Raw genomic sequence first — 213,112 nt, forward strand, 5'->3', positions numbered from 1 at the left:
TTCACTTGATTTGACACACGGTACAACCCTGAGTTTAAATACAAACATTTGAATCATGTTACAACACGTGTATATTTACAGTCAAATTACATTTAATTAAATATATACTCTCTCTTCATTCAATGTATGTTTATCAATTAATATACACTGTTAAAATATAGACCCAGGATTGCCAGGAAACTTTTAATATACAGGAGCAACGTAGAGACTGGAAAGTATAATCCAGTAAAATTGTAGTTTAAGAGTGTTCACCATAGAATGTGCTAAGAGGGAGATTAGCCTAGTCTTATACTGTCAAGGGTTCTTTTACGTGCACACCAACGTGTACACGGGAAATCAATTTTCGTCGCACCTGAATGATTAGACCCTGTTCTTACCAGTCTCCCGTACTGCACCGGGGACAAAGGGAAACCACACTGGAAAATCCCGGGAACTTTCTAGACCAACACCGGCAGCGACGCCCGGGCCTCCGTGTTATAGTAATCGAGCGTCTCACCCACTGAGCCACCGCGGCTCCCTGGTAGAGAAATATCAGTAGATATGTGTTATACTGTGCCGATTATCGCAGATTGTAATACATGTATTTTGAATGTCTACTTGTTGAACTATTTTTGAACTATTATAGCAAGAACGGCCAGCCCTTGATCTAATTCTTACATAAATTAGCGTATGTTAAGCCCCTGTCACACTTAATCGGAATTAGCAGGAATCAAATAGAATCAGCTGAAAGGAAGAATTATCAAAATTTGCTCCACATTCGGGAGTGAATTTCAAATTGACTAAAATTCTTACAGCTTTGTAATGCGGTCCTCCTGCACGAACAATTAGAATACGCTTCGAGCCCACGTCGAATGAGTCTTGCACATCAAACGTCAAAGAATTCAAACAGAATGCAGCTCGAATACTTAGAATGTAACACAAATAAATCCCGGCAGCAATCGAGATGCACTCGGGACATTCTGGCAGGATTTTAAGTGACTTGCTGTTTCGATTCTCAGAATGTTATTTAAAATTCAGTCCGATTGCATTTAGAATACACTTCGAATGCCATTCGAAAAATTTGAGTAAGAGCAAAACATTCGGGTCGGCCACAAGAATGGGTCCGAATATTTAGAATTCACTCAGGATGCAGTCAGTATTTTTACAATACACTTCGAATATCCAGGAATATACAAATAATTTTCATTTCGACGGCATTCCGGCCCATTCCGTCTCTAGTGTGACTAGGGTTTAGGGTAATTTATTTAGAAGTATTTAGTAATACGCAATGCGCTATAACACTTATAGTAGAAGAGTTACTATTTTATATCAATTCTTCTCAGGTTTAATTGTTGTAATTAATAAATATATATTATACTTTTCAAGTTCAATTGTTCTAATTAATAAATAAATAATATTGAACGTTTTAAGTTTAATTGTTCTAATTAATAAATCAATGTATACTTCTCGTATTCAATTAACACATGCCATTAGCCTGTAGCTATTCCTGTATGGGAGTGATAACTACACAGTCTATGCTGATACATGGCTTATAGCAGGTGCATATGTCTTGATATTAATTCCGTCACCTTCTTGACCTTAAATATGTCCTATACATTTACCACAGAGCGGTTCAAACGAGGTTTATTTTGAAAGCTGTCTGTCGTCACAAGTTTAGTGTTCACCCTACTACCGACATTGAATGAAATTACATGTTTTACAAGGATAAATATTTGTCTAACTTAATAGAAATGAGGTGCCGACTCTTGTGAAACGAACATGTCGGTAAGTCATAAAACACGCGGGAAACGGGTTGATGGACTTATCAGATGTGGATATGACGAGGAATTATGTTATATCAAGAATACAAATTATGCGTATGATTATTTTCGTATTGTTGTTTTTCATTCCATCATTCTGATGAGATAATTCCATTGTTTATTTTCTTTGTGATATGAATATGAGAATATAATGCATACTGATGCCATATGCAGGTTTCAATGCAAAAACCAGTCAACATTTTAAAATGACTGGATAGCTCGGGTTCCATAATCTTTTCAACCAGATAATTAAAATGTTTGTTTTCAATTTGGCGAAGATTTAACAATAATAATAAATTTTCAAATTCAAATAACATCAAATTTAACATCTATTTCCATTTTTTTATTTTAAAGAAATATACTTTTGATATATAGTATGTTCTATGCAGTTACAAAACATAAGCATGTCAAAGAGTCCAGAATTTTAAAAGTTACAATCAAGAGACGTCGTTAAATTATATGCTAAGGCAACGTTATATTTCTTAGGCGTTGATTTTATTTTGACATTGAATATAACGAATATCAATCAGTTATTGTTATTTTTTTCATTTTTGGGTAAAATTAATTTACATGCCTTTATTTTATCAATAACCCATCAGCTTCAGCATGAATAATTTCTTATAATTAGTTGATCCCAGTTGGCTTGAATCTGAGAGACATTTGAAGTGACTGTATATTTCAAGCACGAAATGATTTTGGATCTAGACATTTAAATATGACTGTTAAAATTTCAAAATTAAGAATTTATGCCCCTGTTGTTGATCAATATAATATATAAAATTATTGCTATTCAATCTGATTAAAACACAGATCCTATTTCGTTTTTTATAGTTCAAAATTTCGTTTTACTTGTCTTTATTACACTAGGATCTGGATGGTTGTTATATTACCGGCGTTCTGATTGAAGTGAGGGATTAGCCAATGAAACGGTCTGTTACGGTGAGTTCTTGGCGTGCGATGCATGGAACTGTGGGTAAACCACTAAAAACGACGGCAACAGGTTGATTAATCAATGTCTGACATCATAGGGTCAACCCCTGACGCGACCTTCCAGTACAGCCGGTCAGATCTTCATGTAGTGTAGGCCATCGAAAGTGTAAAAAAACGAAACGAAATATAGATTTGTATTTTAATCAGATTGATTGCCATTTTAACACACATGGCAAACATTACTAAATTGCATACACCACCATTAGACTTTTGAAAAGTACAAACGATTCCACACCTCAGTCGTTTTTTTATAAACAATATTTTATTCTCTGAAAAGGATTGAGGAACAGGCTAGGCCTATTACCTCTCTGACAGGACACCTTCATTGAACACTTCACTAAAAACTCGTATCATCTACAATATGCGTTTTTGATAATACATGTTGTTGATAGTGTTGGGTAGAGAATGTTGCCAGGGTCTTTTATTAAATGAAAGCATTTTCAAGGGTGGTTTTCCTTTGGAATGGGGGCGAGGTCTGACAAGGACGTTCGAACAAGATGCAAAACCGAGGTCCCGTGTACACATTCTCGTGCACGTAAACCCCTGCAGTTGGAATTTGTGTAACCAACCGCCTTAAATGAAATGAAATGGGAGTTTAACGAGCGTAGTCCATACAGTATGATATAGGGAAAATTTTGCCCGTACTGCGGTGCTACGGTCTATTTTTATTTCGAATTCCAGTTGTCAAGGGGTCTTTTACGTTACGTTCATGCAATGCTTGCGACTAGACTCTGCCCTTGAATTGTCAGTGAGGTGTTAAGATCGACCGCCCCTACGTCAAGCATATTATGCCGTATACTTTTGACCTTTCGATGAGAAGATAGAGTTATCTGCCTGTTCCCTATATTTTCCGATTGGTTCACAGATAAAGACCACCATACGCAAAATACGAATCTTTAACGTGAAATGAAATGAAACGGGGTTTAACGTCCTACTGTTCTGCTCCGAACTGGGCTAATGAAGACGAGCATACGCTATATAGTGTGCTATGAGGAAAAATTTTCCCGGACAGCGGCACTACGGCCTACTTTTATATCGAATTCCAACTGTCAAGGGACCTTTTTCGTGCACGCCAATGTGTACACGGGACCTCGGTTTTTCGTACCATCCGAACGACTAGATAGCTGTCCTTGTCAGGCCCTCCGTCTTAAATTGCTGACAAGGGAGAACCACGCCAGCGTCTTACCCACTTAGCCACTGTGACCCCCGAATCTTTAACTTGCAATACACACGTTTATAATGCCAGTCAATCAGAACTGTTCATTAGTGACAGCATATCCTGACAATCTAAGGCCTCGTCAAGCGTAAATTTTTATATTTTTTTCTTTTAATTGTATTATGGAAGAATATAATTATTCTTATTACCCGAAATTGTGGTCTCAACCCTCAGCAAACACACTCCAAGAATACCAGTACCCCCCCCCCCCCCCTTGCAGAAATATTAACAACTGTTATAACGCCCTTGGCTCTTAATTGCAATGTTAATTTGCTTCTTTTTATAATTCGGAAACATACTTAAATGGATATGCAAAATACATAACGAAATATAAACTCCATGCACATCAAGGCTAGTGTCAAACTGAGCATTACTTATTTGCCCTGCAAAATTTCTGAAATTAGCAGAATTATTAAGCTAGACGAATCCCTATCACACCCTCCCCCACCTCCAGCTCTGCCGGCACCCGCCCTCCAGAAACAAAGGAAAAGCAACAAAAATCCCAGATGTTTGATATTGCATTGTACGGCTTTTAATCAGACATATTTTATTTAATTATCAAAATGTTACGAAGCATCAAACAGTTCTTCATTATACGAAGACAAATTTTATGTTCACGTTGAGAAGCAAAATAAAAATAAATGCCATTTTTTATTAATTAGTTATTTTTAATCGGTTTTCTATAATCAATAATTTACAATAATATTTGTAAAAAAAGTAACAAACAAACAAAGAAACAAAAAGCTAAATGAATTAAGAATTTATAATAATATTAATATTTGAAAATTAACACTGTATTTCTATGTAATTAATAACGAAATGAATGAATGAATGTACAAATAATTAAAACTGTTAAAATTACCTGACATAAAACACATTTAATTCCACAGATTCCTGTTTCAAAACACATGTTTTATTTTAAAATAGAAAAGAAAACGTTTTTGTCACTGCTATGACTAGTCTAATATGCATTTAACATACTATTTTGAGAATTCGTTTTTTCTATTTTAAATCCTCGTTCTAAAACTCTGTTGTATATGTTATTATTACAGTCATTATTTGCCATCATGGATTGCTGTGGATTATTATGCGATATTTGCGCCAGTTTCCGTTTACGTCCACCTCGTCGACGTCCTCGGCGATCTCCGGAAACAGTATCGGGCACCACTTTTATTTCCACTCCCGTGCTTTTTAAAATACTTCCTAAAGCAGAAATATAATGTATGGCAAGTCTTAATGTCGCAATCTTTGACAGTTTTTGGTGCTCACTTAAATTGGATTTCGGCACAACTTTGCGTAGCTGATCAAATGCGTCATTTAGTAAATGCATCCGTGAACGTTCCCTTTCCGTGGCTCCATCTCTTGCTTGATCCATTGGTGGGCGTTTCTTGTGCGAAGATATATGTCTTCCGTGAACTGCCGAGTTTGCGTAGCTGTGAAAAGGTATCTGTGAACTATAACCCATACCATTGTTTATAAAATTATTGTGTTCCATGGATATTTTGTGTCCATCGTCTGTTTGTCCGGAATAAAAACCAGAATAAAACGGCTGTTCTGGCCAAGTATCTCCATACTCGGTCTCTGGATCGGATCCAGTCATTTGGTAGCTGTAACTGTTGGCTGGAGACTGATACTGAATGGAATCCGAATATTGATGCGGCTGGTAGTACATGGTCTGGCACTCCATGTCCGGATACGATTGACCATTGACGACCATTGAATGAGATTTTCTGATTAAAAGTAAAATATGGAATTTGTGGAGAGGTTTTATATACGTACCTAAGTATACCAGGCTGGAAATCTGATCAGTTCCTCCAGTGTATAGACAGGCATGTCGATTCCTGGCTTTTAATTCGCCGCCCGAGTAAAAACAATATTTCTGCTTCCATCTATTGGCAGAATGTGTGTAAATAGGGGAATCCCAGTGGTGAGATTGACAGCAATGTCAACAAACTTAAGAACATTGCCTGGTATAACAGTGGATTGAGAAGTTTTATATACCGATATAAAATGTTATGAGGATATACTAAAAATACTGGAAAAGAAATTAACATCGTAGAAGAAACAAGAATTTAAATTATAGTGTATATATACGTACATTAAAAGAAGCGATGCCTGAAAAGTTGAACTGAATTTATAAATCACAAAGCTTAAATTCTAAATTGACAAAATATGTATTGAGGTAATTGCAATTGTTGGTTTGAAATTTTTGAATCGGTTTTAATGTTTATTCTCATAATTTTATCATTATACCCTTTCTAGTTTTGAAAAAACAAAACAAAAAAACAACAAAACAATCAAGTTGTGTAGTTGATAATGGCGTCACAAGTTATTAATTAATAATGTGGTATATTTAGAAGGGAAGTCGATTTTCAATCCGTTTAATGCTTATCCTTATAATTTCATCATTATCTAGTACTTATGCCTAGATATGAAAATATTATAACAAAACTACTGAGACAGTTTGCATGACGTTGATAATGACATGGTTGGTGACATAACAGAAGTACAGGCTTGACGTTTCAGTAATTATACTGGTACATTTTCAAGGGGAAATGGAATTTGAATGATGTAAATGCTTATTCGTATAATTGATCATACTTATTAGTAATTCTCTTGTTCTGTCTAGTTATGACTAAAAGTATAATCATACTATGACAACAGTTTCCATGGCGTTGATAATGACCTGGTTGATGTCATAGCGGAAGTGCAGGTTTGACGTTTCAGTAATTAATACCGTGGTATATTTTGAAGGAAAGTGGGTGTCTTTTTACAACAATTAAATTTACTGATGGAATCTTTGATAGTCTTCGTTTCACCCTTCCCCGTCGGTTTTTCTACCACAAGCTTCCAAAATAGGCATTGATTACACCGATAAAACCTTGGCACGAGACGCTTCCCGCTGACCAATAATTACTAAGATTTGATTGGATTAGAATGGAAAGCTCTTTAACACCGGAGTCTCGTCCAGTCTTAAGTCAAGTATGCATTATGACAACAAAGCTAATTGGTCTTGTCACTAGGGTGATATTGTTAACCGCGGGGGAGTGTTTTTAAATTGGGGGATCATAGACATACACCTCATACTCCAGCTCGTGTCAGCAATAAAGAAGAATAAATCAGAAACACGTTTTCTTCATTTCGACGGCTTAAGAAAGATGAATATAGTATTTCTGTAATAAAAGCTCAAAGAAATGCAGTTTTAAGCGATTAAGATGCTTAAATCAAATTTAAATAAGAAGAGAATTGCTTCCTCTTTTCGCTGATGGGCCACCAACAGAGCTAAAGATTTGTGGAAAGAACAAAAAATGTCTTATCGACCTCTTGAAGTTCTATTTTCTATGCTATTAATATTCTTGTACTTGTGCTTATAAAGAATGCAAGTCTATCAATGTCAGATATTTTTGGCAAGTTTAAATCAGTCTATACTTAATACGGGGTAATATATAGCTAAGGAGAATTTGATTTTCTGCGGACCTGTAATATCAATACGTACTATCATATCCGATTGTGTCACTGTTGGGTAAATTAGTCAAGACCACGCCATGCGGTAGTAACTGCTTGTTTATTGACAAAATACATACCAAATGGTTTTCTCGACAATAAAATAAAATTTTCCCGTTTTTTAAATATCATATTTATGAACGACTGCAATGAGTGAGTTTTATTCCCGATAATTAATGGTTTGAATGACAATATCAGATATTACATGATAATTCCCCCATGGGGTAAGTCGAGGGTATTTTCTATATAAATAATAAGAGATGATTTCAACAGTAGTTTTCGTACCAACAAACATGTAAACACACACATGAATAAACACTGGTAATATCATTTACCTCTTATACTATGTAAACTAAACTTCGCGTTTCACTGATTATAACATAATGTTTTACATGGCCGGAGGTCGCATCATTTATACTGTTAAATAATATGCCGACATGTGGCATTATAATATGATGTTCATTAAAACAGCTCCGCACATAAACAGAAATCCAGAAGACAAACCCGCGGACACAACATATCACGCATGGCTACGCATGGCCTTGCAAGTGCCATGGGTCCATGAGCCGCGTCGTAAATACTAACATTAAAAGTAATATGTCAAATCAAATGAATGGATTCTGTGGTTGCATGAATATACATGTACAAACCATGCAATTGGACAAAATTAGAAGGACTAATGTATTCCATAGCATATAGAAGTGACATTCAATGTTCCAATAAAGACTAAACATGTTCTGACTTGCGCACGAATGCTTAAATTCCTTATAGACAATATTGAAAACGAATGAATGAATGAATGAAATGGGGTTTAACGTCCTACTGTTTTGCTCCGAACTAGGCTAATGAAGACGGGCATACGCCATACAGTGTGCTATGAGGGAAATTTTGCCCGGGCAGCGGCAACTGTCAAGGGATCTTTTACGTGCACTCCAATGTGTACACGGGGCCCGGTTTTTCGTTCCATCCGAATGACTAGACAGCTGTCCTTGTCAGGCCCTCCGTCCTGCATCACTGACAAAGGAGAACCACGCCGGAAAATGTGGATGACCTTTCTCGGCCAATGCAGGGATCGAACACCCGACCTCCAGGCTAGCGAGCCAGCGTCTCACCCACTTAGCCATCGTGATACCAGAAGTTTTTCACCTGCTAATTATTACCCAGTCATCCATGGATACCACCCGTGCTTCTTTACTTTCAGATCTAATGGGACTTCGTTCATGACCGGTTCTACTAATCACCGACAAAAACCGATAAGGGCGTTTGTATTTTTTGGGCCATAGCTCTCAAAGTATTGCAAAATGTGACCGAAAGGGAAAGATATAAGATATGATTTTATAAAAAATGAAAAAATTATGGATAACTGAAATTTTGACAAATGACGGTTGAGTTCCAATTTCGTGAAAATCGGACCAAAACTGCCTGACAAAATGGCGGCTACTTGTACGTAAATAATGTGAAAGTATGTCATACCAAGGTTGTGGACTCTCTAGAACTCACAATTGTTATCCGATTTTGATGAAACTTAAAGTATATGTTTATGTCCCAAAGATCTTGGTTCCTTTCGCTATTTGCACATATCTGCAGACCGTAACTTCCTGGATTACGACGCCAATCGGATTAAAACACAGATCCTATTTCGTTTCGTTTTTATAGTTCAAAATTTCGTTTTAATTGTCTTTACTACACTAGGATCTGGAAGAGTTGTTATCATTGACGTGATCTGAATAGTGTGATTTATTAGCCAATTAAACGGTCTGTTACGGCGAGCTTTAGGCGTGTTTTGCACGGAACTGTTGGTAATCCACTAGTAACATCAATGCTGATTGGTTGCCTATCGCAACAACCGATCAGATCTTCATGTAGTATAGGCCGTCGAAAGTATATAAAAAAACCGAAACGAAATATAGATCTGTATTTTAATCAGATTGGTTACGACGCTTGATTGTACGAAAAATCGTGCCTCTTAGTTTGTGGATTCTCTAGAGGTCACAATTTTGTATCCGATTTTAAAAACCGTTTAAATATATCACTATATAACATCTCAGCCCCTTTCGATATTTGCGCATTTCAGACCATAACTTTCTGGATTATGGCCCCTGATTGTACGAAAAATCGCTTTTGTTTTTAGCTTGTTCTCTATCCATCTCTTGCAAAATGTGGGCATATCTTTTGTGAACCGCTGGTTTTATCATTTAGCGCCCAAAATATTGCATAGGGTGACCGACAAGGAAAGGTGAGTTGTAGAATCATAGTATACACATCCTGTCCAAAATCTAAATCAAAACCCCCAAAAATGGATAACTTAGAAAGATTCAAGATGGCTGCTATTTATCCTTTATAGCCCCTGTCTTTTTACGCAACTGTGAGATAAAATGTTTGTTGACGTAAACTTCTTGGGTGATTTTGGTTATGCGCTCTTGTGAACGCGGTAGTAGCTATTATTTTTAACAGATTGTTTTCAAATTTAGTTTGAAGCCTTTGGTCATGAGAGGAAGAACCCTATCCGCGGCCTTTTGTCTCAGGGTTATCCGCCCTTAACCGAAAACTTTGTTAATGCGATAGGGTCACAGTTTTTAACAGATCTTTTTTTCAAATTTGGTGTGAAGCATTTAAATGGGTTTGTGAGAATCTGCTTACCAATACTATCGATATTATGAGTTTTACACCTGAATATATTTTATTACCAGAATATTATGCTTGCAAAATATAGGATTATAGGGCTTTATTTGAAAGGTAAACTTAATGTTATATTTTTTTATAAAATAAGAAATCGATAGTTTTTCAAAAATCGGTTATAATTATTGACATATCTAGTTATCTACCACACAAGCTGTTATAAAACACTACTTTTTACAATATTAGAATGTAAGATTGAAAACTGCTTTGCTTGCTTAGGATTTTGTGGTTTTACAATTTTACTTTCAAATTATTGTGTTTTACAATATTAGAATGCAAGAATTAAAAAAATGGTTTGCATGATTTAACATTTTGCGGTTTTAAAATCATGTGGCATTAATTTATTAAGTTATAAAGGGTACATGTTGTTTATATTTCGGCATGCCTTAGTATGGTGTCTACCTTAATATGCTACATTGTCTGTCTCAAGTAGTATCAAAACGTGCGTGATTTTCTCTTTACCCAATAATCGGTATTGCCTCACTTCTGCATTATTATTACAAAACAGTAGCAGTGGCGATAGGTCATTTTCTTTACTAAAACAATACAGTGTTTACAGTCTTATAATTCTACTTCTGAGTTTTATTTATCAAAATGGGGACATTACACACAGTTATATTTTCAAGATAATTATGACACACCCATTGACACATTCCTCACGTGGAATATGACAATCAGATTGATTAGTATGTTTCATTGTTTACGTCATAATGCGTCTCTTAGTTTGTGTTTTGCGAGATGTTTTGACGAGCAAGATTTCGAAACATGACATTCATTATGAACTTATAAATAGAAAAACGTTTTCGTTTCAAAACTAATTCTCAGCTTTTAGTCTAAAGAGCAAATATTTGCATTACAAAAACATAAAAAACAGTTTTCTTCCATCAATTCTCATTTAAAAAGGGAGAAATCCATGAAATTATAAATCAAAAATATATTGATATTCTAAGAATTTAGCTTATATAAGTTTGACTTCAGGAATCGATATTATACTTATTGCAATATTGACTGTTCATAGAAAAAACATGACCACATCTGTTGAAATAACGATAAACTGCGCAGTAAACCAGTTGAACTGTTTACCGTTATTTATAAAATGGCGTGTCAGCTTATTGTTGCTGGGTAGTTTTCCATCGTTTGCCTAACGATCCACTCTAAATATAGAACATGACGACATGCCGATACCTGTCGTGTGTACGCTTTACCTACGTATTGTCTAAATTTAGTATATGACGTTATGTAAAAGTATATAAGGCCGCTGTAAACACAGCGAGCCACAAGACTGAATAGCGACCAAGCAGTGATGTTGTGTTGTGTCAGAACAAATGGAAGGGAGACAGAATATTCTGGTGGCTAAATGAAGAACATTTGGTGAGTAAAGTTTGAATTCTATGGTAAATACCGTACATGAACATTTTGTACCAGCTTTTGAAATGATAAAGATTTTGTTTGCAAATTTTTACAGACACAATATGTTTACAGACGTACACGCACACCACTTACATCCTTAACAAATCACAGTTGTTTATATTTTAAAAGTCCATATGTCATTAACACTATTATATTAATTGATTTCATGTATGTTTATTATTTTTATGGTTAGTAAGACGACATCTTTCTTTATTACAGACCAATCAATGTCCTTCGTAGCATATTGTCCTGAATCCGATCCATGAGTTCGATATAACTAACACATCGTTTGGTCACAATTCAGCCTTCAAGCTCTCTAGGTAGAACATTATGGAAGACGCCGACAATCAAGTCGAGAGGTTTTATAGGTATAGATGTAAATAACAAATTTAATAAAGAAATGTGAAAGAAACAGTAAAAATAATAAAAAAAAAAGTGAAAAACAATCGCACGAAGTATGCGAAGGTAAAAGCAAAATATATGAATTTTCTATGTAATTAATTGTTGAAAATATCATTAAGCTTAATTTCTTAGTGTATATTTTTTATTTGTGAAATAATATTTTCGTTTGACTTAAAATTGATAAATTGTAGCTAACAGTTAGCCGATTTACAAGATTATTCTTCTACTATTTAGACGAAGTTTCTGGAAAATGACGTAATGGTTAATAAGTTTATCCAATAGAATACGAAGCTTCCGGAAAATGACGTAATATCCTTCTGGTCGAAGCGTCTGGAAAATGACGCAATGGTTAATATGTTACTAAAAATAGATTGTAAACAATTCGATTTGGTATACCAAGGGAGACAATTCATTTTAACGAGGAACATTCGAGAGACATAGGTGTCGTAAAATTTTCAATTTCAGTGCAATACACAAAGCCTGCTTCAATTTATTTTGTTTGTAAGATTGGACTGTAGATCATACTTGTTGGATATCACCAGTCTAAATGTATTTATATGTATGTAATAATTCTTTCTTCAACCAAATCCGTATACTATGACCGGCGTCGCCTATTTGTAGCCTAGTAGTGTACCAGTTTCTTTCAGACACATTTCAGATTTGTATAAATCAAATGAAATCGCAGGTGTTATGAACACGCTCAATTTATTTCAGGGTAGATAGTAGACTTTACTAATGTATATTACTGATAAAATACAAGTGATAAATTAATACTGTTTGATACTATTTAAACGTGTTTAATTTGCTATGTAATCTATTAGTATTAAATCCACTATTAATGGGACCTAGGACAATGGATTTGGATTATTCTCCCTTAACAATTAACGGATATAGTCATATAATACTTTTTGGGGCATGGAACTGTTTATTAATACTCGTAAAGGTTATTTGTTGATTGTAAAACATTGATTGCTTATGTAACTTTATCATGCCAGATAATATTATGTTCTCTCTTTATAGCTGCTATGATTGTCTTTAGTAGGCTAGTGTCACCAGTCACTTCTATATGCTTTTATTTCTTGAAGTAATATTAATTAAGTCTGAAATGCCTGGGGCTAACTCACTATGTCGCTCGTCTTAGTAACCGCGTCACGTGCTCTTTGATTATAATACTTAAGGACATATGCAGTCATAAATTCATCAAAATGACATTAGACTGATGTTTCATAATGTTTCATTATAACATATCCTCCCAGTGGTTGAAAAGAATTCCCTGTGTGCGATCGTAATTAACGTCGCCTCGCAATTTTTTAACCTTTAACTAAATTAGTGGATTAGCGATGAGTTGGATGATAAGTTTGTTAATTTAACGGCGTTGGTATTAACTAAAGATTAATGAGGGCCACGTGCACCGAAAAGCGACACCTTAACTTGTCAAATCGCCGTTAATGAAGCCGGGATGCTTTCATTTACCTCTCAAAAAAATCCGCTTTAATTTTCGTGTAATAATTACAGGGGTTCTGTCAACGTACTCACGGGGCACGTGCAAGGTGAAATATACACTGGTTAGGTCATATCAACTAACACACGGGATGATGTCACCATAATGAACTATGACTCTTTCTGTCATTCATCATTTCGTCTTATTGTTACTCCAGTGTAGTGAAACAGCAGGGGTTCGTAGCAGTAGAAGACTCGAAACCCCAAAAGAAACAGGTTTTTGTAACGGTTATAGTTTAGTTTTTGTTCAGTTTTATAGAGATGTGCACGGCTGAAACAACTTCGCCGGGAGACAGTAACCATTATCATTTTTCTATTAAATGGCTCTTTAGAAAAGAAAATAAATTTGATTTTAAAGATTGACCAACCACAAACTAGTGACAGGTGATGGCGGGTGATAATTATAGATGTGTGTAGAATGCGTTTAAGATTGTAGTTAAGTTGGAACAATCACATTTTATGATTATTTTAACGGGTTAACTCATTTATAACACATCGTGAACTCTGCTTTATCCTTTACAACACGCGCGTTAAAGCAACAAAATGTTGCATTAATCAGTTTAAAAGTACGCCTATTGTGATTTATATTTCTATGATCAGAGATAGAAACATTAAGAGATAACCTATATTACGATCTACGAATGTGTGAAAATGTTTATGATTTTCAAGGCGCTACGCGTTATTTTGTGAATGAATTTTGTGCATGAATTAACAGGAAATTCCACGCAAGTATTTATATCAAAATACGTTTTAAAAATAAAACCGAAAACATAATCCAATATTAATTAAAAGCAAATTTGTACCGAGTGACAGAAATTTACAATCATTATGTTTTAAATATAGAAAGTATTTAAAACGTAGGTAACTTTGACTGCATCAATGAAAGTACTGCATGGACTAGTGATCTTTTTGCAAGAGTTAATTATTGGAGTTATCTCCCCTTAATCGAATAGCCAGCTTTTGCACTTTTAAATGCTCTGCATTCTCAATTTTATAAAGATAGAATGTTGGTTTTAGTTGGCGAAATGCTTGTAGATTATTAACATGTTTGTTTAAAAAAAAAAAAAAAATAACATGTTTGTTTAAAAAAAAAAAAAAAAAAAAAATTAACGGATGTGAAGCGTTGTATATTTATATTATCAATATTTACCGTATGGTCACTCATGGCTGACTCCCTTTTACGACCTCCTTTTATAACAGATTATGCCTTTTCCTTTTAGCATGTTCTATATCTATTTGCTTTATGTCTTTATCATTATTTGTATATTTATGTAATTTTTGAGAGAATAATTTAAGGTTGTGTAGCTAGAGAGATAGATTCCTTCATTAATATATTGATTTGCAATTTTACATCGATAAAAAAAACCCAAACAAAAAAAAACAAAAAAAAAACAACCCGAAAAAATCCCCCCCCCCCCCAAAAAAAAACCAACAAAACAAAAACAACCCCTATATATTTATATATTTTTTTAATTGAGGTATCTAACATGCATCATCATGTTGTTTATTGGATACACATTTATTATTCTATGATTTCATCTATTTATTTACCAAATTATCACCAGGTTGAAGTACGTTGATCCGTTTCATCATTATTTTGATAGAGGTGTATTGACCCACCTGTTAAACCACTTCCCCACCTGGGCTTATTCCAGATTAGAATTTCTAGAGCATCTTAACATCTCATCTTAATCCCCTGCACAATTGCGCGTGCAGGTCGCGTGTAGGTCACGACCTTTCTGCCTCTCCTTGACTTCGAGGCACGCGACAATAGAAAATTCAAAAACAGTGACGTAATCGTGGACGGAGAGGTCAAGTTTCTCTTGACGTTCATTTGAATTTGAAATGAGATTACAGGATACACACTGTAATTAAGGTATGAATGGTTCTATGTTTGAAGAGAAAATGGTCAGTTGACCAGTTTATTGTGTTAGAACAGTGTTATTAGTAAAAATAACAAGCTAAAGATAATACAAAGGTCACGGCACGCGAATTAAAATATGTTTAAAATAGTTTGAAATATGAGAATTTTGTAGCTCTTTACAAAACCACACCTGCTAATAGAAATGGAAAGTGATCACTTACAAATATTTATTTCATTTATTCTTCGCTTTTATTTTTTCAAGGCACCTGGTTTGTCATCTGCGATTTTACAAAACAAAGCACCAATTGGGCATTCGGGTTTTAAATCAACTATTACATGGGTATATGGTTTCGATGATATTGCTGAATTCTAACGTATTGTCCGATCACAAGAAAAATAGTGATTATCAATTTGAATATAAATATGTATCCGTAGTATATAAACATGACAGTGATGTCACACTAGTTTATTTATTAGGTAAATACGATTGATTGTATTGTTAGCAACATTGTAGAAAAGTAGGACGTTAAACCCCATTTCATTTCATTTTGTTGGCAACTTACGTTTTCGTAAATATTTCTTCAAGGAGAATGTATGTGTAATTGAGTTGTGTTTATTTCTTCACAGAGGATGTACCGGTATGTGTGATTGTGTTGTATCTGATGTGTCCATGTATTGTTTGTTGTGTCTGTATTTTGTTGTGCAGTTATCCCACATTGTATGTCAGGTAACATTGAATGTTACAGTTGTTTAAGGATATTCGTACTTTATGTATTCATGTCGTTTTAGACACAGGCTATCTGTGTGTGGTGTCTAAATAGCTTGTTCTGTCTACATATTGCTGTTCAGTTATCATATATTGTAGTGTAGTTTCCAGTTTCTAACAATTTTCAAGAAACATCTTGTATATGGGAAGTAAAACAGACCACGTGACTCTGAAGGGTTGTTTTGTCCATATTTTTTGTGCAGGCATTGTAATTACCGGTATATAATCAATTTTAAAGAAACATTTTCGACAAAAACATTTTGTCTGCAATTTGAACAGGCGTAAACAGACTGCGTGTAACCGTGTAATAGGGATTGAGTAATGAAAACAAAATTCGACCAATTCAGTCGATATTTCATCAAGCTGGTTTTTTACTTCAAATTCACCCAACCCAGGGAAGACCCAAAATACCACGCCACCAAGTTTGTGACAAGTTTCCGATCATCTTCAAACAAATGTCAGTGATTCGAACTCATCATTTTAACTGTCATACAGAATGAGAGTGTATGCAGTGTGCAAAACCGTTAAAACCTCTTCAGTTCCTCTAGAGTTACAAGGGATAAACACCAAGTTTCATATGACTTCACTTGTCTTAAAGATGTTTGTTAGAAGTTGTGTTAGCGACCTATCCAATGGGTTCTTCACCGCTAAAGATACCAAATAACAAAAGTCTAATTGGTCTTCTCCGACAAACTAAAACCAAACATCACAAAAGTCTGATTAGTCTTCTCCGACAAACTGAAACCATACGTGACAGAAATCCACACCTATTCGTCGCCGAAACAAGAAACCAAATTTCATGAAAATCTTCACTTATTCGTCGACACACGAAAGCAATTACCAGAAAAATCCAAACGATCTTCACCGATTTGAAATTTGAAAAAGGAAGATGCACAATCTATCCGGTTTGTTTCATTAACGTTTCTTTATTATTTCTGAAATTCGAAAACGTAACAACGTGAGATTATAGTGTGAAAAATCTTTAACCCTCCTCAGTTACCCTATTTAGTATAGTTACAAGGGAACTATTAAATGAAAAACATCATCATGTTTCATATAAATGTTTAGGATTTATGTCGAATTAAATACCAAAGGAGTTGTGTCTGTGCTTTATAAAAAGGATTCAGTCAAATATTAACGTTTAAAATAGATCGGTTTGAATTTCGGCACCTACCATTTTACCGATATATATATTCCGAACACTGTACAAGGTAGCTATCACCTGAAAAACTCACCAAATGTCCAGTAAATCTGACTATTGTTTACATGTTGTTTTACCGAAAATGGATAAAGAAAGTCCGTCAGCAAAATCCCAAGAGGTTTTCGAAAAAATCGAGTAAGTCTAGGAGGGGGTAAACGAAATGGCTCTTTATTGAGTGATAAAATATGCCAGCATCGCACAAATTCAATGGGTCTTCACCGAGACAAGAAATAAAACATCCCGAAAAACCAATGGGTCTCCACTAATAAAAAGATGCCAAGCAAAATAATCAGTTGGATTCACACCGAGTAAGAAAACAAAACCATACGAAAATCCAAACTTCCAAAAAATCAAATGGGTCTTCACCAATTAAAAGATGCCATGCATGATACAAATCAAACCGGTCCTCGTCGAGAAAGGAAGGAACCGAAACTTCTAAGAAATAACGTGGTTCCAACAGGACAGAAAAAAACAATCACAAAGATCCCAAAAGGTCCTCGACGAAAAGACAAGAGACCAAGTAGATATTCACAGAAATCGTCAACTCACACACCTTTGGTTCTTCACCGAGAAACCAGATATCCCAAAAACTCCAATGGGTCTTCATCAAATCCCAACCATCACACTAACTCTACTGAGTCTTAATCGAAACAAAACAATGCAGAAATCCAATTGGTATTCACCGACTAAATGAACCAGAAAGGGATGGTCCGTCGCCGATAAACAAAAAAAAAACACTTCAGAAACTGTCCGGTTTATTTCTTTCGTCGTTTCTTCTGCGTTGTCATTATTTATTATTTAGACAGTTATTTAACGGACACTGGTAGAAATGACACATGTGATAATCGTAACGATACCAACAAACCTTTACCAATAATTTTTTTTTATACCACACCGGAAAACAATAATTAAAAAGAAAATTGGAACCAAACCAGCGTCAACCATATCCACTAGTTTTAAATATACTGTGACTAGTAATACGAGTTTTCTTAGTTTCCACGAAATTAATATATTCAACTATATGCAGTTTCAGTTCTATGCAACTGTCAACTAACTATATGCACCTTTCAGATGCAACTTACATCCATGTGCAAGATCAACCCGGCAACCATTATATGCAATTTTCTATGTACAACTTTCGACCATTATATGCAACTTCAAGTATGTGCAATTGTCAACTATGTGCAACTTTCAGTCATATGCAAATTTCAACCATGCTAAACTTTGAACTATGTGCAACTTTCAACTTTCAGGCATTATATATAACTATCTTTCAACCAAATGCAACTTTCAGCCATTATATATAACTATGCAACTTTCCACCATTATAATGTAAATTTAAACCATGCGAAATTTTCAGTTAAGTGCAACTGTCGGGCATTATATATATATATAACTTTCAACCATTGTATTATGTAACTTTCAGTCATTATATTTAACTTTCAGCCGTTGTATATAACCCTCAACCATGCAACTTTCAGCCATTATATGTAACCTTCAAGCATGCAGCTTCCAGCTATTATATGCAACCTTCAACCATGTGCAACTTTCCACTTTCAGCCATTATATGTATCCTTCAGCCATTATATGTAACCCTCAACCATGAAGAACTTTCCACTTATATGTAATTTTCAGCCATGTAACCGTCAACCACTTACAGCTTTCAACTTCCAGCCGTTATATATAACTTTCAGTCATTACATATACATATTAGGCATTATATATTATGTAACTTTCAACTAAGGGCAATTTTCAGATAATATATTTAGGTATCTTTCAACCATTACACGCCACTATGCAACTATAAGCATGTGCAACTTTCAACTTTCAGCCATTATATATAACTTTCAGCTATTATACATACATATTAGGCATTATATAGTATGTAACTTTCAGCTAAGGGCAACTTTCAGATAATATATTTATGTATCTTTCAACCATTACACGCCACTATGTAACTGTAAGCTACATGAAACTTTCAGTCATGTGCATTTCTAATTCTATGTAACTTCCAATATCTGTGTGATTGTGTTAACATAACTTTAAATTGTCTGTTGTGTCTGTGTTTGGTTGTATAGTTTACCTACATTGTATTTTGAAGAACATTGACTGGTACACTTGTTTAAGATTATTTATGTTTTGTATTTTATGTATTCATTCCTGTTGCGAATTAGAACTGGTCATAAAGACAAATTATTATTCAATTAGTCAAGTGAACTGATTGCCTGGATTTCTAGAAATTTGTGCGTTATAATTAATTTCAAGGAAATGTTTTCGACCAAAGCATTTTTCACGGGAATCATGTGGACGTATAACGACAGTGTGGAAAAATGTAACTGTGGTTGTTTAAAGGAGAAAATAACAGCATTTTTCATGAACTAACCTTTGACACCAAACCTTTCTGTGGATTATCAGATATTTTTAAATAACGTATCTCACCATGTTCGAGTTATGTTTATTTAAGCAAATACCACGCCATTGTTGTAAACTGATCTGTATTTCGAGCAATCTCACCACTGTTTCATCTGATTATTTCCACTTCTAATTCACCCGAGAGACCAAGGGAAGATATGAAATAGCACTCAAATTGGACTGAAACAAAACCGTTTAGTGAGCAAGTCGAGTTTTAAAATAGAAGTTATATCTGCGACCTTTCCGAAGGCTCCTGTCAAATAGTAATTTCAAAAAAGATTATTTTGAATTTCGTACAAGACAAAAGCATCTACTTCTACATATTCTCACCTAGGAAAATCACCTAGGGTTACTTTAAACCTAACCATTTTCCAAAAACGTTGTGAACGTTTTTCACAGATTTTTTTTTCAAATTTGGTCTGAAGCATAGAGGTCATAAGAGGTCGAACTTTTACGATATTCAGCGTTGCGCTGCTCTTCTTTTCTAGATTTCGGCCCCTTTCCCGAATGGCTTGTGAACATGTGAGAGGTTACAATCTTTTTTTTTGCGAAGAAAAAAACGAATAAGAATGTACGTTAGTAGTTTTGCCGTTGACATATACAAGGGATCTTTTGTAGTCATTTTAGTGAAATTATTTGGCACTGATTTATCGAATTCCAATGGGGCTTCGCCAAAGAGACATAAACTAGACATCATAAGATTTCAGTGGGTCTTCCTCGAAGAATGCAGAAACCAAGCATCACATATTTCCAGTGGGTCTTCCCGAAAAGTAAGGAAGTCAAACATCACATTCTAATGGGCCTTCCCTGAAAAGACAGAAACTAACATCACATTGGTCAGCGCCGGGAAACAATACAGCACAGAATGCTACTGGGCCTTCGAGGGGGAAACATCACAAAAACAAATATGTCTTCGAGTAAAAAAGAAACAAAAAAAATCGCAAAACTTCATTAGGTCTTCACCTGTAAAAGGAAATAAAACATCACAATCCCGTTTGTCTTCGGGTGAAAAATAAGACATCTCAGAAATCCTTGGGTCTTCATGGCAAAACAGATACCAAGCATCACAGAAATCACCTGAAAAGTCAAAAACCAAACATCTTAAAATGAAATGGGTATTCATGGAAAACATAAACCTAACGTCCCAGATTATCTTTTGGTCTTTGTCGGGAAAACCAGCAATCACACTGTCCAAAACTCCTATGGGTCTTCACCGAAAAAAACAAGAAAAATCACAAAATCTTAACTGCAAAAAGAAAAGGAAACATCACAAATAAGCAATATCTCTTCGAGAGAAAAACGAAGAATTACAAAAATCTAAGGGATCTTCGTCAACAAAATAAAATCAATCGTCACAGAAACCAAACTTTACAATTTTTTCGGTTTATTTCCTTTTCGTTTCTGTTGCGTTGATTTACCTCGTCAAGCTTAACAAATATTCTGGATAATTATGACTATTGTAGTGAACTTGAACTTATTAAGACGAATTTCCCAATTTACTTGAAGTTCAACCCTGTCCAAATTCAACTTTCATTATGTTCGACTTTATTCAACTTTATTCAACTTTCAACTACATGTATATGCAATTTTAAACTCCATTCAACTTTCAGCAGTGTGCAATACTTAACTAATAATGCAATTTTTTTATACAACTTTCAACAGTGTGTACCTTTCCGCAATATACAACTTTCAACCATGTGCAATTATCAAGTAAGTATATTAAGTATACTCGAGGCATCAGTCAAGAAGTTTCAGTCCGAAAAAAATATTTCCTGTGGTATTGTGTTTAAGCAGAAACCCATTTAAACACGTTTGTAAAACTTAACTCAGGAACTCCTGAAAGAAAACAACTTTTGATTAAAATCGGATTAATGGTGTCATTCTCATATTAGGTCGGTTATACTTCGAACTCGACACTAGACACACCTGAAATATTTTCAAATACCGAAAAAAGGAAACCAAACATCACAATCTTCCAACCAGTTTTCTCCGACACAATGTACAACTTTTGACCATTATATGCAACTTCAAGTATGTGCAGTTGTCAACTATGTGCAACTTTCAGTCATATGCAAATTTCAACCATGCGAAACTTTGAACCATGTGCAACTTTCAGCCATTATATATAACTTTCAGCCATTATATTTATTTAGGTATCTTTCAACCATTACACGCCACTATGTAACTGTAAACTAGATAAAACTTTCAGTCGTGTGCATTCCTAATTTTATGTAACTTTTAATGTTTGTGTGATTGTGTTAACATAACTTTAAATTGTCTGTTGTGTGTGTTTGCTGTGTCTGTGTTTCGTTGTATTTTGAAGAACATTGACTGGTACATTTGTTTAAGATTATTTATGTCTTGTATTTTATGTATTCATTCCTGTTGCGAATTAGAACTGGTCATAAAGACAAATTATTATTCAATTAGTCAAGTGAACTGATTGCCTGGATTTCTAGAAAATTGTGCGTTATAATCAATTTTAAGGAAAGGTTTTCGACCAAAGGATTTTTCATGGGCATCATATGGACGTATCAATGTAACTGTGGTTGTTTAAAGGAGAAAATAACAGCATTTTTTAATGAACTAACTTTTGACACCAAACCTTTCTGTGGATTATCAGATATTTTTAAATAACGCTTCTCACCATGTTCGAGTTATGTTTATTTAAGCAAATACCACGCCATTGTTGTAAATTGATCTGTATTTCGAGCAATCTCACCACTATTTCATCTGATTATTTCCGCTTCTAATTCATCCGAGATACCAAGGGAAGATATGAAATAGCACTCAAATTGGACTGAAACAAAACCATTTAGTGAGTAAGTCGAGTTTTAAAATAGAAGTTATATCTGCGACCTTTCCAAAGGCTCCTGTCAAATAGTAATTTCAAAAACGATTTTGAATTCCGTTCAAGACAAAAGCATCTACCTCTACATATTCTCAGCTAGGAAAATCACCTAGGGTTACTTCAAACCTAATCATTTTCAAAAAAAATTTATTATGGCAAAACGAGGATTCCCAATTATTTTCCGACAAAATCGGATTAATATTTTTAGAGTTATGCCCCTTTTTGCCGAAACCTGCCCACGCTGCTTATAATGCTTGTCAGCACAATCAAGGACAGAATTTTGATCAGATTTTTCTCAAACTTTCAAGACGAGAATCCCTATTTCATTTCGCCAAACTTTTCCGAAAGCGTTGTGAAATTTTTTTTTTACAGATTCTTTTTCAAATTTGGTCTGAAGCATTGAGGTCATCATGAGAGGTCGAACATTTACTTACGATATTCAGCGTTGCGCTGCTCTTTTTTTCCAGATTTTGGCCCCTTTCCCGAATGGCTTGTGAACGTGAAAGAGGCTAGATTCTTTTTTTGCGAAGAACAAAACGAATAAGAATGTACGTTAGTAGTTTTGCCCTTAACATATGCAAGGATTCTTTTGTACACAACTGATTTATCGAATTCCAATGGGGCTTCGCCAAAGAGACATAAACTAGACATCACAAGATTTCAGTGGGTCTTCCTCGAAGAATGCAGAAACCAAGCATCCCATAATTGCAATGGGTCTTCCCGAAAAGTAAAGAAGTCAAACATCACAACATTCCAATGGGCCTTCCCTGAAAAGACAGAAACTAACACCACATTAGTCAGCGCCGGGAAGCAAAACAGCACAGAACTCCAGTTGGACTTTGAGGGGGAAACAAACATCACAGAAAACAAATATGTCTTCGAGTAAAAAAGAATAAAAAAATCACAAGGAAATAAAACATCACAATCCCGTTTGTCTTCGGGGGAACAATGAGACATCACTAAAATCCAGTGGGACTTCTTGACAACACGTCACAGAAATCCTTGGGTCTTCATGGCAAAACAGATACATGCACCAAGCATCACAGAAATCACCCGAAAAGTAAAAAACCAAACATCTTGAAATGAAATGGGTATTCATGGAAAACAAAAACCTAACATCCCAGATTATCTTTTGGTCTTTGTCGGAAAAACCAGCAACTGCACTATCCAAAACTCCAATGGGTCTTCACCGAAAATAGAAGAAAAATCACAAAATCTAATAGGTCTTCACTGCAAAAAGGATACGAAACATCACAAAAAAAAACAAACAATATGTCTTCGAGGGAAAAAATGAAGCATTACAAAAATCTAAGGGATCTTCTTCAACAAAATAAAATCAATCGTCACAGAAACCAAACTTCATATTTTTTTCGGTTTATTTCCTTTTCGTTTCTGCTGTGTTGTTATTTTTGTAAAAATCGTTTACCAATATTTTTTTTATACAGTATCAAACAATATCGGAACCAAACCATTGCCTTGATTTACCTCGTCAAGCTTACCAACTATTCTGGATAATTATGACTATTGTTGTGAAAATATTAAGACGAATTTCAACCCTGTCCAAATAAATTCACCTTTGAACTATATTCAACTTTATTCAACTTTCAACTATATGCAATTTTCAACTCCGTGCAACTTTCATCAGTGTGCAGTATTTAACTAATGCAATTTTCTATAAAACTTTCAACAGTGTGTAACTTTCCGCAATATACAACTTTCAACCATGTGCAATTATCCAGTGAGTATATGTAAGTATACTCGGGGCATCAGTCAAGAAGTTTCAGTCCGAAAAAAATATTTTCTGTGTTACTGTGTTTAAGCAGAAACTCATTTAAACACGTTTGTAAAACTTAACTCAGGAACTACTGAAAGAAAATAACTTTTGATTAAAATCGGATTAATGGTGTCATTCTTTTAGTAGGTCGGTTATACTTCGAACTCGACACTAGACACACCTGAAATATTTTCAAATACCGAAAAAAAGGAAACCAAACATCACAATAGTCCAGCGAGTTTTTCCGGCACAATGAAAGCTACGGGCCTTCCACGAAAACCCCATGCAGCTTTTAACCATTATTATACAACTTCCAACCAGTATGCAGCCTTCGTTTCCCAACCATTATCAACTTTCCAACCGTTATATGCAACTTTCAAACCATTATGCAACGTTCCAACCACTGTATGCAATTTTCAACTATGTGCAGTTTTCCACTATGTTCAACCATATGCAACTTGTAACCCTTACATGGAAGTAAGAAATTGAGTTTCAAAGCATTTCAAGGCTCCAAAGAGCCAAGATATTAATAGTGGCACTGAAAAGTAATATGATATCATAATTTGAATCGATAGAAATTCAATGACAATTTATACACATTACATCCTCTAGAGGCCACAACTTCCCCGGATTTAGATGAAGCTTTAAATTATAGATCAGGAAATCTCAGTTGAGTTTGATTTTGGTGCGCAACAAACTTTAACTTCCCCGGTTAGCCCGTGCTTTTACGTAAAATTTGTAATACACCCGTCAACAATTTCTTGTCAACGTGATGATTTTGAATACCCAAATTTGGTATGATGAATTAATTAGGAACATTTGAGCATAAAATTTATCGACTCTTATCCTTCTTTGTCCGTCCGTCCATCCGTCCGTCAGGGACGAAACCTACCGATAATCATCATTCGGGAGTTACCCGCCGTCCACCGCGGAAAACCTTTTTGGCCGGGGCTAAAGTTTTTACAAGATTTTGTTTCAATTTGGCGAGAAGCACTGGGATCATGAGAGGTTGAACCCTGTTGATATTCAGCATTACGCGAACTTCCTTCTAGTGTTACCCCTCCCGCCCCCCCCCCCCCCCCACACACACCTTCCCATTTTCCCGAAAACTTTAAAATTTGGTTTGAAACAATTTGGCCATGAGTGGACGAGTCAGCCACCCGCCGTTCCGGTGTTATGCTTTTTTCAAATATAGTGTTAAGCATTTGGGTCATGGGAGAATAAACCCTATCGTTAATCAGCGCTTCGCGACCTTTCGTTCCAGAGTTAATACCGGTTTAGCCGAAAAGCTTGCGAACGCTACATGTATATAGTCTCCAGTTTTTAAAATATTTTGTTCTAATTTGGTGTGAAGCATTGGAATCATGAGGGGTCGAACCCTGTTGATATTCAGCGTTCCGCGGCCTTCCTTCTAGGATTAACCCTACCCCCCCCCCCATATTTTCCCGAAAACCTTAAAATCGAGATAAAGGCTACAATTTGAACGGATTCCTTTTTCCACTTAGCTTGCGAACATGATAGATTCTACAGGTTTTTTTTTACCGATTTTCTTTCCAAATTTTGTGTGCATCATTGAGTTTCAAGATATGACAAACCCTATCGATATTCAGCGTTCAGTAAACTTTCGTTCCGGAATTACCTATCTTTTCCGAAATCCCTTTGAAAGGGATAGGGACTACGACCTACGGTTTTGAACAGATTTCATTTTCAAATTTAATGTGAAGCATTGAAACAATGAAAGGATGAACTCTGTCGATTTCCCCTCTTATTCGTTTATCTCTTATAAAATGTGGGCGTATCTTGCATGGTTTGTTTAAAACAATGTGTACAATATTCTTCTTCTTGCATCGTTTAAAACTATATTCGATATCAGTGTTGCAATAATTTAATCCCTTTTAATCGACTTATTGTCGCTGTAATCGTCAGTTTGCAATATTAAAAAATATATACAAGTTTTTGTGATATTTTAGCAACCATAATAATTGTTACGGTTAACATATATTTCTATTTATTTTTTTCCTTGTTTGTCGTTTCAACATAATTCTTGAGAACGTAAGAATTACGTTGAAGCGTTATAATTTCAAGAAGTATACAAATCATAAATGCTAGAGTTTGTATATTTAGTTTGTAAATGTCTATTAAAAATAGTATCATCGTATTGTGGTAAACTGCACATACATTGTGCATAGTTAAAGATACGTTCGGCAAAAACGTCTTTAAAGTATGTTTGAACTAACAACAATACTCCAATCATAGTGATAGACACACACCCTTAGGTCTATTTAGGATCAATGTTAAGATGTGACAAGAGACTTAAAGAACATACAAATTATATACGGCCATGGACATGTCAACATTAATATAAATATAATATGTTCTGACACTTCTAGAATTCTTTAGTCCTTCAATAATATGTCTACAGAAAAAAAACACACACATCATCAACAAGGGCTATCATAGCATTCAAAAAGCATATCGCTTTACGCTGCATTGGTTTTTGACTCTTTCTTTGTCACGCCCGAACAAAGTTAAACGAATATCTGATCCTTAGTAGATAAAAAACATTATACCTACTTCACTTTCTTATGACCTGTCTGTGACCTGAAATCAATATTTATTGTGTGTGCAATTATAATTACAATTTTTTTTAATTCATTGACAGATGCGGGGATAAGGATTTGGGGGAATGTATTTTTTCTTTCTTTATTGGTTTAAGATTTTAAGAGAGGTTAATTATGTGGATCTGTGGATATTAATTATGATGTTTGATCGTTGAATTATAGATATTATCACCCCCTCGTCATCGTTTATTATTACTCACCACTGTCCATCTGTCTCCTTAAACACCCCGAGGTGACCATGTTACCTCTGGAATGTGTTAACCATTGTTGGTTTCACGCGGGAACTTACTAGACAATCTTCCTTTTCCATAAAAATTGCGTTCCGTTAATGTTCTTTCCAGTCAAATGTTTCACTTGTGTGTAATTTTTTTTAGAAATTTTGTTGTATTTTTTTTTCTATTGCGTGTTATTATGTTAGCGATATACACGCCAGCTGATTTCGTGTTACTGAATTAGCGATATATGCGAATTAGCATGTTTTCATTTTCCTAGTCAAATATTTCGCATAGAAATATATGATAAAATGTACGCCAGTTGATTTAGTTACTTTTATTATGTATTGCATGTTTCTGATTTAGCTATATATCTCGATGTGAATTAACATAACATACAGCTTTAACATAGTTTAGTCGAGTATACTGAGGGAATTAATGCTTTGGGTTTTTTTCTTGTCTTTCTTTACTAAATATATATTTGCTATATATATATATATATATATCATGCACCGAGATAAAATTATACATGTATTACAATATAAATTAAGATTAACTTAAGACTGTGTAGGTTATTATTTAGATACACTTTATATTATAATTATTCTTGTTCCACTCGGGACACCATTTGTAGACAACAATTACTGTAGTTAGACAAGTGGTTATCAAACATTATTTCTGATCATATTTCGAAAAAAATACGTTTGAGAACTTTTAAATACAACTTATTTGGATGTTTATTTGTATGACCCTTTGAACATATATTTTTTTTATATCGTTACATATTTATTTCTATGACTTTTTAATATTAAGTTGTATATTTCTCCGTTCTTTTGATTTTGATACTGTTCTTCGCCATATAATTTCACTTTTGAAACATCTGCACGTAGCCTAAAATACTGAATAACAAGATGTAGTCTTCCCGTTTGAACTTGGAGCCAAATTTAGAATAAACAGTGTGTTAGCCGAAGTTTATCCTATTTCATCGTAACAACCCAAAGGTCAAAGCTGACAATCAAAATTTAAATTTGACCTTACTGTTAAGGTTTCTACTGTTATGAGTACCACACCCTCAACCGTTGACCATTGTCCAAAGACTGTCTTGACCGTTTAGAGTACCTGACCAGTGCGCTGGAATGAATGAAACTTTTATATGACTTTGTAGAACTTGTCAACAACGTAACACCTGCTCTTCAGGAATTTGGATTTTAAAGATTTTATTTGTCACGTACATTGGTGTTTAAAAACGGTTTAATCTTTATAAAATTGTTTCATACCCCATTTATTTTTCAATCTATTGTTATTCTATTATTTACAATAAGTTTAAATGGCATTTGCTACAACTATATAATAGCGTTACTCTTAGATACATTTATTGCATGGAACATTATATATCATCTCTTCAAAAGCTTAATTCGTTCCTTGTTTTATATTTTCATTTATTCTATTAGGTGTATTCACGTTTTCATAATTATGCATTTAAAAGACATTTATTTTAACTAATCTTTGAGATATCCATTATACTTTCATCACATGTCATCACTTGTCTATTTTTGAATTTTAAGGTCAAGATCTTAAGCCATTCAATGTTGTATTCACTCTTTCTTAATTACAGAGACCTTGTATTGATATGTAATGTTAGGTTAAATCTTTGAGATGTTTATGATACTGTTATCTGATTTTCCGATTGGCTTTGACTTTATAAATATATCCAATGAACCTATTTGTTTTATTAGTGAATAATTAATACCCTAATGCGTTTGTTATATATTCAATAATGTGCATCCACTATTATTTTTTAAATTATTAATACGCTTATTATTGTAGTCTTATGCCCTTGTATATTTTATTTATTTATTTCTCGCAAATATAACTTCAGGTATCAGAGTTTAAAATTTATATATTTTAAAATTTGCTTTCCTTTTTTAAGTTTTCTCAGGGTTTAAAATTTAAATATTTGCATTCTGTTTTTAATTTAACAAAAAACACCAAAGACCCCCCCCCCCCAACTAAACTGGTTGATATAATGCCTTTCCTGTTATTTCTTTAAATTGATCTTTTAATTCTAAAATTTTGGTACTTTTAACATCAAATGTATTTTGTTCATCTTACATTGCATGCTGAACTTTACGGTAGGAAGTTCCTGTAGAAGGATCCGCATTTATTTTATTAATGTACTATCTGTATCTAATTTAAAGGTTTATAAAAGTGTTCTTATTGATTTTTCAGTTAATTTTTTTATATCGTGTATTCACTGTTTTGCGTATTCTTTTTGAGTGCAGTTTCCTGTTTTGTGTTGTTTTACGTTTTGATCCTTTTGGCACATTCGGTGATCTACTAAGCATATATTTACTAGATAAACTTTATAAAATATCCAATCTTCCAACCATTTTTCTTTCTGCACTCATGTACGATCCATGCCTTTGTTCAATGCGCATGTTTAATGTTATTTTACCTTTTAAAGGGCATTACATTGATTAATATTGCGTTACCCTTTTCGACTTTTACTATACCATTCATACGCCTATAAATAGTGCTGTGTTGCTTTTTGATTCTTAATTGATATAGTTGTATTTACTAGGTGAATTTTCTAAGATATCCAACCATCCTACAATTTTCTTTCAATGCGCATGTGCAATCTATTACACATTTTAAAGGGCATTACATTAATTTAGATTGCATTACCCTTTTAGACTTTCGTTGTGTGATTCGTACCCCCCTGTTTTTCTGATCTGTCTGTTTCTGAGCCACCTTTCATGTATCGTCACGAATGTGGAAATTTTTTGATTTCATTGACATTCAGCAGACGTGCGTTAATTTTTCATATGGGATCGAAATATTGTAGTTTATAACTGGCTATGGCAATCTCTTTGAAATTCATATACTTTGTTACCATCCTCTGTAACACTCTACAGGTCGAGTTTTGTAGTAACTTATCAGTACGGTGATTCTTTTTTGCAGCCTACATATTTTGTTGTTTATTCACCTAAAAATCACAATGCGACAATATTTATGGCCTGCATGGTCGACTAAGCTGCTGAGGGCGGATGTTTCTTTGTCCGTAAACATATATTTCTTTCTTTAAAATAACTTATTTTTGTGTATGTTTAATACCTTGGGCCAATTGTTATTTTTAAAATCTTTTGTTTTAACTTTTATATTCGATGTGTATTACATTATTTTTAGTTTAACTAATTGTTATGTAGAATGACTGATTTTGTGGTAGTGGTTAAACGTGTATAGTTTAGTCAATAATCAGGGCTTAATTTTTAAATACTTCTATAGTAATATCGATATAAGGTGTTAGAGAGATTGTTAGCAAGAGTATCCTTTTAAATTGTAATAATCATATATTTTATGTATCTATAGATTTTGTTCTTATTTCGTAAAATCTTACAAGCTGCTTAACTGCTAAAAACTACTAACGTGAAATAAGTCTGTGAATAATATTGGAATATCAAATCTTTTTGTATTAATCTTCTTTTTTGTAGAATGACTTGTTAATCGTGCATTAATTAGTTTAATATCAGGGTTTATTTCTGGTATAACTTTATAGAGTATCAATATCACTTTAATATCACTATTAGCTTCTCTTCAACATATCCCTTCTTTACCTGAAACTACCAGTAAGTAATTATTATCACGTGGGTAACCATTAAAATGATTAATTTTGTGCGGGAAGAATATCCGCTTTTTCCAGATATAGTTTTTATTTACAGACTATTATTTTTGTTTTTTATTAAATTAAAACTTGTGATAAGAAAACATATACTTTATTTTATAAAAAGTCAATAAATTATGTTTAAAGAAACTAATTTGTTTTTCTACAAAATTTATTAGCTTCACTGTTTGAACTTCCTTTATCATGCACGAAGCAGTGTCTGCTTAATCTTTTTGGAACGGCTAATACACTGAGGTACTTGATTCACATTGACCATTTTTAAATTAGTGTTGGCACTTTTCATTTCATGAATGTAGCTGTGGTGTCTGTGATGTATTAATGTCGCATCCGAGGAATCGATTGCGTTTTCTATGCATGTCCAAGTCCTACCCAAAAACGCAACATCTGGACCTCGACTATTAATTCACTCCCCCTGCTCCTAGTGTTAATTCATTGATATTTCTTGGCCTATAAGCACAATCATCTTATAAAATGTACTAAAGGGACTTCGTCGTCTCGATGTCTTATCCGGTCAGGTCAAAGGAACCTATAGGCGGTCTCGCCATATTAGTACAGGTGATTTCCCTTATTTCATGCCAGTTTGCTTCCTGATTGATGCCCCGAAATGATAAATATTCACCAAAGCCTTGCACAAAATGTAAATCTAAATAACATTTTCCAATCCGTACCCCCAAAGGTGGAAAAGAAAGCATTGCTAGAAAAAGAACTAGATTCGTGGGTATACTATAAGGGTAACCAATTCATGGAAAAATTACTCTTCTTAATCCATTTAAAGTTCCAAACAAACTTAAAGATACATTATGGGAGATTCGATAACGAGTTGGTAGTTCTCACTATAATAGTTAAAAACTGGATAACGTAAAGGCAATTTGCTGAAAATTTCATTCAAATTGATCCACTGTGAACAGAAAACTAAGCGAATGAAATTTCTGCCTAGCCTAGGTCATCATTACTAAAGTCAGTACGATAAACAGCATAGTCTCGATTATCCAGTCGAGAAGGAAAGTTATGCAGTAAATCGGCTCACAATCCACTTAAGATCGCAGGCTAGCGATGCCATCTAGAGTTGATTATGGTCTGGATAAGTTAATTAATGTCTAATTAATAATTTAGATAACATTTCAGGTCTAAAGAAAGACCTGCAATAGACAGATTTAGCTAGTTTAAACAATATTTATTCATAAAATATCATATAATACATTACAGTTTTAAAGATAAGATTTAGCTCTTGCATAATGTATGTTTAAGTTAGTTCAAAGCGATTATGGTCTGCTAGGTCGTAAAAAACCTGAAGCCCGGTTCAGTCTGGACCTTCGTAGCGTGCGTTCGACATAGGCATTATTAATTAAAAAGGGGAATGGACAAAGTTTAAATGTTTCGTGAACGCATCACATTGGTTATTTCAGATCACCATGGTTCATCAATTTTCAAAATAAAACCCAACATTTATTACTACTGACTGTATATAATACTGGTGAGAATTATGTAAGCGTTAAAACATATTATATGTAAAATAAAACAAATCACTGCGGGTGTCATCCACGTCTTTCACAATATTACCATTTCAACACATTATTCATTTATTTTAGTACATATGCTGTAACGATCATGACAAGCGAAATGGACAGAATAACAATTTTAACACCCGATTCATATCTACACTGTTTCAATGTTTTAATAATCACAGCCTCTTTATCTACATGTGTCACCATTATCAATACTATAGACATTATTTATATCATATTCTGACACCATTCTGTCGTGTTGATCTTTCAAATAAGTCAGACCAACTGCTGTCTTTATCCCGAATCTTTAGGCTATATGTATTTATCAGATAAGGTAGGGAAGTCACTAATGTTAATTCCGATTCACTGAAAGGCATTCAATGGCTACCTGATATCGTAGGTATAACGTCTTTCTTGTACCTGTCAAATTAAATGAATTCGTCTATATAGGGTCTTTGTGTTGAACTGTCAACGGGTCGCGTGCCCAACGGAGTAAACACCCACTTATCATTTGGTTCACCATACCTGCGGACACAAGTCATGTACATTGAGGGCTTTGCTTTTATTGATAACATTTAAAACAATTTAAGATTGTTAACATGACACTGATTGTTTGGAAATAAACCCCTTTTGTAACAATGATTAAAGGCCATCGATAGTCTTTTCCCTTCTTTTTATGGTGGATGAACATGCACTAAGTCTGGAAATACAAAATGGCAGAGACGAATGTGCAACTAACACGAACTATGCATGTAATCTGTCATAAATGACATATATTCCCGAACGTGGTGACAATCGGAGACTTTGAGCCATTTGGCTCTGTTACACACAGGAAAGAAAGATTCCTTTGTTAATAAGTGTGGTATAGTTATAGTTTTCCCAAATATTCTCTTGTTATGAATAAATAATGAAATTTTGTAGTTTTGTGGCTTAGTTGGACAAGAGCTCGCTTTTAATTAGAAAGAACCCATTTTTGGGATGTCATTTATAATAGTTTATTCGGTGATTTTGACTTAGATTTAAAAAGCAGAAGTTACATGACAGATTGGATTGTAACCAAAGCACAATTTCAGGATATAATTGTTAAAAATGGCCAATTTCAACTTTTTGAAATCATAATAAAACATAATTTTAACAATATGCAAATTTTGAAGAATCGTATATTAGATTACAATCTACATGTAGACTAACCCAGAAATACAAAAATGGGCTGCGTTCTTTTCGAATACCCTTTTATATTTTGAATCATAAAATTAGGGTAATTCAGGCAACAAATCTACAGAGTTTCATATAATAATCAGTCCACCTACAATTATCATCGTTCGATGTCGTCATTTAAGTGAGATTGTCTTACACTTTAATCGGGAAAGAGAAAATTATATTGCGTTCTTTTATCAAAGTTAAGCTCAACAATTATCATTATAGCCAATCCACAACATGGGTATACACTTTATCCTCACAACAATGGTCGCTTATTCTCGATTATTACGTGGAAACGGTAAGATCAAGAGACCCAAAAGCTCTAAAATCAAGCTTAATGCTATATTATTGTCAACGCTCCATTAGATCTCTATAGCTATAATTGTACATCTTTATTTGCTAATCATCGGCTGCGAACATTTAATATAGATAATGTAGTGCGATAGTAAACCAATTGTCATACCTCGGTAAACTTGTAAGGACACCAAATACGGCGATGACCACGCTACTCAGAAAGCCACCAGACGTTATAAAGACGTTAAAGCTATTATCAACCAATTTAAACGTATATCTTTGTAATTATACTTAAGTACCAGTATTTACTGATAATACACAATAAAAAATAATGGCAACATTGCAGATAGTTGCGTTTTTGTAGATCGCACATTATCTTCGTCGTTATTTTGTGAGTGACAAAATACAAGAATAAAGCTTATAAAAATGTCCATTTATCATATTAATGATTTTTTTAAAGGCTTGTGCTGAATATAAGATGCGATTTAGAGAGATAAAAAAAATGTTCTCGCAGTTGTGGTCAATTTCGTTTTCTGTTTAAACGCTGTACAATAAGATAAAATAAACTAACTAATAGGTGAAATTTGACGATCAATATGGTAGGCTACCATGATGTATCGCGTCTCCTACCGCCTGGGACTAGGTTGACATCTTTTCAATATAAAACTGATTAAGAGTGTAGACGGTTATGACATTTCACTGGACACGATTCTTATCGATGGCATGACTGTGATGTCATATACAGGTACACTAATTAAAGTGTCACGTGTTAATGCAATTATTGTGGTGAGCACGTACGGGGTTGAATGGCACTTAAAAATTGGAAATTGCATTAGTCAAAATAACCGAAGACGAAAGTTAGTTTATTTATTTTCAGCAAAAAACGAAATGAGCTATCTTAAACTATTTCGGAGGAGTATTCTAGAAGGATGATCATTTACTGGTCTGAATCCTATTATCCAGTTTTCATCAACCCTGTAGGTTGGACTATACTACACTACTGCTTTATTTAGCTGCAACTAGTGAAGTTTGTTGTGCACGAGGCATTTCATGCGCATTCGTTTACCCCCCCCCTCCGAAAAAAAAACCCAACAAAAAAAACAACCAAAACCGATACTTATTCTCTTTTATTTTAGCAGTTCATAATGTAAACATATTTCCAATGAAATTTGCTATTTTAAAAACTTTGCTGACGACGAGTCTATTTGTTGACTTTGCCCTAATCCGGTTACATTCTTCTGGTAGCTTCAGTTAAAAAAAAACTACGGTATACTGTCTGTGAGCAGTAACGTGTTCATATATCCACTTTTTAAAAAAATTTAAAACAGTATTTTATTCAAAATGTGAACGGACTTGTGGAACATGCATAACATCTCTCATAAATAAAGGAATACATAACAGAACCATGAACTCAAAACTTAATCAGCAACACATTTATATACATGTGTACACATTGAACGTTGTTCAATCTGGTCCGTATTATGATTGATATGATTTATTTACCGATCCTAAAACGTGCTGTGTTGAGAAATAAGTAAACCTTTCCATACATATTTAATGGGATATGATTGTTGCTAACATCGTATAACAATTTTTTAAGTATTAATAAAATTGGGCGTGAGACAGAGCGTCGTTACTGCATTCTACGTATGAGGGCCAGTGTTTTTGCGATGGGTATATATATATATATATATAAAAAACGTCAGCTATTATTATGATATAAAAAAAATTAGCGACGCGAAAGTCACTACTTTATAAGTAAAACGTAACGTTCCGATGATTTTTGTAAAAATGTCGTATACATCATTTCTATCTACTGACATAAGTAAACTCAATTATCATGTCACGGTATAAGTAGTCTAATTCATGTGACACTCATTGTTATGTTAAAATACTTGACGATGTCGCCTTCTATAGTTTCTACTGTTTACAAATACAAACTGTACACTAAACATAACATAAGGTGCTAAAATATACACCCTACTGTACCAACTCATTAGTATTCTGTCAGATATTACATAATATTTCTAATTAACCATAATGTGAAAGGTCTTTCATTTTCAGGCTAATTGTTTGTTTGCCAGATTTGGCAATTAAATTACCTTGTAATACAACATCAAGGATAACTCACTCATCGTTTGGAAATGAATTCAGTTCGTCGGTGGGTGTTTTATTATTGTTTTCTTGTCTTTCGTTCTTACATGTAGCGTAAGTACCACATCGTTTCAGAAAAGCCCCCCAAATTCTCTGACTTTTTCAGTTCTGTATCTCGATGTTAAACCTTCTCTGGGAATTTTTGTACTTTAATTGTACTCCCACGCTGTATGTTTTGTTCTGTTTGTGTTTTGTTTAACAGTTGTCGTGTGTTAACCTTAAGACATGGTATACTTTTTAAAGCTTTTTTCATGATATATATTTTAATGAATTGGTGTGTTCTAATATATTACCAAAGAAACTCTGAAAAAAGAACGCGACACGGCAGTAATAAAATGTCACAAAAATCAGTTCAATATCAATTGTAACAGAATATATTAGGGAGTGGATTAGAACTTTGAGTGACCTTGGCATGTGTTTGGTCAGGCTGACCGTCGTCCAGTCTCAGTTTACCTCTAATCACACTAGTAACAATACCCAAAGGACATCAGATTTTTACGTCAAGCGAAATTGAACACCTCTTCTGAACGAAAGGTGCCTCAAACTTGATATGATATTTTACACCCAATCCACACTTAGATAGAGAGTTGGACACACGAGCACCGAAGGTCACCCGTGTTAAGGCCATAGATTAAGGTTTATAATTAGGAGTTTAATCCCTGTAAACCATATTTTGTCTAGAAAGCTTATCACGTCAAAATTAGTTAGCGTTAGTTGACGAGAACGAACTGGTTTATCTGATATGATGTCGACCCGTCTCTCAAGCTTATATATAAAGTAGACTGAAATATAAAAAAAATGTTTTAAAAAGCCTATTGCCACGACTTATTGATGAGGGTGCCAAGTCCGAGGGGACATGTGTAAGGCAAATGTTGGAAGGCTGGATTTGTTTTACGCGAAATTTTAAGAATCAATTGCTCTTGTCGCGTAGGACCTTTAAATCTGGTGGTAAATATTCAGATGTGTTGAAATGAAAGTGATTGGTCCCATAGGGAGGCAAATATTGGTTTCTCAAACAGAATAAATATCAACACATAGTAAACATCTCCTCAAAAAATAAAACATAGTTCTTTGTATTTCCAATTGGACATGATTATTTCAAAAAGAAGAAAGGGAGTTACGTCCCCTCATTTGACTGTTCTCAGAGATTTACCCCACCAAGACCATGTTCAAATATTGAAATTCTTAAATACCTATTTTATTTTTGGTTCACAAATGGAAATGTTTTGATATTTCTTGAAGATTTAATGAATATGGTGTTGATTATAAACATGTTGATAGGTGCCGTTTTATTTTTTGCTATCTTGAATAAACAATATTTTATGCTGATAAGAATCACGCGAGGTACATACATTGTCAATAAATTCTAAACAATCAAATGGAAGCCAATGGTTTATATTAATTCACCTCCCTAATGGTAGTCATAGTGCAAAATATAAAATACACACTTCAAATAGCAGTAGGACACTTATTATCTAGTTAATCAAGAAAATTAGTAAACTTTCAAATTTAACGCCTTTTCGTCGCATAACACGCCTGGTTTGTACAATATTTTTGAAAATGTTAGAGGCGATTTGTTTATGAAGTTCATCATAAAAATTCTAAGATGCTGTGTAGTTTAATTACTTATAATTTACCCAACCGAAGCTACTATAATTAAAATTCAAATAGTATATTACAGTGGTTGTTTTAGAATGGTTTAACGCGTGCACTTCAGATCAGAAGGTATATCCTTGAGTCAAATGGCGGGGGTTTCGATTCCCCGCTTGTATATGACATGAAGTAGGGTCGTGGACTTCCTACGAGTTCTTCGGTTTCCTAAAACTGCTAAAGACCCCTACACACAAGCGAATTATTGAAATAAAATTGAATCATGTTTTTGGTCCCGAAATAATCTGGTTTGTGTCAAATGAACGCTAAACCCTATTTCTCTACCCCCTCCCTTTCTCACCTTTTTATTGCATATATTAACAAGGCATTTCATCTTCTCAACACAATAAGTATCTATATTAATAAGGTTAGTCATGGCCACGTGTCACAGATCAATATTAAAGCTACTGAAACGAGACCGTCACGGTTTACATTGATAAAAATTATAAGATTTGAAATCGTATTTTTTGTACCATCTGTAAACATTTTCGCTGATGTATCGATTTTTATTCTCAATCGATATCAGTAAAATAATCGCAGTGTAGCGAAACTATACGGAGATTTATTTCAATGCACCGTTCACAACTAAAATCAAATCAACGATTGAAAAAAGTGACTTGTCTGAAAACCACAAATTACGTGTGAAGCCCTAATCGAATTTCGTTGAATTAATGAATTGATTGCTTCATTTAATATTCACTATAGACTATAATTATCAATAAATTAAACGAGTACTGTCATTGAACCATGAGAAATTTAAAAACTAAATGCCACAAAGATAAATACAAGTTTCCAGGAATCAACAAATTATTCTGATGTAATTATGAATGTTGATTGTATGACTTTTTCCACGCGTCATTGATTCGAATAAAATTGAAAAGACGCCATTTTCTTGTAATTACCAATATTACCGAAACACACAATAAAGAAAATTTCATAATTAATACGTTCTCCGCCTTGCTTCAATGACAATTTGATTCCGAGTATCTGTAAATAATAATTAATATTTAATAACATTAATCAAAGTAATGAATTACGACTTTAAATCTGCTTTACGGAAACCACTTGTTACGATTTATTGTCGATATAACAACGCAACACATTTCAAGTGTAAGCATCAATATGCAATTTAAATAGTTTGCACGTTCGTTGCATGTTGCTCATTTTGTATCCCACAGATTAACTGAACCCAGCATCCAGTGTCTGTGGGTACAGAGCCAATACTTATTATCTTGTCTGTCTATGGTTTTGATGTTTATGGCCTGATGAATAATTATAAAAATTAGAATATAATTTTCCGAAAATCATTGCCATTCAGTGATTATATATAATGTCGGACGTTGTTCAAAGAGACCGACTTGCATAATGTTACTTCGCTTTAAATTATTCACTGAATTATCAGATGATTTTTCCATTTTCTCAAATTACCATTAGTTATCAGAGGTCTTATTCAACTTGATTGACTAAGATTATCTTAGCGTGCTCTATCTTTCCTACCAAATTGTTACAAAGCCTGCTAGAAACTATTGTCAGACTTTGCCGAACTCTATACGGTTTATGTACTTGACAGACCATCATGATGTCCTATTGTATGGCGCTCTTACAATTTCCGTTCCTTTGAGTTTAGTGACGTAATAGTCGCCGAACACGACAAGCGTGCGCGTGAGGTACGATCGAGACAATACTTTATTAAACGCTTGATTTCGACTCGTGTGGTCAAATGACCCATTGCATCTCTTAAACCAATTACTCGCCTTTGATCCCTAAAGAACAAGATATTAGCTAATCAGAACCATTTTAATCAAAAGCTTTTCGGTAACAATATAAAGTATAAAGTTGCATCGATTCGACGATGATGTGTAGACTAACTAGGCATAAATTGTACCACTTTTGTTAAAAATCGTTTACCATTCCCCATAAAAGAGATTTGATAAAAAAAAAATGCTTGATAACCCTGGAATTCAAGGATAACAAGTATGTCTAAAGCATGGGGTACGTCAAGGTGACGTCAACATACCAACTCTATTCAGTTTGTATATTAACGTTATTTTATCGCTTTTGATACTAACACGCGAATTCATTGTTTTCAGTGTTCCAAGTTTTTAATAACAAGATTTAAAACTTGCAACACGGAGCACTTCAATTGTCCGACCCTGACATAATGCATACCGTATGTATTGCTTTACTTGTAACTACTTATGGAAGAAAACTTATCAAAGTTGGCTTCAATTCATTAGCTTCCTAATAAAAGTCTGAAGTTAACAAACATATCGTCCCATTCATTATACCATATTTTAAAAAAAATAGTTTATCCTCATTTATTTTACCTGGCGTGATGTCGGAAATCATTATTGGATATGACCCTTTCTATAGCAACATTGTGCAATTCATATATTATAATACTTTAAAAGAAACACTTTTCTATTATACAAGACGCCCAGGCTCTATTCTCAAAAGGAATAATTGGAAAAGAGACAAATCGTTTTTTTTTTGTATTATTTCAGAATAAACACAGTGAACACGGCATTGAATTCTAACACCAATCTCATTTTCATGTTAGTAACACTGGCAGAGAACAATTTAACTGTACAATAGCTGACGGCATAGATTGAGTTGAACAACTCGGCTTGCTGCTTTTTTCTTTATATGGATCAAACGACTTTCATTAAACCCCTAAAAAATAAGGACTTGAGTGCAGAGTGAGTTGGGTTTTTTGTTGATATTTCGACCTTGTATGATAACTAAAAGCTGAAAATAGGATAATGATTAGCATTGCGGTGTTTTCTTGTCGCTTTCTATTTTTCAAGCGGTTTTTAACAATACTAGGCCGCATATGTCGAGTAGAGTTTGAGCTGCTTATACCCTTAACTGATAGTGAAAACGGAGTCTTTATTTGTTCCGTAACAGGGGTCATTCAGCTTGTAGCTGGTTTTATTCATCTCTTGTCAGATAACTGGTTGATAAAACGTTTATTAATTCCCAGGTTTCTCGCATCGTCATTAAGCGCACCACTACGTTTTATAGGGTTTTATTTGATGTGTAATCCGGTGATTTCCGCATCACGGGCTATGAAATAATAACTGTTTTAAATTTTTGGCTACAAGATTTTTTTTTATATTATATGTAAGTGCTACTTTCACGTGGCCAAAACCTGTTAATTATACATCCAAACATACAATATCTAACCAACCATATCAGTCAGTGCTAAATTCAAGAAATAGAAAAGTACAACAAAACTGCTTAACTATAGGAGAACTCCTCACATTATGATTATTATTTATTAGTATGCACATTTTTATAGCGCATATCTTCCACGATTAAATAAAATACACAGGTAAAATCAAAAATGTAAAATACAAAAGAGACATCTAGAAGTACGGTTATATAATTATGTGCTTTAGAATGATGGCGAAATGTACCGAAAGTTGATCTAAGATTTATACGGTATATTATTGGAATTTGAAGTAGAGTACATTGATGTTAATTATCAAACAGCCACAACTGTCACGGTCTATTCTAATATTCAACTATGGTTACATCGGTCTGAACTACATTCTAGCTTATCTCGGGTATATTTCCTTTTAATATCATTATGTTCAACTCTTGTTCCAAGGAGGAAACTTTGAAATTCAGAGTCACGCAACGTTGTCGTCGAACGTTGTAAAAGCTCTAAAGGTCAATGTTTTATCTAACTTACCGGAATGTTCGGCTAATCCAGAGAAAAACCGCTGTTGATTTTTCGCAGACATACATACCATGCTTACCCAAACCATGTTGATACACTAGGGCCGGCGGAAGCAATTCTTGGTTGTTTGGGGGGAGGGGGGGGGGCTACCATCCTAGACCTTTAGACGAGGGTCCAGGGGCCTCCCTGAAGCTCCTTGAGTCTAGATCGTCAAAGACGCTTTCTGAGCGATTTCCGGCTAATAAAATTACTCAGCATTAAAGTTAAATTTTATTTCTTTTCTAAATCCCCTACCATGCAAATACAGTCGATGGTGGTTTCCTACAATACTGAACTTGACAAATAAATGCATAATAATACCATGACTGTGGACACTCTAGACTGTAGAGGTCACAATGTTTATAACCGCATATAGGACCATCACTTCCTATATATACATTTTTAGCTTGTGGACTCCCTAGAGCTCACAGGTTTTATTTTATTGAGTGCAAATTTCGTGAAAATCGGATCCAAACTGCCCGACAAATTAATGGCCGCTATCTTTAAAACCATGTAATACTAATACCTAGGTTTTAAAACACGCAGAGGTTCGAATTTTCATCCAATTTGATATATCCCAAAGGTCTGAGTTTCTTTTGATATTGGCGCGTATTGGACTCTAACTTTCTGGATTATGACCTCTGATTGTACGAAATATCACGTATTTAGCGTGTGGAGCCTCAAAACCGTTCAAATATCGTTGAGACCAAATTTCGTGAAAATCCGACCGAAACTTTCAGTCAAATGGCGCCCCGCTTCACGCAAATAATATAAGAACATGTAATGCCCAGGTTGTGGACCATCTAGAGGTCACAATTTTTATCTGATTTAGATGACACTTAAACGAGTATCACTAGTTCTTGGATGAGTTCAATTTTGGTGCGTATTGCCCCCCTGTCTTGAATGAAATTTGTGGACCTTCCAGAAGCGACATTTTTTTTCCGATTCATGAGATTCAACTTAAACTATGTGTTAAGGATCAAATTTCTTGGATGAGTTCGACTTTAGTATGCATCAGACCTTACATTCTAGAGGAGCTATAGTCCATGCTTTTTATGAATACATTATTGTTGTCCCATTCTGAGGAAACTTAACAAATATGTTAAGGATCAAAAGATCTTGAATGAGAGGATAAGCCCTATTAATTTTAGCTCTTCCCAATACATTTCTTGCAAAATATGGGTGTATCTTGCATGGCAACCGCTTGTTTCAACTGGTCATAACTGATAGCATTGAATTATTTGATGGATAAGGGACACAAGGACAGAGTATGAGAAAAACTGTATCCCGTTGTTTTTTTTTTTTAATTACCTAACCTGTCATAGATACAACGGAAATGAGATTTGGTTGAAATAAAGATCGACTGTTTATTATAGTTAACTAATAGTGACCCTCGCAACCCGGAGATCAGTATAGAACATAGCAGGATTTTGTTCTGAAAGTCTGACTTCTATTTTAAAATCTGGCGTCGTTGTATTTAACCGCGTGCAATAACTGTTGTCCAATTTGGACTGTTCACGTATTTCACCCAACTTAATTGCTTAGAAATTACAATAAATGTGTTTAAAAATTCAATATAAATTACTGTATATACATTTAATTAAAATAATATATGCTTTTAAACTCACTTTCGTCTATTTTAAGGTTCGAAAGAATAGTGTCGTACGCCCTTTAAACGTAGTATTTTTTTATTTTTCCAGACTTAATAGGACTGTTTGACTATAGCCGTAAAAAGGGACCGTACAAAATTTCAGAATCACCCATCAATGTCATCTATAGTCATTACCCATAATATTATAGTCAGCGTGGGGGGATTGCATCCCACATGATTACACAAAACAAAACTACGGACAAGACACATTACGCAGGGGGCTAGCGGTAAAGCAATGCGATGTTAAAACGTACTCACTCTATTAGTTACTTTCGTATTCGTTATCAAAGAATATCTTGATGTAAAAATATGATGTTCGTCATGTAGAATCTAAAACGAAATTGCCGTTCAGTTGGAAAATTCCGATTTACATAAAGGGTCTGTAGCTCTTGAGCTTACTTTTATCATTTATAATATTTTCACGTATTTGTGGTTTATGTATGAGTCTGTCGCTATATGTGTATTTTGTATATCAGTACATAAACATTTGCTACCATTTATAATAATTATGTAAAATTCTTATATGATGCACGTCATCATTAAGTTTTGTGCATGTTACTTGTGACTGAATGTTCACTGCGGAAGAATGTGGAATAATTACACTGTAAATGCTGTTTAGACGTAATATTATTGTTACTAAACATGGAGACGAATGTATTTATCGCCTATTCATTAATACTAGGCCTGTTTAGGCACTAAAACATGGCATCTCCTTGTTCAAGTTTTCTCTTTCGGGGTTTTTAACATTGTGAGAAAACAAGACAAATACCCAAAGAGATATAATTTTTATTAGAACCATTAGTGTACGACCTCAAAAAATGACCCCAAAAAAGCTCGAGGCAACTTTTAACAAATGGCTGTATGAAATATGTTATTAAAATATGAAAAACACGTTCTTTGTCGTTGGTTGAATTTGAAGTTTTAATCCTACAGATAAGTGTCAAACTTGTATTCAATTGTTCTAATATGAAAACATTAATTATTTAATCAAGCGGAATGGTCATGTTATTTTGCATAAGGTTGGACGTGAAGCAACAAATTGAAATAGAGACACCGGGCCATTTATGTTGTCCCGCCGTCAATCTAGCATCACATGAGAATAAACAAAGTGACAAAACTTGACATAAAATAAATCTCTTAATAACGTAGCGTACTGAAAGCAAATTGACCATGTCCTGATTTTTAATCTATGCTATATTCATATTAAATCCAGTCTTCTGTGGTGGGTTGGTCAGTTTCATTGATATTATAATTCATACAGAAACGAATAATACAGAGTTGATTTTGAAGAAGAGGGCTGTAGTTGTTTGCTGAGACTTTTGTGATATATTTTGGTATATTTTTTAGAAAATGCTATGATAGCTGAAAACAGCTGTTTCTTTTCGCCTCCTTCGTCCACTAACAAGGCCGATATAACAGACTTCCTTAATATACCGAAACATAAAATACACACACATTGCCATACTACAGTACTAACCAGCAAGCTACTGCACATAACTATAGTAAAGGACTCAATTCTTGACTTGTTGGTTATACAATTTCGTTATGTTAAAGGAAAATATAATGATATGATTAAATTAACCTTTGTAATTAAAATTCACCTGCCGCTAGATGAATATATAATAATATAATAACTGAACAGAAACGACATGTCGTTACCAAACGCCGACTTATACAGCCTAGTAAAGTGGTTAATATTAGAGACTGCTAGAAATTCACACTATATATGCACAGAATTCATGACTGTCGCATATGCGTCCATCTCATATTTCTGTCGCATACACGGCTTTTTAAAACCGGAAGCCGAAGATAAGAAATTCACTTTGCGTTTTCTCTTTTTGGTTCAAATAGGGTTTTGTCAATTAGACGGAAGGCGAAGATACAAAACAAACTTTGTGTCTTCGCATTCGCCTTTTTAGAGGACTAATACTTATTATGGCTAGAGTTACATCTTTGACCAGTATTGAACAACGGCTAAGGTGCGATGACATCACAGAAAGACCCGAAGATATGAAGCAAACGTTTCCTCGCATCTTCCCCATCAATTGTTTCTCCATGCTCATTAATTTCGCCGCGTTCCTTGCATCTTCGCCTTCAACCTATGCTACTGAAACGCGCGAAGACAAAGCTGCAAGAGACGAGAGAGCCGCGATAGGTCAGTAAGGTCTCGGGTTCGCTTCCCGTGTTTTAGTTTCAAAATAACTCAACGAACCTAACAACATCGTAAACACTGTTGGTCGATGATTTTGTAAACAAAAAATAATCTTTTCAGATTCGAAAATATTCAATGCGCAAGAAAGAAATAATATTATACTCCCAGGTTAACCATAGTAAAAATATGAACTATCATTCCATTTTTATGCATTTTTATATTATTCTAATATTTAATATTCATAACTAAAACATTAAAGAATACAATAAAATATGAATATGTTATAAAACACACCGTTAAAATGGGTTGAGTGGACCCTGTAGGAATACTCCAATCAGCCCACCGCGCCGTCAAATGTTCATGGGGATAGCAATAATTGTTTCTTATATAAAAAAATAAAATGTGTACCGTGAAATATTTCTTTTATGACGCAGGTGTGTGTATTTGACTACAATCATCAAACGATAAATGCTTAATAACTATTAACGAAATAATCGCTATATAAGGATCAGGTACTGCCTATAAAATCAGTTTGAATAATTTTACGATATTAATACCACCCGTTAATTCATCGGGCATTATTCTACAAGTCGTTAGACCCTGATTAAGTTGCAGATCTTCGCTGGAGAGAAACACGTTGTCGCCCTTGCTGCATAGCACTTCCACTACACTTCAAATACACCATAAAGTTTGCTCATGCATGTAATGTCCAATAACCCATTGTACCTACCTATATGATCACTGACCCGTACCTAAATAAGTGCCATGCCCAATCTGATTTTTAATTTTTTCTCTCTATAGATTCTGGTCATACGATTAACATATCATTCATACTGAATGACCGAAACTGCATCCTAGCATAAAATTTACATAAACCAAACAAAGATCCTAAATCCGCTATCATGATTTTCTTTTGTTTGTTTGTCATACCTAGCGCTACTCTGGTAAAACCACTGATGTTATTGTTGTCATTTTTGTATTATTATGTGACAATTATTCGTATGATATCTTTTAAGAGAAAATGGAATATGCAAATTTTGTATTTGGCTTTTGTAACTCTGTTATTATTGGTTTATTTTGTTTCCATTTTAGTCACGTCATTAGTAAATAGTTCAGTGGTTATTATGAAATATTTTATTAATTAATGTGCCGTCGATATCAAAGATGTATTCAAATTATGGAAATCAAGGTTCCGACTGATGAAACTTACACGTGCACACCCTCACTGTGGATATACAATACTCTGATTTGTGTATAGATAATACATTAAAGTAAATGTTTTAGATTTGGTTCAAATTAAAATACACGCGGCTTCTTATCAGTGTAAACTCACGCTCCATTAGGCAGACTGAGGCTGCATCATGAAATGATAGAGGGTTAAAACGCCAGTCGGGTACATGGAGACGGGCATGCGCCATGCATTGTGATAGAGGGAATTTTGACTGGGTAGCGACGTATCCGCCTCAGGGGCGTACATGTCGATTTTTTTTTTTTTGGGGGGGGGGGGTGTTTAGAAAAATCATACCACTGATGCCCATCCCCCTAATACGGGTGACGCAGCCGCGGGCCGAGCACTAAAGGGGGTACGGAGGCATACTTCCTCGGAGGAAGTTTTGAATCTATGGTCCCAGAAATGCCATTTCCTAGATTTTGCAGAATTCTGATGGTCTGAAAACACTAACATGAGTAAGATTTTTGCAAGAACGTACAAAGTACTGTGAATCTGAAACAAATTATAAATGTGATAATTACATAATTTACATGGACCTATATGTTCGATATATTGTTGTGGTGAATATACATAAATTAGCAAAGATATGACTATGTCCTCATATTTTCACCAAGCGTCCACGCTTAGTAAAGTTTGACCACCGATCGGCGATTTTGTCAAGATCCATCGTGTCCGTCAGGTAAAGCTCACTCAGTAGTTCACTGAGGAGTTCATACATATATTAAGTATTTGGGATTTTTCCCTTCTATGTTCGATCACGATATTGGTCGAGCAAGTGTTTGGTTTTCTCTTTCCAGGGGTGCAGGATGGAGGCCTGAAATGACACAAAAGCGTTTTTCGTTTATATAGGACGAAAAACCAAGGTCCTGTGTATACGTTGACGGATGGGATTTGGAGAAGAGTAGGCAGAAACGTTGCTATCTGGGCAAAATTTGCTTCATAGCACACTGCATAGTGTATTCCCGTCTTTATTAGTCCGTTGGTTCAGAAAGGTAGAACGGTAAACCACATTTCATTTCTTGTCTCGACGCTAATCTCTGGGTGAAAGAAGCAAACCACGGAGTGTGTTTACTCTGTGTGACCAATCATTGCTGCACTGTTCATCTACAAGATCTTGCACATGCATGGGTGACAATATTATACCGTTAACGAATAGTTAAGATCGTAAGCCTTCTAACGTACGGTATAGTTCATATTTCTAACGGTTCATTAATTACCAATATTTCAGCAGTTTTGAAGCTAGATTGCTTGACTTTAGTAATGATTTCTTCTCCTGCAGAATCTATTGAAAACAGTTGTCGAGTGGTGTGGACTTAAATCACAAACTATAATCACTTGTGTAAACTTTGACTGCATCACCTGGGTTTATGTTTGAAGACTTTATTTGATTATTTCAGACCTAGGTTCACTCTCATTAAATTGTACGTCCTTTGCTCGCGTTAAAGAAAGGATTCTACAATATAAAAGAATCTAGATCATATTGTATTCAATAGAGATAATACGAACAAAGAACAATATGGAAGAAAAGTTCCATGTAGATGTCTAACAGTGATTTACTTCGCATCAGAAAAAATGGGAAATAAAACGTGTTAATATAAAATAGATAGAAAACGTGTTATAATAAAATTATCGAAATAAAAGGTATATTCTCCACGAAAGTATTTATCGGGTAATTATTTCCAATAAAAGTATTCTATATTTGATGTATGGAAAGTAAAAACATAGAAATGTAAAAATATAGAAATAAAGTGTTTTAATGTAAAAAATGTGCCACCCACAAAATTCGCCATTGTACACTTAGTGTGCATTTGGAAATAAGATTTATTAACCATAGTAGTTTGTTAGTAGCGCAAATTTTGTGGGTGGCACAGGGAGTCGACGAAACGTTTGAGACAGTCTCCGGTATAATCCGTTTCTGCATTTACGCCTTAAACAGAAGCCTTCTTTCTTTCTCCCTCAACTGAGTTGTATTTATATTTAGTTCAACATCATATTTTACCTTTAGCTCACTACTGAAATTAGAGCAAATCTGGGCAGTAAATATACAGTTTGATTCACGACCCTTGGTTCGGATATAATCTCGGACCACTAAAGATTACCATAAATTGTTAAACGGTTGGTAACGGTGCAGTATAACACTCTTTCTTGTACGTTACTTCCAGTTTGTGCATCTCAAGATTTCTATGGTGAACCCCATTCTTGTCTTTGAACAGGACTTTGCGTCATAATAGAAAGCTTTCAAACAAACAAACATTTGAGAACAACTTATGCTTTGGGCTAAGACACGAGAATTAATATTCAAATCAATGAGAAAAATTAATCGTTTATTATCTGTGGCCTTAAAGAGATCCATATAGGCACAGTCTAATATAATGTGCAGTGAGCAGCATTGTAACTAAGAATCTCAAAAATCTTCTGAAACTGTAATCAAAGTTAACTGAAAGCCATTAAATACATCGAATAGGCCGAAATTAATTGCATTGTTAACTTGCTCATAGTATGAATAATAAAATCACTGTCAATAATTGGACACACCCATTTACCTTGTTATAAGTACAAATCGCTATCTTGGGGGAAAAACTACTATCAACGCATGCACGGCATCACGTGTGTGCAGTTAAAGTCTCGTGTCCTGAGACGACCTCTTGCGACGAGAAGCGCGGTAAAATGAGAGTTGCCATCAGTGGATGCAATATTATCCAGCATCTGGCTCTTTGAATTCTCGGCGTTAGTCGATTGTTATCGTGGGCCACACGTCTATCTATATATATAAACAATAGCAGGCTATCCTATCGATCAGCCACAGTGGGATTAAACACTACGTTTCAATCAAGACCAGTTTGTAGTCGTTGATCGGTTCCTGCAAACGTGCTGCGTGCGACGGAACGGAAATGTTGCACATCTTCCACACGCGCTTGTCAATCATAGTATGAGAGTTGTTAAACAGTGATTAGTGGTTTTGGATGAACGCACGTTTCCTGCAAAAAATGCCATGTAATTAGTTTATTTCACTGTCTAAAATATCAATCGAGCTTATTAGTAGCGAACTGGTGGGCGATGTCCGTTGACAACTTTTTTCATTGTAGGATTTCAACTATGAAAAATGACGTGTCAAAAACAAATGATTAATCATTTTGTAATTACCGGGGTTGTTTTCAAGAAATACCCATAATTTGTCAACTGATAATTTTATTTCTGGTGCCAATTAAAAGTTGATCTATTTTGTAAAAAAAATAGTGTATAGATTAACGAGAAAGTTCTTGGTTTATTCTGTACAAAGTCTTTCTGTTCACTGATGACTTTTGTAATCACTGGCCATGTAGAAAACAGCCACATTCCTAATATTGAGAAAGCACATTAATGGAACCCAGATTTTATGGGAATCCACCAGCGATTGATCCCCATTAAGGATCTCCGTCATGTAATTTCAATTCGTTTTATATTCTGGCCTAATACTAACCAACAAACAGTAAAACATGAAAAATGAAACTACATAATTCAAAAAAAATATTGAAGTACACAAGTTTAAAAAATGAAAACATGAAATATTGAACCGGGTGTACATTATTAGGATTTCCCATAGAATCTCTTCAATAGAGAAGTGATGTCAGGTTTTTTAAAATCATGTAAACATGCCCTGCCTTTAGCATACCATAGAATATAAGCTTCAAACGTATAGGAATAACTCTATAAAGGGGAAGTGATGTCACGTATTCTAGAACAAACATTTCCTGCCCCGCACACGACACTAATTATAGCGAAATTTGGTAAAACGCCTAGGTGTCAAACGTCACCAGAGTCAACAAAAAAACATAACAAAAATGAAGGTCCATGAACTCCTCAAAATAAGTATATTCTATCAGAAGCCGCGAAGGCTTGATAGCCACTCAAAGACACCAGCAGTTCAAAGCCTATGTCAACTCTTCAAACGCGTACGCGTTTCTTTTGAATTTCGGAATACACTTCGCGATAAGGCCAACAACAGTGCCACAAGCCAATTAGTTTATTAATACATAAATGTTTATTTAAAAAACCTATCTTTGTTGTTATTGCGGGCGACGATCTTCGAAAAAAGCTTAAGACCATCAATTCGTAAACGCTTGAAATGAAACTTGACATGATTGTTCCTTAGACGATTGATGGACTTCGATGGTTGATATGACGTCAACATTCCAAGATATGCGATGACGTCATACTCCGTTCCTGTTCCAGGCGCGCTGGTATTTGTTAATTAACTCCTTCAGGGTCACTAATGACGAAAAGCAATATAGAAAATAGGCAGCAATTGACAAAACGGAATAGTAAATGTGCAAGGAACGGATGGTGGTTTATTTGACAACACTCTTATCTATTATTACAAACAGTCAGTCTACAGATCTGTTGAATTATGTGTTGCGAACCAGTCGGCTTACCATAATACAATTACTGCTTTTACTGAGTGATTTCCACTGGGCTTCTCTAGTCTTTATCTAGGGAACTCTTAGTCGGAACGTCGATCGGTAATAAACAGTAATTATATTCCATAGCATTATGTCTTGTGTATTTCCAAATCAATTGCAAATTGCCATTGATACAACCGTAACAATCTGGAGTTATAATAATTTACTTTAATGAACCAAACATCGACGTCTTTATGTTTGTTTCTTCTACAAAATATTTTAGAAAATATAAATACTTCAATCTCTCGTTGGGAGCATTAAATTATGTTTGGGATTATTAATTATAATGGGCTTGATATTAAACATTTAATATCTAACTTATTTATCGGCAATTCATATTCCATGCTTTAAATTGTTAATAATGTTGAAACGATAGAGATGACGTTGATGTCTTTTGTGTTCTGAAGTTGACAGGTTAAAATACGTAGGGTGTCTGCGGACATTATGTTTTATATTTTCTACATAGACTATATGACACTAGCTATTGTCCTGGCAGGTGATAAGGTCTTCAATTTACTATATTATTTCTGTAAACAAGATTTTACAAGATCCTTTGTCGCTAGCGGACAAGGTGTTGGTGCATTCATTTTACAGCCTCGGCTAATCCCCACGTGCCAGTCTTATGACAGGCGCGTGTAGGGCAGTGTAACATTGAAAGACGGAGCAAGAAGTTGGAATAAAACATCTATTTTCTCTTGTCATTTCTCGTCAACCAATGACAGGTCTAATCCTAGAGCTGGATTAATTTCGAATCAGGTTCGTTAACGTTACAACAAACTTGGAAATCAAAACAAACTTTAGACAGAAAGAGAAGCAGGGAAGCGTCGAGGAACGTCGTTCGACTGGTCTAATTATCCGAGGAGTGCCGAATTCTCCACTGGTGTGTTAAACATTTGTATTGTAACTGTAAGTCTGTAGAGTAAGGTAACATATCATTTATCAACCTCTCTTCGTTTGTCATTTTACACAAGACTTTTCAGTAACACCAGCTCCGATTACAAAAGCAATTACATCGGCATAAGTCTAGTTAATTAGGCCTATCTTTTCCATATTTTCGAGATTAAAGTCGACATTGAAACACGATCAAATTGTACCAAAAATGACATAAGTTTTCATGAGTTTGGTATCGTGAATTGTGTTAGTGACAATAGAATACCGGTCAATGAACTATATCAAATGTAACTCGATTACCTGTTGACGTGATGAGTATTAGCATTCGTCAGATAAATATTTCACAATTATCATGGATATTAACTATAATAATAACATTGTCGAATATTGTTATATAGAGTTTGTCAGAATTCCAAAGTTGCCCCGTTTGAGTTGATTGGCATCAAGCACACAAGACTATACGACTTATATAAAGTAAATCCCAGAACTGCCTATACTCAAGGGCAACAAAAATACATCAATCCCAATACTGTTCATTCTAAAGAGCAATCAAAATACACCAATCCCAGTATTCTCTATACTAAAGAGAAATAAAAAAACACAAATCCCAGTACTGTCCATTCGAATGAGCAATAAAAATACATTAATGCCAGTACTCCCCATTCGAAAGGATAATCAAAATACTAAAAGCGAAATAGTGAAATATAATTTAAGGTCTAATAATATTCCCGTACACAACCATTGTGCTTTATGAGAAAGTGGCATCAGGTGTTCCGGGAGTGGGAGGCATGGCGGAAAAAATAGTTTACGGATTTCGTCAGTATCTGGCAAGTGATATTGTCAGTATCGGTGCTTGGATATATGGAATCAATACAGTAACTAAATTTGATTAGCGATAAGACATCATCTGCATTTCTAAGAGTTAAGTACACGTTGATGTTCATTAAATCTTTCTTTAATAGTTTTTATTTGCTTTACGCCCGTTCAAGACCATTCAGCTGTTTAATAACACCCACCGCGTAGTTTTACGTAATTAAGGGCAGTTCGGAGAGGAAGTATTTTCTAAATGCTTCTCATTTAACCATGACATAGATTTTGAAGTAATTTTCGCTAGACAGGATGGAATAGTATGTAGATATACTAAGACGTAATGAAAACGCGCCACTTTCATAAATGGATGATAGTAAATCTCGTTTTAGAGATACACTTTAATCTTGTAATTCTGATTGTCAGCCCATTAGATTACAACGATAACACGCGGGAATTACGTTTTCACGAACGCATAACTGCACCACATATAAATTACGAATTTATGGTCCCAACACATGAGGTATAAAGTGTGGCTTTTAAAGAACTAGGGTCAGTACAACTCTTACATCTCTGTGCAGGGTGCATTGGTATGCTTAGGTTGACACCTGAACAAAAGGGCATAAGTAGCAGATCTTTTGCCAGAAGGCTTGGGTGTCATCACAATTCCGTCGAGAGACTGGCAAGTCGTTTCCAAATGACAGGGATTACTAGGGCTCGATCAAGGCCATGACGGCAACGTGTGACAACACTTCGTCTCTTTATCCAGCAACATCAACAGGGTGCAAGCTTCCATCACTTTTGCTACTATGGCTGATTTTCTTGTGTGGGTAAATATCCAGCCCACAATCATACCAAAAGTCACATTTTAGCTGCAATATGTCTCGTCAGTCAATTCAGTGGTGCGTTTTTATTTCGTCTTAGTGGTCTATAATGTAATTAATCAAACAAATTTCATTCATAAGCTGTTAATATAGATATCTTCATTAAAATTAACAAATAAATTTAAGCTATATTTGACACAAATCATATGCCTATACAGCTTCGTCTGTTAATATTTAACAGCCGCTTCCGTAGAAAATAAAATGAATAACCTGATTTGACTTATTTTTCGTACCCCTCCCTTTTTTAAATTATATATAAAACCGAATTTAAAAGCAAATTTAAATAAGAAAGGAATATATTATTCATAGTTGTCTTGAAATATCAGCGATATAACTGATGGAAAACTAGTTCATATATCAACTGATAAATGCATATTATATTGTTATTGCTACAGTATTAGATTTCACCCCAAAACATGACAAAGTAGGAATAAGGTTGTTTCTAACTTGCTTAACTGCAGGTCCGGGTTCGACCCCGGTGTTGGCTGACAAAGTTTCTCGGGATATTCTGGCGTTGTTTCCCCTTGTCAGTGTTGCAGTGCCAAGGGCCCGACGAGGAAAGGCGTCTCTACGGTCGCCAAGATGTGATCAAAAACTGAGGTCCCGTGTACACTTTGGCGTGCACGTTAAAGGACCATATAGACAGTTGCAATTCGAAACAAGAGTAGACTGTAGCGTAGCTTCCCGGTACTCCCACCCCAACCCCCCGACGGAACACTGCATGGCGTATGTCAGGCTTCATTAGCTTAGATAGAGTCGAAAAGTAGGACCTCAAACCAAATTTCTGTATCTGGAATCATGTTGATGTGATGAGTACTAGCACCCGTCAGATAAATATTTCACAATAATAACATTGTCGATTATTGTAAATATTTCACAATAATAACATTGTCGATTATTGTTATATAGAGTTTATCAGAATTCCAAAGTAACCCTGTGTGAGTTGATTGGTATCAAGCATACAAGACTACACGACTTACATAAATGCCTGGACTGCTCATTCTAAAGGGCAACAAAAATACATAAATCTCAATATTGTCCATTCGAAAGGGTAATCCAAATACTAAAAGCGAAATAGTGAAATATAATTTCAGGTCTAATAATATTCCCGTACACACCCATTGGGCTTTATGACAAAGTGGCATCAGATGTTCCGGGAGTGTAAGGCATGGCGGAAAACATAGTTTACGAATTTCGTCAATATCTGGCAAGTGATATTGGCAGTATCGGTGCTTGGATATATGGAATCAATACAGTAACTAAATTTAATTAGCGATTAGACATCATCTGAATTTCTAAGAGTTAAATAAACGTTGATGTTCATTAAATCTTTCTTGAATTCTTTTTATTTGCTTTACGCCCGTTCAAGACTATTAAGCTGTTTAATACCCCCCTCCGTGTAGTTTTACGTAATTAAGGGCAGTTCGGAGAGGAAGTATTTTCTAAATGCTTCTCATTTAACCATGACATAGATTTTGAAGTAATTTTCGCTAGACAGGATATAATAGTATGTAGATATTCTAAGACGCAATGAAAACGCACCACTTTCATAAATGGATGATGGTAGATCTTGATTTAGTGATACACTTTAATCTTGTAATTCTGATTGTAAGCCCACTAGATTACAACGTTAACACGCGGGAATGGCGTTTTCACGAACGCATAACTGCCCCACATATAAATTACGAATTTATGGTGCCAACATGAGGTATAAAGTGTGGCTTTTAAAGAACTAGGGTCAGTACAAATCCTACAATTCCGTGCAGGTCGCATTGATATGCTAAGGTTGACACCTGAACAAGAGGGCATGAGTAGCAGACCTTTTGCATGAAGGCTTAGATGTAAGGCTATCAATATAGATCTCTTCATTGAAATTAACAAATAAATTTAATGACACAAATTATATGCCTATACAGCTTCGTCTGTTAATATTTAACAGCCGCCTTCGTAGATTATAAAATGAATAACCTGATTTGACTTATTTTTCGTACCCCTCCCTTTTTTTAAATTATATAAAACCGAATTTAAAAGCAAATTTAAATAAGACCGGAATATTTTATTCATATTTGTCTTGAAATATTAGCGATATAACTGATGGAAAACTAGTTCAAATGCACATTATATTTTTACTGCCACAGTATTAGAATTCACCCCAAAACATGACAAAGTAGGAAGAAGGTTTTTTTTCTAACTGGCTTAACAGCAGGTCCGGGTTCGACCCCGGTGTTGACCGAGAAGGTTGCTCGGGATATTCCGGCGTTCTTTCCCCTTGTTGGCGTTGCTGTGCCAAGGACCTGCCGAAGAATGACGTCTCCATGGTCGCCCAGATGTGATCAAAAACCGAGGTGCCGTGTGCACTTTCGTGTGCACGTTAAAGACCATCGTCAGTTGGAATTCTAAACAAGTGTAGGCCGCAGCGTCGCTGTCTCGGTACCCCCCCCCCCCCCAAACCCTCCGATGACACCCTGAATGGCGTATGCCAGGCTTCAATTAAGCTTAGATAGAGCAGAAAAGTAGGACCTCAAATCAAATGTCTTTTCTGTATCTGGAATTTCTAAAAATATGTTAATGTGATGAGTACTAGCACTCGTCAGATAAATATTGCACAATAACACATTGTCGATTATTGTTAAATAGAGTTTATCAAAATTCCAAAGTTACTCTGTTTTTGATTGGCATCAAACACACAAGACTATACTACTTAAATAAAGTAAATCCCAGGACTGTCCATTGTAAAGGGCAACAAAAAAATATTGTCCATTCTAAAGAACGCAATCATTCCCAGGATTCACAACACCAAAGAGCAATCAAAATACACCAATCCGATTAATCTATATACTAAAGAGAAATCAAAATACACAAAACTCAGTACTGTCCATTCGAATGAGCAATCAAAATACATTAATTCCGGTACTCTCCATTCGAAAGGGTAATCAAAATACATTTATCTCAGTACTGTCCATTCTAAAGGACAATCAAAATACATCAATCCAGGTACTCCCCATTCGAAAGGGTAATCCAAATACTAAAAGCGAAATAGCGAAATATAATTTAAGGTCTAATAATATTCCCGTACACACCCATTGTGCTTTATGAGAAAGTGGCATTGGATGTTCCGGGAGTGGGAGGCATGGCGGTAAACATAGTTTACGGATTTCGTCAATATTTGGCAAGTGACGTTGTCAGTATTGGTGCTTGGATATATGAATTCAATACAGTAACTAAATTTGATTACCGATAAGACTTCATCTGAATTTCTAAGAGTTAAATAAACGTTGAGGAATATTAAATTTTTCTTTAATTCTTTTTATTAACTTTACGCCCGCTCAAGACCATTCAGCTGTTTAATAACACGCACCGTGTAGTTTTACGTAATTAAGGGCAGTTCGGAGAGGAAGTATTTTCTAAATGCTTCTCATTTAACCATGATGTAGATTTTGAAGTAATTTCCGCTAGACAGGATGTAATAGTGTGCAGATATACTGACGCAATGTAAACGCACCACTTTCATAAATGGATGACGGTAAATCCCGTTTTAGAGATACACTTTAATCTTGTAATTCTGATTGTAAACCCATTAGATTACAACGATAACACGCGGGAATGACGTTTTCACGAACGCATAACTGCACCACATATAAATTACGAACTTATGGTGCCAACATGAGGTATAAAGTGTGGCTTTTAAAGAACTAGGGTCAGTACAAATCCTACACTTCTGTGCATGGTTGACATCAAAACAAGAGGGCATGAGTAGCAGACCTTTTGCCTGAAGGTTTAATGTCATCACAATTCCGTTCCGATACTGGCAAATATTTTCCAAATGACCGTGATTACTAGGGAAGTAGGGCTCGACCAAGCCATGACGGCAACGTGTGACAACACCTCGTCACTTTATCTAGCAACATCGACAGGGTGCAAGCTTCCCTCACTTTTGCTACTATTGTTGATTTTCTTGTGTGGGTAAATATCCAGCCCACAATCATACCAAAAGTCACATTTCAGCTGCAATATGTCTCGTCAGTCAATTCAGTGGTTCATTTTTATTTCGTCTTAGTGGTCTATAATGTAATATTAATCAAACAAATTTCATTCACAGGCTATCAATATAGATATCTTCATTAAAATTAACAAATAAATTTAAGCTAAATTTGACGCCGCTTCCATAGAAAATAAAATGAATAACCTGATTTGACTTATTTTTCGTTCCCCTCCCTTTTTTATATTATATATAAAACCGAATTTAAAAGCAAATTTAAATAAGAACGGAATATATTATATTCATAGTTGTCTTGAAAAATCAGCGATATAACTGATGGAAAACTAGTTCATATATCAACTGATAAATGCATATTATATTGTTATTGCTACAGTATTAGATTTCACCCCAAAACATGACAAAGTAGGAAGAAGGTTGTTTCTAACTTGCTTACCTGCATGTCCGGGTTCGATCCCGGTGTTGGTCGAGAAAGTTGGCTCGGGATATTCCGGCGTTGTTTCCCGCTTGTCAGTGTTACGGTGCCAAGGCCCCGACGAGGAACGGTGTCTGTATCTGAAACCTCTTAATAAATATATAAATAGACATGTATATGGTTGTAGACTGTTCTAGGGCTGGCATTCCTGATAAAATGCCTTAAAATGATGAAAATGCGATTTTACGGGTTCCTGGTAACAATTCGACAAGATTGTTTCTGCGCATGTCTGTGAAATGATATACTTCCTTCTAATAATGGTTTTAAAATAATGGATTTATCTGAAATTTGAATAAACATTACCCGTGATTTTCTCAAAACACTTTGACGGAACTTTGATATTGAATTAATTTACAAAATTAAGGAACTACCAATAAACGCACATTTTGTGTGAGAGGTTATTAAATAGGATTATTTTTCAATTGTTCGGCTAATCACAGGGGAAGAACCAGTCACCTTCTAGATCGAATATTAGAGTACTTTTGTTCTTGTCATCGTTTAGGCTCATAAGTTTTGAATACTTCGACATGATTCGAGAAGATATGTCAGTGATCATTCGCCTGGCAAATAAAATAGGGCCAAGGACCTTCATCGCCCAGCGGTAAGGAATATATGTACATTTAAGATAACTCCAATATTGTTAACGAGGATTCGTAACTCAAAGGGAGTAACTCCGGCAGTAATTCTAAAAGATCCCTCTTATTCAACACCAATCTTCCTATTAATCAACTGGACATTCTTTTAAAGTACTATAGATGAAGAACAGAATATTTGTCTGGCATTACGAAAATGTCTATCTCCCACATTGTTACTAACCATGAGCCACACCAAACCTTTTATTCGATAATTACCTCGGACCTCTCCACACCGAACTACTTTGGGGATGGTCGCAGGTAATAAGAGTAGTATGTATATGTGTTATTTACACTCGTACAAATGAAGATACCAAAAGGGTTAGTTGCTTCCTATTCGGATTTGTTCAAATATACAGTCACTTAACCAAAACGTGCATTTTACTGAAGTTGGTAGGTATGTTATTTCTGTATTGGTGGTTCTTAATCAGAGTTGTTCACATGATGTGGTGGTTCTTCCTCAGAGTTGTTCACATGACGTCTATCCATCTTGAAATGGACAAATTGATAAGCTTCTTCATTATTCAGAATATTAAACTACACCAAATTAAAATCTAGAAAGATATTGTCGGACAAACTATTTCTGTTGGTACAAATATACCGTAGTACAATCCTGTTCGCCACACTTTGTTAAAAACCGTCCAGACACTAAACGCAAATACAACGAAGAAGATGTTGTAAAAATGTTAGAATTCCTGGGTATTTTAGAGGATATATCTTTTCTATGTAAATGTTAATAAATCTCAATAGATCTCCATTTCTTTCAGATTTATTTCTGTATGTTAACGTGTCCGATTATATGCACTGCTTCGTAAAAGGAATAAAAAGCTTACCAAATCATCCGATTTCACTCGCAAATATACAAAGTGTGTCTTACCGGTAAACACGTTTTTGGGTTAGTGATTTCAGTGATCACTGAGGAGTTAGCGATGAAGTAAGATTCCAGTAATAACTACTCGGTGTTCTACTTGGACTTACATCGGCTGATCAAGATTGGCCGAAATCATAAACTAAGTGATTAATTCTCAGATAAATGTGATTTTAATTTCACCATCGTAAACATTTTCGTAATGTATAGTAACACACTGCAGTCCCCAGCCTGTGGTGTTCATATTTCTAAGGCAAGTTTATTTACCCAATTGACTTAAGCCTAGGACGGGACACAGCATATGTACAATGAAAACTAACCAGGTTTCTAATTTTACTTTATAACTTCAGTATACATTTTGTGATGGTTTACTTATTGGGAGTCTGATATATCCACTATCTAGCAAATGTTTAAAATGATTAAATGAACTTGAGCTTATTGCAGGGACAAACATATTTTAATAAAATAATTTTTGTTTGAAATTCTTTAAGGTTCCTGAAAACTAATCTGACAAAAACTATACATACGCATAGAAAGATAGTTTCTTGATCTGTTATCCAATATAAAGTATTTCTTTCATAATGTGGAGTGTGCTTTTTGTGTAATTGTACTGATCTGAAAGTAAAATCACAGATTTAATGACCCGTTACTAACAAGTATAATTTATAAATTGGTACCGAAGTACGCTTACGTTAGCTTGCGGGGTTAATTTGTCGCGAAAATTTAGAGAAAACATAACTGTCCAGAAAAAAATCATAACAATGAAAGCACGTGTTAACGATATGGTCAAATATAATTTAATGTACGCCTTTATGTTTGACAGGACTGGCATCTGCCTATAATAATAGACCAGTGTTGCAGCATCGTTACAAAAACACCACCTTAGTCGACCAGTTCACGACGTGACCATACTTCACCCGAAGGCCATTTTGTGGACTCGCATTCTCACTCCCCTAAAAACGACACCATGAATAAAGAAAAGAAAATTATTGTTTCTTTCGAAAATTATGTTAACTTAAGTCTCTGTATAGACTGTTTACTTTCTTTGACAGTGTCTGGTATTGGTACTATACCCCACCTTAATTGCACCTCCATTATTGCAGTATTGTCAACATACTGCTTGTAATTTGTGCATTGATACCCACATTTCTTAAGATGTTATTATTAGACTAATATTGAACAATACTTTGTAAGGGTTCTGTTCACACTGCACAGTCAGTACAAATAATTACTGTGTAGCTCCGCAGGGTATTTTATTTTAGTCCTATATTTTTTTCTGATTTCTAAAAGACACATTCAAAATAAGGATAATGGTATTTTCCCCCCAGTGGCATTAACTGTTTGGGATAAATGCTATCTGGTAAAATTTCTTTGAAAATCCAAAGTAAATACATTTTCGTTGTTGATATGGTATTAATTGTTTAATTGTTGTCGGTTTCCAACGATATAAAGTGCAGAAATTGGGATATAGAAACTTCTAAAATGTCTTCATATCAGACATTAATTAAATTGTAGTCTGTGTACAATGAGGTTCGGGTACTTTAGATACAAAGGTTACCACTGCATTCAATTTTCAATTTGTTAAACTGTAATTTTGGCCAATTAACAAAAACATCATGACCTGTACATCCATGAGAAATTATTTAAAATTTCTAATGGTGTTTAGGCTGCTGCATCCTTAGGTCTATCTTCATGACTATTCAGATGATTGTTTTTGCTTACTTGTGACACTAGCAATTAACCACATTCTAAAATACAATACAATTTATTATATGATGTCATATTCGCAAGCAGGTGGGGTTGTACATGAGGTGGAATATATGGATACATTTTCAAGAACGCCTTGTACCACGCCTCAATTATTTGAGAAGCTATGCTAAACCTTTTTCTCTTTAAAATTGGAAATATCCTGTTTTCTACATGGTATGTGTATCTATATAACTAAACCATTTACATCAATAGCGGAATGGGAGACGATTAAAAAGTATGTGTGCCCCTCCTACATAATAGACCTTTAACAAAAAGGTCTGAATGTGAGACCGTTACAGAATTATGTGATCCTCCTACATAAATTGTACTTTAACAAAAAGGGCTGAATTTGAGATCGTTACAGAATATGTGTGCTCCGCCTACATAAACTGAACTTTAATATAAAGGGCTGATTGTGGGTTCGTTATAGAATATTAATTGTGCTCCTATATAAATTGAACTTTAACATAAAGGGCTAGGTGTGAGATCGTTACAGAATATGTGCTCCTTCTACATACATTGATTTTTACCATGAAGTGCTGGGTGTAAGATAGTTACATAATATGTGTGTTCCTCCTACATAAAAGGCTGGGTGTGATCACATCCTACATAAATTTAACTTTAACATAAAGGCTAAATAAGAGATCGTTAGAAATAATGTGTTCTCCTATAGAAATTGAACTTTATCATGAAAGACTGGGTGTAAGATAGTCCAAGACTCTTTGTGCCCAACCAACATAAATTGAATGTGAGACAATTACAGGGTGTTTTTGGTAAAAACAACAAAAATGCCAAGTCTCTGATAGCGTACTTTTCGGTTTGTCTCAAATGCTTTGAATTAATCTAGAAAAGTTAAGAGATGTTTGGTCAGTTTGGGAAGTTTGAAAACTTCTTAAACCACAATATTGCGCAAGTTAGTTTTCTATAGGAAATGTCTGTTCCTTATAGTATTTTGAAACATTTGGCATCATCTGCGGTGTGCAGGATATAAACAAGCCAAAGTCACCTATAAGTATTTTGTAAAATCTTTCAATTGTCTTCCTTTTAATCCGACAATCTACCTTTGATATTTTAGTTTGGGTTTCTTACTTAAATGTTAAATAAACTTTATGAGCACATTTTGGCGTGGTTTAAGCCTTGAAAATATAGACATTGTGCAATGCAAATGACTATCAGGGGCTCAAAAACACAAATGATCAACATCGGTAAAATATGTTGATTTTGGCCTGCTGGAATGGAGGACTGACCTATCGAAGGGCCTATGTAGTGGACCATAGATTTAAGATGGTAACGACTGCTATTCTGCTTGTCTGCGATATTATTTCATTAAATAAAGCTATTTCACGCACATGTCACGCAGTGCGTTTTGACATTTTAAAAAGTCAATTTTACACAATATTATTATATTAATATGTTTTTTAAATAAATGTATTTAATACCCTCTATTGTATATTGTGTGTAGTTTCTCAATTATGGTCATTGAAAATGGGGATCAAAACAATTGCAAGAGACTTACCGTCTATAAAGCTGTTGATGATTTAACTAGGGCTTATTGTCTACCCAGTAGCTTCAAACTACCGTTATTTCGCAAAACATATTCTGGAGTATGATCAGCATGCTTAGTCTTTCTAGGAAACTCACGACCTGTTCTCCATTCTTATCAGAAACCATTCAATTCAGTTCACTTGCAGCTCTGCCATTTGTTTTTAGTACTGAAACATCTGGATGGTCGTCATTCCTCCCCGGGTTACAGTGAATGGGACTGGGAAATGGGAATTTTTGGCGGAAGCTGTGGATCTCTGATGCAATATTTTTTTTAATCCAGCAAGATGTCAATGGGTTCCGCCTATGATAGGTGACGACGTATTGTCTGATTATCAAGCACTGTAGTCTAACTTGTATCTAAAATTTTCTGATAATCCACAAAATAAGAAAACATCAACCTTACGATGTCGAAAAAAATCTAACATACTCTTGAAATTTAATCTGATCATAACTAAAAAAACAACATTGAGGTTGGTATCCCCCGCCGAAATAAATAGATGACACATATTAATTAATAGCACGTTTATCTTTTTCAAAAGTATCAAGCAATCAAACTGATTATCAACTATACACTAAGTTTCATCACTCTTTATCAGATAGAATCAAAGTCAAAGAAATTGCTTAACCAATGAACTCAGTCAAGACATTCACCTAATGAACATCAACATCAAGTTTGAACATTCTACCTTAACTAAAAACAGATTTGTTAGGTTCCAAAGTCTTAACCAATCAAATTGCTTATCGATCATTAGCCTAAGCAGAAACTTCTCATCAAACTTAGTCAAGGCAATGATATAATGAATCTATACTCGGAGTTTCATAGCTCTCACTTAATTATAACCAAATTTATCGTGCCCAAAAGCATCAACCAATCAAATTACTTATGTCTGCTTACCGTAAGCAGACAATGTCCATCATCGAACGCCAATTATAAGGAGAGTTATTGTGTTTCAAAGTCTCGACCAATCAAATTGCTTATCGCTCTGCTCCCTCAGGAGAAAATGTTCTTTATCGAACTTAGTCAAGGTATTGGTGTGATGAAACTATACACCAAGTTTGGTCACTCTCGCTTAATGAGAACTAAAGTTATCGTGTCCAAAAGCATCAACCAATTACCCTAAGCAGAAAGTGCGCATCTTCATACTCCATCAAGACATCGACCTAATAAACACCGACACCAAGTTTGAACATTCTAGCTCAATAAGAAGGAGACTTATTGTGTCCCCAAAAAGTGTGACGGACAGACAGACGGACGGACGGACAGACAGAGGGACGAAACCATTTTAATAGTCTCCTGCATGGGACAAAAAGGCATAACGCTCTCGTCAATACTATTAGCTCTTATGACTAGACGGACTGACGGAAGGTTTTTATGGAGATCAGGTTATGAATAATGACCATCAATCAAACAAATGACAAGAGCGAAATAGGGCCATTATGACTGATAATAACACCCAACTGGTCAAATAAGACTTTCTAAACTAAACGTTCGTGAATTTTGAAGATATGTATTAATAACAGTTAACGTCTTGAATGCTTAGAGGGGAAAGGGGTGCGAATGCTCTAATGCGTGCACTTTAGATACTAAGGTCTGTCATTGAGTCAAGGAGTTGGGTCGCAGGTCCAACCTCGTGGGTTTTCGCCGGGTCGCCCGGTTTCCTCCCACTGCTAACGACACCTACGCGCAAGCGCATTATTGTAATAAAATTTAACATGTTAGTCCCGAAATGAACTACATGTAGTTTGTGTCGAGTGGACGTCAAACCCACATTTCTCTCTCACTCTCTCTTTAGATTCTTTTTAACTAATAAGGCATAAAGGTCAAGGTCAAGAGCAACCCATAATCAGAAACTGTTTCATACTAACTTAATTCTTTCTTGAAAAGTGTCGAAAACTGAATCAAAAAATTTGGTCACGAATTGGAAAACAATCAGACGGAACCGTTACATAACAGTACAAAAAATCTGTATCAATGCATATTTCAAATAATACTTTAGCTTTATTGATGTGATCTTAAAACTTCGAATGTCAACAAATAAAATAGGGTTTAGCGTATTACTTTTCTAAACCAACTGTGATAATGAACTGTGCATACGCCATGCAATGCGGGAGTCATTTGGCCAGGGCAACAGCGGTGGGCCTACACTTATTTCGAGTTCCATCTGTCAGGCGATCTTTAATATGTTGCCAATGATATACATAGGATCACTGTTTTGCACCACTGACAATAGGAAACCAGGCGAGAAATCCCTAGGACATTGCTAGACCAACCAAGGAATTACAAGTGAACCAGTGTCATACTCATCAAGCCACCGTGGCTTCCACTTTAAAAACAAAAACCCAAGAAGGGCGTTTTGCTTGTGTCATGGCACAGACAAAAGACCTACAAAATAAGGAGTACAATGTAAATTGGGTAATGATCTGAGACGGTGGTTAATAAACCAATACATGTATCCACTTATAGCGAAAGTGGTTTCAATGACCCTTAATCGTTAAGTAGACATCCCCAACCACTTATCTGATGTTTTATCACGATTTATTAAAAACATGACATTGTGAAAACAAGAGTTACACGAAAAGCAATCAGAATGGATTACCATAATGAATAAATTAGTTGGAACATAATAATATACCTGTTTTCTTGATGGACATGCCACTGACGTATCTCGGTTAAATTCTATGGTGAACGTTGCTGGTGTCACGTGGCCTTGATGGCCAGACGTCGTGAACTGGTCACATTTTCATAACAACTCACGAAATCAGTTGTCGTAGTTTGATAATTAGCTCAAATATTCCTGAAAATAAAGAATTACCAGATTTCATGTGTTTGGGCACTTTTTTGTCTGATAGCCCCGAATAAAATATTCATAGAATTTTGGCATCTTTGCTTCCACGTGGGTAGGCATGTCTAGCTTCTACTTGAACGTTGTAGGACCCATGTAAGTGGCTTTCCAAATGTACCATATGGGATACGATTAGAGCGTTCATATTATATTTTCCAATAAAAAGTCAGATATTAAATCTTCGTTTCTTTGGCATTGAATGAAAATGAATATTCTTTTATTTTGCTTTTCGCATATGCTATGTTAATTTTATTTGATTTCATTAATGCATGGGACCATTATTTCCAATCTCGGTTCGAATAGAGGTGGGATGTGCCTGAAAAACTGTTCCATTTGAAATATGATTAAGAGGAAACAATTCTATTTCTGCATGTAAAATACATGAAAGAAGATGAGTGTGTAGCACCGTGTGTATACCAGTTGAACGGGTATTGTGAGTAGTTGCCCGTCTAGCCATCAAGACCTTTTTTGGTGCTCCTAATGGATTGTAAAGCAGATGTAATTACACATATAAAAACTATAAAGGTAATCAGCGGGAAGTACTTGAAAATACATCTTGGTGGAAGGGATCTAAAAGCTGAAAGTGACGGGTGCTATGATCGAATGAACTAAGGGAAGAACATATAAGATCGTTCCAAATGCCTGTTGCACGTGAACTCTTTAGGCCTGTCTTCCTCCTTGATTTTATCACATACATTTGTCGATGAATGGTAAATAAGCATGCAATGTGTCTGCCAAAGGGCCTGCCAAAATTATCGTCCAACGGTAATTTTGTGTAAGCCACGCGTTTGTGGAACAATAAGTCTCAGTTCAGCAGAACAGGTGAAAGCTGAACGCCGCGCCATATCAATGATTAATGCATCTAAAGTAGCACCAATTACGTATAGAATTTAATAGACATGAAAGGAGGGTGTTTAGTAGTGCCAGGGCAAATGTAAGACCAGCTGGGAGAAGTGCATTGCCATCAGCCCCTCGCACACCGTTTGTTTTCTCCTAACAAGCTAAGAGGGAACGGCTGGTACAAGCCAAAAAGTCGATAAATGTGCTTCAACGCATCTAAATATTATGGAAAAATAATTTTCACCTGGTCCTAAGACACAAAACAACGCAAAAATCCAGGTAACAGAAGCGCGTAGAGAGCGAAAGGCGGGTTACAAACTTGCTGAAAAGTTCAGAAAAGTTTTAAACTGCGCGCTCTAGCTATTGCTGACGCATGCGCATTTATGTAAACAATACCACTGGTAGCTGAAGATAGAAGCTGTGCCATTATGAGGCCGACACGGTGAAGTCGCGTGGGTTGTATCTTCTACATCAGAGAGCTGATAGTTTATGAATAAACGCCATCTTTCTGTAAAATGCAATTGATTAATTTCATAGCATATATTGAACATTTATTTCGTGTGTATTTTGTCAAGAATTTTCTTTGTTGTTTCATTTATGAGATTAGAAGACACATGTCCGTAAAACGATAACTTGCTCGATTAATACCGCTCTATATGTGTGTGGGACTTTTAATTGCATAAATGACCTTAATGTCAAAAATGAATATGCATAAAAAGGATATTCCATATTCAAATTTCCCCTCGGGCAAAATGTAAAATTTAAGAATTATCAATGTAAAGCTTAGATTGATATCTCTAAAGATGTGAAATTAATATCTATCGTCACCCTGTTAATGGGTTTTTAAGCCGCTTAACGTGCATTTGGAGTTGTGAAATTTTGTCTAATAGCCTCTAAATAATACCATATACACTATATTTAGATTGTAATGCTTTTGAATAATAAAATTATATTTTAGTTCAGGGGTCTACGTTCAAGTCTTAATGATCAGGTATTCTTGAAAAATGAAAGATAATATTGACATGACTACGAGCCAAGAGACGCATTTTGTAAAAAGTATAAACGATAGCAACTATTTCTTTACAAATATCCCCACTTCGATGATAAAAGTAAAATGGGGCGTAGTTTTAACTATGTACATATATCTATAGAATTTTAAAGCAGATTTAACACTATATAGACAGAGAGAGGGTGTTCATTTTAAAATATCATGGCATCTTTATTCATAATCATCATTCATATTTCATATTAATATCTGAAAGGAAAGTCAGTGACTATTAACTTCGTATCACTTGGCTGCACATTTAGAAGAAAAAAATGTTAAGATATGGGGATATAACGCGATATTTATGCATACCTTATGTATACATATTGTTTCATGCAAATAAAAGGCAGGTAAAAATAACAAGGTATATACAACGGTATCAATAAATAATAATTATTTCTGTGCGGTAGTATATTAAAAATAAATATTCATTTTTTGATAGGGCCTATAAACATGAAACAACACACTTTTAAATTTGTCACAAAAAGGTTCGATCGGCACTTGATAGAATCTTCCATATTTTTTTTCAACCGTACACACGCTCAAACTTGTCTTCAGCCGAAGCTTATTGGCTGAAAAACAATCATTGTTTTTCATTCACTTAACCTTCCATTGTAATAACAGTGAAACGGCGACGTGGAATCAACTCCGGCACGAGTCATCCACTATAAAAAGCCGGAAGAAAATGAAGATTAGTTAATGGCCGCAAGTGTCCCTGGAGAAAATCCGAGCCACGGTTTAGTGAAAAATGAATGACATAGAAGTAGGTTTAACTTCTTGTCTCAAAGCAGACGATACTCCAACAAGTTGTGTCGTACATATTGATGCCGGTAGAACGGTTCAAGTCGTGCCTGAAAATGACGGAGATAAATTAATTAACGAAGCTAGTTCTGCTACACAAATACATTTACCTGTAGCAGACGTCCGTGTGGAGGCAACTAGTGTATGTGCTAAGGAACTACCCGATAAAGCGAAGAAAAAGAAAGTTACGAAACCTCGGCTTAAAAAGCGGAATCCAAATCAAATGATAAAGCGAAGAAAAAGAAAGTTACGAAACCTCGGCTTAAAAAGCGGAATCCAAATCAAATAATGATGTTAAAGAAATGTAGAAGAAATAAGGCGAATGACAGGGAGAGGAATCGCATGCATTCTCTGAACAATGCTTTAGAATCTTTGCGACAAGTATTACCTACTTTCCCTGAAGATGCTAAACTAACTAAAATTGAAACTTTACGCTTAGCACATAATTACATATATGCGTTAACGCAATTCACTCAAATCATAGACTCAAATTCCAGTGTATCGGATACTATTTTAGGGGGCGATAACGTGGATAAATTAACGGGAAATACGATGATATCAAGTTTATCGAATCAATCGAGTTTTGATTTCAATTACAATTCGAATAACCGTTTTTCCCAGTTAGGGATGTCCGCTCTGTTTTCCGGAAACCATGGACTCCCGTCGTCAGCAGTCAATTTTAAAGATACGCCGTTTGTGTCGTCAAATGATAAAACATTTCCCCAAGAAACATTTAATGACTTTGTTGAGGACTATAATAGTTGGGATTCTAATCTTGTGAACTATTAACACTGTGTACTGAAGTGCGAGATTTATCTAGTCTGAATAGTATTTGTTGGAAATATATATTTTGCTATTGTAAGTTTTATTTTCCTTTTAAATTTTTGAGGCACTTTACAGCCATCTTTTTTACTTTTATATTGAATTCTTACACTTTGATATTGGTACCTTTTTATATTTAACTGTAATTGATTCTTACACTTTGAAATTGGTAACTTTTATATTTAACTGTAATTAATTCTTACACTTTGAAATTGGTATAACTTTATATTTAACTGTAATTAATTTTTTACACTTTGATATTAGTAACTGTAAAATTCTTTCACTTTGATATTTGTCACTTTAACTGTAATTAATTCTTACACATTGATATTAGTGACTTTTATATTTAACTGTAATTGATTCTTTGATATCCGTAATGTTTCTATTAAAATTATGTAATTAAAACCATCGAACATTGTTAAATATCTCGTTTGTTTACTGTCCTTACTGTATAAGTTTAAAGTGGCTGAATTTCTAACTTTATAAGTCTAAACTTATACATTTAAAAAAAATCAAACCATTATTATGTATTAACAAGTCTTGTTCCATATTATTTGAATGAACAAGCTTCACAAAATATCCAAGACCAATATAATATCTTGTTCTAGATCTACACTGGCCTACAGTTCTATTTGTTTGATGTTTCTTTTATTTGTGAAAGTTTTACTCAATGAGTCGTCACCAAAACTACCGAAGTCGTAGTAAGGATATTTAAAGTGGTAACCTTTGTTCACTTATTATTGGCGTGCACGTAACGAAACCCTTGACAGTCAGAATTCAATTTAAGAGAAGGCCGCAAAACACTGTATGGTGTATGCCTGTTTTCATTAGCCAAGTCGGTGCCGAAAAGTAGGACGTTAAACCCCATTCGTTAGGTCCTCTATTAGAAATGCTGATATACCTTAAAGTTACGTGTCACAGTAATCTATTTTACTTCTACTACAGTGCCTATTATACACCCAAATTTTTAAAGAAAGGGTACTTAATCACTTGAGTTGAATTTCGTTCGGTACAAATGATATTTATTCATTTATCTTTATAGCTTCAATTATTGCATGTTTGTTGAAGTCATTGAGCATCATTAAACATCGATAATATTGCAATAAAAAGCAGAGAGTCCATTGAACCAATCTCAATTAACCCGCCAATAGTGAATAGTTAACTGCATAATATTTTATTTCTTATTCATTAATGTGCATAAAATGTGCAACAGCTATTGAAGTGCAACAAAGAGTGAATTCATTTGTCAAGGGCTTTATGCACCCCCGTCGTTGATGCTTGCATATATAATTGCGAATCGATAGTTCAGTATGACGTTTTTTACTTTAATATAATTAGTGTCTTATAGAATTCGAAATTTGTTGTGAAAATTTAGTTTGGGTTGGTGACATGAAGTGGTGTTTAACGCCTTATTTGTCTGCACTAACTGGGTAGTAGGCTATGAGGGATCTATTTTTAGACGGGACCTCTGTTTTTCGAACCACCCCAGGGACTAAACTTTTTTTCTCTGAATGACTCCTGCACTTCTGAAACGAGTAAACCCGTCCCCATCACAATTTATTCCACGACCGAATAGTTACGCATTTGTGCACATCTTTCTGTAACAAATATTAGGTTTGTGTGTTCCCCCTGACATTTACGTTGTCATACTGTCCTATCATTTTTAAAATTTATGTAAAAAATGTGAAGAATTGTGTTACGATTTCCCACCGTAAATGAATATAGTAAACAAAGAACATCTGATTTAAACAAAGCACACTAACTGAAACATAAGCGCGAGTCGGGTCAAAGTCTCCAGTCGTACTCCTTTTGACTTGACGATCGAGCCTATCCGTATCAAGCACTGCGCGGGTAATAAAATAGTACGGAAACCAGTTGTTGAAATAATTGATTTATCACCCATTATTTATTATCAACTACAAGATAATTAGATCCCCAACGGGATACAAGAATTAAAGCCCGCACCCCCGCGCAACTAACAGTGGGTAAAAAAACCCCGTTAGCTCGCTTAACCAAGAGGGCTCGGATTCGCCCCTCGGGATTTTCTGGCGTGGTTTCCCTTTGCAGTAGTACTGGGTGGAGGGTTGACAAGGAACAGTGGCTAGTCGTTCAGATGGTACAGATGGAGCTAATGTTGAGACCTAGTATATTTTGGCCTTAACACATTGACAATGGATCCAATTTTAAGCACCTATGGCATTGGAAACGAAAAAAAATAATTAAAAATTAAAGAATTTTCGGAGTCTTCGGCCACTTAATCAGCCCCATAAGACACCCGGCTGCTTTCTTACCACCTTCGATTTACCACTACCAATTTCCGATATGTGTGTCCCCCCTCCCCACCCACACACACTTCCTAGCCCCAATCAAATTCAGCTGTGCCTACACCCTTGCTTCAAAAGGCAAGTATAAATAACAAACAAAATAAAAATAAAATAATAAAAAGAATTGGGACAGTATCCAACAAGAGCAAGTCAAGTCAAATGTAATAAAAAATATTATGCGCAAATACATAATCTACAAAACAATCTCTGCTTTAATTTCATTCATTTTTAAAACCTTTTTGTTCATTTTCTTCTTTGTATAATTTCTGAAAAGGAACAGTACATCATTAATTGGGGTGTTGCCATTTTCAGATCAATTATAAGGTATTTCCTGACATTGACTAATCAAATAGTTAGAATTATTTTATCTGATGAAAATTAAAAATTAATCGTGGAAATAATCTAATTTCTGGTTGCATTGGACAGTAATTGACAGGATGGCACAAGAATCGTCCTGACTCCTGCACTTGTATGTATTATTAAGCATGTCACCGTCAGTGCGTGTATTGTTCCGATGGTCGGTTGTTTAATTACTGGCCATGAAAGGCGAATAATTTACTGAGAGAATTAATTAGAACTTGCGGTGATTTGTAAATATTTTATAGGATACTTAAAGTGAATTGTCTTTACGAATACGTCACACGCAACATTTTGATACTTTTGTTCTTTGATGTTTATAGGGTTAACACTTATTTTACTAATTTATATGAATGACAAAGCGATAGCCCGTCCTATATATTAGTCATTCTGTGTTTAGTAACGAAGTAAATAATTGTTTATATTTACTGCGTAGATCTTATTTTCACCAATGACAGCTATATATCTGTTCATTAAAGAAGGAAAGAGTCAGAATAAAATTAAAATGCAAACCATTAACAACTAGAGGTCTGCAACGTAAATTATTTGTTGTTTTTTAAAGAACATTTTAACATTTTTGGAATGGTGAGACGGGATGTTCTTTGAATCCGCCATTGAGATGAAGTGAAAAAGTTCCGTAAGGGAAAGTTACGATTGGGCTTTCAGGGATTTTGGTGAGCTCTGGAAATTTTGCTGCAAATAATTTATATGAATTGCCTCACTTGTTTTCTTTTGTTGTTACCTTCATAAATTATGACCGATTATTGTGCGTCAATCTTACATAATAATATACGATATCGATTTAACCCTTGGTTGGTGGACTGTTCATCAATCCATTTAAAACATAGATCCTATTTCACTTCGTTTTTTATAGTTCAAAATTTCGTTTTACTTCCCTTCACTACACTAGGATTTGGAGGAGCTGTTATATAACCTGCGTTCTGGTTGATGCCAGGGATTGGCCAATGAAACGGTCTGTAGTGGCGAGTTTTTGGTGTGCGATGCACGAAACTGTCGGTAGGCATTCGCAGCGAAGACAAATCAAAAGTTACATTTTCAAATACCAATTTGAAACATCAACGTTGATTGTTTAATCAAATGTCTGACGGCATAGGGCCAAAAGCCACTCGTATGACCATGACGCGACCTCCTACTACAACCGGTCAGATCTCTATGTAGTGGAGGCCATCGAAAGTATTACATTTTATAAGTACTCCTAGAGACATATTAGTCCACAATCATTTTAAATGTATCAAAATACCCTGTATACATGTTGTTTGATACAAATAAAAAGTTGCAAAGTTTCATGCAACATTTGGGGGGTTGGATGGTCGAATGGTTAACACGTGCGCGCTGCGCGCTGTACAAGGAGTAGGGTCGCCTGTCCAACCTCGTGGGTTTTCTCCGGGTCCTCCGGTTTCCTCCCACTGCTAAAGACCCCTACGCGCAAGCAAATTATTGAAATAAAATTAAACCATATGTTAGTCCCAAAATGACCTAGTTTGTGTCGAGTGGACGTTAAACCCCATTTCTCTCTCTCTCTCTTGCATGCAACATTTGTCCATTTAAAGACTACTTAAAGACAACTTAAATCCACACTACTAAATATCTTGCTAAAAAGAGACTTGAAATTCGTGTGGTTTCATGTTGCATCACCCGAAAAATGGTTTGAGAAAAAGCTGTGTTGGTAGCGAGTAAGGCGCCAGCCAGGAGGTCCCGATGACGGCCGAGAAAATTCCCCCTGTTAGCGGTGAAGGATGGAGGAAAAGCAGATCCCGTGTATACTTTGGCTTTAACGTAAAGTGAACCATCGGCAGTCGGAATTCGACGAAACTTAGTATACTGGCATGGTGTATGCCCGTAGTCGTTGTCCCGGTTTGGTACAGAAAGGCAGGACATTAATCTGCATTATTTCATTGCCGGATATGCGAACATAAAGGTAAACTTAAATCACCAATATAACCTTTGTATTCAAGTGGCAATATCTTTGTTTTAACTGCTGATTGGCTGGGGAGCACAGTATTATTAATAACCGCGGAAAATGTCGGGCATTAATAGAATAGTTCGATAAATGTTGAGAGAGAGAGAGAGAGAGAGAGAGAGACACACACACACACACACACCCACACCACCCACACAAACACACAACTTGTTGGTACTGAGCAGTGGACATTGGTTTTATTTACACTAATTAAATTTACGGTCTATGATGTCATAGAGCGATCGAGTTGTAGCAATCTGATTAAGATACAGATCTACAGTATATTTCGTTTCGTTTTTTATACTTTCGGAAGCCTCTACTACATGAAGATCTGACCGGTAGTAGTGGAAGGTCGCATCAGAGGTCACACGAGTGGCTTTTGACGCGATGACGTCAGACATTTGGTTAATCAATCAGTGTTGATGTTTATAGTGGGTTACCCATAGTTCCGTCCATCTCACGCCAAAAACTTGCCGTCACAGATCGTTTCATTGACTAATCCTTAACATCATCCAGATCGCAGGTTATATAATAACCACTATTCCAGATCTCAGTGTGGTAAAGACAGGTAAAACGAAATTTTGAACTATAAAAAACGAAATGAAATATAATAGGATCTGTGTTTAATCAGATTGGAGTTGTAGCCTAGGGTGACAGATACCATTAAACTGAACTTACATTCTAGAAGTAGGTTGATAATGTTAGGGTGACCCACCAATGCCATCATAAATAATTATCTCCAAATATCTTGACAATTACACCACAATATTTATATATAGATGTCAACTCTTAAATCAGCTTCAATCATTTATAGTCATTAAATAAACGGTAATGTTGTACTTAATAAGCTATGACCATTTAACCATCCATAAATAATAGACTGAAAAATGGTTACGCGTATCGTCCATAACATCCAGGTACTTTTAAGTAAAAAAAAAGTTACGTGCTCTTGTTTTGTAATAAGTCTCGTTTAACCAGTCTACCAACCATTCTCCGTCTGATTGACAGGCCGGGATAATCGCGACTACTTTTTTACGAAACATAACAGAAAGTTGGAACAAGAAATTGAATTTAGAAACACGCACGTTAGGCAACTCAACAATTGTTTTAAGAACAAGATATTATTTGTACTAAACCAAAAGATGCCGTTCCTAACGGTATAGTTAAAGATACATTCCTGCGTACAAACTTTGTGCTTTGATGATATATTTGGACTAAAAGCATATTCAAAGTAACCAATCTATCAAAAATTTGCTTCAATTCCCTCTCAAAATTTGTATTCGCCGGGGATACACATAGCTATAAGCTATAAGTAAGCTGTTGTTAGACGCAATGTCTGTCAACTTAGCTTGATTGTGGGAGGGTCCATTTTTCGGGATGTATTTATCATTACTTAATGTACATTTACCATACATATTGAGGCTTAAACATGCATTATGCACGAGCAAAATCTGCTTATTACAAGTCTTTCTTTAGGCCTGAAATGTTATCTAAATTATCAAATAGACATTAATTAACTTATCCAGACCATAATAAACTCTCGATGTCAAGGCTAGCCTTCGATGTTGGCTGGATTAGATTCCTATATGCCGCTAACGGCTATTGATGATTAAATCAATAAAAGCGGATAATCGAGACTATGCTGTTTATATTAATGATTTTAGTAATGATGACCGAGACTATGCAAAAATTTCACCCGCTTCTTTCTCGGCTCATAGTGGATCAATTTGACTGAAATTTTCAGCAAATTACCTTTACACTATCTAGTTTTTAACTATTATAGCGAGAACTGCCATCTCTTTATCTTATCTCCCATAATGTATCTTTAAGTAAATTCTTAATTATTTCTGTTAACTTCTTTTTCCGCTGTTTAATTGCAGAGTCTTTTGTACGTTGACACCCCACAATGTTCCTAAAACTGCCTAACCATTTGATCAAGAAATAACCGTTCCCTCACTTAAGCTGGCACATAATACGCTAGTCGGGTTGCCAGTTGGTGATACCCTGACAATTTTGCCCAGTGCTTGCCCCATGGGCGTTTTTCAGTCATTTTCTAGTAACATTGGGTGTCTATACTTTCCATATATACCAAATTTGACAGACTTTTATTGGAAATAACCACCCGATAAATACTTTTCTGGGAAAGTATCTTTAATGATAAAGCAATTTAAAAAATAAAAACGAACGTAATTTCTAAAGCTGCTCTAATAACCAAAAATTTAAATTTTACTGCTATTCAGAATCGTCAATAATAGATTTTTTTTACGGCTGTATTAGTTGATAGATGTGTAGAGAATTTTACGTGCGATGGCTATTTATAGACTCTATCGCCGAGTGTTATCGTACTGCGTGATTAGCCAGAAATCACATCGAGACAAGCCACTGAAGCGTTCACATTCGCCGTGTCGAGTTCAACTTTCAGTAGGGAAAATTTTCGCTCCACGGGTCACCCTAATGTTGACATTAGATGATGATTAATAAAAACAGGGTGATGATAAAAAAAACCCCAGATTCTCATACAATACTCCATCACAACGTGCGAATAACTACAACCTATATTTCTTCTTAAAGGGACTATTCCGATTTGAACAGAGTCTCAAAAATAAAAGTCTGAGTACGTATGAAATTTAAGCGCCAAAATATAGAGGAATGGTATATTTACCCTGTCTCAAAATATTGATTCGTTTGGATGTTAACGTCAAATCTGCTTATCTGGACACGTAACCCTTTTAAGATGTTGGGTCAATTTTTTGGTTGGGTGACCTGATAATCAATTCCCGTTCCTTTAGAGGTCTATACAGTGAACGACCCTGGTGCTGTACTTGATAACGAAAGGTAAATTTCACCTTCACATTATTTTTATAAAATAAAAGTCTGGTTTTATCCAGACACCGAATAATGCAGCTTGGGACACCAGTCTCCATTTTGAGATGAAGATTGACGCGTTTAAGTTGTTTGAAGACTTATCACATATATTGAGTTTGTTGCTCGGCCCCAAGGTAGAGGACTTTAAGGAATTTTAACACAAAATTAAGCAGTTTTATTCTCTAAAATATTATCGGGATTAGCCCTTTAATCCTTTGTTGATTTTTGCCTTAATTTTCCAGGAATCACATTGTTGGCAATGTTAACTGCTATTTCCCAAAACACAATGTCCTAATTCTACTGCTATGCACCATATTTTAACGGTTTTAAACGTGGTAGGCTATTTAAATTTATATTCTGCAATAAAGACTACGCTATCTTTTTGAGAAATCCTATATAAATTTAAAGTCATATATTATTGTTAAAGTCTAATCGTCATTGTTGTGGGGTGGGTGGGGGTGGCTGAATGGTTGGCGTGCGCGCGCTGTATCATAAAGTCTGTCATTGAGTCGACTGGCGTGGTTTCGAATCCCCGGTTGTACGTGACAAGGAGTAGGGTCGCCTGTCCAACCTCGTGGGTTTTCTCCGGGTCCTCCGGTTTCCTCCCACTGCTAAAGACCCCTACGCGCAAGCGAATTATTGAAATAAAATTAAAAACCATATGTTAGTCCCGAAATGACCTAGTTTGTGTCGAGTGGACGTTAAACACCATTTCTCTCTCTCTCTCTCTCTCTCTGTCATTGTTGTGAGTGAACGAGACATCTAACAGTGGAGAACAACGTTTATTTTCTCCTGTTGAATCAGGTGAGACAACCATGCTGGAGTTATCTCCCTTGTAAATGATTATCATGCATGTATCGCTTGAGTAATATAAAGTTTTGAGCTGCCTAAATATCTGTTTTATTTTCAATAACACGAGATAAGCTTTTTAGCTGTCAAAACAATAGAGCAAAGAAATTAAGCCCCCATTCTAAGATCCCAAATTGTCTTTTCTGGCTGTGTCTATTATGGGATTTAACGACCTACGACATTCATTGTGCTATGAGAGAAATTTTTCAAGGACAACGTCATTATGTCCTATCCTATTTCGAATTCTAACTACCAAGGGTTCTTTCAGGTGGACACGGGACCCCGGGTTTCCGCATCATCCGAACGACTAGACACTGTCCTCGCCAGGTCATAAGTCCTACACAACTTTCAAGGGGAAACCACGCTGGAAAATTTTGACAAATTACTTCGGCCAACACCGAGATCGAACCTCGCTTCTCTCCTGGTTAATCGTACAAACCCTCCATATTCAGTCCAAAATAAACGCTAAAATTTATTAATGAAAACCCATGGGTGATTTGCATTGTAGCGGAACACATTTCTGCTGTCGATGATATATTTGAAATATTATTGAAACATCAAGCAAATAATAGGCTATAAATAGATCAACAAATAAATCTTTTTTTTATAATTACAAGTTTTCGTTAAAAATAATTTTTGAAATCTAAATACTGGTTCAAAACACGAAAAATTAACAGTGGCAGTATCTTAGATTTGAATAAATTACAAAGGTAAATTGAGTCGGGTTTAACGTCCTACTATTCTGAACCATCCGCGAAAATGAAGATTGGATATTCCGATCGAACAGGGGCGTTACGGCGTAATGTTATTTCGCATTCCAACTGTCAAGGGTTCTTTTACGTGCACGCCAATGTGTACACGGGACCTCCTTTTTTTCATCATATCCGAACAACTAGTAGTTGTTTCTTGCCAGGTCTTCTTTCCTTAGTTACACACTGTGTCACCGCGGTCTAAGATCACAAAGGTAAAATTAATTTTAAAAAAACTGCAGGGAAATATATATTTTTTTATAATTGGCAGTGTTAATATAACTTCCGTAAGAATAACCAAAAGTTCTTATAAATTTTAATGTAAACAGTAAAAGCCTTAATTCAATTGGATAAATTTTAGCGTGAATGTAAGTATAATAATGGCGTCCAAATTAGTATTTATTTCATCCAAAGTTCACAACGCATACAAAGAAAAAATGATGAATGCAAAGCAGTCATATTAAATTTGACAGCCAAAAAGCTAATCTCGTGTTATTGAAAATAGACGCATGTCATTTACTGAAATCGCGAAAATAAATCCTCTTGAAAGAGTAAGTCATCTCATTAAAAATATTTGTTTATTGGCCACTAAGATGGTGTTTGTCGTCTGCGTACTAACAACTACACTAACCTGATGCTATTTGCATTATTGTGCCAATAACGCACGTGCTTGTCGCGTGTAATGGCTGAACACGATTCATCCGAGGCCACAAACGACACGCGACTCTCGCCAATTCTCGTGATAAATTGAAGGTGGTCTCGTGGCTATCAATAAAACAAAATGAAAAATATGTTGTTTGTATTTGAGTAAATTTAGAAGTTTTGAAGAGCGTATCATCACGCGGTACTTCAACTTACATCGAAACATGCCGTTTGTCTCTTCCGTTAGTAATCTGATTTAGTGAATAGCCCAGTGACACAGATAGGACTTTATCTTTATGTCACGTACTCTAATATACTAGTTTGACTACCGTTTCGTCTTACATGGACAAAAACAGAATATGAGATACTAAATTTTCTTAAACAGGTGCATCACGTCATATTTGTCTACGCGGAAGAATATATTGAATAAAGGTCGTGGGTAGCATGCTTGTAATCTGGTACCATAGATTGGCCCTTGACATTGAGCTGCGATACTGTAGAAAATATGTAATTGAATAACCGCATTTCCACAAATATGCGAATAGGATTAAAAGTGGTGCTTTAGATTTTGATAAACTAAATTAGTCCATTATCCAATCCGGGATTAAATTAATGAATGGTCTGAAAGTCATTACCTGAAATGAATTATTGGAAAATTGATATATTATTATTAAAGATACATTATGGGAGATTCGATAACGAGTTGGCAGTTCTCACTATAATAGTTAAGAACTAGATAATGTAAAGGGTATTTGCTGAAAATTTCATTCAAATTGATCCATTATGAACCGAGAACTAAGCGGTTGAAATTTCCGCCTAGCCTCGGTCATCATTACTAAAGTCATTACGATAAACAGCATGGTCTCGATTATCCAATTAATCGTTAAATCGTGAAGGAAAGTTATGCAGTAAATCGGCTCATAATTCACTAAAGATCGCAGGCTAGCGATGCCCTCTAGAGTTGATTATGGACTGGATAGGTTAATTAATGTCTAATTAATAATTTAAATAACATTTCATGCCCAAAGAAAGACCTGCAATAGACAAATATAGCTCTTGCATAATGTATGTTTAAGAATTCCTTTAATAATTGATTTAAACAAACTTCGATGTGCAATTATATCCCGATAACAATACAAAACTGCTTTTCAGAAACTTAAGAATTAGAACCCTAATAATTTACATCTGCGTCGATATAATCAATGATAACTATTTAATGACATGGATTAAAGGTCAATTTCATTGAACAATTAAAATATCTTCTAAAAGCATGTCAAGCCCACGTCACATTCGTTAATATACGTGTGGCACAAATGTCATATTGCTGCTTTTTTTATCATTCTTGAATAAATCTTTTTATGTTTTTTACGACTTGGGCGTGTGTTTCATGTTCTGAGACGCGTGGACGGAGACATTTGTTAAGCTAAAGGGCTGTTCTTCGTAGTTGCTTTTACAGCCTAGATTGGTGATAACTTGTTCAAGCGATGGTAAAAAAGCAATTAAAGTTCAGTCATCAAAAAATAAGAAAATAATTTGTTCTGAATGAAAGACGACCATTAAAAATGATTCTCCGACATGCCATATATGTCGTAAATTTAAGAAAGTGAAAGGGGTTTGCGTGTTGGGTTGTTATTGCCATTGTAACTGGTTGTACGCTTTAGTCGTTATATATAATATTATTGTTTTTACACCTAGTGAATCTACTCAATGTAAGATGTCGTAAAAGTGTCAAAGATCACCCCAACTGCATCCCATTGAATCAGTTCCATTGAAAATAAGCCAAGGACAAACGTGGTCAATATTCCAATATGTAAAGCACCTGACTTGTCTTGTGCAGGTTTCTAAACCTTTTATGAAAACATGTGTTAAATCTCACGTATACATAAATGTCAGTATTATATATACATTTATCGATTTTTTGTCACATTCTGACTTGACTATTAAAATCAACAGAAGAGATATTTGGGATGAGAAACTGATTTCTAAATTAAATCTGGAAAAAAGTTTAATGAATAAAACAGATAATAATCATTTTTTGTATATGGGGCTGAATTTATATTAATTTAAGGGCAGAACGTTATTCTCAGGCACGGCACTATATTTTCTAACAATTACAAGGCTTTTCGAATTAGGTCATAAATTTTCAGTGGGAAAGTATGTTATTTTGTTTATAATATGAAGAAAGTGGACTTGGAGAAGTATTCCCTTTAATTGTCGGCGACACAAAACTTATAGACAAATCACTCCACTTCCGCGTAGGTTTATTTAGTGCATTAAGTAACGGTACAAATAAAGCGTTACAGGTTGAAGTAAAGGGGTTTCATTCTATACATCTTCAACAATAACCCTGCTTCTTTTTATATAATAGCGTGAATTTCATCACGTCTTCTATTCATACCTTTTTATAAGGTCTTCTTTGTGACGTCACGTAAGACGATCTCTCGGCGTTGTGTAGGGTAATCTATTATTATGCATATATGCATCATTATGTGGTGAGATTGTTATCTCAAACCTTTGTAATACCACATTCGTATTTTTAATACAGTGTGCTACGAGGGAATTTTTTCCCGAACAGCGGCACTACTGATACTGTTAATTTTCCCAACCTCCAGGGAATTATTAGCGTGTTGTCAGCGGCATACAGGGAACTTTGGTTTTCGTCCCGACTGAACGACTACACGCTCTTCATTGCCCGGCGTACTAACCAAACGGTCGCGGGTTCGACCCCAGTGTTAACCCAAAAATGTCCTCGGGATTTTCCAGTGTGGTTTATCCAAGACAAAAGATCAGGCAAGGAGCATCGTCTACGTTCTGATTGGACGCAAAAGAACTCACGGCAATTGGAATTCGATGCACGAAGAGTGTGTCCATGCGAAAATAATTCCCTCATAGTACACTGCATAGCAGATGCCCGCTGTCTCAGCGCGGTAGGCGGAGAAAATATATAGAACGTTAAATCCTGTCCTAATCAGTTTACCTTTGAGTTTTCCATCAAAATAAAGTTATGGTTGGTTAGATTTTGTGATATATTCAATCAAGATCGGGATAGTTCCTTAGTTAAACTGCCTCCTTACTTATTTATTGAGTGACGTAAATACCTATTAAGTTTCTGAATGCCAAAGTAAAGAGAAATCTTGAAGGTATTGTGCTTAGACCATTGACACGTGTAGAAACGTAAATTCACTCGGTGTGACACGTAATCTAATAAGTATTGTATTCTTCGTCTATTAACTTCCAGAATAACTTGCTAAACTCTTATTTACGACACTGTCCCCTTAGAATAACTCTCCGTCTGTCGTGTATTAGATAATCAAGACGACGACACGACTTTTAATGACTTTTTTCGGACTTCTTTCAATAACACGACACGGAGGTGAGGCGTGTTTTATTCTTTCTAACGTAAGGGGTATCCTTCCATTCATCGGCCCATTCTCGTTAAGATGCGGACGTATTGTCATGATCTGATGCGAGTCCGACTCATCTTACAGAGAACGGAGGTTACGTCAATGGAGAAGACTGACTGACAGTGACCCACATTATTAGTCTCGGATACAAAGCTTCTGTCCCTCCCCGTGACCGGGGTGACTGTTTCTGCTTGCGGGTATGGAGCCACGATTTAGGAGACGTTACTTTTACTACCTGCTGAGTGAATTCACAACCCGTATATCTGCCTTTACAAATTCTGTGTAAACATGATTAATGGTAGAAAAGGGCGCTAATGGCGATGATTAAGGCCCACAAGTGGAACATATAACATCTTAAGTCATGCTACATTTATTCTGGACACCATTCGCTCTTCGGTTAAAGAGGTAAAAAAGATGTCAAGAACATTACGTCATGTTTGATATATTGGCATATGTCACAGCTATAATGTCTTCTTCGTTGATTTTACGACTTGGATGCTGGGAATCTCCCCAAGATAAAACCGATTAATATTATTATTTTTTTAAATACATTATCGACGTTTTGGAGATTTAACACTTTAAGGTTTTGCCAGATTCTCTTTAAAAAAAAAAAAAAAAAAAAAAAAAAAAAAACGAAATCAATATGATTATGAAAATAATATTCATGGGGGCCTAATTCATAAAAACTTGAATTAGAATATGTAAAGGCTGGAGCCATTTCGTTGGTTGACAGTTAAAATCCTAGCTATTAGCCAATGAAGGGTCATAATTCTAAAAGTATTTTTGCGAATAAGGCCTCTGGTTTGTAAAATAATGCATACAATATTTACTTTTTATTAGTTTTACCAATTATTAAGTGAAATCGGCCATTTTACTTTGTAATTTCCAACGTGTTAAGCTACGGAAAATATCAAAATAAGACAATAAATTGGTTATTTCGAGTGGATGTTTAAAAGAAAGGGGTGACTCACACTTGAGTTATTTGCTATACAGAATTATTGTATCTCAAAAAATGAAAAATTACCCATCAAGACTTTTCTTCTGTAATTACAAACCAAATCAACAGCATAACTCTTAATTTTGTATTTATGTTATTAAAAGATTACACCCCCAAAGACCAAACACTTCAATTAAACTAATACCGCGCTAATTAGGGTTATTTTATGCGATCGCGTTATAAGCTTGCAAACATTCGACAGTATTTTTTTATGACCGTGTTAATACCAATGACAAATGACGATTATTTATAACGCCTAACATGCAATGTGTGTCTTTCATCTTCGCGACATGGCGATTTTGTCAGGCATTGAGCCACGGTCAGAAGAAAAATGCAAACATTAACTAAAGGGATTTGGGGCGTGGGGGAACCTGGTGGTAGTGACGAGGACAGACCCGAGCGGATTAACTGACTAAAGAAAAAGAGATTATATTCGCGGCTACTGTTTCTAAGACTCTCCTTAACCCGTAGCGTCTTCTTGATACCCCACCTGTCCGCTACTACCTCTGTAATGTAAATGAGGACATTTTTCTATTAATAATTGCTTGAACTGACCCATAGCTTTGACCCTATTTCTAAACGATCGAATAAATGAAAAAAAAGCGTTTATAACACAAACGATTCATTAATTTCGTCGTATTCTCTACATGTAAACTGTCAAACGCATGTTTGGGTCCGTCCATGAAAACGATATTTAAAAAATAATAATCGAGTAATTATTAAATAATTAAAAGATATAAATGGATTAATCTGGTAGCCGTACATTTATCTTTAGAGATTGGGTGGATGTCAAAGCATGGCCTACAGAACGCAACACTTGTTAATTGATTTAGCAATATCTCTCAAAATTCCAAGCAGTATCATAAAACAATATCGAAGAGATTCTGTTTTCATTTTTTTTTTGTTTATAAATGGTTTTTGTCCATTAGGATTATACATCGTATAAACTGTTCATCACATATAAAGTAACTGTGGGAAAAATGATAATACGCCTTGACCTTTATATGTTTCAATTTAAGCCGAGAATAAACTATTATTCATCAACTATGAGTTATTAATATCAGACCTATTTCCACATACATAGCATGATTATCTGTAAATTATATAGATACCAGCGATAACACGCTGAGCAAATAAGAAAAGCAGAGAATCGGCATAAAACTCACTCATGTTTGATAGTATACAATTCTTGACAAAATGGTCTTCTGTGGACTTTGAATCTGACCAGCCTTTAGGATTGAATATTTATGTAATATTGACTTATATAATTTTCTTTCTGCGTGGTATTAAACTTAACATCGTAAATAATTATTTTCTTTTTTGGCCACTTTTACAGAGAATGTTGTTAAACTTAAAGTCATAGATAAATATTTCTTAAGTTTTGACTTCCCTCTGCTTTTAAATATGAATGAAAGTGGCGTGTGCCTAGGGTATCATTATAAAATGTACCTCGTGTATGTGTGTGGTGGTGGTGGCGGTGGTCACAAGAAAATAAAGCCGTATATAGCGACAGGTGTTAGTCATACAACCAAAACTATAACACCAAACCATACAACTTCTTTTTACCAGAATTCAATTGTGTCCGACACAGTCGAATGAACATCAATACCCTACGTTCCCGGCCAAAGGACAGTGGTAGTCAGTGTACCGTTTAGCTCCTAGCCTGGTCATTATTCCTCCTGTATCTCGAGTACCTTCATGTCAAAAAGACCGTCAAACTTCAGACATTAACAATAACCAGAATCTTTTTCAAGTTGAACTGACGTCCCTCATCTGTCTTTAAGAGCGACTAGCAACCCAAACTCAGATGGCCTGGACCTGAATCCTGATTGTCATACACAACGTGGCGAACGTGTAATACATGTAATGTATATGCGCTGTGTTTTGTGGGACATTCTTAATATTAAATAGGCGTAGAATAGATTAAAATGGGGCTAAAGGCACATACTACAGTACTATGAAATTATATAAACTGGTTTACATTCAGTTTGTTACATCTTTATCAAGTCGCCACATTACAAATTGCGCTCGGGTCATAGAGAACTGGGCGTCGGAAACCAACTTTAAAATGTTCACTGTGTCTTAAATAATAAGCATTTCCACTGTAAGATAAGAAAACCAATATTGATTCAAATGGACCAATATTGAATTCTAATGCGTGTTTTAGCATCGAGTATTATGCATTATATTGAGTTAGAGTAGCTATACACCCTTTAATATGGAAACGATAACAATATAACAGAGATTGTGCTAAAAAAAAGAAACAACCTGCTCCCACTTTACAATAACTGAAAGTATTTTCATAGAAAGTGTCCACACCACGAAAACATTAAACTCATTGAATAGTGGTCGACAAAATATTAGTGTTGTCCTTGTATTCATCCGCCCAGTATCAGATGACGTGATTTATGTTGTAATTAAAACACGACAAACGAGTTCTGCTTTCCCATATTAACATTGACTGATTTCAACGGAACAGTTAAAATGATGTATAGGTTGTCATAAAGTGCGGGATTGTCACCTAAACATAAACGAAATTTCAGAATTAATTTCATAAGAACAACACGTGGTTTCAAACCGGCATTCGACGCTATAATCATAATCCTCAACCATTATCTAATATATACCATGGGTCAGATATGCTACTGTACCACGTTATATAGAGACTAACATTTTTCGACGCAGTGGGGTGGGGTCGCCACACCTTAATCATATATATGCCCCATGCCAAATCAGCGATCATGCACCCCTGAACAGCGGTTAATTATATTTTTGTGTAGTTATATACTGCTTTCTATATGACCATTTACATCGTAGCATATCTTTGTGTTATATTACGTTAAAGTTGCCTAATTCGTCCATTGGAACTATAATCTTTTTCGGTACGTGTATATCATTTTTCTCCAATTGTAGATTTGGAATAAATTAGGGGGATATAACAGTACATAAAATATACCGTGTGTTTATTTTTATTTTCAATTATCCAAAATAGACTGAATTTGGCTAGGTCAATTGATTTACAATAACAAGGTGTTTTAGAAGACAACAATATAACAAACACTAACACAAACCACTTGCATCCATCAGCCTGACAACATTTCTGGTGTAATACAGGAATTGCTCCAAAATTGTCCTCGATTAAAAACCGAGATACAATACTGGGCCCTGTTTCTCGAAATCTTAACTAAAGATAAAATCCAAATTTTAGTAGATATTTCAATTTTGATTGGCTAAACACTAAAATCAATCTAATATTATCCAATCAAATTACTAAAATTTGGATTTTATCATAGTTAAAATTTCGTGAAACAGGCCCCTGGTAACATCGCGAAGGGTCATATAATTAAAGGGCCATACTCAACAATGTTGTGGATACCTGCTAAGTTCTGAAGTTCAAATAATATGAATATGGTCAATGGTATTTTGGGAAAATTGGCCGAGTGGGGGGGGGGGTGACCTTAGGTGTATAGAGTGTCCTCCCCGTTATGCCTATGTATATCTGGAGCCTTCGCAATCGATTCAGAACGGAGTTCTCAATATGATTTGGACATATTTCTGAGTGAAATCTGAACAGAGATCTCAATAGAATGTTTTTGAATCGTAGAATGTGTCTCCCAGTTTATACTGTGTGTGAAATAGCTTTATTTAACGTCCGCTTCCACCGAGGTGATACCGCAGACAATCCAGTTTATATTCTGGCTTTGAAGCTTTTATACCTCTGTGTCTGCTCAACACTAATTTAGACCCATGATGATCATGCTGTCTCAACGCCATGGCCGCAGAAACAATTTAATAGTTTAAGGTTGCATTAATGCACACATGCATTTGTTTTAATAGTTTAATTTAACACGATTTTTATTGAATGATAATCATTATAATCATAATCTTAATTTTTCTTCTGTTATTCTTGTGGGGATTAATCCCACATAATTCATTATAAAAAAGTCCACAATTTGTTTGCAAATATGAAGCATATGTCGTAATTATAGGATAAATTATCATAATTGTGTTTGTTCGATTGAGAAAAAAAACCTTTCTAAGAAAAAAAAAACAATATATAATCCAACATATGCAGTCTCGTTTTGTTCATTTGGGGTAATTTGTTTCAAGTTTTTGTTTTGTGGATATTTTTTTTAATTCTTTTTAAATGCAAAAATAAAACTGCGCGATAAATGTTTTTAATCCTATAATTAAAGTGGAAAAACACAGAGAGATCAAAGAGAATAAGGATCTTAAGGACTGACTGGTCGATATGGTTGAACGGTGTACTTCTAAAACGCCCAGGAAATAATTTCGTCAAATGAAGCGAGCGACGAACTAATCGTTGAAAGTCGTCCATACAAATCCACGTCAAATGTTATGGCCATATTGACAGGTTCAATTCTATAGGAAACCTGTGAATATCGATTTGTTATAGCACATTGATAGGTTTTATCGAATATATTTCCATCCCTCTATGTATCCCTTTAAATTATATTATTAATAAAAACCAACCATTCTTTAAGCCTGATCTCTTCTAGAATAACTGTTAGGTGTTAATACAATATTATGACAGATTTCTTCTCCATCAATACCTGCTCATTTTCTTTCTTCCTCGTCTGTCAACACTTCTCCCACCAGCTAGATATTACAGAACACGGGCCCCTTTTCAATGAATGTCCTTACAAGTTGTTCGGCATAATATTACACAAAAAACCCAATCCACGCATCATTTCAGATTTTATTAATAATTATAGTGTTCTAATTGATTTGTAATGTTTGCCATTGACTTTATGCACCATACCGCACTTCAATTTTATTGCTTCTTTAAGAAACGAGGTCGGGCAGTCGAGGCTAATTACGTATGCAGATCAGACAAAAGAAGCATGGGTAAACAATGACACCAAAAACCGATGTTCATTTAAATAAGTCATAAATCCCTTAAATGTTTAATATCGTGCTACTAAGATTAGTCGTAGAAAACAAACCTATTGCCTTGGGATAATGTTTGCAGACTAAAGTTCTTTCTTCAGACTCTCCCCAAATGTCTGTAACCACCTGCATGGGGGTATGAGTTCTGAAGTTGTTTTACTCGTACGTGTTCTACTGTAGCAACAATTGGCGGGAATAAGTGTGATTAAATAATTCCTTAATTTGGAAATAATGAAAGTGTAATTGACTTGTTTGATTACACGCTATAATAAAATGACATCTGCAGCACAAATCAGAGATTAGGTAATTGCTAATAGATTATCTAAGTTATGGTTATTTTTAATATTGTGTTGGAGGTGTTTTAAAATATTTTATATGATAAGGAAGGGTAAGCCGTGTGTTTTAAATACTTGAAAATTTCCAGGTAAATTATTGGCGGCATGTTTCGATAAACTAAAGAGCAGATGGTTTAAGAGATAGTTTAATTGAAGCCATTGTCTTATCACAATATGATAGCGATTCCCATCTCCACCACTTTACATTTTCTTAAATAAATTTTAAGGTTGTCTATATATAAAAGTATGATATAAATTTGTTATCTGTGTGAAGTGGTGTCAGGTCAAAAGTATAATCTTTTGTTGTATGTGTACGTAATGTTATATATAATTTGTTTTTAATATGTAATGTTATATATGATTTGTTGTCAATATGTAATGTTATATATAATATGTTTTCAATATGTAACGTTATAAAATGTTTTCAATATTTAATGTTTTAATATGTTTTCAATATGTAATATTATATGTTTCCAATATGTTATGTTATATTTGCTTTCAATACCTAATGTTGTATATAATCTGTTATATAAAATATGTTTTCAACCCGGCTAATGTAATCGGGCATACACCCCGCTGTGTTCCATGGAGAAAATTTGGCCTGGTTTTCGAATTCCAACCGTGAAAGGTTCTTTTACGTGCACGCCAATGTGTACCCCGGGCCTAGTTTGTTTGTCCCATCCCAACTACTAGATTATGTTAAAAGTTTTGCATGTTTTGGCAATATTTATTCATCACAAAGCACAGGATGACTTGGTCCACTTTAAACTGTAAAGCTAAATGGATCTTTAAAGTACACTGCTGATAGGTACACGAAAACTCAATTTGCGTTTAAGCAACGGGAATAACAAATGGGAATAGACCTTGATTCTAATCTGGGACAGCCTGGCATCGAAGACCAATGTAACCAAACACGGAAGGAATCCGAAAACAACCGAACAGATTTATGTACCTTCCGATCTAACTACTACATGAAACACATCTTTTTTTATAATTAATGACATCAGGAATCCCGAAAGCCTGGATGCTAGGAACAAATTCAATACAGGTGAAACCTGATCAGAAGTCAGAGCAATAAATTCGGGGTTCTTCTCGTGCGAAAAGCTCGTTCCGTTATTGCATAATAATTTTTCTTGTCAGTTCGTTGAATTTAAAATACCTTTTACACTGATGTAACAATAACAATATTGCATGTTTTAACCCCGTAGACATTAAAGACATATTTATGTCAGGACGATGTTTGTGCCCCGTGTGTGTAATGGATTAGTGAATTAGATTATCGATGTTTTGTGGTTAACCTGTCTTTGTTACATATTGTTATGTTATAACCTCTGCCATTGTTAAACTTTGATTTATATTTGCCTCACCTATTCCAGCAGTTTTCTCCTTTATGTATTCATTTTGTTTAGAACTCATAAATTTTACTTCATGAACAAACAGATGTAAATTGATCTTCCTAGGCTTTAAACTTCAAACTATTAAACTGAACTTTTAAAAAAGAGATAGTGCTGTGATTGTTCAACAATATTTCTTTTGTGCATAAATCAAGTTATACGTTTCTAAATCTTAGTTATAATGTACAGTGGAAACTAACAAAACTCTTATTCTATTGTCGTCCTTTAAAATCGTATTATTCAAAGTCATCAGATTTACTCTTCGTACGAGCATTCTGCATTTGCATATTAAGATAATGATGCGTTATTTGCATTTTACCGATTGTAGATAATTATAAGCTTCAATTTAGTGGAGGGGTTATTTTAACACACTAATTAAAATAACGATACTTAATCCATGCTAATATGCACTAAGACTGATTATTTAACATTTAATTTAGAAATCAAATCAAAATCCCAACGCTAGATAATCTCCCGGCTTAAATTCAATTGGATTTCTTTTTTTTTTTTAAAAAAAAGGCCTATCAATTCTGATCACAGATTTTTAAGATACACGGGCACTATTTTGGCACACTTACCTGTAAATAATTTGGCCCCATTTGTTTCTGTTGTATTTCATTGTCTTATTTGAACATTGTGTTGTATTGTTTTACTTTATTAATTACTCAGATCGGAAAATCATTTTAAATGTATAGCTAAAAGAAAGATGTAATATTAAGATATAATTTAGAGCTATTTCTTCGAAATTTTCGGAAATGTGATAACACTGTGTAAATGTTAAGCCACAACGCCATTAATCAAGTGTCGTTACTTTATTTTATTTCAATAAATTAATTAATTAATCCCAACAACACTAAATAAAGTTTCCCTATCTGAGAGCAATATTTCTCTTGGCATTATATTACGATAATTGTGAAACTCTAATATGGCGAGCTACAATCTCGGTGTATTTTATTTAACAGTAGTTAGTCCGATTTTGTGAACAGATGGTGTAACAACGCACCACTTGTAAACGGGTACTTAGTATCAAACTATACGCATGCCCTTATATTTGTGTATAGAGGTTAATTAGCGACCATAATAAACCTAATCTAAGATCGGGACCCTCACGTTTTGATTAATAGCTACGCGTTTTTTCACACTTTCTAAAGTTTTTGTTTTGAACAAAAATTGTGAATAACAAAAGTACATTCATTAAAAATTATAGAAACCATTGCGAGTTTGCTCTGAAGGTGTTAACGATGCTAATTATTTTCTTTCAGAAAAGAAAAGAAAAAAAGTTAACTTTGATAAATCACCGCTCCAGAAAGTATAGCTATTAATTATTTTATCTCTTTTTAGTAATCTTGCATAGATACATGTAATTACGCTCTATTAAACTTTACCTATTTTGGATTACGAAAGTCGTTGTCCTTTTTCGTACTTATAAGTCCAACCAGATGTTAAATATTATGCACATAATGTCATCAGATAGTGGATTTTTTTTCACGCGTACACGAAACTGTTTTTCGCAGTAGCGATTGAATAATGGGGGCAAAATGTCGTCTCTTTGACGAATTCCTGCATATATCGTTTAATGCAAGTAGCAAGTGTGTATTGTGCTACAGCAACTCTAATTTCATTTATTCGTATCCCATATCCCTGTCATAATGTGTGCTACATAACTTAAACATTTAGTCTTCTTCGTTATTCTTATTAATGTGCAAAACAATCAAAATTGTCTAATAACAACACAAACTATGAATATATATTTATAACTATGTAAATGTTATACATGTACATTTATTTTGTATACAGATTACATCAGTACACAATAAATCAGTTAAGGGAGATTAAATGATTACAAATTACAAAAGAAGGAAAACAAATAATTAAACACATAAATTACTCAAGATATTCAAAGTTTTGTATTATTTCAATTGTTTGGTTTCTTATAGTGTAATCCCTATGGGTATCTCTTATTATTATGTGGTACCAGTAGCTTGTCAAGTGCCTACATCACAATTATTATTGTCATAATCATTATGTAATTTACTTAATAGACAACTGAGCTTTAACTTTGATAAAGAATATTTACAAATGTTGTATTTATATGGTTCAAATTGTTACATACAGATGATTGACTACTATTAAATGCATTGCACTCTTAGGCAAGTGGTATATCTTTTCAAAATGGAATATTGTTTTAAATTGTACGGTTCAATATCCGTCTATAATACATATTGTGCTTCTTACATGTATTTAAAAGTATTTTATGATAGGCGCTATTTTCAAAGGTGATCCATGTTTGTTTTTTTTTAAAAATATGTTATGGCTAATGTGTTCCAGTTTGTGCAATCATGGCGATGTTCTTCTATATTGAGATTTTCTTCTTCTTCTTTGTCTTTTTTTTAGTTATAATTTCTCTAGCCATTTGCAAACGGAGTAACATTTGTTTCAAAACAATAGCTATAGGTTATTCTACTTTTGAATTCAATAATTCTATTTATAGTCTTCGTTATATAAAAGGAAAATTTTCATAATTTCTTGTATAGCGCATGTTTTAAAATTTATATAATTTATATTGTGGGTATTCCTAGAATTTTAATATAAATGCATGCATAATAACAAATTGTCATAACGTCAGCTAAATGTAAACTGGTACAAAATAAATATATTTTCTAAATTTAAAATATTCTTGTTCTATTTTTTCTATTCAAATTTGCCTGATTATTTTACAACCAAGGCCGTGAGGCCCCAATGCATTAAGAAATGTTGAGGCGTCACAGATATTTATCTGCAGTCATTAAGGTGACAAAATGAGTTGATCGGGTTTGCAAATTACATCAATTTTCTTAAGTAAGTGACCGGTGGGAGGTGACGTGCCAACAAGTGGTCAGTTCTTACCATCTTCGTCTTTATGATGACGCGTGGTCACTAGTAGGCGACCATTGTTGGTTGATGTCGGGAAAATCAACATGACGACACCCACTTTGTAACCCGTCGGTCACGCATCAATATTTACATACATCTGAAATCAGATTACATCGATCACCAATGATCGTTATCCAAATCTTAAAACTCATCTTCGTCATGACACACCACTGACAGCTTAATTACCCACGTGGAGGTCTCGGCTCATTAAAAGAAGTGTTAGTATTAGCCTAATCTTGAATTTGTTAGAAGATAAGGGAATACTAATGTGCTAAGCAAATCTTATAATTACACCATAGTTACTTTTATAAAAAAAAAGGCATACAGGATGACATTTCAATGGACGTATAACTATTCACCTTTTCTTGAAAAGAGATTTTTGAAAGAACTGATAAATCTACACAGTTTATGAAATCTATATTAGAAATGGCGCAAATTGCATTTTCTAAAGCAGTTACTTTTAGTGATAGACAAATACACGTACCTATCTTTTTCATATCGTAACCAAAGAGGAAAAACTAATTATTGTTATTTTAACATTACAATAATTTAAAGGACCATGAAAATACAAAATTCTTACCTTTTTCATATCGTAACCAAAGAGGACAATTGTTATTTTAACATTACAAGAATTTTATGGACCTTGATAAAATAAAATACAGGCCAAGTCCAGTAACCGTTCTTGAATTTGATCTGGAAGCAAGTGCAGTTGGGTTGACGTCATCAAGCCGATTGCAGCATTTTTTATTAGCAAAAGCCTAGTCTCCTAGTTTTCCATTTTCTCTGACTGCTAAGGAACTTTCGAAACAAATACCAACAATTATAATCCATGTGTTACCCCCCTCTCCAGGGAGTTTAGACTGCTGTTTCAACCTTGCATGTAATGGCTTAGAAATACCTTGCATGCACAAGGCAAGACTCGATTGCAGTATACGGGTGCGATGGTTTTCTTGCGCGTGGGAGAAACATTTCACATTTGGGAAGGCCACACAACTAAAATATAATGCTGCCGTCTATTGTTATCTAACACAAACCCAAACGAAGATAACTTCTAGAATAGGAGAAAGGTCAATGTCTTTCCGAAATGAAACCCCGCAGAGCAATAAAATTATATTAAAATTATATTCTAGAAATTCCATAGAAGAGTCGTTTATATGGTGGTTGTATTGTTTATTCCCCGATATTATCGGAGTACTATAATCTGTTTTATTTTCAAGAGGCAATTATTCTTACATTGGAAAAAATTACACTCAGTTTCATTTACATTTTTTAATTACCCATCGACGATAGCGCAACAATTAACCATCATTACCCACCATTGGGGTTTCTTGAAAAGCCACAACAGCAATTGGAACAATTAGATTTTCTTTATAAACAGCGTGATTGAATTAAATATCATTACATTTACTGCTTCAGTTTAAGTAGAGTTCCATTTCACTTTTAGCATCTTATCAAGTGAAAAGTCAACATGTTGCTATAATAGAACGTGTGGGTCGCGTGTGTCGTCTAGCAATCACGTGGCGGGATTATGAAATGTCAGACAAACTTCTTGAGATGCTTCGTCATGGCCGACTTCTTACATATACTGAAGGCAGTACTAAAAGTTCGACACTTGAGCGTATTGTTCGGCTAACATTGTTGTCACTTATGACATGTTATGGGCAATTTAAGAGGATTTGTGGGTTTAGGTAAATGTTTACCCCTTATCCTTCAAAGTAAGTTTTGTATTGACGAGGCGGGTACCAACTCTCTCTGCTACTTGTTGCTACTAAACTCCATTGTTATTCAATGGTATGTTTTATTGCCACGAAAGAAAAAAAAGAAAAACTTTGTATTCGTGTACAATTATTCATTTAAAAGAATCGTTTAAAGACGTTGGGAGAACATTTAATAGTTAAAACACATTTTATTTCAACAGAGAAACCTATACGCATCTTTCCTTTGTCCGTGTCCATCAAAGGCAAAAAACGATTTCAAAATGGCACTAAGTCTTTGATGTCTGGGGTTAACCATTAGTTAAAAAAGCAACACAATGGCCTTACTTCCAGATAGGAGCACAGGCACAATTTAGCCTTCACGGAATTATACTATCTTTAAAATCAATATAGTGTAAAAACCAGGGACTTTCTTTTTTCTCTTCAAGGAGATTGTTATTGCTAAACTATTCCGAAATATTTTGTGGAATAATAATGAAGAAAAGGTGGATGTCATTTATTTAAATTGGAACAAGAAGAGTTGAATTTCAAAGACGTTTGAGTAACGTTATCGTGATCACCTTTGTGTCCGCTAACACGAAGCGTATAAAGAACCACAGCAAGATAATGCAATTCAACAAATACAAGCTCCACCCGGCATAAGACAATTAATTTCGGAATAAAAAAAGCGTGAAGGTAAAATTACCACAATCAACGGGTCGGAAAGGGCCCAATCAAGGCCATCTCCGTTAGTTTTAAGCGAGTCTCTTCAACTTAAGCTGGCAGAGAGGAGAGGGGTTGTGGCCCGAGGCAGCAGCTGAGCGTGAGGTGAAATTGATCCAGTTCCTGATTAATGAACCCTCCCTGCTACAACAATAGCTGTATAATGACTAGTCCCTGGAGGGAGAAGGTGATGTTTACCTATACGAAATAAACCAATACAACCTCTTGTAAAATCAACTAGCCTCATAATTTCAAATTGAATTGAACATTCGAGTAGTGTTCTAAAATAACGCGTGTCGCTTTATTGTTCTCTACTTTAATAACAACTGGATAATCAGAAAGTTTAGATTCATTAAATCCATGAGTAAATATAGGCTTGAGCATTATGCTCCATGTATACAAGTTGTTAACGCATAACCTATCGCATATGCAATTATAGTTTCACCACCGGGAGCCACACAAGTGACGCGGTCAGGGAACTGGGCTTTCGAATAGAATGTCCTGGGTTCTTGTCCCGGTGTAGGCGAAGAAGAACCTTCGGGATATTTCAAGTCCAGCCTTCATTTGTTAGGTATGGCACCGGTGAGGCAAAAAAGAAAGTGTGGCTAGTCCTTCGGATGGAACAAAAACGGAAGTCCATCCGTGTACACATTAGCTTGCACGTAAAAGACACCTTGACAGTTTGAAATCGAAGACGAGTATACAGAAACACCGCTGCGCTGTTCGGGTAAAATTTAGAAAATATACTATGTTTGTCCCGTAATTACAAAAATATTGGGTTGACGAGAAATTATGCCATGTCCTTGAATATGCAAACGTGTATGTACGCATCCGCCCCAATTAGATTCGCATCCACTGATTTTACTTTTAAACTGTCATAAATTAATAACCCCAATAGTCTGTAATGGTGCAAAGACTGCAGGTTGCAAAGGGGGTGGGTCATAATGGTCTATCTCGTGCGCTTTAGATCATAAGATCTGTAATTGGGTCAGTTGGTGTTGTTTCGATTCCCAGATTATACCGTGACAAAGAGTAGGTTCGCGTCTCCAACCTCGTGGGTTAATTCCCACTGATAAGGACCCCTTCACGCAGTCGAATTATTGAAGTATAATTGAACCATAGTCCCGAAATTACTTACTTCCTGTCGAGTTGACGTTACCCCCCCCCCCGCGCATCCTTTCAAAGTAGGCGGGACGGCAAAACAGCAATTTAAAATTTTATAGGAAACCCACGAGGTTTGCCATGGCCAATCGCACGTTATACAGATGACAGACCTAAATCTGCAGGACCTCCATAAAAGAACACATAATTTTAAATGGAAATAATGAAAACAAAATATAAATCAAAGGATCACATTTGGACATTACGTATTCTTTCAATAAGAAGCACTTTATTTTCGCATTTCATTTCGGATCTACATAAAATATATTTAATATTTACTCCCCATCGTTGAGTGTGCCTCCAAAACAGTAGTCTTGATTATAAAACACAGACAGGTGTAATCTTTGATCAGTATCAGAAGTTGGTAGTTTAGTAGTGGAAGATCGTGAAAATAAATTTGAAGTGCTCGAACAAAGACTAAACAGGATAGTCGGATATCACCGCATGCCCCACAGAACTAAAACCAATACGTTTCACACAGAAGAGAGTCGTGTATATTTCCATTAATTCGGAAATCTAATTACCAAAACAATTGTCTTCGGCATGCTGCTTCTGCGCGTGCATTGCTAGCCGTGAAGCACGTGACAATTTTTTATGAAGAGCGATAAATGTGAACTTGGGTAAACAGTGAAGTGAGACGAAACGGTTTTTCGTGTTGTCAGTTTTCGTGAATACAACGGCTAAAGAAATTCGAGATTCAGAAAAAGACCCATTGCTGCCTCTTACGTCTGTTCATGTGTGACTGACCACGTGACAAAGGAGCACGACCAGAAATTGCTAATGGCCAACACGCGTTTTCCAAATCGCTCGGCTGCTTAATCAGATGCTGGGCACGTGTTTAACAATACACACAGGGTATTTTGGATAAAACTTTCCTGATGTTTCCCTTATCATTTTTGCTCAATATCTTTTAATTTGTAATCATGAGATAATGACGATGCTTTACCGTCATTTTATACTGAAAAAGGTCACTGTTTTACAGGGATAATTAAACCGGTTATTGAAGTATTCTTAAAAGAAACAGAATAAAGGTGAACAAAACGGAACCCTATAAACATCGGACTTGATGAATCTGTAATTATAATTAAGTAGAGAAATATGACTGAACGCATGTGCGCTTTAAATATCACCCATACATCCACACGGCATGTACAAATGAAAAGAATGAAACACGGCCCTTTTATGTCATCCCGAACAAGTTTGTCTTATTTCAGAAAAGAAAAGAAACAGCAATGTGACCTCGTTCGGAAATTTTTTGATGTTTGCTTGTTTAATAATACGGACAAATATAAATAGTACAATGATAATTATTACCAATACATGACATGGGGTTTAACGTTCTATTTCTCGGCACCAATAATGAAGACGGGCTTATACGCCATGAAATGTGCTACGCAGGCCATTTTGCCTGGATAGTGGGACTACTTCCAACTGTCAATGGTTCTGTCGCGTCCATGTGTGCACGGGACCTGGTTTTTCGTTAGAACGCTTAGGCGCTGTACCTTGCCAGGTTCACCAACCTGCACCACAACCATGGGGAAACAACGTCGTAAACACCCGACCGATAATATCCTGACAAACTTCAACTTACCCCACATAAATCTTTGTGACGCAGAAGGTTTAATTCGCGAAACTTGGCTTAAATTTACGTTCTTCTGAGATTTATTACTTTAAAAATAATCGCCTGCGAAAAGAAACAAAAGTATTATTTTTGTGACCTTACAATTATTATAGATTAATAATTGCATATGCATACCTATATTATCCTTGTGTGGCATTTAGCGATGAGCACATTCGACAATTTATATGGAACACAATCATTGGTGTATCAAATATTTATATAGCGGGATTTTTCGACAAGTGTTTCCGTATCGTACTTGAAAGCTACTTGTTGAAAAGCCCCATTGTATGTATTATAAACCAGTGACTATATTCCATTTGAATGGTATTTTTATTTTTGCTTGTATCCCATATACATGTATCTAGATTACCTCCGACAGAACATTCTTCCGTTGTATCTTTGGAAATAGCAAAAATGGTAAGATAAAGTTCAGTACACAGATTTATCGCAGATGCTAAAACTCATTACAGTTGACGTATTCCTTGAAACCCCCATACCAACAATTACATATGGTGGATGACTATACACAATCTGTACTTTCAAACTGAATATCTTCTAATTATTAACTTTGTCATGGCCTAAAGATCTGAAATTAAACGTGGGCCATCATATCAAGACGCGGTCTTCTTGTTCGATTCAAATACATTCCGTGATTTAAGAGAAAATGATAGAAGTATCGATGACTATGTTTTTTAATGTTTGGCTTTAATTGATGCTTGATGACCAACAATGTCAATGGCGGACAAAATGGACGGCAAAATAAAAAGATGGCGGTGAAATGAAAGATCGCTTACTTTATAACTTCTAAAGCTGGTTGTTACTTTTTAGTAGAAAAAAGTGTGCCCAGATCACGTCGAGGCGATAGAGATTGAATACAAATTAAAATACGTTAGTTAAGATATAGCCGACTTGACAAGAGATACGCTTGGTTAAATTTAATCCTAGATGAAGCTTTATGATGTACTTGCTCATACCCTCTTTCGACCATCAAATCGTTTCAGTTAAGCAAGTCTTTGTGTACTAGATTTACCGCTTGTCAACTTGTCATTTACTAATCTATTTTGATTCTTTTTGAAATAAGGAAAGTATTAAATTAGTAATTGGGGTAGAGTTTTCAGTGATCGGTTTTAATTATTGTGCTTTTCGTCGCTAATACTTTTTTAATCCGACCATAGCCAGGATGTTTAATGTTGTCTGGGCATGGATCATGAAAATTAAATGTCGCGTGTCCACTATTCAACTAAGAATTGGCGACAAGTAATATTTTATCATAAAGAGATATCTGAGATTGCCTTTTCAATTATTTCTTGTTTTTAACCCCGTGTCAAAATCAGACTTACGAGAACGGACCGCAATTCAATTACTGACTTAAGACCCATTTTTAAATCCGAATTCGCTGCACACATCAGAATAAATGTGATCAAACGTCTGTTAAGCAGACAAGTTGCATGTACACGCACGAACTTTCCAAAATTCACCTATTTGTTCCTTCTTTTCAAAACTATAGTTATACCCATAAAAGGTTCCAAAATGTTAACTTTTAAAAGAAGGTGATGCATTAATTTAATAGCACATATCAGAAAACGCCGCATCTACTAATTTGCCGTTATAATGTCTGCACCCCAACCAACGGTAAAATAAAAGAAAAAGCAAAGAAATATGATGTATTTCAATTTCGACTTGCTACTGAATCCTCCTCTACAATTACAAATATGACCTTGGAATATTTAAAAGAAATAAATATTGTTGTAACCAATAATTCAAAATTAAATCTCAGTTATCACTTAATAAGTAAACGTTATTATTCTGCTTTGAGAAACCGTGGTTATTTCATCTGTATCAAACAAAGGTTGTATCATGGACTCTTACATTGAACGCTTTTACCGCCCAGTAATTGTAAAAAGCCAAATACAAGGTTCTGGAAGAACGAACAAAATACATTGATACAAAACCCAAAGACACAATTTTAATCATCAACATTTTCCTTTCAACAACTTAATAGACAAATGCTGCACTCTTACGCCTGGGTGTTTCGCAATGACCTTACTATTTAGGGAGGAACTAAGCGAGGAGTGACCCGACTTGGATCCCCCAGGGTGGTGTATGATCTGGGCTTCAATTACACACAGTCCCTCTATCAGTATTAAGACTTGGGACTAAGTGCTCCAACTGAGCATCAATCAACATAATTATGTAGTAGTCACAAATTTAAACACCAATTCGAAGAGCGGCGCGAAATGCTGCTGCGAAATGACAAAACCAAGGCGGTCATTTCAAAGTGACCTGGGTATGGTCAGTTTGTTTCTGCTTTTCACCTGGGTTGATAATGACCATAGTTAATATATTTCATTAAATTGTAATTAATAACTGATTCAATCAGAACTTGATACAGATTGGCGTTTTTTTTAACTGATCAAAGACGAAAAGGTTTGATTGTGTCGCCAAACACCAACATGCTTCGACGGTGAATCTGGAATGCACGCTTGGTTCATTCTATGAAAGGGACTTTTAAATTCGACCCTTATAATATGAATAGCGTCCATAAATACACCGAACTATTGCATTAAAGTTTATTTAGTTAATATTGAAGTTAATTGTTAAAATCTTAAATCTTTTAGGATCTATTTTTCATTTTAATTACTAAATGGAAGAACAAAGGGCAGCATTTGGTACTTGAATGGTTTATCTTAGGGGTGTCTGGACTAGATAAGAGCTATCAATACGAACATGTAAAAAAGCATGAAAAGAATGATGAAATCGACGTAGGTCATGCAGACAGTAAAATCAACGATTTACCTAATAATATCGCCATGTGTCCCTTTACATCAAGGTGTCGCGTCAAAAATATCAAGAAGATAAGCGAAGGTGCACAAATCGGATCGAGTTAGACCGTGTTATGATTGTTATCATGTCAACAAGTAGTTGCACTTCACAAATGCGCAATCGGCTAAGACAACAATTTTATCATCGATATTGTTTAAGTTGCCTATGTGATTGTAATCACTCCTTGGGCAATAACCCAAGTCGTCCGACAAGACTCCATTAAGTCGACCGTCCAATTTTGGCTAATCTCGGGGCTGAAGATTCGCACGCGACAGACACGCTTGCCTTCAGTGATTGGTCAGCGGGTTTAGCCAATGGCAATACAGAGAAAAAAGCATCGCCAGAGAAGCGTGCAAATTCCCGTAAATCAAGCTTTCTCTCCGGGCCAAGAAATTACCTTTTGTGAAAATACAATTGATATGCTCATGGGGGACTCGAGTCGCGTGGAAAACCCACTAGCACGCGCCCTTTCCTAAAACCAATCGAATTGTTAGAAATAAACAACAGACAATGATTGACAGGACTGACCACAGTTTTTAAATTTCAGAAATGTACAGAAATTAAAGTCCTTCTCACTTATACCCGTTTTAAAATCTTTTTATTTAAAAATGGAAACTTATTTTTAATTACACTATATGTCAAAAATAGTACATGTATATCTGGAAATTTGTTTCAACAATTTTCGCTATTCTATGAACATAAACATAAACAAATGTTCTAAGTGTGTTTAATTCAATTTCATTTTAGCTCCCAACAACAAAAATATTATACAATCTATCTATAAATAAGGCAAATGCGTTTATGGCCATTAGGTCAAATTAACGTCATTTTTGAAGTTTTTCTTTCAAATCCATTTTAATTATTAGTGTCATCCAATTTTCGAGGCTTCGTTGCAATCTTTCTTAATTTCAATAAATGTCAAATTAAATTTTTCCGTTACTCTGATATTATCAAACAAAATCGATTCTAACTTTATTTAATTATTAATGAAAGTTTTTCAACTCTTGTCTAGTCTCGGACCGATTTTGCCTTCCTGCTTTCATAACAATGAGTGTCAATAGTCCCTCCCCCAACCAGATGCAAGTCACGTGACTGTGAACTGTCAAAGTGGCCGGTGCGAAATGTCGATCATCGTTGAACAATAGGCACCCGGTCGAAGTGGGTATAAAAGGGCACGGGGTAATCTTGGTCATTCAATTCATCCGAAGCACTTGGCTTAAGTCACTTCGCTCTACCTCTACGATTCATTGAGATTACCTGTCAATAGCATTGGTGTTATTTGGCCACCTTGGAGTACACCCATTCCAAAGATTTTTTGTACAGAAGAAAACACAAACAACGAGATAATGGCTGATATAGAACTGGTAGATAACTTGGAATCCATACTTGAGAAATATCCAGATGAAAAAGTAAACAACCAAGAAAATGTTGCCGGAGTTAATACAGTCGAAAAGAAACGAAAGAGAAAACCCAGAGTTAAGAATCCAGAATATGTCGTTAAGATGAAGAAAAATAGACGAGATCGTGCAAATGATCGGGAAAGAAACAGAATGCACAGTTTAAACGATGCCCTGGAAACATTACGTGAAGTTTTACCAAATTCTGAAGATGGTAAAATGACCAAAATAGAGACATTGAGAACAGCATATAACTATATATTTGCCCTCAGTGAAACTGTGAAAATGTTGGATACCGAACCGGAAAAAATAGCTTTCATGAAGATGGATAATATGAATATGGACAATTGTGTCCCATCTATAACGACTTTTCTTGGACATGAAACACCAGATCTCCTATCAACCTATAATTCTATGTGTTCATCATCGCACGAACAAGACAAAATCGCCAATGTAAATATGGAACATTTTGTACCACCCACAAGATTTCTGGGACACGAAAACCAAGATCTTTTGTCAACTTATAGTTCAATGTGTTCATCACCGCAGCTCGCCTCCCCAGGTAGTGATACCTCAGACTATAGTTCACAATACGACTCACAATACACTGACAGTCCAGTGTATTCTCCCCATTACCAGGGACAATTCTTTCAAAGTGATTCAATGCAGGGAAATTTTATGCCAGCTTTACCTTATAACAATAACAAAAATATGCACCCTTTCGTTCAGAACCCAGGCTATTCTGGTTTTGTTGACGTTATTTAATGGATTTCTTCCAGCCTAAGAGAAACATTTAATGTGATAATGTGTGAATCTTGAAACGAATGAACGAGAAAGATAACTATTATAACGAAAGCAAAGGGACTTCCTCAGTGATACCTTCTGTGCCTTTGATTATTCTATAAAGAAGTGAATGACCTGAATGAACTATATTTCTATACGCTTTTCAACTATCTACCTCTAATATTTACGAAGTTGTTTATTTATTATATTATACAAGTGTTATTTATTTGAAATAAATTTTTAAAAATCTAAAACCTTCTTGTAATTTTATTTTATGATTTTACTTATATATACATGTATTAATAATTAATGGCCGAAAGGGGTTCGGGTAATTAAGATACTGATACAAGGACAAAACCATTGCATTAAATTGAAAATATCAGTGTGAAAATCCGGGGTAGTTACCATGATTAGATGATAATTTCATTGCATGGAAATGAAAGAAATAGTTAAAGATATTGTGTATGAAATTCATTATATTTCCTTCAACAGAATGTTTTATTTCACTATGTATCAATATAACTTCCTACAAGTTAGTCCGTACACGGACAAGTCAGCAGTAACGGGTATCGTGCATGGTGCAGAACATGGTTACTCTTTATAGACGGGTTAATGCCACCTTCGAGGCTCTTATTTGTTACAATTTATTTGTGGGTGGTAGTAGTTATTGCCGTCATCTATTAGATACACGTTTCGTTGTAAAATGCTCACAACAGTTGCACTGATTTTGATGCGGAATTTTCCAGATCTGTTATGCAGTTTATTTGGTCGTAGGGGAGGGCAGGGAGGGGTGTTGTAGCATCCTGCTTGAATCGCTAATAAATTAGCGATGACGTACTTACGGGTATTCTGGTATCTGAAATCAATATTAAAGGCTTGTTTTATGATTATTACCACACGCAGTCAGTGATCAATTAACTAGCAACCGATAATGAGCAATATCTTCATGAATTCTTTATTTGAGTACAACCTATAATCGATGAATACTTGATGAATAACTTATTATGTCATAGCAATTGATCAGTTATTCATTCCAACACAATTCTTATATTACATTATGTATAATGTAGAATTGTATACGAGTTCTCTTATTTATGACTAGTGATTTTTGCTGAACGAAAACTGATGTAGGTGTTATCTGCCAGAGATCGTAAATAGTTATTAGAGAAACCAAGCCACCCAAGTAGACCAGAATATTATATTTCAGGATAAAACAGAATTTGTGGGAAAAGTGAGAAATTTGTTTTTCTCTGAAAAATAAAGAACGCCAATAGACATGCAACATACAGAAATTCTGAACAAAATTTATTTTAAAAAAAGGCAAAAAAGAATAAAAGCCCCACCCCAGCCAGCCTTCCTCAAGAAAATAAATAAATAAAATGAAATATAAAAATGAAATAAAACATAAAGATAATAGAAAAGATATCGAATTATAGTTTATACTACATGTATTTTATATATTTCGCTATTTAACTGGGTACAAGTAATATTTTAGAACCGGGTAGGTAAGATATTTTACCAAACCGTCTTTTTCGTCATATTAGCAAAATAAATTTTTCATCATTTTACAAGAACATCTTTTTTTTTTATCATTTTTGTAGATCATCTCTTTTTTTTTATCATTTATGTAGATCATCTCTTTTTTATCATACTTGTAGATCATCTCTTTTTTTAAAAAAAAAATAATTTAGCATTTATAAGTCATGTTGGAATTTCTTTTTTTTATCATTTTTGTAGATCATCTCTTTTTTTTAAAAAAATAATTTAACATTTATAAGTCATGTTGGAATTTCTTTATTCATTTTTATCAGATTATAAAACAGTAGCTCAATGGTATCTCGTCTATATAGTATAGCCGTAAACATATTTATGTGTAAATATACAACTTAAATTAACCCGCTAACAGACTTTATGGTTATTATATTTGATCAGTTATAAAGCTATAAGTGCGTTTGTCAATAATATATCTATCAAAAGTATAATATGCACTCATGAAGAAAGAGGTAGGGCTATAGATGGATGATATATTTATCCTCTAATTGGTAAGTCAGGCAGAAACATCTTGAATGAATTCATTCATGCATCGGAACTGACTGCTGTGGCTGTCTCCGATCGTCCTATACCTCACTTCACATTTTCAAAGCTTTCTAGATCTACACCAGTACACTGTGTACATATTTTTTTCATATTTTCTTAGATGAATTAGACACGGCTGCTATTTAATTGACTCAAGGGATCGTGTACAAGTACATTAGTCGCGCCACCTTATGCACATCTTTGACATGAGCGATGGGCAATACTATCTTTTTTGCTTTCTTATTTTGAGTTTTAGGCATGTCATTCTTTTTTTTTTGTACATTTCAATAACCACTTCTTTTCAATTTTTAATAGTCGTTTCCTCGGCTTTGTCCTTCTTGGGTTAAAAATAATGGAGTTCAAAGTATGCTGCACGGGATTTGAACAACATCAGATATAAGATCGCTCCCTGCTGCATACCATGAATATAACATAGGCCTATAATTTGTTTTTATCATCTTGAACATCTTTCTTTAGTGCAACCACTTTCTTTAAATTCTCCAAATTAAAAATAAAAAAATATACATGTATATTAAAACCAATCTTTGAAACGGAAATACAATATGTCAACGCGTGCTGTTCGTGTGCTGGCTGTAATGTATAACCCAACACAAAAAGTTAATCTATCGCTATGATCGTAGGTTTGATTAATTGTACGTATTTGTCTTCTGGTCGACTTGTGTCCCTTGCTGTAAACCGATGCCGAGATAACACAATGCCTTTTAATTCCGCATTAATCAAATATAGCATAGCAGATAAAAGTGGATATTTATCACGACTTTAAGAGTTAGCAACAAAAGATTTAACTATGTACTTTATTTTCATTCGGCTTTTTTAAAAATTCGCTTTTGTGTCGAATTGCTGAATAAAAGAGGAATCAACACATTCGTGTTTTACTAGGTTACTATCTTTCGTGAAAAACTGTTAAATTTTAAATGACAATTTGTTACTTTTTAAAATAGGGTGTAGCTTGATAAATTCATTGTCATTTTATTGAAGAATTATTGCTAGGTGGATTACCGTAGTTATGGCAGTTTTCGGTTTTCTAACACTCGCTCTCGTTAATAAGTCATTATTCTTGTAACGTGTAAAGATAACACGTGGCTTCATACAATAACCTGTAAACTATGAACACACATTTATATTGTTATTTCGTGTAACTAGGATTGGGCGAGTTATCTTACTCGTGTTGCCTGTCACGTTGTAAATTAAGTATTAAGGTGATTTGTTTCTAGCATCCAGAGTTAACAAATCCGCTGTATCATTCTTCTATTAAATGATAACAACAAATTTTATAACAACTGGGATATGCTCTGTTTCAATCCCGAATAAGTTCCAGGAAACGAGATCTTTGTTTAAGACAGATCGCAAATACTGTGGACATGCGAGGGATATGATATATACCTCTTTGTAAGTATATGTGTGAATATGGGAACTGTTTCAGAATGTAGGCGTTAAGGGACATAAGCCCGCGGGCGTTACAATTGGATCTAAACAACGTAATTTCTACGTGCACAGGAAAATTATAGGGAACCGATAACAAACACACTATTAAACACGTCCCATTATCGGTTATTCTTGCATTCGATGTTATGCGCATGCGTACATTGTTAGTTCTAGTAAGGTTGACAGATGGTTTGGAGATGATAGTTAAGCTTGTCCTTCTCGTCTTAAAACGTGACGGATGGCAGTAACACAATGTACCTGCATTATTTTTGTCCGGTCTTAAATTTTAACAATATTCATCTTTTGATCTTGCCGATAATAACTTCGCTGATACCAAGCGTAAGCGTAAATTAGTCATTTTAATTTGCGACGTGAATTTGGTAACGGTAAACTAGGACTACATTAGACAATCTCGGTACCTGTAAATTATCATGAATTAAATTGCAGTGCCACACATATACAAAGGGCCCATTTGTTGATATTTGAACCCACAGAATACCTGTCAATCACTTTATTTAAATTAACCTTCCCAAAAAATGTTGGTTCTTTTACGCCGAGACTATATATGGTTACAAGTATAAATGTATTAAAACCCAGTAATTGCTGTTACACGGGTCTTTCTTTTTTTGCTATGCAGGCGATAATTAACCTGTGGTCTTAAAGAAGAAAATTTGAAATTTATGAGAAAAAAATTTGACTGTGTGAATTAATGCAGGTGAATTCATGGTAATTAATTATGTGAGATTTGTTGGTTATTGCATGCGGGGGTCTATTAATAAAAGTCGGGTAATATGACTCGTTGATAACTTATGTGAGTATTCATCAATAATTATTGTGAATTTCCATAGTCCATTAGCGGTTTGTTGTTATTCAATGAAAATATTTAGAAAAATAGTACTAGTAGGGCAAGACAACGCTTAGATGTGTTTTTAAATTGTTTAGTTTTGGGTATTTGGTCATAGCTTTCGTTGGGCATCACTGTATCATTTCGTTAGGCTTTCTGGTATAATTTCTTGGTGTATCTTTATTCGTAACAATTAGACTGATTTCGGAAAAACTTTTTATCTGTATTAAAACTTGGTCGAGGCCTACAACTTTCAATCCACTTACGAAGAGGCCGCGATAGTCTAGTGGTAAGGAACTGGGCTTTCGAGTGGCATGTCCCGGCTTCGAATCCATGCCTGATGTAGTACTATCGGACTTCCTTGTTGTGATTGTAATATGTAACACAACAGGTTAAATGGTTCCTACAACTTTATTGTTAAGCTGGAATGGCTTCGAAGGCCCTTCGTTCTCAATAAATAATAGCTGCTCGGAATACCTGGGTGAGCTCTGACCAGTCTCGCTCAACACCCTCCTTTATAACCCCCTGATTTCTGCACGTCCTAGATTGGCCTTGACGTTAATTTCCATCCCAAATATGGAATAAACCTCTCCATTTCCCATGGCCAGGGGGGTGAACATTACCTTATTTGATCTATCGACCTTAGGTCAATAAACAGATATAATTTGATGGATATTTTGACAATGGTTAGGATTTTACCCACATATCACTGTTTTTTTTATTTATAAATATATCATTCACGTTCATTAAGTACGTGTGAAAGAGTGAAGCAACAATTTTTCAAAGACCCAATATTGTCTTAAGGACCAAAGTGTTACACTGATCCATACTTGTCTGGGATAGTGCTAGCAAAGCTGACTAGCACAAAAGCCAAAGCCGAGATCCCCAAACGAAAGGTACGAACAAGTTAATATATTTCTAACTTTGGTGATTTTTAACATTCACGTTGAATTGTCTAGTGAATTTTGGATCAACAAAAGAGATGATTTGTGTAGAATGTAACTGCTGACATGACACTGTGTACTGATTGTACCAGAGTTAATAATTAAACCTCCCCTACTGAACAAGGATGAGTGGGAACCAAAAATGAAAGAAGCAAAAAACTGTTGTGTTATGGTGGTTGTAACTAGGCTTGTAATTGGGCGTTATTCGTCAATGGAGAAAAACAAGAGATGGAAATAAATCTGATATCTATAATTAAACACCCAAACAATACAACAAAAAAGCTCAACAAAGTACAGGAGAAAAAAACCTGATCAGACGATCTCTGCGAAATGACTTTCCTCTATATCCACATGTACGTCAATCTTATCGGATATTTCAATACTAGAGTTCAACTAGTAATTGTTCTTTTGATTTCAGTGTAAAGCGTGCATTTTGCGGGCATCGAATTCAATGCAAAATAGAAAAAAAAAGTTTATTAAATATTAGCAAAGGTTTTTAATTTGTTTAGAGCACACACTGGAGCCTCGCGTGAACAATGATAAATTACAAAGCTATGTCGTCAGTTTAAATAGAGATTTTAGAGACAAAACTTTTTCAGGTTTTAAATCAAATAAACCAAATAATAAATGGTTTTGTTTATTGCACATAGCTAAATTCACATGCACAAAAGTGGTATCGCGTGCCGAACACGCGCAAGGCTATTTACAATGTACAGATACTGAAATAGAACAAAGAATCGGCAATTGGTTACTTCCTTTGAACTTAATTAGTGTCGGTAATTTATTTGTTATAAATTGTGGAAATGTGCGCATCTCTTTAGTTTTCAATCAGGATCACTGTATCATATAGCACTGAGCGCGTGATCAGCACCCGAACCGCACGTGTGGCGAAATACAATATATATGCCTTGATGGACAATATAAGTTGACAGAATGCACTTGATTAGATCTGAACCGTTGCTTTGGTTATTAAACGAGTAACATATATATCCGGGTATGATCTGTCGTTGTTTGGTAGAAAGTGTTTGTGTTTTTCCCAAACAATTGCCATGATATGCCTTTATCTATTTCCTGGTCAAAATCAAGAGAACGCTACACGCGACTCTATTGCCAAACCAACGTCTCGATTTTTTTTTACAAATTTACTTTAATAATTATTTAAATTATTTTCAGTTATTGTATTAAAATTGATTATGTTCCATACCATTCTTTTTAGAAATATTTGAACATGTGTCGTACAAACATGTGTCGTACATGTAGAGGATATGCTTACTGTTTCTAGATCAGCTACTATATAAAATCCTCGCATAGCTACCAATATTTTGTTGTATATTGTATGTCGATTCTCTGATCTCCGTTTTCAAACCATGGTCACTTTTCTCTGTCAGTAGATCAAGATCAACATGTTTTTACCACTGTCCAAGTCTTAAAAATGGTTCTAAATATAATATCTGAAGCCTCGTTCCCTCTCCGGTTAGGTATAAATAGTGTCGGAGTGTGGTATGCTAGTGGGGGGAGGGTGGATGGTCGAAAGGTTAGCGCGTGCGCGTTGTATCATAAGGTATGTCATTGAGTCAGCTGTTGTGGTTTCGATTCCCCGGTTGTACGTCACTAGGAGTAGGATCGCCTGTCTAACCTCGTGGGTTTTCTCCGGGTACGCCGGTTTCCTCCCACTGCTAAAGACCCCTACGCGCAAGCGAATTATTGAAATAAAATTGAACCATTTGTTAGTCCCAAAATGGCCTAGTTTGTGTCGAGTGGGCGTTAAACCCCATCTCTCTCTCTCTCTCTCTCTCTCTTTCTCTCTCTCCGTGGTATGCTATAATAACCAGTACCGTTTATAAATTCGTTTCAAGAATTCATACAGCTAAGAAAATGGTTGCTGTAGAATACAGATACTAACGGAACGACCAACTATTTATTATATGTATTAATGTTTGATTTTTGCTTCAAATATTGCTTTATAGGTTATGTTTCTATGTTCTATAATATAGATTTCGTTTATGTATTTATCTATCGTAAACATAGAAGTAGTTTTACTTTATCTACGTTAATCTAGATTAAGTCTTATATGTAAATACTCGAGAGGCGTCAACATATAGATAGTCTTCGTCTGTTCCCCGATCAAATTAAAACGAAATTAAATATTGTTTATTATAAAAATGATAATGGAATGATAGTATCTATCTAGAGTCTTATGATATAGTCATTCAACAATACGACCATTTGTCAGTCTTTATATAATAATACCGCTAGTTTATATCACTGATGTTTATGAGGCGAGGGTAAAGGGGAGATGCTTCAGTGAACCGTTGATGTAAAACGAATCACCAAATAGACATTACCTCCACCCCTCCGGCAATCAACTCGTGGAATCGGCGACATGAAAGCAAAATCATCTGGGTGTAGATTTCCGTCAATCTACTCTCTGTGATTGACAGGACTTTTCTTTCATGTGGAAATTCAAATCATCTCCGTTTTCCACTTAAATTTACGAATCTTTCCAGCATGACAGATCAAAGGAGAAAATAAAGATGAACCCTATTTAACTGTCCTTTTCGACAGTTTACAAAATAATTAAAGTTAATTTAAAAACGTTCACATTTCTCCTACAAATATAATAAATTAAAAGTGAAAAACAGAAGAGTGACTTGGACATTTTATTTTCCCCCTTAAAAATAATATAAGAAATGATCTTACAGAAGATTGTAGAAATGAGTTTCCAGATATAACACAAAGATAATTTATTGTTTATTCATATCCGGACACTATACCCTTCGGGATGGTCCTGGTATCTGGCATAAATTCGGTATAGATTGTGCTACAATATTGAGGGGCTACACAAATTCTAGCTGGGTCACTGAGTATAATCTGACTATCCGAAAGACTTGTGAATACGAGACTATATAAAGATATGAACACTAATAGAAGAACTATATCTTATCTACCGACGTAACCTCTGGTCGGCTGGAAATCTGGTTTATCACATATTTATATCATTTAAGACAGTGGTTACCAACCTTTTCTTATTACGAATCCCTTGGGACGTTTAAACAATCCGAGGATCCCACACACCTCTATATTTATACTGTTCAGTCATTTTTTCCATATTAGGAATGTTAAGACTAACACCACTTTTCAAATATTTCTTTCATGAACCCTAACATGGACCATCTTTTAAGTTTTATTATGAAACTAATATGATGAAACCACATGTATGTATTTTGATAAGCTCATACATTGCTGTTCATCCACAATAGATTTCTTCAGGGTCCATGCACGACTGGAAAGATTGATTTAAGATATATGTATATAACTTGTGTTGTTCAACTATTAGAGTACAACAGAAACTGTTAAACTTTCAAAACAATAACGATATAAATGAGCGCAGAAATCTGTCAGAACAGAAATATCCCAATCCCTACCACGTTACCTATTGCAGGAATGGTAGTGTCTTAATTAGGAAAATTGGATCAAATAATGTAGTGCCTTATTAAAGAATAAAGATTCAAAATGATGGTTAAAATGGATTAGAGGTGAAATTGATATATGTGTAGATTTTACGATTCGACCCCATCCCTTGCGCCATTTTATGTATTCCATGAATCGTAGTTCCATATTAAAAAAAATAATGTTAAGTGTGAATATGATGGTTGAAAAAATGGATTAGAGGCGAAATTGATACATGTGTAGATTTTAAGATCCAACCCCTAGTTTGAGTAGGTTATATAGAAGGTCTCATTAAACCCGCAGATTTTCTAATCTCACGAAATGATTAATAAAGACAGAACTGGTGGTAAAACGAGGTCTTTTAAACAAAGCTGCCCAATTATAACAAAACACGTGCAGGCTGAGTCCGTAAAATTGTGAATTGCGCGAACACGAGAGACAGGGTGGGAGGGACAGTGACAAAAAACTAGAGCTAGTAATTAAATACCTTGACTCACAAATTGACGAGAAGGTGGCGATATAGGTGGGGCCCATCACCCCGAGGGTACCGTGCACGTGCTGGTTGAAATCGACACCGGGACTCTAATCAAATCCCGAATCCATGTAATTCAGAAATTACTTGTTTCATTATGAATAACCGTCTTAGCATGTTTCATTCTAACAAATTTTAACATGTTTCGGGCATTTTACAAACTACTTTGTTTGATCTTAAACAGTTCATAATCAAAACCCGTTCTTTGCAAAGACATCATCAAAGCGAATCGCTTGTGTCTTTATTTGGTTTCGTCTCCCTTCATCTTTCTGATCGTTTAGAATTCGTTCATAATTGAAAATAAACTATGATAATAAATGTTAGGAATTTTGTTTGTTCGTTTGTGTTTAGCATAAACCACAAAGAATTATCATTTTGTCACTGAAATCTACCACACACTTACATTTCAAAACATAATAAAGACATGCGCGTACACGTTTAAAGGTTCGTAACCAATTAAAATTACATATTTAATATCTGTATAGGTCAACATCAGGTAAACCTGGCATAATTTATCGTATTCTATTCTTTTACATCTGCTTGTCTTCAAAAAATAAAAATAATGTATCGTTTTTCTCCTTTATCAAATCGCCATTTGTTCAAAATATTTTGTAAGGGCTTACTTAGTAAATGTCTTATAGCCGCAGAAAACTGGAATAAAAATCTGACTTAATACAAAGCAACTCGGTTTTTGTGGTTTGACTTTGGTTAAAATAAGATTAACCAGAATTATTCAGCTAAAGAGGTAGAAGGATTTTCATGTATACACCTAGTTAAATTAGGTATCCGTTTGCGTTCTCGGGATCCTACATCGTCGATTCTCGAAGTGGTTTGCAGAATAACATCGATGGCGTCAAGAACCTAATGAAAGCAAACAGGAAACTATTTGATTTGATTCTTGTTAATTGGTGTGCCGCCTTGAAGGATTATTTTGACATAAATTTCATGTTTTAAAATTATCTAGCGGTGATATCAATAACATTTTTTTTTTATTTACTGCTTTTTTATTATAGCTTATGTGATAACTACGAGGAGTACATCAAAAAGGTGGGTGAATTATTTGACCATAAAAAATTATATCTACCCAATCCAATAGAGCACCTGTCTCAATTTGTACCCAGACAATCGGCCATTTTGGCAGGTGAGAAAATGTATTATCAATGCAATGTATCTCTGTCCCAGTAGCTTTACTTACTAGTCAGAATGGCGACAGGATCACCCTTTAACACAATACCTCGTCACCTCTGACTGATGACCGGTCGTATTCCACAAGCATCTAACGTTTTTTAGCGATTACCTTTTTGTCAATTAGCTTGTAGAAGTTAATAATTAATGAAGCCGTGAAACAATAATATGGTTTTACTGTATAGATCATTGATGCGTGTTAAATTACAACTAGTATTTATATCACTTAACGATATGTTTTTGATTTAATGCAAGATTTATACGTTCGTTTTAAAACAAAATATACTTTAAAGTTTCAGATTATTTGTTTTTCAATATAAATGTATATTTTGTATAAATAGAGATATTGAAATTAGTAGATATATTATATAAATCCATATGTGTAGTTTTACGCTAAGCTACCAACTTTTAAACAGGTATATGAAAAGAAAAGAATAACAAAGTTTTTAGACGTTTGGGGATGTCTTCCGTATTATGTATTAGAAGTATTGCCAATTGGGTTAAAATTCCCAAGCGTATGTCACTGTGTACCGTATATTTCCGTTATATTTTGTTCTCACGAGAAAAAAAAAATCTTTTCATCAAAACATGTGAAGTTCTGAAGACATATGGTTACACAACGATAATCCAAGCGATAATCCAATCAGTGTTAAAACCATTGCTCCTTAATTAGATTAACAGATTAATAAGACTATGTTGTTTTTGCGATATAAAGCATCATGGATGTCTGTTTTGGGCACATATTCATTGTATATATCGTTTTCAGTTGGTACATCTATAATAATAAAACATTATGTTTTTATCTATGGATCATATTAATACTAGCGTTAGGTGATTCTTGAATGAAAAGATACTAGACATTCTTATTCTATTAAAATTATGAATGTTAATTCATATATCCTTTTAACATAAGTTTAGGTGTTGTATTACAATTGAAATAAAATTCACAAAATTTCGATATATTACCCCTTTTCAATCAAGATAACAAAAATGATACAATCATATGACACAGTTGGATACATATTACCAGAGGAGATACAATTTAAACAGAACGATGTTTCCATTTTAGAATGTAATTTCGTAATTTTCTCACAGGAAAATTTCTGGTTGTTCAGATTGTCAAGTATGGAAGACAGGTTGTGTTGACACAACGATAATTTAGTTGGCGTTAATTGGATTAATTAGTAATTAGATTATCAAGTTTCGAGGACGGTGTTGTTTTACCAATATAAATATACCACTAGCAGAACGGACATGGATATTTTCTGTAAATCTGCACACTTGATTACGGAAGCCAGACGACGAAATTGCAATAACATCAACCGATCAATGTGAAGACGCATCAATTATCATCACATATACGTCTCACTTGAGAAATCCCGTAGTTTTGATATGGATGCGGTTATATTATTATTATTCAATACATAAAATTCAAAGATAAACTATTTATTAAGATAATTCTTAACATGTTCCATTTTAGCCGACCTAATTTCTGTTGAAGAATTGCATGTCTTTAAATTACTAAAAACTTTTTGATATGGGTAAATGAAAAAGAAATATAAGTGTTTATTTAATTGAATTAAAAATTTTAGGTTTAAGTCGACAGGTACAGCCAATGCTTCCATTTTCCAATGTGAGTAGTTACAGAAATAACCAACTTCCGCTTTTTATTTTGAAACGAAAATGTAATCGTATAGATTTTGTCCCATCAAAAAAAACGAAATAAAATGCCAACTTGACCCTAATTTGACGCTTTGTCTTATCTTAACTAAATATAAACCATCACTTTCTTACGTATGATTGCTCGAATTCAAAAGAAGTATAGGTCTACTATATATATATATAGGTTCACATTTACAATACATAATTACTTGTAAATTATATATAATCGTTTAGTATTGATTTATAATGTTATGTTAATATGTCGATATTACATGTATCTGGTAAATGTTCTTGGATTGTATTTTTTAAAGGGGTATTGGGTAACATTAGATAAAGAGCTTACAGTTCTCGCTATAATAGTTAAAAAAAAATAGATAATGGAAACAGAATATGCTGATAATTTCAGTCAAATTGCTTCATTCTGAACCGAGATAAAATGTATTCAAATACATTGAATATCGCAGGCTAACGATGGCATCGAGAGTTGATTATGGTCTTAAAAAGTTAATTAATGTCTAATTAATAATTGAAATAACATTTCGGGTCTAAAGAAAGACCTGCAATTGGCAGATTTAGCTCTTACATATATAATTCATGTTTAAGGGTCAGAGGATGGGGCGTCAAAAAACCTATCTTTAAAACGAATTTGATTCAACCTATGCAGTACTTAATTCTATAACCACCGTTATTCCAGTTAATAGTTTGTTAAAATCTCTTTCAAATTCAGCATTTTTTTAATTTTAGCATCGACAATAAACGAAATCATTCTTGTTAACAAAATTTTGTAAAATATTATTAGGCGTAAAAAACTCTACCCCTAATGTAATGGTATATGGCGAACTTGGGGTCTTTCCGATCGATATATTCATAAAATGTAAAATGGTTTTATACTGGCATAAAATTATCAATGGAACCTCTAACAAGTTTACATATAGCATTATGTTATTTATTAGCACTGTATATAATAATATTGGTTGGATTAATAACGTTAAATCGATCCTAGATAATGCTGGTCTTTCTTATATATGGCACCAACAGGGTCAAAATGTTAGTCGCAAATGGTTGAAGCAAACGTTATTAGAAAAGCTAAAAGATGAGTTTGTGCAGAACTGGAATACAAAAATATCAGAAAGCAGTAAATGTAACAATTATAGAATTTTTAAGAAACAATTTGAATTAGAAGACTACATGTTAAATCTGCCCCCAAAATATCGTAAGTGTCTTTCGAAATTGCGATGTAGAAGTCATAGATTGCCTATTGAGACTTTATCATATACCAATATACCAAGACAGGAAAGGAAATGTCATCTATGTAAACTAAATATAGGAGACGAATTCCACTATTTGTTAGAGTGTCCATTTTTTGCAGAATCCAGGTCTCAATATGTAAAGAGATATTATTTCCAATTTCCATCCACACGTAAAATGGATGAGTTATTGCATGTTAAGGATAACGAATTATTAAAATTATGTAAATTCATTGAAAATATATTGTCATTTTTCTCGGTCCCACAAATGTAAATACTGTTAAGAAATGGTCTGATGTTTAATAAAATGTATATATAAGATACTATTAATTAATGTTAAATTTAAATCGTTTATAGTTTGACGTGAAATGAATTGTGAATATAATGAAAATGTAAAATGAAGTATAATGAATTCTTGTAACCTGGTGGTTTTCGTGAATAAAGATTATTATTATTATTAAAAAAACCTCTTTCCAATTGCCTATTATCATTGTTTAGAAATTTGAGCAACGACCAAAAGCAACTGAAATTGTAATAAACATTCATTTGAGCACCAAATAAAATATGTCACGACTCACATGATCTGGCTCCTGCGTTCATTATTGTGTAACACAGTATTCAGAGAATGGAGAAATGACTTATACTCACTGTATATCTGCCATTACACAAAGTCTTTAACACACATATTTGCCAGATATTGTATATGTATCTTAATTAAAACAAATGACACAAAGAAAAAGATAACCAATCAAAGAATATTATGTTCTCAAAGACAATTCCACGTGCTTAATTAACCAAAATTTATCAATATACTATTTTTGGCACCGCTCCTTACATCCTAGCCGCCACGCGGAGAAAATTGCCCAATTTAACAGGACTAAGTGATATTTGGGGGATCATCTTGGTGAGGAAATCAATCAACTAAGATCTGTCTATTTATATTTCTAGTGTAACAGTAGCGAGGTAAACTGATAATGAACATTATAATTGTTATTCAGAAAGCTAATTATAATTGTAGCATCGCCTTCTAGCTTTCATCTGACCGATTGAGACAGTAATGCACTGTGATGACCATTGGTCTGTGCTTAATAGTTAGCGACTTAAAAATCAATAAGATCAAAGAATGGACGCTTCTAAATGGTCACCGTCTAAAGACATCTCAAGATCACTTACATTTTTAATGAGGCGTCTATGGTGCAAGATTAACGTTATGGACACCATACTATTCATCATAAATCCCCCTTCCTACATCCTCCATAATCCGCCTGTCCATTATTTTTCAGAATGTTGTAGCGTGTTACTGGATAAATATTAATCATAGGAATTGGTTTTGATTGGTTGTATTGTGTATAATAGGGACTTACTGTGTTCTAGGAATATACGCAAATCCCTGCCCCGTAGCAATGTTGTTATATCAGTTTATCGACACCCTGTTTTTCTTTTTACAGCTGACAAGGATCAACTGACCTGAGTGAGATCATTATAACCGTTGAGATGTAAATGTTTCAGCGTTTATTATCTAGGAAAAATAACGTCTTCTGTGAGCGTATATTAATGTCATAATATAGCAAGTTTGGGTGGGGGGTAGCGTGGATGAGCGTTAAAGCGTTTGCCTCTCGACTAAAATGTCCCGTTATCGAATCCCCGTCGTAGCCCGAGAAAATGGCTTATCCAATTAAAGTAGAATGTCCCAATTATCACAAGGTGCTGCTGACAAGGGAAGTGTGCCTAGTCGTTCGGGTGATAGAGAGAGAGAGAGAGAGAGAGAGCGAGAGAGAAGAGAGAGAGAGAGAGAGAGAGAGAAAGAGAGAGAAATGGGGTTTAACGTCCACTCGACACAAACTAGGTCATTTCCGGACTAACAAATGGTTTAATTTTATTTCAATAATTCGCTTGCGCGTAGGGGTCTTTAGCAGTGGGAGGAAACCGGAGGACCCGGAGAAAACCCACGAAGTTGGACAGGCGACCCTACTCCTTGTCACGTACAACGGGGGATTCGAAACCCCGCCAGTTGACTCAATGACAGACCGTATGATACAGCGCAGCGCGCACGTGCTAACCATTCGGCCATGCAACCCCCCTCGTTCGGGTGATACGAAAAACAGAGACTCGCCCGTATATGGCGCACACATAAAAGAGCCACTAACAGTTCAAACGGAATTGCCAAATGGGTATTGTTTCTTTAGTCTTTTCAACATATAAACCCCGAAAAAGATTAAATGACTTCTGCAACTAATCCACCGTCTACGTATGTTGATTGCTGGCATTTTGCGGTTTACGACATATCCTACAATTTAAATATTACAATGATTTAAATTAGTTACGATCTTAACAAATACACTAGGTTTACAGCAGGATGGGTTCGGTAAGAAATCACTCGGACCCTTCAACATGCAAGTCTAATGACTAGTGGGAATGTGGGATTTGTTAATTACCGAAACATATCACAAATATATTTTATTATTTTTAGAAAATAATATTGGGGGGGGGGGGGCAAACAGAGGGCAGACCAGATTTATGGGAGATTTATGCCCCGCCCCACCCTTGCCACCCTTGGTGCCGCCATTGCCCGACAATTTTTGGGACAAAAGTATACACTATCCTTGTTCTCGTGCTTTAACTGTCAAATGCAATCTGATTAAAACACAGATCCTATGTCGTTTCGTTTTGAATAGTTCAAAATTTCGTTTTACTTGTCTGCACCACACCAGTAGAGGCCATCCAAAGTATATAAAAAAACGAAATGAAATATAGATTTGTATTTTAATCAGATTGAGAGCATCGTTGAACTTAGTTATGACCGAAAGCTGTCACTTTTAGTTATTAAATTGCCAGTGCTGTGACACGTCCAAAACATTACACAAAGCAAAATATTAAGGAAACGAAAGGCTTATAACTATCCAAATGTTAAGCACATTTCTTCAACAGTATTTAATCTTCATTCATATTATACAATTATTTTTTTACACCATTTTTATAATAAAAATCAATTTACTAAAATAATCCCTTTGAAATCATTAAAAACACGACTGAAGCGATATTACGTTTTAACACAACTTATTGAGTTTTGTTAAATCTGATTATAACGCCTTGATTTTTACAGGGGGTATTATGTTTGACACTTCAATATCTAGTTTTTTCTTTGTATAATACTTTATAACGATATGACTTAATCCGCGAGATTAAATACTGAAACACTGTACGGCTTGTCTAATCCAAGATTATTTAAGAGCAGGGGCGTTGCTCATTATTGACGGAACAGAATTTGAAAATTCAACCGTTAAAAATACATCTTAATCCCTGAAATTGGTCAGCCTTAAGGAATTAGTTTTTCAATTGACGATGTCAAGTATAAATCAGGAAAAGTGAGATTTTTAACATCATCTTTTGAATTAAAGATTGTAATTGAGAGGAAAGAATCACCCGTATTTCACGGTACTTTAAAACTGAAAGCCATTTACCCCCTCCCACGGGCAGGTGGTTTTTCAAGAGAGACAACCAAGACAATAGAGCAAGTAGTCCCCCTTTCCTCATTTCTTCCTTTCTAATAGAGATAAACAGCTCGAGGGATAGAAAAAGAAGAGCAGGTCGCAATGGCCGTGCACAATACACTTGGGTCATTATCTTCCGGCTCACTGACCAAAATCATGAAAACTGTAGTAAAGTCATAGGGTCATCGTGATCTTACTCCTATACCTCACAGTGGTCAATTTATGATAGACATTTGTCAATGTTTTATTGAATAATCAAGTATGACACCTTTTTTCGGATGACGCCCCGGTATTGGTGATCTTTTTTGAATTATGTCACGAAATTGGTGATCTTTTATCAGATTGTGTAAACTTGTTGATTTATTTTTTTCGTCTGCCACTAGTGTTAAACTAATACAAATCAGTGCTCTGACATAATGTACTAATGCGTGGTTCATAGAAGCTAACAGATCGTTCTATTCAACACATGATATAATTTATTTCTAAAGTTTGCATAAATTAGTTAACAAGTTTGAGTTCACTTTTATATAATTATAACCCTTCCAAGATTAATTAGGCCATCTGTTGCACCACAAAACATGTTTTGTTTCTGAAAAAAAAGTAATTATTGCTCAAGACAAATATGAATAAATTGTTTATTTGTTTATTAACGAAATCACCTCGTACAATATTGATAAATACATTGAATATATCGTTGAATGACTGTGATGCGATAACTATAAGGCAACCCAATCCACCCACCAGCATGTATTATTTGACTGAAGGTATACAATGAAATGCAACAGAATGGAGTTTAATATGTCGCCAACACAATTTTGAGCGGTAGGGAATTTTGTCCGGACAGTAGCCTTTCCGTCTATCTTCGATTTCCAACTGCCAGAAATGAAAGAAATATGATTTAACATCCTACTTTCCTGCGCCAAGTTAAAGATTCACTCGCGAATTGTACCGATGAAATGAAATATAAAGAAGTTTAATACCTCGTCCTTTTGAGACAGGCATTTGTGTTTTATTTCGACAAAATGCGAGGTGGGAGAATTTCGCCTGGACAGCGGCGTGTCCGCCCTTCCTGTTCAATTTCCGACTGCCAGATAGACAACAAAGACCTACAGTGGTCTTTAAAGTATATAAGAGTACTTTTTAAGTGCATTCATCGGCCAGTCATAGAAATGTATATACTAGTAGCTGGCCAGAGAAAGCTAAGTTTATTTTCATTCCAGACATGTACGAATGCACATTGTTCTGTGACAGTACACAACGTGATGTAATTATTTATTAACATACATGTATTTTACCATTGTGGGATTTAGTCAATATGCATACTGTTACATAATCGCGTAGAGGCAGGACAATTGCCACCAACCGTGGACATTTTCTGGATAATGGTTACTGTTAATCATTTTTTTCAAATGATGTCATTTCAAGAATGTTCTTATCATTCACTAGTTATTTCATTGTGATCATTGTTTCGTGTTTTCGTTTTGCCTAACCCATCACTGAACATGGTAATATAATAAATTGGCGCGAATGATTCACTAAGTCCTATTCTTTACAGAAGAAAAAAATCAAATCATTTAGAGATTAACACGGAAAATTTAATGTTCTTCCATTAGTATTTGACAAACAACCCCTCGCGGCGAGTCTCTACCATAAATCTCGTAACCTCTGAACTGCGACTGAAAAAAGGTTGAAGGTCAGAGAGGAGTTCGCGTGGCTTGGTCAAAACCTCATTCATTGAAGTGAGATCGTAAACCCTTTATACCAGAAAGATACTAAAGAACCATTATTCTCTTTTTTTACAGCTCTGGTGATTATTTGGAGACGAATCTTGAAACTGGTCATTAATTTTCCATGAATTCAGGAAGGTGTGCCACTTTTGTTCTCCTGTTACCCGCCGTTGATTTGATGGTAACATGCCCAATATGGAGGAGCTTGTCATTAGCATTTAGTCATAGATATTGTGTTGGTTACTGAATAAGACACTTTTAGTGCCCCGTTTTAAAGAAACATCTGTAGGTACATAAACAGACACGAATAAGATATTGTGAACAGGCGAAGCTGTCTCCAAAATTCCGAAACATGTCCATACAATTAGCAATTGCAGTGTTAACAGTGGGATTATTCATAGCATTTTTTTTCACAGGTCAACCCATTTAATAATACCGGTCATATTATGTAGACTACAGCACAGTACGCTGAAATATCTCGATCTCCCAGTTGGCAGTCTATATGGCGATCATCATTTGTTCACGATGAGAAATGAAATGAAATGGGGATTAACGTCCTACTTTTTTGCACCAATCGGGATATTGCAGAAGGGTATATGCCATGCAGTGTGCTATAAGGACAATTTGGCCAACTGTTCATTGAATTCCATTCGTCAAGGAATGTTTTACGTGTCTTCTAGGGTAAAATGGTATTTACCATAAAATCTTGATTCTGCCGGCCAGTACACCACTAGGATCAGTTCTACCCTCTGGTGGTTTATTTCCCACTCTCTAATATTTAAAAGCAGACCAGACCAGTTGTATGGCTCTTAATACCACTTCTGGTGAATAATAATCAAGTAGCAATTTGCATCCCAAACGAAAGTAAATCGCAAACTACTCCTACAGTTTTCAAATTTGAAAGATTTCTTAGATGAACATTCCACAAAATCAGTAAATGTACCTTCTTCTAAATGGGGGTCAATTAACATAATCATCTGATGTTCTGGAAAAAATAGACATATACTTTCAAACAGTCCCTTTCGTATTAAGAAATGAAATGAAATGAAATGTAGTTTAACAGTCGTTTTTGCTGCACGGACTGGGCTAAGAAGGCGGACATGCAGTTATGATGGAAATTTTGCCAAGACAGCGGCAAAGGTTTCTTTTACGTGCACGCCAATGTGTACGTTGGACCTCGGTGTTTCGTTTCATCCGAACAACACCCACAATTCGATTCAAATTAAACGCTACTTAACCGTAATATAAATGTAATGTCCCACCTTCCCCTTGTGTTGTAAGAAACCTCCTTATATTGGTTAATCCAGATCTGAATATATCCCGAAAGTAATCAAAACAAAAAAGCTGATGTGACCCGATCTTGTATGTAATACTTACTTTTAACTGACATGTCTAAAGCGTTTGCAATCTGATTAAAAATAGATCCTATTTCGTTTCTTTTTTATAGTTCAAAATGTCGGTTTACTTCATGTAGCCATCAAAGGTTTATTAAAACGAAACGAAATATAGATCTGTATTTTAATCAGGCTGGAAGCGATTGCAGATAACATTTCCTACCAAAATCTGCTATCTTTAAGAATCATGAAAGTGCAATATCAACACTGGATAACAGATAATTTTATTCCGATTTTATTGTCACCGAGTCACTCATTATTTCATTCTACAATCGCACTTGAAAATAATGTAATTTAACTTTTTAAAAAAGATTGGTTAAAATAGGACATTATCTTAGAAGACATCTCTGTCCGTAGAGAAAGGTTCCTTCAGGCTTGTCTGTGTGTCACACGACGATTAAAATACCACTCTGTCTTCTCCAACAAACGAAGAAATCGTTATCCCAGATAAATCGACCCCCTGTATTATAGATCTAATCCTTTTAACACCCATCGATAACATCTAATGTTTTAATGACATCGTGTCACATGTCCTGATATCATCTAAATCTCCACTTCTCCTGAAAACAACTCAAATCTCGCCAAATTTCGCAGAAACGTAGTTAATCTGATAGCCTCGCTTTGATCTCTCTATTCGTATATACATGTATATATTTATCTATAGTCGTCTGCACAACTCACGAGAGTGGAAAAAAGGGCGTGGATTCAATTAATCTGCAAATTATGCGTTATTCTTTTCATAAACTAATCAGTTTTTGCTCATTGACTTTTTCAACTTTGATGTACAAAAAATAAAACATGCTAATATCGCAGGTTATTGTTAGGTCTCCGACTACTAAAGAGATTCCGAGCTTTTGAAACACAATACATTATGATAGCCATTGACAATGTATCATATCGAACGAAGAAACACAATGTATCCCTAATTCGTGTTGGTCAGTGATGTATTGTTATGTACGATATACTTGTCATTTCTTATGCAGCGTCCACGGGATGGACAATGGGACAGGTGTGCCATCGTTCATTGCTACAGAAACGGAGGTGTCAGATATCTTAAATGTATCTTTTGGAAAATTATTCTCCTTAAAGGGATAACAATACGGGTAATATTGAACTTAATAATCGTTTGGACTTGAAGCTGGTTAAGAGAGGTGTAGCAGCGTATTTCAAGGGTTTATTTCTATGTGTCCAAAGAGGTCTCCAGCTGCGACTATCTACAGAGGCTCTACTTTAATCTGATATTTTAGGATGTGGAATTCTTGGGGTGACTGTTTGGTTAATTGATGCTGCTAAAAGGAATTTATTGTTACCAAAGTATTATCAGAAATAAGGTTACTGATATATTATCAAAACTAGACTGAGTCCAAGGAAATGTAACTATAAAAGCTATAGATACATACTCGTTATTGAGATTAAGATATTAACGACTTCTTAATAACATTTAGAAATAAAATTTTCCTGCATTTGCAATTATAGCCACTACTATGGACGATTAATTACGATAATTCTACCCATGTCAAATCGAACCTCCAAAAGGTGTCTCACTCACTTAAGCTCAATGAATGAAACACATTAAGTTCCGAAGTTTGGTTAGAGATTGGATCAATGAACGAGGGTTAGGGGTTGAGGCGGTAAATAACGTGCTATAATGTCACTATCCTTATTATTCATCTTATTATAATGCCACATGTAGTAAGTTTACTTACTTCAAGTGAAAGCATCATTTTTACAATATTATTTATAAAGTCCACGAAGTTCCGGAGTTTGGTTGGTGATTGATCTAATGATCGTGGTGCAGAAACGTCTGCAATGGGCATGACACAAAAAATCTAATTATCCTAAACATTCGATTTATTATAATATCACATGTAAATGTACTTTCTTCAAGGGAAGCAATTTTACAAAATAGCAAAACATGTCTTGCTGACAAACGCTAATAATTCATTAGGTCCCCTGAGAACTATCTCATGAATAGATAATACATGTATGCCTTCATGAATAAATAAACACAGCTCACCATGGAATGATAAAATCAACATGCATTATGTAAAACGGGAAAACCAATTTGTTACGAAGCGATTACAGTTGAAATTCTATACGTTTACCCCACCCACATCGATAAAACACGGCAGTGGAGGTGGTCATTTAGCGGCGAGGGGTGTGATGAAACGGGCAGGTGCGATGGTTGAAATTTTCATGAGGTATAGAAAATGGCCACTACGGGGTCAGTCTTGACGCGTGGCCTTCAATGCCGTCACCTCAACATGCCCACAATTGTGAAATAGAATACAGATACAGAATGCTCATCCATTGTTAGAACATTTTTGAAATGTGTGGCCTCGATGATGAATTTTCGTTAAGAATAATTCAATTTGAAACCCAGACCTACCATTAGTTAAAAGGGGTATTATTAACGTGAACTCATCTCCCTGGACACCTATATACATGTCATGTCTCTTCACAGAACAAAAGGCTAATGTCCCAAATCATCGCGCTCATTTTTTTAAGCCGACTAATTATATGATAGACGTAATTAAAAAAGAGGACAAAATTATAAAGACCCCCACCCTTGTATACCCAAAACAAAGTAAATCATGTTCAGTGTAAACACAAAAATTATTAAATCCGAAAAATTTCTAATTGCCAAAACCCACAACTTCTTTTATATGTTGATGTGTCTAGAAAGTTTCATATCGGTATCTTGATGAAAATCGGGATGGACAGTCGGAGCCCAACCATACTGGCTGGAAAACGAATCCAACAACAACCATTTGAGGTCGAGTGTATCAGAAAATGCTTCATAACTATGAGTCTTATTCTACAAGCGTGCGATGTAAGATTTTCCTAAAATGTAGTTTAAAACTTTAGGTACTCTTTCAAAGACAATATTTGCTTAACGTTTGGATCTGCCTAATGATCTTGGAGATCATCACTACTAAGTGTCATTAAATAACATCATGCTCATTGGAAATTTTGCACGATTCGATTTTCAATGGAGACGATATAAATAATACCAGCTATTGGTGACGGGGAAATTCTTTTGATGGACTAACTTCTATCCATGTAAATCCAAGCTGAATGATTATCTACGTTGATATTCTGCTTTTGTTTTCTTAATTAAATAATAATTTATCTGAATACATCTTATCTATGGAAGAAACTGTGTGAAAATTAGATATCGTCCGAAAAATGCAAGATGGGGATTGGCGATTTTAATTTTATATAGTGTAACAAAGAGAAATAGTATTGAATTGTCTATTGATGAAAATTCTACTAATATTATTTGTTAAGTAAAAAAGACGGGACTTGTCAAAAAATACAAATGCGTGTTAATTTCATACCAAGATCAACACACGCCTGTCAAATTGTCCTGCCCGAAGTCAAACGTGTTTCAATATGTAGATGAAGTGTTTGCACCATATTATTTGTTGGTTTGTGTATAATTATTGCTATGAGCTGTATATACACTATAATTTTAATATGGGAAAAGTGGGTTTTTCTCTTTAACTGGCCACGTGTTTGAATAGAAAATAAACAAATTAAATCTGCGCGATATGGCGACATGCTTCCCTGATATGAAAACCTAATTAAAGATGCATCGATACGTGTGACTATCTACCACTTTCTCTCTCAATTACAATGATCGGACTGATTATTAATTTCAGTTTGCCAGATTGAATATAAGACAAGGATTTGCAATATGCCTTGCGCTCCGTACAAATAGTGGGTTTTTACATCTGAATCAGATAATACGACGTTTGGAAACGTGGCCCACGATATTTTTTCAGAATCCATTTTTTATTAAAAAAAAAAAAAAGACGACATAAAAAAAAAAAAAAAAAAATCTCAAAGTGAGTTAACACAAACATTAAAGTGAACTATCCTAACTGAAAATAAAAGAAAAACTTATAGAGTATTCTTGCCACAACTTCCAAGGAAGTCGAATTTTAATTTTCAATACAAACCGCCTATAGGTCAGTATAAAAAAATCAGCTGCGAGCTTGAATATAAAGAACTTGAGAAGTAAATCAAGATTCGATGTCAAAATTGCAAAGTGTCACGTTAACATTAATCAGTAAATAATTAATTTGATTTAGTTTCTCCATGGAAATACTTGAATTTTCTAGTAGCCAAATTCCAATTCCTACTATTCTCGTTCTATTAATTAAATATAAGTTTAACAATGTAAGGATTGATTGGAATTTAAGAAGATATAATTGTCGGAAACTGTCACCACTAAATTAGTAACACTTGAAAATGTCGTCTCTAAGTTAAATAATGAAATCACTGCAATGGTGTCACATATCTAATGAAGTGACCATTAATCATGTCTGGAGTGGTCAGCGATGTGGCAAGCCACTGGTAACATTATGGTAAGGTGGAGTTCCGACAGTGGCATATATCCGGAACGGTATTTATGAAGAACAATATTGTACTATTTTGGACCTAGGTTTAATTTAGATGTTGGTAATAAGATAATTGCGGGATACCATGTCATTCTCTACACATCAATTAATTAATCAATTTATTTGAATATTGAAGTGCACCCGAAGACGCCAGCATTAATTTACCCGCATATGTTAAAGTTTTCATTATAAATGTTACTGAATTAAAAATTATAACGTAATAGTTTGTTTCTAACCGGTGATTTTGTGAATGACTCATATCCAGACCGGTGTTGTCCGAGAAAAGCCCTCGGAATTTTCCAGTCTGGTTTAATATTATCAGTGGTGCACGTGAGCGGTTCTTGCAAGAAAGGGCATCTAGTAGTACGGTTGATTAAAGTTCCTCTGCCAGTTTGAAATCGAAGTGGGAGTGGGCCTTAGCGCCGTTGTTTGGGCAAAATATCCAACATAGCACGCTGCATGGCGTATGTCCCGTTTTATTAACCTGGTTGGTGCAGACTTCAATCCCCATTTTATTTAATTTGTTTCTAACTATCTCAGAATTTAACCCATGACGTAGATCTGTGTTTTCAACGGTATATATGTTATACACATAATGCATTATTAAAACTTTCTCCCAACGTAACCTTATTCACCGAATAACAAAGATTCTTGGGGCATTCCCTGACAAATCAAATTTGGTAAAATAAATTGTTAGGTGTTTTTTTTCATGTCATTAAACCGGTCGAAGTTCAGCATTTCCATAAATAATAAATAATTGCCCTTATTACAAAAAGTAAAAATGGGACAACGAATCTACTCAAGGTTACAGAAAAAACTTTTGCTTTCAACTGAAAGGTATGGATCAATGAAGCAATTTTTTCAGTAAAACATATTATATAGGCTACTAAATGGTATAGCACTGGTCCTAATACATAGACAATGAAGAACCAAATAAAAATAACAACTGTACAGATTGCATTAAAGCCGTTGATCGGCAACTGAGAGATTTGAATGCCTGTCAAACTACAATATTGTGAAAGTTGTATCTCTAAAAGGAATATCAGTGCAATTCCGTTCAGTATGTGCAAAATGACGAACTGAAAAGTTCACAACATTCGGTTGACAATATAATCAAGCCAGCGTCACCTATACGTTCTGGGGAAAATGTTTTGATGAACCCTTTTTATAATCCGATTGATAGTTTGCTTTTGTTTTCTTCGCTAAAAATAATAAATCTGGATACATTTTACCGTGGATTAAGAGATTAGATGTTGTCGAAAAAGTACACTATCGGTACAGGTACCTTTAATATTGAAATGTCAAAATTAATCTATTGCAGAATATTAGAGAGGCTTATCTGAATAATAGTACATTCTGAAAAGAATATGGATGTTCATGTAACCAGAGAACTTCATATCTGATGTAATAGTATGCAGTTATTTTGAAGTAATTCCACTTGAAGAAAGCTGATTTCACAAGTACAGTACGCTTATCGGGTACTTCACTTTCAGGCCAGGTATCACTCCACCCTTACTATTCCATACTTAGATCAAAGATCAAACAGATTATTCACAAACTCTGTTTACCTTATATTTATGCATATTTCTCTTTGAATCATTCTTACCCAAAACAATAAATACAAGTTTATAAGGTATCCATGGCGTCGTTTATTCAAATCTTGGCGCTTCCACACTCGACCATTACGTCATACCCTCAAGGAACTATTGTACTACTAAGATCTGATTCTCGGTATATGAAAGGTCACGACCCTGGTAACGCCCTCTTTCTTCGGGTAATAGATGATGGTCATCTCCAGGTGTGTTCAGTTCGATTGTTTAAAGTTTTGAAGCAGGTGTTCACTTTGCCGCCATTCTAGGTAAAACCTCGGTGTTTGATATTCACCATATTTCGGCTATGTTTATGGAATATAATAGAGATAAGTTGAACCTTAAGACGCGAGCTGTTGTTTACTTTATGTCACTGGAATGTGTGTAGGCGACTCGTTGAATCTGGCGTCTGATAGAATTTGACTGTCAATCAAGATTTAACCAATAACCGAAAACACAATATCTAGAGAATCATACAAATAAAAGCATTATATTTTTCAAGAATTATCCGAAATCTCGATTTCCCATTGGGTTTTTCTTAGATCTGTAGGGACCCTTATGGTATTCTTTTGATACAGAAAAACATGCTTTTAATATTTCAGAGGTACACGTAACTGATATGTGTTTGTAAATATAGACCTACATAAAACTTTAAAAATAAATATTTGATTTTGCTGTGGGGCAAAATGTTATATAACCTCTGCACTTGGCTTATATCCGGTGGCCATAAGTTTACCTCCAGTTAGCCAAATGTAGTGACGGATGTTTTTGCAAAACTTATAACTAATATCCTGAATTTATATTAGTAAGATTTTTGAAGCAGAGCCTAATGTTTCATTTTCAAATCTTTTAGAAAAAGCTATATTCAGGTATTTCATTTTTGATGTATATAGTTCCAGGTAGGCTAGACATTAAACATATTGGACCATGCGCCGCACCATAATCACCCCGTACCACAATGGACCAAAATTAAAAAAAAGAAATATGTCACAGATAAAGATTTTTGTGGATTGTACGATCCCCGCTAAAGATGGCGTTTATATTTTTGTTGATATCAAGGAACAAATTAGAGTATATGGCTATTCAAATGGGGTATTTAAAAGGTAAAAAATGACTAGGCTACCCGCAATAAATGCCTAGATTTCTACATGAACTTTTGTTTGTTTTATTTTCCGAGAATTTAAACTAGGATCAATAATGGCAAGAATTGTCAGATGTCATGAAACATAAAATATTGTCTATTCAACAACCACACGCGCCTGTAACTGATTCTCTATTCAGTTTTAATTCAACTGACCCCTGTGTAAAGGAATTGTCATCATTGTTTACACAACGTCACAATTTTATGCGTAAAACGTCACGCTGCATCATAACCTTTGCTGGATGAGGTGACGTTCGAACGCACGTTCTTTGGCACTCTGGCCACGTGTCGGTCATTAAACGTACATTATCTGTGATTATCGTTGACCACTGGTCAGAGTTGTTTGTCCAGCTAGTTTAAATGTAGCGTTGTTCAGAAATTTCTCTGAAATTACCCAAATCATCAACTACGAAATAATGCAAGACAGGGCCCACATACGATAATCAATAAATATTCATTGACAACATACTTCGCAATGCACGTTAATGGGGCACCCGAGTTCTTGGATGAGTTCGAAACAAATTTCAGGGGTAGTTTCTTTTGGTGTACGGTGGTTCATTTTGGAACAGTTCATCTATATATTAATCGCATTGTTAGCCCATGTGAGAATGAAAAAATGAAATGGAGTTGACCGTCCTACTTTTCTGCTCCCACTGGGTTAATGAAGACAGAGCCCATGTGGGAGATTTAACTGTGAAGCCTTGATCTCTAGCTTTTGATATTTGAAATTATCCCCTTCCCCCGCCATCATATGAGGTGGAGTTAAAAGGAGTTGTCAGGAAACTAATATTCCTACAATACTGATATAACTTCGTAAGATATTGGGTTGTAGTTTTTATTACAGTACTTCTGAATAAATTCTATTTGAACACATACCAAAAATGGTCTGTGCAGTTCCCCAAATCACACACTATAAACTTATGACAGGTTGATCTTTTTTTTATACGCCCACATTTTCATGTGAACGTATATTGTCGTCGCCCATGTCTGTCCGGACACAATTGTTTGTGGACACTCTACAGGTCACAATTTTTATCAGATGTTGTTGAAATTTGAAATATAAGTTTATAACCCAAGTTGGTTCCTTTCGATATTCGCGGTTTTTTTTAGCTTGTGGACCCCATGGAGGTCACAATTTTATTCTAATTTAAAAAAAAAACGTTTGAATATATCACCGTTACACCTTCATGATGGTTGAGTTCGAATTTCGTGAAAATCGGACCAAAACTGCTGGACAAAATGGCCGCCATTCGAACGCAAACAGTGTAAAAAATATGGTATATCAAGGTTGTTGGCCCTCTAGAGCTCACAATGTTGATCCTATTTTGATGAAACTTGAAATACATGTTTACAACTCAAAGATCTTGGTTCTTTTCGATATTTGCGCATATCGAATTGTAACTTCCCGAATTATGGCCCTTGACTGTCCGAAAATCGCGTTTTTAGCTTGTGTTTCCTCTCGAGGTCACAGTTATTATCCGATTTAAAAAACCCAATGATGGTTGAGTTCGTATTTCGTGAAAACTGCCGGACAAAATGACCGCCCCTCGTACGCTAATAGTGTAAAAATATGGTATATCAAGGTTGTGAACTCTCTAGAGGTCACAAATTTCACCCGATTTTAATGAAACTCGAAATGCATGTTTATAAACCTGAATTATGGCCCCTGATTGTACGAAAAATCGCGTTTTTAGCTTGTGGTATCTCAAGAGGTCACAATTATCACCTGATTTAAAAAAAAACGTTCGAATATGTCACAGTTACACCGTACTGTTGGTTGAGTTCGAATTTTATGAAAAATCGGACCAAAACTGCCAGACAAAATGCCCCCCCCCCCTCTACGCGAATAGTATAAACATTTGGTATATCAAGGTTGTGTACCCTCTGAGGTCACAATTTTGATCCGATTTTAATGAAACTTGAAATGCATGTTTATAACCCAAAGATCTTGGTTCCTGTCGATATTCCCACATATCTGATCGTACCTTCCTGAATTATGGCTCTTGATGTTACGAAAAATCGCTTTTTGTTTAGCTTGTTCTCTATCCATCTCTTGAAAAATGTGGGCGTATCCTGTCTGGCAGCCGCTGGTTAAGGAAGACATCCAAGAAAGGCATTACAGAGATCAGCTAACAGTCGATTTCAAATGTCCTTTGAGTCCACCATCAATATACAGACAGAATGTCGAAAGAATGTCCAATATAAACTCATTTATTTCTGGGATGCTTTCTTCTCCGCCCAACGAACAATAGCTAAAAGAATGCACCGAGATTCATAATTTGTTTCTTTTTATGTTGACATCCGTTTAAAGAAATTAAACCTCAATGATTTAGTTCAGATTAAATATTCAGATTGGGTTAATCTGTTCCATTATAAGGTTTAATATACAAATTTTAGTTTAATTTCAGGCTTATTGTGGAACACAGGATGGGTTATATCTTAAAACCAGCTTTATCTATGGGCGTAAACGTGTCGACAAAAGAAATCAACATATAAAATCCAATGGAATCAACAAATAAAATCATAGGTCCTGTCTCCAAGCTTTTAAAGGAGTTGTATCATATTTATGGTCATGACTGTGTGAATATTATTGATGCCAATGAACAAGGACAGCGTCTAGTCGTTCGGATGGCGCGAAAAATCAGAGACCCCATGTACATATTGGCATACACTTATAATAAAGCTTCACATTTGGAATTCGATATAAGAGTAGGCTGCCGGGCAAAATTTCTTTCATGGCACACTGTATGGCGAAAGTTTTTATTAACCCAGTCGATGCAGAAAAGTAGGACGTCAAACCCTATTTCATATCATTTCCAATATATTTGATAAAATCACTTGAAAAATGATATTATCTAATGATATTGGCATACTCGCGCCATTGTTTTCAGTACTGACCATGTGTCACAATAACGACGCTTAACGCTAATCGCAGTTGTCATCTTTTTTACAACTTTGTGACTTGTGTTGTGGTCATTTATCAAATGATGGTCATCCAACTTCGGACAGATAAAACATTAATACTTTAGACAAACGTGGACACGTGGCGATAATGGCTAGAAGGATGACCACTGGTCACTCTGGTCACCTCCTCTGGACATGAGGTTTTTTGTGTGTAACCTTCAATATGTCATGTTCTACCGATATATTTGAAGTCATGCCACAACTTGGTCGTGATTAATATTCTTAAATTGGGTTTTAATGAAACTGTGTACATTTTAACAGTTGGTCGCTTTTGGTGCGTTGAATTGACATTTTGTTTTGAGTATTCCTCCCCTTTTTTCACGAATAGGCATTTTGAAAAATGTGCGATGATTACCGAATAATTTTGAAGGAACCTTTTGTAAATGATTTATTAATGATCGTCATTTTACATTTTTCGGACATTAGTCTATTTTTCAAGACTTAATCCACGGTGAAATTGATAATGTTAAAACATTTAATTGAAAAAAAACAACCCAAAAACATAACAAAATAAAGTATCAGCGCTAGATAATCTCCTGGCTTATATTCAATCGGATTAAGAAGAGTTTCCCCAAAAGATTTCAGCGAAAATTATACAATACGTTGGCCGGATTTTACCATTTTCTATAATATTGTCTACAGAGGATGCCAAATTAATGTTAACACATTTTTAATTCATCGTATCTTTGTAAATACTGAACGGAACAGAACAATTTTGGTCTGATATTACTTTTAGAGAAAGAGAAATGGGGTTTAAGGCCCACTCGACACAAACTAGGTCATTTCGGGATTAACACATGGTTCAATATTATTTCAGGGTCTTTAGAAGTGGGGGGAAACCGGAAGACCCGGAAAAACCCAAGAGGTTGGACAGGCCATCTTACTTCTTGTCACGTACAAGCGGGGATTCGAAACCACGGCATTTGACTTAATGACATACCTTATGATCAAAGCCACACGCGTTAACCATTCGGCCACTCAACTCCTCATTACTTTTAGAGATTCTTCTTTTTATGTTTTACAAGGAATTGCAACTGTAAATTGATTTTTGTATTAATAAACTGTGTTAAATAACTTATTATGAATTATATTTTTATTATATTAAATACCTGTTTTTGTCAATTTGTATTTAGAAAAGCCTTATTACTTACTACAGACAACTGCTTCATATAACTCTTGTCATCTCATTTAAATAAAACTTATTATCAGACTTGTCAGAATTGTATATAAATTGTCAGTTATATTTTTGTAATCAATCAAATCAATAATATATTCTTATTGTATTAACCGTGTAGCTGTTTGTCTTTGGTCAATATTACTGTCATAGACATTCATTTAAATAATTAGTGACAGTGTGTAGCTCCATATATCAGTTCTGAGGTCGCTAAAACACGGACACTCAAAACTGTCAATGAAGACGGGCATACGCCATACAGTGTGCTATGAGGGAAATTTTGCCCTGCAGCGGCACTATGGCCTACTGTTATATCGAATATTCGAACCCCAACTGACAAGGGATCTTTTACGAGCACGTCAATGTAGGCTATACACGAGACCTCGTTTTTCCGTCCCATCCGAAAGACTAGACAGCTGTCCTTGTCAGGCCCTCCGTCCTGCATCACTGACAATGTGGAAACAGCCGGAAGGTCCTGATAAACTTTCTCGGCCAATGCAGGGATAGCACACGCAACCTACAGGCTAGCGAGCCAGCGTCTTACCCATTTAGCCACCGTGGCTCACGCCAGCTATGTGAACCTTGGCCAGGACATCACATATGATCCCAGTGACAAGTGGTATCAACTATTCCAGAAAGAATAAACCAGGGTGAGCATAGCAAGGATATAGTTTCATATCTTCTTGTACATCATTATCAACCTTATTTTATGTGGCGAGAGTGTGGGATTGAGGATAACGAAGATCATATTCTTGTCAGTAGTTTGTAATTAAGGGGGAATAACTCCATTCATTTTTACAGATGAAAACTTCGGCGATCATGTTTGATCCGACTCCCTTTTCTATTCCCATCACTTTTACATTCCATCACTTTTACATTCCATCACTTTTACATTTTAGGATTAGGGTTAGGGTTAGGGTCAGGTATTTAAGATTAAAACCTATAAATTCAGGGTTAGGGGTTAAAGATTAACCCCAATGAGTATGACAAAATCTTCAACAACAATGAAATAATGAGACACAAAAATGAGAGTTACATCAAACATGAATGCCAAAACTTCGAAATAAGTACGTTGCTTATCAAAACTACATGGGTATCACAAAATATTGTGGTAATTTGTGAGGGTGTTATAAAACAAGGGTGTTATAAAACGAAGATGGGTAACAGTCCCGAAGAAAAGAGCCCCTCCTCCCCCCCCCCCCAACATCCCTTCATTGCTTATTCACTCCGATTATATAAAGAAGTAGTAAGGCCTATTCCCTTTCTACAAATTTCATGAGACATACAGAAAGCAAAGCCCACAGGACACCAAATTTTAACGCATTTCTTTTAAAGCTTGTGAACGCAATCAGATTTCTTGGAGGCATATATAAAAGATCCTTATCGAATTTGGTCAAAGCCAAAATCAAAGCTTTCCTTTCGGATAAGTTGCTGTCTATATTTTATACACAACGCTAATATTTTCTCCATGGGCCCGACGTCGAGGATAACCCATGCTGAAATGTGTGTGCGGTATATCTCATCAAATATATAGAAATACTTTCCCAGTTCGTGTTCAACATATTAAAACATCACAAGAGCCGTCGTGTTCAAAATATTAAAACATCACAAGAGCCGTCTGTTTCTTTCAAAATGTTATATAAGTTCTATACAATCGCCCACTGGAACAAATTGTCTACGATATCACCTCGGTGGAAGCGGACAAAGGGAGATAGCTCCAGTCTTATGACGGTTATCGGGATTTACACTAGTAATTCTGAAATGAAATGAAATGGGGTTTAACGTCCTACTGTTCAGCTCCGAGCTGGGCTAATGAAGACGGGCATACGCCATACAGTGTGCTATAAGGAAAATTTTTCCCGGACAGCGGCACTACTCTTATATCGAATTCCAACTATCAAGGGATCTTTTACGTACACGCCAATTTGTACACGGGACCTTGGTTTTTCGTCCCACCCGAACGACTAGACTGCTGTCCTTGTCAGGCCCTCCGTCCTGCATCGCCGACAAGGGGGAACCATGTTGGAAAATCTGGATGAACTTTCTCGGCCAATGCAGGGATCGAACACACGACCTCCAGGCTAGCGAGCCAGCGTCTTACCCACTTAGCCTCCGTGACCCCCTACTAGTAATCCACTCCCCATTCTTTTCAATGTAACCATGACTACTTTCCAATTTCACTATTCACAGCTCGAGGTTCGTATCACACTATCAACATGAGAAAATCGTGTCGCTAACCACATTAACTTCTGTAGATTAAGTATTTTGTACATTTTCATTAAGTGAGAATAAATAATTGTTTTGCTTTATATAAGCCCCGGCTTGTTTTCAGATCCCATAATTAAACATTGTATCTTTATAATATGTAAATATTGAATAAATATTGTTAGAAAAAGACACCATGACTACTGTAAGTTCGATAATGCGTATTTCCTGTATCGTTGAACCAGAGCAACTGTGAGATATTTTTTAAAAAGATAAATGTGCAAGTAATTAATGATTATCATACATTTAATTTGCTATTTAGTGTGTAACATCTGGCTCAATGTTGGCTTGTTGGATTAGGTAATTAAGAAACAACTCAACTGCTTTTAAAAACAAAAAAAGCTTTCTTTTAACACCATAACATAAACATTTAGTTATACATACCTGTAACCATTGTGGAAACAATTATATTAAAAATTAGTTATATATCAAAATTCAACCAGGAAAACATAATTAACCAGTATTAATATACAATATATAAAATTAAAGTTTACAGTTTTAATAAATATGGCAGCAATAATGCAGTTTCGAGTACAGAGATTGTAAACTTGGCCATTTCCTGGGTCCACAACTATTTTGTTTACTATTGGTAAGGTGAAACTAAATATTTTGCATAACTAGATAACCACGATTAAACACCATGTAGGCTAAAAAGTTTGGTAAACCTATGAATGAGGATCCTTGATTGAACGTTCTGGAATTGAATCGTCTCAATCCCAGAAATAGTGACAATGGAGTAAAAAGGCGTGTTTCGAGCTACAACACATCCACTGACTTCATAGGAAAATATCTCAACCAACAATGACAGCTGAAACATATTCGTTGTGTTTGAGAAAGTCACGATTCTACTCACACCACCTCAGACGTCTGAAACATATTCGTTGTGTTTAAGTACGTCAAGATTCTACTCCACCACCTCAGATCTCGGAGCTGACAGAACTGAATTCTGACTAAATTCTGTGTCACTCGATTGCAGTTCTGTCAATTCTTGACTGACAATCAAGCATCCTCTTTAAGTGTATAACAATTTACCATCACGTGTGTTATGGTATGGATTTCGTTACCAGGTACTGAGAGTGAACGATCTGGTTACCAGGGACTGAGAGATCTGGTTACCAGAGACTAAAAGAAGTAACAGACTAAAGAAAGGATGACCACCATGTAGGCTAAAAAGTTTGGTAAACCTATACAAGAGGTTGCGATTGAACGTTCCGGAATTGAATCCTCTCAATCCCAGAAATAGTCATAGGCGTACGGGTTGGATGACTGTTGGTGGGGCGGGGGAAAACCTCGAAGTACCCGAAAAAAATTCGGATTAGCCCCCCCCCCCCCCGCCCCCCCAAAAAGCAAAGAAAATTGGGAAAATGTTTGCTATTCTAGCCCGTGAATACAACAACCTCCAGGTGGTTTAATAAGACTAATTCCAATCAACCAATCAATCGTTTACAGTTCACAGAAACGGGTCGGTCGGGAGAAGCTTTTGAATTTTTAACTGCCGCAAACGCGTTTTCCTGCTATTCCAGCGATTTTCCGGCGTGGTTCCCCTTGTCAGTGATGCAGGACTGAGGGCCTGACGAGGACAGCTGTCTGGTCGTTCGGATGGGACGAAAAACCGAGGTCCCGTGTACACATTGGCGTGCACGTAAAAGATCCCTTGGCAGTTGGAATTCGATATAAGAGTAGGCCGTAGCGCTGCTGCCCGGCAAAATTTCCCTCATAGCACACTGTATGGCGTATGCCCGTCTTCATTAGCCCAGGTTAGGAGCAGAACAGTAGGACGTTAAACCCCATTTCATTTCATTGCTATACCAGTCCTTGAAAACAGTAACGTCAATGTGGTCCAATATAGCCTACCTTAGGTGGCTGACCCAAATCCCTAAAAAAACAATCGTTGCGGGGTATGGGGGCCTCGTCCTCGTGGAGAAAATTTTGAAAATGTAACCGCCGCAAATGCGTTTTTCTGCTGTTCTAGCTCGTGAGTTAATCAGACTGTTGCACCTGCATTCACAAATACTAATCAATGCCCGAAAATGTCGTACAAAGTAGAGTGACTCCAGACAAAATGTTTTAATCCATAGTCAAATTCGTGGTATTCAATTAAAAGAAAAGTAAAATTGGTGTTTTATTAGATTTGGGGCACTTTATTTTGCTAACTACATGAATTTTTTTTGTTTTCATTGACCCGTCTGTCCGAAAAGTCAGATTGTCCGAAAGTTAGAGGGGCTGCTGCCTCCCCTGCCTCCTGGCTCTTATCCCTATGGAAATGGTGACAGTGGAGTAAAAAGGGGGATTTCGAGCTACAACGGATCAGCCGACTGCACAAGAAAGTATCTCAAACAACCATGACAGCTGAAACATATTCGTTGTGTTTAAGTACGTCACGTCCACTCACACCACCTCAGCTGTCGGGTTTGACAGAACTGTGATAGGACTGAATTATGTGTCACTCGATTGCAATTCTTGACTCGAGTCTATAGGGTATTAATGTTCAAAGAACAAAGGGAAATAACTCCAGTCTTATGACGGTTATCAGGATTCGCACTAGTAATTTTCTCCCCATTCATTTCAGCGTGACGGTAACCATGACCACTGTAAGTTCGATAATGCGTATTTCCTGTATCGGTCAACCAGAGTAACTGTGAGATACTTTTTAAAAAGATAAATGTGCAAGTAATTAATGATTATCATACATTTAATTTGCTTCTGAGTGTGGAACATCTGGCTCAATGTTGGCTTGTTGGATTAGGTAATTAAGAAACAACTCAACTTTGTTTAATGAAAATAATTTATTGCTTTTAAAAACAAAAAAATCTTTCTTTTAACACCATAACATAAACATTTAGTCATACATACCTGTGACCATTGTGGAAACATATATTCAATTATATTAAAAATTAGTTACATATCAAAATTCAACCAGGAAAATATAATTAACCAGTATCAATATACAATATATAAAATTAAAGTTTACAGTTTTAATAAATATGGCAGCAATAATGTAGTTTCGAGTACAGAGATTGAAAACTTGGCCATTTCCTGGGTCCACAACTATTTTGTTTACTATTGGTAAGGATGAAACTAAATATTTTGCATAACTAGATAACCACGATTAAACACCATGTAGGCTAAAAAGTTTGGTAAACCTATGAATGAGGATCCTTGATTGAACGTTCTGGAATTGAATCGTCTCAATCCCAGAAATAGTGACAATGGAGTAAAAAGGCGTGTTTCGAGCTACAACACATCCACTGACTTCATAGGAAAATATCTCAACCAACAATGACAGCTGAAACATATTCGTTGTGTTTGAGAAAGTCACGATTCTACTCACACCACCTCAGACGTCTGAAACATATTCGTTGTGTTTAAGTACGTCAAGATTCTACTCCACCACCTCAGATGTTGGAGCTGACAGAACTGAAGTCTGACTAAATTCTGTGTCACTCGATTGCAGTTCTGTCAATTCTTGACTGACAATCAAGCATCCTCTTTAAGTGTATAACAATTTACCATCACGTGTGTTATGGTATGGATTTCGTTACCAGGTACTGAGAGTGAACGATCTGGTTACCAGGGACTGAGAGATCTGGTTACCAGAGACTAAATGAAGTAACAGACTAAAGAAAGGATGACCAACTCATTGTGTCTTATACATTGTAAATATGGAATTGTAGCCTCATTCTTATAGAGAGGAGCAAACATAGCAGAGGGCCGAGGAGTAGTCTGAGGTACAAGGTTGGCAACAATAAACTGTTAATACTGGATTAACCATGGTCCATAACATTATTACCGATGGCCCAGAATAGCTAAATATCATGGGATGTCTGGATGATTGTGTTGACAATGAATTTATATTGTGTACATTTATACTGCGCTTGATCAACATCAGTTGACCCAATTTCTACCCAGTCACTAGGATGCAAGTAAAGCCCGACTATTAACTCTCTGAAACTCTGAGCTCTTTACCTAACACATGATGCCCAAATAGAGCAAATTTTCAGTACAGAGACCTACCTCCCAACATTATTCAGCTATTTTACACCATGAGTGGTAAAGGGATGTTACGAACCTTGACTGGCACCAACTTTCACTGACAATACTTTATACAATATATAGAGAAAGGGGTACGGATACTATATATAATGAATTATTTTTACTGCATAGCACTGAACCTACATAGCAGGTAATAGTATCATGATTCAAAACACTCACACAACCATAACATAAGACCCATAATATCACAGTACTTTCAACATAATAAATAAAATAAAAGTAGGATTCTCTTCTCCTTTCAAAATGCAAAAAAGATAAATTAACTTTGGCAAAGCTTATATATACTTCTTAAAGTTTACATCTTGTAAACAAATAACTTAAAATAATCTTAAAACAGAACATGAATGTGCAACTCATATATACATTTAAACACAAATTGATCTTTTTCTTAATGAATTGTTTTTCATCATTTCCAAGAGCACGTAACTTTTTTCAACATGTATTCCTATCTCCAATCACTCTCTCACAACTCTATATTCAATCTTTCAATCTTAATAAAACCCCTGAAGTCGTCTGAACTCTGAAACAGAAGAATGAAAATATAATAATCAAATTTAGCATCTTAAACACCCAAAACTACTGCTCCCCCTGCACCCCAAATTGTCAGTCACAAGAATAATTGTAAACTATTTAAAGCGAGAATTTCAAATTTTCTAAGAAAGTCAAAACATAATTATTTCTATGTCTTTTGCTCAATAGGTTATCAAATCACTATTATACGATCATGGGCATTATTTCCCACCCTTAAAAATCTATGACACAGGAAATAACAATACAATTACCTCCCCTGTTTTGCTATTGACAACATGGGGCAGCCATTTTCCAACGTTGGAATTTGAAGTTAAAAATGATATTTTTGCCAATTTCTCAGCTGGCAATAGCGAATTATAGGATTAATAGGATTATTCTTTGATAAGGTAGGACTGTTTATGGATACCATCTATTTTAAGGCTTTATTTTAATACATTTTAAAAATATAACTTGAAAATTTGCAATTTCCGCTTTAAGGTATATATTATACTAATTCTGTAACTCCAGTATTTGGAGAGGGTCTAGGAAACAGTAGTTTCCTCTGGTTTTGAAAAGAAGGAACAAAAAATATCACTTTTCTTTAATTTTTTCAGGCAAATGAGGTAGTCATTATTGACATTTAATTGTTACTAAGGCAGGGTTAAGCCGATTTTTAAAATATCAATTTAGCCCAAGCGCATTAAATTTCATTTTATTCATAATCACCATGCCGCACCAGAGGTCATAGAAGTGACTTTTGACTCTATGACATCAGTCATTTGATTAACTAATCAACATCAGTATTCCAAGTGGCTATTTGGATGGCTTTTCTTTTTTCTATCTCTGCAAATGTCTACCCACAGGTCTGCACCACACATAGAGAATTTGACTCAACAGACCATTTGATTGGCTAACCCCTTACATCACCCAGGTTATTTAACATCTATTCCAGATCCTGGTGTAGTGAAGACAAGTAAAACAAAATTTTGAACTATAAAAATACGTTTTAATCAGATTGTTTTGTCAATAAATGAAATACTCTAACCTGACAACTAGATCTGCTCCAATAATATCATTAACATGGTACATTATACCTAAACGAGCTAATTTGGGCCATTTTCTTTGTTCTAGCTCCTAAAAGAATACAAGAAAAAAACAAACCATGTAATTATATCCAAACATGATACATTAAAATCTAACTCAAAAGCTGTTGACATACACCACTGCTGAATCTTACACTTTCTGTAAAAATAGTTGGACTTTTTTGAAAATCAATGTTCTAAACCAAATGAGAAGAGATATCATCTGCCAAGAGCTTCACCAGAAAAGTTCTTCCAATACAAAACTGCATCAAACTTAGCCATGTGATCTTATAAATAATGGCATGACAAACTGGTTAAAATTGTTTATTTTCAAACACAACTTTCAATAATTGTGTGCCAAATTATCTATTAATACCGTGCTTTGGACTAATGTTATGGATAACACTTTTCACTCAAATCAATTCCATTTAACAAATGGAAGAGGAATTTTGTAACCACAGTATTTAGGACAACTTTTTATGGGGATAGTCTGTATAATAAACAATCAAAAGGAGTATTTGGTAGCTTCAATGAGCAACAGTCTGTGTCAGGTCAAAAATGCTTCATAAGTATTCTTACCAGGTTATCTTTATTTGTAAACACTGTGGTTATGAATAACCCTGACCGTAAAAAGTTCACATCCTTAACTTACCTTTTGTAAGACTTGTTTGTATTTACATTTTCTCAGCATCGTCAATATAAACTTTCTGCCTTTTACAAAACTTTTCATAAAAACACCAGCATTAGGTATAGCTAACCACCATGAACCCACATCTCGTACTGTTAAAACAGATGATTTGATGAGTTCTCTACAAAATATAAAAACATAACCAGTATTGTACCCAAAAAATCCCAAAAAACACATTAACTTTAATACTCTCAGTTATTCAAATCTTTACAGGAATATACAAAATGATAAACAATTGGTCACTTTGACGTCACTGGGAAATTTAGAGGTTTAGATAATTGGCAAAATCGATTGAGGGTAGGTTTCAGTGAAGATATCTCAGTGAATTATGAATTGTATACAATAAACAGTGTCTTTAAGTACATACCACTTTTAAATGGTCATTTAATGTAATCTTTAAATTAAAATACTTGTTGTAACATTTCAAGTATTTCGGACAAGATAAAAAAAACACAATTTACGATTATTATTTATATTTTTCAAATCTGTAGGTCTGTTTATAAGTTAGCAAAATTAAGTTTCATGTCTAATATGATGACTTGTAAAATGTCTGATATTTAACTGTTTTCATATTCCATTTTCTGCTAATTGATGGTCTAAAAAAAAAAAAGTAGTAAAACTTTGAAATACTAAAAGCAAGAATTTCAATTTCTCAGTTTTAAGTACTTGTTAATTATCTGGTTTATCCTTCCACCTACAGAAATGAGAATATAGTATTATCGATCCTATAAAAATAAAATTAAAGCCCACACACCACAAATACAAAACAGATTGAATAGAGCCAGATTAAGAATTTGTATGCCACCAGAAAGACAGTTATGTGTTATCACTCTAGAAAATGTAGGCCCCTGGGCTACAGATTTCTATATGCCACCAAAAAGACAGTTATGTTTATCGACTAGCCACCTTTGGTATACAGAGCAGTCATTTGGGGTGGGTTTTTTTTCCGTTGATTGTTTACTTCAGATATGTACATTATTTATTGAACCCCTTTTTTAAATAGATAGTTTAGAGTACTTATACTTTGATTCAGCACATACAACTTTTCACCTAATCTATGGAGAACCTCAGCTGGCGAAGGTCCCTGGGCTGAAGCCCCTAAAGCCAATGTCTTTGAACAATAGTAACAAGGACTATTTTGTGAATGAAAAAAATTAAAATATAAATCTGAGCATGTCTTATTTATTCATTACTTACAATAAGCTTATTAAAATACTTACGTGATTTCTTTGTCTGTAAATAAGTATGTATTTATTAATGTTTCTTTATCTAAACTAATATCTTTACATTTTTTAACTATTGTCTCTGTAAACTTATCTGAAATAAATAAAGATAAACATTAATTAAAGAGACTATTAGCTGAATACAAAAATAATCAGTTAATCTTATTACTATTAGACCAATTCCATATGAAACACAATTGCCATTAATGTTTTTGTTTGGAGTCTAATTATATTCTATAAGGTAAATAATCCTCATATAACCAACAGTCTAAACTAGCAGAATCCTTTAATCAATGATAAAGACAACAATTGTTGTTATTACTAAAGATTAATAACAGAATCATTCCATCAATTTAAACCACACAGATTATGTGGTCTACATCAATTATGGAAATGAATAAGTCAACCTTCTTTTCTGCACCAACATGGCTAATGAAGGCAGAAGTTGTATCTAAGTTTTAAGGTTAAAAATTTTAACAGAATATAGTCTATGTATTATCTACCTTAATTTAATCCTCTTAAACAAGTTTAAGTGTAGATAGATAGAGAGAGAGAGAGCGAGAGAGAGAAATGGAGTTTAACTCTACTCAACACAAACTAGGCCATTCAATTTTATTTCAATAATTCACTTTCATGTAGAGATCTTGAACAGTGGGAGTAAACTGGAGGATCCGTAAAAACCCACAAGGTTGATCACGAGACCCTATTACTGGCCAAGTCCAAGTAGGGAATCAAAACTATGCCACTAGTGTCAATGACAGACATTAAACCATTCGGCCACCCCACCCTATTAACTCTCCAAAGTTATTTAATCTATAAAACATTCTTAATATGAATTTTGTATTATACCTATAATGGCTTGATCTATCTTTAAATCTGCCATAACCCGTAAACAATGCCTCTGATAATCTTCTGTAAATACTATACATGATTCATCTGCGTCGGCTCCTAGACGAAATAACTTCACATCTCCACTTTCTCTCAGATCATTCTGTATCAAGTTTTAATAAAACATTAAATTCTGGCACACTTACAAAAGATAAATAAATTATATAAGAAAGTAAAACTCTCCGTCTTGCCCCAACTGACAAGAAGAAACCAGGCTGAAAAATTCTGGGGAACTTTCCCAATCACGACTGGACCAAACCCCGGACCGGACCTCCTGTTTATTCACTGAGAGAGCAACACTCCCAAATCAAAAAAAATTTCAGGAACAATATTTGATTTCTTTAAACATACATTATGCAATCGCTAAATCTGCCTATTGCAGGTCTTTCTTTGGGCCTGAAATGTTATATAAACTATTAATTAGACATTTATTAACATGAATGGACCTTAATCAGCTATCGATGCTATCTTATGTGTCAGATTTTCACTAGATTTGAATTTGATTTGCTGCTCAATGCTCACTGATGATTTAATCCAAAGTAGGATAATCGAAACTATGTTTTTTATTGTGTCGACTATTAATGATGATCGAGGCTAGGCCTAAAATTCAAATGCTAATATCTTGGTTCAGAGTGAAGAAATTTGACTGAAATTTGCAGCATATTCCCTTTACATTATCTAGTTCTTATCTGTCATCTTTTTATCTAATATTCCATAATGCCTCTTTAAATATTTTCACAATAGCCTACAAAACATTTTGAATCATATAATACTCTCACAAATTATTTGCAAAACTGTCCAAAATACTCAGTTATTTCTATTTTTTTCATTAAAGAATTTAGCAAAAAAAAGTATTCATAATTTAGAGAATTCCGTAAGATAGCTATCAGGAAAACTATGGTCAAATCGAAAGGCATACATTTCCTACCAGTTTGGTTGTTCGAGTTTTGAGTCTTGAACGTCTTTCATATTTCGTTTAGATTATACAAAATATCAAAGGTATTCTATATGCTGGTAGGTGAAACACCCAGTTTTCTGACAGTACTAGTTGCTTAACTAATTAAACACATATTCTATATAAAGTGAAAGACTCAAGTTATTCATAATGAGACATGTTCCATAAATTTCATAAAACAAAACCGGTTTGGACTTTGTTTCCTCAGAATAATAAACCGATATAAAAACATACCACATGTTTATCAACAATTGTGCGATTATGTATAATACTGTATAACTGATGCTTCATGACTATAGGTGGAATACGATCTTCAAACTTCTCTTGTGGAAAACTTATTTTCAGAAATAACAGGGATGCTTTAGTATCTGTTGGTACATCCCAGGCTGAAAAACAATAGAAAACAATTAGCTCTGAAAATATAGCAGTAGGCCTAAAAAAGGAAACGGTGGGAGCATATCTGTTGCCTGACAATTCTGTTTATTTTTTGATAGACCATGTGATTAGTGCCATTATATTGTCCTAGTCCAGGTTATAGTATTGGCTATAACAGTTTGTCATTCAAGAATACAAAAGGGGGAAGGGGGTTGTCAAGACTTGAAATAAATGAAAGGGATATAAGGCCCTATACGCCATACAATGTACTATGACTACATTTACGAGGAAAATTTTGCCCAGACATTAACTGAATTCAAATTGTCAAGGGTTCTTTTACGTGCAGACCAACATATATGCAGGATTTTTGATTTTTGTTCCATTCAAAGGACTAGACCTTATACCTTACCAGGACAAGACAGAGATCAACCCTGGATCTCCTAGTTAGTAAGCTAGCACATTGCTCATCCAGCCACCAGGTGCTGGACAGGCCAGTAGATCTGTGTACATAGTTATTCACTAACCATGCTCATTCACCAACTCTCCACTAACATCCTTATTGACAGGAATTAGACATCTTCTCTTCTGTTTATATACATCAGGCAATAAACTTCTTTTTCTGCTTGCCATTATATATTTTTTAAATTACCTAAACAAAAAAGGAATAACCATACATTGTATTCATAAGAAAGTGAATCCCAATCATGTATTTTATTCTGAACAGAATCTAAAATAATAAAACGACACTGTAAGCTGCCCAGAAGTTTTTTTTAAAGATGCACGCTTACCATAGTCAGGTATGCATGTTTATCAACACACAAAAAGAGAATCGCTCTATATCTTCTTATGATTATAGACAAGATAACTCAAAATGGCTCTGTCGTGTGACTAACAAACAAAAGGCAGAGCATGGCAATTTAAAAGATATCAATGGCAAAATCATGTGATTGGTTTGAGCAGCCATGTTTAAAGGTAATCAGATTGCCGAAAACACGTTTACAGCAGGACAATCACATTACATTTTAAATATTGTGAAACACAGTTTTATCTTCAAATATTACATTATTTTTGCACATTTTTATGAACAAAAATGTATTGGCTATCGATGTATGTTAGTTGGTAATTGTGTCATAGCCATAGGTAATTTAGAAATACTCTTATGAAGGGTTGCAATGGGATGTTAGTAGTGGAGTACAAAAAAGATATCTCTGGAAATTCCAAATGTTGTGGAAATTATAAATTAAAATAAATAAGCTTTATATCTTTATAAGTAATGTAAGTACAAACTACAAATTCAAACATTCACAGCAACACTTTTCTACGATATCACCCTATAGCTGGAAGCGAACATTTAGCCTGAAATCAATTAAGTAAGGTCACAGTGACAGTCAGGTTTTAAAAAATACATTTCTTATACAATTGAATTGAAATTATGGCTTTTTTTATCCGACAATTATTTGCCTACATCATCTTCAAATCTTCTTTTTGTCCTCCTTATAAATTTTGAATTTGTTTTTTAATCTTACAAATATGCTTCTTTATTCTTCTATTTATTTAAGATGCGTTCGTCTCCATTCCAATAATTACACTGCAAAGACGCGCTGAAGAAAAGCAAAATGACGAAACCATTGTTTCTACCTTTAAGCCTACAGCATTTTTCGTCGTGTGACGTCGACCGCTTCCTGTCTTACTGTCCAATTCAAATTTACAAATTGTAATAAAACGAACCAAAATTAATTAAATAAATTGCTTATTTTCAAATTAAGATAAATAATTAAACACAAAAATTGTCATCATATTATCTTAACAAGGCTTATGGATAACTATGAATACCGTTGAGTCTGTATTAAAATATATATTGTCCATTTGTTCCAGATTATACACAGTATGAAATATTGATTCTATATTTAACTAGCTGTTGATTGGTTAATTTTGTCCTCCCCTTCACAAGTAAACTTCCGATGTAAACAGGAAGTGTCGCGAGTTTATGAAACTTGGAAACTTGAAAGAAAGACAGATGTTTTTGAAATAATAATACTGTGAAATTTATCACCTTTATGTGTAATAATAAACAAGGAATTAAACATGCACTAATCATAGACATAGTTTGATAACAATACTTTCATCTTCATCATGAGCGACCAAAAGCGGAAACGTGCAAACAGTGAAGAAACCGACCAATTAACCGAAAGGGCAAAAGTGAAAGTAGCAAGATTACACACTATGGCTTCTAAAGATTCCCCTCCACAAAGTCTCTCTGTTAAGGGACCTCACCAATTTGACAAAGACTTTCCACAATTTAGAGAACCGCGAGAGGTTGGCAGCTTCTCACAAGATTCAAACAGACAATATCATCCGGATAAAAGGCAGTTGAAATATGTTGTACACTATCCAAATAAGTCTGTGAATTTTAATCTGAGGAAGGGCTTCAAGGAAATGATTAAAAAAGATGAATCTAAGTTGGAATATATAGATGACCTGTTGCGATGGGTAATAAGTGAACCAAGAGCCTTTGTTTCTAAAGAAAGTGGCCATCAAATAAAGTTATCTAGGTATAAAAATCAATAAATCATAGAAGTGTGTGTGATAACACCATGGACCTTAGGGTCCATAATATCACCACAGTGAAAGCGGATATTAAATAAATCAGTTAACACACACACACACATGGCTAATCAATACATTTGATTGATGGAATGTGTTAATACTTTATATAAGTTATCGTTTCAACAGCATATCTTTAATCACCTGGAGAAGTAGGCCGAAAAAGTCTGTGTACTTTAAATCATAAAGTCATTCATTGAATCAAGGGACATAGTTTCAATCCCTGGGTCCTCTGGTTTTCTCCCACCGCCTAAAATCTTTGCATACAAATTTATAGAAATTACAATGCACAACATGTTTGTCCCGAAATAACATGATTTGTTGAGTGGATGTTAAAACTCCATTATTCTATCTCTCTGCATTTATGAAATTAATAATTGTCAACATCATAATTCCATTATACATGTACTCATTATCAATTAATTTTCAGTTTATCCACAGACTTCGTATGTTGGCGAGGCTTATTAACCAAGTTGCTATGTTCACCATATGAAAATAGGGACGGATGGATGATTGCTGTTATTTTATATAGAGGAACATATTTTCTGTGTGATTTTGAAACAGAGGAGAAAAAGAAGCAACTAGCTAAAGTAACAGAAAGACAAGAAGAAATGTGTTATTGGGGTTGGAAGTTTGAACAATATGTAACATCTGGTAAGTATTTGGAGCCATGCGATCTCTTTACTAATCAAGAGTCACAAGTTCTGTTCCAGTGTTCACCGAAAAAATTTGATTCGGGGAGGTGAGATCACACAGTGAATAAGTCTCTATCTCGCTCTCAGAGGTTTGACGCCAGTGTTGTCGGAGAAAGATCCCCAGGATTTTCTAGCTTGGTTTCCCCTTGTCAGTGGTGCAGGACAAAGGTCATGGCATGGAAAGTGTCCACATCTAGTGGTCCGATTGGGATGAAAAACTGAGGTCCTGTGATTGATTACCTATGACAATGCATAGTGCATCTGTTCAGAGAAAATTTCCCAAATATAGCACACTGCATGGCATATGTCTAATTGTCATTCAAACTGGAATGAAGAACCGACTGTCCCTTAAAGTTGGTAATGGAAATGATGGTGGCTGTAGTGCTGCTGTCATCCAGCCAAAATTTTCTTATAGCACACTCCATGGCATACACATGCCTGTTTTCATTAGCTGAGATAGTGCAGACATTTCTTTTCCTCCAGAGTTCAACACATTACTCAGCCTATAAAAGTTCTGGAACAGACAATTTAAATGGGTTAAAACTTCTTGGATTTTATTTAGGCAAGAGACACTCCTGTTACAGTATCCTTTATTGAGGCCAAGTGTAAATGGCTAATTAAACATACATTATGCAAGAGCTAAATCTGTCTATTGCAGGTCTTTCTTTAGGCCTGAAATGTTATCTAAATTATTAATTAAACATTAATTAACTTATCCAGACCATAATCAACTGTAGATGGCATCGCTAGCCTGCGATCTTAAGTGGATTGTGAGCTGATTTACTGCATAACTTTCCTTCTCAATTAAACGATTAAATGGATAATCGAGACTATGCTGTTTATCGTACTGACTTTAGTAATGATGACCGAGGCTAGGCAGAAATTTCATTCACTTAGTTCTCGGTTCATAGTGGATCAATTTGAATGAAATTTTCAGCAAATTGTCTTTACATTATCTAGTTTATAACTATTATAGTGAGAACTGCCAACTCGTTATCGAATCTCCCATAATGTATCTTTAATTGGTAAAAGAGGTGAACTATTCCAATGTTTTTCTCGAGACGTTGAATGACAATAGTTTAAAATTCTAGCAAGATATTGTTTTGTGTCGGTCAATTGACTATTTAATTGTTTTCATGTATTTTACAGATAAAGAAGGGGGTAAACCTGATACATCTAGACCTGTTAATAATAACGAAGGATTCTGTTCTGTTGTACGTTCAAGGTTAAACAAAAATTCACTAGGTAATAACATTTAAAAATGCATTATGCAAGATTTGTAGAAAGAGTTTGGCTGTTTCTACTACAACAGATAAATGAACAATATATGACCACATTTCAATGTGGGCATATAAAAATGAATATATTGAAAATTTCAGTCAAATTCCTTTATTCTGAGCTAAGTTATGAATGTTTGAAGTTTTGATAAGAAATAGCCATAAATTGCTGATCGTTGTTAGATGGAAAGAGAGAGAGAGAAATGGGGTTTAACGTCCACTCGACACAAACTAGGTCATTTCGGGACTATTGTTAGATGGAAATTCCACCGCAGTTCATATTCTTGACTGTAAAGTACCATTGCCTTTATAATAAACAAAGTCTAGATTTACAGTACTTTTATCGACAGTCTCATGTGTGACGTCATACATTACCAGAAGATTTTGGCTTGCTTGTCTATATTAGTGTTTAATGCGCACAGCGGTCATTGTCTAATCCACTAAATATGGTGGACCCCATCCATTAGAATTATTAATAATTACATTTATGAAATATCAGTAGACACTGATATTCAAGATGAGTAGTAGTTATATAGTCAGACTCAGTACAGTCAATTAATTTTTAAATTTTGAATATTATTCACCATATCTTGATGTCCGATTGGGCATACTCCTGGTTGGACATTTGGAAAATAGCAAAGGACATGTCCAGGTTATACAGGCAAAATAGCATCAGTGGTAGATAGTATGTATGATAAGAATTTGTATTTCTTGTTTATTTCAGTTTATGGTGGTGAAGTTGATGGGATAGATAACACTATAAATAACAGTAATAAATATGTCGAGTATAAAACTACACGTCAAATAGAGACTAGAAACCAAGATATTAATTTCAGAAGGTAATAAGCAAACCTAAAGTTGGTGGTCTTCATTTGCATTTTTCGGACAATCTCTAATTTTTTAAGGATTAATCCACCCTGAAATGTACTCAAATTGATTACATCCACTCCCTCCCCAAATAACCAAATATCAATAACAGCTAGATAATCACATGATTTGAATTCAGTCGAATTATAGAGAGGCCCATTGCAATTTTGTCTGCGGAGGATGCCGGATGTTAAGAAATTTTCCATTCATCATATATTTGTGAATATAGAATGAAATGGAATCATTATTGTACTGATATTTTTTTTAAAATTCAACTTTCACACTATTGATTGCTGTTGTAGTTTTCAAGGGATTTAAAACCCTTCAAATGATAATCAACAACTTTAAATGGTGTATACATGTATAAATGTACTTATACCCGGTTGTGCTAACACCATACATTGTCTAATCAGAGTGTTTGCATTCTATTCTCTTCTTGAATAGAATCAGCTGTTCATGACCACAACTTGACAAAACTCACACTGTTTTTCCTTTGTTTTATATATCACACAGTGTGACACACACACACACACACATAAAGTTCAGTTGGAAAGTGTCTTGCTAGCAAATAACAATATCTCTGTATGTGCTCTCTGCTATGACTGGAAGGGAAATGTTTTTGTGGTTGGAAAGCCAGATGTTCTGCCTTACTATTACTATGGACATGATATATCTTTTTTTTTTCTTCTATATTTCAGATTTAAATTAATCAAATGGTGGGCTCAGAGTTATCTAGTTGGCATTAGTAAAATAGTTTGTGGTTATCGAGATGATCAGGGCATCGTTCATTCTTTAGATGAATTTAAGACACAGAAAATACCAGATGAAGCTAAAGTAATTTAGATACTGTATTCCGTTTTTATACGCCCACATTTTCATGTGGACGTATATTGTCGTCGCCCCTGTCCGTCCGTCCGTTTGTGGACTCTCTACAGGTTACAATTCTTGTCCGATTTTGACGAAACTTGAAATATAGCTTTATCCCAAAAAAATCTTGGCTGCTTTCGATATTGGCATGTATCGGATCGAAACTTCATGGATTATGGCCCCTGTTTGTACGAAAAATCACGTTTTTAGCTTGTGGACCCTATAGAGGTCACAATTTTTATCCGATTTTGTTGAAACTTGAAATGTAAGTTTATAACCCAAAGATCTCGGTTCCTTTCGATATTCGTGCATATCGGACCGTAACTTCCTGAATTATGGCCCCTGATTGTACGAAACATCACGTTTTTAGCTTGTGGACCCTATAGAAGTCATAATTTTTATCCGATTTAAAAAACCATATTATTATATCACCGTTACACCCTAAGGACGACTGAGTTCGAATTTCGTGAAAATCGGCCCAAAATTGACAGACAAAATGGCCGCCGTTCGTTCTCAAATAGCTTAAAAATATGGTATATCCAGGTTGTGGACCCTATAGAGGTCACAATTTTTATCCGATTTTGTTAAAACTTGAAATGTAAGTTTATAACCCAAAGATCTCGGTTCCTTTCAATATTCGCGCATATTGGACTGTAACTTCCTGAATTATGGCCCCTGATTGTACGAAAAATCGCGTTTTTAGCTTGTGTACCCTGTAGAAGTCATAATTTTTATCCGATTTAAAAACCCGTATTATTATATCACCGTTACACCCTAAGGATGACTGACAGTGAATTTCGTGAAAATCGGCCCAAAATTGACAGACAAAATGGCCGCCGTTCGTTCTCAAATAGCGTAACAATATGATATGTCAAGTTTGTGGACACTAAAGAGGTCACAATTTTTATCCGATTTTGTTGAAACTTGAAATGTAAGTTTATAACCCAAAAATCTTGGATCCTTTCGATATTATGGCCCCTGATTGTACGAAAAATCGCGTTTTTAGCTTGTGGACCCTATAGAGGTCATAATTTTTATCCGATATAAAAAAACGTATTATTATATCACCGTTACACCCTAGGGTCGACTGAGTTTGAATTTCGTGAAAATTGGCCCAAAATTGACAGACAAAATGGCCGCCGTTCGTTCTCAAATAGCGTAAAAATATGGTATATCAAGGTTGTGGACCCTATAGAGGTCACAATTTTGATCCGATTTTGATGAAACTTGAAATACATATTTATAACCCAAAGATCTTGGTTCCTTTCGATATTCGCACATATTGGATCATAACTTCCTGAATTATGGCCCTTGATTGTACGAAAAAATCACTTCTTTTTTTGAGCTTGTTCTCTGTCCATCTCTTGCAAAATGTGGGCGTATCTTGCATGGCAACCGTTTGTTATTATTCTGATCCTTGTGAATTGACGTTATATTTTCTTTGATTGAGATAAGCACCGGTACACTTAACATGATTTACAGATGGTCAGTTCCAAAGTTTTTGATGTTCAGCACACTACTCTTCTTTGAAAAGATCTTATGACCCATCAAAGTTGATACCAATTCAGGAGACTATTAAAATGGGTTTATCTATCCCGCTGTTCATTACATCTTTTGACAAAATAATTCTTCTTCTCACTGAGGCAGAATGTTCATTAAGTCTTGTCAGAGTTCGATGATGAGCATTATTCTGCTTGCTGCGGCTAAACAGAGATAACTAATTTGATTTGTTGATGCTTTGGATCATAACACTTGATTCTAGTTGAGTGAGAGTGATGAAACTTGGGGTAGAGCTTGATGCTTTATTAAAAAATATATATATAAAAGTAATTAATGAGTGTCATCTACATGTATATATTTTGAGATGGGGGACCTCATTGTTACTGTTGACTTGTTATATCTGCCAAGTTTACCCAAGTATATATTAAAATTATTAGATAGATGGGTAATCACTGGAAGACTCCATTTTGAATGCATATTATGCCATTCTCACGTTCGTGGTTTTAAAATTTACAAATGGACATATTATTATAATGTTTAAGAATAATGTCATCAAGTTGGATATTATGTATCTTATAACATGTTAGAATTAGAGTTTTCATCAGATATTTAATTTACTTTCAGGATTTGTATAATCCATGGAAGCCAAATGTGTGTTTTAATTTCCTCGATCAATTTTTAAACTTTGTTAAAAGTGCAATTAATACTGATAATCCAAAGTGAGTATTATATCATTCCAATTCCTAAATTGCAAATATTGCCTCCCCAATCCTGTTTTATTGTAAATAATGCCCTCCCCCACCCATGTATTATTTCTTTACCACCCTCCAATGTATATATGTAAATCTAAAGAATGTATACCCTTTTTATGTAAAAATGCCCATCCCACACTCAGCTGTGTTATATCTCCCCCAGCCTCCATTGTAAATTTGTCGCCCCTGTAATATATCTTTCCCACCCAACTGTCTTCCCCTCACAAATTTGTACTGTATTGTCTGTAATATATACACTTAAATATCTCCCCCAGCCTCCATTGTAAATTTGTCGCCCCTGTAATATATCTTTCCCACCCAACTGTCTTCCCCTCACAAATTTGTACTGTATTGTCTGTAATATATTACACTTAAATGAATTTTTAATTTCCATTGATAGTTTATTTTAAAGTTAAAGTACCCCAAAGTATATTTTGATTATAAAATGTTTTGTTTCTTGAAATTCTATTCCATCAAATTTTGTCACTGTATAATGTGCCTACATAAGTCTACTTTGGTGTGGTATCTGTCATCATTCACATAAAAGTCACCATTTAGTTTTAAAATGACCTACACCATTTTGTGGTCCTATTTGGAGTGGAATTGTTAATTTATACTAATGTCTTTATTGTTGCAGGATAGTACACATACTTGAATGGAGTCCAGGGCATGATGTTGTTTGTCAAAGAACGGAAAATGAAAAATACCAATTTTTACCAGATTGGTTTATTAATTGGGAGGGGTGGGATGCTTAAAGCATTTATGGCTCAATTATACTTGTAATAAATTCTCCCTTTTTTATTCATGGTCTATGCCAACTGGCCATTGAATGGTTATTATTTGAGAGTTATTTCCCTTGCCACAAGATTATGTTTTGTAAATATTGGTACAGAGTATAGCCTACTAAATGGTATGCTTCTAGAACACCCGATACCACTTCTCAGTTGAGGACATAGTCAACTAACTTTTGTTATCTATACAAATCTGATTAAAACACAGATCCTATTTCGTTTCGTTTTTTATAGTTCAAAATTTTGTTTTACTTGCTTTACAACACTAGGATCTGGAAGAGTTGTTATATAACCTGCATTCCGGTTGATGAATGTAGGGATTAGCCAATGAAACGGTCTGTTGCAGCGAGTTCTTGGCGTGCGATGCAAGGAACTGTGGGTATCCTACTAGAAACATCAAATTTCTGACGTCATGGGGTCAAAAGCCGCACGCATAACCCCTGATGCGACCTCCCACTACAACTGGTCAGATCTTCAAATAGTAGAGGCCATCGAAAGTATAAAAAAATGAAACGAAATACAGATCTGTATTTTAAACACATTGTATCTATACTAAATGGACGGCAAATCAATGTTGTACTCTTGTTCATTTTTATACGACCACATGGAAATAACTGTATGAAACACATTTATGATTCTAATATTTGTCCCCCGCCTTTCAAAGAAAGCAGGGGACTATTAAAATGGGTTTGTCTGTCTGTCTGTCCGTCACACTTTTTGGGACACAATAACTCTCCTTCTAATTGAGCTAGAATTTTCAAACTTGGTTTAGGTGTTTATTAGGTCGATGCCTTGATGGAGTTCGAAGATGAGCATTTTCTTCTTAGGGTAAGCAGAGATAAGCAGTTTGATTGGTTTATGCTTTGGGACATGATAACTTTAGTTCTGATTAAGTGAGAGTGATGAAACTTGGTGTATAGTTTCATCACATCAATACCTTGACTAAGTTCGATAATGAACATTTTCTCCTGAGGGTAAGCAGAGCGATAAGCAATTTGATTGGTCAAGACTTTGGAACATAACAACTCTGCTTTTAATTGAGGTAGAATGTTTAAACTTGATGTTGATGTTTGTTAGGTTAATTCTATCTGATAGAGAGAGATGAAACTTAGTGTATAGTTGATAATCAGTTTGATTGCTCGATACTTTTGAAAAAGATAAACGTGCAATTAATTAATATGTGTCATCTATTTATTTCGGGATTTCGGTGGGGACATCAGCCTCACTGTTGGCTTGTTTCATATTTAATAGGGGTTTTCCTTATACATCAATGGAAAATCTCACCAAGTTTTAAAAAAATCACTGCAATTTGAAAAAAAAGATCTATAGTGTGTAGCGCGTTCACAAAGAAAGTTTGACGGAAGGCCATTGTGACAATTTCATATTTTAGCTGGATTTCTCCGGTCAGACAATCACCAGTTTTCTTATTTTTTGTGGCCTTATTAAGGCTAGAATTTTTATATGAATAACATTTTATTTTTGTAACAAATTTTTAGGCTACTATATAAGCACACAATATTTACATAAAGTTTTAAGGTTCGAATAATCATCTTAAAAGAATCTCATAAAAGTCTTTCAACTGCTTTAACTTCTTCTCTATTTAAAGGCTGTAGTCCAAAACCTTTTACACCGTCTTGATTTTGTAAATCACGTAATTTATCTACTTTTGGTTTCAGTTCATTCCGTGTATCTTTAATTTCATTTTCTAACTGACTAAAATCTGAAATATAAAACAGTAATATGTCGTTACAGAAACAATGCTGCCATATTATGCCTTCTTTGCCAAGTTGGTGTTGTCAAAAGCCCTCCTGTGTATTTAGTCAATGAAAATTGATAATGTAATAGCCATTGCCATTTAAGAACTAAATAAATGAACTGGGATTTAATGTTGTTTTTTTCTACACCAACCGTGTGAATAAAGACAGTATAAGCCATACAGTGTGCTATAGGGGACATTTTACCATATACTACCTGTCAAGGGTTATTTAATGTGCACTTCAATGGTTACACAGATGGGCCTCAGGTTTTTGCATATCTGGAGGACTAGGTGCTTTACCTTTCCAGGATGCCACTCAGATAGTGAAACCAGGATGAAAAAATCCTAAGGAACTGGCTACGCAGTACCACACTTAAACTATAAGCAACAACACCCAACGGATAAAGATGGTATATTATGGCATCTTACAAAACATGTTTACATTTCGTAAAAATGGTGGAGAGGGACAAGAGAAGGTTTAAGGGAGACAACTCCTGTTAACGGATCGCTTACATCACTACAAAAATATAGTATACCAACTGGCGTAACTTCTGTTTTTTTTGGGTTTTTTGAAAGGAAATAAAATGGAAATACAAAGATTAAGTCTAAACTGAATGTCCTATAAAATAGAGATTAAGCTGTAGCTTTAATATGATCCGGTGAACACAATGTGACGACTGAGAATTTTACGTCACATAGTCTTGTAAATATGTGGGTTGCTTGTGTACACGTGTAGGTCGGGTGTCTGTGGACGTATTGACTGTCGGCTGGGTGGATGATGATGATGACGTTGCCACTGATGTGGATAAGCTCGAATTAGACTTCAATGGGGAAGCCGGGGTGATTAACACAGGTGGTATCACTGGTAGAGCAGGTGGTTCCTCAGGCTCTGTGAGCGTATTCGTATCGCATTCTATCTGAGTAGGGACTTCATCCAATTCATCAAAGTCATTACTATTTCCATTGTGACGTAAGGGAAAGCAGTTGTTTTCAACAAAGTAGTTGAGTACGATATAACATTCTGATGTTCTCACCTTGTAAGTTGAGGAACGTAACTGGAATCCTGAGAATTTCCTGACGAAGCACCAATTACCATCAAGGCTAGTTACAAGATATCGATCACGAGCCTTGTTTTTATTACCATCTGAGCGCAGGTAAACCAACTGCGACATGATTACTTGGAAGTCTCACTATATCCATGATTACGTAATCGCTGTGCATGTTGTTCGACTATAAGGTCACGATCTGAGACAGGAAGCTGTGTGTGTGTAAACTGGCACCTTTGTGTAAAGATTTCACGAGCAGATAAACCTCTACTTCTAATTCTAGAATTCAACTGAGCAGTTGCGATGGAAAGGCCTATAGGTGATACTGGTCCACCACCAGGTTCTTGACGCAACAGCTCCTCCTCGAGTTCCGCAATTGCCCTTTCCGCAACAGGATTTTTGTTGGGGTTTTTAATGCGGCTGACATCAATATCGATGCACAGATTTGTAGTATGGCATCATTCTTAAGAGCAATAAAACCAGAAGCCGCATCTACGCGGATATGTACATGGAAGAAAATTCACCGCGACAAAGCTTGGATATAACCTGGACACATGGTTTACTGTCGGTGAGAACACAGGTCTGGTGGTGAGACTGTATTATGAAAGGGCTAAAGTGTTTAATGGCTGCAGCAATACACAATGCTTCGATTTCACACGGTAACCACGTAACCTGATGTTGGCGTAGTTTGGAGCTAAAGAATCCCACAAGGGATATTTTGTTGTTGCGGCTAACATAAAGTGTTGCTCCAATCCCATGCCTTGTAACTGAACCATCAGTGACAATCCACAGTAGGTCTGATGGTCTGGGTAGGAGTATGGTGGTATTGGTGATGAGAGACTTCTTGGCATGAGAGAAGGAATGATGTAGCTCGTCTGTCCAGTTGACCTTTTCTTTTGTTTGTTGCCCTTCAATGGCCATATCCAATGGATTTATCAAGTCAGAACAGTGAGGTAAGACACATGCTAAAACCTTATAAGCCCCTATAAATGATCGGAGACCACGAACGGTGTCTGGTGGTGAGTATGTTGAAAGAGCAGATATGCGATGAGGGCTGGCATGGATGGAACCTTGTGACCATACCCAAGCTAAAATGGTAGTGGTTTTCGGACAAATGACAGTTTTCAAAGGCGATAACTTGAGGTTACATGTGTGTAATGCATTCAACGTCTCTGTAAAATTAGTCATAAGCTCCTCTGGTGAATTACCTCCTATGTACAGATCATGAGCAAGCTTAGCAACTGTGCCAGCCTGTAGTTGGTCACCCAAAACACGGCACATCAGTTCTTCAAGGGCTGTTTCCGAACCGGGCATACCCATGGCAGAGCGTGTGTAAACACGTACCCCACGAAAGGGCATTGCTACACAACAATATTTCATTTAATCTCTGGACAAAGGAATCTGGTAGAAGGTACTTGTCAGATCCAAAACAATAATGTACTGCAATCAACATCAGGCAAAAGTGAAGGCTGTGGTTTACTATATCTTCCAACATCAGCGAAGGCAGTGACTAAGCGGAAACCTCCAGATGGCTTCTTAACGAGGAAGGAGGGATAAAGGTACTCAGCAGTGATGTTGATATCTTCTGGACGTTTAAATACGCCTGCTGTTTCTAATACATCAAAACATGTTTGAAGTTCAACAAGTTTGTCCCTTTAGTACTGGGGTACACGACCTTTGCGTTGTGGAGGCTGAACTGGACCCATGTTGACAGTGGCTTTAAAGGGACCAACTGCACCGTTGTAACCAGATATATCCGGATCAAATACGGTATCGTACTGACGGAGTAAGTTTTTGAAAGCTTCTAGTCTAGTTGTTGACGATAATATAAGATCGGGATCGAGAGCTACTTTATCAGAATAAAATAAGCCTGGACCAAGCTTAGAGGGAACAGAACTTGGTGCTGGAGTATCACAGTGATCAGCATTTGTTGGGAAATCAGTGACCAGTCGAACCTGACAGAAGTGTTCATTGCGCTGAATGGTTCTGGGTTGATCTGTGGTATTAAGTATTCTCACCTTACCAGCAATAGACTCTAAGATGGAGGGCTGTGGCCACATCTGGGAGAGTTTCAAACTATGTGAGCTTGGGCAATCGGAACGAGCTTCGACAGCCAAGATACAGTCAGGGTGATAGTCGGGTGGAGCAGAAACTTCCAGGTAATCACCAGGCCAAATAATTGTCGCTGAAGCTGGAGAGCGAATAACAGAAGCCTGTGTACGCCGGATGGAATGGTACTGAGATGGTGCCTTTGATGACCCATATACAATAGTATCCGAGTCTTTGATTGTAACTTGATGCTTGGCTGGGCGAACAGATACATCGTTTACAGTCATGATGTTTATTAAACGCTTTAAAATGAGGGGACTGTTTGGTACTAACACGACAAGCGGAAACACGATGGGTCGTTGATGTATCATCGTCCTCCGGGTGTGTAGGTAAACCATCGGTTAAGTCGAGATCACCATCATCCAGGCAAGTAGTTTGACGGGCACGATTGGGAAATTTTTTGTCATCTGCAGGTAAGAAAGGGCAGGTACTAAGGTAATGTTGAGTCTTTTGGCGATTGGCTTGTATGCAGAGAGGGCACGATCTAGGCTTAAATCTGTCACTCTTAGCAGGATCTGGGGTATAGCGCTGTCGAAGTAATTGGCTAGTAGCTGATTGTAGCACTTTAGCATCGACCGAGGCGTGTACTTCATCTAACAGTGAGTCAAGAGCTAGAGAGATCTCAGGTTTAAGAGATGCTAGTGTGCGAGAGCGCAATTCGGTACCATATTGTTGCTTCACCAACTGTGGTAAGTCTGGATGTATACGTTGAAGCCAAGTTAGTACAACTATGTTCTGTAAAGATGGTGTTAATTCTCCGTCGACTGCGGGATCTTCACCATGGTGAGAAATGTGACCATTACGTTTAAGTAGATTGTCTTCAATAAAGGACATTAATCGTTGGAAAAGGTCCTCAGGTCGCTCATCTGGTTGGAGATGAATATAGTTAAAGTCCAGGTAATGACTGCCTGTAGATTGTAAACCATAATGTAGGCGAATAGCTTGCCAAATAGCTGATACGGAAGTCGAGTTTTTAACAATTGTATTACGGGAAATAATGGGACAAAAATTAGCGATCTGTCCGAGCATCAACTCAAGGTGGGTCACTTTCTGTTGTGCAGTACGTCGGTTATTCTCTGGAACATCACGACCATCATCACGGAAGCCCCGCAAGGGAGTATTATTAGACGCGTTACCCCATTTGACGCCATCGATGAGATATGCGGCAAAATTTGGATCTAGAGATAACCTGTACTGTAAGTTTTGTCGCCATGCTTCATATGACGTGATTGTTTCGTGTTTGGTTAGTGTCCACTGTTTCGGAGCACGATTATTAGCCATCTTGTTGTATGATTGTGAAACGCTGTGTGTATTCACAGCTAGAGGAGAAACCAGGTCGCTTATGTCAAAAATGACGATGTGTAGGACTGTTCAGACTTGGATTGTTTTTGTTGTTTCATAAACAAAGAGAACTTCCGGGAGCTCGTAGGTACAGCAAAATCACTCCAGCCACCACGCCAGTCAGCAGTACCACACATAAACTATAAGCAACAACACTCAACGGATAAAGATGGTATATTTATGGCATCTTACAAAACATGTTTACATTTCGTAAAAATGGTGAAGAGGGACAAGAGAAGGTTTAAAGGAGACAACTCCTGTTAACGGATCGCTTACATCAGTACAAACATACAGTATACCAATTGGCGTTTACCATTAGCTCTTCTTGAGAGTAGACATGAACAACATTTTAATTCCTAAATCAATGATTTTATTTGAAAACACTACCTATGCTTTTAGAATTTTGAGGAGTATTTACTCTGATTTCAATAAATAAAATTGAAAATTTTTATGTAGTCCTTGTGTGTATAAATGATGTAAAACAGATTAGAAATGCATTGCAAAATAGAATACCAGTACTTATCCTTGAACATGGTGGTCCTGAAAAAGTAGATAGTTCTCGGTGTGCAGAATGGGCCAAAACCAGGAGCAAACACGTGACTTTCTGGTAAGAGAACCAGTGCCATGCCCACTGGCCCCCCCATTGCAACTAAGAATACAGTCTATTGTGTAAGATTTCCCAATATATTCATGGAACTAATGACAAAATTTAATCACAGGCATCCTCCACAGATAGAGTTTTCTACTGACATCTATATACATGTACTAATAAAGATGGGCATACCCCACACAGTGCTATCAGGTGTACTCATATTACAATTCTGTCAGTATATGAGAGTATTTTTGTCCCATCCAAACAACTATACACTTTCCCCAGTGAGTCAGTCAGCACCAAAAGCCACTGTGGCTCCTGAAATATTATGCAAGTTAAAGAATAAACCATGTTACCTTTTTCTAGCATACTGATGGCAGTCACTCGAGGCATTTTTATAAACATATTGCCAACACACATCCATGATTTTTTGGCTGTCTTGTCTTTCTGTAAACATCTGAAAGAGACGAACTGTTAGATAAATCAATCAGAACTCACACATATTATGTCAAGCACAAATTAGGACTTTGTCAACTGTATCTAATTATATTTATAATACATGTCCAGTTGCAGTGCATAACATTTTGGCCGTGAAAACAGCGCTATATTGCACTTTCACAACTCCCGCAGGACTAGCAATGACCACACATAGGCCTACCAAATTTCAGTCTACACAACTTCTTGATAACCAGAATCTGCCGACCACATGGTGTGTATTGCACCAGCAGATTATAATATTAGACAGGGGGGGTTATAATGAGATTGCACATGGCGATACAAGATTTATATCTCGGATATAGATAATCTTGATTCTGTTATGCATAGATAGCGATACAAGATTTATATCTCGGATATAGATAATCTTGATTCTGTTATGCATAGATAGATTGGGGAAATAGACACTTGACTCCACTAACTCTGTCGAACGTTGATTTATTAATGAATTTTACCTAAGAGCTTCTCTTGTTTTATTTCTTCTTAAATCAAATTCAATGAGGTGTTGTTTATCAGCCAAAATATCTTCTGCGACTTCCTCAATTTGTGCCAAGTTTTCTACAATCCTATCAGTTTCTTGCAAGTTGCTTGTCATGTTAGATATATATCTACTTTCAATTTTACAGACTCGATCATCCTGACCATGCAAGAGAGACAACTATCAATAGCCCATGAATGGGTTCAGACCACAGTCTTTTCCAAACAATTGTAAGACGAAAATATAGTTGGAAATATTAATATTTGTATTCAGTGGGCGCGAAATAACTGCAGTCGGTCGCAAACTTATGCATCAGTGACCAAATGAATTAATGAGGTAAACAATACGCGCCAGTTTTTCAAAGCTCAAATTAGTATGGTTCAGTAATGAAACAGGAACACCTCAATGCCGGACACGAATCACACGATCTATCTTGACAAAACCGCCGATCAGTTGTCAAACTTGATGAAAATATGAGGACATAGTCATATCTTTGCTAATTTATGTATATTCATCACAACAATATATCGTCCGAGATATGGGTCCATGTAAATGATGTAGGCCTAAATATTGTCACTTTCAGAAGTTGTGACAGATTCACAGTACTTTGTACGTTCTTGCAAATTTCTTAATAAATAACATGAATTCCCAAGCGTAGTACTCAGTTTTACTCATGTTACAAGTGTTTTCAGACCATCAGAATTCTGTAAAATTTTACCTCAAAGTCCAGGGAGCATGCCCCCCCCCCCCCTCCAGCTAGAAAGCTCAAACCTGCTGTGCTCGGCTCGTGATTGCGTCACTCGTATTAGGGGCCTGTGCATCAGTCGGTTTCATTTTTCCTAAGCACCCCAAACAAAATCCCACCCCACTGCCAACTAGAAAGCTCACACCTGCTGTGCTCGGCTCCTGCTGCGTCTAGGGTGACAACCCGACCCGCATTTCGCGGGACAGTCCCGCAAAATGTTTCCAAGTCCCGCGTCCCGAAAACCAACCAAACTGTCCCGCAATTGCTCACATGGAAGATTTCTATACAGTAATATGCGTGAATCTAGTCTCGCTATAGTCTATTTGAGTATTATTCTAGTCAAAATACTGACAGACCCACCACAAATTCCTTTAGAAGGTCTTTTGGTACCAACATGTAGATGACATTTCCCTGTACATCATTCTGAAAATCCACCGGCGTGGTTCCCCCCTGTCACTGGTGCGAGACAGAGGGCCTTGGTCAACGTTTACTCATTCGGATGAGACGCAAATGAATCCTTGGCAGTTGGAATCGATATAAGAGTATAGGCCGTAGCACCGGTCCCGGACACAATTTCGATCATAGGGCACAATCTGGAGTTTGCCCGTCTTCATTAGCCCAGTCGGGCGTTAAATCCCATTTCAATTACGTTTAACTCAAATAAATATATATTTTAATGTAATAAACATAAGAAATGGAAAATATTGACAAAAATCAACGAATATAATTTATATAACATTGACACCCCACACTACAACTACAACCACTATCAGCAGCGCAACCGACAACACCACGACCGTCACCATACTCAAAGAAAATTAAATTAAATTAAATTAAATGAATATAATTAATTCACATATTATATTTTTTTTAATATTGTAAAGACCTGCACTACCAGTAGAAATCTCAGTTCTCAGACAGTACACCTTCTAAAATCTCCAAATGTTAACTTACAACTTGGAAAACGTGCTTTGTCCTATGCTAGACCTTTTCTATGCAATAAACTACCAAAGTCAATTATTGTCAAAACAGTCCAGGGAGAGAGAGAAAAGGATAAATGGAATTTTGCGCCCACTCGAAACAAACTACATGTATAATTCGCTTGCACATAAGGTATTTAGCTTTGGGAGGAAACCAGTGGACGACGTTAGATGGCGACCCCATCCCTTGTCACGTACAAGCGGGGAATCGAAACCACGCCACTTGACTCAATGACAGAACTTATGATCTAAAATTCATGCGTTAACCAAGGGGCCACCCAACCCCCCCTCTTACCCAAATAATATTAAAATTAATACTAGTATTTGTTACATTATGAATCGCATAAACAAAAAAAAACATTAGCTGACTACTGGGGCATTTGCCGTGACCGAAGGCTATGTATTTCTATGTTATATATATAAAAAAAAACCCAAAAAACTGGAAGAAAACGGATGTATAGAATTGCTTGTTCCTTTATTTTGATATGTATACTTGGTTTAATGTAGTATCAATTACATTCGCTTTCGCTTTGTCGTCTCTGAATTAGTAAAATTCAAATATTATGTCCATTGATGCATAACTGATGAGTGTGTAAAGGTATCTTGTATGTGATGATCAACCAGGGACAGTAAAAGATGAATTACGTAAGATTTAGATAAAGAGCTGACAGTTCTTGCAATAATAGTTTAAACATACATTATGCAAGAGCTAAATCTGCCTTTTGCAGGTCTTTCTTTAGGCTTGAAATGTTATATAAACCATTAGACATTTATTAACAAAACAAGACGTGCTAACCATTCAGTCATCCAGCCCCCCAGCTCTTAAATAATGCATCTTTAACCAGCATAACATCCTTTATACTAAGTTATTATAAAATCTCAATCAGTTTCACAACATTTAGCATGATTAAACTTAAGCAATAAAATCTCAAAACGTTTCACTATACCTTCGGCATGATTTAATTTTAGCGATAAACGATTAATGTACATGGATGATAATTCGGCAGTCATTGCTTTGTAACTTAAAAATTTAATTCAACGCCAACGCACCCTTTCAAACGGTTCTGTCGCACAAATTAATAATTTATATATTTTGTTTGAAATGAAAGATATAAATATTATATGACTTGAATTTATATTGTTGCTATCTATTATTACCCTAAAAGATTCGTGTTAAATATCATATGACACACGAATACAAAACATGCTTGTGTGAATATTTCATAGTTTGATTTTCTATTGTTGCTGTGACGAAAAGTGAAGTGACTATATCAACATTGTTATGCATACTGCCTCGGTTTTTTTTTTTAAAAGATGATGTCCCGCAATATGATCAAGCAAAGGTGGTCACCCTAGCTGCGTCACTCGTATTAGGGGCCTGTGTATCAGTCGGTTTCATTTTTTCGTAAACACCCCCACTCCCTATAAACAAAATCGATATGTACGCCCCTGTTTGTAGTGATGACTGTAAATACATCTGACTGCCAGTGTGGCTACATATTGTGTTTTGTTATTTGTGGTAATGAGAAAAGTTTTTGACTGGGTGAGATGGGCCTCTGAATGACTGCTTATGCGATCCGGATTATTGAAGTGTCCTGGATTAAAAAATTAACAGAACACACCAAATAAAAGTATAGTATGCTAATTAAATGTCAAAACGGGAAAGCAAGATTTACTCTAAACCACCAAATCTACCATTATTTCAACTCATATCTCAATAATGTATATCTATTTTTGATAATTACTGGATAATATACCGTGGCGTTCTTGTGTCAATATGCCCCTCGCTCAAAATGCGATAGCCAAGGACAAATATCCAAAATACACAAATTTACCTAAAACCACCATTATTTTATCGCCCTTTGCCAAAGCGCCATTTAAATCATCGCGTTTTTGTGTTAAAGTGTGATTTATAAGGAAATTTGGAAGCCGTAACATAGCTCGTGGTAACCACAAATCCACCATTATGTAGCCTACGTAGCTTGAAATAGGATTTTCATTCTTGCTGGGTAGGGCAAACCCTGGCTCTCATAATTAGGACGACATGGGGAAGGATGGTGGGCATGCCTTGATTTCCTCGGGTGAATCATTGCTTATTAAAAGCTTTATCGGAAGAATTAACCACACCAATTCAAGGAAAATATAAAATTTTAATAAAATATTAGCTGTGATAGAGCATTTATGCGAACAAAAATTATAATTCATATTAGCAAAAGATCAAACAATTGTAAATAAATATATATACATCAAAATACACCATAATAGTTATTTAAACAATAATAGTTATTTTACTTTCGATGGCCTGCACTACATGAAGACCTGATTGGTTGTAGTTGGAGGTCGCATCAGCGGTCGTATGAACAGATTTTGACAATATGCCATCAGGCATTTGATTAATAAATCTTGTTCATTAGACCTTGTTCTGACTCCTATTCTTAAGGACTGTCTAGACGAAGTTATATCAGTTTTTACCAATATTATTAATTCTTGTATATCATCCACTACTATTCCCAACGTTTTCAAACAAGCTTATACATCTACACTTGATCCTAATGTTTTTAAGAATTACAGACCTATCTCTAACGCAAGTTTTATTTCTAAAATATTGGAGAAATGTAATGCGTCTCAGATGGTAACTGTTTGTATAAACCATTTCAAAGTGCTTATAAACAATTTCACAGCACCGAAACAGGTTTAACCCGGGTTTCAAATGATTTTCTAATGGAAATTGATAATAGAAAATGTACATTTTTAATTTTATTAGACTTATCTGCTGCTTTCGACACGGTGGATCCTTGTATTCTTTCACTTAGACTTCATTTCAAAATTCGGTATTTGTGGCTCTGCATTAAATCTTTTGAAAGCTATCTTGTGGGTAGAAAACAGTGAATTTAAGTTAATTGAAAATCGTCGTCCGAATCTGTTTTGTCATCTGGGGTACCTCAAGGTTCTGTTCTTAGTCCGATTTTATTTACCCTTTCTACGACACCATCAGGTGATATTGTAAAGACGAAGATGACAACTGAATAGTTTCATGGTTGGACTCCAGCCTGCAAGCCGCGTGGATTTCCGGGAATCCCGAGAAAACCGACGTTAATGTGTGACCGGAAAACACGTATCTGACGACGTGATTAAAAGTTTGCAAATTTTTTTATGAGTTTTCCTGAATTTCGCCGGAGCATGGACACGGATAAAACCGACGGATGCATTGTACATAATAGCTCACGGGATATAAATGGCGTATTGGTGAAACTATTCAGTTGTTTTTTCTCGGACAACCACAGAAAATGTTTACTATAGAAAAGCTGGGTTTGGTTTTGTGCCCATTTGATGGAAACCCCCCCCCCCACACACACACACCCCGCACTGAGCCTCCAGACTAGTAGTATGGGTGTTGAGCACCAGGTCAGCTTTTATAGACCAATAGTATTCTGCTGACTTCAGTATCCCCATTATATGCCATATTTATGATAATTTTCGAACGATTTGAAAGGACAAAGTCTCAATGATTTTCGATGATCACTCGCAGGGTTTTTCAGGGTTATCTATTTATTTAGCTAACATAAAAGTTTGTTGTTAGCCAAATCACGGCAGAATATACAATTAGTACTAATTTAGTGAACCATGGAGAGGTGTTCATTGTCTGGCAACCTATATTCATCAAGCCGCATCAGATTAGACATGGCAATTAAAATCTCGGCAAAATCGATATAAAAAGTAATCCCAAGGCCACAATAATTTTTCATCGGGAACACCTATTAAAATATATCTTCTTATTTCTTTAGAAAAAAGACTAATTTAAAAAACAAAAAAGTACTTGATTTCAGTTCCAAATATTTAATATTCATTTATCAAGACCTCGAAGAACAAAAAATCATATCGGTGTAGCCTAACGGAAGTGGTTTCAGCTTACATCTGTTGTTTTCATCAGACTTTACAATCAATTATTTAAACAAAATATAACTTAATATCTTATTAGGCCATGACATGTAACACCATAATAACACTCCATACGTGTGTCACTGAAATGACTTTGTATGAATTTGAATGCGAGGGCGAACAAAGGATGATAAGGTATGGAAATCTATAACTGCCATTTGTAATTTCTCTTTTTCGTCCCATCAGAACGCAAAAGTCGAAAAGTGGGAGTCACGACAAAATGTAGGGCAGCAGCACACACACTAAACCAAAATTTGTAGGATGGGGTTGGGGGGAATCTTTGGAACGAAAGGTCGAAGAACGCTGAAAATTGATAGGGATCACCATCTCACTGGTCCCACAAATGGGATTCGTGACTCCAATCTACGATCGCGACTCTTGAGGATATGTGGGACTGATTACCACTCGGCATCGTATTCTACGCAAAATTTTACTCTAGAAAAGTTGGGTCTGGTTTTGTGCCCATTTGATGGACCCCCCCCCCCCCCGGCACTGAGCCTCCGGTCTATTCAGTAAGGTTGTAGATAAAGTAGACCGTCTTCATTAGCCCGGTGGGTGCACCACACCGCACATCATATTAGCCAAAGTAGCTGTCAGATTGGGAAAATATCGGCAATCTAATTAAACTGAAAGAAATTAAATTGGTGGCCCCTTGGACTGATCAAATGCTAGTTTTGAAGTTACAATTTCATTCATGATAATGGAACGGGAAATTATCAGACTATTTTTAAAGACACGATTAGTTGATAAGAATGACATTTTATTTTTTATTGGCCAGATACGTATAAAATTCATAATTGTTTCTTTGAGTGATTCGAATGTGGCTTAAGAATATCACCAATACGGCCATGTCACAGTGGCTCAGGAAGTCCCGGTGTTGACAGAGAAAGTGCCTCATGATTTTACAGCCTGGTTTCCCGTATTAAGTGGATAAGACGGAAATGCGTCTGTCCTAACACAAGTTGGCTCATATTACATTGAATGGAGCAAAGAATTATTTAAACCCCATTTCATTTAATTTTTTTCGACGCTGATCACCATACCACTATCCGACGTTCTACTAAACATTACATCCAAGTGACTTTTTTACGAAAAATGACCAGAAATTGCCGTATCCCTTTATTATTTTCTGTTTATGAAAACCAGAATTAATTAGTATACATCTATATTTTATACCATATCACAACATAACAACAACTTTGATTAAACGTATCCTGTTTCACACAACATAATTGTCAAAAGTGTGAGTAATATTATACTATAACATCCAACGTCTCTTAATAACAGGGGCGTGTTCAGGAATTTGAGCAGCAGGTGGTCCGGGGTGGAGGTACCGTCAAGTTTTGCGTTAGACAATACTTGTGCTCATTAAAGTACATGTATGTATGATTAGAGTGGAGTGATGCCAAAAGCGGCAGCATTGCTTGTAAAATAAATAGTCTGTAAAATAAATAGTCAACTATTATTGGATTTTCATAAAAGTGACACCATTTGATTCAAACAGAAAATATGCGTCATATCAAATTGATTACAATTTAAAATTGACACTGGAAGTAACACTATTTTGTCAATATCTGTATTTTCAACCTTTAAAATAACTATTCTTTTCAACGAAGAATTATTTCATATGTATTAAAAATTTTAACTTTAAGTTTCAACAAACAATATCAATACAAATGATACGGTCATATAGATAACACAACATGGTTTCTAACATCTTCAGTTGCGGAGAAATAGTCGATTTTCTACAAGCCACTTTTCAAGGTTTTTGATCCATAAAAGTGTCAATTTTTATTCGATTTTCTAAAGATTTTCACCACGTGATCACTCGTGTCATTTATCATTTTTATAAACCTAATTTAGCATTTTCATTATAACCGGAAGGAATATCTTTTTCAAAAAACTGTATTTTTAGCCTCCATAACAAATCTTTTGCTATAATGAGTTATATTGATTATGATATTTGATTCCAATGGACATATAGATGGGATCAAAGCCATCATGTAGATATCAAAAACTTGTTTCTAATATCTTCCCTTGCCGAGAAATAACCAATTTTGCATTTTAATTTCAGTTTATGGGTTCTAGTACGAAGGTTGTGGATCCTCTGGAAGTCACAATTTTTGTCCAATTTTGATGAAACTTAAAATATAAGTTTATATCCCAAAGATCTCAAATTCTTTCGATATTCGCTTATTTCAGACCATAACTTATTTCATGATGGTCCCTGATTGTACTCAAATTGGTTTTTTTTTTAGCTTGGTTCTATCCATTTCTTGCATGGCAACCACTGGTTAATTTTGTATATTCATTTTTAATTTTGTAAATTCATTGTTAATTTTGTAAATTCATTGTTAATTTTGTAAATTCATTGTTAATTTTGTAAATTCATTGTTAATTTTGTAAATTCATTTTTAATTTTTGTAAATTCATTTTTGTAAATTCATTTTTGTAAATTCATTTTTAATTTTGTAAATTTGTATTCAGAACCACCAGACCACCCTAGCTCACTTCCATATTCCACAGTAATAGGGCTAGTATTACTACTAGCCCTACTGAAATGCCCTGACGTCATGGAAGCTACGGTGCTTAAGTGCATGAGTAAGACGCTGGGTCGCTGGCCTGGAGGTCCGGGTTCATCGGGATTTGAGGCGTATTTTTCCCTTGTCAGTGGCGCAGGACGGAGGCCCTGACAAGGACAGCTGTCTAGGGGTTCGGATGGACGAACAACCGAAGTCCCGTGTACACATAATTTTCAAAATTATAGATTAAAAATACAAATAGGAAATCGAAAAAAAAATAATAATAATAATATGTATCTGAGCTTCGTACAAACTAATACCGGTACCTCTTATTGCAATCCACTTATATATACATTTACCAATTACATATAACAAACATGTCACAATTATATCTAATAATCCAACGTCTAGTTGGTATAACTAGTAATGCATCTATTGTTTATATAGGTCTTCTGTGATTGTCAACGCAAAATGTAAGGCATTCTAAATGCAGTAAGGTCAGAGAAGAAATATATATTATTATTATATGACAGTAATACTGTCAATGACGTTAAGGGTAGTGTTTAACATAAAGTCTCATTGCGTCATTTTAGCGCAATAGGAATCACTTGCAAACTACAATATTGTGACAGATAGATCTGTAATAAGATTATCGGACCAAATGGTTTAATTCTTCTCAATATCCACAAAGATATGTTGAATCCAAATTTCAACGATCTATGCTGCTCGAGATGTAATTTTGGTGTCGCCTGACAGAATGGATAGGCCTAATTTAAATCAAATTGAATCCAAGCTGGGAGGTTATCTAGCGTTGGTACTTTGAGTTTCTTTTAAATCGAATGTTAATTGTAAGTACAGGGGTACCACACCGCACACAAGCAATTACACGAGACAAACCTACGGAGTACATATTTACGTGGATTAAGCCGTGAGAAATTTGATATTTTAACGAAAAGTGCAATTGACTTTAAAAGGGATCAATTAAAGTCCCCTCATGCCAGAGCAGATGTTAGACCGATATGCAATCAAAGGTAATTTTATTATTATTTCTTTGATTCAATTCTACCAATTCTGACCTTTCAAAATTTTAAATCTGTATCTCTTTTAGATAAATATAAGAATAATAATAATTGTGCTATTGCAGGCCAGTCCATGCTTCATGAAGTATTTGTTTTTGTTATATTCAGTTGTGCTTTTCAAATGTCTTTATATAAAAACAGTACATAGTTTGGTTTTTTTTAATTTGAATGTGAATGATTTTTAATGGTAGTAAAGCGATACCTGTGGTAGGAATCGCTGTCTTCAACATTTTTAATGATTGTTATTAGATGGAGTGTAAAGAAGTACTATGTAAGAGCCAAATCTGCCTATTGTAGGTCTTTTAGTCTGGCTGTAAATGCTATACAAATTATTAATAATTAATAAAACATTTAATTACTCAGTAGGACGTTAAACCCCATTTCATTTCATTTCATTACTCTCAAGACCATGCGATAGTTGAGATGAGTGTAACGTTAAAATGGAAAATAGTTGATTATCGTGGTAATGGTACTTAACAATAGAGACTATTTATTCTATAACTTTCAAAACTTCAAACAGTCATAACTTCCCTCAGAATAAAGTAATTTGACTGAAATTTTCAATATTTTCATTATTCATGATCTATTTTTGAACTATTATGGCAGAACGGACCTGTTCTTTATCTAATTTTTACATAGCCTAACGCATCTTCAACGTTTTAGGGAGAGGGGTTTACTTGAGAAAGGAGTTTTACCAGTTTCCCGAATAAACATATTGTTTATAAAAACATTCCATTTTCTGCACCAACCGGGTTAATGGAGACGAGAATACGCCATACAATGTGCTACAAGGGCATGGTTGACCTGACAGCGACGGTACGCCCAGCGGTTATTTCTTATTACAATGGCCAAAGGTTATTTTACGAGCGCCACAAAGTTTACACTTAACCTCAGTTTTTTGGCCCATTCGATCGACTAGATTCTGTTTCTTGTCAGGAGCCACTGCCTACACCACTGACAAGGGATGGGATTTAACGTCCACTTGATACTAACTAGATCATTTCAGGACACATATATTATTAGGTTTTATTTCTTGGACAGACGACCCTACTCCTTGTCACATTACATCATGGAATCGAAATCTCGTCACTTGACGCAATGACAAACCTTATGATCAAAAGCGCATCCGCCAGGCAACTTTAACACTAAATCCCCCATCCCATTATGGAAGCGGACGTTAAAGGACCTAAATAGCTATTCTTTGGCACTTAGAAATATTGGATAACAACATCAATGTCGTGTTTTCAATGTCGAACACTGTGGATAATTCCTAGTTAAAGACTTGGCTACTTTAACTAAAGCTGTTTCACACACACATTGTTGTCTATTGTTTCATTCATTTATACTGACAATAACATATATAATACCAATATGTAGATCTGATACGCTTCTATTATATTGACCAGAATTAAAATTATAATATTGTTATTGTCCTAAAGGTGAAGACACTGGATACCACTAATAAGTCGACCTAAGGGACCATTAAATCCCTTTATTACATATCCTATATATAAATGTACGTAATACGAATGTACAAGTCAAAGCTTGAACATTAATTGTGACTAAAATCTGACAATAGGGTATTGCCCCAATTTGAACCTATGGACACCGATCCCATTATATTCTTTGTCTGTTTTAGCCCTATATTCTGTCGGTTTTGATTGAATGATCAAATCATAGATGACCTTGAATTTTGTATTCTTGCCTTACTCAAATCTGTTTATAAAACTGATCGATCAGTCCAGAATCTTCCACCTCGACCCCTTTGCAAGATTTCATTGGCATTACATGCCTTGCCGTCTGCAGATTTTAAGAATAAATATTTTACTTTATATCCCTATTATTATACTCGTTGTCAGGGGCGGGCCAGTTTATCCTAGGGCACAGAGCTACCCAGTCCTCCCCTGCTCGCGGTTGTTAAACTTCTTCCATATTAATTACATTTATAAAATAGTAAATACATGAATAAAAAAATGTTTATTAAATAAATAAATTTGTTAATTATATAAATAAATTTGTTAACTATATAAATAAATTTGTTAATTAAATAAATAAATAAATAAACAATTAGATAATTTGAAGTTTTAGAGGTCTTCTTATACTTTTATTTAAAGATACATTATGGGAGATTCGGTAACGAGTTGGCAGTTCTCACTATAATAGTTAAAAACTAGATAAGGTAGAAGGCAATTTGGTGAAAATTTCATTCAAATTGATCCACTATGAACCGAGAACTAAGCGACTGAAATTCCCATGACCCATTACTAAAGTCAGTACGATAAACAGCATAGTCTCGATTATCCATTTAATCATTTAATGAGAAGGAAAGTTATGCAATAAATCGGCTTACAATCCACTAAAGATCGCAGGCTAGCGCAGCCATCTAGAGTTGATTATGGCCTGGATAGGTTAATTAATGTCTAATTAATAATTTAGATAACATTTCAGGCCTAAAGAAAGACCTGAAATAGGCAGATTTAGCTCTTGCATAATACATGTTTAAGTCCATATATCTAATTATTTATTAAATTAAATAAAAAACATTTTATTTATTTATTTATTTATTTATTTATTTATTTATAAAATTGTACTACGAAAATCTTAATCTATATATAATATTATTATGTTCTAAGCTCAATCTTTTAAATCTTACAGAAATTCTGAAATAAAACTGTCTAAAGTAAAATCATCAAGCACTCACTGTCAAGAAGTGTACTTTGAGCTTTGTTTTATTTGCTTAAGGGAAAGGTCCAAGTAGGTAATTACAGTAAATTCATCAATTGTTGATAAAGTTCCTTGTGTTGTTTATCAAGATCCGTGCAATGCAATATAAACATTTATAAACTAAGTCTCCTTTATTTACATTGAAGAGGTTTTGAGTGTTAGAGTATACATTATAAATATGACACAATTCTCTGGAACACAATTATGGTTTATTATTGAACGACGTCGGAGGGTTTGGTGGCCCAATGGTTTTAACGTGCAGTACGCGTACGTCTGTCATTAAGTCAAGTGTACTTTCGACTCCGCGCTTGTACGTGACAAGGAATAAATTTGTGGGTTTTCTCCCCACCTTCCCAGTCCACTGCTAAAGACAATAATGGCCAGCAAATAAGTCATATAAAATGGAACCACATATTAGTAAACGAAATAACATAGTTTGTGTGCGTGTGTGCGTGTTTGACTATCTCTCCACCCCCCCCCCCCCGTCACTTACTGAGCGATATGTTTACTAGTGTTGCTTGATAAAGATTAGAGAATCGTCGCTCAGTCATAAGTTGCAATGCTATTCCATATTATACACGTGTCCTGAACATTGCCAGGTTAATTACTAAATGCCATTGAACCAGAGAATACTTTATATCCATACGAAAGCCCATGATTGGGAGACTGGATTTTAAAATTGGCTATTCGGATTTATTTACCCAAACACGACCCAACACACACCTGCTTTCACACGAATAACCCGAGAAACTTGATGGGTTGGTTGAACCACAACGCGGATACCGCGGATATCGCGGATACCGCGGATACCGCGCATATAAAATTATTCTTAAAATTTATTGATATTGAGCCATGAACGTAAATATTATGTCAACAAGTTCTCAATACGTCGGTGCGAATGGGGCGGATAGGTGCTGGGGTCGCGACATCTATCAATGGGTTATTCGTTTGGACACAAGTGTTGAAATTTTGCGAATCAGTTAGTTTACGTAAACTGATTATATGTTCGATATTGTTTTACGCTTTATCCCAGGGATGGAATTTCCCATTTGGACTAATAAATACATCACTTAGCAGCCCATGTCAGCGCAATAGTTCCAAGAAAAGCAACTGAATGTCTTTCTACGTTAAAGTGTCCTTAGATGTACTTAAATATAATCCTTTAGACAGTATGTGTGCATGCAGTGGCCTTCGCATTATCTTTTGTGAGGTTAATTCATTGTGAAAACCTTTCCAGCATCGCGAATCACGTAGAGAGGTACATTGCGACACACCTTGAAAATATGGTCGCCATAAACATATAATGTTATCGTTATGTAAACAGTAATACCCAGCGCTTTATTCATGGTGGTATATATAATGATTGACACCCTGAGATCATGATAACCCACCTTCCTGTTTGCTAACAAGCAACATTGCGTAGAGATTTTAGCTTTGTAAATCGTCATTGGATCGAAATGACCCATTCATTTCCGAAAACCTTAAATGATTCTCGGCTACAACAGGGTCATCGGGATGGATCAACCTGTTAATGATTTCCAAAGTATAACATTCTGACCATACATGGACCATAGTGAAACGAAATGGGGTCTAACGTCCTACTGTTCTGCTCTGACTGGGCTCAAGATGGTGATTTTGCATAAGGAACAAGGACCCAGGCGGGTCCCCAACAAAACAATATTTATATGTGTGTGTGTTGGGGGGCGGGGGGGGGGGGGGTAAACGGACTATGGTGTTCTATTGTTTATGGACATCCATGTAGGCCAATTTTGATCTCTTCAAAGTTAAGCTGTGGAGGAACATGACGAGGTCGCTTGAAAGCGCGACGCATCGTTCTTTTCTCACGGTAGCGCGATGTGGATGAGATAGATCAATGGGTGTCCGACCATTTTCTTTTATCATTGCATAATATTTACTTTATTATCCAATATGAATCAAATAATATTTCGTTGCTATGTGTTTACCATTACAATACTGAAGCAAACGGAATGTGACACTTTCTGGGTCGGGTAGATACATGTATCTTCTTCTTATAATTATTTCATAAAGGGAGCCGCGGTGGCTGAGTAAGTAAGACGCTAACTTGCTAACCAAGAGGTCCTGAAGAGAAATTTGTCCGGGATTTTTCGGCGTGGTTTCTTTTTGTCAGCGGTGCGGGACGGAGCGCCTGGCAAGGAGAGCCTCTAGTCGTTCGGGTTGGACGAAAGACTGAGGTACCCTGTACATATTTGCGTGCACGTAAAAGAACACTTCGCAATTGGATTTTGTAATAAGAGTAGATTGTAGTGCCACCGTCCGTGCATAATTTCCCTCATATGGCGTATGTAGTAGGTGCAGAAAAGCAGCCCGTTCAACCTCATTTCATCTTATTTATTATTACAAAGTTGTTCGGTGGGTGCAGAATAAAACATTTCCTTTATGCCAACACAGTATCTTGCTCAGTTTGATCAAAGCACGTATAATACAACAACACCGTGAATGAATTGAAAATGGCCATTTATTAATATATCTTATTAATAAATGACAAGGTACAAAAATGTATAATTTGATTATAATGATTTTTGAACGATTTGTAATACAATTTGAACTACGATAACATATATAATAATAATACAAATTATCTTATACTGTAATGATCAAAGATGGGGATAAAAAAACCGCCACAATATTGCTGTAACTTTGCTCAAACCTTGTCATTTTATTCATGTACGACCTTATGGCATTTTCGCTTTTAATCTTTCTTTTTAAAAGAAAGACACTACAAAAGGAAGCGGATATTTGGATGAACATATTTTGAGGACATAGACACACTACGACAGTTTTAAAAATTTTCGTGAATAAGGCCAAGAATTTCTTTTTGTTAATATGAGTGTATGTAAACTGATTTACATTCTTTTTTAAAATTTGTTATTGTAATTTCTGAAATACGTGAGCAGTCCAAATTGAATGGCGGTCGTCCGCGCCTGCTTAGATCAGTTTACATTTGGAGTATGGTTTGATACTTCACTTGCATTGACGTTTTGCCTCGTTCATCATTACAAATTGCGCTCGAGGGAGTTGGATGAATGGACCAAAAATGTAACGCCCTTTATTAACAGCGGTTTATAAAATGTCTAACATCGCCATTACGATAAATTAATTTAAATAGATAAAAAATTATTACTAAATTTTAAATATTGTACAAACTCTACAATATATGTAATAATTCCAGTGTATAGAATTTCTCATATTGCCATTACCATAAATCAACTTACTAATTTTTAAAATATTTTCGAAATTATACATGTATATTCAATGATACCAATTGATAGAAATTTTATTGTTACCATTACAACAACAGATAGTTTTTAAAAGCTTTGTAACATTGTTGAGAAACAATGTACACACGCTCAAGATTAGGGTATGCATGGACATGAGTTATCTTTTTTTCATTTTTGAATAATATATTATATGAATCCATCTTGATAAGAACAAGACACAGGCCGTATTATTAAAATTCGTGTCAGTGCAATGTTTTTGTAACAATTTGAAACCTAATAGTGTATCCAAGGTAAACAAACAGTACATTATTTGTTTTCATAACAAGTAAGTTGGAGAGGTGGGGTTGCTAAACTATACGATAAACCGGGAATGATATACGTGACACATTGTCTGATTAGACCTGGCACATAGCACCCATGTGATAATAGTAAAGTGAGGCTGTAAGTCTGCACATTCTCGTGGTTTTTAGTCATTTTCTTATTGCGTGCACACTCTTTTGGTACGCCCACATTGAAATGTGGTCGTATAATGTCGTCGATTTATGACTTAAACACAGGTACAAAACGTCATATTTTAAAACTTTTAGTCCAGCAGCAAAGCCACAAAACATAGGTTGCCAGTGCAACAAATGGGCGCATCAAACGTGATGTTGATCACGCCATCCTTTAAGGCTACACTAAACTGATTAAAGGCAATGTTAGAATTGATTTCTAACACCACAATTCGAAATCAAGCTTTTTGAAATCAAGGAAATTAACTCTGGGAGTAATTGTCCGAAAATGTTCAACATAAATAGACGTACGGACATGTCGTTCTAAAAAATTCCAGTGAAAATAGGCTACTAAAGTAAGCGCCTATGGAGCGGAATTTCACCCATAATTCTAACTCCTAACCTGGTTATGCGTATGCTAATATGCTTACTTTTAAGATAAGTACATTCTAAATATTATAACTAACTGGTTTTGCCCGGGGTGTAATACTGACAAAGGTAATAATAAAAGTAGCTTTATCTCGTTATATTATTACTTGTGTTAATAGAATTTGTCCAGGGGTTTGATACCGGCAAAAGGTACTTTTATTAAAATGGTTAATGGAACTTGGAAACGGACAAGAACGTAAATCAACTTGATTAATTTACTGTAAATACGGGACAATCTGAAGAAGAATAGACATATGTTTTAATTCGAGCATTATTGCATTATCGTCTCTACTAACAATATGTAGCCATAGAAATCAAACAAAACAAATAACTGATATAAGATGTGTTTTTTGAAGAGCAATCTAGCAGTTACCCAAATGAAATACAACCACTGAAGTAGTCAGATAAGCCAACCAATTTGGACGAATCAGATCATAAAGCTTGCATGACGTTTAGTCGACTGTGTGGCTATTGGGTTTATAGTTCAAGAACAATATAACAGGTAAGTCCGAGAAAGAAACAATGCTTCATTTATTGATTTATTATATGCTAGAGGACACTGTTGCATAAACATTTATGTTACCTGTCAGTGTTGCTTATTGTCATCAAAAGGTCTTTTGAGACTGTGTCATATTTATGAGGATAACTGGGAAATGGTGAGGCATATTGCTGAAATGTAAGACCGTTTTTTTTTTAACTTGTGATCAAATTATGCCTGGGTATCAACTAAGAACTGTTTAAATCCATAAGTATAAGGTCTGGACATTTTTTATTTATATTATAGATCTTGTTGCTGGACAAACAGAATCTGTGTATTTTTGATATATATTTTGATAGAACATACGTTTAATTTGGTAGATCTTATAGTTGGACAACAGAATCTGTTTTCCACTTACATTTAATTCTATAGATCTTATTGCTGGACATTAAAATCTGTTTCTATGTTACCGGTATTAACACGCATACAACGGGTAGGAGTACAGGTTAGCGTAATTTGGTCAGCACAATTCGGTGGACAGATTATGAAAGAGCTCGATCTTATTTTTCCTTGTTGCATTTGTAAGAGATAGAACCAAAGAAATGTCCTACACGAAGATGGAAGTATTTATAGACGAAGAAACATTACTTAATTTCTAATTTCTTCTTTTGGATTATTAAAAAATACATTTTTATATAGGAAATCCGCTTTCTATTGTTTCATTATTTTCCTTCGTTTTCGAGTATTATATTATCCTTTAGGACTATTTGTATAGAAAGCTAGACGTGGCAATATGTCAATGATTTTTATTTGAAGGTGGAATTTATGATGGACTCGGTTGTCCTGGCCAAGAATGGTCAGCAGTGTCGTTTATTATTTAGGGCACAAAATAGACAGTGCTGTGAAATTTCAGGAACTTCAAATGTGACACTGAATTTGTAAATGAGGATCAATATAATATAACCTCCTTCATTTATTATTATCTTTAAAATTAATGTTAAAGGAGCCAAGTAGTTAATATTTGGGACCTAGAAATTGGCACAAATAGGTCGCAACGGATATAATGTAATATGAATGTATATAAACTGCTTTACATTCAACTGTTTCCATTTTTAATCTAATTTCAAATCAGTTATGTTCGGCGAAATAGCCAAAAGTCTCAATCGAATGGCAATCTCTAGCCTCTGGTTATTCCCGTCTACACCGTTAGTACTTATTACGCATGCTCACCAGATAAGAATATGGCTTCACCGTTTGACATGACTTGTGGAATGTTGATTTAAATTGACAAATAATTCGAGTTTGCAATGTCGAAGACTTTGGATGATATTGAGTTAGAGACTTAGATACTTTAATAATAATCCTTCAAGCTCGTGGGTTTTCTCCGTGTCCTCCCCCCCCCCCTACTAAAGACCCCTACGCGCAAGCGAATTATTGAAATAAAATTGAACCATATGTTAGTCCCGAAATGATTTAGTTTGTGTCGAGTGGACGTTAAACCCCATTTCTCTCTCTCTCTAATGATAATCCTAGGTCAACTTATCGCATATAACAGTAATCATTAACAAGACGCGATACGCATCCGCCTGGTATTATGCAAGAACATTAAAGTAACGGGCCGTGATTTGAATATTTGTTAAAATATCAGGAGATGCCAATGTAGGCCAGATTCGGGAGGTTCGGGAATTAAACAGTTCCAGAAGACAACCATACTGTGAATTCCAAATTCTGATGACTGACAATTAAAGAGATTGTCAATCAGAATCTTGAAACATTTTTTTAAAGTAAGAGCATATATAGACGATTAAACCGAGGACGACACGATCGCTGTCATTTGGGAATTGTGGCGACAATTGTTGAGCAATTGCCCAAGGAACAATCTTGCCAAGTTTCATGTCGATCTTACTACAATTGGAGGAGCCTTTGGACTTTTTCTTTCGAAGAGCGTCACTCCCAAGAAGAACTAGAAGATGATTAGCGGTTTCCTTGCTTATTATGCCGTATCTTATCGTGGTTATTGCTAAAACCAGATTACAGATAAAACAGTAAATATTGCCCGACATTGACCAAATGTTATTGATAGAAATTCTCAGAAAGCAATCAAATGGTACAATAAAATCAAAGATAACGATTACTAGGAAACACAGAGAGATATTGACATAACAGACACCTGACAGTAAGCACATGATTTATCGGTTTTATCGGTGATTAGCAGACTCAGTTAGCATGCATTATTTTTATGACGTAATTAGGCGATGTTGTGATATTAGACGTGAAATGAAATGAGTTTAATGCGTTGTATTTCTGTGTCATCGGGCTACTGGAGACGGGGTTAATGTCTTACATTACTAGACACCCCCGTCCTTGTCTACACCACTTACATATGGAAACCACGTCGGAAAAAAACAAAACGAGGAACTTCCTAAGCCAACACCGAGATCGAACAAGATACTTTCTATTTAGCGACCTAGCGCCAACTCACTGAGCCACCGTGGTTCATATGTCATATAAATGCCCGTCTTCATTAGCCCAGTCGGGGCAGAACAGTAGGACGTTAAACCCCACTACATTTCAATTCATTTCATGTGAAGGTACAGAATACTGGACTTAATTCTGAAAAATGTATTATTTAAAACTTGTTTGCTATTCATTCTTTAAATAAAACTTGCTGATACCAATCATTTTCCTATTCGAACGCTAATATACACGAAGGCCTCAAAATCTTTTATACTTTCCACACTGTAAAATCTATATGTATTGTAATATTTGCTGTTATTTGACAAAGGATAGCTTCATGTAAATTTTTAGAGATAAAATAAATCTAAGGTAAAATGTATTGAGTTCACTATTTACCTGTAGATGCCAAGAAGTGTGGGGTGAAGAGACTGAAAAATATATTTGTTTTAAGCGCGTTTTATTGACATCACAATGTCATATCGTTTTAAGTATTTTGGATCAGTTCTCTTGTTTAGGATTGAAATTAGATTTTTTTCATCAACCTCTTGACAAGCTATTAATCGCGTGGGCTTTGTCGTCTATCTTGTTTAAATAATTTGGTTTAACCAAGATAATACAAATGGAATAGACATGTTAGTTCATTCATATTATGTAAATTTTATTGACTGATGATTATGTATATGGATATCTATTATATATTTTGAACGACACATCTTCAGAGAGAGAGAGAGAGAGAGTGTGTGTGGGGGGCAGAGAAAACCCACTACCAAAACCAGCCCACTCGACTCAATGATAGACCCTAGAGTCTAAAGCGCACGCAATATACCACTAGACCCCCCCCCCCCCCACACACACACACTTTAGGGTAAGAAGGGAGAAAACCCACTGCGAAAACCACGCCACTTGACTCAGTGATAGACCTTATGGTATAACGCGTGCGCAATATACCACTAGACCCCCACCTCATACAGAGTAAAATAAAATAGATGATCTGAAATGGGGTTTAACGTCCTAGTTATATGAGGTAAATGTTGCCCGGCAAGCGGCGCTCCAACTGTAAAGGATTCTTTACGGTCACGTTAATGCGTTCGCGGAACTTTGGTTTTGAATCATATCCCCACGACTAGAAACTGATCCTTAACCACTCTATAATATCTTTCTGTTTGTTTCTAAAATGACTCAGAGCTGGAAGTAGAGACAAGTAAACCTGCAACATTTCAACTTAACCAACCTCTTAATTCTCGTATCTATATTACTCAACGAACCACCGCGGGTCCAAGAGTTGGTGTTTAATATAATACATTATACACTAAAATGTCGTATATTTTTTAACTATTAGGGCCCGTCCGATCTGAACTACTAGGCAAGGTGTCTTTGTCCGTCCCGGGGTAGTCACCCATGATTTGTGAAGTCTGCGCTTTAGGAATGAGATATGGGTACACTGTATTGAATTTATCAGATTCGTAAATAATATTAGCTTTCGTCGAACCAGAGATTGTGTTGTTGACACTGCTACCATGGAAACTAATCGCTTGGTATTAGGTTGGTATTGAGAATAAAAGATATTGTATGACATCAATATCCCACTCAAACAAATCGCCTATCATGATGTAGCGATGTATCCTATTTCACCGACTGGGTGGTTTTCACATTGTCACAATATTACGACATAGTATGATGTTCTGTTTCGGCCACTTCGAGCTTCGCATTATATGTCTATGGGGACTTTAGTTTAAGAAAATCGACATTTTTGCATAGGATTATTCAAACTCTGTTTGATTAGATCTAAAGGTTACAATGGCTATCTAAGCTATAATATGCCACACACATATTCTGCATACACTCTAGAATAAGTCATTACGATTCAAACTTCTCGGGTGTATTGGTCGTAAAAAAAGTCCTGCAAAAATAACTGTCCTGCCCGATGGTCAACTCAAGATTGCAAATTGAAAGAAACTGTACAAACGTATTCATGTTCGAATATATTTCCGGGGCATAGGGACGACTTACATTGGTTTTATTTGCTTGTTGGTTTGTTTTTGTAATGAAGATAGCAAGTATGTATATCAAGGTTTCCCGACTGATTCTGGATTTGTACATGTTATATTTGTCCAGTTATAGGTGTAGGATTTTTAATCTAAAGGGTGGGGCCAAATCTACTTTTGAACAGTTATTGGACGTACACGGGACAAAAAAAAAGGTTAGGAAACCTTGATTCATATAATTTCTCATAAATGGCTAGTCTTATCAAGGTTTTTAATTGGAAGAGTATGCGCACGGACCACCATACCCACCACAGTTTCCCAATTCATATGATTCAGTAGAATAAAATCTGACAAATTAAGATCGACCCAATAAGAACTGACATGATATTACAATTTTGCTTTTGTTGCGGTTCATATGCTAGACAAAACATTTCTCTTGGTTTATACCGAAAAAATATAAAATCTAGTGAGGCAGGCTTTTGTGAAACAAATCGCGTCTTTGTTTTTATTTTACACTGGGTTTTACTCTTTACACCATATATATTTATCCTTCATATATATTTATCAAAATAATGTTCGCAGAGAAATATATTACATTTCTAATTAGTTCAGTAGTTTATCATCATTACCAGGTTGCAATGTCGCAACATAGTCAATAATATTACATGATATAATCCTTTTTCGTTCCTGTAATCAAGATGGGTTGGCTTCTTTCTTATGATAGAAAATATTCCAGAAAATTGAATTTAAGATAATGTTTACAAGATCAATGAAGTTTGAAAAATTTACAATTCAGTGGCCTGTTTCACGAAATTTTAACTAGGATAAAATCCAAATTTTAGTAATTTGATTGGATAATATTGGGTTGATTTTAGTGCTTAGCCAATCAAAATTGAAGTATCTACTAAAATTTGGATTTTATCTTTAGTTAAAAATTTCGTGAAACAGGACCCTGATTTGTATGTTTTTAATAAATAATTCTGAATGAAATTTTATAGTAATAACCGTCATTAAAATAAAGTAACACAAATTTTATTCATATATTTTTACTAAATTGACTTTGTTGTACCATGAACGATTAGAATAGCAACAGCATGCGATGAATTCAACATTAATAAAAAGAATATAGATAACACATATACAACCAAAACTCGTTGTATTTAACAAAAGATACCTTCCCCTTTTAATGGTAAACTAGTCCGATAGCTTACCATTTTAATACCCTGAAAGGAGAGTTTAGATGAAGTTGAGGAAATTTAAATGAGCATAGTTCACCTTCTAAGATTAGGACAAAGCCCCAGATTAAAGGCGATTATATACCCCAAATGGATTTCTTCGGCTGAAGAGAAATAACTGCATACTTGTGCTAGTATTTACGCCAATGCAACAGCTTTTACCATTGAATAACAATAATATCTGTCTTTAACAATTTGAAATGTTTTTTCTTTCAAACAGGATTAAATTTTGACGAAGATTATATTGTTAACCATTTTTAGAATGTCAAATATGTTACTTAGTAAGTATGTTCTCTTTAAAATATATATATCTTTGAGTGTTAATTTGGCGATTGATCAACCGAGTGTCAGTTTGCTAGAAGAAATGTCGCTTGGCTCAGCATCGTTTTTGTTGAACGTTTCTAAGACCAGGAATCCTTGTATTGTGAGCTAGATGTTTGTTCTTCTAATTGTGTTGGTGTTACAATGATTATTATATTTTGAATTTTAACTATGATGCGTTTGTTTCGAAAAAAGATACCAGGGATATCTCAACTTCTTGCACATGTCCACATCCAAAGATGATGGCTATCAAATTATGGTAGCATGAATGCAGTGATAAATCAAATAATTAGTTCGTATTTGGAGTCACCCAGCAAGCACATTTATATAGGGTGCTTGGATGTTTAACATTTTCTGACAGAAGTTACAACTGAGGGTTTGGGTAATTTGTTTTCTAATTTTATTTCCAGCAGTCATACTAATCTGCTCTATATTAAGCATAACAGCAGCTACTAGTGCCACAGCAACAGCGACTACTGGTACCACAGCAGCAGCAACTACTGGTACCACAGCAGCAGCAACCACTGGTACCACAGCAGCAGCAACCACTGGTACCACAGCAGCAGCAACCACTGGTACCACAGCAGCAGCAGCAGCAACTACTGGTACCACAGCAGCAGCAACCACTGGTACCACAGCAGCAGCAGCAGCAACTACTGGTACCACAGCAGCACCAGCAACTACTGGTACCACAGCAGCAGCAGCAACTACTGGTACCACACCAGCAGCGGCTACTGGTACCACAGCAGCAGCGACTGCTGGTACCACAGCAGCAGGAACTACTAGTACCACAGCAGCAGGAACAACTGGTACCACAGCAGCAGCAACTACTGGTACCACAGCAGCAGCAACTACTGGTACCACAGCAGCAGCAACTACTGGTACCACAGCAGCAGCAACTACTGGTACCACAGCAGCAGCAACTACTGGTACCACAGCACCAGCAACTACTGGTACCACAGCACCAGCAACTACTGGTACCACAGCACCAGCAACTACTGGTAGCACAGCACCAGCAACTACTGGTACCACAGCAGCAGCAGCAGCAACTACTGGTACCACAGCAGCAGCAACCACTGGTACCACAGCAGCAGCAGCAGCAACTACTGGTACCACAGCAGCACCAGCAACTACTGGTACCACAGCAGCACCAGCAACTACTGGTAGCACAGCACCAGCAACTACTGGTACCACCGGAGCAGCTGCTGGGGTGAATGCCTCCTTATTTTCCAATCTCAATTATTTGAATAATGATATGGTTAATTGCATTGATTGAACACAATTTACAGGTTAATAAAAACCGAATCTGAATGTCACTATCTATCTTATTACAGATACTATGTTACAACATAACCTGCACTGGTACAGACTGCCTTTCAATAAACATTACGACATCTACTCCTACCTGTATCAAGCCAGCAGAAGGATCTTGTTTTGTAAGTATACAATTTCCGAAATGAACAAGATCAATGATACAACTCAAAATGCTTGGATAATAGATAACGCGGCGTTTGTTGTAGATCAATGATACAACTCAAAATGCTTGGATAATAAATAACGCGGCGTTTGTTGTAGATATTCAGCAGTATTGTTTAATTAACGCAGACAAGTGGATTCTTTCGATTTCATCTTTTGCCCCCTCATGACATTTCTTAAATAATTATCATGGTGCCGGGGACATGACGTCAATGTCACCTGGTCTTTGAGCTCTCCCAGGCGTCTTTTAGTAATGTATTAAACTTTGCATTGGTATATTTTCATGAAACTCGTAAGATATATTGATTTGAGGAAATTAATAGAGTTTTGTTGGTAGTTTGGATATAGATTTTGGAATATTCACAAAATGGGGATCAGTGAATAGGACGCTGGCTCACTATCCAGGTGATACGGGGTTCCCCGGGATTTTCCATCGCGCTTACCTCTTTTCAGTAATAGTGGGCGTAAGCCCCTTGACAGGTGAAATTCGATATAAGAGTAGGTATAGGCGCCGTTGTTCGGGCAAAAATGTCCTCGTAGTAACACACTGCATGTCCCAATTAGGCAGGTCGGTACAGAAAAGTGGGAGGTTAAACCTAATTTTATATCATTTGTTCACAGATTATGGATTCATATATATTTGAAATAATTTTATATTTATTAGGCTTCTATTGAAGGCGAGGTAATTACGGTGGGTTGTAAAAGTAATGTATGCACATGGAGCAGTATTAGTGGATCAAGTGGAGTTAATATAATAACAAACTGTTGTACTACAAATAAATGTAACGGTGTGAAGGATCTTCTAAACAATTTAGCTACATCTGTTGGTGTCAACATTTTTGTCCTTATTATCACAGTTGGAATCCAGCTTTATTTAACTATCTCATAACTTGGCACACACTACAGATCTATATTTCGTTTCGCTTTCGTCATTCCGGTGGCATAGATTTAATGAATTTTCTTGAGCGTTCACTTCAGGGTGTCGGCCTTCTATCTGACGTTGTTTTGCTTTCATTTGCCAATTTCTTATATTATACACAATGCGACTTCGGGGTTTGTTTTTGAAAAAACGACAAGAAAAAAGAAAATTTTTTTTAAAAATAATTCAGATCTTTCATGCGTGAAGGCAAAACTCAAACTATATATAACAGAAACGAAATTAAGAAATTGTATATTTTATTAATTTTGGCTCAACTATGGTCCTTAGCACCTCGCTTATAGTACTTACTTTAATTGATCAGGACAAATATCAATTTTAGGTTAGCATCCGAGTAGTCCAGGTCGTTGTTTACATCAAAGTGTTTACCATTTGATCAAAAAAAACAAAAAAAACAAAAAACAAACAAAAACATACTTTTTTAAACAAACTATTTTATTTCTGTTATAAGCTAGGTGCACGGAACATATTTATTATATTTATTTTCACATTTCCGTCCAAATAACTACTGGGGTCATTACTTTAGCCAATTCAGTGCGTGCCCTTATCGGTTGTTCGGTCCAAAAGAAGACGATGTCTTTGTAAACTAACTCAGTTAACTTTACGCTGTACGTTTTTTTTACTAAATGAGCCTATGTATAGACATATTATTTATCAGCATTTGTGGAGATATATTTTAATTTCTCATATATGGCCCATTTAGTAAAATGCAGCGGAGCGATAACATGTATTGTCAAGTTTACAATTAAGTCATAAACTGTATGCCTATGACCCGTAATCACATGCTCAAAGATGGTATAAAATTTACTGTGATATTGTGCCTTTATTATAACCCTTAGCACCTAATACATTTAAATATTGACCACCCCAATCCCTGAGAAATATGAGAAAAAGGTGAGTTTTGTAATACATTTCCACACGAAACTTCTGCCCCATGGACCGCCTAGGCTCTAAAATGCTTAATAACTATTTACGTGACTCGGGCCGTTTAATGCGCCATAAAAAGGTTGCGAATGGGGGCTGTGGAGATAGTTCATGTCGGACAATGGGTTAATAATTTTAACACTATCGTTCGCCTTTTAAATGTATCAATTTAACCTTATAAACACCACCCTTTGACTTTTATTTTGCTAAAGCCTAGCCCGCAACCCGTCGTACGTGCTACTACGGGGGTGGGGGGGGGGGGTAGTAAACCCGTGCTTGAGACGTACACATTACTTGCGTGTGTTCAGCACCGTAGAAGATCGCACACTGGCCGTAGAGACTTTTGGTCCTGCACATACAAAATTTTCGCCCGCTTTCTTGCGGCTGGTCTGCGAGCTACAAAGTCATACGACCGGTGCGTGGCAAAACACGTACGGTGGGTTGCGAGCTAGGTTTTAATACATGATGGGATTGTGAATGTATAATTGATTTAATTATTTTATTTACTTTATTTACTAACCTTAAAAATGGACGATTTAAGTATTATTTATCATAATACGACTATTAGAATACAAATACACCGCACGCAGTTGTATGGACTACTGTTTATTACTGGTCGACGTTTCGACTTTGCATCAACTTAGTTTACGGTTACCAATTAGAGACGTAATAAGGACTAGGGTATTTTAATCTAAAACAGTAATTTTATTTCATAGGATGTGTCCAGTTTATATATATTGATGTAACTTAATTAATGCATTGTTTCATTATACGTTTCTGTTTTAAGTCGTACGCTTGTATTTATGTAGGTTAGTTTTGCTCGGACCAATACGACGACCGCAACTTACAAATAATCAGTTTATTGCGTTAACGCCGCTGGTCGTCATTTTGGAGATTTTAAATCCTTTGCAATATTTGGAACTATTTGAAAAGTTGATTCTCTAAGATGAATATCAATACAAAACTGGTTCACGCATTTTACAGTGGATGATCAACGACTTTAATAATTAATATTTTAACAACCGTGAAGGATGAAATAGATCCATCATTCTCAGCAGGATTTATAAAAAGTAAAACAATACCTTTAAAGTGTGACATATCGTCAATATTAAGTGCAGGAGGACCGCACTACATGAGACAAACCTGCGGACAAGACAAACTACATAGACATTCCAAGCAATAACAAGAAACATATCAAATCAAGTGAATAGTTCCGGGAACCAGTCCTATGCGTCCATTGCGCTGTACAGTCCCAATGGTATTAACTTCACTTTGGAAATGGAACGTTATGGGCATCTGTTACGTACATAAAATAGAGATTTTAACATGAATGTATGAGTCACTGTATGTATTGTAATATAAAGTTCTAGTAAAGGGAACACGTAAATTAAAGTGGCGGTCACCTATGGTGGTAGATTACATTCGTTTCTCACCCACAATCAGTCAAAGGTGTCTTTGCAAATGATTAGTGTGTATCATAATCTTTCAGAAAATTAATACCTCCGTCAATGTCATCGAGGTCATGATTATACTATTTTTGAAAGTCAAATACACAATACGTATATCAATTACAGTGTAATACGGTTTCGATAGTGATGCATATTTTAAAGTTTGTTATAAACTGCCACTTTTGACATCTGTTCCATCTTTGCTGCCCTATGACTTTGATGATGTACTGACAGTCAGCCTGGTAAATGCAGAGGCTGGTATTCCATTCATTTCCACTTTAATAAACATATACGTTTTATCTTTAAATCTCCCTGTGTTCAAAGATGTAAATGAAACAGGTAGTATATTTTATTGTGAACATATGAAGAATCCCCATAACCACGTTAATGTTTGTAATATACAAGTTAAAATGTGAATACCAGTACAAAATCTGTATTTTAATAAGATTGATTGGCGAAGGGCTAAAACGCCAGGCCGACCATATGATGTACGGAGATAGATGGGCTTAATAGTATTATAATTTATAAACACTCGTAGGTGTGTAATAATATCAGTAATACTATTAAAGACTTTATTGGAATCCTTGTATTTCATTCATTATGATAGACATATTGTATTTCACTCAAAATTGTCATGTGTGAGAAAGTGCCGAGATCTAAGCAGTGATACATAAAAAGCAGAATAGACTCAGCCTTTCAAAGATTATATCCATGTCAGTTCAGTTTTGTGTTTGATGAACATCCACAATGCAGTCAAATTTTTTATACTTTATATTTCTTTTCGTACTGGACAATGAATTTAAAAAAAATCGTCCATTTACCTAAAACGATTTGTAAATATGTAAATTAGAATATTGTTATATATTTGAGACTAATAAATCCACAGCTTTTAAGTGTTATTTTATTACCCGGTGCTGAGTTAAAGGAGGTATATTGAAATGGGCTCCGTCCGTCTGTCTGTCCATCTTTCCGAAACAGATATCTTTTTGAAACTTTGAAACACATTCAGCTATAGTTGTGTCTTTTGCTAATTAATAATTTTTGTGTTTCCATGTGAACAAGTTTGACTTATATTAGGTTTTGGTATAGGATACCGGATGCGAGATATCGATGACCGAGTCGTGTTTTTATTATAATCTTGCATTTGTGAGTTCTTAACAAAATGATTATCAGTTTTTACTCTGCATAATGTAAAGTCGGATTCTGAAATCCAAGTGCTTATTTAAATTTATTCAATGGAGGATGTCGTGAATGATACAAGGTATATATTATACTCTCTTCACAAAAAAAAAGAAAAAAAAAAAAGAAACGCACAGCCCATTTTTCATCCTTTTTTTTATTTGAACGGGATCGTTGTTTCCATCAATCTTATTTGTTTTTAATGTCATTATGTAAGGATAAAAGAAATGAAATGGGGTTTAACGTTCTACTGTTTTGCTCCGGACAGGGCTAATGAAGACGGGCATACGCCATACAGTGTGCTATGAGGGAAATTTTGCCCGAACAGTGGCATTACGGCCTACTCTTATATCGAATTCCCATCCGTACGACTAGACAGCTGTCCTTGTCAGGCCCTCCGTCCTGCATCACTGACAAGGGGGAGGGGGATCACGCCAGAAAATCTGGATGAACTTTCTCGGCCAATGCAGGGATCGAAAAAAGGATAAAAGAAATCCATTATTGGTTTTAAATGTAGGTCACTAATTGTGACGTACGTAACTAACGTACGAAAATTTATCGGTAGCTGGCTTTTTTTTCCGCACGTATACAGTGAATGGCCATTTTGCTCAGTAATCCCAGCCAGAATTTGGCTATTTTTTTAAAATTGCTTTAAAGTTTTAAATTTTTGTTTAGAACTGAAATAAATTAACTTTTAGTCAATCCCCACGCTAAAAACATTAACAGAATTGATTGTGTATATCTGAAATAGACACGACCGAAGCACAAAATAGTGCCAATGTGCCGACGTCAAATCAAGAGTTGTAGATGATGTTATTTTTGTGAAAAATCATTGGAAGAAGCGATAAGACGTTTTGTATGAATTAGTCAGCCCTAAAGGCTGCAAAAAGGCTATTGTTTACAATGTAACATTGTGTCTTGTAATGTTGATAATGATCATAATGATGGTGTTTACATTTGTTTGTTGATGTGACCTCATGACCTGTGACGTTAAGATAACGTCATATGGATATCATGGCTATTCACTGTGTCAGAGTCACTTCTCTGCAGGTAGGGTGAGTCTGTCGTTCAGATTGTAATTGTGACTGGTCAGCCTTTTTTCCGAAATTTGTTTTCGCTTGATTACACCAAGACACATGATTTTAACAACTTCGCAAGCTTTTTGCACGAAACCCAAATCTAAGGCCTTTAAAATCCCGGTGTTCTCGGTTTCAAAATCTGTTGCACATGTAAACACTTAAGGAGCCAAGTGATGCCACATCTGAACGAAGACCAACGCATCAACGCTATCGGTCGGAAACAAGCAGTTGAATCCCAGATAAATGTATCCAGGCTACTGAAATTTTCCCAGAGTACTATTTCACGACATTGGGATAGGAACCGACAGCGAAGTTCAACACGCGACCGCCCATGCTCAGGCCAAACAAGAGTGACCCCACCTGCCCGGGATCGTCACATCCGGTTACATCATTTGCGGAAACGGTTCACAACAGCGACCTCTACTGCAGCAGCAATTCCTGGACGGCGTAGGATCCCAGACGTAACAGTCCATAGACGCCTACGTGAAACCGGATTACCAGCCAGACGTCTCGTTAGAACTGTTGTTTTGAAATACTCCGACACCTTCAAATCCGACTTCAATGGGTTCAGACACACAGGGTATTGCCACAGCAACGCTGGAGAAGTTTGGTTCCGCGACGAGTCGGTTCCTGTTGCAGCGAGGCGATGGTAGAGCGAGGGTATACCGACGACGAAATGTCACCATTCTAGAAAAACTGACACAACTTCTAGCTCATTTAGTTGAGAAATTCACATAAATAAAATTCACATATCTAAAACTGTATCTTTCAAATGACATTCACCATTTAATGAACTTTTCATAATTAACTTGATAAAGCTTAGGATCTACATAACAAAATTCCCTAAATGTTTCGAAAAGACGAGTTGATTTGACATTGTACATTCTTTGCGTTATAAAATGCATTATCTACACAATAAAATGCATTATCGAAGCTATAAAATGCCAGACCTATACAATAAAATGCATTACTTACACAATAAAATGCATTACCTACACAATAAAATGCATTACCTACACAATAAAATGCATTACCTACGTTATTAATTGCCCTCTTTAAAATGCATTACATACACAATAAAATGCCTTATCCACGCTGTAAAATGCATTATCTACTCAATAAAATGCATTACTTACACAATAAAATGCATTCCCTACACAATAAAATAGCATTACCTACGCTTTTAAATGCAATGCCTACGCTGCAACATGCATTACCTACACAGTAAAATGCATTACCTAAGCTATGAAATTAATTAACTATAAAATACACCAAACATCAGTCTAACTAAAATAACCATGCGGGCCCGTGTCAAGTTCTTCTAAGTAAATGGGGCACGGGGCAGAGCTCGTTCGATTACAGAATAAGTTTTTCTTTTTTCCTTCACGACAAAATACTTGGATTTCAGATCTATTTCAAATCTGTCGTCCCCTATAGCTCAATGCATGACGTACGCCCGGCTTCATTAGTCTGTTTGTACACAAAACTAGGTAGTTATACCTAGAACCCCCGCCCCCCCCCCCCCCCCCAAAAAAAAAAAAAAAAAAAAAAAAAAAAATAAATTATGTCTTAATCGGTTATTTCGATATCAAAATAATAATAATATACACATTCAATGATTTTACCCATTCACAATCATTTATGCATAATCCCTGTAGGCACGTTTTTCGCCCCACACTAACAACTAGACACAATTAATATACTTGATATTTACTGCATCTACCCCCGACACCATGAAATAATAAGTGTTAAAAATAGAATATCTAACCTTGTGTATCATATAATTACACACAAGTGTTGGTAACACGGACGTATATATATGATGGAACAATGAAACACCATATTTAGCTTGAGGAAATGACCAGCTCTAAAACACGTTCCCGTTAACATGCAATTGAAAAGTCAAGGGGTTTAAATTTGAATTAGATTTTACAGACTACCGTTGGTAATAAGTATAGCTAGTACTAGTGCTGCATTTCAGAAAGGTCTGTTACATTTCATTAATTTTTCATAAAATTTCGATTTCTGCTATTTGGTTTTATCTTACCGATATGCTTACTATCCATCCCTTAAGAATTATGATTTGAAATTACGGTTTACCAGTAGTAAACATATGACTTTATAAAGTAACAGCCACAAAAAGACACACTAATTTAAACTGCAACTAAATACTTTAAAGTTAAGCTTTCATTCATGTGAATTTTCAAAAGAAAACGATCTTTTAAAAGGACGTCTTTATTATATATGTAATTTGAATAATTTTACCGTTATACATTTATAGTTCCCAATTAGGCTACACGTTTTATTAATGTGATGTTTTTACTTCAAAGGCAAAATAAAGGAGAACGACTTTTAAAATATGGCAAAAATAGTTATTTTAGTTGGAGTGTATTTCTTAGGTAAGTACCATATAAAAATATATACAATCAGTGACAATATATTCATTTAGGAATATCATGTATACACCCAAATTTGTAACTGACTGAAAAATACGAAACGGAACGATATGAAATTTACATCTTATTGCGAGTTAAACAATAAATGATAGTCACAAAATGACTGAAGTATTGTGTTGAAGGTACGTTAATCTTCATTCCTTTCCTAGCTTTTAAAATATTTATTATGTTTCTTATTTCTTAGAATTACAGATGTATAAATGAAATATGATAGCTATGGGAGGTCCCTAAATGAGAAATGATATCCTTTACATGACTTCCCAACGATAATTATTTCATTACAATATTGATAAAAAATTGTCACTTTTATGTCCTGTATCTTCATGGATCGAATGGAATTGATTTTATCACTTCCGACTTGCATCTGACTAAAATAATTGCCACGTTTTATGCCCCAGATGGAAAGAATCGGTGTTAACGCCACCACTCCTGTTATGCATATTACGTAAAACAATGTTCTGATTGTACATAGGTATATAATTTTTACTTTCTATCTGCATCTATATTGTGCTTGAAAACGACAAGAGAATCATTGTAGAAACAGTAATTGTTTTCCATAGAACTGTTGTGTTTAGTTTAGCAATAACTAAATAGTGTTTAAACAGTTATTTCAGCGTCTCTATTCCAAACTAGTATTGACATTGTTTCATCGTAGAAATAGCCACTTGTCCCTTCCTTTTATATTAATAGTTCTACTTGGTACCATGAAGATGACTTGGTACATGTCTATAGGTATTAGACCCGACTCTTTTTTAGTCCAGGGTAAGTATTAGCTTGGACTGTATTAGTTACAATGTCGGTATTGCTGAAACCCTAGACAAAACTTTCTTCAGGGAAAATAAACACCCTTGATCGACGTCGTGTATTATTTATTGTACTTTCAGCTGTCCTTGTTACACCACTCATTGGCCAGTCAACTCCTTTTGAAAGTACATTTAATTCAACCGTTGAAACACCTTTAATACCCTCGGAAACAGCAGACAATGAAATACCAGCAATACCCGATAACTTGGAAACAACAGGAAGACCTACGCCCATCGGTCGTCCGTCTTCTGATCCTTCTTCCTCAGTTAATGGTGATATCTTGAGTACTTCAACATCACCGTCAATAACTTCAGATTCACCCCAATCCACAGAGGCGCATGACGAAACTGGACGCACTAGACATAACGAAACCAATAGAGGGCCCGATTCTCCAATTACTACAATACATCATCTCCATCCAGGACCAAGAACTTCAACGACGAGTATGACATACACTGAATCATCAAGAAATAATGAAGATGGAGTGGATATTAAAAATATCTCAATTGTTGACTCCTATGATGATGATTCTCGTTTTGATGACATAAGCAAAGTAAGTGTTCCGAGTCAAAGTGGCCAGACAAACGAAGTGGACGAAATGACTGGGGTAAGCTGATTAATATTCTAAATGTTCCGTTTCAATTGTTTATTAAATTTGTATATTTAGGAGAGAGAGAGAGAGAGAGAGAGAGAGAGAGGGGTCCTAGTTGACAATCGTTAATAAAACTTATTTCCATGTCACAGGTCTCGATTGTATGCTATCAGGAAACATGTACTGGTAGAGATTGTGTGACGTTCTTCAACGATACCACACCAGTATGTACTAAATCAGATCAAGGCTCGTGTTCCGTAAGTAATTTATATTTTAAATAAATGACATAATTATCAGTTTAAGAGGAACCCGTTTACAAAGCAGCCAATTTGAACCATGGTCTCTTAATTGGATTCCGCCGCTGTTTAGATACCCCTGTAAATGGTGGAACAAAAGTTAAAAACGTTCACGCTAAAGAATCAACTTACAACAGCACTGGCATCAAAATGACAAGCTATAGCTATACTTTCTCTTGGCCATGTGGATATGATGTTTAACTTACAGCGCGGTATATTCATTTCAACAGAAACGAAATGATTTTAATGTCTTACTTTTCTGTATCAATCAGCTATAATGACGCGGGAGTACGCCGGACAGTGTGCTATGGGGAAACTCCTACACGGATCAACAGTGAATATTCGCTAGACTGCAACAATCACTGATAGGGATGACATAGGTACGGGTTAATTAGCTCGCAATATTTCTTCTGCAAATTAAATTCTAGAACATTTTTTTGAAGTATTAGAAACATGGATAAAGATGTTTGAGCTGTATTTAAATAAAAAGTATTTCCTATTTTGTGTAAATGAGTATATAAAATGAGTAAAAGGCAATATTCTGCGCGCACCAGTTTACGCTGCACCGTCTTATATGAACAATGCACGCGCATTTATAAAGGTCAGTCATCTTAGAGTAATAACGTGGAAGCTGGTGTAAAACCCCACTGTGAAACAGATTGGGGGAAATCCTTCTACTTTTATTCTGATTTCCAAATGTCAGTAAATCTTTAATTGTGCTGTTTTGTTTTGTTTATACACGGGACTTCGCCTTTTCTTGAAAACCCGGGTAACTTTCTCACCCAACATCGGGATCGAACCCAGGACCTCATGGTTAGTGAATCGGCGTCATACCCACAAGGCCACTCATTTTAAAATAATTAATTCTGTATCTTTACGTGGTGTTGTGTCACCCACGTAATATAAAACCTCACAAGTATCATGACATATATAATGGTACATAAGGTAGATGTTTAGCAAATAGTGAGTCATTTAAATTTGCCGAAATAAACCAAACTTAATAAACACATCTGGTGCAAGGCCTTGGTGGCTACAAAAGTAAATGCTGACAGATGATACTAAAAACAAAAACACGAATAGTCTTTGGTCAGTTTTCTGAAATCTATAGTGCCAGTAAAAAACATTATCAACAGTATTTAGACAAACACTTTACGTAAACAAAAAAAAATATTCATTTTAAAACATATTTATAGTTTTAAATTTTAAAGTAACGATGCGTCATTTGCAAATTTAACTAAAATATTCCACCCTAATAACAACCCAGATTGATTATTTAACATTTAATTAAGAAACCAAATACCAACACTAGATAATCTCCAAGCTTGGATTCAAGCGGATTTGAAACAGTTCTACTATTTCTGTAACAAAATGGCGACAGGCTTAATACATAGCGATGAAATTTCAATTGAATATATCTTTGGAAATACTGAATTGAACTGAACCATTTTTGGACCGATATTGGAGAGAGCGAGAGAGAGAGAGAGAGAGAGAGAGAGAGAGAGAGAGATGGGGTTTAACGTCCACTCGACACAAACTAGGTCATTTCGGGACTAACATATGGTTTAATTTTATTTCAAAAATTCGCTTGCGCGTAGGGGTCTTTAGCAGTGGGGGGAAACCGGAAGACCCAGAGAAAACCCACGAGGTTGGACAGGCGACCCTATTCCTTGTCACGTACAACCGGGGATTCGAAACCACGCCAGTTGACTCAATGACAGGGATTTTGATACAGCACGCACGGCTAACCATTCGGCCATCCCCCCCCCCCCCACATCCCAATTGAGTATTCACTGGTGTCTACTGATGAGCTCATAGCTGTGTTTTTCTTCATTTAGCTGGAGTCATTATATGTGTCTATGACAAGTCTTTGTCTACGGTTGTATGCTGGCTGCATTGCCACACTGCCGCCTGACTTACTATGTTTTTATTTCGCAAAATTCAGATATTTTTCATATATATTTATCATATGTTCCAAGGTGTGCCGTTTGCAAAAAAAGGTCGAGAACCACTGCTTTAGTATAACCAAAACAAGTGATCGGTTTAAAACATATTTTTAAATGTTAAAACCTGTGTTATGCATATTGCATTGTTTGTTTTTTTATTATATTTTTTAGATTACTCAAAAAGGAGACGTGTACACAGCCGATTGTAAAGAAGATAGTTGTGCTTTTGAAAATAACAATGACATGGTGGTGAATTGTTGTAAATCTAGTAAATGTAACAACAATATAGATCTCCTTAAAGGTCATGGAACCACAGTGTATCTCAATATGTTTCTTTTAATTGTAGCCACATGTTTACAACTCTTTCCCAAGTATTAAGAAGTAGAACTTTTTTTTTTCTAAAATCTACTTTTAATGGGTATTTTGCTATTCTACTTTCTGTCATTTTCTTATTATGCTTGTGTATCACGGAAAATTACGTAATCAGTCGTTTTCGTCAAACAAACAACGGTGCAAACTTTAGAAATTAGAAACACGCCAAGAACGATAACTCTTAATTAGAAATTGAAATTACCATTGATAGAAGAATGTCTCTGCGGGCAATTATATGTCTAATGTTTTCTATTATTTAAAAGGCTGTCGTGTTTCCAAATAGCTCTCCTCCAAATGCTCCTCTTTGATGAGGCGAGAAACTTCTTTGGTAGTAAAGGTCGATCGAAAATTCGTTGAGGTTTAGTTCGATGTCTTTATTGCCAATACAATATGTATTATACTTCAAAGTCAGACACACAACGAATTTGACTATAATGGAATCATGAACAAATCTCATTTGAAAGTAATCATAGAGACAACCCATTAACATATGATTGAACAAGGGATATTCATAATATGCATATCTCTTCCCTAATCTGACTAAAATAATTGCCACGTTTTATGCCCCAGATGGAAAGAATCGGTGTTAACGCCACCACTCCTGTTATGCATATTACGTAAAACAATTTGACTATAATGGAATCATGAACAAATCTCATTTGAAAGTAATCATAGAGACAACCCATTAACATATGATTGAACAACGGATATTCATAATATGCATATCTCTCCCCTAATCATTGTGTAGTTCCAATATTGCCTTGCCTGTCAGCGACGAGTAATATTTACAGCAGGACGACGTTGTCTTGCCATATGCTACAAAATCATATTCATAAGAACTATAATACATATCTAGTATATATATTTATCGACTAGTATAATCATGTATAAATATTGTCTTATATTTGTCTTACCTACTAATGCAACTAGTAACATTTCAGGTATATATTATACATTGTAAATATTTATTTAGCCTATAACATTATTGAAAACGGACTAAGTTTTAGTTTTCTATTTTTTATTTCTTTAATACATTATTGTAAATAAGATGCATGTCAACCAATACAGTTTTTAATTCTTGCTTTATATAAAAGTAAATTGTGAAATCTGATTGATAAATTCTGTTACGGGCACTAAATATGGTTTAATGTTAAAGATAAGCGGGCGCAATAGGTTTTACTAATATTGAGACTTTGTTTTATAAGCAGTGATCTCATTCAATTGAATAAGGCCAATCAAATAATTTCCCGTGTTGATGGTTACTCGACCGACCCTATTTTTTTTAGCCCGAGTCTCTACCCGTAAACCTTTTGTTTCATTTCCCATGTCTTATCCATCGGTCCTGGGGTGGTTTTCTGAAGACACTGAAATTTTGGTATTACAACAGTCCCAATAGTCATCATCCTTTAGAACCCTACTCAATAATTAAACTAAGAAATATAGTAATGTCCAAAAGAAAGTATGCACACTAAAAATATAACTAAATTTTATTTAGATTAAAAACATTTGATAAAACAATACTGAGTTTGTCTCTTGGGTCAAAACTCAACATTTCTAAGCAAAATAAAAACGCGAAACAAATTGACATTGTACCCAAATGCCGCATGCGATGGAAAACGACTTTGGTTGATGCAGCACGAAATGCACAGTGTATACTTTCTTTTGGACATTAGTATAGATAATAAAAACTTTATTTAAAAATTAATTTATTAGTTCACTTTGTTCTAGCCAATCTTAAACCACAACCCCCACGAAAAGAGAAAAAATCAGATTCTCGAATCATAAACACGGGCATTTCTTTTATTGGGCCTTATTTACGTATATTATAAGACAAACAAAAATACCCTAATGTTTCCATGGCCATTATTATCAAAATATCATGTAAATTAATCAGAAACAAATAGATATGGACTAATTAGAAACTGTGAAGAAGAAGACAACTGCATAGTTTTATTTTTCTCGGAGAATCCAATTCCAATTTAACAATGTGTCGTTTTAATATACTAAATAAAACTATTTTTGTTCAACAAACTTCTTGTTTTATCCAACTTTATTTTTATGGCAATTTTTATTGTCGTAACCATGTCAGTCAGTCCATTCGTCCACAGTTGTGTGTTACTATTTATAGTATTCTTTCAGATCTTGAAGAAATAAAATGAAATGTGGTTTAACGTCCTACTGTTTTGCTCCGACTGGGCTAATAAAGACGGATATATGCCATACAGTGTGCTATGAGGACAATTTGCCAGGACAGCGGCGCTACGGTCTACTCTTACATCGAACGCCAACTGCCAAGGTTTCTTTCACGTACACACAATTGTGTACACAGGACCTCGGTTTTTCAACCACCCGATTGACTATACATTGTACCTTGCCAAGTCCTATGTCCCGCACCACTGACAATGGGGAACCACGCCGGAAATACCTGATGGACTATCTCGGTCAACACATGGATCGAACACGGAACACCTTAGCTTAACGAGCCAACGTCTTACCTAATGAGGCACGAAAAATGACGGAGATTGTCAAAGATGAAGGATTGCCAGCACACACTCCAGGAATCAGACTGTGGCCACTGCAGACTAAGAGAAAAGTTCTATCATTTGAAGATGTTGAATCAAGTTACAAAAACTTATATAACTAAAACACGAGTTCAACTGCCGAAGGCTATAGCAGTAAACTCTCCTGGGGTCTCTCTTTACCTTATCCCGTTTCTAACGGTCCTACTAATCACCGACAAGAACCGAGCGTCTCTTGCGTCAATATCACCCAAATTAAAACAAAAAGTGGCAGACAAGGATTTTATTAACACATATTCCACTCACCATTATCCTAAATCTACGTTTGTGTGTGTGTTGGGGGGGGGGGGCGAATGGTTAGCACGTGCGCGCTGTATCATGAGGTCTGCCATTGAGTCAACTGGCGTGGTTTCGATTCCCCGGTTGTACGTGACTAGGAGTAGAGTCGCCTGTCCAACCTCGTGAGCTTTCTCCGGGTCCTCCGGTTTCCCGGTTTCCAGTCACTGCTAAAGACCCCTACGTGCAAGCGAATTATTGAAAAGAAATGAACCATGTGTTAGTCCCGAAATGGCCTATTCTCTCTCTCTCTCTCTCTCTCTCTCTCTCTCTCTCCTGATTTAAATTTCATAAACAATTGAAAAAAATATGGATGAGTGAAATTGACCAAACCGCTCGTATTGGTGAATTTTTGTTTCAAGCCTATAATTATGTTTTCAATTTTTAATCATGTCGGTGTTTGGTAGGACCCGTTTCTAACAATCATTTGAGGAACCTATCCTACAAACAATGTATGCACAATTTATTTTCTTGTTTTTTCAAAAAGAATCAGATAGCAATATGCCCACAGAACTATTGAAGTATGGACGTATATAACTCGTGGTAGAAGGTGTACATCTCTTCTTTTTGTCAGTTAAATTTTAAAATTTAACAGATTAGATGCGGTGTTTCTGTGATACCCATCGCCTATAAATAGGAAAGATTACTGTTTACGAATGATAACCCAACACATTACAACTCTTCGATTTAATACCTCTTCACAATATGTATTTGTTTTGATTTTATTGCTAGCTTTTCAATGACGCTTACTTAAAGTGGAGGGGCGATAACTCCATAACTCAAGTGTTGATTTTTACATTAATAAAGCCATATATTATGTATGCGAGTATATAGAAATGAAATGAAACGAGGTGTGACGTCCTACTGTTCTGCTTCGACTGGGCTAATGAAGACGGGCATACTCCATACAGTGAGCTATGAGTGAAATTTTGCCAGGACAGCGGCGCCACGGCCTACTCTTATACCGAATTCCAACTGCCAATGGATCTTTACGTGTACACGGGACCCATCCGAACGACAATATGATGTCCCTTGCCAAACCTCCCATCCTGCACCACTGACAAAGGGAGAACAACTACGGAAAATCCTGATGAACTTTCTCGACCTACGTAGGGATCGAAAATGGGACTTCCACGTTAGCGAGCCAGCGTCTTACTCACCGAGCCACCGTGGCTCCCGATTAGTATTATCAAAGGTTCAATGTATCTTGGGTATCTCATGTATCTCATCCCTGACCCACACCAACTCTCTACCCAATTATATCATGTTTGTATTTGTGGAGCTAATGTTGTTCTACCAAGAAAAGCGATGACTTGCTAATCAGGAGGTTGGAAGTTCGATCCCGTGGGTGTTAACCGAGAAAGATCCTATGTATTTTCTAACATGTATTCCCTCATGTTAGTGAAGCAACGACCGTGGGTTTTAAGATGTGCGGAGTTAAAATGAGATCAAACCGTGCATGAAAAAAGAATCTTTGGTAGATTGAAAAGGCGGAAACGCTACAGTACGAGCTAATTTCTTCTTGGACCTCACTGCATGGCGTATGTCTTCATAGACGTTAAACCCCGTTTCATTTTACCTATCCAAACCACTGTGTTGGCGCCTGGTGGTCAAGATAAATATGTGTGTTGTGTGCAAGACAGGCACCGCTTAGATCTACCTAGAACAAATGATACAACTTCTTTTTAATTGAGAAATTCACAAAGCTTTGAAGACGATTCGTTGTACATTTGAGTACATTAAAACAATTTCTAGAAAACATTATCATCTTTAAAATAAATATTAATATAATTTTTTAAAAAAAGGTCTTAGATTCCGATGTTTTAATATATTTAATCTAAAGACAATGTTATGACAGAATGCACCGTGTGACTTGAGACTCTTAAGTGTAGTAATATATTTATTTTGTATCTATTTAAATGACTTTAAGACCTGTTCACATATTTACAATATACGTAAGTGTCAAGAGAATATTGTTTTATTATTATTACAATATATATATTACACGAAATTAGTAGGTAGGAAGCCACTTGTTTTAAATGGGCCATAACTACTACATTCAAGTGGAGTATCGCGCTAGAAACCGATTAAAAATATTTGTATTGGTTTGATTAAAGAATTCGAATACAGACATTGTAATGGTACCATAAGATCCACATAACATTTCAGGACTTTTCGTTGTGAGTATTGTAAAATTATGATATTGTATTACATTTAATCTGTATTTTGATTATTTAATTTGAACCTACGTAAAATAAAGACTTTGGGTCTTTTATTGTAAGATCATGTACGATTAAATTATTAGATATTGTTAAGTTATGATATTATATTGTTAGTACGTTTATACTGCATTTTGGTTATTTAATTGGAATTGTAAGACCGTGTGCGATTAAATTATTAGATAACATTATGTTATTAATTCGCGGATTGAAATATTCAATTTTAAAACCTTAGAGCCGGGAATAAAATCTGTGTAATTCACTAAGTGGCATCACTTCCGATGGGAATACTATCTTTAATAATCAGTCTAGTCAAAATACTGAAAGACCAACCACAAATTCCTTTAGAAGATTTGTCTCTACCTACTTGTAGATGACCTTTTCGTGTACATCGTGCTGAAATTCCACCTGGGGTTAGGGAGTTATTGACGTGACAATTCATTCACCCCAAAACGTCGCCGGGAAGCGAATATCGATGACGTCACGGGCTTATAACGTCACACTTTTCTCTCTCCCCGGAAACCACACGCTTTTGATGCCCGCACTGACCGAGAAAGTTCCCCGGAATTTTCCGGCGTGGCTCTCCCTTGTCATTGTTGCAGGGCAGAGGGCCTTGGACAACGTATACTCGTTCGGATCGGACTTAATAGAATCCGTGGCAGTTGGAATTTGATATAAGAGTAAGCCCTACTGCCGCTGCACGGGCACAATTTCCCTCATAGGACACAATATGACGCATGCCCGTCTTCATTTACCTTTAACCCAAAGAAATATATGTTTTAATATATAATAACATAAGAAATGGAAAATATCGCCCGCATCCAAGACAAAAATCAACGAATATAATTTATATAACATCCCTTTCCCTTCAGACATCATTCAGAGTTCATACCCACAGCCTCCTCGACTTGAGGGTAGGGCGATGACATCATTTAGAGATCCTAGGAGAGACATCATTCGGAGGTCCTAGGGGAACACCATACCCACAGCCTTCTCGGCCTGGAGACTAGGGTGAAGGCACCATAATATTTGGAGTTCGTAGGAATCAGACCGATTTTTAGAGGGGGAGATCATCATGTAGACTTAGAAAGAAGAGCGTAACGCCACAATCCTTGAAGTTTTATACACAACGTGAAGTCAAACTCAAAGTTAGTTCTTAATTGACTGTAGTGTCACATAGAAACTAAACAACAATTTATTACATGTGCAAATGTTGGTAAACACGTGTCTTAGCGGGTTTCAATAAAGTATTCTCCTCAAAATGCTACAGAGATCGAAGCATTCTGTAACAGATCTCAGTACCGCACAAAAACATTCAAGCAGACGAAACATCTCCCACTTGCAAGCTGTCAATTAAACCACGTGAAGTAAACAATTAGCCATGTGGCGTGAATTGAGGCACAGCGTACTGTCCAGTATGAGTGAACTTATGCGACGGCTTTGTGTACCAAACGTTAAAAAAACATAAATTCGTGTTTATAATATCTTAATAAACAGCCCATCTGATCAGATGTTTAGGCAAAGGACGACGCGTGAACGCAATACAGCAGCAAAATTGTGCCAAATCGGTATGCTTACTATAGAGCCCAGTGAGCGTGTTGAACCAACTATGTCACTTCCGGTTTAATAAAAATTAATTTCTCGCTTACAAAAACTTTTTTGCTTGTGTTACAGAGGGGATTATTTATCAATATATATTTAAGATTTATGGAAACCTTGTTGAAAATCGTTGGTCTTCCCCTTTAACTGTCGAACATTGGATATACCTGACTTGGGTGATAGCATAAACAACATAATCTCAAATGCAAATCTCTAAGAAAAAATCGGAATAAGGAAACAAACAGGTTTTATTATTATAGCACAAATAACATAATCCCAAATGTAAATGTGTAAAAAAAATATCCGAATATGGAAATAAATAGAATTAGACGACAAATAATCGATTTGTGCAAGACTTTTTCAATACACTCAGTAAATGGTAAATTCGAGGGGGGTGAGAATGAAAATTTCATATGTATTGCAAATACATGGGCGAAATCTTGTGGGCTATATGGCTTCGAATATATTAATGATTTTTGTGCCATGACTATCGATGTATCTGGCCATTTCCCTTTAATGTGCTCTCTAATCGTAGGGAGGTGGGGTGATTAAGTGGATGTATACGGCATAAGTGAAATCCACGCTGCAATGATAACTTTTTAGCTACACTAAGGGACGAATATGCACAGTCCCTTTTACAAATATCCTTGAATATGGACACGTAAACGTCGAGGATAAAATACACCAGCCACACCATGTCATGTAGAAAGAGCCTTATTTATATGGTTTTACAACCAAAATCCCACCAAAGTTCATCTGAACACCAATCAATTAGACTGAAGAAAAGAAATTCGTATCAGTAAAAAACGATAGGCCCCAACATCCATGGGTCGATAAAGACTACATTGCCCCACGAAACAACAAATATCATGCAGTCAACCGTTTTTCACAGACATATACGACCCAGGGGTATTAAATACGCTAAATCAGGGCATAACGATTTCCGAAAATCTAGCGGCATAGATGACATTACCAAAGAACTGATCAACGATTCCAAAAATATATAGCAATTACTAGTCCGCTCAATAAAAATGGTTCGAAAGTCACCAGAGAAAACTTTAGGAACATATCCTTACTCCCTGTCATAGGAATAATATTTACGAAAACCCTAAATAATCGGCTCTTAAATTAATGTAATTCCATTGAACAGCTATGTATGTATCAGAATGGATTTCGAAAACATTACAGATCCATCGATAATATTTTTAATCTACAAGGCTGTATCCGCAAACACATTTCAAAATCTAGGGGTCACCTTTATGTACTTTTTATTGATTTTAAATCTGCCTTTGACAAAATGCAACCGGTACTTCTATGGACCGTAGTCGCGGCCATCGTGGTATATGGAAATTCCTACAAATCATAGAAGACATGTATACAAAGCGTATATCCTGTGTGCAGACGTCAACTGGATTAACACTGTAGCATTGATACCCGGGTGTAAACCCCTTACTTTTTTGTCTGTTTATTAACGAAATAGTACCCTACATTAATTACAATGTTAGGCATTTCTGCTCCGATTGTTTTCCAATTTTTTTCCTAATGCTTTTTGCGGATGATATTGAAATTATACCCGACAAAGTTTGTGATTTTCAAAAATCAACTGAACTGTATTGACGATCTCCATTATATCCATTATTATGCTTTAAAATTCTTAAAATATATGCTAAACGTATTACGTATGGATGATAACAGACTCTTCCCAAACATGTTTGTGGTATGCATTATAGTCGCGACGAACACGGGCGCACAGACTGGATGTCCCAATCAAATATCTCCTATTTACACGCAGTTTTGTCTACGTATGGAATTTCCAAAATGTAGGTAATAGACTGTTTTATATTTCTTTTTAAACAGAGAATCCAAGCTTGTTGCTTGCAAATGGGCATTCAGACGTGACAATTCATTTATTATAAAATGTAACTAGCATTTATATTGTTTATATATAATTTTGTTTCAATGGGTTGAACGGCTTATGCATAATTTTATCTATTAGGTTGTGGATTAAATCATGAGTAGGATATATCTGTACGTCACGCTTCTGTTCTTCATATCAGGTGAGACATTTTGCTTATAACCCATAGTTCTTTATTCTGAAGTATCCCCTTAGCTTACGGTCCCGCTGATGGACGAGAAAATGTTTCTTTGGATTTCCACGTCCGGTTTTTGGATTATACTTGTCGGCTGGTACGTAGGAAAAGCTTCACCATTGACCCCCACCTCGACGCGAAGTATGGCGCATTAACGTTTTCATTAGCCCGATTGGCGCAGAAATATAGGACGCTACACTGCTTTCAATTCCTTTCATTTGTAAGCTTTTTAAATAAAGTTAAATTCGGTTATGTGTAAAGTTCCATTTTTGGCTTTAGTTTTGTATTCAAACAACTTCCACGATGATTTTGGCTTAATTTTGTATTCAAGCAACAGTTCCGGTGACTTTGCTGATTGATCAATGTCCCAAGGTCAGGGTTTACTATCCAAAAGAATTGTATTTGTAAATTTACCAAGCTAACATAATTATCATGCTTCCGTATTTTCATGACAAGCTGTGGAAACTACAACAACTACAACTGTTATTGATACAACGGGTGGATCCACAACTACTGTAGAAACAGCCACGACAACAGAAACAAATACACATGAATTATCAACAGTTACTGGTGAAACTACGACAATTCAGCAGACTGGTATAACATCTTTTCAGACGGAATATACGACGACGGTTATAACGACGACGGATGTTACTGCACCAGAAACATCAATAACTGATGTTACCACTGCTGATACCCCAGAGCCCGCAGACGCAACAACAGATGGCGCGACAATAGTGACAAAAACATACCCAACGTCTCAAACATCTACTGGAACATCTATTAATTCAACAGAAATAACAACCGATAATGGCGCTACGACAGTGGGTGGCAGTATAGAAACGACACAACCTGATGCTACAACAACAATAGATGTTACAGCTACAAAAGGAACAGCGGTTTCTGATCCCTCAATAGAAACAACCACTGTTGATTTTATAATGACTACAGAAGTTACGACGTCTGACACTAGTAATGTAGGAACGTCAACAGCTATCACCACGAAGATGCCAATTACAAGCTCAGATACAACTGTTGATGATAAAACCACGACAGGAACACCGACGGTTGATGTTACAACTGATACTCTCACAGCGACGACTGGGATCCCATCAATAGGAACAACAACACCAGAAACCACCATGTCTAGTGATAATACAGCATCATCGCAATCCAAATATACCACAATGGCAAAAGTAACGACCACAGCACAAGCTCTAACAACGGGCGATTCAATTACTACACAACGAACAACATCAAATGATTCGTCTGTCACACAAACAACAGCAACGCTTGCGTCAACTGCAACACAAGTAACTATAACTAACGATTTATCTACCACACAAACAACATCATTTGGTGATCCAACAACATTGCAAACAGCAGCAACTGATGCTTTAACCACAGGTCAAGCAACAACAGCCGATACCTTTACAACAAGACAGACAACAACAATAGAAGGTTCAACCACAACAAAATCGACGACGAATGGTGATTTAACTACAACACAACCAACAACATCGGGTGATTCGACTGTCACACAAGCATCAACATCGGATGATCCGTCTGTCACACAAACAACACATGCATCTACTACAGCGCAAGCGACTACAACTGAGACTTTAACTACAGCACAAACAACATTTGATGATTCAAGTACAGCACAGACGACTAATGCTTTAACTACCGCACGAGTAACTACAAATGACGCATTATCTACAGCACAAACAACAACCGGTAATTTAAATGCAACACAACCATCAACTAGTGGTGATTCCGCTACAACACAACCAACAGCATCGGATGGTTCGACTTTAACACAAACAACAACAAATATTGCGTCAACTACAGAACAAGCACAAACAACATTTGCTGATTCAACTACAACTACAACCTCGACGAGTGATGCTTTAACTACAGGTCAAACAACAGCAACTGCAGCTTTAGCCACAGGACAAGCAACAACTATTGAAGCTTTAACTACAGTACGCGCAACAACAATCGGAGTTACAACCACGACAAAACCAACAACAAATGAAGATTCAACTACAACACAACCAACCACAGTGGATGATTCGACTGCCACACATACAACAATAAATATTGCGTCAACTACATCACAAGCATCTACGTCTGAAGCTCTATCTACCGTACAATCAACCGTTGATGATTCTACGGCACAAACATCTGATACTACAATTATATTACAAACAACTACTTCTTTATCAGAAGCTACAAGTTTCGGTGTCACCAACACCGTAGAAATGTCTACAAGCGGTACAGCTACACAACAGACATCAACTGATCATATCGATACTGTAGATACCACAACGACTGGTCATGATTCTGGTAATATTACTACATCGACCACAACTTCAGAAACAAATAACACGCAAGAAACTTCGACAAGTGGGAAATCGTCGTCCTATCATAGTAATTCTCTCACAACCGAATCGTACCCCACCACAACATTCCCAAAATTAGTAAGTATTTAAAGTAATTTATACGATGTTTGTGATTCAGTAAAACGGCGTATGGCTCTATTCTTTGGAACATTAAAATAGACGAAATCGGTTCTAAAGCACATATATATGAAGTAGCCTATATGAAGTGATTTACATTCAATTTCTAAAACATTTATTGTAATTTCTAATTGAACGGCAGTCGTTTGCGTCTACTAAGTTCATTCTATGCGGCTTTTTTTATTATTATTTTATCGTTTGCGAATCAGCCATTTTGAATGACTCCGGCTTTGTACACGACGTCTTGTACTGATTTTAAGATGTTTATTGCGTCTTAAATGTTGAATATTACGATCACATTTTTTCACGGTAAGATACCAACATGAATATTGATTGAATACTAATTCGTACTTTTAATTTCGAATGTTTTGGATGAATTTTGGTTTTGGTAACACATTTATTTGTATGCTTTTTCTGATGAGATTGTGTAGCCTCACGGCCTTGTTACTCTTGCGTTTTTATACAGTCATACCTTGATACCTTGATTGCTTAGTGACACAATGGGGTGGGGGTCGAATGGTCTATGGCGTACGCATTATTATCATAAGGTCTGTCATGAATTCCAGTGACGTGGTTTCGATTCCTATATTGTACGTGGCAATGAGGAGGGTCTCCTGTCCAACCTCGTTAGTTTTCACGGTGTTGTTTTGTTTTCTTCCACTGAAAATTGAACAATGTGTTAGTCGCAAAATGACTTAGTTGCGGTGTCGAGCCGACGTTAATCGCCATTCCTATATATAGTCATACCCAATGGATATTACCCATGGACAATATTGTTTTAACTTGATTTCTTACTGACACAGAAAATGGTTATTCAATCTGGCAAGGCGCCCATAGTGTAAAGTAACGCTTGGGATTTCATACGAAACAATATATCATAAACTAAGTTAGTCTAAAAGATCTATTTTTAATGGGTGACAAGACTGTGATTACTGTGATTAAATAAAGTGTTTTATGCTCACTATTTACAGTTAGAATGTTATGAAATCACGTGTGAAGGGACAACGTGTGTTCAAGATGCTATAGATCAAGAAACTATAAATACGTGTACAACATTGGGTACATGTTATGTAAGTACTTTCATTAAAATGGACCCGATAAACTAATACATTTTAAAAATAAAAACAACAAAAACGTATTCTTTTGAAAAATAAAGTTTTAAGAGCGTAAAAGTTTCTTTGGAATGGCCTTTGAGGAATTCTACTTTCACTTTGATAACATAAGCAAAGTCGAAATTTATTAATGACCAACATCCATTTCAAGTTACATTTATATTAAATATGTCTACACTAACCAGCTTGTCATTTGTTTTATTGGCTTAAGGGTAAAATCGAACCCGTAATCTTCGACTTTCCCATTAATGCGGCTTTTAAACGCTGGGTTCAACTGACCATTGTCTACTGTGATATAAGGATATAGCTCATGTAGAAGATTTAACAATGAATTCGTGTGTATTTCTAATGTCCTTACTCTTATTTCGATCTCTAACACAGGGTCGTGGTATTTCATAGCATCCCAATGACTGGCCCCTTTCCTTGCCAGCCAGTCCGTCCCACACCACTGAAAAGTGGAAAAGAGACTGTAATGTCCCCAGAAACATCCTTGGTTACCCCAGGATCGAAACCGAACCCTTCTGGTTGGTGAACCAGCTCCATATTGATTGACCATCGGTCTATCCTTGTTTTGTGACATAGAGGGATGATTTACTTTTGAACTTGGTATGAATTTATTAAAGCCACTGATCACCATTTAAATTTTTGAAACATTATCTTTGTGCGCAGCCCAATAATCCACACTATTCAACTTGATTATTTAACATTTAATTCAGAACATAAAATAAAAATACAAACGGTAATATCCAGTATTGTATTCAGTCGGATTAAAAAGAGAACCATTACAAGATTTCAGCAAATACTATCGGTGCATGGCGTTAATTAGTTTTGACCATATCCCGTTGACATATATTCAATCCATCCCATCTTTGTTAATACGGAATTGAATTGTTTTGGGTTGATTTTCCTTTAAGGGATTTAACTTTCACAATATTGTTTTTGCAAGGAAGTAAAGACCCTCAAAATGACGATTAGAACTCTAACGTTTTTCGAACGGATCTGATATTACTCCCATGCACTACATCCAATTATTGGCTGCCTGATCTTGTAAATTTTCTCTTTCCAGGTTCAACATATT

The 213,112-nt window shown here is 35.4% G+C and overlaps 4 protein-coding genes and 2 long non-coding RNA genes across 11 annotated transcripts; 4 read left to right on the top strand and 2 right to left on the bottom strand.

Annotated features, from left to right (window-relative positions):
* The first annotated feature begins 11,402 nt into the window (after window positions 1–11,402).
* LOC126811674 (decapping and exoribonuclease protein) lies at window positions 11,403–157,555 on the top strand. Of its 3 annotated transcripts, XM_050537488.2 has the most exons (8): window positions 11,403–11,559; window positions 11,818–11,966; window positions 149,351–149,574; window positions 150,765–150,860; window positions 151,617–151,731; window positions 152,458–152,593; window positions 154,751–154,845; window positions 155,516–157,555. In XM_050537488.2, the coding sequence occupies exons 2-8, from the start codon at window positions 11,929–11,931 to the stop codon at window positions 155,631–155,633; spliced, it is 822 nt and encodes a 273-aa protein (XP_050393445.1). In that variant the 5' UTR covers window positions 11,403–11,559; window positions 11,818–11,928; the 3' UTR covers window positions 155,634–157,555. The 3 variants fall into 3 exon arrangements, with proteins under 3 accessions (XP_050393445.1, XP_050393446.1, XP_050393444.2); XM_050537489.2 differs by lacking the exon at window positions 11,403–11,559 and having other exon boundaries at window positions 11,824–12,063; XM_050537487.2 differs by lacking the exons at window positions 11,403–11,559; window positions 11,818–11,966 and adding an exon at window positions 148,272–148,868.
* Window positions 36,056–62,629, top strand: LOC126811677 (uncharacterized). The gene is made up of 2 exons (XR_007675702.2): window positions 36,056–39,856; window positions 40,191–62,629. It is a non-coding gene; the product is annotated as an uncharacterized LOC126811677 (long non-coding RNA).
* On the top strand, window positions 121,884–134,181 carry LOC126811678 (uncharacterized). The gene is made up of 3 exons (XR_008786103.1): window positions 121,884–121,898; window positions 128,731–128,907; window positions 132,548–134,181. It is a non-coding gene; the product is annotated as an uncharacterized LOC126811678 (long non-coding RNA).
* Window positions 139,318–148,007, bottom strand: LOC126811675 (serine/threonine-protein kinase 19). 2 transcript variants are annotated; one of them, XM_050537491.2, is made up of 8 exons: window positions 147,955–148,007; window positions 146,841–146,965; window positions 146,176–146,327; window positions 144,948–145,089; window positions 144,096–144,192; window positions 142,840–142,996; window positions 142,151–142,239; window positions 139,318–141,115 (listed from the first exon to the last, which is right to left on the bottom strand). In XM_050537491.2, the coding sequence occupies exons 2-8, from the start codon at window positions 146,944–146,946 to the stop codon at window positions 141,073–141,075; spliced, it is 786 nt and encodes a 261-aa protein (XP_050393448.1). In that variant the 5' UTR covers window positions 146,947–146,965; window positions 147,955–148,007; the 3' UTR covers window positions 139,318–141,072. The 2 variants fall into 2 exon arrangements, with proteins under 2 accessions (XP_050393448.1, XP_050393447.1); XM_050537490.2 differs by having other exon boundaries at window positions 147,843–147,990.
* LOC126811676 (p53 and DNA damage-regulated protein 1) lies at window positions 156,843–163,653 on the bottom strand. The gene is made up of 3 exons (XM_050537494.2): window positions 163,464–163,653; window positions 162,870–162,970; window positions 156,843–157,389 (listed from the first exon to the last, which is right to left on the bottom strand). The coding sequence occupies exons 1-3, from the start codon at window positions 163,601–163,603 to the stop codon at window positions 157,232–157,234; spliced, it is 399 nt and encodes a 132-aa protein (XP_050393451.1). The 5' UTR covers window positions 163,604–163,653; the 3' UTR covers window positions 156,843–157,231.
* Window positions 163,654–180,045: 16,392 nt separating this feature from the next.
* Window positions 180,046–191,803, top strand: LOC126811023 (mucin-5AC). 3 transcript variants are annotated; one of them, XM_050536486.2, is made up of 5 exons: window positions 180,046–180,157; window positions 186,031–186,091; window positions 186,542–187,341; window positions 187,466–187,567; window positions 188,272–191,803. In XM_050536486.2, the coding sequence occupies exons 2-5, from the start codon at window positions 186,073–186,075 to the stop codon at window positions 188,494–188,496; spliced, it is 1,146 nt and encodes a 381-aa protein (XP_050392443.2). In that variant the 5' UTR covers window positions 180,046–180,157; window positions 186,031–186,072; the 3' UTR covers window positions 188,497–191,803. The 3 variants fall into 3 exon arrangements, with proteins under 3 accessions (XP_050392443.2, XP_050392444.2, XP_050392446.2); XM_050536487.2 differs by lacking the exon at window positions 180,046–180,157 and adding an exon at window positions 180,180–180,311; XM_050536489.2 differs by lacking the exon at window positions 180,046–180,157 and adding an exon at window positions 180,325–180,411.
* The last annotated feature ends 21,309 nt before the right edge of the window (window positions 191,804–213,112 follow it).

Source organism: Patella vulgata, chromosome 2, assembly GCF_932274485.2.
Source record: "Patella vulgata chromosome 2, xgPatVulg1.2, whole genome shotgun sequence".
NCBI lineage: Eukaryota > Metazoa > Mollusca > Gastropoda > Patellidae > Patella > Patella vulgata.

Excerpts from the sequence above, each read along its gene's own strand:
- LOC126811023 (XM_050536486.2), top strand. Across the intron at positions 187,342-187,465 it reads CCACCGGAGCAGCTGCTGGG|ATACTATGTTACAACATAAC; the intron begins GTGAATGCCTCC and ends ATCTTATTACAG. Across the intron at positions 187,568-188,271 it reads CAGCAGAAGGATCTTGTTTT|GCTTCTATTGAAGGCGAGGT; the intron begins GTAAGTATACAA and ends TATATTTATTAG.
- LOC126811674 (XM_050537487.2), top strand. The coding sequence starts at position 148,450 with ATGAGCGACCAAAAGCGGAAACGTGCAAACAGTGAAGAAACCGACCAA. Across the intron at positions 150,861-151,616 it reads GTTAAACAAAAATTCACTAG|TTTATGGTGGTGAAGTTGAT; the intron begins GTAATAACATTT and ends TGTTTATTTCAG. Across the intron at positions 154,846-155,515 it reads ATTAATACTGATAATCCAAA|GATAGTACACATACTTGAAT; the intron begins GTGAGTATTATA and ends TTATTGTTGCAG.
- LOC126811676 (XM_050537494.2), bottom strand. The coding sequence starts at position 163,603 with ATGACAAGCAACTTGCAAGAAACTGATAGGATTGTAGAAAACTTGGCA. Across the intron at positions 162,971-163,463 it reads AAAACAAGAGAAGCTCTTAG|ATGTTTACAGAAAGACAAGA; the intron begins GTAAAATTCATT and ends CGTCTCTTTCAG. Across the intron at positions 157,390-162,869 it reads CATCAGTATGCTAGAAAAAG|ATTTTAGTCAGTTAGAAAAT; the intron begins GTAACATGGTTT and ends TTTATATTTCAG.
- LOC126811675 (XM_050537491.2), bottom strand. The coding sequence starts at position 146,946 with ATGGCAAGCAGAAAAAGAAGTTTATTGCCTGATGTATATAAACAGAAG. Across the intron at positions 142,240-142,839 it reads ACAAACAAGTCTTACAAAAG|GAGCTAGAACAAAGAAAATG; the intron begins GTAAGTTAAGGA and ends GTATTCTTTTAG. Across the intron at positions 141,116-142,150 it reads GGAGCAGATCTAGTTGTCAG|AGTTCAGACGACTTCAGGGG; the intron begins GTTAGAGTATTT and ends CTTCTGTTTCAG.